General features: G+C 41.9%; 2 protein-coding genes and 1 pseudogene across 2 annotated transcripts; all 3 read left to right on the top strand.

Annotated features, from left to right (window-relative positions):
* The first annotated feature begins 46,048 nt into the window (after positions 1 to 46,048).
* On the top strand, positions 46,049 to 100,043 carry G2E3 (G2/M-phase specific E3 ubiquitin protein ligase). The gene is made up of 16 exons (XM_065403543.1): positions 46,049 to 46,172; positions 53,448 to 53,549; positions 55,447 to 55,509; positions 62,310 to 62,407; positions 70,057 to 70,158; positions 71,122 to 71,246; positions 72,625 to 72,790; positions 73,533 to 73,639; positions 75,441 to 75,557; positions 78,446 to 78,570; positions 80,304 to 80,436; positions 96,548 to 96,861; positions 97,587 to 97,768; positions 98,109 to 98,281; positions 99,232 to 99,431; positions 99,735 to 100,043. Exons 3-16 carry the CDS (start codon positions 55,473 to 55,475, stop codon positions 99,965 to 99,967), a joined length of 2,112 nt encoding a protein of 703 aa, XP_065259615.1. The 5' UTR covers positions 46,049 to 46,172; positions 53,448 to 53,549; positions 55,447 to 55,472; the 3' UTR covers positions 99,968 to 100,043.
* Positions 100,044 to 107,437: 7,394 nt separating this feature from the next.
* On the top strand, positions 107,438 to 259,297 carry SCFD1 (sec1 family domain containing 1). The gene is made up of 25 exons (XM_065402604.1): positions 107,438 to 107,490; positions 111,641 to 111,711; positions 113,029 to 113,117; positions 113,903 to 113,993; positions 115,236 to 115,358; positions 116,790 to 116,877; positions 119,316 to 119,405; positions 122,929 to 122,984; positions 125,373 to 125,458; positions 132,711 to 132,810; positions 146,259 to 146,398; positions 147,487 to 147,577; positions 151,946 to 152,019; positions 158,034 to 158,115; positions 172,251 to 172,347; positions 182,033 to 182,103; positions 196,571 to 196,650; positions 197,363 to 197,425; positions 203,975 to 204,050; positions 213,628 to 213,681; positions 239,198 to 239,250; positions 247,196 to 247,229; positions 248,705 to 248,770; positions 257,683 to 257,751; positions 259,091 to 259,297. The coding sequence occupies exons 1-25, from the start codon at positions 107,460 to 107,462 to the stop codon at positions 259,112 to 259,114; spliced, it is 1,899 nt and encodes a 632-aa protein (XP_065258676.1). The 5' UTR covers positions 107,438 to 107,459; the 3' UTR covers positions 259,115 to 259,297.
* A 4,077-nt stretch (positions 259,298 to 263,374) lies between these two features.
* LOC135877738 (opsin-5-like) lies at positions 263,375 to 286,442 on the top strand (annotated as a pseudogene).
* The last annotated feature ends 1,916 nt before the right edge of the window (positions 286,443 to 288,358 follow it).

The raw sequence follows: 288,358 nt of genomic DNA, 5'->3' as shown, positions 1-288,358 counted from the left end.
CCAGAAGAGGTTCATTCATCCATTTTAGACTATGTGTGACTTAGCCGGAATGCTGAGCCACTGAAGACCCACCTGACGAGGGCAACGGTCGGTAGGGGGCACCAGGAGTACAGAGCGAGTGCAGGTTCACATCCAGTTGACAGGAAGCACTCATCAAAGGTCAGTGTGCCCCATCACAGTTAGGCTCAGAGGTTCCTTCATATTTGGGGCCTTGAGCCATAGAACAAACCCACAAATAAATGCTTGAGACGGCTTCCTTCAAAATAAATCTGCACACACTAAATTTGTAATATACAGTGGAGTCTTTGAACTGCCCACTTTTAAGAATATTTATAAGAGTGTACTAGATTCCTCAATGAAAGAGTTCACAAGTAGGTGACTTGCTCTTAACATATCATGCCACAGAAATGCTATATCAAAAACTGTTCATTAGAGAGAAGTGATTGTGGTCTCCAGCCATAGAAAACCAGAAAAGCCAACGTGAACTTGCTTGGAAGTTTTGAAATGAAAAACTAGGGGACTATAATTGCAAGTATTCAGAATAATGTTGTTAAACTTAATCCTGCAAAGGTAAGATTAGAGCTATTTATTCAAGTACAAAAAAGGCAACAAGGCTACAGCTTTTGTTACCCTGCTCTTTTGCTGATTACCATTCCAGGAGCCCATTATTTTTTCACACTGTATTTGAATTTCTCTTAACCACAAAGAAAAGAGCTGGCAGCCAGAATTAGTCTTTATTTTCCCTTTCTCTGTATATTTTTAAATATAAGACACCTTCCTATTAATCTGCAGTTGTCCAAGATTTTCTGGAGTCATCAGATTGGGTGTTGGATTAGGATATCTGTTCTGATTAGAATTAGGGTAATTGTTAATAAAAAAAATTCTCATAGCCAATCTAAACTATGTACAATGTATGGAAGGGCTTTTGTACAGAATTCTGTATTTGAAGGAAATGTACATTTATTTTTCTAGTTATTACCTCCACACTTTTTCTATTAGCCTAAATCTACCTAGTATCAATAAAGACAGAGATACCAACTTGGTAAATATAACAACATATAGGTTATTTGGGACAGATTAAACATTTTGGGACAGATTATGTTACACAACCTTCCCCCAAAATCATCCATCTGAAGTGGAGTCCCAGTGGCCCAGTGAGCCCACATCCCCATTCCACTGGAGGGTGTGCCACTGGCCAGCACAAGGCTGAAAATGGGCAGTCCTGGCACTGATTCAGTGCATCTCCCTGAAATTCTCTGCAAATGAAGCACCCTCACCAGAAGTTAAAGCTGCCCTCCACTGACAGAATGCCCGTGAGGCGGATAACAATGCAAACAATACCCACCCTCCACCATCCTTTGCTGTTATAACAGGTGTAGTGCATTTTTCACCTCCTCCCATGCCAGGGGAGGGAATCAAGCCTAGGAACTATTCAAGACAAAACTTAAAACCAGCAATAATGAGATGGCACTAACTCTCAGAAAGCCTTAGCCTTTTTTTCACCTTATCTTTTTAACCCAGGCAATGTATTGACTCACCTGCTCCAAGAAAATCCAGTCCAGTTATGTAATATGAGGTCACTACAACTCTCTCATGCAATAAAGACAGAAACCCTCAAGCCATACCAAAGCACTGCTTTCCTTATTGGGATACTTCTCACTGTATGGATTCTGAAATGTGCCCTCTGAAGAAACCTGCCTTCCTCACCATCCAAGGACTTGTATCCAGTTAGCTTCTTAAACCACACCCACCATTGTGTTATCTGAGTGCCTTCCAGCAATCTGACTGGCATCTGTCATCTGATATCTGGCTCCATCTCTATTCCTCTCCCCTCAGTGATACATAGTGAAGGGATTTCTTCAGTGAAAATTTTAATCAAAAACAATGTGAATGATAATTGGGAATCATTTAAGAACGCCTTACTCAATGCCCAAAAAGCCACAGTCAAGGAAGAAGGCCATAGTGGTTTAAAAGAAAACAGACCTGGTTTAATGGGGAAGTGAAGGCAGCTATATATATCTCAAATGGAAGAAAGGGGAAATAGATAGTAATGAATATGTCAGAAATTAAAAATTATAGAAAATTATTAAGGGAAACACAAGGACATTGGGAGAAATCTGTGGCCAGTATAATTAAGGACAATAAGAAGGAGTTTTTAAAATATATTAAGAACATAAAGAATCCCTGACAATGGTATTGGTCCATTACTAGATGGAAATGGGGAAATTATCAATAATAATGCAGAAAAGGAAGCAGTATTCAATAAATAATTCTGTTCTGTATTTGGGGAAAAACAAATGATATATTTTCACATGGTGATCATAACACTCTTTCCATTCCACTAGTACCTTAGGAGGATGTTAAACAGCAGCTACTAAAGTTAGACATTTTTAAATCAGCAGATCCAGATAACTTGCATCCAGGAGTTTTTAAGCAGCTGGCTGAGGAACTTGCTGGATCACAAATATTGATTTTCAATAAGTCTTGGAGCACTGGGGAAGTTCCAGAAGACTGGAAGAAAGCTAATACTGTGCCAGTTTTTAAAAAGGGTAAACAGGTTAATCAGGGTAATTATAGGTCTATCAGCCTGACACTCATCCTGGGTAAGATTATGGAATTTAAAGAATTAAAATAGGGTAATGTAATTGATACAAATCAACAAGGGTTTATGGAAAATAGATCCTATAAAACTAACTTAGTATCTTTTTTTAATGAGATTACAAGTTTGGTTGATAAATGTAATAGTGTTGATGTAACATACTTAGACTTCTCTAAGAAATTTAACTTGGTACCTCATGTTTTTTTTATTATAAAACTGGAATGATATGAAATTAACATGGCACACATTAAATGGATTAAAAACTGGCTAACTGATAGATCTCAAAATGTCATTGTAATCTGGGAATCATCATCAAACAGGTGTGTCTCTAGTGGGGTCCCACAGGGATCAGTTTTTGGCCCTACACTATTTAATATTTTGATCAATGACCTGAAAGAAAATATGAAATCATCACTGATAAAGTTTGCAGATGACACAAAAATTGGGGGAGTGGTAAATAATTAAAAGAACAGGTCACTGAATCAGAGTGATCTGGATTGATTAATGAACTGAGCACAAACAATATGTATTTTAATATGTCTAAATGTAAATGTATACATGTAGGAACAAAGAATGTAGATCATATTTAGGATGGGGGACTCTATCCTAGGAAGCAGTGGCTCTGAAAAAGATTTGGGGGTCATGGTGAACATGAGCTCCCAGTGCAATGCTGTGGCCAAAAGAGCTAATGCGATCCTGGTATACATAAGCAGGGGGATCTTGAGTAGGAGAAGAGAGGTTATTTTAGGATGTGACCACTGGTGGAGTGGAATACTGTGTCCTATTCTGGTGCCCACAGTTCAGTAAAAGTGTTGATTAGTTAGAGAGGGTTCAGAGAAGAGCCACAGGAATGATTAAAGAATTAGAAAACATGCCTTATAGTGATAGACTCAAAGAGCTCAATCTATTGAGTTTAACAAGGGAAGTGTAACGGAGCCCTCCTGACTCCTCCACAAAACTCAGTCAGAGACCACTCAAAGTGTATGCACCAGTGCTCTTTTATTCTTGTGCCAGTTCCCACCACCTGCTATATACACTTTATACACTGTCTTCAGGCCAACACCCTGGGGGATCGCTAGCTTCCCCAGCTAGCAGGGATCTAGAGCCACATGCTCCTCTCCTTCCTGTGTCCCCCCCCCCCCCCCCCGGCTTCCTCCCTGCCAGCTTTATACAGCTGGCTGGCTAATCAGGCCCACAGGTGCCTACGCTCAAGTTATCAGGGCATGGTCTCCCCCGCCAGCCCCAACTAATTCCCCTTAATTGGAGCAGGCTAACAGGGACCTGGCCAGGATCTCCTGGCCAGCACCCTGTTACAGGAAGGTTAAGGGGTGACTTGATTACAGTCTATAAGTATCTATCTGGGGAACAAATAATTAACAATGAACTCTTCAATCTAGCAGAGAAAGGTATAATTCAATCCAATGGCTGGAAGTTGAAGCTAGATAAATTCAGACTGGAAATAAGACATTTTTTTAACGGTGAGAGTAATTAATTATTGGAACAATTTACCAAGGGTCATGGTGGATTCTCCATCACTGATAATTTATGTTATTCTAAAAGATCTGCTCTAGGAATTATTTTGGGGAAGTTCTATGGCCTGTTTTATACTGGAGGTGAGACTAGATGATCACAATGGTCCCTTCTGGCCTTGGAATCTATGAATTTTGCAATGCCTGTGGAAGGGACCTTCTCCTTAGCTTTGTTGATGCCAGAAAAATGAACTTGGCTTTTAGTAACAGAGCCATCTAAACTGGTACAAGTCCACACTAGAACTGAAACCATTTTTGTGACCAGTGCATTGTTGCTTTTTCCAGCTGCTCCATCTTGGATGGTACTGAGAATTAATGAGGCAATTTTAGAACCTATCAATGCACTCTGACAAAGTCCCTTCTCACTCCCTCGCATATCTAAATGAGCAAAGTATAGACATTATGTACCGTCCTAGGGTCTTGAGCATTTTTATGCCTATTCTCCATTGGGATCACTTGTCATCCTGGCTTATGCCAAGAGGGAATGCCAGAGGCAGCAGGCGTCTACTCCTAAAACAAGGAACGCTAAAAAACTAGATTTGTTCTGTAGAAAAATTTATTCCAAGGCAGGGTTACAGCTTAGAATCACCAACCTGCAGGTGTCATGGTTTTAATATCTGGGATGCTATTCTAAAAATTAACAACAAGTTGCCTGAGGATGCTAAGCAGAAGTTCCTTTTGCTGGTAGATGAAGAAAAGTTGGTGGTGAGAACTTCACGTAAGGCTGGTTTGGACATGACTAACTTGGCTGATAGGATTATGGCCTCTGTGCAGGTGCATGTGGCTACAGTCTTTGGGATCAGGGGTGGCTCCAGGCACCAGCGCAGCAAGCACGTGCCTGGGGCGGCATGCCGCAGGGAGCGGCGTGCCGGTCTCTGTGAGGGTGGCAGTCAGGCAGCCTTTGGCAGCATGCCTGCGGGAGGTCCGCCAGTCTCGCAGCTTTGACAGCAATTCGGCGGCGGGTACGCCGAAGGCGCGGGACTGGCAGATCACCCGCAGAAACGCCGCCGAATCCGCGGGACCAGTGGACCACCCGCCGAAGGCCGCCTGACTGCCATGCTTGGGGCGGCAAAAAACATAGAGCCACCCCTGTTTGGGATTGCACCAAAAGGTTCAGCAGACAATGCAGGACCTAACATTTGAAGAGTTATCCCTCTTTTCAACTCATATGGATGATAAAACTTCACAGTTTAAAGGACTCCAAGGCAACTCTGAGGTCATTGGGTATATATACTCCTATCCTGTCCAGGAAGCACTTTTGTCCTCAGCTGTCCCACAGATACTCCACTTTTGTGCTTCACCAAGACTTATTGAGGAAAAAGAGTAGGAGTTATAGACACAGACAGACTCTTGCTTTTGCTTCTTCTTCAGCACCTCCTGGTCCATCAAAGTACCCTGGGGTTACTAAGCAACCATTTTTGATGGTTCAGCCAAGGATGCCAGACTAGTCTCCATGATTCCAATTGCTCCTTCCCCTTTGTTCACAAACCATCTATCCTGTTTCGTTAGTGCTTTTTCTGAAATTAATTTGGACCGATGGGTCTTATGCACTGTGGAATTGGAATACACCTTTCAGTTTGTTTCTTCTCTTCCTTTCCACCCTCCCTCCCTGTCCCTCTTCAGGGTCCACTCTCACAAGGAACTCCTCCTCCAGGAAGTTTGATCTGTCATCTAGGTCGGAGCCATAGCAGAGGTTCCTCAATGTCAAAGAGCAAATGGGGTTTTATTCCCATTTTTTTCTAATCCTGAAAGCAAATGGAGGTTACAGGCTGGTTTTAGACCTATGTCAATTCAACAGATATCTATAAAAGATATAGTTTCATATAGTCATGCTGGCTTCTATTATTCCCTCCCTGGATCCTGGAGATTGGCATGCTGCCCTGGATTTAAAGGATGCCTATTTCCATGTGGCAATTTATCAAGGCCACAGGAAAGTATTTTAGATTATCAATCTCATTACCAGTTCATTGTTCTGCCTGTCAACCTGTCAGCAGCTCTCCAGGTTTTTACAAAATGTATGGCAGTGTTAGCTGCCTTCCTAAGAAAGTTAGGAGAACAAGTCTATTCCTACCTAGACGACTGGCTTATGAGAGGTTGTTTCAGGGTTCAGGTACTGTCCAGTGTAACTCTTATCCAGTCAACTTTCAAGATATGGGGACTGTTGATGAACTCAGAAAAATCTATTCTCTCATCAGTTCAGATGATACAATTTATAAGAGCAGTACTGGACTCTATCCAAGAAATTTCTTTTTGATCCATTGTTTTAGATCTCAAGATTTACCCAATCACAACTGCACAGAATTGTTTGAGGCTTCTGGGACATATGGCCTCATACACATATGTAGTCCGGTATGCCAGATTACATCTCAGGGCTCTACAAGTTTGGCTGGCCTCAATATTTTTGACTGAGTCATCACCAACTGAACACTATGCTCAGAGTACCCCTTCACATTTTAGTCTCTCTAGACTGGAGAACAAACCCTGCTAAACTTTGTGGAGGAGTTCAATTTGTCTCTCAGCCATTGCTAATGTTAGTAACAGATGCATCTGCCCTGGCTTGGGGGAGTTCATCTGGTTTCCCTTCAGTTGCAGGGGTTATGGTCTGCAAAGGCCCCTGGGTGGCGTGCCAGGTTTTCCATTCCCTTTTCAAGGGAAAATGCCTGTTCACTCTCACAGACAACACAGTGGCAATGTTCTATCTCAACAGACAAGGAGGGGGCCACTCATCCCTGCTCTGACAAGAAGCAATTTGTCTATAGATTTTACCATTGCCAACTTGATTGATCTCATAACATAAGAATGGCCATACTGGGTCAGACCAATGGTCCATCTAGTCGCTGCCAGATGCTTCAGAAGGAATTAACAGAACAGGCTAATTACTGAGTGATCCATCCCCTGTCATCCCGTCCCAGCTTCTGGCAGTCAGAGTCTTAGGGACATCCAGAGCATGGGGTTCTGGCCCTTCTTATACTGTTTTCTTTAAAGACAAAGTTTACCTGTGTCCTCATATAAACTTTGTCTCAAAAGTGGTATCTAACTTCTGTATCAACCAAGTGATTTACCTACCTTCGTTCTTTCCCAAACCACATTCAAATAAAGAAAAAGAAAGGCTGCACACTCTGGATGTCAGAAGAGTCTTGGTGTTCTACCTAGGCAGGAACAAGCAGTCCCGTCCGTCTTTCCAGCTCTTTGTAGCAATTGCAGACAAGATGAAGGGTCTCCCAGTTTCTTAGAGAATATCATCTTGGATAGCTTTGTGTATTCGCTTGTGTTACAATTTGGCTAATGTCATCCCACCAAGCAGAGTGACAGCACATTCGACAAGATCACAAGCTGCTTCTGCTGCCTTATAGACTAAAGTTCCCATCCTAAACATTTGTAAGGTGGCAACTTGAACTTCAGTGCATACATTTGCTTCCCATTATGCCATCACTCAGAAAGCTACGGATTTGGGTGAGTTGTCCATCAGTTCCTTTTCAGACAGTCTCCATTCCCACCACCTGTTTTCATGGCTTGTGAGTCGCTAAGAGTGGAATGCACACGTGCAATCACTTGATGAAGAAAAAACAGTTGCTAACCTGTTCTGAAATGTTGTTCTTCAAGATGAGTTGCACATGTCCATCCCATGACCTGACCTCCTACTCTTGTGCATTGGTGTTTTTCTGGCAAGAAGGAACTAAGGAGGGCCAGTAGAGTAAGTTGTGTACATTCCACCATTGATTAACTACAGGTTATTTCCTGTCTTCAGTTTCAGTTTCTTTTCCTTAAACTTTGGGAACTAATTAGAGCAGTCACACTGGGAAATACTATGGACTCCACTTACAATGGGTCCCAATTTTCCAGGCAACCTAAATAAAAAGCTGATTTCCCAAACCAAATCCAGGCTCTGTTAATGAATATACTTTCCAGGAAATATTTCATTGTTTCAAAATGTTTTCCTGATGTCCTCTTTCACCCCATCCCTGCCCTTCAAACTCTCTAGTCCTTCCTTCCTTTGTTTATCTCTTCAGTTCCTAGTTTCTCTTCACTTTCACTTGCTTTTCCTTCCTACTGCTTCTCCAGTGGATTGGTTAAGATGGACAAATTAGAATTTCCCCAGTTATTGCATTCTAAGTAGCTTGCACTCTGCTCACTTTAGTTTTCTTTAAGTCATCTTCCCGTCAGAAACAAGCCCCTCCATCTCTCTCAAGGATCCTGTCCTTGTCATCCTCCTGTACATGTATGATGTAACTTAAATAAAAAGTATTGAAAGTAAAGAAATATACATTGAGACTTCATTAATACACCCCCTGAGGACTGAGCCCAGCTTCATGCTGAGTAGCTTCATCTCCCATTGATTTAAATGAGAGTTCAAGACACTCAGCATCATGCAAGATTTGGCCTCAAGTCATGGAGATTTTAGACAACAGTTTCCCCTGTGCTTAAATTTTAAAAGTGGTTGTCATAGCAACTGCCAGACATCGCATATGGTACGTCTGCTACCTCTGAGATAACAGCAACTTCTAACAAATTTACTTCACAATATGTTGTGAACCTATGTACGTTTTACAATTTTCTAGAGTGCCATGCAAGGTAATGTTGTTCCCTGACATTCTCCTCAAGTGAATGCTCATTTTATTACTTTCCCTTTCATAATAGGCAAATATTTTTACCATCCTCCTTGTCTTTTTATTTCCCCTTTTAAAAACCTCCTACTAATAGCTGCACAATGTGAAAGATTACACCGGGGGAAAAGAAAGCTCTGTCATTGGGAAGGAAAGATGTACATGTGTGTCATAGGCTGACACTGGCCTTTTAAGAAGGAAGAGGCCAGTGTACTTTTGAGTCATCCGTTGTCTCCTAATTGGGTTTAAGCAATGGCATCTCAATGGGCCATATCAACAATGAGTCAGGAAAAGGGCCAGGTGAGAGATGTCTGGAAATAAGAGAAAGACAGGTGAGAACTTCCACAGACCAGGGAACTGATAGGAGATCCTTGATGGAAGCTGTAGGTGGTTCCTGGAAGCAGGAGAGCAGCAAGAGGAGTTTACCAGGTGACCTCCCCAAGCCAAAGAGACAAAGCTGGAGAGCTTGAGAATGATGCAGGCAAGATAGCAACAGAGGGAGTTGCCTCCTGACTTCTAGGCCAGAGAGCTGAAGCCAAGATCCAGAGAGGGCTGAAGGGAGGAGAACAGCTTACCTGTTGATATATTCATGCTGGACAGCTGGAGCTAGCAGTATAGTGAGAGGGCCAGAGATAGTGATGGATCCTGTCCTGGTGAGGATGATCTGTGTGCAGAGAGACTGTAGGAATTCCTGCTGGGAAGAGCAGGGTTGCTCTGGAAGAGCTGGGGTGGCTGTCCTGGCAAAAGGAGGGGACCAAAGAAGAGCTTGGCTGTGATGGAAGATGCCAGAGCATAGTATGCATTATGTTGATGGACCAGAGGTTGTGATATTTTAAGAACTATATGTAAGCAGAGTCTGAATGAGCAATCCTCTGACATCTAGTAGTGAGCTGTGGAAAAGGACTTCAGGAGCTGATCTCATTTGCATGGGCATACCCACCATGCCTAGGTGCTCAGCATGATGGGATTGCTTGTCCAAATGATCACTTGTGGCTGGTGTTGGATCCCCAGTCTCCTTGTTATTGGGGCAGGAGTAATGAAGGGTTGTTAGCCTTGTTGTGTGACTCGAGGGCAGCAGAACTGTACGTGGCAAACCTTGATGGAGGGACTCACCCTCAACTGAATGGCACTCGCTAGGCAGAGTTCCAAAGCCCAATGAGTTGAGAGAGGATGGGGCTAGGTACTTGTAGGTAACTTAAACAGGTGGGACCTGTTTAAGGGTCCTAGACAACATTTACCCTTCCTCTCTCCACAGTATAATAAAAGAGCTAATTTAGACTCAATTGAGAATCTTATTACATGCTGCAAAGCTGAAATCACTGATACCTAGGTCTAAGTATTAGACCTACTGTAGGACAGTGTCTCTATTACAAGAGACTGCCCAAGGTGCACCAGCAGTGAGGCTCCCCCACTAACAGCTGAAATCACTGAGAGCTGTGGTAAGTGGTGGGCCCTGAAGACATCTTGGTGAGTGGCCAGCTGGGAGGCTGGTGGAGAGGCACGGCTGGTGGAGAGGTGTGGCGAGCAGCTGGCAGGGAGGTCCAGAGCAAAGCCCCACAGAGAAGCCTGGCAATCGGCTGGTGAGGCAGCGAGCAAGTGCCCGAGCAGCAGAGCATGTAAGATGCCTCCTTACCCCCCCTTCCACCCAGGGTGGGAGGTGAACTCTGCAGATGAGCCTCTGAACTCCGGGGCTGCACTGGCCAAGGACAGTGAGTTGGGTGCAGAGAAGGGACAGGCACATTAAAGGGACTTTTGGATGGCTGGACTTAAGAACCTGAGGGGAAAAGGACACTGCCCAACTTACTTGGGGGTGGGTCTTTTGCTCATGGTTTATGTTTATAAAACCTAGTTGCAGTGTTTTCTCAAATTAATGCTGAGTTACTTCCCACCTTTTGTTAAAAGTTTTTGCTACACTCAGACTCTGTGCTCACGAGAGGGGACGTATTGCCTCTTAGGCTAGGTCTACACTACCCGCCTGAATCGGCGGGTAGAAATCGATCGCTTGGGGATCGACTTATCGCGTCTCGTCAGGACGCGACAATCGATCCCCGAATCGACGCGCTTACTCCACCAGCGGAGGTGGGAGTAAGCGCCGTCGACTGGGAGCCGCGGCAGTCGATTTTGCCGCCGTCCTCACAACAGGGTAAGCCGGATCTGATACGTCGAATTCAGCTACGTTATTCGCGTAGCTGAATTTGCGTATCTTAAATCGACCCCCCCCCTGTAGTGTAGATGTAGCCTTAGAGGTGCCCAGTGGGTGGTGTGTAATTGTCCCAGGTCACTGGGTAGGGGCTCAAGACGGTTTTGTGTTGTATTGATGAAAAGGAACCCCTAGATACTGAACCCAGCCCTTGTTGCTGCTGGCTCCACCTGGCAGAAGGTTACAATATTAACTGGTTCTGAGAAATGGGCTATGTTTGGGACTCTTGTTATGAATTATTTGAACTATGTTTTAGTAATAAATAGGCCCCCAGGAGGGAATTAGTGAGTCAAGAAAGCTTCCATGGAGTTACTGGGGACTCTGAAAGAGGAGAAAGTGAGACATGTGTGCCTATTCTGTGGAGCCCTGCCCCTGGAGGGCGCTCTAGGTAGGGCTGTCCTATGACAATGTGTTTCTCTAAGCTTCCTTTCTGGTTTTGAGGAAATGTTACCTTTTTTCATAGTCACACTCCAAAAAAAACAGGGGCATGTCTGAAAAAAGGAAGTAAGCTCCCAATCTAATCTTCTTTATAATCTAGTGCTGAACATTCACATATTAGAGTTATGTTTCATTGCATTATCTGCATTCTTTAATTGTTTGAGTCTCATAACTGACCAAACTCCCTGCAATGTAAGGAAAAAAAGTACTACTTGCTCAGGGCTAGATTGTGCAGAATCTGTTGTGCATAAGGAACAATGTGCAGTCCTCAAAGAAACAATTATTTCTCCACTTATCCCTTGCTCCAGGACCATAGTGTTTGGCTCCTGGCCTTTACCAGCAGTAGATTACTACAATCCTCTATGCCCGTTGGAAAACTGGAGTGGCAACACCAAGATTCTGCCCAATTCCCCCCTGTGTGGGGGGCAATAGTAGGCATATGCTGTCTGCCTATCCCTATGTACCTGCAGCCAAGGGCTGGGGATGTCACACATGGCTGTATGCATCAGGGAGGAGGAGGTCCTTTTGCCCCTTTACAGTTGTATAGGCTGAGACATTATGAGGCCCGTAGTTACTAGAATTTCAAATGCTGGTAATCATTCCTTTGCTCTGTAATTCTCTGTCTTGAGTCTATCACTCTGTCAACTTTCTGTATTGCAATGCAGATGTCTTCTGAATAAATTAAAAAAAAAATAAAGGACAGAACTAAAACCCACCAAAACACTCCACTGCGCACACAATTCTATCCCTGGGGTGAGGATGAGAAAGAGATCAACCATGCATGACCGACATTAGTCTCACTGCTTAATGCTCTACTGGAAGGTGCCCATATATTATAGTGATGAGGGCAGTATTAGAACCAGAAATGAATATATTTGAAAAGGAACCTTGCATGGATTTCCTTCCCTCAGAGTTCTCCACTGTGGCTATTTCTGTGGGAGGGAGTGCTCCTTCTATAACTTTGATTGGATGTGATTGTGGGTGTGGGTGTGGGCGGTGGGGGGAACTTTGCAGAGACCATCCAATGGTATTTTGAAAAAAAAAAAAAAAAGTTAAAAAGAGGATGTATGGTTTAATAGAGTAATGTCCAGTGTAGAGACATTTTCAGAATTGCTTACTGGTGGTTGGAGCTTGGAGTTGGGAGACGAAAGCCAAAGATGGTGGCAGAGAGTAGACCTGACCAAAACTTGGGGGTTTTCATTTGGGAGAAGTTCCAGGATTTCAGATTTTGCTTTTGTTCTCAATTGGAACATAAGCAAAAAGTCCCCAGTTGGGACTTAGCCGGGGGAGGAGATGTGGCTTTCTGCTGCAGAACTGTCCATCATAGAATGCTGGCAGGTTTCCAATAGAAACATGCCTGTGATTCAGCAAAAGTTTCCTTGAATCTGCACTAGACTTGATGGTACATCTTGCGCCAGCAAACCAGCATTTCCAACCAGTTCTACTGCAGAGCACTATATCAGTGTGGGTGCGGCTCTCAGTAGAAGCTAAGTGGTCGTGGTGGGAAAGATTTTTGCTAATATCAGAGATTGGAGGCAAATTTTTTGCTAATAACAAACACTGCTGTTGGCGGAACATTGGTGGTGATGTCCCAGTTGATAGCTGCTAAATTATCAAGATGGTGAGTGATGGAGGGAAAGGGGGTCACATATCGGTCTCAAATCCCTGAAGATGCAGAGTGAGCCACACAGGGAGCTGTAACAAGCAGTGACTCATTTTGGTTTAAATCACTGTTTATAAGAATAGAAAGTTTGGGGTGTTTATATAGAGTCTTATATTTAATTAATAGTTTTCTGACCTGGAAGATAGTAGGAAAAAAGGTGAGGATGAGAAGGGAGCATGAAAGCAAAAGCAAGTACAGGCCAGAAGGAAGATTTTCTATTGTGAGATTTGATTATTACTCATATGGCACCCAAGAGGATGCTGGGTGCTCTAGGTATGTACACAGATAGGTTCCTGTGTCACGAAGGTTACAATATAATTGTGCAATTTACAGGTAAAAAGGGGTGGAGGAAGGGATGCTGCTGTATAAGGATTGAGGGTGCAAGAAGGTTAATGTTTATTTGACCATATACCTAACAACCAATTTTTATTAGTTCTTGTTTTTAATCTTTTCTTCCTCACTCTTTGTTTAGTTCTTTAATGCTTGTAAGCCATGAACAAGTTAGGATTTGCTATTTTTTGCTAATACCAGTGGTCCAGGTCATCCCAGGGAGATCCATCCATACAGCCCCTCTTGCCGAGTACTGAAGCAAGTGAGGGCCAGCCACATCTGTAGCATCATTCCCTTTCCCCCAACTTCCTTTCTGCAAACCTACAAAGGTTGTCTGGGATCCACTCAACGAAGATGAGAATGGGGAACCCAGGTACAAGATTGGATGGGTAGGTCAGATGCAGGATTGAACAGACAGATGGATTGTCACATTATTCCTGTCCTCCATCCCTATCCTATTGGAATGGTTGGGGTTTCTCATGAGATTTTGCGAGGTGAGATCCAGGGCAGAGATTAGTATGGGCAACTAATAAAGGCAGCTGATATTGAAATAGTCCCAAGTAAGCTGTTAAATTAATATCACTCTGATGTGAATATTGTGGAGGGGGAAGAATATATTTTACACCTTACAGGAATCATGAGAGGTGTGGAGCCTGGAGTACCCCATCCATAATTTTACATTTATAACTTTAATCCTGAGCCCATGATATGCAACAACAAATGCCTCTTACTGCCACATATGTTGGTTTTGTGCAAGGCCAACCAGTCCTGAAGGTGGCTTTGCCTGGAGCAGAATTGGGACTTTAATCCACTTTAATTTTAATGGGACAAATCCTGAAGTTCTTACTCAGGCAACAATCTAACTGAAGCCCATGGGAGCTTGTTGCCAGAGTATAGACGTCACCATTTGACTATTCTCACAGATGAACATGAGTGTAAAAGATCAGGATAGCATGACCAGAGACATACAGACAGCTGTCCATCCTGAGTAAAGTTACTTATGGCTAAGGTGTTTTGCCATTGTTAATCTAATTCTGAGTTGTATTCACTTCACAAATAAGTTTTGCCTTTTATGAGCCTTTTAGGAGACTGAGTGATTTGGAGGTGCTGAAAGGGAAACATTATGATGTCCTTTGCCACTTCACAGGATGCCTCCTCAGTAGAGGCCAAAATAAATTTAAGCCTCTAATTGGCTTTTTTTCTGGATTGGCCAGCAGGCTGCAGAAACCTGTTTAGGATCCTCCCTTCATCTTATACCACATGTAATGGGTGCAGGATCAGTAAAACGGGGATAATAGTATTTCCCTACCTCACACAGGTATTTATAGAAATGTAGGGCTGGCAGGGATCTCGAGAGGTCATCAAGTTCAGCTGCCTGAGCTGAGGCAGAGCCAAGTAAACCTAGAGCATCCCTGATAGGGGTTTGTCCTATCAACATGATTACGTTGGAGAATCCAGGGAACCACAAGGCAAATAAACTGAAGCCAATATTTTTCACTAAGAAAAGAAAATATGCAATCACTGAAGGAAAATCAAGAATCTAATGACTTAGAAATATGACACATATAAAAATCTAAAGTCTTAAATAAACAGTTCTGTTTTTCCTGAATTCTTCTAGTTCCTATGCACATCAATTGCACAACACTAAAACTAGGCATAATGTGTTAGAATTAACACAAATACAGCTACATTTACTGTACATAATGTAAAGGTTGTGACAAACTAAAAATGCAGTAAAATGAAAAGTTACAGCTGGCATACTCCATCCTCCACTTCATTTGTTTGATTAGCTTTTTGCACTTCTTCACTGGCAGGCGACTGGGTGATTTCTTCACATATGGGATGCTTGGTCAGTTCCTCTAGCACCTGTGGGTTGACAATAGAGGGATGCTTGAGTAGCTTGGTAAAGTGCTGCTCTGATCTTTCAGAGGTGCCTCACTTATCCTTGATTAAAGTAGTGTCACCTGAACTCTTTAGTGGAGCTGGTCCTGATTTTGATGGGCCATAAATGGCCTTTAGGGAATCATACAATATCTTTGTGTTTAGTATCAGCATAATGCTCTATTTCTTCTGCGTTTTCCCCCCACCAGTTAGCCTGAAGGACATGAAACCATCTTTGAACTTTGGCTTGCAGGTACTTGAATTTACCCTTCTTTTATGTTGATTGTGTCATTTTGCCTTGGATTAAGAAATATCAAATAGAATTCAGAAGCCATGCCAGGCCTTTTGAAGGCTTTGCCATAGGATATTCAACTAGCATTCCATCAAGCAGTCAACAAAACTGATGATATATAATGTAGCAGTGATAGCAGCACCCCTCGTTGTTGGCACAAAACATGGTCAGTTTACCTCATGCACATTAAGCAACTTGAAAAATTTCACATGCGCTGTCTCCACTGTATTTTGAAGGTCTACTGGCGAGATGAAGTCTCAAGTGTTAACTGCCTTGAAAGAGCAAAAACAACCAGCATCAAGGCAATGATCATCAAAGCTCAGCTTAAATGGACAGGTCAGTTGTCAGCATGGGTGATGATGATAGACTCCCCCGAAAAAAGTTTAATATGGTGATCTGAAACTTGTAAAGTGCAGAAGGGGTAGCCAATGAAAACACTTCAAAGACACCCTTAAGCAGAATCTCACCTCATGAAGCATAAATATAGATAACTTTGATTGCCAGGGACAGTTCTGAATGGAGAGCAATTATCAATAAAGGTTGTAAATACTTTGAAGAGGATGGACGTGAAAAACCAATTAAAAAAGGGGAACCAAACATCATGACAAGTCTTCAGTGGGAGCCTGCACATTCTTATGTAATATCTGTGAAGAGCCAGATCATGAACAGATTGGACTATACAGCTACGTGAAATCACGTGATGATATGACACCATCACTGGATACAATGGACAGCCATACATATCATCATTCACCATGAACAGAGATCTCTTCAATATCTTGGTATGTTTGGACTAATTAAAAAATACAATATCAGTCTTAACTTGGAATTTCATTGCTTTTGTTGACTTCACTCTAATATTGACACAGTGTAAAGGTGATGATTAGCTTTTCATTAAAAAAAATAGCTTCTAGCCAGCCTATAGTTCTGAAAAGGTTTGTAAAATCTGCAAGCCATAAATACACTCAAATGTGTATGGGCCTCAAGCAATATTTCAAAATATTTCCTAATACATTTTGTGCATTAATGTACTGTGATACTTTGGAGCACTTTTGCCATGTATTTTTAGTATGTATTGGTACTCATCAGACCCATTTTATAGAGGATAGATTAAGATTATCCACTTTTTACATGGGGTTCAAATTGAATTGGCTTATTATGATGATCCACAGACCTATTATAAGTCAATTTTTAAGAATCTGTTTCCCAACTGCAAATGATATGGCCTCGTTGAAATTTTTGTCTCAAAGCCTCTTCAAATTTTGTTGATGATCTAAAGACTTATTTAATAGCTTTACAATATTAGGGGCCACATGAAGAATCTTGGCCATTTAAGTTAGCATAGACCAAGCTTCATATTTTCAAGGACAACTTTTAAATTTTTGGGTTATAGAAATAATGCAACTTTTAAATTGTATGTATTTATAAGTCTGATCATCAAATGTATTAAACTCATGTTGAATCTGAATGATGTCTTTATAATATTACAGCTCAGAATAGTACTTACGTATAAATGTGATTGTTAACCACTTATGTAGGATTAATAAAACTCTCCTTGCTTAAACTATAGGGTATACTACAGAATCCAGGCAGGAATACATAGGTGTATTTTAACTGCCTGAGTCCATATTTTCAAGCTATTTAGGTTATGAGATTCTGAATATGTTCTTTGGAAGATGAAGTGAGGAATTAGTTTATGTCTATATCATTCTGAAAACTCCATTCTGTTTTGTGAATGCCACTTATGGAGTGAACTGCACTGTGGCTTTCATGTTTGTGCTGTAGCTTCCATCTTGAGCTGAAAAACCCAGGAGGTTTCAAGAGAATTTCTTATACCTGGGAGAGGGGCCATCAATGAAAAAGCCACCAACAGTCATCAACCTTGACAGTGATCCATTCAAATGGGTCCATCCTAGGACATGCTGGCTGCAGTCTCGGGGTACCAGTTTTCCCAGCTGGGACTATGGAGGGGACTGGAGTTAAGCAACTGATCACTTTATGGGAGAGTTGAAGCTCCTCAGGGGGGTCATCTGACAAAGGAAGCCAGAACTTTCGTTAAGAGCTGTATCTTCTCAAGCAGGGGATCTCTTACTAGCCATTCATTGAGTGACAACAGAAAGACTGAACAGGAGATGTGGGGTGCAGGAGGGTCCTGAAATCCTTAAAGGACACTAACCAAAACTCAAACAGTTCAGAGAGGTGACGACACTAGAGAGAGCGGTTTTATATGTAGGTATCAGTTATTTTTCCATACATTTGTATTTCTCTTGTGCTTTGGCTATGAGTAAAGTATGTTTGCATTAGAAATTCCTTTGCAAAATCTGTGTGTTATTTGCTTTAACTGTCACAAAGTCCCCAAAGTGTTAAACTGTAAACTGGAGTACCCACAACAGTGGTACTCAGGAGAGGGTGTGTGTGATGGGGCAGAGTGGCCCCGCACTGGTACAGCAGGGGTTAACCCTTTTCTCCTAGCAGAGGAAGCCACTCTCCAGAAGCTCTGCTGGGCATGCTCCAACTGGAGATCAGATATAAAAGCCTGCAGATCAGATCAGTCTGGGCTGACTGCTGGAGGAGAAGGACGCACGCCGCTAGCTCCTGCAGAGGGATGGCCTGCGAGCCAGGATCCGGGAGGCAGCCAAGCCAAGGCACTACCTGAGACCCCGACGGAGGGCATCACCGGGGAGGAACAGACCAGAGGATTCCCTGCCACAGAGAAACTGGTATTCACGGTAGGAAGTGACCCAGGGGAACTATAGAGATAAATGGCATTAAAGCTGTATTGACGCGCGGCGTGTTGCGGGCGGATCCCCGCTGAGCGAGTGGCAAGGAAAGCTTGCCGCTACCAGGGCCCTGGGTTGGGGCTCGGTGGAGAGGGCGGGCCCGAGTCCCCCTACCCCCTCACCCCCAAACCGTGAGGGATCTTATATGGACTCTGGCCGCTAGGCCGCGCTACCCCGCTCGAAAGGGGGTTTATATGGACTTAAAAGCATATGAGATCCACGGTTGGGGTCTAACACAGCAGCCTGGTGATTGTCCACAAAGGGGAACTCTGCCAGGGCTGTAACAGATGGAAACCTTGGATAAGCATCAGCAGGCTGTGTTTCCACTGAAGATATGTCTTTAAAAAAGAAGCTGATAGAATAACTCCTCCTTTTAACTGAAGGGCACATCATTTATCCAGAAAATACCTGGGCTACATTTTTTGGGACTAGCATTGCTGTCTCTTACATCATTTTTTCCCCTCACTCCTTTAGATCTGTTTAATTTGAGAGTTATTCTTAGCTAATACAGATGTAAGTGGCACAGATTCAGCACCCAGAACAGGAATGCAAGACTGAAACAGTTGATTTTTTTTTCTGATTTGGCTTATATTCAAACTATGCTGTTTCATGAAACATAAATACCAATAACATTTAAAAAAAAAACTATAGTAAGCTGTTTTAAGGAAGGCATGTTACTACAGAGTATTAATGACTATGTAAACTTTTTTCCTTCTGAATGGATATAAACAGATATGGAATAACCTCATTTTAGCTTTTTTCACATTATAAATTCATTTTTTTCTCTGCAAAATGTCACTCTCTCTCCAGCAGCTTAATCCCAGGAGGTCTGGTAACTGCAATTACTGCATTTAAATATTCCACATATCTGTCAAGACTCAAAAGAATTCTGTGGTGTCAGTTTAAATATAAATATATATATAATTCTAGTTAATAATCATCACTTCAAGTCAGTTTTGAAAACTGTATTACTCACTCAATATCTATGTTGTGTTGTGTATGGGTGAAGCTTATGTTGCAATTTTATCTATTGATTTATTGGCTAAAAAACTAGCCATACTGATTCTGCCAAACATAAGTGTCCCTGTACAGAGTTTCTCACAGAGGTAAACTTGTCAATATCATTTTTCTCTAATCAGTCAAGAAAAAAGTGCCAGAAATTGCTTAACTTTCTACTCAGAACTCTAAGTGATACTGGAATTTTTATATAAATACTCTATTTCAAGCATTTTCTAACAAAACACATTACAAGTTTTTCATTTCTATTTTCTTTCCTTCTTAAGAGACCTTTTATATTTACCAGTGTCCATACAGAATGTTGATACCTTTTTGTTCTTCTTGTGCCTTTTGCTGCAAGTGCTAATTCTGTACATTTTGTAATGACACCTTGTAAACTTCCTGAATGACTATGCAATGAAGATCAAGGATTTTAATGGTCCAGAAACTACAACCACAATTTTGATCCAAGATGGGTCATAAGGTTACTGTATTCACCTTTAAGTTAGATGTGTCTATGTACCTATATTTATTTATCCTACTAAGTAGCCCTTGCAGTGAAGATAAAAGTGTAATTATTTTTACAACAATGGAAGATTCAAGATGCTAGAACTAAGATCCTTGTGCCCAGCAACCATAACTAGCACCAATGAATAGCACTTCAAGGCTTTTAATCTCCATGACAACCTTCCTCACATGCTTCCATAAAATACCACTTTGCATGCACACAAACATACTCAGTTATGCACACCTACTATGTGTTCATAAATATCACCTGCACTGCACACCAAAAAACCTGCTATTTAATATCACTGACTTCTTTCTCTTGCAACATCAATCAATCAGGAATCCATCTTAAAAGGAACTTCATTTGTATTCTTATGCCTATGGTTCACTGTAGAATAAATAAATGAAAGATGAACAGATACTGAAATTGAAAATTATTTCAACTTTAAATATGGAGAAGGCCACTTCTGTGCGTTTTGCTGTGTTAGGCAAACTGAAGAATGTCTACCCCCTTCACAGTCCACTCCCAAGGGAACAAATGTTTTAGAAAACCTGCATATCTATAAGAGTTGGCACAAACATAGTGACCTAAAGTTTTGTTGATTTGTGCCTGAATTCTGTCTAGGATCAGGAGAAATAACTGCCTTCAAGGCCGAAACCCACTTAATTGGCCACAAAGTAGATAAACCTACCTATTCAAACATATTCCATCGCAGAGGGGAAATAGTTTTGGGCGTTGTATACAAAACACTGAGTAGATTTTGTCAGCTAGGATCTAATTACATATTGATGTGAATAGGGACAACACCAAGTATTGGAAAAGTCATGTGACAAGCTGCTTAAGAATGATTCTAAAATAAAGGTTCACTTAAAGCTAGGTTTAGCAGGTCTAGGAAATGGAGCTTCACAGGATCTGCCTATGCAGAACTCATTGCAGCCTAAGGGCCTTAACCGACATTAGTCACCATTTGGCCAGCTGATGCCCAGTAATGCTACAGTCATGCAATTTCTAATTTATGTTGGTAAGACCCAGTTGGCCAGTACCAGAACCCATGTACTATGAGGTTCATCAGCCATGAAATCTGCCCTTTGCACCAAAAATTTATTCCAGAAACTAAGGGTATGTCTACACTACGAGAGTAGTTCGATTTTACTTAAAGCGAATTTGTGGAACCGATATTACAAAGTCGAACGTGTGTATCCACACTAAGAACAGTAATTCGACTTTCTGAGTCCACACTAACGGGGCAAGCGTCGACATTGGAAGCGGTGCACTATGGGTAGCTATCCCACAGTTCCCGCAGTCCCCGCTGCCCACTGGAATTCTGGGTCGAGCCCCCAATGCCTGCTGGGGCAAAAAATGTGTCGAGGGTGGTTTTGGGTAACTGTCGTCATTCAACCCTCACCCCCGCCCTCCCTCCGTGAAAGCGCCGGCGGGCAATCAGTTCGCGCACTTTTCTGGTGATTGACAGCGTGGACGCCACAGCACCACGAGCATGGAGCCCACTGCGATCATCGCTGCAGTTATGGCCGTTGTCAACACCTCGCGCCTTATCATCCACCTTTTTCAGAGGCAGATGCTGAGAAATCGGGCGAGGAGGCTACGGCAGCGCGGTGAGGACATTAAGTCTGAGAGGGGCACAGACCTCTCACAAAGCACAGGACCCTGCGCCGTGGACATCATGGTGGCAATGGGTCATGTTGATGCTGTGGAACGGTGATTCTGGGCCCGGGAAACAAGCACGGACTGGTGGGACCGCATAGTGCTGCAGGTCTGGGATGAATCACAGTGGCTGCGAAACTTTCGGATGCGTAAGGGAACTTTCCTGGAACTTTGTGAGTTGCTGTCCCCTGCCCTGGAGCGCAAGGACACCCGGATGCGAGCAGCCCTGACTGTCCAGAAGCGAGTGGCCATAGCCCTCTGGAAGCTTGCAACGCCAGACAGCTACCGGTCAGTCGCGAATCAATTTGGAGTGGGCAAATCTACCGTGGGGGTTGCTGTGATGCAAGTAGTCAACGCAATCGTTGAGCTACTGCTCTCAAAGATAGTGACCCTGGGAAACGTGCAGGTGATCATAGATGGCTTCGCTGCGATGGGATTCCCAAACTGCGGTGGGGCTATAGATGGAACTCACATCCCTATCCTGGGACCGGACCACCAGGCCAGCCAGTACATTAACCGAAAGGGCTACTTTTCAATGGTGCTGCAAGCACTGGTGGACCATAGGGGACGTTTTACCAACATCAATGTCGGATGGCCGGGCAAGGTTCATGACGCTCGCGTTTTCAGGAACTCTGGTCTGTTTAGATGGCTGCAGGAAGGTATTTACTTCCCGGACCACAAAATAACTGTTGGGGATGTGGAGATGCCTATAGTGATCCTCGGGGACCCAGCCTACCCGCTAATGCCCCGGCTCATGAAGCCCTATACAGGCGCCCTGGACAGTGAAAAAGAACTCTTCAACTACCGGCTGAGCAAGTGCAGAATGGTGGTGGAGTGTGCTTTTGGACATCTGAAGGGGAGATGGAGAAGCTTACTGACTCGCTCTGATCTCAGCGAAACCAAAATCCCCACAGCTTGCTGTGTGCTCCACAATCTCTGTGAGAGCAAGGGAAAGACGTTTATGGTGGGGTGGGAGGTTGAGGTAAATCGCCTGGCTGCTGATTACGCCCAGCCAGACACCCGGGCGATTAGAAGAGCCCAGCGGGACGCTCTGTGCATCCGGGAAGCTTTGAAAGCTAGGTTCCAGAGTGACCAGGGTAACCTGTGACTATTACGTTTTTTTTAAACAGAAGCTGAACCTGCCCCCGTTTCTTTACCCAGTTAATGTTGACTATCCTCTCCAGTTACCAACCCCCTTCCCCCCCTTCCAACACACCTTTAAAAAAGGGTTGAAACTGGGACGCAGACTGTGGTGGGGAGCGGGTGTAGTGATGGAAAGGACGCTTCTAAACTCGAGGAATGACAGGCTCCTGCTCCTAGAGCAGTCCGCAGTGGTGGACTGGTTGTTTCAACGGAGCCTGCCACCCCTCCTTTTCGGGACTCTGTGTGTGGGGGCTATGTGACTTTGTGGCGGGGGAAGGCGGTTACAGATCCCCTGCTGCGTGGCTCTGTCATCGAGGCTAAGGACCGCTGCATAAGATCTGTAACCGCCCTCCCCCACCACAAACTCACATAGCCCCCCCCACACAGAACATGAAAACCACCTCCCAGACTGACCAGTATGCCTAGTGACTGCAATGTGTGTGTGACCTTCTGCTGAACCTGCCCCCATGTCTGTACCCTGGTAAACGTGACTGTCCTCTCCAATTACCAACCCCCTACCCCCCCTTCAAACACACTGTCCTCTAAAAGAACATGACGGAAACAGTAATTAACAGAAACATATTTTTTATTAAGAACTACACAGTTAGGGGATGAAACTGGGACGGGGGCTTGGGTGAGGTGCATTTGGAGGGAAGGAAAGGACGTATCAAATCTTTGGGAGTGAGAGCCTTCTGTTACTTGAGCAGTCTGCAGGGGTGGAGTGACTGTGTTCACGGCCCCTGCCGCCCCTCCTTCTTGGGACTTTGGGTGAGGGGGGGATGGGACTTTGTGGCGGGGGAGGGCGGTTAGCGATAGAATGCAGCGGGGCTCTATCCTCCTGCCTCCGGTCCTGCAGAACATCTACAAGGCGCCCGAGCATGTCCGTTTGCTCTCTCATTAGTCCAAGCAGCGTTTGAGTCGCCTGCTGGTCTTCCTGCTGCCACCTGTCCTCCCATTCGCTGTGTGATCGCTGGTATTGCGACATGTTCTCCCTCCACTGGGTCTGCTGTGCTGCCTCGGCTCGGGAACAGACCATAAGTTCTGAGAACATCTCGTCCCGTGTCCTTTTCTTTCGCCGCCTGATCTGCGCCAGCCTCTGGGAGGGGGATGCCGGGGTAGCTCGGGAGACACTCGCAGCTGTGGGATGGGAAAAAGGGAGTGAATTCCTCAAAAAGATACATTTTTGCAAACAATGAATATAGTCTTTCTCTGTGAACAAGACCATGCGCAGTACCTATCACATGTGCACTCAGTACAAGGTCGAATTTTCTGTCTTCACATTGAGTGCCTGGGGTCTTGCTGTACAGATCACACAACCGGGGCCGGACAACGGAATTCTGCTAGCAGGCAGCCATGGTAAGCCATAGACTTTTGGCTGCTTAAAGCTTAATTTACAGCAGTGCCCTCCTTTCACGTTCCAAGCAATGCTCCTAGCGTTGGCCAGTTCCTGCTGCCGGCGATCCGGCCAGCATGAACTCTGCCCCTGTCCCACCCCCATCGCGGCTGTCCCCGGGAAAGATCCCTGCATGCTGCCGGCGAACTGCTCAGCATGAATGGTTCGCCTCCCTGCCCCCACCACGTGGCTGGGCTCGGGAAAGATCCCTGCACACTGCCGGCGATCCGGCCGGCATGAACTCTGCCCCTGTCCCAGCCCCGTCGCATCTGTCCCCGGGAAATATCCCTGCATGCTGCCGGCGAACCACTCAGCATGAACGGTTCGCCTCCCCGCCCCCACCGCGTGGCTGTAAACCGCCGGTTACAGTTATTTAAAGGAACAGGCAATCAGTCCCCATACTAAAATTCCCCTAATTCAAAGCAGGTCACCATGAGTGATATCACTCTGATGAGGATTACGGAGACAGAGAAAGACCGCATGCTGCGTGAATGCCAGCAAACACCAGGGCCGTATGCCGCCATGCTTTGCCAGGCAATGATACCGGAGTACGTGCTGCTAGCCTGGCTCGGAAAAGTTTCCTACCATGGAGGAGGCAATAAGGCCGCTCTTCCCAGGAACCTGATGCAAAGGCTTTCACATTACCTCCAGGAGAGCTTCGTGGAGATGTCCCAGGAGGATTTCTACTCTATCCCCAGACATGTTAACAGACTTTTCCAGTAGCTGCACTGGCAAGGACTAAAAAGTTAAGCGCCTAGGGCAAACTAATCATTAAAAACCCATTGCTAACATACCATGCCTATTCTATTCAAAATAAATGTTTAAAACACTTACCTACTGATCCTTCCCCTGATTCACAGTCCGGGTTACCGCCTTGGGAGGGTTGGTAGGGGATCTCCGTGAGGGTGATGAAGAGATCCTGGCTGTCGGGGAAATCAGCGTTGAAAGCGCTGTCGACTGCCTCGTCCTCCTCATCTCCTTCCTCATCTTCCCCGTCCGCGAACATCTCCGAGGAAGCGGCCGTCGACAATACCCCATCGTCAGAGTCCATGGACAGTGGTGGGGTAGTGGTGGCGGCCGCACCTAGAATGGAATGCAGTGCCTCGTAGAAACGGCATGTCTGGGGCTGGGATCCGGAGCGTCCGTTTGACTCTTTGGTCTTCTGATACGCTTGTCTCAGCTCCTTGATTTTCACGCGGCACTGCGTTGCATCCCGGCTGTATCCTCTCTCCGTCATGGCTTTTGAGATCTTCTCGTAGATCTTCACATTCCGTCTTTTCGATCGCAGCTCCGAAAGCACGGACTCATCGCCCCACACAGCGATCAGATCCAAGATTTCCCGATCAGTCCATGCTGGGGCCCTCTTTCTATTCTGAGATTGCATGGCCATCTCTGCTGGAGAGCTCTGCATCGTTGCCAGTGCTGCTGAGCTCGCCACGATGTCCAAACAGGAAATGAGATTCAAACTGGCCAGACAGGAAAAGGAATTCAAATTTTCCCGGGGCTTTTCCTGTGTGGCTGGTCAGAGCATCCGAGCTCGGACTGCTGTCCAGAGCGTCAACAGAGTGGTGCACTGTGGGATAGCTCCCGGAGCGTCGAATTCCGTCCACACTAACCCTAATTCGACATGGCCATGTCGAATTTAGCGCTACTCCCCTCGTCGGGGAGGAGTACAGAAATCAATTTAAAGAGACCTCTATGTCGAAATAAACAGCTTCGTTGTGTGGACGGGTGCAGGGTTAATTCGAGTTAACGCTGCTAAATTCGACATAACCTCCTAGTGTAGACCAGGCCTAAGTTTAAAAGAAAAATTCTAGCTCTTCTGGTTGTGCAGAAAACTTTCCAAGTTTGAACTGAAAGCAACCAATGTAGTGTTGTCTGCCTGATTCTGCAGACAGCCTTAAACAGTTGCTCTGAGATATGTTAATTTCCCCCATTCATCTAATATGGGATGTTAACTCTGACCCCTAAAAGTGGCAATATTAATGTTAATATTAACTTTCACTGATGATCATATTAGCATAAGTGGCCAGGCAATGAACTTTCCTGTAATGCAAAACAATCTCTTACACTTTCCCAGGTATCAAAAGCCCCACATCCCTAAAATCTCCAATCTTACTCTCCACCCTCCACCCCAGCTACAGTACAGCGATGTGTTTTAAATACGAAATTCTGCAGCACATTAAAATGTAAAATAAGTTGAACTTGCTTAATTACATTCTAAAAAGGAATGTTGTATTCATTCTATTGTTCATTTTCAGACTTCATTCAATGAAAGCACAGATTTCACTGCATTGTTGCTAAGATTTCCTCCCTCAGCCTCACAGCCTATTCCTCATCTTATTATTTCCCCTCGTGGAGTAATTCCTTTATAGGTTCATATTGGACCAGAAACTCTTACGTATTTAAATAAGCTGTTTATGCCTTGCCCATATCTCCATATCACTTTCCATTCCAGGGTGATTCCAGTCTTGGAATCACCAGTTCTGCATCTTTCTCAACTGCTCCCAAGGGCTCTTCCCCTTCAACCGTTACTAGAAACCCCTCAGCATCATCTTGTGGAGGCCATAGGATCTGGGACTCACAGAACTTGTACAAAATAGACTGTATAGATGTGCCAACCTAGTGGACTTGGCATTCTCTGAAACATTGGCTTAGTATGATCAGAGTGCCTTGCCAGCAGAGTTCATCTATGGGGATTTCTGACTCTATCCTTCTCTTTCACTCCACAAGTTGTTTTGGCTATATGTTATAGGACAAAATGGGGCACATCTTAAGTGTCTTCTGGGCTCCAATGAATAAGGAGAAAGACTCTTGACTGAAGAAGAGGAGATGTTCCAGACTGCAAGTCCTCTGGAAACCAGAGAAGTCATTGTGATTTGGATCCCAAGGGGGGTATGTAGTGGAGAGGAAAAAACAGAGCTCACACCATGTGCATGTGTCTCAGAAGCAGAGAGGATGTAACAGGCTGGTAGCAGTTGCCTGAAATACTCCACACTATAAACAGGTGTTTATTCTGCTGCAAAAGGGTTAAGTGGGTTTTGCTGACCCATGATCTCATCATGATCCAAGGGAGATGGGAATGGCTTTCTGAGGGAGAGAAGATCTAGGGTGTGGGCTGTGCAGTTCTGAAGAAGAAACCCTAGTAGCAGCTAAGCCTGCAGAAAAGAGTTAAGCTATTCTTTGTTATTTTACTATTTTTTCTTTATTAATTAAGAAGATGATGAGTTTGGACTTCGTCTGTGCAATGGGGTGTCCACCCAGCACAAGCCCTGAAGAGGTTAAGCGGCTAGGTGGGCCAATTAACCACCTAGGCTGCACCTGAAGGAGGAGCCGGAGGGAAAGGGCTAATTAGAGATGCAGCTCAGCTGGACATGAACAGGAGGGGCCTGTATAAAGCCCACAATCTGAGAGTAGAAGAGAGCTTCAGAGAGGGAAACTGCAGTCACTATTGGGGTGAGAGAAGGTAAGGTAGGAAGTAGCCCAGGGATCCTGCAGTAAAATTCTGGACTGTTCAGACCTTGATTGCTTGTTGTAAGGTTCCTAGGCTAGAACCCAGTGTAGAGGGTGGGCCGAGGTTCCCCTCCCAGCCACTGGGCAGTGGCGCCATTATGTGGTAGTGGATCCTGAGAGATTTTGATGCCCCAGAAGGGGAGGATTATAGTGAGTAGAGCCACTGTGACAACCTGGTGTATGGACCCATTTGTACAGCAGGTTGACAAAGGTGCCTGTTTGCATGTGGTTGTTTTTGTGATAAGGTATTTATCCACTTTATTGATAAAAGCTTATTTCACATAGGCTGTATCAGAGCCATCAGATGGTAACAACTTTTTGTCACAGCCGGTACTGGGAAGTGATATAATAATAGGCTTTATGTGGCATTACCAGATCCCTTGATTTGTCAAGAACCTGTACAAGTGTCACATTTTGGGGTGCAACCCAGACCAGTGAAAGGTTGTGTCACTGCCTGCCCTGTACTCCTGGGTGCCTTAAATGCTCTGCTGCTGTGGCTCACAGCAGCTGGGACACCAACAGCTAGCAGACAAGCATGCAGTTCCCTGAGTGTCTGTGTGCTGTGCATCCCTGGTTCAGCGCTCTGACCCCAGCACCCTTCCTGCAACACAATATCCCACCCTAGTCTCCACTAGCCTTGGTAACTTGCAGGGTAACTCCAGCATACCTCCTGACCTACATTTCCCCAGAACCATCTGTCCTGAAATATCCAACCCACTCCTGGAACTCTCAGAGAATTAATAAGGTTTGTTGTTCCTTTAAAGAGACCAAAGCACAGCTTACTGCTTTAACTGGAAGTAATAATCACTTCAATACAAACACAGCACTGGGTTAGTTTAGATTAAAAGTAAAACAAGTTTATTAACAAAAGACCATGGATTCAGTCATACTAAACAGAAGGAATTTAAAGTAAAATGGGTTACAAACAAACTAACATAAAAATATGCTTTCTAGTGGCTAAGACCTAACTTAACACGCTACAACCTTGGTTGAAGGGAGATTTCTTACCAATCTTTTTCTTTCTGGCTATGGGTGACCTTTTTCTCGGTCAGGGCCTTCCATGGAAGTACATGGTGATGGTTTCCTTTCTCTTCCTAGGTGAAAGATCTTAGCCTAAGAAGCTTTCTCACATATACTCAGTTCCCAGAGACTTCAACCTCCTTGGTTGAAGGGCCCAACTTCCTCTGCTTGCAAAAGCTCTGGCCTCTGGTGTCTGTCTAGTGATAGATGTGAAATGGCTTCTTCTCCTTCCTTATGTCTTCTAAAACTTACTGTTTTGTTCCCAGACGCAGGATGGCCTCATGCTGTTCTTCCCTTCCCGTGGATTTCCCATCTCCCTGCTGGTGCATATGTTTTTAGTCACACCGTACTTAATTTTGCTGGAGACAAGTAAATAACTTCCCACCTGTCTGGGAGAAAGCCTGTTTAACAACTCCCCTTAGCCTTTAGGCACCTACTCTAAAGCATAATATAAGTGAGTATTCATAATTTCTCATATATTGTTAATGCATATATTACTTGATACTTTTATAATACAGTAATATTGTATACAATCAGTTGATTCAATTGCTTATCATGTTGAGGTTCAGACCCCTTGTCTTTATAGCCCAGATAAGGTTTCTCTCTCCTGCTGGGTTGTAGATGCCATGCTGTCTTCTCCCCTGCTTGCTAGCTTTGTTTATCTTATATGCAAATAGCCCTTCATTGTCTGACCAGGCAGAGACAGACAAGCAAATACATATTCCTTTGTGCTTATGTTGCTTGCTAAACACGTTTTAAGAACATAATTCTAGCACATATATAAAATTATTTGTACACATCCCATACATCAAGCAAGAATATTAATGATCGGTAATGTATTAGTCTTCCAGTGATATCTTACATGACACCTTTTAGATACAAATTATGACAACAGTGTGTTAGGAATAGTAAGTATGTCTGGCCTGACAATAGCTGCTAACATGGAGTAGGGGTCTGCCAATGGACCTGTGTCACAAAAGGAATTAGTTCAAAGATTTATTATTACGCTGTCTTGCAGTTTATCCATAAGAATAAGCATCTTTAAGTGTACCAGTGCTTCACTTTAAGAATCTTTATATGGCTACCTTACTAATGTTTGCATTGTGCAACTAGCCCTCAATCAGAGATCGTTTTTATAGAATCCCTGCTGGCACTTACAGGACCATCAATTAATTAATCAAAGAATTTCCTACTGCTTTTTATTGCCTTATATTCCTGTAAAAAAATTACATACTGTACCTCATCAGATATGCATGCTTTCTTTTTTCAGAGTATTGCCTCTGGAGAACAAAAACCTTTAGGTAAGGAAAGATAAAGCTTGAAGCTATAGTTTTAAAACTATATATAATTACTTTCAATGCAAAAAAATCATAATGAGAATAGCTTTATTGTCATATTTGTACTAGTGGGTGTGAGGAGTGATTTAACTTACAGGTACTGATTATGTAATTGTATTGATACAGGGCACACAGCCTACCCTGCCTACTGAATCATCTCGACTGACAAGAGGAGGTGTGAAAACTCTGCCTGCTTCTATTCTGCCACATATTCCAGGCTTTACAAAGGAGAGAGCTTTTTTCACAGGTGGGGATTATTGAGCCATTAAAGCTCTTGATCACAGCTATGAATGCATGAAGAGGACATGTCAATTCCATGTGGTATAACTTAGAAATTAATTGGGTGGTGAAACCAAGCCGCCCATATGATGACTGTCTCATCAGATACACAATATAGGCTGACTATCAGAGCCTACCTGTGGTTTAAAAATAAAGTTGTAAACATTACAAAATTGCACTGACATACAAGTTACTGATTCTGAAATGTTCCACTTTGTTCATGTTTTACCTCTTTAGGATAGAATTGTTGCATAAACCCATCTATTTATTTAGATGTGAAGCGACACCACAAACTATTATGGTCTTAGCTACATCAGTGTGTATTAAAGTAATTAGACTGTGTATTTTTAAACGTAAGGCCCTGCAGCAATAGTTAATTAAAAGAACATGAATTTAGAGTCTGCAGAATAATTGTGCCTAGGACAATACTTGACCAAACATAATTAGCTGAATTTAGATAAATTCTCAATGTGGCTTTCAGCAACCTGAATAGAAAAATCATACACTTCACTGGGTATAAATAGGTTTGAAATGAACATGTGGAATGTATGAGAATATTTTGCAAGAATAATATACCCAGGATTTTAGACTATGTAATAAAGTGTAGGCTCTTTGACTCAAGAAAAATCTGTTTTTCTATTCTGCTTTTATTTGCTGATTTTTGGTTAAATTTCTTTCAGCAGATATAAAAGATGAAGGAAAGCAAAAAGAATGAGATTTAAATAAAGGAAAAGTGTTATATTCAGTATTTTCAGTTCTTTACTAGGGATAATTAAAGATAAATGTTACGGTATTGTATTTGTTCAAATAGCAATACAAAAACACATTTCTGTCATGTTCACTAATAGACTTTCAAGCTGTATTTTCCTCAATTTTATCTTATTTTCCTGGTACTATTTAAGCTATTAATTGCTCGAAAGAGTGCTTTTTTTTAAAATGTTAAATAAGACAAATCCCAAAATTACATTTTATTTAATTTACAGCAAGAGTAATGTTAAGAGTTCTGCTGTATTAAAATAAATGAATAGTTAAAACTGCAGTATAAAATAAAGTTCTAAAAGCATTAAGCAGTTGGCCTGGAAACAGAAACATTAAGAATGACTGGATTTTATTATTATTCTTAAAGAGAAGATGAAATAATAGCATGATGAAGAGCTAATTAAGAAAAATTCAGTGTTGCTAATAGATTTGTCCACTAGTGGTGATATTTGCAACATGGTGAAAGAGTTCCCTTTTCAAATGGTGCAGTTTCACTCATTTTGCCAGAACTGAAGTGGTTTTCTCCTGCAAACTCTAAGCCAAACTAAGTCTGAGCTAATAGGGGGAGTGTATAAAGGGAGCTCCTTCCTCTCCTCTACCGCTCATGCACAAAAGGAAACCATAATATATCTGCAGCATACTGAGTCTCAGACTCCAACCACTGTGACAAGGGTTCAGCGGCTACATCCCAGATACATGCTGCTGAGCCAGGTCTGATAGCAGAGGGCCAGGGAACACTGCCCATGAAGAGGACACAGGTCAGGATGCACATCACATTGGGTGATGGTTTTTGACAGCAATAAGCTTTTTTGTATTTTTTATACCCATTATTACTTCAGACAAAGCCCTCGGAGAACAAGCTGGCTTCTCTTCTGATTAGTGCATCATCAACAAAACTAAGTTTCAGGTGTAAAATCTTCTATTAATCATGATGCCCTAGCTGAAAATGATGCATCCTGACTTTAAGATCTCAGATGAAGTTTGTGGGACTTGACAGCATCTTTTTACTTCTATACTGACCACATTCTATCTCAAAGTTATTGGCAATCATGGAGCCCCATAATTACAAGTTGCTTTTCAGACCAGTGTATAACACCACTTTAAAATGTATGATTGTGGCTATATTTTTATGTTCATGTTTCACATTGTAATGCCCTCTTGGAAAAATCCTTCAGAATTTAATAAGGATGAAAGCAATAGCATGCTATTGAAATTACTCTTCTAAAAATGACAACTTCCTTTTTTTAAAAATAATGAATTTAGATAAAATAATTGTCTATTCACTATCGAAGTAAATGGAGGCTTATATTCCAGATATAGAATTTAATAGGTGTGTTTACAAATTCTGTAGAAATGATGGACTTCCTCTGCCCTGTGCTGATTGGGTGTTTGCTCTAACCTTCCACCTACCCATCCCTCACAGTCTCTCTACCTCATCTTCAATCCACATCTGCCCTTCTTACCTAAATCTACCCTGCCCTGTCCTCCCACCTTCCTGTCCTTCAGTGTCCTTTCTCCCTTCAATTTTCTTTCCATTTAGCTTGTCCCCTTCTAACTACCTGCCTCCCTCCCACCCCCACAATGGAAATAACATGCCCTTTGCTTCCAACATATTGTTCACTCTGCTTGTGTAATAATATTCTTTCCCCCACTCTGGGATTTGTCTTGTATATTTAGGCTGTAAGCTCTTTGGGGCAGAGATTGTACAAAACAGAGTAGCTGACAGTAACTAGCACAATGGGGCCCCACTCTTGGTTGGTTCTTAGGCATTATTGTATTAAATATGTTTAATAGTTTCTATTGTGTAATTTTCATGAGGGAAAAAGTTTAATAAAATTGTAAAAAAAAATCAAAAGAATAGATGATGGGATCATACAAGCGACAGGTGATTTATTTAAATTATCACATTCCACTTAACGACTGCAACAGTGATCATAATCATTTTGCAATTCTGTATAACTGTATCTACCTAGAATAATTTAGAAAACCATTAGCTCCACCTAGTGGTAACTATGTATAATTTTCACTTACTTCATGAGCTCTATTCAAGGCTTTGGTTCTAATTTGTTACATTTGAGGAAACAATAATGGATAACAGCAATTAACTGGAGTGATATATGAACAGCTGTTTTATACCTTTTGATAGCATGAAAAATATGGTGAATTTTAACTGTTAGATTTTAATTTGCTATAGAACACATCTCAAAGAACTGAATTGATCAGAGAGCTGGTAATAAGGACATGGAGGCTTTCTCCTCGGGCCGGGATCATTGGTTCAAATCCAGACTAATATGGTATAACTGAAATGCCTTAACATAATGTGTGAAATGGAATGGTGGCTCTAGTTCATTTCCTAGTAGCTAAGTTTACATCACAAAAACAACCCTCACATCTGTCACAAATACCAACAATGGTTGACAGTCTCAAAAGATAACACAAACACTGAGTGGACCAGAGAACGTGAACTACCTATCCCCTTATTTCTAGGATAGGATTGAGTCAAAGTGGCAGAGCAGTAGTGAGACGCTTGCACTCCCACTGCCCAGGCCCCAACTATCCTGTAAAAAAGAGAGGCTCTCACCTTTCTCAAGCATTAAATCCACATACAACTATTTTGAGCTATATCCAGGTTTATGCGGATGTGATAACTTGAGGATGCCTCCTGTTCAGGAAGTATTATACTGACATGGAATTATCTCAGTCAATTGTCTGTTCAGGGGCTGTACAAGCACTGAAGGGTGAATGGGCAGGTTTTCCCAAGGAAGGAAGAAAACAAGGGAGAGAAACCAAGATGATAGGAATGAGGCAAAATAAAGACCAGAACTGTTTTTAATAATGTGGAGTTTGGGTTTTTTTTAACAATGTTTTTAATAACTTTCAATAGTCTTATAGCTCATCTTTGTTAGTGATTTCCTATAAATAGTGAACAGGAAAGGTGAGAAGATGGAGAGGAGAGTAACTTAGGGATGACACAAAAAGTACCCAGTACTCTCTTCCTTGACCTCTGAGAAGAAGGAGTAAACTCTCTGAAGCACTAGTCGATACACCTCTGCAAGACCCTAGTGTCATGTCAGTAATACCCTATGATCAGCAGTATGAAAAGCTGCTCTTAGTTATAATAGAGTTGGCATGAACACCTTACCTTGGTCCACAGCTAGAAGGAGATGAGTCATCAATATCACTAGCTGAAATCAGGCTGATAGGGATCATAACATCTGTGGGATCCAAGCCCCAGCTTGATTTGGCTCATCACCACTTTATTATTTACTGTATTGTATTAGCACCGAAGAGCCCCAGCTCCATTGTATTAGATGCTGAACAAAAAGTCTGCCTCAAAGAACTCTCAATCTTCTGTTACCTAACCTAAAAACTGGAGGTTTGAGACAGGCTGGTAATTGGACAGATTGTTACTGTCCAGAGATGTGTTTTGAGCAAGGACCAACCTACAGCCTGTTTGTGTGGCTGAAAGCTTGCCAATCTGAAGGAAGATGTTGACAGTCCATATCAGTGAGGAGCTCATTTTCTCTCTCCTGGTTTTAATCCGCTGTGAAGGACACAGAACTATCTCATAAACTTTGCAGATCTAATAGCCTAGATGAACAAAACTGTCCTTGCTTTTACCACAGTAAAGAATGTATAAATTCACTGGTATAAAATTACTGGACTAGAAGAAAGTCTTCTGCCACTAGCATTCTGACTTCCTCCCATACCACTTTATTTGTTGAGGTCATCTCTTCCAGGGTGGTCTGTGAGAACAATGTGAGGGAGAAGGCATCTAAGTGCCACTATTATCAATGGCTGTGGATGGATCCCAGCTTGTTAAATGTTCCACTAGACCACTGAGAGAGTAATTTAATAGCTGAGTAGGAAATGCCCTCAAAGTATTCTGGAATTCCACAGAGTCCCTCTGTCTCTGAGGGAGGACCACAGAAACAGTGAGAAGTCCTGTAGTCTAAAAGAGGATTAATTATTGCAGATCTATAAAGTTACATATCCAGTCTAGAAACCCACTTGTATTGTATTCTGCATTTTCAGAGGAGAAAGTACTTCAGCTATACACCTTCTCTGACCACTGTCATCACTAATACGTAGGTCAGCTTACCATTTATTTTTAATGTGCATTACTATAGACCTATGAAATTCAGAACCTAAGACAGGAGAGATTGTTTCATTGCAACAAGTGATGCCGATAGTGTTGTAAGAAACAGTGTTTTATTTAGCACACTAAAAAGGCCAGCATTACAGGCTGAAGCTTTGCTGTTTGTCTTCAAGCCACTACCAAGAGCAAGCCCTTAGGTATTCCTGATCCTATAATCTCACAATAACATATACCCCTCCTGAAATCTGATCCTCATTCTCCACTTCCACTAACATCACAAAGATCATAGAATTAAAAACGTTGGGGAAAATGCCTAAACTATATAAGACCCATTTTGATAGGTAGCATTTTTGAGACTTGTTATAAAATAAGCCTTTGTCTACACTAGCACTTTTGTCGGTATAATTTATGTTGCTCAGGGGTGTGAAAACACTCCTCTGAGCAACATAAGTTACACTGACAGAAGCACTGCTGTGGATTGTTACATAGCTCATTGGGGGTGGTTTAATTATGTTGACAGGAGAGCTCTCTCCAGTTGGCATAGACCAGCTACGATCTTACAGTGGTGCAGCTGCATTGGTATAGCTATGCTGCTGTAAGGTCTCTAGTGTAGACATGGCCTATACCTTAAAATACAAAGTGTTTTATTGGTAAGTATTTGAACGTTTGACAAGGATGAATGCTATATTCCCTCATCAGTGATCCAAAAGAATGTATTTGAGAACCAAAATAAAAATCTCCTGCTATTTTTAATCCTCGTCTATCCAATTTTTGGTGGTTAGGTAATTTGTAATGTGCAGGAGATGTGGGTGACTATGAATTGGGTTTGTGAGCTTCTGATCTAAATCTTTGCAATTATATAATTTGTCTCCAACATTTAATGATATTACATCTCAGCCATCGTATTTACTCATGTCTATTTCATGCCCCCATTATAATGAAAGAAGAAATGGAAAATTAGACAGTGAAATACTTGCTTTAATGTTTATGTAACCCACACAACTCCTGGGTGTGGTGGAGAGAGCATGAGCGCGAGAGAGCTAGCTAGCTAGCTCTACAGTCTTAGCTAAGAGCCAGAAGACTTTTAGCTCATGCAGTAGAGACTCATTCATTTAGCTTCCCAGATTCGATCCTGCCTACCAAGGACCGGGGTCTGTCAGCGTTACATTAACAGCTAAGCTTATGCTTACAATATAATAGTCATTAATAGATTTAAGCTGCAGTCTAGGCATTTGAGAGATGGAAATTTAACCCCACGTGGCTGCTTCAGCAGCAATAAGTATTTTATGTTAAGATCTGGCTCTTTACATTTCCAGCAAAATATTATAGCAAAGACCAAAATTTCTTTCTCTGTAGATACAAAAGGGATCATCAGTAGCATATAAAGAAAATTTAGAATCATACTCGTTTATCTTTGAAATTCTTTCAAGTCATGTAAAAAAAGAGATTGCCAGTGAAGGAGACCAGGGAAGGCATTAACCAATCTATTATCTTCTATACACGGCTTATTACTAATTGGGATAATCAGGATTTAGTAACATTAATTTTATAACTGGAGAAGACAGAGAATTTGATTGTTTTTGAGAGAGAGAGTTCTGCTGCATCTGAAACATAGAGAAGACCATTGATAGTACATTAATAGATTTTATGTACTTCTTGCTGAACCATAATCCTACTAAATTCTTCACATGTTCTATGTTTAGTTTCAAGCATGTGATGGAATACACCCCTGCATTCACTCCCTATGCACTATTGTAATAATCTTTGTACAAGTTATGTCTTGTAAGGTAGCCTTTGAAAACTCATACTTTGCTGGTCAGTATTGTCCAGATAAAATGTGTGGCAACATTGTACGAGAAATTAGAAGAGTCCCCTGTATGATGTTATTAACACATATTCCAAACCCCACACCTCTGCCCAAGCAGACATCAGAAAATAGGTCTGTCCAAAACAAAGAAATGTGTGTTTGCCTTAATTTGCATTTAAGTAGTAAGTCATAAAGCCTGAAGGGAAAACAAAGGAAGTTCGAACAGGTGACAAAAACCAGCAGTTAATATCCTTCCACTTAAACTCTGTCTCCTGGTTCTCAGCTGAACATGTTTTTCAAGAGGGGGACTGAGCTATAAAAAAGAGGGACAAACACCATAAAGGACCCCCCTCTCGCTCTCTCTGCCCACCTCATTCTCCACACCTGAGAAGACAACAGGAAACAGCCATAAGACTCTGGGGGAGGAGTCCTGACCTGAAAATTTGGTCAGTAACCTTGCTGGAAACAGGTGGTGAGAAATTTTGTTTGAATCTAATATTATTTGTTAAGTTAGTCACTAGTAACTGTTTTATCTTTATTTTTCTTGTAACCATTTCTAACTTTTATGCCTCATTACTTATACTCACTTAAAATTTCTCTCTTTGTAATTAATCAACTGGTTTAATTGTTTTATCTAATCCAAATTGAAGTGTCTGGGTAACTCTATTTAAGATAATAAATTGATATATTATTTCCTTAAAGGAATAACAGACGTAAAATATTTGTATTACCCAGGAGAGGGCTGGGTAGTACAGAATATACACTCCTGGGAAAAATCTGGGACTGGGAGTGTGTTGGGGTTACCCTGCAGTATAAGCAAGGCTGGAGAGAGACATGGTATAAACGGCAAGCGGCAGTAACACAAAACTCAGGGTGTAGCTTGCATGCTGGAAAGCTGTTTGTGAGTGGCGCAGGTGGGATCTACTTCAGTAAGGCACCCCTGGTTGCATAAGCAGGGTGACAGCCCCCCACTGGTCTGAACTGTACCCCGGTATGTCACAAAGAAGTTCTCCATCTAGTGATTGTGAACATATACATTCCACTGTAGATTTATCTACGCCCAGTGCACTCAAGTCAGAGTTTTGCAAGCAATACGACTAGGTCCCTATTATCCTTGTGTGTGGAGCTGAGGGCATAAAATAGGCTTGACTGCCATCCGTGGTGAGAGCTGGAGCTCCCCAACGCTCTTCAGCTTCAGTTTGCTATATTAGAAACAGATTTTCTCCTTTCTACATAGTTATTGTTCACTTTAGTATAATTAGTTAATAGCTGGGGGAGAAGGGGGTTGGTGGAGTGGGAGGGGGTTGCCGTGCAGCAATCCCTATTTAAACAATGTGCCACATGCAGAGCTGTTATCCCTATCACCGATAGGCACAAAAGTTGCCTAATTTTCTTAGGGAAGGGACATCCCTATCCTATCTATACCTTGTTTCCCATCAGGATGATGAACCAAAGTTCATCTTCTCAAAAACACAATGTCTACTTCTCCAGAGCCTGACCCTGACCATGAGAGAGTGGAAGGTTCCTCCACAGGGAGTACCCCTCTGTGGCATGGCTCTGAAGCTGGTTTTGAGTGAGAAACATAGATCATCTTCCTCTCCTGCTGCCTCCTTGAGGCGTTCATGCACTCCTCATCCCACAAAAAGGTGCTAAAAAAGTTCTCAGACCAGTCAAGGTCTGGTTGTCAGTTTCTTAAAAGAAGCTATTAAAGAGTTACTCAACTGAAATGAGAAAGTTTCTTATAAACTCACCAACTCACCTTAAGAAACAGTGTTAAGACAGGCAAGTTAATATTAAGAATCTTAAATTCAAATTAAATCACATATTTCTCTCTGTTGACCATGATTATTTTATGTTTTGTCTCCAGGAGTATGGAATCTAAATAATCTGGTGTTTAACAGGAGAAACTTTAAATACCTTAAATTATAGTAGCATTTCCATATCCCATTAAAATTATTGCAAAAATAATTTTAATATAATCCCTTGGCAGTACTTTTACAAACATGATCTCACGAATGATGTTGTAAATCTTGGTAACAATATCATGTTGCAGAAGTATGTCTGAATTGGAAAGTTGCTTCTTCTTGATGAGGCGTTGTGGCTTCTTTGCTGTCTTCTTTGCTTGCTTGGATGAGATGAGATGAACAGGATCAGCTGAGTTATGAGAGTAGATATCTCAATTCAGAGATATTTATACTCTTCTCTTTCCATAGACTCACTGAAGGTGGAAGACACACCTCTTTCAGGAGTGTGGCAGGATCCAAATATCAGACAATGTCATCTTTTCATTGGCTGAACACCTTTATCTGATGGTCTTGGTAGAATCTTCAGCTCATGAACATGCAATCTGCTAATGCATATGCAGCAGGGTTATAAATCTTCAATGTTAAGGTTATTTGCTCTTTGTCTTTGTAGCAAGAAATTCTCAGAATATTTTTAATTCTTTTATTCAGTTCATTTTCTGATATATTCCTTTAATTCTAAGATTTAATTGAAGTTGAAATTCTCTTTTCTTGTCTTCTCTTCCTAACAACCCTTGGAGAGGTGGTTCTTTTTTTTCTAAGTTTGGTAAGGGAGTTGCTTAAGCATTGCCAGATAACTAAATATTTCCCAAATTAATATAAATATTTTTATACTCCAATGGCTTCTTATATTATCAACCAGTTATCCAAAGTAATTTGATTCCATATTGCTTGATAAAACATCTTACTTCTCACATAATAATGGTATCACAAAATTATCATATTAGATGTTTGCATGTAGATACAAAACATTTGCTAATGAACATCACAAAAGAACCATGTTAAGGGTTTAAGGAGGAAACAAATGTTTTCACCTTTAAGGGGAAAGATGGGGCCACAAGTAACCAAAACTATTCCACATTATACTTGTTTTCCTTGAAGTTGAATGAATTAAGACATTAGAGTGCTTATAAAAAATCATTTTAATAAGAAAACTTCCAGAATTCTTTATGTAGATTTAAAACTAAGGTTTTACTCTTTTGTGGAAGAAGGGGGAGAAGGAGTGATGAGAGGCTCTTGACTTAGCTTTTGTGAAGTTGATAAACCAGGTACTACACATCAGTTCTCTTTGAGATCATAGAAGAAGAATATCTTCACATTCCTTAACCAACAGTTCACAAGATTTCAACCTACAGTTGAAATTTGCAGTTAGACTCCTACCAAACACTATATGCAAAGTAAAAACTAACATTTAAATATATCTTTCCAATGTAACACAAAATAAATTCTAGAGACTATTAAAACAAAATAGAAATTATACAGGGGCATTCCAGAGTCCGCACAATCAGACTTCGAAGTGATAAGCACAGATTTATAACTTAGTATTACTCTTGAAGCTTTTCATGGCCTGTCATTTACTGGAAGAAAGCAGAGATTTCCTAGGAATATCTTTAATTAGACCGAATATTTTATTTAATAAAATAAGCAACCAGAAACATAAATGTGAGCAAGTATTCTCCATGTATCATGTGTATGAAAGTAACTGTAGATATCTCCTAAAATTCAGTAAAGGCAAAAGGAATTCTACGATAACCTGAAATTATAAAAATAATATTTTATCGCTAACCACTTTTGCATCAATATTGTGATTTATTTCCCACAGCTCCAAATGCATACAGGTATCTACTGGAACCAACTGGCTTGCATTTAATGGAGCTACTGATCAATCTGAAAATTCATGATGTTCAAATGTACCAGTAAAGAAGCACCATTAAAATCTAGGAACAAAGGAAGAAGAAATGAAAAGCAATTTAGCCTGTGCCCTGTTTGAAAGACCTAGAAATGTGGCAGAGTGGTGCTGCATTCATATAAACACATTATACTTGTGACCCACATGAGAACATAGTAACGCAAACGTTCAGACAACATCTGAGCTCTTCTTGGTGAAACCACATGGTCAGACAGTAGGAGAAATATCATTCCCAAGCACTGCTGCTCACATATCTACTTATTATCTGAACAACCCTGTAACAAGAGACCTGAAATTGCTATTTTGTGAGGAAATTCCCACTGCCAAGAGGTGGTGTGTTTGAATTTAGAAGTCACCCAGCACAGTCAGGAGAAATTTTAGATCCAAAAACTCAAACACAGATGTAAGAGATAATGGAAGAGAATTAGAAAAAGTTACGTATTGTGATAAACAGCAAGCAGATATTTTTCAAAGGGTTGTGTAGAAAGTTAGGAACTGTGAAAGTTAGTGGTAAACATGATGGAAGGGTGAGCTGACCTAACTTTCTACCTTTCCTCTTAAAGGTTAAATCAAGACTACAGGCCTGATTCACTATTGCCCTTTACACCAGTGCAAAGTGGATGTAATACACTACTATTATGAGTCCAGAAAAACCTAGTTTGAGCCAATGTAAAGCAGTATGGTATACAGTTTGGAGTTTTTTTGCAGCAAGCCGTACATAGTGTGTATAGAGGAAATTATTATTAGGCACAATTTTTAATATAAATACACCTCTATATAACGCTGTCCTCAGGAGCCAAAAAATCTTACTGCGTTATAGATGAAACTATGTTATATCAAACTTGCTTTGATCCACCGGAGCACACAGCCCTGCCCCCCCGTAGCGCTGCTTTACCGTGTTATATCCGAATTCGTGTTATATCGGGTCACGTTACATTGGGGTAGAGGTGTATAACCAAAGGTGAAATTGTCTGAATTTATCTCACAAAACTACCAAGGCTCTGCTTTAAATAAGTGGAACACACTGTGTCATGTTCCCCGGTAGTAGCTTGTTTATACAGAGGATAAGATCCTACTAATGCTACCAGCTAAGAGTCAGGGTAAAATTCTCTGCTACTGTAAACTGATGTAGTTCCACAGACTTCAATTTACAAAAGCAGAGAATTTGACCCCTTCTCTTTTAGCTCAAGTAGTAGACACCTGTGCTTTTGGTGCTGAAAGTTCTAATTTCAGCCTCTGCTGACAACTCTTCATGGGGCTCATTGCAATGTCTATCAAGCCTTAGGTTGGGATCCTAACCTGTCTTGTTGGGGCTTTTATTTCCCTCTGGGTCCTACTTACTAGTACCCAAAGGTAGCACCACCTTCTTCCTTAGAATTAACTATGACCATTCTAGCTGCACAAGTTTGACATTTTGTAGTAGAAATGGGCCACCTCAATAGAATTTTGATATTGCAAATGCTGCTGCAATCCCCTAGCACATCTACAAACACACACAAGTCTCTGCCAATGGTGTATAGGCCTTCACACCACTTTTGGGAATGCACTGGCTCTGAACAAGCGTAACTAACTTGTCATTCTCCACTGTGTCAACCTGCAATTGTAGCAGTGCCACTGTACACAGCCAGCACTAGTACAGCAGAGGCAACAGAACAATTACTCCTTACGCTGCAATCCCATGATACTCTTGCCCTTTCAATGGCAGTTTTGACCGCTCAATGAACTAATTATGTCACCTGTCAAGCTGTTTGGATACAGGTCTGAGAGATGCTACGGTGATGGGGTATACAAACCCCACATTGAGCCCGAAGGGGTTAAAAGACGACACTGGGCCCAGATAACCCCACCCCTCCAGAGCTGCCGAGCATGCTCCAACTGCAGAAGTGGGTTAGAAAGAGCTCAGAAGCCCAGGCAAAGAGGGTTGGACAGGCTGCAGGAGAGAGGATTTTTTCTCCAGGAAGTCAGATGAAGGGCTGAGCTTGAGGGGGGACCACAGGGTGGATAAGGCCCTCAGACAGTGCATTCTGCCACCAACCTCCCCTTTGAGAACCAGCAGGTCTTTCAGGGCTCTTTGCCATAGGACTCTTTGTGTTAAATGAGTGACTGTTTGAACTATAGGGACCATGCCCCAAATTAAAGGGACAGATAGGTAGGAAGTAGCCCAGGGCAACGGACTTAGACTTGCTGCAGGGAGGACCCTGCTGGTTCTGCTTCCCCCAGGGCCCTGGTCTGGGAGCAGTGGAGAGAGTGGGCCTGAGTCCCGCTACCCACCCCCTTATGGGCTGAGGCCCAGATGTGAGTGGACAGCAGAAGATCCACAGCTGAGGATCAATAATAGGCACCTCTACCACCCTGATAGAGAGACAAGAGGAAGAAAGTTGTGCGCACTAACCACTAGGCTGCTCAGCCCTCTGAGCACCCTATCTCACGGAATCGTAGATACATTATGCAGAAAGGGTCTGCAAGATTTAGATGTAACCTGGATATGAGTACCTAGAGAGAGGTCTGAGTCAAAGTTAATGCACAAGTAACAGAGCCGAGTGACTGGTAGGGTGGTGGTGTTGTCCACAGTGATAAAGAAAGGAGTTAGCAAGGAGGGGGGGGGGGCAGAGACTTAATGGGAGCTAGGTCCCTAAATACCTTTAAAAATCTAGCTATAAGAGCTTTGTTTTAGCCTTAAATGGATTTTAAACAGGTTAACTGATAGATCTCAAAATTTAATTATTAATGAAGAATCCTCCTCAAATGTGGTTCTTTCTAATGGAGCCCAACAAGGAATTCATTCTTGGTCCAATGCTAATCAATATCCTTACTAATGATCTTGAAGAAAATATAAAATAATTGCTAGTAAAGTTTGAATATGACACAAAGATTGGTGAAGTACTAAATAATGATAAGGACAGGTCAGTTATACAGTGATCTGGATCACTTGGTAAACGGATTGCAGTCAAACAACATGCATTTTAACACAGCCAAATGAAAGTCATAAGTCTAGGAACAAAGAATGTATATTTACAGGGTGGGGCACTGTATCCTGGAAAACAGTGACTCTTGACAAGAATTTAGGATTCACAATGGGTAACCAAATCAGCTCCTAGTGTGATGCTGTGGTTAAGAAAACTAATATGACCCATATAGATAGATAGATAAAAACAGGGAATAGCTGAGGAAGGAAGTGGTATTACCAGGGGCGGCTCATCAGCCCAGGCAAGTGAAGCACAGCCTTACTAAGAATTTCCAAAGCTACAAAATACATTTTGCATATTCTTTTTTATTTAATTAATAAACATATAGATTTTCAGCGACAAAACAAAGCAAAAATCAACAGAAAATTAAACAAAACTGAAATTTAAAAATATTTAATAAATTAATGGAAACAACAGACTCAATATCCTTTCCTCCTCAAGCTCATGCTAAAATGCTTGGCACAATAGCATCTCCAAGCCCCGTATAGCTGGTAACAACTCAGGATGAGGCTGATGATTCTCTACCTGATCGACAGTGTCAGGGTATGTAACAGGGCACATCCCTTGCCCAACACATACAGATCCTTGAGAAGGGCAAAACCACTCATTAAAACAAAACAAGAATGTGAACAGATACCTCATCTATAGAGAGATATTACCTCACCGACTATGTCTTGCTAATATCCTGGGACTGACACAGTTACAACTACACTGCATACAATTGATAGATATGTACATCACGTAAGATGGACATTCTGCACAGTCCAAAGCACTGTGCTACTGGTATACCAATGTACAGACTGCGTTCACCACAACAACTGCTGGGCAGGGGCACAAGCATGATGGAGACCTCCATGACTTGAGCCTCCAGCACCTGGGAGCTGTAGGGTTCCCTGGCGACTGGGAACTGCGGGGCTGAGCTCCCAGCCACAGAGGGCAGCAGGGGTGCCCAGCAGCTCCCAGCTGGGAGGGAGGTAGGGGTGCCCTGGAGCTCCCAGGCAGCAGAGTAGCAGGGGTGCCCCAGAGCTCTTAGGCAGTAGGGAGACCCCAAGCTCCCGGCCACCGTGCGTGGCGAGGCCCTCGTGAGCTCCTGGCCACTGCGGCGGTGCTCTGCAGCTCCCAGCTGCCGCGGGAGCCCCACAGGGCCATCCCTAGCCATTTGGGTGCCCTACGCAGCCCCCCTGCAGGGGGGCTGTGTGGGGCCCCAGGCCTCCCCCCCAGGGTCTGGGAGGCAGGAGCTGTGGGGGGCCACTTTTGGGGGCCCCACAGGCCCAGAGGATTAGCGGGGGGCTGGGAGCAGCCCGCTCCGCTTCCCTCGCCCCGGCCCCAGCCGTGTCACTCGGGGGAGGGGGTTTGGGGAAAGGGATACCCCACTCACCGGCAGTGGCAGGAAGTGGAGCAGCCCGGCCCCAGCCCGCTCTATTCCGCCAGCTCCCAGCTGCGGCGCTCCGCTTCCTGCCGCCGGTGAGAGCCGTGTGCGGTCCTTTCCCCAATTTGAGCGACATGGCTGGGGCCGGGGCAAGGGAAGCGGAGCGGGCTGCAGCCGCGTCGCTCCGCTTCCCGCTGCCGGTGAGTGCGGGGAGCGATCCTTTCCCTGCACTCACCGGCAGTAGGAAGCGGAGCACCGCAGCTGGGAGCTGGCGGAGTAGAGCGGTCTGGGGCAGGGTTGCTCCGCTTCCCGCCACTGCCGGTGAGTGCAGGGTCGCTGGGGGAAGAGGTGGAATGGGGGCGGGCCAGGGGGAAAGGGTAAGAGGCAGGGCGGAGGAAGTTGTCTGGGGCCCCATATCCCCTTAGGGACGGCCCTGCCCTTTGCAGGGGGGGCTGGCCGAGGGATAGGTCTGGTCGCCGGGGCTGGTGCTGCCGCGTATGGTGCCCTACACAGCTGCGTATGCTTAAGGACGGCCCTGAGCCCCAGAGCACGGAGCCGCCGTGGAGTGCCCCGGAGCAGGGAGCCACCGCGGGTGTCCGGGATTCCCTGGAGCTCTGAGCCGCCATGGGTGTGGAGGGGGACTCTGAAGCTTTGAACCAGGCCCCCCGGGTGGTGTGGGAAGCCTGCAGCTCCCCATTTTGTCATGCATATTTTTAGTAAAAGTCAGGGATAGGTCACGGGCTTCTGTGAATTTTTCTTTATTGCCCGTGACCTGTCTGTGACTTTTACTAAAAATATGCGTGACAAAAACTTAGCCTTACTGATGATGAATGTGAGCACTGCAGTTTGCACAAGTGCAGTCCCATCAGTACCAGTTGGGGCTCTGCACTTATCCAAGGAGGAGCTGTGGTACAGGACGCTCCGCAGCTCACTTCACCCTGCCTCTGCTGGGATTCCGTGCGTCATGTCTCGCCTCTCGCCACCCAGCGCCGGCTCTGCCCCCGGGGACGCAGCACGACACGCCCCCCGCCAGGCTCCTCGGAAGCTGCCTAGGAGGAGCGCGCATCACAGTGATCAGCTGCTAGGCGGAAGCAGACGAACGCCGATCACATCGATCAACAGCCGAGCGCAAATAGCCGAAGGCCGAGACAGCCTGCCAGGTTTGGGGCGGGCTTTGGCGCCCCGCTTCCGGGACGCCAGCGGATGTTGGGGTTTGAATCGGGTGTCGGTTATGACACCGCTGAGCCTTCGGCGTGAGGCTCGGAGCTGGGGATGCTGCTTGCGGAGCTGCCGTGTGAGTAACGGACCCTTTCCCCCGGGCTGCGTGTCCCGCAGGCTGGTGCCAACGAGATCAGCGTTCCCGCCGGGCCCGGGCCCCACTTCACGCCGGGGCCCCCCCGCCTTCCGACTGTATCCCCGGGGCGCGCTCCTCCGGCCCCTTCTCTGACCCTATCCCGGGGGGGGCGCTCCCTCGGGGGCCCCCTTTTTCCGACGCTATCCCCGGGGTGGGGGCAGCTCCTTCTGGGACCCTCCCTTCCTCCGATTTTATCGGGGGGGGCCGCCTTGCCCCCGACACCTCCCCTCCCTTTTCCGACCCTATTCCTGGGGGGGTGTTGCCCCATTGACCTCGTGTCCTCTGACCTATGGCACTGCCACCCATACACTGATACAGATCACGATCTCCCTCATCCCACGGGCTGGGAAGAGGGTTTAACATGCGGAGTAGGACCCCAGCCCCCTCTCCTGTCTCAACAGGGAGGGAACAGGGAACACGGGGCAGAAGAGACAACAAAATCCCCATCCCCAGAAGGGAGAAGTCCAACATCCTCCTCCCCAGAGGCAGAGCAAAGCCCCTCAGAGAGAGAGATTATAAACGCATAATGCATCCCCAGTGGAAGTAATTCCCCCTTTTCCTTATGTAAGCTAACTGAAGCATCTCTGAGAGGACTGAATCTTGCATGGAAGATGCTATATGGAATAAAGGCTGTATTTTATGTTAAACTTTTAAAAGATGCTCTTTAGGTTCAGCATCTTGGGGTCTGTTAGATTGGACTGAATGATGTCAGAGGAGCTGTTGTTAATCTTCAAAATGCTCCATGGACATTTCTGCTGAAGTCTGAGTATCATTTGCTGAACAAATAGCCCAGTGGCTTTCTTTCAGGACCTACCATTATGTTGTCACACACTACAATGTGAATCTAAGACCCTTTCATATTTAAATTAAGAGGGCACAATGTGAACTGAAATAGCATCTGTGAAAGCCCCAAATAGCACTTTGTTGTTTGAACTGCATGGAAAGCATGTACCTGAAAGCATCTTCCCTTTGTTCATTTATTGACATTCCTTTTATTTTTAAAATCATAAAGACTTCAGAAATTAAAGAACAAACTTTGTCAATTTAAAAAAGATCAATTTAGCCTTATTTTGAATGTGTTTTTCCCCAAGAGTATGATCATTTGCAGTAGCTGTCTTGAGCAGAAGCTGCTTTTAATTTAAATGTGATGTCACTTCAGTAATACCGCTGTGTGAATAGCAGGGGTCAGATGCGGAGGGGAACAGCTTGTGGGGCACAAAGTGGCAGTACTTTTCCAGTCTCGTCTCAGAAACTAAGCTCTACCCATTTAAATTGCCAACATGAGATGCCACTCGCAATAGGCTGTGCAAATATTCAAAATAAGGTTATATGGTGCTTGAATGTGCCAGTGGGCTAAACTAGGCTCCCTGGGCTTGGCTCCTTCTTGATTCAGGCTATGTCTACACTACACAGCTTTTAGCGACATGGCTGTGTTGCCAAAGTCGTGCAGTGTACTTGTTGGTTGTTGGCTCTCCTGCCAGGTCTACGCCAGGGGTTCTCAACCTTTTTCTTTTTGAGGCCCCCCACAACATGCTATAAAAACTCCAGGGCCCAGTGGGGAGGAGGGACTCTGGGCCGGGGGGAGGTCCCTGGGGCATAGATGTAGTTTGATTTCTGTTTTGGGTGGGCAGGGGCCAGCGGGGCTTGAGCCAGCTCCGCACGGTGGGGTCTGGGGAGGGAGCGCCACCTCCACTCCCTGACTCACCTCAGCAGGCCATCCAGTCCGTGGGGGGTGGGGGGCGCAACCAAAATGATAACTCAAAGGGGGAGGGGCTCAGCTCAAAAAGTTTAAAAGCTGCTCAGGGAGAGGGGTAGCTAAGGGCTGTGTTCAGGCAGGGGAGTAACTCAGGGTGCAGGGAGAGGGTAGTTAGGAGTATGTGTGGGCAGGAGTGTAGCTCTGGGTGCAGGGAGGAGGGTCACATCTGTATGCCCAGAGGGCTCCCCTGCGGTCCTTGTTTCCCGAGGGTTCTGCTAGCCACGAAGCCGGGTCCTCCACCCAGGTGGCTCTTACCTGCTGCATGAGCAAATGGGGCTGGGAGCTGAGGAGCAGCTTCAAACCCCTGCAGCAGCAGGAAACAAGGAAACGTTGCGGCTGCCTGCTCCATGACACCAGCCAGAGCAGCAGCTGTCCTGCACTGCCTGGTTCTGGATTCTCGCCTCTGACATGGCCAGGGAGGGGGGGAGAGAAGGAGGTGTGTGTGTGTGTGTGTGTTGTGTGTGTATAGCTGCCCTGAGACTGCCCTGCTCTTGCACTGTAGTTTCGGGGGGGGTGTGTGCAACACCCCTATGTCCCCTCATCTCTGCCCATGGGCTCAGGGCTTCTGCCCCACGGGGAGCACCGGGGCTCCTGGCATCAGCCCCGCTGCTCCCGGCATCAGCCGCGCTGGGGAGGGAGGGCGCCAGGGATCAGGCTCTGGGTTTTAGCCATGGGGCCCCACAGCCCCCCTGAGAGAGTTCTCGGACCCCCTGTTTAGAACCGCTGATCTACACTACAGAGTTAGGTTGTTGCAAGGCAGCTTATGTCGACCTAACTCTAAGCATCTACACTAAAATGTTGTTCCCGCCGATGTAAGTCGCCCGCTGTACTGATTTAACTCCACCTGCGCAGGAGGTGTAATGTTTAGGTTGACATAGTTAGGGTGACACAGTACTTTTGTCAAATTTAGTGGCCTCCAGGACGCGTCCCACAATCCCCACTCTAGTCACAATTTTGAACTCAGCTGCTGGGCGGCCAAGTACACATGTACACGTCCCTCCACTTTTAAAGCCCTGTGAATTTTTGAAATTCCAATTCCTGTTCGCTCTGCCTGGAGAGCTTGCTTAGCAACCGGCTCCATGCTGCAAACGCGCTCCTGCCTGAAGTACACAGGATGTGGATTCTCCTGGGTCTGTGGGGAGAAGACGCTGTGCAGGCACAGCTTCATTCCAGCTGAAGAAATGTCGATATCTATGAGCAGATTGCTTGGGGCATGGGCTACAAGAGGGTCCCTCAGCGATGCTGTGAGAAAGCCAAGGAACTGCGACAGGCGTACCAGAAGGCAAGGGAGTCTAACAGTTGCACTGGTGCAGAGCCACTTTTACAGAGAGCTGCGTGCCATCCTCGGCGGAGACCCTACCACCACCCTAAGGGCCTGGGGGATACTTCAAGGGAGTTGGAGTCACAGGCCCCCGGAGTGAACAGTGAGGAGGAGGAGGAGGAGTATGGGGAACAGGCCATCGGGGATCCAGTGACGCAGTTGAGCCAGTCCCTACAGGCCAGCATAGGCAAGCCTGATGCAGGGGAAGGAACCTCTGGTAAGTATGCAGTTTGCTTTGATATTGCGGGAACACACCTATTCATTTACTCTTTTTTTAATCACGCTATAAGAGATAGCAACTCTACCTCTATTGGTTATTTCACTATCTGCTTCTCATTTCGCTGTACAATTAGGCAGAGGGGGCCCTGCACTTTGTTTATGTGCACTGGGATGTCCCGTGAATCCTACATAGAAATCTCAAGGAAACTTGCTTGGAGGTAGTCTGCAATCCCCTGCTAAAGGTTTCTAGGGAGGGCTGCCTTATTTCTTCCACAGCGGCAGGACACTTTCCAACACCACTCAGGAATTAATTCAGCAAGCACCATTGCAGCACACAGGCTAGAAGCATAGAGACCCTGGTCTGCAGCCGGACACATGCAGGAACTATTCCCTTTCAGCTTCTGTTACCCTCAGGAGTGAGATATCAGCTAAAATCCTCACTGCCTGTGGAAAATTGTGCAAATGTTCAGTTGCCCAATCTGCATATACTTATACCCCAGAGCTAGCCCCCTACTCCCATTGTCCCAACTCGTCCCCGAGCCGTACTCACCATGGCTGGGACTGCTGTCGTGCTCCATGAATCCCAAGGAGAAGTAAGAATGTAGTGCTTGTAACTTGTGTGGATCAAGGGGAGTAAGTTCAGTATACCAAGTTTCCATTTATCTTGTGAATACAGTCAATGAACAGAGGTACTATTCTATCTTTTGCAGCTTGAAATGTGGCCTTGAAGGGCTCTCCATCCACACCGGCAGAGCATCTCAGCCAGATAAGAAGAAGGAAGAGGACGCGTGATGATGTATTTCAAGAGATCCTGCAAGCCTCTGTTGCTTTGCCTATCAAGGACAGGGCTTAAGGATCACCCTCGCAGACAGACTGGACGGGGATAAAGCGGAGAGGAGAAAAGCACAGGAAAAGGAGAGACGTGCAGCAGGAGAAGCTAGCACTTCTCAAGCAGCAAACAGACATGCTGGTGACTCTTGTTGACCTTCAGGTTCAACAGACCTGTGCTTGCCTCTCTCTGCAGCCCATGGACAACTGCATTCCCACATCTCCCTACACCCTCCCCTCCCCAAATTCCACGTGGCATCTGGGGCTGCTGCAGGATCCCTACCGCTCCACCCTTGGGGAGAGTACAAACAATCACAGCCGTGCATATGCTGACGTGTGAGAGACACGATTGGTGTATGTGTTTGTGAAATGAAAAGGGCTGTTCTTTCCCCTTCAAAGGTTTTTTTCCCTGTATTTATAAAGTTTCATTCAGTTATATGTCTGTATGGGTTTGGAATAAAAGTCTGTTGAAATTTAATTGATCTTTATTCACAACATATGCTGGCTGGGGCTGACAGTCACAAATAATACAACATTGCAAATGCCTCTATTGTTATTACTACATACACAGCACTCATTACAAGGTTCATACTGGGGTGCAAAAAACCAAAGCCAGGCAGAGCACACTACAGCAATGCACATTTTGCACTATTAAAATGGTCTTTCAAAGCCTCCCTGAGCCATATAGCTCCATGTTGAGCTCTTCTTATAGCCCTAGTATCTGGCTGCTCAGAATCAGCAGACAGCTTTTCCACCTCCACCCCAGCAGAAACTTTTCCCCTTAGCTTCACAGGTATTATGAAGCACACAGCAGGCAGCTATAACCATTGGGATATTTTGTTTTTACTGAGGTCTAATCTCATAAGTAGACAGCACCACCAGACTTTCAGATGGCCAAAGGCACATTAAAATGTCATTCTGCACCTGTGGTGCAGCGATCCTTGCTGCTGTTGAGGTGGCTGGTGTATGGCTTCGTGAGCCACGGGAGTAATGGGGTGGTTGGTGTATGGCTTCATGAGCCATGGGAATAATGGGGTAGACTGGGTCTTCCAGGATCAGTATTGGCATTTCAACATCCTCAATGGTAATCCTCTGGTCTGGAAAGCCCCTGCTTGCAGCCTTCTGTAGAGGCCTGTGTTCTTAAGGATGTGTGCATCATGCACCCTCCCTGACCATCCCACGCTGATGTCGATAAAATGCCCCCGGTGATTCACCAGAGCTTGCAATACCATAGAAAAGTAGCCCTTTCTGTTGATGTACTCTGTGGCAAGATGGTCTAGTGCCAAAATAGGGATATGTGTGCCATCTGTTGCCCCACCGCAGTTCAGGAACCCCACTGCTGCAAAACCATCCACTATGTCCTGGACATTGCCCAGATTCATAGTCCTTCGTAGCAGGATGCAATTAATGGCCTTGCACACTTGCAACATAGCAGCCTTCATGGTGGATTTCCCAACTCGAAATTGATTCCTGACTGACTGATAGCAATCTGATGTTGCAAGCTTCCACACAGTGATTACCACGGCTTCTCCACTGTCAGGCTGCTTTCATTTTGGTGTCGCTGTGCCAGAGGACTGGGGTGAGCTCTGCACACACTTCAGGAATGTGGCATTGCACATCCAAAGGTTCTGCAGCCACTGCCCATCATCCCATACCTGCATAACGATTCGATCCCACCAGTCAGTGCTTGTTTCTCGGGCCCAGAACTGATGCTCCTCCATCTGCAGCTGCTCTGTGAATGCCAACAATAACCGTGAATTGTTTCTATGTCTCACAGCAAGCTAGCCTCCAAGGAATTGTCTTGTTGCCCGCGGCTCCGTGTGTGGGATCAGGCGCGTTGTACACTCAGTAGTGCAGAGCTGTTCAGGATCCATGCTTTTCACAGCGATGGCTGACATGTGGGTTTGCTTTTGAAAAGAGGCCAAAACATGGGATGCAGATAAAATTATGAGATGGAGAAAACAGCATCTTGGGATGTTGAAACCTTGTTCCCAGTCACCCCTGTGCGACTTGTTTGCTTCCATGAGGCATTGGAAACCTTTCCCAAAACATCCCGCATTAGATGATGGCGAGTTGCACGGTGTGATAACTACCCACAGTGGACTGCTCTCTGCATCAGTGCAAGCGCTGCTAGTGAGGACACACACTGCTGACACAAGTGTAGTGTGGCCATGCAAAAGCGACTTAATAACTGACAGATGTACATTGATGTAACTTCTGTCGACTTAATTTTGTAATGTGGACTTGCCCTTTATTTTGAAACTGATAGCTTAGATTCTGGAGAACAATGTAGTAGGGTTAGCGAGGTGCCATAAGTATGGGCTGTTTGTGAGGTTTGGTATATAGTAATTGTAAGTAGGCATGACACTAAAATATTGGAAGGCCAGTAGCACAAAAACAAGTTAAATCACTTATTACGTATTAACTTGTCTAGCATTTCCTTAGGTTTAGTTGTTTTTCCCCCAAGTAAACAGTCCTCTAGGAAGTAGACTCCAATTGCAAGGTATTGTAAACCAATTTCATTTTTAAAACAACTTTTGTTTCTGTATTAAAGGTACTACAGTCCTTAGGAGCCATCTTACCTATTGCCTGCAAGTTCCCATTTCTTATAGACTTCAGCTGTTGATTAAATGTGGGAAATATTTGATTTCAAAATTAGTGGCAGACTTGAGGAAACAATAATTCAGGCAAAATAGTTGACTACTGTCTCACTTTTGTACCCAGTGGGCAATGATTTAGGCTCCAATCGTGCAACTAGATCCACGCAGGAAAACCTTTGCATCTGTATGGAACCCCCACTGGAGTTGGGGGCTTTGTGCACAGGCAAGGTTTTGCTCTCACAGATCCTTAATTTGTGAATTAAAAACTCCAGGGCACACTGCACTGAGATAAGAGAGCAACCCACTGCTTTTAGTAGCACTTCCTCCTCTTTCTTCTCCTCCCCAACCCAAAAGAGACAATGCAATGTTAGGTTCTGACATTTGTGCTTCTCATTGCCAACCAAACCTAAGCTCCCTCTATCTATCAGGATTTTTCACCATTTCATTAAGCCATAGGGTACTGACATCTGGGATCCTCTTTACCTGTACAGATGGTCCCTCAGTTCGAGTGCCCTTGAAGATTGAAGACCTTGAGGGTGCCAGTGGCCATTGCTGAGTGAGAAAAAACATCTTTCAAGGGAAGTTCCAAAAAGGTAAGATACTGTTTTAAACTCTGTTCTTGACTCCCTCACCAAAGAAGGGTGGGAAAAATAACTTCTTTGTAGATTATCAGATTCAGTTAAATTGTCACTTGATGCCATTTCTGCCAATCTTGATTAATTGATTTGTTTGGCAGCATAAGGGCATAATAAATGTGATATACAGTATGTAGATATATAACCTGAAGTTAAAATTGTCCAAAACTATTAAAATAAAATGAGATTGAATAAAAAGGTTGACACATTAAATTGTATAACTAGTGATTTCAGATTATTTCAAGCACAAGCCTTCACTTCTATAGATATTCCTGCACCAGCAGATGGATTACATGACCCAATAGCCCTCTTCTATGTCTTACTTCTGATCCCTAGAAATGTTACAGTTTTCTTCCCATGTGCATTGCCAGCAGCTCCTTGAAGATTGGCTATAGTTTTCAGCTTTGTTGCATGTTTCTTGTTCAGTCAACCAGCGTTTCCCAGATTTTTGGAAGCTGAGCCCTTAGTAAGGAAAATGAAGTCAACTGCCTTTAGCCCTATTGTGGTGTAAAATGTGAACAGGTCTATCCAAAATAATCGGTCACTTTCTGTAGATCTTCATAATGTGATATTCCTCAACTTTGTCATGTGTTTTGATCATTTAAATGATTGGGATAGTTCATACCTTAAATCTAATCAACGCTGTCTGCAACTTCAGGGAGACACCACTGCATCAGTTATACTTGGATCAAGTTTTCTTCGTAAGCATAATAGCTAAAAGTTCTGGAAAACAATTAAGGCCTATCCATGCCCTCCTTTCCTCCACAGCTGCTACTTTGCATCCTACATTTTGGGAAATGCTGTAGTAAATATTAACAAAATGGATCAGATTTCTTCCTGGTGTAACTCCACTAAAGTTCAGTGAATTACATCAGGCAAGAGTGTGGCCCAGTGTGTTGTGTGGTGTTTTTTGCAGAAACTGAAATCTTGTCAGTTGATTTTAATTGAGAACAAATTTGCATTTAAATAAATGCATAATTCACTAATTTGATAGGCAAACTGCAAGGTCTTTGCCAGTGTGTTTGCAAAAGTATCTTTTGGAAAAGGAAATAAAACTTGTTCATGGTTTGGTTCCCAAATGCTGGGGAAGTCAGAGGCAAATTGCCTTAATGAAAGGCTTATTGTTAGGACCTTACCAAATTTCATAAATTTCCCGGTCATAGCATTTTAAAAATCTTGAATTTCATGGTTTCAGATATTTAAATCTTAAATTTCATGGTGTTGTAACAAAGCATGAATATGTATTTGAAAACAGCAAAATATAAACTTGTAAAGCTCATGACGAACCCCCTGCTCCTCCCAAAAGAGTGACAACCCCCCACTGGTGCTGGCTTCAGAGCTGGGTGCTCAGCCAGCAGCCACCACTCTCCGGCCACCGAGCTCTGAAGGCTGTGCTGCTGCTGGTGGTGCTGTCTTCAGAGCTGGGTGCCTGGCCAGCAGCCGCCGCTCTCTGGCTGCCCAGCTCTGAAGGCAGCACAGAAGTAAGGTTGGCCATACCGCAACCCCCCTACAATAACCTTGTGACTCCCTTTTGGGTCGGGATCCCCAGTTTGAGAAACGCTGTATAGTATAGAGTGAAATCTGATCTTTTGTGTATTTTTTAAAGGGAGATCAAATTTCACCTTTTCAACCTTTATCCTTTTCAACTTTTACCTTTCAGAGTGAAAGATGAATTTTAATTTGTTAGGACTTTGAGGCCATCTTGGAAGCATTGTAAAAGGAAAAATTTAGAAGTCGGTGCTTTAGTCTCTCAACTTCTTGAGTTTAAAAGAAAATTGGATTAAATACAGTAAAATGCAGTGTACCATCCTCAACAAACTGAATACTTTTGACCTCTTGTTTTTAATTTCCATAGTGAACAGCTAGAAGAAAGGTACTAGAATGAATGAAAATACCCTCTGCCGCTTCCAAAGCCCAGGTAAGTAAGGCTAATTAAATGATATAGCACAGTGGCTCTCAGCCTTTCCAGACTACCGTACCCATTTCAGTGGTCTGATTTGTCTTGCTTACCCCCAAGTTTCACCTCACTTAAAAACTACTTGCTTACAAAATCAAACATAAAAATACAAAAGTGTCACAGCTCACTATTACTGAAAAATTTCTTACTTTCTCATTTTTACCATGTAATTATAAAATAAATCAATTGGAATAGAAATATTGTATTTACATTTCAGTGTATAGTATATAGAGCAGTCTAAACAAGGCATTGTCTGTATGAAATTTTGGTTTGTACTGACATTGTTAGTGCTTTTTATGTAGCCTATTGCAAAACTAGGCAAACATCTAGATGAGTTGATGTACCCCTTGGAAGACCTCTGCGTACCCCCCAGGGGTACACACATCCCTGGTTGAGAACCACTGATTCTAACTTACTGTATTTAAATGTTTACAGAACTTGTAGATGCTGCAATTAGGGTGACCAGATAACAAGTGTAAAAAATCGGGACGGGATGGGGGGTAATAGGTGCCTATATAAGAAAAAGCCTCCAAAATCGGGACTGTCCCTATAAAATTGGGACATCTGGTCACCCTAGCTGCAATACAAAGGCAATTATTTTAATGTAGGATTTCAATTTAAATTCAACAGTATGACTCCAGCATGTTGCTTGGTAATGCAATGGTTTAAAAGAATGGCTGAAATTTCAATAGTAAAATTGTGTGTTGAAAAATGATTCCCTTCAGGGTGAGTTCAGGATGGCATGATATTCTTGATGACTTATTTCCCTAATTTTGATAAAGGCTTCCCGTAATTATGTTTATGCGTAAAACATATTTTGATCGTTTTGCAAATAAATGCTTTTAAAAAATCACTTTGGAAGTGCAACTGCTGGGTTAAACTTAGCTGTGTGTGAGACATATCTATTAAGTTGAGACTTCACTTTTCAGAAAATAGAAGAGTTTAAAATAGCACTGTTTTCTTTATTTGTTGTGACTGTTTACCATTAGCATTAAATGAATATGGTTCCTTTAGATTAATGGAAGTATCAGTAAATTTAAGAAAAACTTTAATTTATTTCTACTGCAGGTCAGAATTAAGATATTTGAAATTAATTTAAGATGTCTGTTTCTAGCTTTGTTAGTTTTTGTTAGTTTTCTGAATTTCTTGGTAACCTTAATAGTTTGTTTTTGTGTTTTAAATTTGTTAAATGCAAGGTGTTCTTGAATTTGCTAATGGATCTGTTTTGATGGGCATTTTAAATATGTGACTTAATGCAGACAATGGAACCCCTTACACTGAATCGTGTACTGCCGAATGATTGCCACACATACATATGAAAAAGCAATGGACTAAAAAAGTAGTAACACAGTTCTTCAAGTTACTGCACATGTGGATCCCATTTCTGGTGTCCATGTGCCCCATCACAGGTGAAAATGTTTTATACTCTACCATTGCCAATAGGGGTCACACATATGCTCTTTGTGGCCTTGTGTCCCCTTCCCTCAGGGCTTAAAGGGTACAGCAACCACCATGAAGTTCCTTCTTACCATGAGGCAAAGTCAGAATAACATAGTGTCCCTTTGTAGTAATCTTGTTACTTAATAATTTGTTTATACTTAGTAGCTAATTTACTTGTTACTGTTTCAAGTAGCATGTTCTCAGTAGGTCTTTTAAAAAAAAAAAAAAAAGGCAGTCACTTATGGCAGAGCCCAGGCTTCAAGCCATGTCCTCCTGTGGGGAGATCGCAACAGATGCCTTTACTGTCTGGGTGAGGAATCTGTCATGGCTAAGTGTGCAGTTTGCAACTCTTTCAAGAAGTGCGCACACAAAGAGTGGTAGTCCAAACTGAAGCTTTATCTTAGGGAAAGGTCCATGAGAGTTATGTCTGACTCAGCACAGACCTGATACAGAGGCTTCTGTTTTTCCAGCTCATCTCTCCAAGGCTTCTGTCACCAGAAACGTGACACCTAATTCAGGAGCAATTAAAAAAGATTCAGGTCCATTGGAGCAGTCAGAGACCCTTGCTGTCCAAGGACTGAGTGACTCTGACTCTGTTTCCTGGCCCCAAGCCCTCTCTTTGCTGCCGGGAGTGCAGAGTTCTTCAAAGGATCTGTGCTAAGAGTGCAGAAGAGTGCTGCCATGCTGCACCACTGCACAGAGCTGATACAGAAACCTTCCTCTACTTCTTCAGTTAAAAGATCTCAAGGGAAGGAGCTCAAAGGGTCATGTGACTTCCTTCTCATCAGCACTGGCTTCAGCAGCACTGTCGCTCTGAGCATCAGAGTGCCCAGGACAGTCTTCTGCAATGCTTTCCTTGTCAGCACTGGCAGCTTTGATCAAAGTCTGCTGTGCACCAGTGGTTTTAGCTGCAGAGGAAGCTTCAAAGCAGAGAGGCATCTATAGCATCCTCCTTGCAGGGACCTTTTACAACTAAATTTGCAGCTCCAAAAGCTTCTTATGTGTCTTCATTAGACCTTAGGGTCACTCCAGCACCTGAGTCACCAAGCCTGGCGGTTTCCCTGATCTCAATACCGGATGGAGCCCCTCCTCAAAAAGAAACCTAGGGTGCATCTAATTAAAATATCTTTGAACCAACATGTCAATACAATCAAGGATTTAACACCCGCTCAAATCCTTCAGTCTCCTGTCATGGCTTCTGATTCCTCTATGGACTCTAGCAGGAGTCCTCCACCAAAGAGGAAGTCAGACGGACGGAAAGAAAAGTTTAGGGAGGCATATGAACAAGAGCCTCCTAATTAACCTAAAGATGCCTGTTAGTTTGACCTCAATTGTATGCAAGGTCTTGGAACAAATTTTGAAAGAGAAAATAATTAAGGACATAGAGGCAAACGGTAATTGGAATAAAATACAACATGGTTTTACAAAAGGTAGATCGTGCCAGATCTTTGAGAAGATAACTGATTATTATTATTATTATTTTAGACAAAGGAAACGCAGTACATCTAATCTACCTGGATTTCAGTAAGGCTATTGATACAGTTCCACATGGGAAATTATTAGTTAAATTGTAAAAGATGAGGATTAATATGAGAATTGAAAGGTGGATAAGAAACTTGTTAAGGGGAGACTACAATGGGTCATACTGAGAGGTGAACTGTCAGGCTGGAGGGAGGTTACTAGTGGAGTTTCTCTGGCCCCAAGACCATCCCTATCTTATTTAACATTTTTAATAATGACCGTGGCACAAAAAGTTGGAGTGTGCTAATAAAATTTGTGGATGACACAAAGTTGGGAGGTATTGCCAATACAGAGGAGGACCGGAATATCATGCAAGAAGATCTGGAGGTCCTTGAAAACTGAGTAATAGAAGTGGGATGAATTTAATAGTGCAAAGTGCAAGGTCACGCACTTAAGGACTAACAACAAGAATTTTTGCTACAAGCTAGGGACTTACAGTTGGAACTGACAGAGGAGGAGAAATACCTGGGTGTTTTGGTTGATCACAGAATGACTATGAGCCACTAATATGATGCAGCTGTGAGAAAGAGGCTAATGCAGTCCTAGGATGCATCAGACGAGGTATTTCCAGCAAAGACAGGGAAGTGTTAGTACCATTATATAAGGCACTGGGCGAGACCTCATATGGAATACTGTGTGCAATTCTGTTGTCCCATGTTTAAGAAAGGTGAATTCAGACTGGAACAGGTGCAGAGAAGGGCTACTAAGATGATCTGAGCAATGGAAAACCTACCTTATGAGAAGAGCTCGGTTTGTTTAGCCTAACCAAAAGAAGGCTGACAGGAGATATGACTGCTTTCTCTAAATATATCAGAGGGATAAATACCAGGGAGGGAGAGGAGTTATTTAAGTTAAGCGCCAATGTGGACACAAGGACAAATGGATATAAACTGGCCATCAACAATTTTAGGCTTGAAATTAGGTGAAGGTTTCTAACCATTAGAGGAGTGGAGTTCTAAAACTGCCTTCCAAGGGGAGCAGAGTGGGCAAAAAACCTAACTGCCTTCAAGACTGAGCTTGATAAGTTTATGGAGAGGATGGTATGATGGGACTCCCTACAAGCATGTAGCCATTCTGCAGCTACTAGCAGCAAATATCTCCAATGGCTGTTGATGGGACACTAGATGGGGAGGGCTGAGTTACTACAGAGAATTCTTTCCCAGGTGTCTGGCTGGTGGGTCTTGACCATATGCTCAGGGTCCAACTGATCACTATATTTGGGGTCAGGAAGGAATTTTCCCCCAGGTCAGATTGCCAGAGACCCTGGGGGGCAGCGGGGTTTGCCTTCCTCTGCAGCATGGGGCACAGGTCACTTGCAGGTTTAAACTCTTTGTAACTTGAAGTCTTTAAATCATGATTTGAGGACTTGAGTAACTCAGCCAGACATAGTGGGTCTATTACAGGAGTGGGTGGGTAAGGTTTTGTGGCCTGCAATGTACAGGAGGTCTGACCAAGTTATCATGATGTTCCCTTCTGACCTTGAAGTCTATGATTCTATGAGATGCTAATTCTCATTATGCCCCTTGGTTCCCTCCGAAAGGGACACAATGTCCCTTTCCCAGTTGACCATATTGGTTCTCATGGCCTCGATATCGTTCATTTCAGGAACAATATTCCCACAATAGACAGGATCTAATTGTGAATCACCTGCTGCAAACTCTTATAAGTCTGATCACTCTCTTCGAGTTCAAGATACAGAGGAATAACAAATTTTAAGTGATGGTGAAATACCAGTCCATCAGGACAATCCGTCTGATGCTATACTTGGTGGTTCTTCCTTACCTGATGGAACCATGTCACAGGCTACACCTCTTTCAGCTGATGATTTTAAAACTTTTCAGGAATTATTGAAGCATATGGCAAAAACACTAGAAGTTCCTTTGGAGACAGTTCAGGAAAAAGCATATATAAACCCTTTGATATTCTACAGCCAGCATCCCAGAGCAGGGTTGCGTTACCTATTAATGAAGGAATATTGGATCTGGCAGAAGATCTCTGGGCTCCATGTCCAAGTTCTGTTCCAATAATAGATTACCTCTTAGATAGTCCCAGGTGCTTTAAATATATCTCTTCAGTCAAAGTCTATTTGGCAGTGATATCCGCATTTCATCCTCCAGAAGAGGGAGGTGCAACTTCATCAGTCAGTGAATAGATTTATGAAATTTTTTCCCCACATTTTGCCTCCTGTGAGAAAGATTGCTCCAGCATGGAACTTCAAATTTAATGCTTTCTTCACTTGTGGCCCACTCGCACTTGACCTCCTTGAACGTCTATCAAATTGTCCAATTCATCTACAGACAGTGAAGTAGCATTCCTGGTGGGAATTACATCAGCATGTAGAATAAGCAAATTACAATCCCTAACGATAAATCCTCTATACAGTTTTTTACATGGATAGAGTAACTATGAGACCACATCCATCTTTTATTCCTAAAGTACTCAAATTTTCATATCAATCGATGCAGTCGTTTTCCAGCTTTTTTCCCAAAACCTCATTCTTCACCTGCAAAATTACATACATTAGATGTGAGGTCACCATTATATTACCTAGGTAGCACTAGATCTTTTGGTAAAATGCCAAGACTTTTTTCCTTTGTTTATGATAATAAATCAAAAGGGATGGCTAGAATGGGTATGGATTATATTAGAACTGCTTATAATATTAATAAGAGTCCTCCATCAAACATGCAAACTCACTCCACCAGAGTGCAAACAGCCTCAATAGCATGCTGAAGTTGGGTTCCAATATCAGAAATATGTAGAGCAATTACCTGGTCTTCAGCTCATATGCTTACAAAACATTATTAAGTCACAGTTTCAAGATCTGATGCCCATTTTGGAAGAGCTATTTTGCAGTCTCTTTACAGATAACTTCTAGCTTCCACCTCCTTAAAGAACAGTTACTTATCTAGTAACTGGGGTTCTTTGAGATGTTCTTCACATGTAGATCCCATGACCCGCCCTCCATACCGGCAGCTCAGAGTCTTACAAATGAGGATTCTGGGTGATGAAGGAACTGAGTGGCAGTTGGGGTTGCTGTGCCCATTATGCCCTCAGGGCATGTGTGACCCCTATTGGACACTGCTAGTGAAAATGTTCTGAACTCCTTTGCTGGGGCACATGGACACCATAAGTGGGATCTACATGTGCAGAACATCTCCAAGAACCACAGTTACTAACAGGTAAGTAATGATTCTTTCCATTGAGCTTATTATGTTATTGAGATCATCAATATCATTATATTTCTACAAAAAAAGTTGGGTACAATGTGTTTATATTTAGATATCAATTGCTCTACACATTTATAATGTACAACTCACCATAGTGTTTAGGCACTCAACTGACACAATATTAAAGATACCACCTTAGCTGGCCTTTAAAACAGGGCATTTCAATTGGTGGCGTGTGGCTTGCTGGTAGGTTCCAAGAGGCGCCTGCTGGGTGAGCAAAATCCCTTGTTCACTAGGATCCAGCAGGAGCCAGGGAAGGAGCAACTTGCAATCTCTCTTCTCTTGCTCTTTCTGCTCTGCATTTCAAAGCCTACCCATGAAAAAAGAAGGAAGGCTAGGGGAGCACCTACAAAAAGTGGAGAGAAACAACAGCCACTTAAAGTAAGTGGAGTGTGGTAAACAAACACAACATTGAATTCCATCTGTGAATACCAGATGGGTGATACTGGCTTTACTACACTTATCCAGTAGCCTAGCTCATACTTAATTTATTTAAGGGTTAGAACCAGCATTTTCTGTTAATAGACCATTTCCATTAAGTGTTTCTAAACAGTGTTTCAATATTTTTAGCCTGTGTCCTCTGTCAACGAACTGATGACTGTCCCGAAAAATATGGAGAAAAGAGAACTTACAAGGAATACAATCTCACTGTTCATTACTACTGCTTGGTAAGTATTTCATATTGATCCTGAACTGAATTCTAGGAACTTACCAATTTTTCTGATGAGAATTGGTAAACTAAACAGCAGTGAACCTGCAACTCTTTGTCTGCAAAATTCCAAGATCTCTCTTCTAATTTCCAAATTATTTTCTTTTGGGGAGATTTATTGAGCCTTTTCAGTTATTTTAAAGATACAGCAGCAGAAAGAAAACACACCATAATAGGTTGTTACTCACTGTTGAATAGTCACATTAGCAATTAGCACATTCCCAAATCATAAAAACTTGATGGCGTTTTCAAAAATTGGTGGTAATGGATCCATGTTATCCCATCTGATTCTTCATTTAAATTAAGATTTAGTTTCATAATTTTAGGATCTAAGAACTCAAGCCTTCATTAAAATATTTTCCCTACCCCTTTCAGTATAATTCTGTTTTTAGCAGCATACATATAATTCTTTGTTTGCTATGTGTTGTTCCTCACTTTGCATTATCTGGCTTCATTATAGCGCTAGCAGCAGTTTTCAAACTGTGGGTCGGGACCCCATTGTAATGGAGTCGCCAGGGCTGGCATTAGCTGATAGAAGGGGTTGGGTTTTGAACCTTGAACCAAGATACATTTATTTTAGAAACAGGATAATAGTCATTGAAGTTAAATAATGTTAAACAAAAAACAAAATTTTAAACAGTCCCCCTAAAATTCCTTTTGCTCTTTCTTATGGTATTATTGTTTTACTAGTTCTTTAATTGTCATCAGTTTTCCTGGGCAGACAAGACCTGAAGATCCAACGTAAAAATCTGGGGGGGAATAAACTACTAAATGTACACACACTTGTGTGCGTGCACATGGTTGCAGGCTGCTATTACAGCTTATGAAGATGGAAAAAGGTGCAAGCCCATAGTTTTTCTTTGTAGATTACTTTTAAGGTATTGGGGTAGATTCTGGCTCTCACCAACGCCCCTATACGCTGTTTTGGCCATGTAAGGAGGCCACAGTAGGCTATGGGAGAATTTCCTGATGCAGAATCAGCATAGGGCTGATGTAAGAGTCCCTATGCAGTCCTCCTTCGCAGATGCCTGTGTGGAGAGTGGGAAGGGGCATGCTTGTAGCACTAAGTGCTTCAGAGATTCTGGGCTGCAAAGCAAGTTGGGTAAGGCTACTGTAAGTTAGAGCTTCTTTACTGCAGGCCATTGGCCATTCACCTTCTTGCTCTGGGGAGAACCTTCAGTTCTGTGTGCCTTTGAAGAAACAACATAAAACATAGCTTATCGTTGCTGCATAGTGAATTATCCACATGAGTCGTGTTAGTGTAGTGGTGGGCAACCTGAGGGCTGCATGGGGTCCATCAGGGTAATCTGATTGCAAGCCGCAAGACATTTTGCTGATGTTGACCGTCCGCAGGCACAGCCCCTGCAGCTCCTAGTGGCCGCGATTTGCAGGGATATGCTGGCCGCCGCTTCCCGCAGCTTCCATTGGCCAGGAACAGCGAACCGTGGCCACTGGGAGCTGCGGGGGGCCGTGACTGCAGACGGTCAACGTCTGCAAAATGTCTCACATCTGGGCCCAGAAGCAAGTTGCCCACCACTGTGTTAGTGTCTTTAAACCAATTATGGTTTTTACTTAAGTCCTGTGGATGCAGTAAGAGCTATAGGCTTCTTAAGAAACCAAAAGGACACAAGGTGCAATTATTTCCTTGATATTTTTTTCTATTATGACAGTTTCAGATATTTCATTAAAATCTGTCTTTATGATTCTTACAGGTAACTATCACATTTGTGTTCCTATTGTTTTTTTCTCAACATATATCATTGTACACTACTGTGTTCTCATTTCCCACTTGTCGAACAAGAGTTCCAAGTTATTCTGATGAATTTTTGCTGTTTATTTTATTATGCAGACAATACTCTTCTAATTTCTTTAATGAGCTTCCAGTTTGGTAATGTATTTCAGCAAGGCTTTTTACACAAATAAAATATCTTGAATACTTAGCTTGTCTACTCAATATGTAGCAGTATCAAAGGGCCATCAGATTATTTTGGCATGATCTGTTTCTAAAATCCTTGTTGGCATTACTCAGTAGATTCACCTATTCCTTGTGCTTTCAAAAAAATTATAGTCTGTGTTTTTATTAAGAACTGATAGAAATGTAGGCCCTACACTGAAGTAGGACGAAGTAAACCTAGACCACCATCCCAGACAGGCATTTGTCCAACTTGTTCTTAAACAGCTCCAATGGTGGGGAGTCCACAAACTCCCTTCATATTCCAGTACTTAATTATCTTTATAGTTAGAAAGTTTTTCCTACTATCTAACCTAAATCTCCCTTGCTGCAGATTAAGCCCATTGCTTGTCCTACCTTCAGAAGACATGGAGAACAATTGATCACTGTCCTCTTTATAATAGCCTTTAACATATTTGAAGACTATCAGGTTCTCCCCGAAATCTTCTCTCAAGACTAAACTTGTCAAGTTTGTTTAACCTTTCCTGATGATAAAAGGTTTGGAAAACCTGACCAATTTTTGTTGCTCTCCTCTGGACTTTCTCCAATTTGTCCACATCTTTCTTAAAGTGTGGCGCCCAAAACTGGGCACAGTACGCCAGCTGAGGTCTCACCAGTGCCGAATAGAGCAGAACAATTTCCTCCTGTGTCTTACATATAACTCTCTTGTTAATACACTTCAGAATATTAGCCTTTTTGACAACTGCGTCATTATTGACTCATTCATTTTGTGATCCACTGTAATCCCTGAATCCTTTTCAGCAGTACTACCATGTAGCCAGTTACTCCCCATTTTGTAGTTGTGCAATTGATTTTTTTTTTTTAATTTCTAAGGGTAGTACTTTGCACTTGTCTGTATTGAATTTCATCTTGTTGATTTCAGACCAATTCTTCAATTGGTCAAGGTCATTTTGAATTCAGACCCCTGTGGGACGCCATTAGATATACCTTCCCAGTTTGACAGCGAATCACTGATAACTACCCTTTGAGTATGGTCTTTCAGTCAGTTGTGCATTCACCTAACAGAATTTTAATCCAGACCACATTTCCCCAATTTGCTTATTTGTCATGTGACACTGTGTAAAAAACTTTAATAAAATCATATATATATCACATCTACTGCTTCCCCCTATCCACTAGGCCAATAACACTCTCAAAGAAGGAAATTAGGTTTGTTTGGCATGCTCTGTTCTTGACAAATCCATGCTGGCTATTCATTTTAACGCTATTATCCTCTAGGTGCTTACCTATTGATTGTTTAATAATTTGTTCCAATATCTTTCCAGGTATCGAAGTTAGGCTGTGATTGGTCTAGAATTCCCCAGGTTCTCTTTGTTCACATTTTTAAAGATTGGTACTATGATTGCTTTTCTCAAGTCCTCTGGGACCTCACCCATCCTCCATGAGTTCTCCAAGATAATTGCTAATGGTTCCAAGATTGTTTCAGCTAGTTCCTTAAGTACCTAGGGTGCATTTCATCATAGCCAGCCAACTTGGCTACATCTAACTTCTCTAAATATTCTTTAACCTTTTATTTTCCTATTCTGGCTTGTGTTCCTTCCTCCTTGTTGTTAATATTAATTGGGTTAAGTATCTGGTCACCATTAACCTTTTTAGTGAAGACTGATGCAAAATGGGCATTAAACACCTCCGCCTTCTTGATGTCATCTGTTGTTAGCTCTCCTTCCCTGCTAAGTATGAACCTACACTACTTCTTCGAGTAGTGTCCCTATGTGTGCTCCACTTAAGTGTGTCTGCATCCCTGTGCCTAGGATCAGAGATTTTTGGTAGCAGTGCCTGTTTGGGCCGCACATGTGCTCTCCCCGTCATGCTCCACATTCGGGGGCTATAAAGCGCTGTGTGGCCAAACCGCCCTCAATTCCTTCTCAACCACCCTTGGCCTGAGACGGAGTCCCTAACAGAGCCTTTTCGTAGTGAGTTTCTTAGTGCTTTTTGTTCTGGTACCAGAACCTCCTCCCCCGGACAGTGGTTTCCATCAGCATCAACATCAGCTGCTCCACACTCCCCACTGGCTATGAAAAGGAAATCAACAGATTCCTCACAAAAAGTTGCCAAGAAGCGGGCTTCAACTTCGCTTATCAAAGAGCCAGCTAAAAGACAAAGATCTCTGGTGCGATTGGTGGCTTCGTCACCAACTGGCATAAGGATATGCCAGGATCCTAGGTCCTCTGGTACCATTGCCACTGGTAAGTCCAAGGACCCCAGTAGGGCAGGACTGGACAAAAGGGCACTGTCAAGTGATAGTGGCAAGGAAAAATCCAGATCCTCAAAGATGATACCTACTGAACCACTTAGACTCGCGGTACCAAGCACATCGGCACCGATAAGACTTATGGCGCCACCTGCTGGACACTCAGTGGAACACAGAACAACCTCAGCACTGACAACCTCTTCCACTGCAGCGGCACCGATGCAAATGCCTTCCACAGTACTGATGATGGTGGTGCCAGTACTGCAGGAATTTAGACTTCCAAAAGACCACACTGGTTTTTGATACACCTGAATCTATACTTTTGCTTACCAATACCACCACAGTATGCACCTCATCCCCGGAGGTGCATACCATATCTATCCGTCACCCTCCAGGACCGCACCTCCCTTCTCTAGTGATGATGATGATGAGGAAGAGATTTATTCTCTTGCACCATATAGCCCCGCATCACCTCAGGGAGCTGCATAAATCAACCCTTATGCTCAGGCAAGATACCATGAAGCCAGAGGTGACCCAAAAGCTTGGTATTGACACCCATGGATTCTCCCACCCATGCCTTTCCCCCCCCCACAATGTCCTTATTGGGACCCAGGGGCTGCATACCGGCAACAATTTTCCAGACCCTCCAGAGAGAGAATGAGACACTCCCCATCATCCTCAATAGCTAGGCCACATGAGCCTGAAGGAGAGTCTTTAAAGGAACAGGAAGAGAGACTGGATAAGGAAACCACGCCTGCAAGCAATATCTCTTTGTCTTCATGTGACGAAGCAGTCATGCCTCCCCCACCAATGACAGCAGATGATAACAGGAAATTCCAGGAACTGTTCAGGAGGATAGCAGATTCTCTTAAAGTTCCATTAGAGGGAGTGAGAGAATCACAACATTGATATCCTGCAAACTTCAACGTCAGCAAAAATCGCTCTTCCTATCAATGAGGCACTATTAGACCCAGCTAAAACTATTTGGCAGACTCCGGCCACAATACCCTCCTCCTGTAAGAGGGCAGACAAGAAGTATTATGTACCCTTGAAGGACATGGACTTTTTATGTTCGCACCCTACACCAAATTCATTGGTTGTCAACGCTATGAACAAACGTGGAAGACAGCACCACACTAAGATGACACCATATGACAAAGATGGGAAGAGATTAGATCTATTTGAACGCAAAGCATATTCATCAACAACTCTGCAATTTAGAATTGCCAACTATGAAGTGCTTATGTCAAAGTATAATCATACAAATTACTCCAAATTGAGTGAATTTATTGAGTATATTCTGGAAGACAAAAAGAAACAACTTCAAGTAATCACAGTGGAGGGTCAGCTACTGGCGCGGACTGTATTACAAGCTTCCTTAGATGCAGCTGACACAGCTGTTCTTTTGATAGCGACAGCAGTGGTCATGCAAAGGGCATCGTGGCTACGTCTTTCCAGATTCCTGAAAGAGGTGCAGGCCACAGTGGAGGATCTCTCATTTGAAGAGTACGAATTATTTGCCGATGAATCCCTCCAATCCCTAAAAGATTCGAGAGCAACATTAAGATCATTAGGTACTTATACACCGATACAAAAGAGAAGACCCGGTAGATACCACGCTATAGAAAGATCTTTCATTTGTCCACATGAGCTACTTACCTACCAGCACTGTAAAACATGACAGCTGGACACGCTCAGCAGGAAATTCTCACAAGAATATGAGTGGGAGCTAGATACCATGGTCCTACACAAGCATAGATCTTTCTGCCACGGCCAGGAACAGCAAGTGCCCACAATTCTGCTCAAGAGCAGGACTGGATCATCAATTTCTGGGGGATGCCTTTCCTCTTTCCCGTTAATACCGAAAGTAATACACAAAATAAAAGGAGAAAAGGCCATGATCATTTTGATAGCCCCAACTTGGGCCCAGACAGACATGGTTCCCTTACCTTTTAAGAATGACGGTGTGCCCACCAATCACTCTTCATCCCTTTCCACACTTCCTGTGTCAGGATGCAGGCCAGATTTGCCACCCAAATTTAGAAGTTTTCTATGTGAAAGCATGGCTCCTTGATGGTGAATTATTTGTTCTGAAGCTGTGAAAAAGATACTGTTAAATAGCAGAAAACCCACCATACGTTATACTTACCTTCAGAAATGAAAGAGATTCTGAATCTGGTGTGACAATATACACATCACAGCTATATTTTGTCCCTTGCTGTTGGTGCTGGACTATATCCTAGGACTAAAAATATCAAGGCTATCATCAAGTTCACAGAGGGAACATCTCGTGGCAATTTTGGCCTTAAGATCAACAGGTGTTCACGCATCAAGCAACAAAAAGTTTTCTTAGAGATATTTGGAAGCTCTACCCGTAAATTTGAGATGCTACACCACCTTGGGACCTTAACTTAGTTCTAAGATGCCTCACTGGTCCCCCATTTGAGCCCATGGTGACTTGCTCACTCATACATCTCTCTATGAAGACTGCCTTTCTCATGGCCATCACATCCGCCCAAAGAGTGATGGAAATAGGAGCTCTCATGGCATACCTCCCCACATTACAGTTTTCTTCAAAGATAAAGTTACTTTGAGACCACACCCAAAGTTTGTACCTAAAATACCTTCATCCTTCCACTTGAATCAGCCTATTCATCTTCCATCGTTCTTCCCCAAACTGCACAGGAATAAAAGGAAGGCAATGTTCCACACACTAGACATTAGGAGCCTACTATCTAGAAAGGACCAAACCTTTTAGAAAATCACCTAGACTATTCCTTTCAATTGTGCTCATCCATATCTAAACAAAGACTCTCAAAGGTTCCCATGACCCTACTATAATTTTCCATTCCCTGCCCCTCCTCTTCCCCCAACCCCACCCCCCCAATATGTAGCCCTCTATTAAGGCCACCTTTTTAATATACCTACCTGTGGGCTTTAGTCACCTGCATTCTTTGAACCTAGTTTGAAGCCCTCCTCGTTAGCTTGGTGAGTCGGTTTGTGAAAATGCTCTTCTTGTTTAGGTGGAAGTTAGACTAGTCAATTGCTAAAGATCTTTTTTTTTTAAGTGACTAGGATAAGATTGCTTTTTTCATTCTGGGCACATTCATGTGTTCTAAAACTTTCCTACATTAGTGTTGCTTGTTCTGCAAGGTCCTCAGCCACTGTCTCCTGGACCCTAGAATATATTTAGTTTGGTCCTAGGAATTAGTCAAATAGATTCCTGCAGTTCCTTAGCAGCAGTATGCTGGGAGGAATGGGGGAAAGACTATTATGCCTCTGCAATGAAAGAATATCACTGTCTTAAACATTTTGTTAAATAAATCTACTAAGGTTTTCTATATTGATACCAACAGATGCTTATAGTCCAGTCCTAGATATTAAAGTTGACTAAAAAATAGTTTAGTGTCTTGGAATTTCTTACTAATTTTAACTGTATTTATAGTTGATGTCAAGTGGAATTTGGCAGAGGGGTGAAGAAGATGAAGGAGTTTATGGGTTTTTAATCAAAGACATTAGGAAAGAAGTAAACAGAGCTGCAAAACTGGTAAGAATCAAGCTCCAGTATTATCACTGTTAATATTTGTTTAATCATTTTTGCACTTTAAACTCAATAACAAATCTGGTCTGTAATGAATCTTTAGATTTTTTTTTTTAATTAAAGAATGATTTTTCTTTACAAATTTGAAATATTGACCATTGCATTTTTCAGTACTTACTGTGCTATGTGTCATATTTGATTCATTTTATGGGCAAGTATATCCTACTTTCAAGTGTCTGAATTCTTATTTTTAAATGATTGTGTATATTGGCAAGTGTGTGTGTGTGTGTGTGTGTATACACACACTCACACTCACACTCACATATATATATATATATATATATATATATATATATATAGACAATGGAACTTGGCTCATATTTGTTACAGAAGAGAGAAGAGACAGTGATTGAGACCCAATGAGGAAAATTTCATTTTCAGCTCTCCAACAGATTGGGTGTAAACCTAATCAGAGTCTTTGGGACAAAACACAAAGGACTGATAAAACAGATGGTGGGGTAGATCCTTACATTTCCAGGATGAAACAAAAACATTAACGTTTTTGACAAGTCTAACTCGAATAGCTGAGCAGGAACCAGTTAAGAGAGCAGGTTGTCTAAAATATCGAGATTGCCTCGATGGCATCTGTTGAGCCCCAAACTGTTTGTATATTTTTGTTGATAGAATTAACATATTTTAACAATGGATACACCAACCTTGGATACCATGATTAAAATACGGAATGCCAACTGATTTGTCAGAGTTTATTTAAGTCTTTGAAAAGTACATAACAGAAGTAAATTAGTAATGCTACAATTCTAGCTAGAATATCCTCTGGAACAGTTCAGTATAGCATCATTTCCTTTTCTATACTCCTTATGTCAGATTTCTTTTGTTAATGTTATAATTCCAGCAATTTTAATTGGACTTAAGTTTTAATAGGCTTTCATTTCTAAAACTTTCTCTTAGAAATGTAATATCTGTAAGAAAAAAGGTGCTTCGATTGGATGTGTAGCACCCAAATGCAAACGAAGTTATCATTTCCCTTGTGGGGTTCAAAGGGAATGCATTTTCCAATTCATGGAACAGTTTGGGTAAGTGTTTTATTGTCAGGTATAATTACACTCCTTACAGAATGAGAGGTGCTCTTTTTTGAAATACACTTGCTCTTCTTTTTCCTACAAGAAGGGGGTGTGGGCATTATAAATGACCTCCTAATTATCTATTTAAGAGAAGAAAGAAACCTACCATTTTTCTTACAATTTAGAGAATCATATTTTGAGGTGCATCGTCTTCTGGTTAAATTTTCCTCACTTTTTCCACTTGGGCCAGAGAGGATGAAATGCTCCTGTCTGAACCAAGAAGCAGGGAATGAATCATCTGATAGCCATGCCTTTTCTACAGCATACATATGATACTTGTGAAATAGTTTTTCAGTATTTTTAGGATGCAACTAAATGTTAACTCTTAATGTTAGCACACATTTTAATGTTCTACATAAAATCGTGAAGTTGGACGTCAGCTTAAGTATCAGTTTTAAACTCTGAAAAGTAATTATAATAATGATTCCATTTTTGTTGTTTGACTCCAGATCAAATTTGCTCAATTTACAAATGAAAAATATTCTTTTTCTAACTGCTAGTCCTTCAAATTCAGCCTGGGACCTGAAAGTCAAGCTGAATTATCCTTCAATGCATCATCACAAAAAAAAAAAACAACCCAACAACAAAAAGCTCCCACCGCTTGTTTGCACCGGAACTACATCTACTGTTCAGTTGTATCCAGGCTCCTGCTGATAGTGTGAGAGCATAAAAAGAACACAGTTGATTCTTCATAACCCAGGTTGAGTTTGCAGGGCTGGCAACTGGGGGATGAAGAATAATTTAACTTGTAAACTGAACACATTTTATATGGAACCAATGAGCTATAATAAATATAAATCCAAAGTTTATTTTTAGAGTAGAACCTCACTTTAAATTACTTATATTTTCTCAATCTAACACATGCTTTTTCAAACTCTCAATTAAATCTTAGTTTCTTTGGCTGTTGTGTGGGCTTTGTGGAATTATTCAGAGATTTTAAAAATTAAAATCTGATAATAACAAAGTAATGTATTGTTATTTTAATTAGGTGACACTTTTTTTTTTAAGGACCAGAAATGCTTCGCTGGACCAATACAAACCCTTTGGCGTTTTTAGTAATCTTTTTGAACAACTGATCGGGAATCAGAGAATCCATTTTCTTGCTATTTTATATTAATTTGTTTGTGAATCTTTTTACATGTTGAATATATGCTTTTTTAACCTATTCTAAAATGATTTATTTCTAAACTACATGTGTGAAAAATTAAAATTATTGAAGTCTGCAGTTATGATACAGGATATAATGTTACTCTCTTTAGTATTAATAACAATAGCTTGATTGTTTCTGAAGTTTAGTGTCATTAAGCAGAGCTTTAATTTTCTATTTAAGGTCATATTGTTGGGAGCACCGTCCGGTTCAGAAACTTCCATCTGATGAATCTAGAGGCTCTTCACAGTGTACAATATGCTTGGAATTAGTTGAGCACTTTCCAATGTACAATATACTGAAAAGTCCTTGCTGTAAAAATGCTTGGTTTCATAGAGACTGCTTGCAGGTAAGACAACCTTTTATTCTGTGATGCTCACAACATTTTGTTTTCTACTTAGAATAATAGAACAAATTAATGTTTACATTCTTATTTTAATATTCAATAAATGTAATAAAGCAACATCAAAAATATAAGACTATAACTAACTTCTTCATCCAGGGAGTCTGTTGATTACAGGCCTGGGAAAAAACTAACTAGTTTGTCCATGTTATCAGACCACTAAAATAGAACAGCAACTTTAAAATACACTCTTAGGAACTGCAAGATTGGGAAGATTCCTTTTTAAATATGTTCTTTGAGATCGTCACACTTCAGCTTGTCTTCAGGAAGCTTCTATTTATAGCCCATATCATAAAAGGATGATGTGGCCTTAGTTACTTCTGTTCCTTCATTTTCATGGCTAGACATGGGCGTAGGAATCTCTTCAGATGCAGAGTGAATGGTGGTGGGGGAGGGGAGAGGAGCGGTCATTGAAAGGAAAGTTCATGCTTTCCTCCTGGAGATGATCTTACAAGCCCAGCCCCTGGATCAGACATTTCCCTTGTGAAAAGATAGAAAGGCACCTTTAGGTTCAAAGTGGGATAAATTTAAGATGATCCTTGCACTGAAGAAGTCAGTGCCAGAACAGAATCCATAATCCATGTAATGCCCAATCTTCAGGGTACCATGACCTTATTGAGTACAAAAGGATGGAAACAGAGTAAATGTGAACAGTTCAATTAATTTTCTTTTCTGTTTTCTGATGCAGTATCAAGCTCTGAGTGCTGGGGTATTTTTCTTTAGGTGCACAGTTTGCAATAATAAAGACAAATTTCAGAATGAAATGTTGAGAATGGGAATACACATTCCAGAAAAGTAAGTAACTAACAATAATTTCACAAATAATCCATATTGTATATACAACTCTAACTAAGTAGGATAACAAAGCCAAAACCATGTACTTATTTATGCAGTATAATTAAAATTTGAATTATCATTGGGATTTCCTGGGTTTCTACTGGCAATGAGAGCACTTTATTTTTGTCTTGGGTGCAATTTGCTTCTTTTCAGATCACTCCTTAGATTTGCAGAGTACTAAATTAAGAGAGGCTGCAAATGTAGTGTAGGATAGAGATATATTACTACTAATCTAAATTTTAGAGATACACCTCTACCCCGATATAACGTGACCCGATATAACATGAATTCGGATATAACGCAGTAAAGCAGCGCTCCGGGGGTGCAGGGCTGCGCACTCCGGTGGATCAAAGCAAGTTCGATATAACGCGGTTTCACCTATAACGGTAAGATTTTTTGGCTCCCGAGGACAGCGTTATATCGAGGTAGAGGTGTAATATTCAATATAGATAAATGCAAGGTGTTATTAGAATTTTTAAAAATTCTAGTATTTTTAAATATGGGCAGTTCATTTTTAAATATGGCCAGAATATTTTTTAAAATATGGGCAGTTCAATTTAATATGGGAAAGCAGGTGCATTTCCCAGCGACTGCTCTCTCATCCTCTCCACACTGTATTTTCTTCACTTTCTTGGTCCGGCCAACCTGTGCTATCACTCCCTTTGTACAGTAGAACCTCAGAGGTCTGAACACCAGAGTTACGAACTGACCAGTCAACCATACACCACATTTGGAACTGGAAGTACACAATCAGGCAGCAGCCGAGATAAAAAAAAAAAAAAAACCCAAACAAACCAAGTACAGTACAGTACTGTGTTAAACATGAACTACTAAAAAAAAAAAAAAAAAAAAAAAAAAAAAAGGGGGTGGGGGAGGGGTTTAAAAAATGATTTGACTAGGTAAGGAAACCATTTCTGTGCTTGTTTCTTTTAAATTAAGATGGTTAAAATCAGCATTTTCTTCTGCATAGTAAAGTTTCAAAGCTGTTTTAAGTCAATATTCAGTTGTAAACTTTTGAAAGAACAACTATAGTGTTTTGTTCAGAGTTATGAACAACCTCCATTCATGAATTGCTCATAACTCTGAGCTTCTACTGTAGTCAAGGCCTAGCTGTCTTCATTTCTCTCTCTAGGACCTGCTGAGGACTTCTCTCTTCTTCATCCTTTTTTTTTTTTTTTTTTTTTCCCCTCCCTTCCTCCCTTAATTCAACCCTTAAGAGTACTACTACAAACATTGTCAGTTCTACTTCCAGAATTGAGAAAAAGTATTTGTAATGCTTAAGGATGATTTCCTTGGGTATATGGATTAATCTATTTTATGATTTTGTACTGCTGCTCATTGCTGTAGTATCTAAATTCCTTCCACATAAACCCAGAAAGGAAAATATAGACATTGGGAACAAAAGGTTCTAACTTTAAGGTTGATAAGATGTTGGAATAATCTGTCAAGAAAACATTCCCAGATATTTTCTCTAGAGTTGTCAAACTATATAAAACACTTATGGATTTAGTTCAGAGGACAATCTTGAATAAAGATGGACTGTTTATCCATAGGTCCTTTCTCTCCTGTCATCTTATTGTTATTACACTGCTAAATGGTTGCATTATCTCAGATTATGCCATTACTATCAATCATATTTACATGCTTTGGGAGCTCCAATTTTAATGTGTGGCAAAGGAAAATAAGGTTATTTCAGTACATAAAGCTAAAATTATAGCACTATAAAATGTTTTTTAATCCATGTTTGCAATATTTACAGAGATGCATCCTGGGAACTTGAGGAGAATGCATATCAAGATCTTCTGCAGCGTTACCAACACTGTGATGCTAGAAGATGTCTGTGCAGGAATGGGAGAGACTATAATAAACCTGATAGGTATTAATATACACACACAGATTTTGAAGACCGATATGTTGAACATAATGTCATGGGTATGGTATGTTATACAGGGAATCTGTCACAGATAGAATGTTGAAGAGTCTTTTAAAAAGTAAACAATGAAAGCTAAGACATTTTCAAATAACTTATCGCAAGCTGGACATATTTATCTTATCAATACTTTACAACATGCATCTTATTTTAAAAAGTGATTGACCAGGAAGACTTAGTGTACCCAGAATATAAAAGCCAAGAGAGTTAGACAACAGGATTTATCTTCCATATTCTACCCCTTCTCCAACACAAATAAAGCAGCAAAAGAGGTAATACCATCATCAGCATCCTTTAAAAATCAAAGAAACGTAGCAAACTATTAAGACAAATTATTTTATATTAATGCTTAGCTGCTAAAATATCAAGTGAATTAGAATATCTAAAATAGGTATTTTTGAAAGTACCTGGCTAAAGTATTGGACACGTCTCAAAATTGACCAGTTCCAGTTGATCCATCTGCCTGATTAGAAAGTTTATGAGAAACAATCAGCTGTTGGGATTTTTATTAAATAGGGGGAACCTATGCTTCTTACTGTCCTTTGACGCCTTCCTCTCACTTTACAAGTATGCTCTGAACTTTCCCAAAACCTTACTTTGATCTCATTTCTTTCCTTCCCTGCACCTCTAAACTCATTGAATAGCCATTTACAATGGCTGTTATGAATCCTCCTCCAATTTCCAAACAAGCTTCAATCCTCTCCAGTCTACTGAAACCAATGACAATAAGTTCTCTAATGACCTCTTCCAGCTCAGATCTCAGGCCCTTCATTTTGTCCATCCTTCTTGACCTGCCTGCTGTTTTCAGCACTGTTGATCATCTTCCTTCTTGACATCTTTTCCTCCAGTGGGTTTGCAAAATACTCTCCTCTCCTAGTTCTCTTTCTACCCCTGATCATTTTTTCAATATCTATTTCAATGGGTTTTCCTTCTCCTTTCCCCCTGGATATCCCCAGGAATCCTTCCTCTTCTTTCTTCTCTTTGCTTTACACTTTTTCTTTACACTTTACACTTTTATCTTCTCTTTGATGTCTCATCTTCAGTTCTAACTTAACATCCCTAAAATTGAACTCCATATCTTCCCTCCCAAGTCCTCTCCAATTCACCTTGTCTCCATCATTGTCAACAATATCCAAGCTTCCTTGTCATCACCTTCAAATTCCTGCACTGGTTTTCATCACCAACCGTATCCCTTTTGCTTTGCCTTATTTTGTCTCCTTGTTGGCTTTTTTCATAAACGTTTCAGTGTTCTCTTTCACAGTTCCCATCAGTATGGAACTTTCTGAGCTCATCAACAAGGCCCCTATCCTCCCCATATTTAAGTCCCTCTTGAAAGCCATTTCTGTTGTACTGCCTATCAGAAATCTAGCTGGCTTAAATTGACAAGATTATAAAGTTGTGGCCAAACACCATGATGGCCCATTCTAATTATGTGTACTCTGCCTCATAATTGTCTTAGTTGGTGAGCTCCATTGAGCAGGGATCATGCCTTTTTGCTTTCTGTCTGGAAAGCATCTAGCACATTGTTGGCACTACTGCAAACACATACATAATATAAAGATCTAGGCAAATACTTTAAAAAAATGTTTAAATGTCTCTTACAGAATAGTCCCAGCTTTTGGAAAATGGTGAGGTAATCAGATACTGTATCAGACAAAATACAATTTGGAAAAAACAGCCAGGGGACTTTGAAAAAGCTGGGCTGTGGATCCCACAAAGTAGTGAAGGGGAAAGTAACTGGCTGTGCAAATTGGTTGGCTTAAAAAAGGATACACTAACTGCTCCATAGCCTCTTTAAAACTGGATATTCTGCAAAGCTGACTAGGATTCTAATCACTGCATCCCGATGTAGGTCTGGCTATGCTACACAGTTAGGTCGACGTAAGCTAGGTCTGCCTTACGTCGGCCTAATTATGTCAGTGTCTACACTAGAGCCTTGTCCCGCCAATGTAAGTGCCCTACTACTCTGATACAATAACTCCACCTCCACGAGTGAAATAGGGCTTATGACGGTGTAGTTAGGGCGACACATCTGTGTAGATATTGTGTTACTTGCATCGGCTGTGTTGCTTATGTTAGCTGTGAAATTGACAAGAAAGCCAGGCAGCTAGAGCCCAAGTGCCCCCCACTTCCGGAGAGCTGCGGACAACTGGATCCCACCCCCCGGTTGGGAGCCGGAGTAAGAAGCCTGGGCAGCTGGACCACGCTCCTGGCAGGGAATTGGGAAGCGATAAGCCCTGGGAGGCTCCCTCCCAACTCCCCACCTGGGAATGTTGGCTGTCTTGTCAATTTACAAGGCTTCCTGGCGTGGGGTGGGGGCCAAGAAACCGGGCAGCTGGACCTCGCTTCCCGGGGGCGAGAAGCACTGGGCGACTCTGTCCTCCCGCCCCTCAGTGGGGAACGCGGAGACAAGAAGCCCTGCGTGGCTTCCCCTGTTCCCAGCAGCTAACAAGGAGTCGGAGGGGGAGCGCAGCCCACCGGGATTCTGTGGGGCAGCTGGGCTCCTGGCAGGGAGCTGCCAGCGGAGCTGAGAGACTGGGCTCACAGCTCCCCACACTGCCCCTCTTAGGTCAGTGGAAGTGCTCCTGTGATGGCTGTAAGATGACCTAATATAGGTTAACTTGAATTTTTAGTGTGAATTGGGAGTGCCCTCTCTTTGAAAGAGGATACTGTACATCTCAAGGGGCTAACTATATATCATTTATCTAGAGTTTGGTAAATAATAAGGGATTTGTGGCTAGGTAAGTGGATTGGATTTACTGCCTAACAGCCTTTGTTTTTTTTTCTTCTGTTGTTCCTCGTTAATTCTAAGTATAGTGTGTTTTTTCTTTTAGTAAATGGGAAATCAAATGCTGTCAGTGTTGTGGTTCCCGTGGAACGCATTTGGCCTGTTCCCCAATACAGTCATGGGAGGAAAACTGGGAATGTATAGAATGCAGAAGTATCTTCGCTAAGTCAGGTAATATTATGAAATGATGGGACATAGTTTGACATTTGGTTTTTCTAGGGCTGTCACGCAATTAAAAAAATTTAATCGTGATTAATTGCACTGTTAAACAATAATAGAATACCATTTATTTAAATATTTGTGGATGTTTTCTACATTTTCAAATATATTGATTTCAATTACAACACAGAATACAAAGTGTACAGTGCTCACTTTATATTTATTTTTGATTACAAATATTTGCACTGTAAAAAACAAAAGAAATAGTATATTTCAATTACCTAATACCAGTACTGTAGTGCAATCTCTTTATCATGAAAGTTGAACATACAAATGTAGAATTATGTACAAAAAATAACTGCATTCAAAAATAAAACAATGTAAAACTTTAGAACCTACAAGTCCACTCAGTCCTACTTCAGCCAATCGCTCAGACAAACAAGTTTGGTTACAATTTGGGGATAATGCTGCCCACGTCTTGTTTACAACGTCACCTGAAAGTGAGAACAGGCATTCGTATAGCACTGTTGTAGCCAGCGTTGCAAGGTATTTACATGCCAGATATGCTAAACATTCATATGCCCCTTCATGCTTCAACCACTATCCAAAGCCGAGCGGACGGACGCATGTTCATTTTTTATCATCTGAGTCAGATGCCACCAGCAGAAGGTTGATTTTCTTTTTTGGTGGTTTGGTTTCTGTAGTTTCCGCATTGGAGTGTTGCTCTTTTAAGACATCTGAAAGCATGCTCCACACCTTATCCCTCTCAGATTTTGGAAGGCACTTCAGATTCTTAAACCTTGGGTCAAGTGCTGTATCTATCCTTAGAAATCTCACATTGGTACCTTCTTTGCGTTTTGTCAAATCTGCTGCAAAAGTGTTCTTAAAACGAACCTGTGCTGGGTCATCATTCGAGACTGCTATAACATGAAATATATGGCATAATGTGGGTAAAACAGAACAGGAGACATACAGTTCTCCCCCAAGGAGTTCAGTCACAAATTTAATTAATGCGTTATTTTTTTAACGAGCATTATCAACGTGGAAGCATATCCTCTGGAATGGTGGCCGAAGCAAGAAGGGGCATATGAATGTTTAGCATATCTGGCACGTAAATACCTTGCAACACCAACTACAGAAGTGCCATGCAAATGGCTGTTCTCGCTTTCAGGTGACATTGTAAATAAGAAGCAGTCAGCAGTATCTCCTGTAAATGTAAACAAACTTGTTTGTCTTAGCAATTGGCTGAACAAGAAGTAGGACTGAATGGACTTGTAGGCTCTAAAGTTTTACATTGTTTTGTTTTTGAGTGAAATTATGTAGAAAAAAACCCTCCTCATTTATAAATTACACTTTCACGATAAAGAGATTGCACTACAGTACTTGTATGAGGTGAATTGAAAAATACTATTTCTTTTGTTTATCATTTTTACTGTGCAAATATTTGTAATAAAATATAATAATATAAAGTGAGCACTGTACACTTTGTATTTTCTGTGTTGTAATAAAAATCAATATATTTGAAAATATAGAAAAAATCCAAAAATAGTTAATAAATTTCAATTGGTATTCTATTGTTTAACAGGCGATTAATCGCGATTTTTTTAATCATATTTAATTTTTTTAAGTTAATTGCATGAGTTAACTGCGATTAATCAACAGCCCTAGTTTTTTTAATATTTGTTTTGGGTTAACTTGACACCAGTATATTTTTTCAGAAGAATAATAAGGATTTAATTGTACAGGGAATTACCAAAATCAGAAAAAACGCTCGTTGGCTACCTCAGAAAAAATAGATGTTACTGGTCGTTTGTTGGAAGAGCCCTCTCCCAAGTGCCCCAGACAGTCACCAGGATCCCAGCACGGCTTTCTTCTCAGGTGTGTAATTTTGCACGGGGAGGAAACAACTGCTTGAAAAAATACAGAAGGAATTATGATATGAAATGGAAGAAAATATTTGTTTTATGAAATTTAGAATAAGAGAACACTTATTTTCATCCTGCAGCAAATACTTCGTTTATTGAATTGCAGAACTAGGCATCCAGGCATCCATATTTATGAGTGAAGTAGTCACTTGTGGTACATGTTTCATGAGTTGTCCATAAACTTCTAGTATTAACTCATTAACCAGAGACGGCTATGCAAACCAGTCTATCGAATTAATAATCCTTCAGTTGAGCACTAAATTATGTCCCCTTACAAAAGCAATATTAAAAGAAACTTGAATATTTAAAGTTAGGACATTTTTAGCTTATCAGTATTTCACATTAATTTTAATAATGCAGTGGAAAATTAGCTCTTAAAATGTATACAGAATTTCTTTTCTCTAGAAATAAAGTATATATTGAAGTTTTAATATGTTGTAGTTCAGTTGTGAAATTAAAATAAATGCAACTGATAAGGTTCTCATAGCAATTGAAATATTAATTTATAAGGGCTTGCAGTTCAAAAATATGAGTCTGCTTGTATTACTCTTGTATTTATAAACTGCTTTAATTAACTTTTGAGGCAATTCCTAGAATTTCTTGCCTGCAGTATCTCGTGATACTTTGTCTGTTTGTCATCTGAACAGTTAATGAAAGCATTTATAAATATCAGAAAGACGGGCTGAAGGACTAATTATTTTTCTTTGAGTATGTGTCCGTGTGGATCCCACTGTAGGTGCATATGTGCCTTGTGCGCAAGATCAGATTCTTTTGAACAGCAGTGTCCGTCAGGGTCACCTATATGTCCTGTGCTGCCTCCTGCTCTCATTCCAGGGTATAAAGGGCAAAGCGGCCATAACTCTCCCCCAGTTTCCTCTTACCGCCCGTGATAATGAGACGGAACCTAGGAAGTGTCCAACCCACTGCTTTCTTGAGAGCTTCAAAACCTGTGTGTTTCACAAAAATTGCTGGAAAACTTTGTCTTCACCTTTTTGAACTGGAGTCTTTTTTTTGTTTGTTTGTTTTTTTAAAATGTTGTCAAGTCCCTTGTACAGCATCAACTGCCCCACCTCATGGTCACCCCAAAAGAAAAGGACCCAGAAAATAAGGATCTTGTTGGTCTTAACTTAAGGTATATTCCTCTCACTTACTATAGCTCTGCATTAATTGCCAGGCCATGTTTGCAAAATATAACTTCCTTACCTGGGGGAGAGTCACCTCTTCCTCTCCAAAATTCCACAGGAAAATAGGGAAGAACCGAAGGAGATCATAAGAGGGCCAAAGGGCAGCCAGAACAGCTCTATAAGCAGTCATCTGACATGGCCACAAGGGCAATGGCCATGGCCATTGTCATGAAGAGGTCTTTGTGGCTGTTAGCATTAGGCTTCCCACAAGCGTTGCATGCCACCATAGAGGACCCTTTGACATGATGGAGCTTTTTAGCAATAGATAAAACACTCCATTAACTGAAAGACTCACAGGCCACACTGTGATCCTTTTGGATATGTACACCAGCTCCTTACCAAAAGCTGCACAACTGATGGCAGAGGATGCTGTTTTACACCCAGAGCACCTGCTGAGGAAAAGACCTCAATACTCTAGAGAGTCCCATCGTTGTCATCTGCCATTGTTCATCTAGTACCATTTACAGCAGGAGTCGGCAACCTATGGCATGCGTGCCAAAGACGGCACGTGAGCCGATTTTTAATGGCATGCTGATGCCCGCCGGGGTCCCGCTCAGCCCGCTGCCGAACCCCGGCAGCAGGCTGAGTCGGACCCTGGCAGGCAGCAGCGTGCCATTAAAAATCCTGCCTGACCCAGCCCGCTCTTCTCCACCCCCCGCCTACCGCTCTCTCTGGCGGGGTAGGGGGCAGAAGCAAGCTTGGTCCTGCCAGCTGCTGCTGTACGGCAGGCTCCGCCGGCAGCCAAGCTTCCCCCTTCCCCCAGCGTGCTGTGTCGAACCCTGCCTCCTCTCCCTCCCTGCCGCCGATGGCCCTTGTGAGGGAGGGGAGAAGAGCAGCTCCAGCGCCCTCGCTGCTCAGACCGGTAAGGAGGCGGACAAGAGGCAGGGGGAAGGAGGGTAGGAGCGGGGCGTATCCCTCCAGCCCCCTGCCGTGAGTCGCTCAGGGGGCTGGAGCACTCTCCTGATCTCAGCCCAACCCCCCAGCCCTCTGCCCTGACCCCTGCACCTCCCTTGCACCTCAGCCCCCTGCATCCCCCCCCATGACCCCATCCCTGATTCCTGCACCCTCCCCACATACCCAGCCCCCTCACACCCCATGCCCTGACTCCTGCACCCCCTCACACGCCCTCTGCCCTGACCCCTTCACCCTCCACACATACCCAGCCACCCCAAACCCCCTGCCCTGACTCCTGCACTCCCCACACCCCCTGCCCTGACTCCTGCACTCCCCACACGTACCTTGCACCCCCCACATCCCCACCCCCCCAGCCTGAGCAGCAGGTTGGCAGCTTAAGATCAGCATTTTAATTTAATTTTAAATGAAGCTTCTTAAACATTTTGTAAACCTTGTTTACTTTACATACAACAGTAGTTTAGTTATATTATATATAGACTTATAGAGAGAGACCTTCTAAAAAATGTTAAAATGTATTACCAGCACGCGAAACCTTAAATTAGAGTGAATAAATGAAGACTTGGCACACCACTTCTGAAAGGTTGCCAACCCCTGATTTACAGAGTCAGTATGTTTGATGGGAGTGTCAGGAGCCACATCAGAGCTGGTGAAAAGCCTGTCTCTGTTTTTGGACATTTTGCCCCTTTCCACCAGGCGTGGTTACTATCACAACAGACAAGTGGGTGTTGAGTGTCATCTCCCACAGTTGCTTTGTTCATTTCCACACCCAAACTACTTCCCCATTCCTCTTCAGGGACCCTTCTCCTGAGAGCCCATTACAAAAAGAAGTGGTCTTGTTGTTTTGTCTAGGAGGCATAGAGGAGATACCTCAAGAGGACAGAGGAGAGATGTCCGCTTCTAATATTTCTTTATTCCAAAAAAGAAAGGGAGAAGTGGGGTATCTTTATCCTATCTTAGACCTGAAGAGACTGAACAAATACTTATGCCATCTGAAAATCAGGGCAGTAGGTAAATATACCTAGACCAGTAGTTCTCAAACTGTGGGTCAGGACCCCACAGTGGGTCACAGCCAGGGCGAGCATTAGACTTGTTGGGGCTTGGGGCTGAAGTCTGAGCTCCACCCCCACCCCGGGGCGACAGGGCTCGGGCTGCAGCCCCTTCTCCCCCCGTGTCCTAACTTCCCTTTAAGCTGTGCAGCTGTCTATTAAGCGCTGTGAAGGCGCTCAGGGCTGTGACAGGGAGAGATGCCTCGTCCCAAGCTCCGGACCCAACCCAGCCCAGCCATGGACTTGCTGCAGCCGGGGGAAAGGTGCCCGGGCCCCAGCCCAGCCCACTGCCGAACCTGCCGCAGCCGGGGGACAGGTACTCTTCCCCCGGCCCTGATCCAGCCCAGCGCCAAACCTGCCATGGCCAGGGGACAGGCGCCTCTCCCCCGACCCAGCCCAGCACCAGACCTGCCGCCGCTGGGGGACAGGCGCCTCTCCCCCATCCCAAACCCAGCCCGGCCTGGACCTGCTGCAGTTAGGAGAGGCGCCTCTCCCACCCCCAGCCCAGGTGCTGTTGCAGGGAGACAGTGCTGGGGGTGGGGAGTCCTCTCTCCCCACCATAGCCCTGGGAAGCCCCACTGCACTCCAAACCCCTCATCCCCAGCCCCACCCCAGAGCCCTCACCTCCTCCGTACCCCAGCCCTCTGCCCCAGCCCGGGGCCCCTCATCCCCAGCCCTAGCCCAGAGCCCACACTCCCAGCTGGAGCCGTCACCCTGCACCCCAACCCTCTGCCCCAGCCCTGAACCGCCTCCAAACCCCTCGGCCCCTCCCCGCCACATGAATTTTGTTATGTGCACCAATATGGAGGTGATGTGTCACACATCACCTCCATATTGGTGCACATAACAAAATTCATTCTGCACATGGATGGGAAATATTAGAGGGAACACTGACTGGGTCATGTAGTAACTTTTTTGTCAGAAGGGGGTCGTGGTGCCACTAAGTTTGAGAAGCCCTGACCTAGACCATCCCTAACAGGTGTTTGTCTAACCTTGTCTTAAAACTCTCCAATGACACGGATACCATAGCATCCCTTGGAAGCCTATTCCAGTGCTGAACTATCCTTATAGTTAGAAAGTTTTTCCTAATATCTAACCTAAATCTCCCTTCCTGCCGCTTAAGTCCATTACTTCTTGTCTTTCCTTCAGTGGACATGGAAAACAATTGACAATTCTGAAGACTGTTATCCTGTCCTCCCTCAGTCTTCTTTTTGCAAGACTAAACATACCTAGTTTTTTTAACCTTTCCGGAAAGGATTCTAAATCTTTTAGCATTTTTTGTTGTTCCCCTCTGGAGTCTCTCCAGTTTGTCTGTATCTTGCTTAAAGATACTTAAATATTTCCTTTGTTTAATAAATCAGTTAGTTTTAAATGCAAGACATGTTTTGATAAACCTTTTTCTTCTGTATCCAGCACACTTAAGGCAATTTTATTTTTTGTGTGTTTAATTAAATTTGAATTTCCATCCAAATAGAATTTGACACAAATTACTAGTAAATTAATAATTTAGTACATAAGAAATGCATCATTCACCATTTTCTAACATCATAAAAATGTAAAAATTAAGAAACTAAATAAATAAAAAAAGTTAAAATATAAGAATCCAAATAAAGTTAAATTAAACTATATACGTAAATATAGATACATTGTATCCTCCTGGTTTGCAGAAAGAAGTACCAGATTTAGTGCAAAGATTATATTTAGTTGAAAATAACATGTTTTAATGGTTACCAAGCTTTCTTTGGGAAAATAACTGAAAAGTACAAATGTAAAACATAATTTAAATGAATAATTTAAATTAAGATTTCCTGCTTGTTGATTTAAATCACGATTTAAAATGGTGATTTTAATTTGCTTTGATTTAAATCAATCCTACATGTGGGAAGCCCACCTGGATCACCTACAAATGCAAGGGACCAAGTCCCCAGAATATGTTACTTCACATAAATGTCCTGGAATCCAGAGCCATCAGGCTAGCCTGTATGGGATCCCTACCTGTCCTCTGAAAAGCCGCAGTCTAGTTTTTGACAGGCATGTCCATGATGCACTCAATAACCAAGCAGGGAGGCCATTAAACTCTGGAATAGGTATCACCAGCTCAGGTAACTTTGGAACTTCACCTCCCTAGAATCAGCAGCAACCTGGCAGACTACTTGAGCAGATAATCCAAGACCAGTCACGAGTAGTCACTGCAGAGGTCCATCATAGAGCTGATATTTCATCGATGGGCAAGGGTGTCTGTGTGATAGATCTGTTTGCAACCAAAGACAATGCCAAGTATCAGGACTTCTGTTCCAGAGGGGGCATGAGCTTGGGATCGCTACCAGATGCCTTCTTAATTCCACTGCAAAATGGCCTCCTGTATGCTTTCCTGCTTATTCCCCTGATCCCCAAGATGGTTCCCAAAGTCAGATGAGACACAGCATGTCATCCTCATAGTTTCTGCTTGCTGAGGCAGTTTAGGGTGATGGACTTGCTGCAGATGTCCATTCAGCTGCTTGTTCAACTCCAAACTGCTCAGACCTGATTTCCACAGCACCACAGTCAGATACCCTATCCAGACGCAACATCCCTGCATCTCACAGTCTAGATGTTAGCTGGTTGAGTGCCATGGACAAGGACTGATACAGAACTGGAAGATATCCACCGGACAGACTTAATCATTAAAATGGAAGTGTATCTCCATATGGGTGGCCCAAAATAACCTGGACCCTACACAGGCTTCGGTACCAAAGACCCTTGACTACTTGCTGCATCTGAAACATTTGACCTTTCATTCAGCTCCATTAAGGTCCACCTTACAGTGATCTCAGTGTGCCATCCTCCTGTCCTATTATGCTCCATCGTCTCCCACCTAATGGTATCAGAGTTTCTCAATGGTCTGTTACATACTTACCCACCGATCAGAGAAACTGCTCCTGCCTGGGACCTCAACATTGTCCTCTTGAGACTTAGGGCCTCCCTTTGAGCACCTTTGAGAATGCTTCATACTTCATCTCACTCTGAAGACTGTTTTCTAGTTGCTCTTACTAGTATGAAAATGAGCGAGCTCCAAGTATTTATGGCTGACCTTCCTTCCCTTCATAACATTTCATAGGACAAAGTGGTGGTGAAACCTTACTCCAAGTGCATCCCAAGGTGGTTTCAGATTTCCATCTGTACCAACCTATTATCAAAGCCCAACACTACATCAGGGGGAATTTACCTATGCGGGGTATCTCCAGAGCTTAACTTTACCCATTGACAGAACCAAACTGTTTAGGCCATCTCCCTGGTTGTTTCTGGCTGTAACCAACCATTCCAAAGGCCAGGCCATCTCATCACAAAGAGTATCTAAGTGGATAACACAATGTATCTTGCTGTGTTACCAGTTGGGTGATGTACCACTTCCACTGAACAAGAATGCTCACTGCATCAGAACTCAAGCGTCATTCTCTGCCAGCTTCAGAAATGAGCCAGTTTTTGAGATCCACAAGGCACCCATTATGTTTTGTGAAGCAGTGTGCACTGGACTTAGCTGTCAGGGCAGATGCCATGTTTATTAGAACAGTACTACAATTTGTTTGACTGATGCAGCTGATACTTCTCATCCCACCATCCAGAGGGGTTCTGCTTGCCAGATACCTACCGTGGGATCCACACTGACATATACACGAAGAAGGGAGAATGGTTACTTACCCTACAGTAATTATGGGGGTTTTTTTTAGATGTTGTCATCAGTGTGGGCTCTCACAACTGCACTCTGTCCCCAGTTTATGAGCCACACCTAATGTGGGCTTTGAATCGTGAGGGAACTGAGGGAGGATTACAGTTGCTCTGCCCTTTATGCCCTAACAAGTCCAGGAGCATAAGGCACAGGGTGCGTGCACTGCCCAAAGAAACACCACTATTTTAAAGAATCTGATACGGCACACATGAGGTGCATGTGCACCTACAGTGGGACCCACACTGATATCTCAAAGAACCCGAGTTACTGTAAGATAAGTAACTGTTATTTATCATGGGTGTATTAACACACCTACTGTAGTTAAGGTTAAGATACATTTTTGAAGGCTGCCATGGGACTGTTGCCCTCATTCCATATGTACTAGTCAGCTGGCATTCCTTCCCTTGGTTTCTGCAGTATGTAGCAGGAGATGGCAGTTCAATTTATCACCTATGAACTGCATACTCTGGAAAGTTGAAGTTTCAGTGCTAGGGGTCTCAAAAGCCAGAAAACTTTACTTTTTTTATTTTATTTTATTTTTATTTTGAGGGTACATGCAAGTTTAACTGTCCCTCTGGGGCATATAAGAGATTAAATAACTGATGACTGTTGTGCACAGAAATTGTACATGCAGCATTCCACTTTCTTTCCTAGTTCTTGAGTGCTTAATTTTGCAACCTTAACATTGCTTTAATTTTTTTTGCATGTAAATATAGGAATTTTGCCATCTTTGGAGCTAAACAAAACCAGAATATGAGTAACTCTAGAAGACTTAACTGGAACTTACAACATTACTTAGTAATTAAAAGGCGAGATAAAAATTGCAGCAAGTTATTTCAGTAGTGTGTATTGAGCTGGTGCCAACTAATATCAGCACTGGATCATACAATGCAGTCTACCTATGGGAGTAACATAACATAACATCAGTACTTAATGGTTCTCAAGGATTCTCAAATTTCAGTTTGTCCTATATGGGATATAACACTGTAGAAAACCATAGAACCACTATGCAGTGAAAAAATGAAGGTTACAATATTTCCAGAGACAGAATTTATTCCATTTTCTAGTGCTGAATGGTGGTGGTAATGTCAGCATTTCTAGGGTTCAGCAACTATTCGATTATGTAAAAGAGAGGTGGGTCTGAGGAATGCAAGGTAAATTATTGATGACAAAATTTACTTCAGTGTCTTCTAGTCGTTGGGGCAATCATTTATATGTTGAAAATTGTGTATAGAAACAAATGGATTCTATGGCTTTAGAGTAACGTAGGGTTCTTTAAATCACACTTGTGGTAAACAGATGTACTGTTACTTTCAAATGAATGTTTACATAAAGTTCAGAATGAGAAATTAATTTTGTAATAGCTTTTCCCTTTCTAGGTCACCAAAGATGTTGTACAAGGAGTCAAGCTGTTCTGGCACATTATTAGACCTTCCAGCATCTAATAAGATGGTTATGTCCATATCCCCACTGATCAATTCTTCTTCAAGGAATCTATCAGTAAGAAGAATGTAAGTTAATATTTCTTTCATATTGAACAAGGCTCTCTAGATCAGGGGTAGTTAATTATTTTTTTATCAAGGCCCAAATTTCTTTGTCAAGGTCCATACTCCAGAGAAACGTGTTTCACCCTGCAATAACAATCATAATAAGTAAATAAAAAGTGTTATTGTTCTATTCAAAAGCATCTGGCGGTCCAGGTCTGCTCTAGATTGTATAAAATGAAATGTATTTCCTCCAGGATCTATACATTGAAAGTGCAAAATAGAATGCTTAACCTAAGAACTTGCTGAAAATCCTGATTTATGAAATTCTTCTTCGAGTGCTTGCTCATGTTGATTCCATTCTAGGTGTGTGCGTGCCCACATGCACAGTTGTCGGAAACTTTTGCCTTAGCAGTATCCATAGGGCTGGTTGTGGCGCCCTCTGAAATGCCACACTTATGCTGCAATATATCAGGCGCCGCTGGCCCTCTCAGTTCCTTTTTACTGCCCGTGACGGTTGGTTGGAGCGCCTAGTCTTGCTTAGCAAGAGCATTAGTGGTTCTTCACTGTTCAGGTTGTTCTCCTTTGTTATTTAGTCAGTGATTAGTTAGCTGTTAAGTGTTTTAGTAGTTAGAGCCCAGGCTGGGACTTTGTCCTGGAGCGGGGCATACCCCGCTCCCCAGGCTTCAAGACATGTTCTGAGTGCAGCCGGCCGATGCCCATCAGCAACCTGCACGAGAGTTGTCTGAAGTGCCTGGGGGAGTCCCATAGAAAAGACAAGTGCCGGATCTGCAAAATCTTTCATCCCTGAACTCAAAAAGAGTGGGACATTCGATTAAGGGCCTTTGTCATGGAGGCTGCTCTGCACCCGGCATCGGAGCCCTCACACTCCACGCCTGGTACTTCGGCATTGGCACGCAGTGCACCACCAGCACCAGCTTCTGCCTGGCACCAAAGAAGCGGTGGAAGTCGTCTGGTCCGCAGGCACCGCTCAAGGGAACATCGGGAAGAGGACCTGAGTTAGGTGCCCTGCCTGCAACAGAGGATCTCGGGGGTATCGCTGTGGTCAGACCCCCTAGCCCAGCCAGGGACCTGCCTCCTACTTAAGGGAGTGGTAGGGGGTCCTGGCCCATTGCAGGGCCATCTGCGCCCGAGGTGGGCCCAGCGGCCAAAGAACAGTTAGGCTGACCAGCACCGCAGATGTCTGGCCACATGGTGGATGCCGCCAAGAGACCGGCTCAGATGACCAAGCTGGTGATGGAACCACCCCTAAAGGCAGTGGAATGCCCCCCGGACTGCAGGCGTCGTTCCCCTTCGCCACAGCCAAGGACCCCAGTACCGCAACCCCGGTTTCCGGCCAGGAGGCCCAGATCTCCGACACCATGGTTTCCGCCTATGAGATGCAGAAAACCAGAGTCGCAACGCTGATCCCCGTATTCTCGGTACCGACAATCCTCCCGTCAGAGATCACCTCACAAATCTCCTTCACATCGGTCCCCTCCAACACGAGACTGTTCGTGGTCATGGCACCGGTCGCTGGAGCCCTGCTACCGTTCTTCGGGCAGGCACCAGCTCTTGCCTTCCCCGTACCGGTCGCTGACCAGTCAGTCAACAGACTCAGGTTTCCACAGCCCCACCCTGGTCATCAGAAGGGCAGTGGTCCAGGTTGGAGGGACAGTTAGAACATAAGAACATAAGAAAGGCCGTACTGGGTCAGACCAAAGGTCCATCTAGCCCAGTATCTGTCTACCGACAGTGGCCAATGCCAGGTGCCCCAGAGGGAGTGAACCTAACAGGCAATGATCAAGTGATCTCTCTCCTGCCATCCATCTCCATCCTCTGACGAACAGAGGCTAGGGACACCATTCTTACCCATCCTGGCTAATAGCCATTTATGGACTTAGCCACCATGAATTTATCCAGTCCCCTTTTAAACATTGTTATAGTCCTAGCCTTCACAACCTCCTCAGGTAAGGAGTTCCACAAGTTGACTGTGCGCTGCGTGAAGAAGAACTTCCTTTTATTTGTTTTAAACCTGCTGCCTATTAATTTCATTTGGTGACCCCTAGTTCTTGTATTATGGGAATAAGTAAATAACTTTTCCTTATCCACTTTCTCAACATCACTCATGATTTTATATACCTCTATCATGTCCCCCCTTAGTCTTCTCTTTTCCAAACTGAAGAGTCCTAGCCTCTTTAATCTTTCCTCATATGGGACCCTCTCTAAACCCTTAATCATTTTAGTTGCTCTTTTCTGAACCTTTTCTAGTGCTAGAATATCTTTTTTGAGGTGAGGAGACCACATCTGTACACAGTATTCGAGATGTGGGCGAACCATGGATTTATATAAGGGCAATAATATATTCTCAGTCTTATTCTCTATCCCCTTTTTAATGATTCCTAACATCCTGTTTGCTTTTTTGACCGCCTCTGCACACTGCGTGGACATCTTTAGAGAACTATCCACGATGACGCCAAGATCTTTTTCCTGACTCGTTGTAGCTAAATTAGCCCCCATCATGTTGTATGTATAGTTGGGGTTATTTTTTCCAATGTGCATTACTTTACATTTATCCACATTAAATTTCATTTGCCATTTTGTTGCCCAATCACTTAGTTTTGTGAGATCTTTTTGAAGTTCTTCACAATCTGCTTTGGTCTTAACTATCTTGAGTAGTTTAGTATCATCTGCAAACTTTGCCACCTCACTGTTTACCCCTTTCTCCAGATCATTTATGAATAAATTGAATAGGATAGGTCCTAGGACTGACCCTTGGGGAACACCACTAGTTACCCCTCTCCATTCTGAGAATTTACCATTAATTCCTACCCTTTGTTCCCTGTCCTTTAACCAGTTCTCAATCCATGAAAGGACCTTCCCTTTTATCCCATGACAGCTTAATTTACGTAAGAGCCTTTGGTGAGGGACCTTGTCAAAGGCTTTCTGGAAATCTAAGTACACTATGTCCACCGGATCCCCCTTGTCCACATGTTTGTTGACCCCTTCAAAGAACTCTAATAGATTAGTAAGACACGATTTCCCTTTACAGAAACCATGTTGACTATTGCTCAAGAGTTTATGTTTTTCTATGTGTCTGACAATTTTGTTCTTTACTATTGTTTCAACTAATTTGCCCGGTACCGACGTTAGACTTACCGGTCTGTAATTGCCGGGATCACCCCTAGAGCCCTTTTTAAATATTGGTGTTACATTAGCTAACTTCCAGTCATTGGGTACCGAAGCCGATTTAAAGGACAGGTTACAAACCTTAGTTAATAGTTCCGCAACTTCACATTTGAGTTCTTTCAGAACTCTTGGGTGAATGCCATCTGGTCCCGGTGACTTGTTAATGTTGAGTTTATCAATTAATTCCAAAACCTCCTCTAGTGATACTTCAATCTGTGACAGTTCCTCAGATTTGTCACCTACAAAAGCCAGCTCAGGTTTGGGAATCTCCCTAACATCCTCAGCCGTGAAGACTGAAGCAAAGAATCCATTTAGTTTCTCCGCAATGACTTTATCATCTTTAAGCGCTCCTTTTGTATTTTCATCGTCAAGGGGCCCCACTGGTTGTTTAGCAGGCTTCCTGCTTCTGATGTACTTAAAAAACATTTTGTTATTACCTTTGGAGTTTTGGGCTAGCCGTTCTTCAAACTCCTCTTTGGCTTTTCTTATTACACTCTTGCACTTAAGTTGGCAGTGTTTGTGCTCCTTTCTATTTGCCTCACTAGGATTTGACTTCCACTTTTTAAAGGAAGTCTTTTTATCTCTCACTGCTTCTTTTACATGGTTGTTAAGCCACGGTGGCTCTTTTTTAGTTCTTTTACTGTTTTTCTTAATTTGGGGTATACATTGAAGTTGAGCCTCTATTATGGTGTCTTTAAAAAGGGCCCACGCAACTTGCAGGGATTTCACTTTAGTCACTGAACCTTTTAACTTTTGTCTAACTAAAGTTCAGCCTTTCCCCTGTATGGAGCAAATCATCTCCCAGCCTCGGGAACCAGCCAAGGTGCCTGCGACACCAGCTTGGGATCAAGGACAATGGCCCACCCAGTGACAGTACTGGAATCCACGGAGGGGTGTCTATTATGCCAGCACCATATTCCCATCGCTTCTCCCAGGCTGCGCTCCTTGGGTCTACATACTCCTCAGCAGGCCAGAAAGCCATTCCGCCTCCACCATCATCAAGGTCTTGGGGTGTCTCTCAATCCAGGTCCCACAAAAAAAGAAGGACAAAGACGTGTTTTAAGCGATGCCGCCAGTCGTTGTCTCGTCCAGCCTGGTCCTTCCAGCGACCAAGGCAGCCAAAAGCAGTCATTTTGAGGGTGTGCCCAAGGACGACGCCCAGTCACTGTACCAGATCCGTTCCCCATCTTCCTCAACCCCTTCCGCCCTTTCCAGTCACCTCGGACCAATCAGTGCTTGACACTGTCTTGTCGGGCTATACCCTGCAGTTTGTAGCCGACCAACCCTTCCAACCCCCTTCCCCGTCCCTCTTCAGGGACCTTTCTCATGAGTAACTCCTCATTCAGGAGGTTGAAAACCTTGTGCCTAGGGGCAGTGGAAGAGGTGTTGCAAGGCATGGAAGGAAGAGCATTTCACTCCCGCTACTTCCTCATTCTGAAGGCAAAAAGGGGCCTCGGACCTATTCTAGACCTGCGTCACCTCAACGCATCTCTCAAAAAGTTGAAGTTTCGTATGGTCTCCCTGGTCTCCATCATCTCATCCCTGGATCTAGGACACTGGTACGCCGCCCTCAATTTAAAGGACACATACTTCCATATTCCCGGGGCACCGGTGTTTCCTCCATTTCACCTTAGGCCAGCACAATTTCCAGTTCACGGCAGTGCCCTTTGGTCTCTTGTCGGCTCCGAGAGTGTTCACCAAGTGTATAGTGCCAGTAGCCGCTTACCTGCGACGTCTGGAGGTCCAAATCTACCCGTACATCAACGACTGGTTGATAAGGGGCCAGTCCTCGGATCAGGTGCAGAGGCATCTCGCTATGGTCTGTTCCACCTGCTGCGACCTGGACCTAATAATAAACAATAAAAAGTCAACTCTCACTCCAGTGCAACACACACGGTTCATTGGGGCGGTACTCAACTCCACTCAGGCCAGAGCCTTCCTCCCCGAGATTCGGTACCGAGCCATGGTGGACCTCATCTCGTCTCTGCGTGCCCATCTGTTCACCACCACCCACATGTGCCTGAGCCTGCTGGGTCATATGACAGCATGCATTTACATGGTTCGGCATGCGCGACTCCGCCTCAGGCCTCGACAGGCGTGGCTGGCATAGGTCTATGTACCCAATCGGCACAGTATAGACCGGGTGCTCAGGATTCCGGATAGTGTGCTGTCGTCCTTTACCTGGTGGCAAGATCTCATGTCGGTGCTGGAGGGAGTCCCATTCGCAGGCCCGGTCTCGTCAGTGATGCTCATCTCCGACACTTTGGACCTGGGTTGAGGAGCCCAGCTGGGCGATCTCAGTGCTCAGGACCAGTGGTCCATTCTCTATCGGGCCCTTCACACTGACGTCTGGGAACTCAGGGCGGTTTGCCTAGCCTGCCAAGCTTTTCGAATTCACATACAAGGCTGGGCGGTTCAGGTCCTAACGGACAACAACACAGCCACAATCTTCTATATTAACAGGTCATATGCCCTCTGCCAGGAAGTGCTCCGGCTCTGGGATTTCTGTCTACAGCATGACATCCATCTTGTGGCTGCTCACCTCCCAGGGGCCAGGAACGCTTGGGTGGTCCACCTTAGCAGGGCATTCTCATCTTGCCACAAGTGGTCCCTTCACCCGGAGGTGGTCAGCTCTGTCTTCCACAGGTGGGGAACTCCCCAGGTGGACCTATTCGTGTCCAGGCAGAACAGACAATGCCATGTCTTCTGCTCATTCCAGGGCAAGGACAGGATCACTGTCGGACACCTTCCTCATCACATGATCAGGGGCTCTGATGTACACCTTCCCTCCAGTGCCGTTGCTGCCAACGGTCCTCATGAAGATCAAGCAGGACAGGGCAGAGGTCATTCTCATAGTGCCGGCATGGCAATGCCAACACTGGTTCAGCACCCTGCTGGACCTTTCGGTGGTGATCCCGTTCCGGATGCTGCTCAGGGTGGACCTGTTGTCCCAGAACCACGGCAGTCTCCTGCCCCTGAACTTGGTGACGCTTCATCTGACTGCTTGGCTGCTGCGTGGCTAAACGCGCAAGAATGGCAGTGCCCGTCCGAGGTCCAGCAACTCCTGTTGGGCAGTAGAAAGCCCTCCACCGGGGCCACCTACCTGGCCAAATGGAAGCGATTCACATGCTGGATGGTGAATAAGGGGGTCTGTCCTGAGCGAGCCCCGTTGCTGCTCATTCTAGACTACCTCCTGCACCTCAGGCTCCAGGGCTTGTTGCTCTCATCCGTCAAAGTCCATCTAGTGGCCATCTTGGCCTTCCACACACCGCTCGAAGGCAGGTCGGTTTTCTCTCAGGATATCATGGCCAGATTCTGTCTGATATCCTGATATTCTGATATCTCAGGATATCACGGCTGATATTTGACACTTTTAAAAGAGTGAATATTAACTTAGTTATAAATTTGTCTTGATCAGACTCTCAAATTACAAGCTTTTCAAATGTTTTCATATACTTTGTCACTTATTTGAACATTGCTCAAACAATATAGTGATAGTTTGGCTCAGGAGAGAATTTTACGGCAAGAAGTAATAAATACAGTGAAGCTAAGGCAGTTTATTAATTCTAATGGAACTTGATTGTAACTTTGTAACTAATTTTTTGTTACTTTAAAATACATGGTTTCAACAGTGTTACATCTGAAATCATTTATTAGTATATCTCAGAAATCATTGAAATTGAGTTCCTTTTTTAAGTTAGAGACTTTACATCAGACTAAGTATATGGTTTTTAAGTGTTTATCTTTATTAGCTTCCAGAATGTTCATGTAACTCCATCAGGGCAGTATGTTCCCATGTACTTGTTACAGTCTGTGGTCCTTTATAGGGTTGCCACTTGTCCAGGTTTTCCCCAGGATCATCCCTTTTTTGAGATCACTATCTTGAGAAATTTCTAAGGGTGCTCAGTACACCTGGCCAGCTTTCCAGTTTTATGGGCTCAAGGTCATTCCAGATGTCCCCCCTTTTTTTCTTTTTGTACCGCAGAGGGGGCAACACTAGCTTTTAAGATTAAGGAGTTGTAGTCTCCAGGCAGGGCATGTGATGGCAAGGGGTCAGTCAGTCAAGCATCATGTGACTACTTGCTGGAGAGTATATAAAGGAAAGTTCTTGGCTTATTCTCAGGAGAACAAGAGTTGAGGAAATACCCTAAGAGAAGTCCTAGGGGATTGCCAGGAAGGACTACCAAGAGGGAAGGATGTACCCTTTTGGTGAGAAGTGGAACAAGCCTCCATTACCCAGTGTCTTGTGTTATTTTGAGACTCTTGTATCTTGTGTTAATTAATAAAACCAGCCCTGAGAAAAGGGACATGGCACTCACTTGAAAGCTTGGGCTGTATTTTGACTAGTCCAGCTAGTGAGTCTGCCCATTGGCTTGCAGTAACTGATAGGAACTTGCTAACATTTCAGTATCCATAGATGGGTGACAGAAAGATAGACTTTCTGATTCAGAAAAGCTGGTCTACGATTTCTTATACTGTAATTGTCAATAACTGTATATCCTGTGTTTCATTAAAAAATGTGCTCATTTGTGTCTTCTAGGCAACTAAGAATACAAAAAAGAGAAGCTTCTAATATATTGAGGGAATTAAAGTTACAGGTTAATAATACAAAAACTACAAGACTGAACATCAACAGAGACAATATCTGGAGTAGTGCCTTAAAAGGATTCAGAGGGCGAAACTTCAATCCTGCAAACACTATGGAAGTGAAGTTCACAAATTGCAAGAGTAGAGTAGAGACAGATGCTTTCCATGGATCAAAACATGAGTTTTTCCGATTATTAATGCTTCATCTTCAGAACTCATCACTATTTGAGGGCTCTTCCTCAAAGAACTTATCTCTTGATTCTCAAGGTAAATACAGCATAAATTTTATGGTAAAACAGTTCTGTCAAAAGTAATTTTCAGTATAATAGACATCTGAAAAAAAAACAAAATTGTTAATTCTGATAACAAGATAAAATTACCATGAGCCCCACAAAATGGAAGTAGATGTGTACCAAACTAATTTTTTCTTTTACTATTTTTAAAATGTGAGCTTTGGGGTAAGAATTGGGCAATGAATAAGTTGTCTAAGTTTTTTACTGCTTATTTGGTGTGATTGGAATACTTGATAGTAATATTACTATATGGATGTAGACTTACAATCAATTTTGGAACTCTTGATCTCTGGACCTAAAGAAATTGAAACAGGAAACACTCAGTTTACCTTTTCTCAGAAAGGGTACCTTTTCTTCTTTTCACTTTCCCTTCCCTCTATTTCTTCTTATCTCTCCCCTCCACTCCACTGTATTTATTACTTCTCCAGAGCTGCTTGAAGTGCTATTTCCATGCCTCAGAACTGAGCGCTGTGTAAGGTGGAGAGCTCCACTGTGATTGGGCTTGGCTTGGCTTGAGGGGCGGAAGGACGGGGCAGTGAGCAAGTTGCTCCTTCACTTGGTCATAACCATGAATTTTTGTCAGTGTTATTGTCTCAGCCTTAAGAGTTTATCTTGTATGCGTATTAATATGAGAAAGTAGTGATAACTGTTGCAGATCATAGTTCATTATTAATTCAAATATACTTTCTTTATTTACAGCTATAAAAGAGAATTTATACTATGAAGCTGGCAAAATGATAGCAGTTTCTTTGGTTCATGGTGGTGTACCTCCCAGTTTCTTTTCCAAAACTCTGTTTAACTGTCTTGCTTATGGACCAGAGAATGTGAAACCAACAGTGGAAGATGTTGCAGATTTTGATGTAGCACAAACAATAAAAATGGTAAATAAAGTGCCCCACCCAGTGGTGTTCTCTTGCTTTGGAGCCTTGAGATGCTAGATTTGAGATTAGATTTTGGGATAGGCATGTTTTTGGCAAGTATTAAGGTATAGTATATGATTGATCAAATTCAATATATGAGTGTTGTCCTTTTAACATAATCTGCATCCTGTTGACAATACATATGCCTCAGCCAAAGGCGTTCAGATACTAAGATGATGGGGGTCATGGAAGTACTTGCTAGGAAGAGATTACTGATTCCAGACTTCTAAATTTTAAATTTATTGATGGAACATATATGAAGCAAACAAATACCTAGTAAATGTTTTATTTCCTACTGTAGATAAAATCATCAAGAACTCTGGCCAGCTTAAAATCTACAATAAGTGACAGCTATGAATATCTTACTATTGCTGGATGTTTAAGACCTATGACAACTCTATGTGATAAGGATATGTTGGTGAACGACTTATTGCTCTATCATGTAATTAAGCGAGTTCATTCACCTTTTGAAAGGTTTGTTTGGTTGTGAAAGTTTAAAGTATTCATTTTTACTTATTAAACTATTGAGAAGCATTGAAATTGCTTACGACTAGTGGAATAAGGTACTACTCAATGTGGGAGAAGCTATAGTAATTGTGCATGCAAATTTTGTACACAGTTGCATGTACATTTTGGGGCATGGAATCATGCACACTGAATTCTAAAATTCAGGTCTTGTACTGCATTATACATTTTTCTGAAGTTGTTTTGAATAGCCAAATACAGTTAAAATTATGTTGGATTCCTTCCCACCCATCTCCCCTCCCTTTAAGTTTACTTTAGATTTTAATGTAACTATCACATTTAGTTAAAACTAAAGTTTGAAACATATAATCTGTCAGCATATAGTAGAGAATTCAGATCTGTAAACGTGCCAGTCATTATAAACTTCTAATTCCTGTTAGTATCTACAAAGAAGCCAAGAGAAACCACTATGGAGGAAATCAAGGAAGTTCAATATTTAAGAATTTTATACTTTAATCCTAAAAGGACAAAAACCCCAAATTATAAATTTTCTACAACTATTTTTTATAAAATTTAAGATTAACAGATGTCTCCTCAATTTTTGAAAAAAATAAAATAAAATTTTTAAAAACAAACATTCCCGGGCAGTCAAGGAACCTGAAAATGGCAGATTTCATTGTGTTTTTTATAGTGCAAGCCAAGAGAGATGCAAAAAAAACCCTCTACTTGTAACTGGATTCTCAAAACTGTTACATTTTTCACAATCTAAACTGGTGTTGGTAACAGGTAAACAAAATAAAATTTTAAATGAACACTGTAAATGTAAATAGGCAGGAATCTCATAATTATAGAAAACTTATATGTACCAGCCTTCGTAAAACAAAAGGTATTGTGAAACATTTTATAGCAAAATTAGTTCTTTGGTGACTTTCTAATGCCACCTCTTTTTATGATTCCAGCTTTAGGCAAGGTTTGAAAACTCTTGGTGTATTGGAAAAAATACAGATGCATCCTGATGCATTCTCTAGCATATTGTGTCACAAACCCGAGAGACTTTCAGCAAGAATTCTTGGTGATCTCTTTACAATCCACTGTTTATCAGGTGTAAACAAAGTCAAAGGTGTTGATTTCTGGATGGGTTATTTACAAGATGTGGAAGGTAAGTGAACTCTCTTTTTCTTCATTACTTAGTTCAGTTAGCCAAAGGAGTGGTTTTTTTTGGTTCAATCCCTCCTCTGCATCACCACCTTAGATTTCCCTCAATTAACCCAAAGTTTTTTCTTTGCATCTTAGTGAAAACTTTTTCTAATTTAGTTTTGTTTCTAATTGCAAGTATACTCGGGTTATTGATATGCAAAAGGCCGATTCCTTGTTAATCAGTGTTCTTCCCCGAAATGCCTATGTTGGGATAACTTATGAGTAACTGAGAATGACTGTATAACATTAAACTTGTTTCTTTTAGGTGGTGAGTCTGCAGCAACACTGGAAGACATTCTGGTCTTTGCAACTGGTACCAGTTCTATCCCACCCATTGGTTTTGAGCCTGACCCCTCAGTTAAATTTCTGCGTATAAAATACCCTGTTGGAAACAGACAACTTAACTGCTTAGAACTTCCAATAACAAAGACATATGAGCAGTTTAAAAACAAAATGGACTTTGCCATCAGCAGCGCACTAAGACTAGAAGTAGAATAAATTTTTTTTGTTACTAAAGTCGATGTCGCAAATTCAATTTTTCTGTTTGTGGGATGTTCCTGCTTGTGAGCTGCTATTACATTTCTGAGCATTGATACCCTCTTTTCCCATCTCAGTTTTCCCCCGCTGGTTTACAAAAATTGCTTTTGTTGTTTGTCCATAATATTGCTCTAGTTTGGAATTTACCAGATAGTCTAAGCCCAAATAGGATTTTTGTAATTGGTCATTTTAAGTTACAAAGCTGTTTTAAAAAGTTGTATTGGTTTAATGCATATGCTCACAAATCAAACTTGTTTGGGAAAAAAATAAATGGACACGTCACTAGATCAATAGGCTAAAAATACATTTAAATTTGGAAAGTCAGTATTTTGTTTACTTGTGTGCTGAACTTTTGAAGATTATACTACAAGATATAGAAATTAAAATTGATATAAAGACATTTTCAGGCTAAAATTGGGTATGTAATATTTTTAATATCTCTTGAATCGTGTTCTTGTTGAAATCAGATTTTGCCCTTGACTTCAAGGGGAACTGACAGCATAACACTTAAAAACTGCCAATTTTGCTATAGATAAATATGCAAGTTTATAAGTATTTTCAGCACACTGTGCCCTATCAGTAGGTCTAGGTAATGCTCTACACATGGAGGTAACATGATTTATCGAAGTCAAAGCAGGCACATTTTTAAGGGTGGTCAACTCTAGATTTTTATAATGTCTTTGAAACAGGCTATTACATTGTGTCCTTGGAAAAATCAACCACAGTTCAGAACTAAATTTGCTTTCACTCTAAATTTCTTGATTCTTCGGGATTTAAATCAAATCTTTGTCATTTGCACATGGATTTTTATATATCAGTGTTACACTATAAATTGTTATATGGAGTCAAACGAATAAATAAAATTCAGAAGTAAAAGATCTGAAAGTGTGACTCTAATAAGTGTTTTAAAAACTAAACACGAAATTGTTAGCCTTACAGCTATTTCTACAGTTTATTCCCACTATGCTAGTTAGAACAAGATGTTCACATTTTACTTAAACTGAATTCAGAGTAATTTTGATAATAGCTTGCACCATAATTTCTTATTATCATTTATCCTGATCCTTGTCCCAAAATTCTGTTGCAATCAAGGTCCAGCACTTCCTTTTTATGCCCTTATGCTAAACACCATTTCTTTCTCAATTGTTACTGCCTTTTGAACAGCATCAGCTACAGTAGGTACATTTAACAAACTTAATATTTGCAATTCTACAGTAATTATGGTACCATTTGCTTCTCAAAGATACCGCAGTGGCCATGGATATCTGGATCAATTAATGTTTAGTTTTTATTGAGATGCACTGTAGCTCATTCATAATTAAGGTAGTACAGGAAACATTTTGATGTTATTAATTTTAAAGATTTTTTTTTTAATTTAGAGGGGGATGGAGATGAGTTACTTGATGATGTATCTATACAGAAATCTCCTGTTGGAGAGAAATAAGATTGTATACTTTGTTGATTTTTTTACACTTTTGATATTTCTCTTAAAAGCTGTTTTGTTAGTATTCAATTGTAGATTGAGCTTATTCTTATTCGATTGCTCTTTGTTACTTAACTAGATTAATAGGAAAAAATCACAGCTATCTACTCTATATCTCAAACAAAGGCCATCTTATTTATAATTCCACATGGACTCTTAACTATTCAGATTCCTTGAAAGATTAAAAAAATAAAATATTAGCCACTTAGAAGCAAGTTTACTAATAGATTACAGGCAAGATTCACCACTTTGTGTTTAAAGACAAACAAAATAAAACCCAATCCCCCTACATCCTCCTCCCTCCCTCTCCCCCCCCCCCCCCCAAAAAAATCTGCACAAATACTCATATAGTCCAAAGGAACTCTTTGTGGGAAAGAAAATCCTGTTAGTGATGCAATGGATGAATAGATTTTAAAGAAATCTCAGCTAATGCAGTTTTTTCAAACTGACTGGAGATTTTTTTTTCTTTTTTTATTTTCTTTTTTTAATGATTAGTTGCATGCTTTCTCTATTTTTAGTTACTAAACTGCATTCAGATGTATAAAAATGTATAATACTTCGTAACTCTCTTTAGTTCATGTACACTATTGTAGCTGCCACTGGAATGTTCTGCAAGTATGAATGGAATTTGAGGTGGTCCATGAGACACTCTGTTAAAATTTGGCACATTATGAAAAACTTTGAGAATTCTCAGATTCAGGCTCAGATTGTCTTATTTAAACATTTAAGATAGCTGAAAAGTATTTTAATGACTGGTACAATTTATCTGTTAAGCCATAAAAAAACTTTTCTCTGGATTTTTGCAACTACTACAGTGCTTTTTTCAAGCATTTCTCCCTGAATTGTCTTTTTCCATTGTTCAAACTACAAACCATATCTGTCAGGAAATGTCTGGAGAGTGTGTAGTTTTTAATTTTACATCTCAGAATCTCTGAAAATGTCTGAAGTATAGACATTTATTTGTATTTTTCCACGCCATTATTTCTTTAACTACTTTGAAAGTAGTCTCCCTTTCTTCAACATTTAAAACGCATAATGAAGTAGGTCAGGATCTTACTCTGGTTGTGGGCCAAAAGGCTGGTAGACTCTCTTTTTGAAACAAAACTGATTGTATCTCCGAGTTCCACTGACTAGTTATTAGAAAACGTTATTCCATTTGTTCTGCTATTGTACACGCAATGTTCTTGATTTTAATTCTCGTGTTTTCTCAAGAAACTGTTCCATGTGTTCTTTCTGTCCATTATTCTGAGGATCTCCGCTCTGGAGATACTTTTTATACTATTGCTTGACTTCAGAAATGTCTACTACCATTATAATGAAGCCCTATGTGCTCTGGCAAGTCTTACCTAACTTTCATGGCAAAGGTTTCTGTTTTCTGTGGTGCTCCACTGCTCAGAATTCTGCAGCAGACTCATATACTTACGTTGAACTAAATAAGAAAATTAATGCAGCAGCTAGTGCAACATTCTTTGTTAATTTGTTGCTTAATTTGAGGTTTCACTTATTTTGTGGTGTGCTGCATATTTTTTTGACTAGAAGCATGTAACTTGTGGATGTAATGTGGGGGAGAGCTGGTGGTTTTGGCAAAAGAACAACTGTTGGGCTTTAGGCACTTCAGAAGGCACAGGAAGAGTAAAATCAATGTTGACATTTAAATGTTAGATTTTGGAGTTGACCTCAAATTGAGATGAATGGAAACAGTACACATCTGACCTTTTTGGGTGCTATTGTTTCAACTTTTCTGCTGATTTAAGACAACAGTTAATTTGTTTATTTCTGGGGAACGTTTAGAAGACTATCTTGACAACTAAAAAAACAAGACATTTTTATTATGGTTTAAATTTAGATTCTGCTGCACAATTGTGTGGCAAAAGGTGGAATCTTTAGAGAATTCTACAACTTTAGAATACTCAGGGCCCTGAATATAGCTTTGAAAGATCTTAACTTCTTTAGTTTTGAAAGTCTCATAGTGGTTTGTGTTCTCATTCCTGGACTATGACTTTGCAAAGTTGGTAAAGAATATCTCCTTTCTTGTAGTATGTGTTTTGCTTCAGTTAGGCATTCTAAACTAAATTAATCCTTGCTGCAGCTCCAGTATTGTCCTGAGAACTAAAACAGAGACTAATTTGGCCCTTACTGCTTATTTCTCAGCATCTGTCATGGACATAACATTCTTACATTGTTTGTAATTTTCAATGTCATTCCTCCTCATATTTTCAAAATATAAGTAGCTTTACTATATTTAGAAATAAGTTATCTTGCTGAAGCACAAAACTCTTTCATTAGAAAGTTGAGGTGTAGAAATAGTGAGCAACTTATGTTACTATGTCAATCAACTGCTATAATTAAATTTTTAATGTATATAACACATCATTAAAATTGAATATGCTCAGGTAATTTTGCCATTTTACAAAAAATAAATATACAATTGAAGCAAAACTAGGAGTTAGGAAAGCTGCTTATTTCAATCTCCAGTATTAACAAGAGTGTTATCTGTTAAACATACAATATAATGGCTTCTTACTACACGATTTGTATAATAAACATACCTTTGATAAGATTCATGATTAAGATCAGAAGAGGGACCATCATGGTCATCTAGTCTCACCTTCATACACAGGCCATAGAACCTTACCCAGTATCTTCTGTGTCAAGCTCATAACTTCTGTTTGAGGTCTGCCATATTTTGTAAACAATTTATTATTTGTTTTTCATGGGAACTTTATTACAAATAATCTTATATTTTAAAAATTTAGTATTAATCTTGTAGTCTTGAAGTTTGTGGATCTACATTTTTAAAACTAGGAATAGTCAAAGTCAAATAAGATGGCTGAGAGGAAGTCTTGCCAAAAAAATCTGTCTGGTGTCTTTTTTTTTTTTTTTATTAAGTGTTATTAGCTAAATATATTCAGAGTGAGAAGTAACCAACCTTGTGTTCTACTTCAGGCTCTACAGCATTAAGTGTAATGCAAATCTTTAACAAACTAGGTTTACAGTTCTTCATTAAATAGCTTCCTTGCACTAGGGTATACCTACACAGAGTTTAGTATTTAAAGAGGAGTGTTTAAAATATGCACAACAGAAAATGGAAAATTGTCATTAATCCAACTCCTCCAATTCTGTGGCTTACACTTTTTTTTAAAGTGCCAATTGATATAAACTAGTATTGTTTCCTCAAATAGGGAAGCAATAAATTAAATAAACTCCTGAAGCTGCAAAATATATTTTATTTTAGAGTAGCTTTGTTTCACTTTATCAGCTATATAGTAAAGGATTTAAAATTGTGTTATTATGTTATTGGTTTAACATAAGGGAGTTACCAATTCCATAAAAGCAAAATGGGAATCAAAGACTAGTTTATGAAAAGTAGCATGTTATATATTTTGGTTTGCTAAAAGAAAATGAATAGAATATCTGAATTGTGGAAGTATTAATGTTCTCTGGTAAAAAGTGCAGCATTTAGCATTTTATGTAACAAAGCGAATGTTTAGAAAAACTAACATCCGTTATGTATAATAATATGCATTATGGAACTTGCAATTTTGTAAATATTTTGGCTTTGGTTTTTGCCATAGCTGTGGGGTACAATGCCTGAAATCTGTTGCAGCTTCAAGTAACATACTTAACAGCTATAATATGTCAGTGTTGCTCCATGAAGTAAATACATTAATTGTGGGAGACAACTGTCATGTGTATAAAATGTTTGAAGTGCAATAAAGTAACTAATGATTCAGTTAGTAAGCAGTTGTATTAAATGTGTATTTTCTTCAAAAGCAGTTGAACTTCATTTTTTCATTTTGAAAATGTCTTGGTTGTGGCATTTATGTAGCATCCATCACATAATAAGTACCATAGTAATAGGCACAGGGTGGAATTTCTGAAAGTGCCTAAGGCCTAGATGTTCAAAGGTATTTAGGCACCTAACTCCCATTGAGCACAAGTCCCATTAACTTGCAGTCCTTAAGTCCTGTAGGCTTTTTAATATCCACCCGCATTCCCTGACCGGACCAGGCTATCTTCCTTTGTTATGTCCCTGCATCATTCAGACTCGCTTTCTCCCCATTTCGTCCAGCATGCCATTGATTTTAAATATTCAGTGAACATAAGAACGGCCATACTGGGTCAGACCAAAAGTCCATCTAGCATAGTATACTGTCTTCCGACAGTGGTCAATGCCAGGTGCCTCAGAGGGAATGAACAGAAGTGGTAATCATCAAGTGACACCATCCCTGCCCATCCTGACTAATAGCCATTGAATACATTTAATTTCATGAATACACTCTAATTAAAAATTAACTACTGTTTAATTAGTAGATCAAAAGCAAAGGTGACAAACCATTCAAGAAATGCATCACCTTGGAGATATCCTTGCTCATCTAACTTAATTTGCATAAAAATAGGTTTGACAGAACCATGTATTTGAGCGTTTGAAGCTTTCTTTGTTAGGTGTCAGTTGTGTCCACTGCTAATAATGTTTTTATAACTGCTCATAAAGTATGTCCAATGGACTGACAAGCCATTGCTTAACCAAGGTGATGTTCTAATAAATATGAAGCAGAATTGTACTTTGTGCATTTGGGTAGGGTTACCATTTTTTAAAATAACAAAAAGAGGACACTCCAAGGGGCCCTGCCCCGCCACAACTCCGCCCCCTACCCTGACCCCACCCCAACTCCACCCCTTTCCCAAAGTCTCCACCCCCTCCCTTGAACGCTCCACCCCCTGCTCCTCCCCCTCCCCTGCTTCCCGCGAATCAAATGTTCGCGGGAAGCCTGAAACAGGGAGGCAGGCAGCAGGTAAGCTGGGGCGGGGGGTCGCGAGGAGACACAGCCTCGTCCGGCCCCCTGGCCGAGCGGCTCGGGCCCGGCTTAGCTCAGGCACTGGGGCACCAGCCCCAGTTCCAGCCGAGCGTGCCCGTCCCGGCCCCGGCTGCTCCAGCTCGGCTCGGGCCCCGGGGCATGGGCACCGGCCCCAGCACGGATCCAAGCCCTGTGACCCCTCCCTATTTTCCCGGACATGTCCGGCTTTTTGGAATTTCCCCCCGGACGGGGCTTTGACGACCAAAAAGCCGGACATGTCTGGGAAAATCTGGACGTATGGTAACCCTACATTTGGGGATACCCGGATGACTTACAAAAGAGGGCAGCTAAAGGAGTCTTGCAGACTGCTTTCCTAATACAGCTAGGCTAACAACTAATTTCACAGTAGCTATGGGTGAAATATAAAATGTTAAAAGAGCATTCTGGTTGAAGTGTCAAGTATCAGGGGGTAGCCGTGTTAGTCTGTATCTACAAAAACAACAAGGAGTCTGGTGGTACCTTAAAGACTAACAGATTTATTTGGGCATAAGCTTTCGTGGGTAGAAACCTCAATGTGTTCACATAACCTTTTGTTCCTTTCGTCCATGGTGTGTCTTATCCTCTGCGTACGCGCCCATAGGCTATTTCCCCCTATACACGCTATTATTACCCCCTAATTTTACTGCTTCCCCTTAACCAGGATGGAGTATTGGACCCTGGAATTGGTCATTTCTATTCATGGCTTTCACACCGGTTCCTACACAATCCGTCGTTATTCAACAGGCGCAGGCTCTCCGCTCTATGCTAAGGGCAGGTGCGCTTTCTTTTCATTAGAAAAGGGGGCTCCAGGCTAAGAGCCAGGACGGCTTAGAGCGGGGCAGCTCTCTGCGTTAAGGAGGTGAAATAAACAAATCCCCTGCAATGAAATGAACAGAGCCGCTCCCCGCGCACGCCAGCTGTGGGTCAGCAGCGCCAAGCTCCACCCCCGGCTCAGCTCCCCATCTCCACCCCGCCTCCCCGACCAGTGCTCAGGGGCGTGGCCAGGCGGTGAGGGCGGGGCCAGGCGGAGGGTACTGAGGCTCCGCCCCCTCTCGACCTGCCTCCGAGTGCGGCGACGCGCCACGTCGCCCGGCTGGTGCGTCTGCGGAGGTGGGCGGGGCTGGCCGTGAAGATGGCGGCCGGTATCCGGGAGAAGCAGACGGGTGAGGCGCTCTCCCTTCTAGCCCCTGCCGGGCACCAGGAGGCTCGGCCCAGGGCCGTAGCCGTTCCCGTCCGGCGGCGCGAGCAGGGGACTTGCGGCCCCCGGCCGGCCGGTAGCTGTGGCTGTAGGGAGGCGTGTAGCGGCCGGCAGCTGTGGCTGGGGGAGCGGGGGATTCACACACGCCTCTCGCGGGGAAAGGGGTGGCAGCGTGGGGCTTGCCACAAGCGGGGCCCGCCCCCAGGTCCGGGCATTAATTGTTTGTAGGTGGGGCTGTGAAGCCTGGCGCCCCCCGGGGGGCCGCTGCCGTGCCAGCTGTGTAACGCTGGCTTCGGGGGGCTCTCGCCTGACCTCCTCCAGGGGCCCCAGCCGCCGCCCCTCTGCTGTCCGCCACCTCCTCAGTTCCTGTTACCCCAGCGCACCACGGAGCTCGGCTTGCCCCTGATCCGCTGTCCCAAGAGTGGCCCCAACTCTGCCGCGGATTGGAGCTCACCTAGGTGGTACTAGGCAACAGAGGGTCCTGTGGCACCTTTAAGACTAACAGAAGTATTGGGAGCATAAGCTTTCGTGGGTAAGAACCTCACTTCTTCAGATGCAAGTAATGTCCATTGGACATTACTTGCATCTGAAGAAGTGAGGTTCTTACCCACGAGGACATTACTTGCATCTGAAGAAGTGAGGTTCTTACCCACGAAAGCTTATGCTCCCAATACTTCTGTTAGTCTTAAAGGTGCCACAGGACCCTCTGTTGCTTTTTACAGATTCAGACTAACACGGCTACTCCTCTGATACTAGGTGGTACTGTTAGTTCCCAGCGAGTACGGTGGCTGGAAATGGTTAAGAATGGGCTTTCCTGGACCGTTAATGTGACAGAAGAAGACTATACTGCAGAGACTTTTCTGAAATGTAAATAAAATCATAATTGCAGAGAGCCAAGGGCACCAAAATCGCCAGGCTTTGGCCTTGCTGTTGCAGACTATGTAGACTAATGAATGGGTGAGATGGCACAAATTATGGGAAAGAAGGTGGTTGGTAGGTTACATTTGCTGTCTTCTGGAAACAGTTTATCTTTGTTGTGACTATATGTGACCAGAGCAGACAAAATATGGTTTGATGTCAGAAGAACACATTTTTCTTGCATGAATTTGCTGTTAGGATTAAACAAAAGACATAGGAGGCATGAGAGTCCTGGAAAGTCAAGGAGATAGCAAACGTGAGTCTTAAAACTAGGATGAACATTAGAGGGAACTACTATTGACAATAGGGCTAATTAATCAACCTTTTCTTAGACATTAATGTCTCTGTGATGTGCACTTCTACACTTTACCCTTGTGCATTTTCCTTTTTTCTGGTCTTAATTCATCAACAAGACTTTTTAGTCAATTTTCATTCTGTAACTTCTCAAAACTGAGCAGCAGTAATAATACTGAAGTTTCAATCATTTGTTGTTATTTAACCATATATATAAATGAGGGAAAATCGAATGAGTAATCCAGGTTTGTAGAGCCTTGAGCCATCTGTTGGAAGGTACTGTTAGAACGGGAAGCATGTTGCATCATAATCCTGTTTATTTCTTTTCCTTGCTGGTGATTTCACCAAAACCTTGGTGCATCTTCTGGTCATCTCTCATCTTGACAATTGCAATAGTTGCTTTTCAGGTATCCTGGACTCACATTGGTGCCCTGTGAGTTTATTCAACACATTTTTTCTAAAATCATCCTCCTTGTTTTTTCTATGCTAACCATCTCAACCTACTTACTGTAGCCTATACAGGAATTCAAGATCTCCTTCAGTCCTTGTTATTCCCTTTCTGTGCCTTAATCTCTTCTCCTATTTTATCCCTTCAACCAGTACCTACTCTAGTGCAGTTTGATATTCTTTAATTTCCTTAAACTACAAGCAATTCCATCCTTCGATGCTGCTTTATTTAGTTGTCATCCTTGATCCATTCTGCTGTACAACCACCTCCTCCTCCTCCCGCATTTCTCCTCATTACTCATTTATTTCAGTCGGTGTCACTAAACTCCACGTTTTCTTCTGCTCTGGACACAATCCATGAATCCTCATTAATTTATTGTAAAAATCCAGAGCAACTAAAAAGATGCATCAGTATACACTTTATGAACTTTGAGTGGTGTAATCTTCATCTCCCAGTATCCCTGCCTACTGTTTGATATTTCTCAATGTGGTCAGTCTTAATTTAGATTGTAGACTCCTCAGAGAAGTTACCTGTAACTTATTAATAGGGCCCTACTAAATTCAGGGTCCATTTTGGTCAATATCACGGCTATAGGATTTGAAAATTAGTCAATTTCATGATTTCAGATGTTTGCAGCCACAGGAGGTTCCCGGAGGTGGGTCTTATCGCCCCCGTGCTGCTGGGAGCACCCTAGCCGGGGTCTTCTAGCTGATAGTCCTGGCCAGGCTGGGGAGGGACAGGACTTATTCTTTCCCTGCATGGCCACTCTCGGGGGGGAGATCAGACCCACCTCTGGGTACCTCCCCCGGCTGCAGGGCACTCCTAGCAGTACAGGGGAGACCAGACCCACATCCAGCAACCTCCTGTGGCTGCAGGAAGCTCCGGGGCTGCTGAGGTAGTAATATTTATTTATTTTTATTTATTTTTCTGTCCACATTTTTGTGGGGCTCCAGCAGAAATGGTAAAAAGAGTGCCTCTGCCCACATAATCTTCAGCATTCTTTTGGTATTTTCAGATTTATTTTAGTATACCCTTGTTGGAATGACACATCACATATTAAAATTTGATTTGTTGCTTGAGTCAGAAATTAAGCATTTTTCAATACATACATGTATTTTAATTCTAAACTTCAGTAATTTATGAATATCTTCTTTCCTTTGGCTATCCAATCTTCCATCTTCTAAAATCCACTCACAGTATTTAACTTGCTCATCACCTGTAGAGTGAATTCCAGACTGCATGCTGTGTGAAATATTTCCTTTTTATTAGTTCTAAATTTACCTGCCATAACTTAACAATTACTACTTTTTCTTTAAAGGTGCACACATTCCAGTTGATATGGCTACTTCCACCTTTTCATGTTCTCTGTATATATAAATATCTTCTTTCTGTGTGTTCCATTCTATGCATCCGATGAAGTGGGCTGTAGCCCATGAAAGCTTATGCTCAAATAAATTTCTTAGTCTCTAAGGTGCGTACTGCTGTTTTTTGCACATTCCAGTGTGCTCCCACTTTTCAATATGGCAGTGCCCACCATCTGTTTGTGAATTACTGTAGTCTGCCTTGATTATCTTAAGAAACTTTTTGGCCCTTATGTTTGGTGTTCTTCCTGCTATATGAAATGCTAGAAAGGTAACTTTCCTTGTTAAAAGATGGAAACTTGCTAAGAGATTGGGGAAGCCATAGATCTAATGGACAGAGCTGAGCTGAGTTGTGTGAACCATTCTGGCAGCTGTTCTAATTAACAAAATTTTCATGAGGCTACAATTTGTCCCAGTGATAGGAAGAAGAGATTCTGTCTTCAGGTTTAAAAACTCTTTTTTCATTCTGTCAGCAATAGTTGAACTTCATAAATTCATGTTGAGATCTATTGTTCTTGACTTAACTCAAAGATTATATGGCTGGTGATGGGATACTTGATGGGGAGGTCTCTGAGTTACTACAGAGAATTCTTTCTCAGGTGTCTGGCTGGTCGGTCTTGCCCACATGCTCAGGTTCTAACTGATTACTATATTTGGGGTTGGGAAGGAAATTTCCCCCAGGTCAGATTGGCAGAGACCCTGGGGTTTTTTTTGCCTTCCTCTGCAGCATGGGGTACGGGTTACTTCCAGGTTTAAATTAGTGTAAATGGTGGATTCTTTGTAAGTGGAAGTCTTTAAATCATGATTTGAGGACTTCAGTAACTCAGCCAGGAGTGGGTGGGTGAGGTTCTGTGGCCTATAATGTGCATGAGGTCATACTAGATGATCATGATGGTCCCTTCTGACCTTAAAGTCTATGGAAAAAAGGAATAAAAATTGTCGTCTTGCTTTGGACCTTTGGCAAAAACCAATACTGAACTAAATTACAAAAGCATCTTTTGTCCTTGGAAACATATTTGGTCTCAAAGGTTATCAAGGAAAAAAGTAAAACTAACATAGTAGTAATTGGATGTTTTTATCGCACTATTTTTCAGTGGCCTTGAAGCGTATGTTGAATTTTAATCTTCCCCCTATTAAAAACAGCACAGGAGAACCTGTATGGAAGGTAAGAGAAACTACTTGACTTATTCTAAAAGGCATCCTTATAATATGTCCGAAAGTTTAGATTATCAGATTTTAATCAATTGGAGGTAAAAATCTGGCAACTGTTAGGTAAACATCAGACCAAGTGTTTATGGTATATTATAGTAGTAACCTGCAATTTCTGACAATTTGTCCGGCTTTGAGAAAATTAACGTTTTATAAGCACTTTCTTTCCATTGGGCTGACGCTTTTTTAATTATTAAAATAGTTTAATTTCTTTACACTTGAAAACAAACCATAGTATTGGCGCAAAAGAGTAGAATTGGGTGTGAGGTAGTAACAAATCATTGAAAGTGTATACGTTTCCTTTTAAAAAGTTTTTGTTTTAATCTAGACACTTGGTTGCACATAGTTTGATTACTTTCACCAATTATCTTCTGAAAATTTGTCATGAAAAAGTCACCTTTTTCAGGCCATGTTTCCAGTGACATACATACAACCTAATTATGATGTGATGTATTTAGCCATTGTGCACAGGAAAAACTGAACAACTGTAGCAGACTGTGTAATTCTCTTTAAACAATGCCTAGCCTTTTCTCCTTTGTGTTGTCAATAGTGTTTGTGCTGTTCTTGTACTTAAATTCTTTTACGCTGTAAGGGTTTCTATCCTATGTATTATTCATATAGAGAATTGCACATTCTGGTTGATGGAAAAGATACGTGTTTAAAAGTACAGCATCTTAAAGAAGCAATGCCTAACTGAAGTTCTAGGAAAACCTATTATATATTTTAAGTGAGAACCTGAGAAGAAACTAAGTGGAAGAAACTTAGGACCTATTGGGGTCCAGTGACAAAGACTCATTTGTGACATGTGGGCAATCATTGGCAAAAATTCAGAATGAAATAGGTAGAAATGGGAAAGAGAAAGGAATTCAAAGGAAGAAACTGAATTTTTAAAGTAGTAAATCTAGGGCAAGTGGAGTCCAAGATTCCTTCATTACTGTTTTTTCAATATGGCATTCTGGAATAATTTTAATTATTGATATTTTCCTTCTCTTCTTCCACTCAGTCCTGTACCATCAGTTTTCTCTTTTTCAGATGAGAGGAGTTGACCTTTTTGCACTTCACAATAATTACTTTTCTGGAGGTAGAGCTTCTTGTTTGACTGACATGAAGCACTGATTCTGGCAAGATTTCTCCATCTTTCTTTTTTACTCATTTTGTTCTTTTTCTGCTTTATTGTCTCTTAGTAAACAGTAATGATAGGAAGAACTTACAACATTTTAATAAAATTTTCATATTAAGAAATATTTTAACATTTTCATCTTACATTTTATAGGTTCTCATTTATGACAGATTTGGCCAAGATATCATCTCTCCTTTGCTGTCAGTGAAAGAGCTGAGAGACATGGGCATCACCTTGCATCTGTGAGTACTTTGTGCATACATTTGTTAGTTATATCTGTTTACTTACACTTCAAACCATGTATCAACAACTCCAGTTGTTTATATTCTGAAAAATCACATACAAAGTCTTTTGAATCAGTACACAAAATCCAAAGGCGCTTTTAAAAATTTAATTGAAGATTCTGTTCTTACCTCTGCCCAAAATCCAGTAGGAGTATTGTGGCTAAAGGATGGGTAAAGTTATCAAACTAATCAGAAGAATTTCCTACACAGTGGAAGATGAGGGACTTCCTCTCAAATAAATAAATTAAAATAAAATAACCCAGTATTCTTCTTCAAGTATTTATCCACCTTGATCCCACTATGAGTTTGCATGTTCATGAGAGAGGATTTTTTTTGTCAAGGGCATGTTGAGGATGTATGTGCATCCTATGTTCCCTTGCATTTCCTTCTGGCCCCCATAAAGGGCTGAGTAGTGGGCCCAACCACCTCTCAGTTCCTTCTTATCCTTCAGAGAGACAGAACTTAACAATATCCACCTGCTACCCTGGAGCTCTCAACTGTTAATTTAGGGTTAGTGTTCATCTAGCAAGTAATTTTTTTTTATTTTTGAAATAATTGACCATTGTGTGTGTGTGGTGATATTGCTGAAATCAAGCTTCATAAGACATAAAGACGAATTCTAGAAAATTGGATGTGCAGGAAGTCATACTAAACATTTTATTTTCTGATGTTCATAGTATTGAGTGAATGGGAAGAGAAGCAACAGTAACTAGAAAGGCAACTTAGTTTTGATTTTCCCTTAGGCTTTTGCATTCTGATCGAGATCCTATTCCAGATGTTCCAGCAGTATACTTTGTAATGCCAACAGAAGAAAATATTGACAGAATGTGCCAGGTAACTACTTTGCACACTTAATGTTTGAAATAGTAGTCTATATCTAATTCATGTGAGTTTATGAATGCACCTTTTCCCAAATTTTAACATACTGCATGTATTAATCTATATTTACCACAAAAAGGAATTGTCTTATAAAAATATTTCTGTATCCAAACTGTAATTTGTGAAGCTGATGTTTCCCAGAACTTTAAGAGCGAGCAATAGCCGGGAGGGGGAATGTAGTTGTGGGAAGAGAGTGATTTGAACATAGGCATCCTTGCTGGTTGTGCTCTGTGGTGCAGTCTGTATTTGGGTAGAATAGTAGAGCCATATGCATTGTTGAATAGCTTAAGTTTCATTTCCTTGCTTTTGATGTTTTGTGTTAAGTATGTTGTGTCCAGTGTTGGAATTATTATTTATGAATATTAATAATTCAGGGCACCACCAGACATTACCACAAAAATTCCTTTATTAAGTCCAAAGGCCAAAGGCCAGATGATAGTTGTGTGATTGCTTTAAATGTGCTTTAAAAAACCCCCCTAAATAATAAGCAATACAGTAACACACATCTGTAAGCATCTGATCAATTATAGTCACAGATGGACCAGACCAGAGAATAGTCCTTTCATCCTGATTTGTCCCAGCATGATTGGAGTGGTTCTGATGATGAACCTTCAGATTCATGGCTCCTTATACACTTCAGTTAACTTGCTAGCTTGAGCAAAAACCTGTTTGAAGTAGTTTATCATTGGTGCTGTCCTTCCTCCAAAGCCTTCCTTTCTTACCTCCTCCCCTTCCTTGCTTACCTGCAGAACAATGGGAAAGTTTGTGCTTGCTTCTTTTAAGACAGTTTTTTCTTTGTCTTGTTACTGCAGCCTTTTGTTTTATTAATTACTTTTTGAACCATGCATTCTTCGCACATTACATTCTGGTCTTATAACTTCTTATTCTCACCATCTTCCTTTGATGATTAGGGCCTTTTCCTACATACCAGCAAATATATTATTTTCTTAACCAAACTTACGATAACTTTACTTCTTTAATTTCCTAAGTATCCCTGCAGCTTGCAACCTCAGTTAATATGCAATACAATGTTTTTATGTATCAACAGTCCTCTACGCACACCAGAATAATTTAATTTCAATGATAACTAGAACAATAGATAATACAAATTCTCAGATTTTTAAGAAGTATCTTCATTTTTAGCTAGATGCTCTTTAGTACCTATTGAGAGTAAAAGCTATTAATTTTTGCTTTCAGGATCTTCGAAATCAGCTTTATGAATCGTATTATTTAAATTTTATTTCTGCCATTTCAAGAAGTAAACTGGAAGATATTGCAAATGCTGCCTTAGGGGCTAGTGCAGTAACACAAGTAGCGAAGGTAAGAAATTTCTGAAGGCTATGATATTAAGGGACCTTCACTTTTAAAAACTGCATTTTTTTAATGTTTCACAAAGCATTTAGCATTAAAATAGTAATGAAATATAAATGTTCATTTCATTTGGGCTGATCTAATATCCTTTTAGCTTCATTTTTCTGCTCCCAAAGTGACATAAATAACTTGTGATTGCAATCTTTGTTGGAAATAGAGAATGTACAACTGGAATGAACAGACAATCCATGCACAAATTATATTTAAAATTATCTGCTAAATTATAAAAAAGGAGGAAACTTAGAGTAAAGATTGACGTGCAGCAGACATATCAAAGTTGTATATTTCTGAATAACTCTTTTCATATTTCAGATCACATTATTCACTTTCTCTCCTTATTTTTATAGTTTACAGTTGGGGAGAGAGGAGCAGTTACCAAATTTTTAATTCAACTCAAATAAGAACTACTTGTTAAACTTTAATAGCCACATCCTCAGTTTGTGTAAATTGGTATATCTACGTTGGCTTCAGTGCTCAGACATCTGTTTCCTCCCTTTAATGCATTACCTAGATATTTGTATTTTCCATTATTATTTTTCTGAACATAGGAATAAACAAAAAGTGTATTACAGCAAGCTCATGATAGGTTTAGGGTTATTTATTTATGAAATTATTTCATCATTTTGTGAAGATGAACATCTTTCAGTGCAGCCAGATTGAGTGCCATGCACCTCAACAAAAGGAAAAGCCAAATTTTTATAGCTTTTATTAGTAGATTAGTGCCCTAGAAACATTTAATATTTGTTTATTCTTAATAGTTTTGAACAGCACCCTCTAAGATATTTCAGCTGTAGTTGTATCTTATCCGTGACAAAATGGGGAGCCTGGGCAGCTGCGCGTGGCTGGGAGCTCTAAGGGCCCCCACCACCTGTGGGGGCTTGGAGCTCCAGGGTCTCCCTCTGCTGGGGGCTTTGAGCTGTGGTGGCCCACAGCTGTGGGGGTTCCCCCTGCTGCCAGCAGCGGCCAGGAGCTCTGGGATCCCTCTCCAGCTGCCCAGGGTGGCCGGGAGCGGCAGGGGGTCGGTGGCTGGGGATCCTGCAGCTCCCAACCAGCACTGGCTCAAATCATGGAGGTCTTTGGAAGTCATGGATTCCATGACTAAATTGCAGCCTTAGTCATAAGAACTGCCATTCTGGGTCAGACCAATGGTCCATCTAGCCCAGTATCCTGTCTCTGATAGTCGCCAGTACCAGAACTTCAGAGGAGTGTACAGAACAGGGCAGTTGGAATGATCCACCTCTGTCTTCCCCTCCTTGCTTGTCAAAGATTTAGGGTCATCCCAAGCATAGGGTTGCATCCCTGACTATCTTGGCTAATAGCCATTGGTGGAACTAAACTCCATGAAGTTATCTAATTCTTTTTTTGTCCCTTAATTTGTAGGTCTTTGATCAGTATCTCAATTTCATTACTTTGGAAGATGATATGTTTGTATTGTGTAATCAAAATAAGGAGCTCATCTCATATCGTGGTAGGTAAAATTTCATTTGTATAACATTTGTTACCATTGAATAGTTAAAATGTAAGCTTACTCTGAAGTCAAAACAATATCTAATAATGATCTCAAATGAGTTCTGTTCTGTAACTGAGGATTTCCAATTTAGCAGATATATAAATCTAAAATCTTTATCTGTTTTAAGGCCAAAAGAGATCTCTCTGATGAGTTAATCTGACTTCACAAGAATTAACTAGAAGTGGGGTTCAAAACTATTCAGATACATGTTAATAGGATCTTAAATCCAGCAAGCTCCCTCCATCCTGAGCCCTGACCTGTCTTCTTCTTCCCTCTCCCCCCCGCCACTCTGTGGAAATGGGGTAAAGGACTAGGGGGAGGAGGGAGCAGCTCCAAGGCAGAGGGCAGGAGCAGCACGTGGCAGTGGGGGGAGGGACAGCTGAACTGCCTGGCAATTGATAGCCTGCTGGGCGGCTGCCGCACAGGGAACTTAGGGGAGCTGATAGGGGGGTTGTCCGTCCCCCCTGGTTCCAAGCCCCCACCAGGTAGCTCCAACGGGCTGCTCTTCCTGCAAGCAGTGGACAAAGCAGGTGGCTGCCAAACAACGTTATCAGGGAGCATTGCACAACTTTAAATGAGCACATTCTCTAATTGATCAGCAACGAAACAACGTTAACTGGGACGACTTTAAGTGAGGAGTTACTGTATATGTTTTTTTAGTGGCAGAAGAGAATTGTCTTAAATGTAGACATTTTTAAAGAATATTGAACATTTCTAAAAAAAAATAAAATTTGAAATTAGTGCTCCAAATAGAAAAATCTACTGCAGAGGTTTTCTGTATAGGTTTGTATACACTCACAGGGCTTATTTACACATGGAGTTATTCAGGAACAGGTATTCTTGAATAACTCTTTGTATAGACACTCTTATTCCAGAATCCAGTGAGTTGGAACCAGCTTAGAAATTGGCTAACAAGTCAGTTTTTAGAGTCACTCTTCATTAGTTTTGTGCATGTGTGCGTGCTACATATTTATTCAAGTATTAGTCATGGAGAACATAACTTCTTGAACAGAAGCACCTAAAAGTCTGAGGTGCAGATGTTTGATCCTTGCTTATTTCCTTGTACCAGCGATCTATTAAGGTGGCTGGAAGATCAGAGAGAGGATAGTTTTCTAATTATGACAGGAGTCCTTTGGGTTGTCTAAGCAATGACCAGTCATTACATACTTTTTCCCCTATCAACTTGTTAGAATGGGTCCACCCAATTTTTTGCTTGATTTCTAAACAAATACGTTTTTCAAAATTCAAACGCTGTAATATTCTGTAGATTTCTATTAAGATATTATGAACATAGAGCAGGGTTCCCAAACTTGGTTCGCGGCGTGAGCCGGGCCACCGCTTCCCGCAGCTCCCATTGGCCGGGAACGGCAAATCGCGGCCACTGGGAGCTGCAAGCAGCCGTACCTGCGGACGCTCAGGTAAACAAAGCGTCTCACAGCCCACCAGGGGCTTTCCCTGAACAAGCCACGAACCAAGTTTGGGACCCCCTGAAATAGAGTAAACTAACTTCACAATCTTTTCCTGCCCCACCAAAAAAAAAAGAAAATGTACACATAACCAGCTTAGGTTTGTTGTGCAAAATGATGATTGTTACCACAGTGTCCTAAATAAATAGAAGTTGGTAGCCAGGTTGTCTAATACTGTTTATATTAGAACTAGAAATATTAGTTAAAGATAAAATGTATTACTGCTACAGTAGAGCAGCTAGAGGGAAGGTTTGTGTGTGTGTTTCTGTTTTACACAGAGTTTGTGTGTGTGTGTGTATCTCCCTATCTATATTATAAAATACTTTGGAATTATCCCTGGATCAGAAAATTAGCATGCAGATTGTCATTGATAGCAAAATGTTTTTTAAACCATTAATGGAGTAATTATTATATTATGTTACAGACCATTGAGTTTGGAACTTTCTTAATATATAAAATAACATTGTAATATCTGTACAGATACAGAATTTGTATTCTCTAGATAGCACAGTGTCTTCCACCTCAGGAACCTGGTTTCCAAGTGGACGTTAGTCCAAAATCACCACACACATTGTCTTGATTCTCTGTCTCCGCCCATAGCTGCGGTAGTAATAGGGTCAGGTCAGGGTTGACATGTATTGTAAGAGATGTGGAGGAAGATTGCACAACATTGGTTTTGATCTAACCAGTAAAACTAATTTCTTCGTTTTTCCATTATTCGTGACTTTAAAAAATTAATTGGGAGCAGGAGTGGAAGCATTAAGTGGGGCCTTCATCACAGCTTTCTTACTTGGTCACTTCTTCAGTGTTGATGACTAAGAGTCACTGTTTGGCTGCTGTAGGAGATTTCCTCACTGAGAGTGTTGTGTATTGTAGAGATTGCTTTAGACTGCAACTACACTTTTTTTTCTTTATTTTACAATGTTTTAGCCATTAACAGACCAGATATAACGGACACTGAAATGGAGGCCATTATGGACACTGTGGTTGACAGTCTCTTCTGCTTTTTTGTTACACTTGGTAAGTTTACAAGTTCCAGTATATTTCTCAGTGCGCTGTCCCTTCTAAGAGATCTGCATTTTCAATTACATATTGTAAGTCTCTAAACTTCCACGTATGCAGCCTGAGAGAGGAAGTAGGGTCAATGCAAGACACCTGGATTCTGTTTGATATGAAAGTTTTGGCCAGTCACTCGACCTGTGTGTTGCTCTGAAAACACTGTTGAATAGGCAGTAATTCCTACCTCATATAAGAGCGGAGTCTTAGTGTCTGAAAAATTTTGTTTTGAGATTCTTGGATGAAAGATGCTGTAGGAAAGGAAGTGCAAGGTGTGTGTTTAATATTTTTCACTGAAAACTGGATATTCTTTGAACTCAATCTCATAATTCACAACAACCTTTACCTTATTATTTTAGTCATGTCCTACACAGAGTTTGCGATTGTGAAGGTTATTGAAGAGGCTTTCCTAGTCTACTGTAGATTTTTTTGAGCTATTTCTAAACCTCTCTGTTTGTCATAGTCATGACATCTGTGACACAAACCATGACTTTTAAGGTGGGTTTTTCAGAAGTGCTTATTGTTGGCATAAATCTGCTGGTGTTTAAGTCATCGGTAAAAATGCCCCTGCTTCAGTACTTCGTGCTGGAAACTGCTTAATTAGGAACAGAGCTGGGCGAATGCTGAACAATTTTGAAATTCCCACCCTTAATATTTTTCATAAAAGTTCATGGTCAGTAACACCATAACTAGCTTGGTCATGGAGTGTTTTTAATTTTATGAAAATATTAGTTAAATATTTTAAATAATTCATATTGTAAAATAAAGGATATGTTCCATGACGTCTCCTTTTCTTACGATAAAATTACTGTCCTTTTTTGCCATGACAAACAACCAATCTTGATGACAACCAGCAAAATAAAATCTCTTATTCTGAGATTTTGAGAGATTGTCAGGGTTTTTGCTAATAAACAGAAGTTTTGTTAAATAGCATACAAGGTATTATCAATGTTTGTCATTAATGGCTGGATAACTGTCGAAGAAATTATTGAAAGGTGTACGTGTCCATTTTAATAACAACTCAGTGAGTAAAATTTAACATGCTTAAAATTATAAACACTGAAGTGCTAAATTGACAGCTTTCAGATTTACTTCCCTTTTCACTGCCTAAAATTGTAACTTCTTGAGGAGGAGAGTTTAGCATCCCGTAGGGCGCTCAGAAATTAGAAGGATCCTTTGAACCTGTTGAATGCCTTAGTTTCTGTGGCAAGAAGTAAAGTGTATCTACAAAGCCCCTTGAATCTTCAGCGTTTCAACTTACATGTATTTAAAAATTCACTATATGACAAGTGAAGCCTGAAATTCCAATGGAAAAATTTATTATTCCCCTGCATTGAGTTGCAACCCAGATCTTGCAGTATTGTGGTAATGGAAGAGACCCTATCAAAAGCAAAAATAACTAAGCAAATTTAATCTATTTGATTGTCTAATCAGAGAGAAATGAAAAAGTAAATAAACAGCATAAATAATGTAAATTAGATTTTAAAATTTCATAACTTTTAATTAGGGCTGTAGGTTAATCGCAGTTAACTCGCACGATTAACTGAAAAAAATTGTGATTAATCGCACTGTTAAACAATAGAATACCAATTGAAATTTATTATATTTTTGGATGTTTTTCTACATTTTCAAATATGTTGATTTCAATTACAACACAGAATACAAAGTGTATAGTGCTCACTTTCGATTATTATTATTTTTATTGCAAATATTTGCACTGTCAAAATGATAGACATATAGTATTTATCAATTCACCTCAGACAAGTAATGTAGTGCAATCTCTTTATCATGAAAGTGCAACTTACAAATGTAGATTTTGTTTTGTTATGTAACTGTTTCGTTTTTTGAGTGCAATGTAAAACTTCCTAGCCTACAAGTCCATTCAGTCCTAATTCTTGTTCAGCCAATCGCTAAGACAAATAAGTTTGTTTACATTTATGGGACATAATGCTGCCCGCTTCTTATTTACAATGTCACCTGAAAGTGAGAACAGCCATTCGTATGGCACTTTTGTAGCTGCCTTTGCAAGGTATTTAAGTGCCAGATATGCTAAACGTTCGTATGCCCCTTCGTGCTTCGGCCACCATTCCAGAGGACATGCTTCTATGCTGATGATGCTTGTTAAAAAAATAATGCGTTAATTAAATTTGTGACTGAACTCATTGGGGGAGAATTGTATGTCTCCTGGTCTGTTTTACCCACATGTTTTACCCACATGTTTTACCCACGTATATTTAATGTTATAGCAATCTCGGATGATGACCCAGCATGTGGTGTTCGTTTTAAGAACACTTTCACTGCAGATTTGACAAAACTCAAAAAAGGTACCAATGTGAGATTTCTAAAGATAGCTACAGCACTTGACCCAAGGTTTAAGAAGCTGAGAGGGATGAGGTGTGGAGCATGTTTTCAGAAGTCTTAAAAGAGAACACTCCGATGCGGAAACTACAAAACTGAACCACCAAAAAAGAAAATCAACCTTCTGTTGGTGTCATCTGACTCAGATGATGAAAATGAATATGCATCGGTTCGCACTGCTTTGGATCGCTATTGAGCAGAACCCATCATCGGCATGGACCCATGTCCTCTGAAAGGGTGGTTGAAGCATGAAGGGACATATGAATCTTTAATGCATCTGGCACATAAATATCTTGCAACGCCGGCTACAACAGTGCCATGCAAACACCTATTGTCACTTTCAGGTGACATTGTAAACGAGAAGTGGGCAGCATTATCTCCTACAAATGTAAGCAAACTTGTTTGAGCGATTGGCTGAACAAGAAGTAGGACGGAGTGGACTTGTAGGCTCTAAAGTTTTACAATGTTTTATTTTTGAGTGCAGTTATATTTTTGTACATAATTCTACATTTGTAAGTTCAACTTTTATGTTAAAGAGATTGCACTACATTATTTGTATTAGATAAATTGAAAAATACCATTTCTTTTGTTTTTTACTGTGCAAATATTTGTAATAAAAAATAATATAAAGTGACCACTGTACACTTTGTATTCTGTGTAGTAATAGAAATCAATATATTTGAAAATGTATAAAACATCCAAAAACATTTATATAAATGGTATTCTATTATTCTTTAACAGTATGATTAATCACGCAATTAATTTTTTTAATCGTTTGACAACCCTACTTTTAATACCCGCATGTGGGATAGGTAAGAGAACTGGTTTTTTTGAATATTTTAGCTGGCAATCCCTGTAACTCTCAATGTACTGCTAATATATATTTATAACATGATTTTAAGTATTTATCATTCTTACTGAGTTTTTATAATACTTTGTTTAAATGTATTGATATGAACCATTTTTTGTGATCTCATAGATAATGACTACTAGAGCCATACTTGATATACAGTTTAGACAGCGTGTTTTGAAAATTTGGCACCCCAAATCAGTTGCTTTAAAAAATAAAAACCACAGCTTTGCAGTATAATTATTTATGACCTGGAAATTATAATGTATCTTTTAATAGGAGCTATTCCTATAATCAGATGCTCAAGAGGAACTGCAGCAGAAATGGTGGCAGTGGTAAGAGTTTTAAACACTATTTAAACACTATGATTGTTTCAAATAAATCTCCTAATAGCATTTTATTTTTATTTTTTACAACCCTGAACATTTAACATCAACGAGGAAAACTGAAAGAAAATGTCCAGGTTCTCGTTCCTGATATTGCTTCCACAGAGCCTCATTGTAGAAGTTGTGTGACTAGTCACACAAACACAGAATCTTTTGAAAGCAGGCTCTGGTGGGTGGAGGTACACATGTCTCTCCAGCCCAAACAGTCCCTCATCTTTTCCTTTTCCACTAGACATAGCACCTAGGAATGTATTCCTGCCTGCTGTGTCAGATGGTAGTTAGTCTTGTGTAAATAATTGTAGACGTACTTTTTAGTTAATGGTTGTAGGTTTTAATGTGCTTGTTTGGATCTCCGGATCCCATCAGAATTTGTGCAATGATCATAGAGTGAAGTATTTTGGGGTATGTAGATTGGGAATGAGCTAATAGTAAGCAAAGGTAATTGGAGAATGAGTACAGTAGATGATTGCTTTGTTGATAAATATTTAGAGAGAGCCTCCTTCACTTAGAAGATTTGTCCCTTTAAGCTGATAAAACTTTAATTTCAGCTACAGTTATCCTTATCTAAATATGCCTTATATGACCTAATTAGACACATTATTATAAATAATGTTAAAATTATGTAGGTAAAATATTTTATCTGTATTTGGCTTATGAAAAGTCTATGGAGAATTAATGACTAAAACAGCCTTTCAAAATCCAGCTAAGACAGGGCAATAGGAATCTTTCCCATGTGAATGGAAATAATAGCAGCTTCAACCTTTAAAATATGACTGACCCAAATGTGCCAATGCAGCAGATGCTGGCATAGTGAGAACTGTTGTGGTATGCTGTCAGACCTATAGGATTCACTCTTCCTTAGTTTGACAACAGTGAGTGATGAAGCAGCTGCAATGACCTATGCTGAATTCTTTGGGCTTCCCATACCCTGAATAATATAGAGAAAATGAATGGATCGTTTAGACTCTCCTTTCCTTTGGCCAGACCTTTTCCCTCATTACCTCCTTGACAGCTGAAGCCACCTCTGCAAGCCTGCTCCTGGAGCTGGCCCCAGATACCTGATGCCTCACTGCAGCAGTCTTCCCCTCAGGTCTACAAATGGGAACCTAGGTTACTTGGCTGCTTATATCTGTCTCCTCCTTTTTAAAAACAAAAAAATCAATGGGGGGTAGGGAGGGAGAAAGGGAGAGATCCAAATAACTCCCAAAACAACAAAGGGAGTGTTGTAGAACTTCTGACTCCAGCTTGGAGACTGCTGGAAAGACTTTAAAACAAAACAAAACACTGTTGTTTTTAGTTACTTAGTCGATAGCACATCTGAAATGTTTCACAAGACTACAGCTTCAATTTTTCACCTCTTTAATGACATCAGATTAGAGATGTGATTTTTTTTAATAGAATATAAAATTAAATGGTAACTGAACTAGTTTTGTTTGCAAGATCCTAGAGAGAGTGATAGTAGATCCTTATACTCAGGCTGCTTAACATTTTCTGTTATAAAATATTCTTGTGATCTTATCAAAGAAAAGGTCTTGCACCTCCGTTATTTACAGCAGCAGACCTTTGATATTTGGCAAGGGGAAACAACCCTCAGATTAGAGAAGTGCCTCTTCTTTGTCCTATGAATTCCATTCAGCTATTGCTGAGAGAGAAACTTTAAGATCATCACTTCCCTTCTCTCACTTCCAGTCCTTAGGAAAACTTTTTGCAGAATGCCAAATCAATAACAATGTAAACAAAGTAGCAGATTGTAGTGGGAACACCTGCCATTTGAAAGCTGGGAAATGCCATATTTACAGTTATCCGTGCAAACTTAATTCTTCTTCTTGTGCATCTACATTATGATAGTCTTTAATTACATATTTACATATTTTAATTACAAAAATAGTCCATTTTTCCCATAGGACCCTTGCCTCATTCCGTGCACAAGTTGGACGCAAAGGAGGCAGAATTCAGTTTGCATGAGTAACCATAAATCCAGCATTGTCTATCTTTCAAGTGCCTGACTTTTAAACTTGCATGACTCTCTTCACTTTTTTTTAAACTAACTAATGTTTGCTTAGAGAGGCACCACTAAAGATGGACTTGGATTGTCTGGAAAATCAGGAATTTGCCCAGAACTGTCAAGGTAGCAATATGGCAAGTAAGAGAAACTGTGTCCAAAGTAAGTTAGTGTGACTTAAGCAGTAGTATGAGTATTAGAAAAACTAAAATTTGGAAAATTGTTGTCTTGACATCAGCAAAAGCTCATCTGTCTTAAACTTTGTCCATTGTACAAACTGGTTGAGAGAATCGCTAACCTCACCGGTGTGTAAAAAGATGCTTTACGTTTTTTAGAAACTAGATAAGAAACTCCGAGAGAACCTAAGAGATGCCAGAAACAGTCTTTTCACAGGTGACACGCTTGGGGCTGGACAATTCAGGTAGTGTACTTCAGTTATTTTGCATTATTTTTATATATTTATTGCAGTAACACTAAAAAGCCCCATTTGGCTTGGGACTCTTGAGCTAGACATTGTACAGACACATGTAAAGACATGGTTCATGCCTGAGAGTAACTTGCTTTTATGAAGTCTTCATAAATATTAAGGAAAATAAATGTTAGTTCATATTAATAGAACAAAAACCCCATCAGATTAAATACTATGGGTAAACAGAATGTAGCCCCTAGATCCTGAGCTAAACATTTTCATGTAATTAAAGAAGACCAACATTTCATTCAACTGTAGACCCAGAAAGATCCAGTATACTGCAAAAATATCCACTACAGTAACTCCCCACTTAACGTCCTCTTGCTTAACGTTGTTTCGATCTTACGTCCCTGCTCAGTTACAGAACATGCTCCATTTAAAGTTGTGCAATGCTTTGCTGTAACGTCATTTGGCTGCCTGCTTTGTCCAGGAGTGGGGGGGGAGGGGGTGAGAAGAGGCAGGTTAAGGGTAGGGGTGGGCCAAGGGTTGAGCCTCCCTGCCTCGGTGCTTGCAGAGTAGGGGAAGCTGCCACTGCTGCTGCGCAACCAGGGCCAGCTCTGGCTTTTTTGCCGCCCCAAGCAAAAAACACCTGGCCGGCCGGAGCAGCAAGGGGGGGTGGGAGGGGAGGAGGAAAACAAACCTGCCCCCAGCCGGAGCGGCGAAAGGGGGGGGCGGGGAGAACAAACCAGCCGGCTGGAGCAGCAAAGGGGGGGGGACAACAAACCGCTAGCCGGAGCGGCAAAGGGGGGGGGGAGGCGGGAAACAAACCTGCCCCCGGCCGGAGCGGCAGAGAGGGAGAGAACAAACCGGCCGGCCGGAGCGGCGAAGGGGGGCGAGGGGCAGGAAACAAACCTGCCCCCGGCCGGAGCGGCGGGGGGGGAGAGAACAAACTGGCCGGCCGGAGCGGCGAAGGGGGGGGGGCGGGCAGGAAACAAACCTGCCCCCGGCCAGAGCGGCGAAGGGGGGGGAAACAAACTGGCCGGCCAGCCGGAGCGGCGAAGGGGAGGCGGGAAACAAACCTGGGGGAGTTGGGGGCTTAAACAAACTGGCCGGCCTGCCGGAGCAGCGAAGGAAAGAAAAAACAAAAACACCAAAAAAATACCTGCGGGGCGGTGGGTGCAGGGGGACTCCTGGCCCTGCAGACCCCGGGCAGCGGAGTGCGCACCCCGGCTAGCGGTGGTGGGAGAGAGAAGGGGGGCGGCCAGGGCTTCCTTAAGCGGGGCGCTTGCCACACAGCCCCTCCCGCTGCACCGCCTGCTGGGAGGGCTGCACGCCGCTCCGGTCAGCAGGCAGGGAAGGACGCGGGCTTCCCTGCCGGGCTTGATGGAGGGCGCTCCCCTCCTCCGCCGGCAGGAGCAGCAAACCAAAAAGAAAAAACCTGCAGGGGTGGGCAAAGCAGTGAAGCGCACGCAAAAAAAAAAAAAAAGAATTAGCTGGAATACCGCCCTTTGGAATCTGCCGCCCCAAGCACGAGCTTGATCGGCTGGTGCCTGGACCCGGCCCTGTGCGCAATGTGCTTCTCCTAGCCTACAGCACCTTCAGCCTCCTTGTCTCCCTCATTGTCTCCAGTGCCAGTGGGCTGTGCCTGTGTGGGTAAGGCGGGGCACCTCCCAACTATAGTACTGTACTGTATGGCAAAAAAAAATTTCCATGTAACCTAACCCCCCCCATTTTCATTCATTCTTATGGGGAAATTGGATTCGCTTAACATCATTTCACTTAGTCGCATTTTTCAGGAACATAACTACAACGTTAAGTGAGGAGTTACTGTATATCAATTTACAGAATGAGAATGAGTGGCGTGTTGCTTTCAGAAATATTCATAACCTTACTTTTATTTAGTCAGTAATAAAAAAGGCAGACTAATTCTCCCAGAGAGTTCTGCCATTGGTCTTGGTTATTTCAGCCTCACAGACCAACAGCAAGTTCTTCCCAGCTGATCCTAATTGCCACAAGGCAGGTATGGAGCGAAACGGTCTCTCTAATATCCCAGTCCAGGATTATTAAAGGCTTTAAAGATCATTACCAACAACTTGAATTTACGTTCTTTGGAGGCGGGGAGGAGGGGATTTGGCAACTACTGTTCTCTTCCACTACTCTTGATCGACCCCTGTGGGACTGTGAGGATGACCACTTTCCATGTCTGTTTATCCCTATGACCTGGGACTGTGTGGTGAGGCTGCTTCTGTTTGGTGCCCTGATACTGTATGTATCATTGGCCTGGTGAGACACAGCATCTTGCATTGCCTTTCACAGACATAAGACACCTCTTACTAACAGAACAATAACTGTCTTTCAGTTTTCAGTGTGGTAGCTGTGTTAGTCTGTATCAGCAAAAACAATGAGGAGTCCTTGTGGCACCTTAGAGACTAACAAATTTATTTGGGCATAAGCCTTTGTGGGCTAAAACTTTCAGTTAGGTACTCTTATTGCTTGTAGTGGCACACTGCTCTGGGTCCACTGGTCTACTTCGACCTGTCGGCCCTGTCTTCTCATTCTCCTGTCCCTAATAAAGCAGTTGTATTAACTGCTTTTGTTTGATGATGGTTGTCACACCACTTACATTGTTGACAAGGATGTGAATTACTGATATGTTAATCTAGTCACAATACACACACTGTATCTTTTTATGTGCTGGGAAACAATGACATGATATGTAGGGGATAAGCTGGAGCACATTGTGATATAGGCTATGCCCTTGCAGAAGCCTGTTCACTTGTATGTGGCTTGCAAATCCACTAAGCACTGGCTTATACAGCACACACATTTGTGCAGGATCTGGCCGTTCATTTTAACGTGGGGGAAATATTCATAAATGAGATGGGAAAAGGGTAAACAGTGACGTGGCAGAGTTTGTAGCTTAGTCTTCAGACACTTGGAGAGTAATGAAACAATAGTATTTGGGTTCAGTGAAAAGGTGACGGGATAAAACTTTCAAAAAGTGCTGAAGTCCCCTTTTCCAGAAGTAGGAAGAAATGCCCTTTTAGGAGTTTAAATCTCACTGATTTTCAATGAGATTTAGGCTCCTAATCTACTTAGGCACTTTTGAAAATTTTACTCACAGAGGAGCTGAGTATCAGCATGTTGATGACAATGCAAGCCATAAGCTCTTTGTGGCTTTACATACAAATCAAACAGGAGAGGTGGCATGATGGACCCCCGAGAGAGAGACTGCAGATGTGAGGTTCCTTTTGGGGTGTGGGGCACAAGCAGTGATCCAATACTACTACTAGAATCTTTTTCAGATGAACCAAAGCTACTCAAGCTATTTCATCCATCCACCTCACCACTTTCCGTGGACAAGTCAATAATTTCAAAAGCTGCTTACAAATCTAATATAATCATCCTGAATATTTTATTATTGTCTGTTGCTAGAAGGTGATTATCACCCATCAATACCAATACAGTCTCTATTCAATAACACTGCTCTACAGCCAAAATGCTTCTAAAATAAATGTAGTTAAACTTTACTAATTCTGGGTCACTGAGAACGAAAATGATGCTTAAAATTGTTGATTGGCTCTAGTTTTCAAGATATGCTATTGGGTCAGTATATATGACCCTTGACTTGGGAATGGCGGAGGATAAGTGAGTTATGAAGGGAAGGGATCTCAATTTAAACCAGAAATGACTAAAATACATCTTTGACTGGATCTATGAATAAATCTATGACTGGGTTTGGACAGTACTTGCTTTTTAGGCAAAACAATGAATGATACAATCTGAAGCTGGTATTGCGTCATACATGATATGAATTGCATCATGTTATTCCTAGAAGTCATGGATGATGCATAACGAAGCTTACATCACTCTGCTGAACAAATTGCCCTATATCAGCTCTAGAAATCATACAGTGTCGTGCTCTCTTACTTGTCAGTGTTTGATTTCTGTTTAGCCAAAGTGAGCAGAGATGCCTCGTACTTGTGTGAACAGTGCAGATAACTTCTGCTATGTTTGTGGTGAAGTGACTTTTGCATCACAAAAGCACAGTATAACCACTATGGTTAAGAAAGCCTATCACCTTTCTTTTGGCTGCAAAATTGGAGATCAGGACAAGAGGTGGGCCCCACACATATGCTGCAACACTTGTGCAACAAATCTTTGCCAGTGGTTGAACAGGAAAAGGAAATCTATGCCTTTTGCAGTGCCAATGATTTGGAGAGAGCCAACAGATCATACCAGCAATTGTTACTTCTGCATGGTGCCTCCAGTTGGGAAAGGTGTGTCAAAGAAGAAAAAGTGGACTGTGCATTATCCAAACATTCCATCAGCTATACGCCCAGGACCCCAGGGAGAAGGACTGCCGGTTCCTGATGCACCAGAATCATTCTCACTTGAGTCAGACGAGGAAGAGGATGAAACTTCTGGTCCTGAACCATCAATGTCACAGGACCCACATTTTCTCCCATCCTCCTCCTCTGAACCACACCTCATAACACAAGGTGAACTGAATGACCTTGTCAGGGATTTGGAACTACCCAAGAGTAAGGCAGAGCTGTTGGGCTCCAGACTACAGCAGTGGAATCTCCTGGCAGGTGATGTTAGGGTTTCCATGTTCCATGACTGTCAAAAGGATCTTGTCTCATTCTTCTTCATGGAAGGTGATCTTGTAGCCTGCAACAACATCGATGGTGTGATGGCAGCCCTCAACATCGTTCACGATCCAGATGAGTGGAGACTGTTCATTGATTCATCGAAGACGAGTCTTAAAGCTGTTTTACTGCATAATGGCAATGTTTTGCCATCAATTCCAGTTGGTCATGCAGTCCATATGAAGGAAACCTATGAGAACATGAAACAACTTTTGAGTTGCATAAACTATGACCAACATCAGTGGCAGCTTTGTGGCGATTTGAAGGTTGTTGCTCTCTTGCTTGGTCTGCAGACTGGATACACAAAGTACTGCTGTTTTCTCTGCGAATGGGATAGTCGTGCAAGAGATTCCCACTACATCAAGAAAGATTGGCCACTCCGACAGTCATTGGAGCCTGGGAGGAAAAGTGTTCAGCATCCACCACTTGTTGAATCAAGGAAGATTTTGTTACCACCCTTACACATCAAGCTGGGTCTGATGAAGAACTTTGTCAAGGCCATTGACAAAACACAAGCAGCTTTCAAGTACCTCCGTGGAAAATTTCCAAGGTTAAGTGAAGCTAAGATAAAGGAAGGTGTCTTTGTTGGTCCTCAGATTCGTGAACTTCTTCGAGATGATGCATTTGACCATGCACTGCGTGGCAAGGAAAAGACGGCCTGGAAAGCCTTCCAGTTAGTGGCAATAAATTTTCTCGGAAACAACAAGGCAGACAACTACAGGTTGTTGGTGGAAAACCTCCTCAAGGCATACAAAAGCCTTGGTTGCAACATGTCACTAAAGATACATTTTTTGCACTCTCATCTAGATTTTTTTCCACCGAACTGCGGAGCAGTGAGCGATGAGAACGGCGAGCGATTTCACCAGGACATTGCAACAATGGAGAAACGTTATCAGGGCAAATAGAGCCCATCAATGCTTGCAGACTATTGCTGGACAGTGACAGATGCTCCATTTAATGAATACAAGAGACAAGCCAAGAAGCGCCGAGTAGACACTGAATAGGACTAAACTATGTACAGAATAGTTTTTTGCCTTTTGTTTCATAATAAATTTTATTTATATAACCCTTTTGCTGATTTTTAAAGTGTTACATAAACAGGACAGGTGAAATATCATGTAAAGCAACCATAAATACATGAAAAGACCTAGGTTTACAATTTATGATTAAAACTCTACTATCTACACAATATACATAGACCTAAAATGTAAAAACTTAAATATCTTAGAAACAGTAGCCAATCAGTTGTTTTAATTGTCATATTTGAATTCAGCACATCAAAATACATAATAAATAGCACATTTTATCTCTGAAGCAGACGACTTCTCAAAAATTGTAGACCAGTGTAATCAGTCATCAATCTGTGTAACGGGTATGTCTACACTACAGGATTAATCCGAATTTATATAATTCGAATTTAGGAAACCGATTTTATAAATTCGAATGTATTCGGCCACACTAGGCACCATTAATTCGGTGGTGTGCGTCCAAGCTACCGTAGTAGCATCGATTTCCAGAGCGTTGCATTGTGGGTAGCCAGTAACATCTAATTGCCAATAACATCGAATTGCGGCCACACTAACCTTAATTCGGATTAACAATACCGATTTTGACGCTACTCCTCTCGTCGAGGAGGAGTACAGAAATCGAATTAAAGGGCTCTTTAATTCGAATTAAATGGCTTTGTTGTGTGGACGGGTCAAGCGTTAATTCGAATTAAAGCAGCTAAATCCGAATTAAAGTCGTAGTGTAGACCAGGGGTCAGTGCTGGTTATTTGACTTGGATTTAACAATTGTGTGTGGTAGCTCTTTAGTTATTACAGAGCATGAGAGTTGCCTTATCACATCAGACCCATGGTCTATCTAATCAGTTTCCCATTTTTGGCAGTGGCCAGCCCCAACATGCTTCAGAGGAAGGTGAAACAAACTCTGCAACAGAAAATTATGGAATAATCTGCCTATACAGGAAGCTTCTTTCTAAAACCTGCCAATTAGGATTTGGCTTTTGCCCTGAAATATGAAGGTTTATATGTCTTTGGGCTTTTATATGGATGATGAGAATATTAATGTAACTTTCAGTCTTTTTTTTTTTTTTTTTTTTTTAATATTGTTGATTTCTTGGTCTCAATCTTATCTTTGTGAATTCTGTCAGTTAATTATGTCCTAAGACTAACTCCCTAAAGTTGTAAATTCAGCATGGTAGTACATACAATTTGCAGAATAATATTTAAAGCAGTGATACTCAGACTCAGGCTCCCGAGTCGCAAGTGGCTCTTTAATGTGTCTCCTGCAGCACGTGATATTAAAACACTGTGTGATTTCATTATTAACCAGTCTAAAGTATTAACCAGTCAGGATGCTTTTACTATTGTTTAAATATGAATATATAGTACCATAGTAAATGAAACAATGAATTCACAATTCTGTTGCTCTTTTGGGTAATATTGATTGCTAATTTGGCTCCTGAACCACTGAGGTCTGAGTATCACTGATTTTAAAGAGACTGGCAGTACAGAAAAACTCAGAAGAATATCTCTGATATTTCTGAAGAGACTGAGAGAGACTTCCAAATATGTATAAAGAGTTACTGACAAAATGTCTTTTATTTACAGCTTCCAAAGGCCTTTGTTAGTCCTTGTTGATAGAAACATAGATTTAGCAACTCCTCTACACCATACTTGGACATACCAGGCATTAGTGCATGATGTACTGGTAAGAGAATAAACTTCATTTTTACTATTGAAAGCATAGTTGCATTCTCAGTTTACTCTTAAATTTAGTAACGGTGTCAGTCCTTAATCAAAATCTTATTTTATATATTGAATTTATTTGGAAGCTATATTTCATCTAAAACAAATCTAGAAGGTTTATTGTGAAAGGTTGGGAGTTTTGACATTGCAGTACCTTTTTAAAACATTTACTGTTTAAAATATTGCTGTAGTTATTAAGATACTGGTAATTCAGTTATGCAGGGCTGTTTTTCAGAAGTTTGTAATCTTATACTTTTTGTGTTAGTTTTATTTCTCTTAATGCAAAAATTTGTCTTAAATCAGATCTAAGTTTTGTCACTGATTTTCATTTTTGTCATTTTCTAAGATAAGACTTGAGATTTGTTCTGCAGCTATCCTATGCAAATCTTGTGTTCTCTCGTTCCCCATCTACAAAGACAAATGCTTATGACACTAAATTGCCATGATAGGAGGTTGCTGTTAGCTTGATTTTTTGATGTTTTATGAAATGTACAGATTATAATAGTTTAATTTTATCTATTCTGAAATGTAAATATTTTGTATTGTTTTAATAAGTTTTAAAACAGCTCTTAGTATCAGTTTGAGTTTTTTGGAGATTTCTTACTTTACCATTCTTCTCCACAAGATGGTGTAGATGTTCTATATAGAGAAATACCAACCTGTAAATGAACTTGCTGGGAGAACTTTCATAAATATTTATTTTGTTTTGGAAGTCGCATGGAGCTTAGAACATATACATTTTCCAGAGCTGATTTTATAAAGCAACTTGCAATGAAAGGCTTTTTTTTTTTTGTACGTAGTATATAAACTTCTGACTGACCTAATATGTCTTAGAGCGCCATTGTTAATGGAGAAAATGATATGCAACCTAATTCCTAATTCAGCTGCATGTTATATTGGAAATTTATTTTAATGGAAGGAAATCTTGTTACTTAACTGAGAAATTTATTCATATAAAATACATAACTACAAAAACCTAATCTAAAAAATATGCTAATAAAATTATTTAACTGCATAGAAAAAAGCAGGTGGGATATTAGTTCACTTTAACATATATTAAAATGAATTTCACATGACCTATTAATGTAACTTCTCTGAGTTAGTGTTTTGTATTTGTTGCTGAGGTTGTGATATACATCCACAGTCTGTAGTTCATGCTAAAATTGCAATATACATGCCTACATGCCCAGTTACTATGAGTTATGTACTGGCATATAGAGTTGTCTGAAAATTGTTGCATCACTGAGGTGAAATTTTTTTAGTCTCTGAAAATCTTGTGGGGTTTTATAGAATTCTACTGTGCATGGCAAATTGTGCATGTGGTGTGTATGTTGCATTTACACTTTTCAGCTGATGGAAAGTCACTGCCTTTTTGAGACTGAAGGATTGTTTATAAACGTCAATATTTTTTTGAATGTGCATGTTTTGTTCTTAAAATGTCTAGTTCAACCTGTTAGCAAAGTTTGTATCATGAGCCTACGCCCCTTGGAACCATGAGTGATCTCTAGTTTCGTATCAAGGGGAAAAGGTAAATTTCAAAACCAGGCTCACTATCCAGTTGAAAAAAAAATCATGCCAGACTCTTCACAGAATGAGCACAACATTTTATGAAATGGCTTGAATGACTTTGTTGACAGAGCTCTAAATTGTAACAGGAAAATAGTTACCAAGGTGATGATTACATAAATTGTACTTTCACGTAAATCAGTTTTCATTTGGCTCTCAACTACAGGAGCCTAGGGAATCTGTGGGATGGTGATCTAAAGGCCAGCGTAACCACAAATCTCTGTGCTTTGCCTGTTTAGGTAATAATGATACTGTTGCTACAAATAAACAGACTCATCTGAAGAGTCCTATTCTGATCAAAATCTATTCCAATGGGGGGGGAGGGGAGGGGAATTAGTGTGTGTTTAAAATATATAATATCAGGCTGACTTGCCTGTAGGAACAGGGTTCTGATTGAGTGAACAACCTAGGTGTCATGTTAAACTGAGTGGGAAGCTTTATAATAATTGCTAAGCTGCTAAAGTAATCTGAGAGGGACCCATTGAACAGAAATGGTATGTGAATTTTCTGCTAATGAAGTAATCTTTCTCTCCCCCTTTTTTCCTTTAATTTATTCACTCATATGAAGCTGTCCACCAAAATCTGTGGGGGGGTTTTGGAAACCGTAAGCAAAGGCCTTATAAGAAGGTGAAGAGCCACTAGATTCATATGCTTTCTTTGGTGTGGAAGCTATTTGATTTTTTTTTAATTTTGATCTGAACGATCTATAGCATTTCCCATTACCCACAGGAGTGGAATGTTACTTCATGGACTACTTTGTCAATATTCTTGACCATTAATATTGTCCTTCCCAACCGAAGCTGATACACGAGAACGGGCTTGACAGTTTACACTCAGGTCCATATGTTAGGACATTTGTGCCCACTCACAGGTTGATATAACATGTTAACTGGAGCTGTGGTTCTCACATTTGTAGACACTTTATAAGAAACACATCCTCTCACAAAGCCTCTTCACTCCCAACATCTGATTCTAAATTTTCATGCTTCCTATTACTAAGAGAGCCTCTCCAAGAGATTGGGGGACAGACTGCAGCTTGAGAACCAACACAATAGAATACAGGTGCTTATCAAAGTTTGGTTTAGATGGGCAGCCTGCAAATTGCTGCAGAGGAGGTGCCAAAATGAAATGGCTGTCATGCTTGTGGCCAAACAATGTTTATCTGTTCTGATCACCTTAATGCTTGTTCTTGGTGCTAGCAATCTGGGACTTCAACATATGCTGCTGTTCTCTGATGTGATAACAGCCAAATAAAATACATAAACTATGGATAAGAAAGACTTTTGTACTTTCTCTGACCCTCAGTTCTTCAGAAAAACTAGTGAAGGCCAGTAATTCCCAAATATGAGTGTAACTAAAAAAATATTTTTAGTGGAGGTTTGGGGAGCTTTAGAGTGCCTTACTCCTAAAACAGGAACAAGCCTCACGCAGTGTTGTAGCATCTAAAATATATTCTTAATGGCCACAAGAAGGGGCAACCTAACACACCTTTGATAGAGAGAGGGAGAGGGCATACATAGCCTCTTCTTTTGAAAAAACTGGAGAGGCATGGGTAACCATACCTGCAGCCAGAGGGATCAGAGTTTGGCTAAAGTTCTCCCAGACCACCCCCACCCCTTCTGGGCAGCTGTATCTTTTTCTGTGTTGTGCCCATCAATTGCTGTCCTTCCCCACTCCCCAAAATCAACAGGTGTTTAAGGGGAGAGGTTCTCTGATCACCTTGCCCACTCTCCTGACAGAAGAGTTTCTGGAGGCCTATGTTATCTATCTTGTCTTCCCATTGATGCAGGTATTTGGAAGAGTGTTTGATCTTGTCTTTCTCACAATCACAAAATCCAGTAAGTAAAGGGAACGTGGAATAGCTAGGCTGCCTCATGCTGCCTCTGAACCCTGCTGCTCTGTTGAGGGAGAACAATAAGCCCAAAGACACAGCCCCTCACTACAGCCCACATACTTCATTAGCCATGCTCACAAATCCACACACAGTAAACCCAAACATCACTCTGAAGCCTAGACTGTATGTCTGAGTCAGTGTGAAATGATGGAAGCAGCTACAACCATAGTAGAAAGTTCTTTTTGTTTACATTACCGCTACGTTCAGTATTAGTAGGTAGATGTGGATGTATGAGGAAGACAATGAGAACATATAGGAGTGACAAAGCCAATGTGATAGGTCAGCAATTACTCTGCTCTGATTGTGTCGGTAGTAGATAGGAGCATACGATATTTTTTAAGTCTTTTTCCTTTAAGTGTATTTATACTGTGATGATGCCAGTCTGGAATTCTAGCTGTGTTTAAGTGACTCAGTTATCTTGATACATGTTCAGGTTAGATCTTAATATATAATATCTTAGTTGCGTTGTTGTGGAAGATTAAAGATATCATCTTATGCCATGTACTGTATGTACAATATATACAAAAACCTCCATTAAAAATGTTAGAGTTATAAAGTTAAGTGCTCAGGTCAGGATAGGTTGAAGTAAAGGTTGCTTGTTCAGTCTTCTGTCGATGTGGGTACTTCTAGGACTCCCATCACTGTAGTTTTGGAGCACCTCACAAACATTAATCAACTTGTTGTCGTCACATCCTGCTGTGAAGCAGGGGAAGTATTACCTCCATTTTACAGAGGAAGAATTGACACACAGATTTTGATTTTGTCAAGTCAGACAGAAAGTCCAGGCAGGAATAAAACTCAGATCTACTGTGTCCCAGGTCTGTGCTTTAACAGGACCATTTTTCCCTCTTCCAGAATCTCTGACTCATTCATTCTATGGCCCTGGCAATGGGTGAAACGGGTGCTAAGGACAACTGTCTCATTTACTGTCTCATGTGGGCAATGAATGAGGCAGGGATCCTGCATTAAAAAAATAAACTAAAAACGTTATTGTACAGTGTAAACACAGGCTCAGTTAAGGTTGAACAGACAACTTTGATATTGTCATTTCTTGACTTTTGTGTGCTTCAGTTCGCGCCCTTGATGCATGTTTGTTTTTTAAAGGAACAGTACTGGGACACAAATAGATATATCTTGTTATCTTGGTCTTCCACATAAAATGCAGTGTGTCAAAAATATGGAATAGAAGAATTAAACTTGACACATCAATTTTAATGACTGTTTTCTTAACTTTCTACTCACTATTATCCCAGTCATGCAGACAGGTATGCAACGTATGTATGCATAGGGGTCTATTCAGATGGCATTTGTTGCAGGAATGGAACCATACTGAATAAAAGGATAAGAAAATGAGCCATAAAAATGCGCTCTAAGAATGAATTGTATATAAAAAAAGAAATTGGAAGGAAACTTTTCAAAGGATTATGGATACTGAGGCCAGATGAGGTGAAATTAGATGTAAATAGTTTTTCAGGGTGTTTTCAACTACTTCAAAACTCCTTCATGATATTTACTGTAAACTTCTGCCTTATTTGTATTTCCATCTTACTATAGAACTGAGGAAAATAAATCTAGTAACTAGTTACAAAATCTGATCAATAAACCCAGGACACATTGTTTTCCTAAATTAATTTTTCACAGCTTTCCTTAATTTTACATTAATTTCTGAAGGAATATCTAGTTATATAGTATAATTTCTGTAAATGTATAATGTAACATATAAAAATATACAAAAAATATGAAGATGTTTTAGTTCAATCAGTCTGGTCCCTATAACAATGGAAAATGTCTATTTAAAAAAAACCAACACCACATAAGGTATTCTTAAGAGAAAATTAGAAATAACATCATCCATGTAGACTGCAGTCTATTTATAACATCGTATATTGAAGAAACAAGTATAAAAATTACTATTTACATAAAACAAAAGTAAAATAAGATGGTAACCCAGAAAAAAAATTATTCCTTTGTTCCAGTATATGTGTGATGAATAGAGAATATAGGCTAGTGAATGATTAATGCCAAGTTTCAATTATTTCAGTTCTTGTTTAAAAATTTCTTTTAATTCATTTCTTGGAAAGTATCTGGATAAGAGATTGGTGGTTTTGTGTTTTGTTTTTGTTTTGTTTTTTGGCTCAAAGCAAGGATTTGATTGTTCTTGAACAACCCAGAGGATATATTTATCTTTGTAAATGTCACCTAGAAAGTCATAAGTAGGGAAATTTGCTAATAAAATAGATTGGTCTGTTCCAGAAGGACCACCAGGAAAAGTGGAGTTCCAGAAAAAGGTTCAGGGATTTGTTTGTTTTTTCTCTGATGCTCCATATATAAAATAGTTAATGCAAAAGGAAACTAACTCTAGTCAGTTTTCCTCTGCAAACTAGTCTCATGCCTGCTGTAAAGACAGAATGACTTAAAATTGTTGTTTTCCTTTGCAGTTCAGCTACATGTCAGTTTCTTCTTGCAACAAGTATGTGAAAAACTTGCAGAGGCAAACTGCTTAGAATTACTTCAAGACCTCTATTCCAAAGAGGTACAAAAATAAGTGACAGGAGAAAGATTGAAAAAATAAGGGACTCAAAGAGGTAGCAAATGTGGCATTAAAAAAATGGAGTGGGAAGGTAATGCAGAGACTGAGAAGATGAAGCAGGACGGGAGAGAGAAAGATAGAGCAATGCTGCTTTTTCTCTTCAAATGCTGATTTTTTTCCCCCCCATGCAAAATAAAATGCCAAAACACAAAGATTAATTCTCCCTGTTTGTGAGAGTTACCTTTTTCAGTATAATTGATGCTACTCTTCCAAAAGGTCACTAGTCTTCTCTTAACAATCCAGGCTACAGAGTCATTCTCTGTGGCCCAATGTCTATTCAAGTATTTTATACTAAGTAGAACAGCTTCACCATGAAAGACTGATACACCCAACCCAGACTGCCTTATAGCCTAGTCGTCAGAGCAGGTGGGAGGCTCAAGTTCCTGGCCCTGCTCTAATGACTATTTAATTATTTAGATACAGTGGAATAACTTCAACAGGAGAGATTGAAACACCTGCACCAAACTACCCCATAGCCCAGTGATTAGGGCACTATCCTGCAGTGTGGGAAACCCAAGTTCAAATCCCTTCTCCACATGAGGCAGAGAGGAAAATTGAACCCACGTGAATGCCCAAACTCCCCTGTGTTAAAGGTTGTAAGAGATGTGGTGCTGCCCTTCATTTCCTCTGAATTTATTTTAAAAAGTGCACGCAAATGAAACATTTTGTTTTAGGTCAAACAAAAGATTTTGATCAACCCCAAATGATTTTTGTTCACTTTTGATTCACTGAAATATTTTGGAATTTTCTATTTGTTAGGGTTAGGGGTGAATGTGACACACAGACCCCTTGACAAAGGGTCCCATTTTTTGTAAACTCCTCTCATCTCGGACCTGTCAAACTCATTTCACCAAACATATCTTGCAGGATTTTTATCCATAAGGGATATCGTGAGGTGCTACAGAAAGCTTGTAATTTGTCAAAACTCATACTCCTTGCAAGATGTATGTAAGGGTAATATTTAAGGAATAATATGTTTATACCGAAAGTGTGCTTTATGGATTAAGGGCTTGTCTACACTTAAAATGCTGCAGTGGTGCAGGTGTGCCGCTGCAGCACTTCAGTGAAGATATTACCTATGCCAACAGGAGGACTTCTCCCATTGCTGTAGGTAATTCACCTCCCAAGATGCCATAACTAGGTCCTGTTGACTTAGCACTGCCTACATCAGGGGTTAGGTTGGTTTAACTGCAGTGTTCAGGAGAGTGAATTTTTCCCACTTCTGAGTGATGTTGTTATACTGACCTAATTTCCTAGTGTATACCAGGCCTTAGAGTACAAACTTTAGAGTTAATCACCAAGAAGTAATGGGCCTCGGGGAAGGACCATGCAAGCAAGAGCGAGTTGTCACTCCTCCCTAATCAGCCAGTTAGTGCAGGGCTCAATTGACCAGCCTTGCCCTCTCCCAAAATTATCAATGAAAAACCATCAGAGAAACCATCAAACAATTGAAACACGTTAGAATTGAAATAGGAACATTACAACAGACAGAGCTTCACCATGGCTGTGAATAGAAGCAAAAGCCTGTTTTAGTATAACAGAGTGTAGGGAAAGACACTCTAGATCCATTCATTCCCTTGGGGAGTAAGGGTGCTTTCATTGAAGTTTCGGATGCTGGTTACTAAGAAACCATCCAGCTCTTCAATAAACTGAGCTTTTGGGTGGGAAATCTACAATATTAGAAAGGAAAGATAATTATTGATAAATGTAGATCCAGGTTTTTATTTTATGATTTTGTATTGTATTGTAACAACACATTTCTGACACTGTCTCATTTCTAGTTAAATCTTTATTCTTAAATAAATCACCTTTTGTTTTATCATAAGTGCTCACAAGCACTGTGTGGTTTACAGGACTGGTGATTTAAAGTAAAACTGATAAACTGGGACACACTGCAGTGGATCTGTGATTGGGGGCAGTGAATCTGGGATTTCTTAGAGTAGCCAGTGTCAGGGGCTGGATATCACAGGGGAATGATTCAAAGGGACTCAGGGATTGGAATGCACCTGTTGTTAATATGCAAGGCGAAGTTAGAACTGGCATAGCCTAGAGGGGAGTGCTGGAGTGGCTAAAAGGCTAGTTGTGTTAAGGAGCTGACACGCAGCTACCACAAGAAAGACTCCCTCTTACTGGAAGCAGGGGATAACAAGGTGACTTACAGACCTGGGTACCCCAAGTCACAGTGAACTAATTTTTTATTTTTTTGAGAATTGCCAACAAATTGAAAATTGCTTGCCCAGCTGTATTTTCAAGGCTTCAGATATTCATAGTGAATTACTCCAAAATTAATCACTTAACTTTCCACGAAGTATTCAAAGGCATTAGTTCTCATTGGGGACAAAACAGCAAGACAAAATTAAAATACCTATACAAAGGTATTTAACTTCTAAAAGTTAACGCCAGTATCTCAAATTTCTTTTAAACAATAAAAAAAATATTTCTGATAGATGACCATACCGAGAAATTGGAGACAGAAAGTTTCTTGTTTTTTGTGGAAAGTATGTATGTTTAGGGAAGGAAGAGAGGTGGAAAACTTGGCTTTCTCTAGAATGAGACGCAAACGTGCTTATGAAAATTGTGGCTCCATAATATGAATTCAAGTCTTCCATATTGAGAACTACTCATTCCTTATTTTGGTTATAAGTTCAAAGGCTATTAGTTCTATAGTGAATTTCAGTTTACACCTAAGGCCTGCATCTGGTAAGTTTCTCATTGTTATTTGTTGGACATCCCAGGTTAGTCCATTGTTTAAGCTTGGAGTATAGGGAGTATAGTAAGCTTGCATATAACATAATTTGTTATTAAATCATATAAACTTGATTACAAAAACTGATCCTTGTGACTCCTCACTATCTTTCTTTCCATCTTTTAAGAAACTTCCATTCTCCCTTCATTTTCTGTCAACTGTTTTCCTGGTTCATGACTCTTCACACTTTGGCTGTTCACTTCTATTATGAAACTTTGTCAGTTACTTTTGAAAACCTAATTACGTTATGCATATTATGTTAATTAAATTACATTACCACCACTTGTCTGTTCTGGCAATAGTATCTACAAATATATCCAAAATTATAATCAGGCATGACCATTTTTTTCATGAGGCTGGTTATCCTTAGCTACACTGCATTTTTTCAGGGTGTAGATCTGTCCATCCTCCCTGGCCCTGTGTGATCTTTCAATGTAGCTTCTGAATGTTTCCCTCTCCAGCAAAAATCATCACATTTTCTAGTATTTAGTTTCCAAATATCTTGTACACGATGTCATTAAGATAATCTCTTTGTATCCTTCCTGAATGGAGTAACCTTTATGAAAATGTATGTGAAAGCGTCTTCATCATTTCCCATTTCTTGTAACAGTTTTGCATGTAATTTGTTTACATCTGATGTCTTGCCAACTTCAACTCCATGGGGCCTGTGGTTTAGGGCACCATTGCCTGCAGTCACCTTTAAGCCAGGAAAAATCCAAGTCCCAATATGAAAGGATTTAGAGATATGACTTGTATTAAAACCATTTCTAGCACTTTTTGGGTGAAGTTTGCAATTCCTGCACTGTTCCAGAATCATCAAGTATTTTGAAAAAGTTTAAAAAACAAAAAACCTAGGGCCAGATTTACAGACATTTAGTACCTTATTTAAAATAATGCCATTGAAATTAATACGGCTCTCACAGAGAGTTACTAAAATCTGGTCCTTTATTTTGATCTTAGTTTCTCTACTCAGCCTTTAGGACTATTTTATAAGCATCACTTATAACCTATCACTGCATTATTTTGGGGTATTCAGCATTATTCCTCTGTTGCTCTATTTAAAGGACACTAATTTTAGTTTTTACTCTTCGTTGTTTGTTATATCCCATTAGAAGCTTTAAAATGTTTTTCCTATTTTGTTCTTTTCAGTTTGGTAAACATAGGTGGTTGTTTTTAGAATGAACTTTAATTAATATGATTGTTTAGTTTTTTAATATGACATGAACGTACAGGCAACTTGAAGTGGCGTGGCATGCCAAAGCCTCATTTGTGCACCAGCATAATCAATTATGTCAGAACAGCTCTGAAAAGTATTTTTAAGGCCATTTAGGGCTACATTTTCAAAGTATTCCTGTTTGCCTTGCACATTCTAACTCCAGTGTATGTGCTCTCAGGCCTGTAGGCATGTGCATAGTGTGCTTTGTCACAGCACACACAAGTATGTGTAAACTTTTGAAAGCCTGAATCCTAATTTTCTAAACTTAATTTAGATTTTCTTTACAATGAAGTGGTATGTGTTTGTATAAAATATGACTAGCCACTAGAATCCCAAATGACATTCCAAAAATTTTATATAGGCTAATTTTTTAGTTCTAACAACACTGATAATCTCCCTCAACTTCTCTTTAGTGTTTTTTCCTCATGCCTACTTATACAACAGGAATATTTTAAACAGCTTTTTAAAATTCTACTCTTTGAAGTTTGTGGCAATTTCTCAAAAATTGTTTAACTTTCTATTTTCAATTTATCCCAGAGTCAAAGAGGTCATCAGTGATAGATGATCAAGGAGAGAGAGGAATAGATCCCAGCATCATATGGCAGACTGAAATATGCTGATGGAGAGTTTTAGGGAAAAAGTGTGTGTAATGTTGAAGTGAATCCTAAAATGACTGGAGAATCAGTTGTTATTTGAGGAAATGGATGATGTGGTCATTCTTTAGTGCCTAGGTTCCATGGAGTGTATTAGAAATGCAAGTTTGGATTTTTTTTGTACCTGAGGAAAGTCATATAGCATATCGGAACCCTCTCAAAATGTGAACGCCTTGAGCATTTTTTTCCTGTTTATCTTTTAAACATCTAACTTCAATAACCTTATTTTTATATATTGTAAGACAAAAAATGCAGTTCTAATTCTACTAGCCCCTAGGGTTGCCAACTTTCTACTCGCACAAACACCTGTGCCCTGCCCCTTCTCTGAGGCCCCACCCCCGCTCACTCCATCCCACCCCTCCCTCTGTTGCTCGCTCTCCCCACTCTCACTCATTCACTCACTTTCACCGGGCAGTGGGTTGGGGTGTAGGAGGGGGTGAGGGCTTTGGCTGTGGGTGCAGGCTCTGGGGTGGAGCCAGGAATGAGAGGTTTGGGGTGGAGAGGAGGGTGCTCCAGGCTGGGGGGGTGGCGCCAAGGGGCTCGAAGTATGGGAGGGGGCTCCCGGCTGAGGCAGGGGGTTGGAGTGTGGGAGGGAGCTCCGGGCTGGGGCCGAGGGGTTCGGAGTGCGGGAGGGGGCTCGGGCCGAGGGGTTAGGGTGTTGGAGGGGGTACGTGCTCTGAGCTGGGGGCACGGGTTCTGGGGTGGAGCCAAAAATGAGGGGTTCAGAGTGTGGGAGGGGGCTCCGGGCTGGGGCCGAGGGGTTCGGAGTGCGGGAGGGAGATCAGGGCTGGGGCAGGGGGTTGGGGTGTGGAGGAGTGTAAGGGCTCCGGCTGGGGGAGCGGGCTCTGGTGTGGGGTTGGGGATGAGGGATTTGGGGTGTAGGAGGGTGCTCCAGGCTGGGGCCGAGGGGTTCAGAGTGCGGGAGGGAGATCAGGGCTGGGGCAGGGGGTTGGGGTACAGGAGGGGGGCAGGTGTGCAGGCTTTGAGCGGCGCTTACCTCAAGCAACTCCCAGAAGCAGCGGCATGGCCCCCCTTCTGCTCCTACATGAAGGCGCGGCCAGGCAGCTCTGCACACTGCTCCATCCGCAGGCACCACCCCCACAGCTCCCATTGGCACACAGAGCCCCCTGGCTGCCCTAGGCGTAAGAGCTGGAGGGGGGACATGTTGCTGCTTCCGGGAGCCGTGCAGAGCCACGGCAGGCAGGGAGCCTGCCTTAGCCCCGCTGCACAGCGGACCGGACTTTTAACGGCCCAGTCAGTGGTGCTGACCAGAGCCGCGAGGGTCCCTTTTCAACCTGGCGTTCCGGTCGAACCGGACACCTGGCAACCCTACAAGCCCCTTTCATATTTTTAAAGAAGGTGTTTGCTTTATCTTATGAAGCCCAGAGGTGATCCATTTTACCCTAAAATTGTGATGGCTGAGCAGAGGACATCTGTAGAATTTAAAATCTTCTCTAAAAGAGAATTATTTCCCCTCCCCAGTCATTCAAAATGGGGGAAGAGGGGATAATTAGGAGGAACGAATTAATCCTTCAGCATGAATTAATTAATCTCAAATCTCTGTAAGGAAGGGATTCACCATAAATGGTGAGTGGAGTGGGGAAGTGCCACCACTGCGGTCCTGTCTCCAGATGGGCGTTGTTCAGGGTTGGAGATCTATTTGTAGGGAGTGAGTGGGGCTCGTTTGCTTACCCACATTTTTTACTTCCACCTTGTAAACCAGGGGGAATCCATTCAACCGTTATAGTCAATGCAGAGATGCCATACTGGCAAGGTATGGGGGAAAAGTTGCAAGAGGCTTTTTGGAAACAGCCAGCCAGCCATGTCCTCTGAATGAGATCTGTAGTTTCTGGGGTCAGAATCTCGCCTGTTTCCACACAGATTCTTCAAACAGAATCATCTGTTGAAAATACTGAATATAACCTTAGAATTTTCCTCCCGGTGATCCCCACCAGGTCCATCTCATGGGTTTTTTTGCAGCAGGGAAAAACTTGGTCTCACGGTACTGCATCCACAATTTTGGTGTAATTGGGTCATCATCGTTAGACTACAACATTTCTCTACAACACTGAGGAAACCTATGGCAGCCCTGTACAAATATGTTCTAAATTACTGAATTGCCTCTACAAATCCCATATGAAAACCTGTGCACCTTCTAGAGTGAATTTATAGAATCATTTTAAGTCAGACAACTCCAGTTCCTGGTAAATAATCCAGTTTACATACAGAAAGCAAAGTAGGTTATCATGTCTGCTTACAAAATCTGTGTGTGCTCTTGAATGTGAGTTAGGACAGGACAAATATGCATGCACTCACTTGACATCCTATTTCTATTATAGCATTAAATGACTTTGACTTTGAAGAAACTACACCAGACTCCTAACTCTGCTTATGTTATCTTAGGTTGGTTAGTAAACTTCTTTTGGCTGGTGTACAGATATTTAACAAAAATAGATGCTTTTGGTTACGCTAGAATAAATAGCAAAATAAAACATTTGCTCAATGGAAAAGACTGGTAGCAAAATAGTCTATTTTAAAGCATTAAGGAAGAAAGATTATACATACAGCCTAGAGATTTTTAGAGAGGATTTGAAATGTCCATTTCATTTGGAAGATCTTTCATAGGATTTAATCAAAATAAATGTAAGGAGGCCTTCTAGTTATTTTGGTTCATGGTAAGAATATTTTTTATTCTCTATTTTGGATTGAAATTGTGGATGTTTAATTAAAATTATCCTTGTCTAGGATTTCCATTTGAACAGAGTTAATCTAGAGGAATCTTCAGGAATGGAAAATTCTCCAGCAGGGGCTAGACCAAAGAAAAAGAATAAAAAATCATATGACTTAACTCCAGCTGATAAATTTTGGCAAAAGCATAAAGGCAGGTGAGCTGAACAATTCCAGATTTTATATTTAAATTAGTCAATTTTTAATGAAGAATTACCCTTAACATACTAATATTTTTTCCATGTCTTTGAGGAAGTGTGATAGAGCATTTGTGCAAAGGGGGTCATAAGCCACATTACTCTACCCAAAGAACTCTGTGTAATTTCATAAAATAGGTATGTTTGGTATAGTTCAATCTATGTAAATAGTGTAGAGGAATTAATCTCATTTTAAGGGATTCACTAGCAGTTTTACTTAGTTTAGGAAAAATCAGATTGGATTTATAGAGAGAAGTGGAGTTCTTTGGTAATATGGAAAATGCTAAATTAAACATAATCTCTTAATTCTTATGATTCACAAACAAGGTAGTAGAGTGCCCTGGATGTGCTAAGAAAGAGTTCTGTGTGAGCAAAGCTATAAAAGAATGAAAACTGAAAACCAGCACTGGAGGGACAAACTCTGCTGTATAGTGTGGTCTGGTCACATTATTAGATTTAAAGAAAGATGTCATCTGATCCATTTGGATATCCCAATACTTTACTGTTTGGAATGTTTATGAAAATGAAATTACTTAGGATGGAGACCTCATGATTAGTAGATTCAGTCCCTTCAGGTAAAATAGTTGAGGAATTGCTTTATACTAATCCTTACCTATTGAGGTAGCTTTACTTTTAGGGTTTTGTGGAAATATATTTAATATCTACAGCAATTTGAAACACTGATGTTAGTGGATCTGCTGGGACAGTCATTTTACCTCTTTGTATTCATCTGCTTTGGGTGGATTTTTTTGTTATGTAGAGAGTATGCATCTATGGTGCCATCACTATGTATTAATTTTTATAAGTGGATTTAATAAAGCATATAAAAAGTAATGGATATTTGTACTGAAAGCTTAAGCATATGTTTGATTACTCTCATATATTAATTATTTTCTGTATTTTTGATGCTTCATCATTATAGTAGTGAGTTGGTATTTCATAAATATTTCTGAAAGGCATTTCAACAGTTATTTTGATCATACAAACCATATGGTTCTACTGTTTAAATTTGACTGCTTAACAGAACCTGATATATAATATTGCTTTAGTCCTTTCCCAGAGGTAGCAGAGTCTGTTCAGCAAGAGCTGGAATCCTACAGAGCCCAAGAAGATGAGGTCAAAAGGCTTAAAAGTATTATGGTAAGGTTTGTTTAACATATATATTTTTTGTTTAACATTTTGTTTTTATATAAAATATGTGAATACTTGTATAGGGCTTTGTTCCATGCTTTGAAAGCATCAGCATCAACAAATGTTGTTCTTCGAGTGATGGTCCCTATGTGGATTCCAAGCATGGGTGTGCATGCACGCCATGCGCCAGAACCGGAACTATTCCTAGTAGTATCCGTTGACCCACATGTGCATCGGCCATGTGGCATGTCCGAAGCTTTAAGAGGCAGTGCAGGTCAACGCCACTCCAGTTCCCTTTTACCGCCGCATGGCCAGAGTTGGAATCTCTCTTCCTCGGTGCTCTTAGCTTGTTAAAAGAACTGCTTCTGTCCATTGTACATATTTTTTCTTTAGTGTAGTTTAGTAGTTGTCTGTTCATCGTTAATTAGTTGGCTGGTTACTTTCCGTTGGACGTATCCCCTCTGGGGACTCCCGCCGGCTAGGGGACTGTACTCTGGCAAGCTGGGTTTAAATATTGTGCTTCATGCCCATGCGCCTTCTCTGTGAGCGACGTGCATCAATTTTGTCTTTATTGCCTTGGCAAGGCTCACATTGCTGCACATTGCTCCATCTGCCGATCATTCCCACCACGCACCTGGGAGGCTAGAGAACTCCACCTCCGCAAACACCTCATAGAAGAGGCAATGCGCCCAAGTGCGCTTCCAGATCTGGGATCCATGGATCCGCTGGAATGGCATTCGACACCGGCAGTGAGCACCTCTCTGGGGTCTTCCCGCCCAGCACCGGTGCACCCACCAAAAGCCCACCGAGTGCATATAAAGCACACCCATGGGCATAAGGGTGGCTCCCCGACGGGGACCGCCCCCAAGCGCAGTGTTGCCTCCTCAAGCCATGTCAAGTCGGGTGAGAAGTCGCGCGCCGACTTGGACACTCCTGCTCCGAAGATGTCCCGCTCTGAGCACAAGTCCAAGCTGCGCTGGCACCAGCCACAGTGACTGGCTTGCCGCCGGTGCCCCCAGTTCCGTCCACTCCACCAGGTCTGTCCAGACTTGTCTGCCTGGTGCCAGGCGTGCCAGGACATTTGACGGCTGAGCTTATGCTACAATACATGGGCCTCTGGGTCCCCTGCCACGCTTCGCCCGCCATCCCGAAGTTGCTCCTGCTCCATCCTTCTCTGCTCCACCCTGCCCTTCTCTGCCAGGCCAGAGGTGCCTCTATTGCTCCTGGACCATCCTCCTGCACTGATGGTCCCGCTGGCTCCGCCCCTACCAGACCCATCTTCCGAGTCTGAGTGGTCCTCCTACCCAGACCCCACCTTCTCGCCTGCACGGTCCTTCAGTCTGGATCCTTGCTGCCAACTGTACCCTCCAGTATACGCCCCGTCAGCCGACCCATGGTACCCCTACACCTCGGCACCACCATTGCCTGGCCACCTCTATGCCTGGCCCTACTGGGCTTCCTGGATGCCCTATTATGAGCATGGAATGCCATCTCGCTCATAGCACCAGTTGTCCCTGACGCACACAGCCCCTCCCTTCTTCTTCGAGGACCCTTCGGCCGTCTCCACTCTGGCAGCACCAGCAGGCACCTTTGCCAACCCCAGTCCATATGGGCGTCTCCTCGTCTCTGGATGATGCTATCATTCCCCCCCATTCTCTCACCTCTTGCCAACCTCGTGCCATACCAGGACTTTGGGGAATGGCCACATCCCTCAGGCTGCCTGTCAAAGACATTCAGGACCCGTGAGATCAATTCCTAGACATCTTACAATCTTCTGGACCCTCGTGTACCGCACTCCCTGTTCACAACGCCCTTCTACAACCGGCCCAGACCACCTAGCACATCACAGCCTCCTGTGCCCCAACACCAAAACAGGCAGAATGCCAGTACTTCATGCCCTCTACGGGCATGGACTTTCCTTTCACCCACATGCCCCCCCAACTCCCTGGTGGTCCGAGCCGCGACTGAGCCAACATCATCTATGGTCCACTCCCACTGATCGGGCCACCAAGAAGTTGGACCTCCTGGGATACCAGGTCTATTCTTCTGCTGGCCTCCAATTTCACATTGTCAGCTACCAGGCCATCCTGGCCAAGTATGACTTCCTTTCATTTTCCAAACTCATGGACTTCCAGGCCTTCCACCCCCCGGAGAGGCAGCAGGACTTCCAACGTCAACTGGATGAAGGCAAGTTAGTGGCCAAGGTCACTGTCCAGGACACGGTCAATGCTGCCTCATACTTTACCAGGACTCCCAGCTTCCCAAAAGAAGTCCAGACCACTCTTGAGGACCTCCCCTTCGACAACCACAAGTTCAGAAACAAAACAGACGAGTCCTTCCATTTCCTCAAGGACTCTCATGCCAGCTTATGCCACGTACCAGCCGTACCACCAACCTTACCCCCAGCGCCCACCCTATTCTTCTCAGCATTGTCTGCACTCACAACGAACTCGCTACTCTGCTACTCCTTCTACTTCCACCCTGCCTTGAGGTTCCTCCAAGCAGCCCTTTTGACTCCTTCCCCAAGACCCACGAACCTCCCCCCTCTCCTCTCGCTACTCCACAGGTGGTTTTCGGGGGCCACCTTGGCCGCTTCACTCGCAACTGGGGCAAGATTACCACCAACCACTGGGTGCTGGAATATTGTCTACCTCATCTAATTTCTCTCCTTCCTGCCTCGCTGCCCACCTGAGGAGCGCCCTGCCACGTTATCACACTCTCACTTCCTCTGAGAGGAAGCGGATACCCTCCTCCGGAAGGCCGCTATAGAACTCATTCAACAGTGCTACCGTTGCCAGGGCTTCTATTCCTCCTATTTCCTTGTGTCAAAGAAAGGAGGTGGCTTCCGCCCTATCTTGGACCTCTGAACAGATTTATTCGCAAGTTCCATTTCCGGATGGTCACCCTCCCTCTCATTATCCCCTCCCTTTCCCATGGAGCCTGGTTCACCACTCTTGATACAAAGGATTCAATGGATGCGGCAGTGGGCCATGCTGTTCTCCACGCTTCTTCTGAGCCCTTATGCCCGCCTCCTACCTGAGCACTGCTCACTACTCTCCGACGCATGGAACCACATAGGGACCATCTCTCTCTCTCTCTCTCTCTCTCTCAGAGGTTACTTACTGTAACTGGAGGTTCTTTGAGATGTGTGGTCCCTATCTGGATTCCAATCCTGCCCTCCTTCCCCTCTGCTCCGGGCTCCTCTGCTGCTTGGTAAGAGGTGTCGAGCTGCGCAGCCTCCTAAAGCCTTGGACGTACCACACGGTGACGCACTATGCACGTGCAGGTCAATGGACGCTACTATGAACAATTCTGACTCCAGCGCATGGCGCACATGCGCACCCATGCTTGGAATCCACATAGGGACCACACATCCCGAAGAATTTCCAATTATAGTAAGTAACCTCCTCTCCTTTAGCTCATGCTAGTTCTCACTATCTTGACTGACACATTCTGGGAAGGGAAGCACTTTGGATGTAAAATGATAGGGCAAAAAGGGTGCCATGAAGTTGGGGGGAAATAAACATTTTAACATACAGCTAGATAAGGTATACTTTAAAACCAGGTTTTTAGAAAATTTAAATTAATAAAAGAAGATAATGCATGTGGAAGACTTCAGGTCGTTGCAAAATATCACTTCATCCTCTGAAGTGAATTCACTATTGTAAATACATAAACATGATTATTTGCCTGAATTTATTGTGATAATATTGCAGCATTTCCAAATGAGACTCAGAAGGATGTGTTCATAGAAGTATGCAGTGACCTACAGAGTTAACAGGACTGCTGTTCTAAATAATCAATTTAACAACCCTGATCTCTTAATATGTATCAGAGACTTAATTCTTTAAGTATTTGAAAATTGTAGTGTGGAGTAAACAGGTTCATATGTTAACAGCCACTCCAGAAATGCACAGAAGTTTTAATCTGTCTGGGTCTGGCTTGAAGACAAACATGTTGAAAATAGCCCCTCCTAAATTCCTTGTAAGGTGGTGACAGACTTCAGCCTTGATCCAAACACCTTGCTAACGTTCTTTCTGTACCACCATATACAACGCAGTGAGGGACTTCTCCATGAGCTGTGAAATTCTTTGAATTATTATTTAAAATGGATTATGGCCTTTAGGAAGCCCTCCTTCCTTTTTGTTTCAAATGGCATCTGTACAATGTGTTTTTTCTAACTTCTAGACTTTTTCATTTATAATTATAAATTATAATTTATTGTCCAATGAGTTCTTTATGGATGTGCCCAGTAGAAGTATTATTATCCCGGCACTGTCAGTGTAAAATAGAGAAGAAATAAATTAACCATGTTTACAAATACGGTTTTGTGTCTACAGCATACATGGTTGTACCTTAATGAAACTCTTTCCACAGGGAATTGAAGGGGAGGATGAAGGAGCAATAAGTATGCTTTCTGATAATACAGCTAAGCTAACTTCAGCTGTTAGGTAAGTAATTAATAAAGCACTAGTAGTGTAGGTAAAATAGCTTTCCATTAGTTATATTTTCTGCTATTCTAATTTTAATATCTCCGGATGATTTTACCAACTTTCAAAATATCAATCGGAATGTTAAGCAAGAATTTAGATGTTTGTTGCCCAGTATGGCAAAATCTCAAAAAATAGACTTTGGAGGAAATTGTTCTTCTTTCAGTGATTGTCTGCATGGATTCTGCTTCTGGTGCGCATGCAGTCCATTAGTGTGAGATTGGATTCTACTGGCCAGCAGAACCCATTGGGACTAGATGTCCTCACATGCCACACCCTCATCCAAGGACAAAAGGGGTGGAGTAGGCCCAACAGTTCCTTAACTTCCTTTTTACCACCTATGGGGGTGACACTGAACCATGTACTTTACTCTGCACACTGTGAGACTAGTTGTTAGGCTAGTTTATTATACTTGAATAGTTAATTAGCATAAATAGCATAATTAACAGTTGTTGTAGTTTAACACCCATTGGCAAAATGATAAGATTAATCACTAGGAATTCGTTTTAGGTATAGAGTTTCCCCCAATAACGGGTACTTAGACGCTCAAGGAGACTTGAGAGGCTATAAAAATAGAGGGACTCCGTAATAATGGCGGATTTCAACTACCCCATATCAACTGGGTACATGTCACCTCCGGAAGGGAAGCAGAAATAAGGATTCTAGATACCATTAATGACTGCTTGTTGGTGCAGCTAGTCCTGGAACCCTCAAGGGGAGAGACAATTTTTGATTTAATCCTAAATGGTGCACAGGATCTGGTCCAGGAGGTGAATATAGCTGAACTTCTTGGTAATAGCTACCATAATACAATTAATTTTAACATCCTTGTGGGTGGGGGAGAAAACCAAAAAGCCTACCAGAGGCTTTTTAACTTCAGCATTTAACTTCAGAAAGGAGAACTACACAAAAGTGAGGAAGATAGTTAAACAGGAATTAAAAGGAACAGTCACGAGTGAAATGCCTGCAAACTGCATAGAAACTTTTTTAAAACTGCCATAACAGAGGCTCAAACTAAATGTATACCCCAAATTAGAAAGAATAGTAAGAGGACCCCAAAAATGCCACCATGGCTAAACAACAGAGTAAAAGAAGCAGTTAGAGACAAAAAGGCATATAAAAATTGGAAGTCAAATCCTACTGAGGAAAATAGAAAGAAGAATAAACTCTGGTAAGTCAAGTGTAAAAGTATAATTAGGCAGGCCAAAAAAGAATTTGAAGAGCAACTAGCAAAAGACTCAAAAACTAACAGCAAAGAATGTTTTAAGTACATCAGAAACAGGAAGCCTGCCAACCAATCAGTAGGGCCAATGGTAATCAAGGTGCTAAAGGAGCACTCAAGGAAGGCAAGGCCATTGTAAAGAAGTTAAATGAATTCTTTGCATCAGTTTTCACTGCAGAGGATGTGAGGGAGTTTCCCACACCTGAGACATTCTTTTTAGGTGACAGATCTGAAACGCTATTCCAGATTGAGGTGTCTGTAGAGGAGGTTTGGGAACAAATTGGTATATTAAACAGTAATAAGTCACCAGAACCAGATGGTATTCACCCAAGAGTTTTGAAGGAACTCAAATATGAAATTGCAAAAATACTAACTTTGACAAGGTCCCTCACCAAAGGCTCTTAAACAAAGTAAGCAGTCATGGGATAAGAGGGAAGCTCCTGTCATGGATCACTAACTGGTTAAAAGACAGGAAACTAAGGGTAGGAATAAATGGCCAGTTTTCAGAATGGAGAGAGGTAAATAGCTCTGTCCCCCACGGATCTGTACTGGGACCGTTGCTGTTCAACATATTCATAAATGATCTGGAAAAAGGGGTAAACAGTGAGGTGGCAAAGTTTGCAGACAATACAAAAGTACACAAGATAGTTAAGTCCAAAGCTGACGCAAAGAGAGACAAAGGGATCTCACAAAATTGCTTGAATGGGCAACAAAATGGCAGATGAAATGTAATGTTGACAAATGCAAAGTAAATATAATCCCAACTATGCATACAAAATTATGGGATCTAAATTATCTTTTACCACTCAAGAAAGAGATATTGGAGTCCTTGTGGATAGTTTTCTGAAAACATCCGCTCAGTGTGCAGCAGCAGTCAAAAAAGCTAACAATTTTAGGAGCCGTTAGGAAAGGGGTAGATGATAAGAGAGTAAATATAATGCCACAATAGAAATCCATGGTACATCCACACCTTGAATACTGCATGCAATTCGGGTCACCCCATCTCCAAAAATGTACATTAGAAATGGAAAAGATACCAAGACGTGCAACAAAAATGATTAATGGTATGGGAACAGCTTCCGTCTGAGGAGAGATTAAAAAGACTAGCACTATTCAGTTTGGAAAAGAGATGACTAAGGAGGGGATATGACAGAGGTCTATGAAATCATGAGTGGCGTGAAGAAAGTGAATAAGGGATTATTTACTCCTTCATGTAATGCAAGAACCAGGGGTCACCCAGTGAAATTAATAGGCAGCAGGTTTAATACAAACACGAGGAAAAACTTTTTCCACACAATGCACAGCTAACATATGGACTCATTGCAATGGGATGTTGTAAAGGTCAAACTATAACTGGTTTCATAAAAGAATTAATTAAGGTCATGGATGATAGGTCCATCAATGATTATTAGCCAAGATAGTCACGGATACAACCCCATGCTGTGGGTATCCTTAAGCCTCTGACTGTCAGATGCTGGGAGTGGACGACGGGATGGATCACTTGGTGATTGCCCTGTTCTGTTCATTCCCGCTGAAACTTCTTGCATTGGCCACTGTCGGAAGACAGGATAGTGGGCTAGACTCAGTATGGCTGAGCCAAAACCCTGACATTTTAAACTTATCCCTCTTGCAAGGCTGGTATATGGCCTTACGGCTCATATTGTGTCCCTCTGGTGCATTGGCTGGTCACCAAGTACCCACAGGTACCACCTGAAACTGCGATCCATACTTCCACCAGTGATGAATACTCTAGGTGTCTGTTTTGTCTCAGTGAGGGACACATCACTGGCAAATGTTTAATCTGTCTCTCCTTTTCCAAAAGAATGCAGAAAGGCCTGATAGCCCTTCTCAAGCTTTCTTCTGGAGCTATCAAAAAGGGCCTCTTCAGAGTCTGAAGCTAAAAATCCTGTCAAGCTGGCTCATTTGCTCTTGGCTAGTGTTCTGGTGAGATGCAGCCGTACACCAAGGTCCTGTGTTCATTCTTCATCAAAGACATTGAACCCCTTGGCCACTGAGTCTACGCCCAGTTGTTGTCAGGAAGGGGTAGGAAGGAGCAGAGTTCCCAGGGTAAGCATAGACAAAGGTCACCCTCCCTGGTGCCTAGTGAGATGAGCCATGTCTCTGTGTTGGTTCATGCCCCTCAATGGAAAAGCAGTTTACAGCCCTGATTGGATCCCTCTGATGTATTAACTGGTCACAGAGTACCCATGGTCCATATTTTCCCCAGTAACAACATCTCAGTACCGATGTCAGTACTGTAACACATGATAGCAATCCTCTCTGAGCCCATGACTCTGCCATCGACTTTCATGGTGCAGATGTGTCTGGTGCAGACTTTCTCAATACTGAAGATGTTTCCTGTACTGAGTCATCTCATGGTGATGACACAGCTAGAGTCACCCCTGCTATCCTCATCTGCCATTTTAAGTGTTTCTGTATCTGGACCGATGAGTTCTGGAATTGAAACACTGACTGGGTTTCGGGAGGGCCCTAAGACACCTGAATAGTGCAACTTCATTATTTGAGTGTTCATTTTCTTCCATCTCTTCAAAATATAGTAGGGAGATATCTGCCACCAATATACTTTGTTCTCATGGGAGTTGTACTGATCTGATAGGGAGACAGGGATCATCTTTCCAAGCACATGTCAGGGTTCCTGTGGGAAACATTCTTTTTGGTTTCTACCCCCATGTCCTCCAGCCTGTACTATTTCAGCATGCAATCTTGGCCATTTTGGGCTCCCATCTAGGAAATCTTCCTTTACTGCTCTCTCCTTCCAGAGTTAGATCTTCCTCCACTCCACTGGCTGCCTGAACAGTGTGCTGTTCTGCACTTGTCAGCTTTCCCCCAGCCCTTGGTTTAAAAAATCCACTACAGCCTTTTTAATTTTACATGCAAGCAGTCTGGTTCCATTTTGGTTTATGTGGAGCCAATCTTTCCTCTATAGGCTACTCTTTCCCCAAAATGTTCCCCAGTTCTTAATAAACCTAAATCCCTCCTCCTTGCATCATCATCTCATTCATGCATTGAGACCTTGCAGTCCTGCCTGTCTTACTGGCCCTGCATGTGGAAATGGAAGCAATTCAGAAAATGCCACCGTGGTGGTCGTGGACTTTGATCTGTTACCTAGCAGCCTAAATTTGGCCTCCAGTACCTCTCTCCTACCTTTCCCAAGTCATTTATACTTGCATGTAGCACAGCCACCAGTTCCTCCCCAGTGCTACCTATAGGTCTGTCTTAATATCTTGTGAGAAATGCTATCTTTACATCCAGCTGGCAATTTACCATGCAGTTCTCCTGGTTATCATAAACCCAACCATCTATGTTTCTAGTAATCAAATCCCCACTACTATTGCCTGTCTCTTCCTAGTCAAGTCCCTGCCCCCCGGAGGGATATCCTCCGTGCAAGAGGTTATCATGACATCATCTGTCATGATGGTGGGTCCCAACTATGGGATTGTTTCCTTCTACTCCAGCTTGATGCTCTCCCGCCCCAAGACTTTCATCTTTCTTAACAGCACAGGGGCTGTTGGACAGGAGGTGGGACCGCTCTACTTTGTCTCTAAAAATCTCTCCTCTGTACCCCACTGTCTCTCATTGTCCTCCTGTTCAGCCACTCTGGCCTCAAGAGCCCATACTCTGTCATTGAGGGCCGTGAATTGTTCGCACCGCCCGTGTACATACACCACCTGCTCCCAAGGCAGGTAGTCATACATGTTGCACTCAGTGCGATAAATTGGGTAGCCCCCACTCTGCTGCTGATCTTCTGCCTATGGTGTTGGGTTTTTTTTGTTTGTTTGTTTGTTTTACTCTTGTGGCTTTTTTTAATGTAGCCTACATTTAGGGTATGTATGTTAGGTGTATTGGGTTTTTTTCTGTTTGTTCACTGAGTTACTTTTCTTGGGGACTTGGTGCCTTTCTAATTGTTATCCCTTGGCCTTCTCTCTTTGCAGCCAAACTTTCCTTATGTTGGCAGCTCACTCAATTGCTGTGCTTTCTCACGGGCTCTCAGCTTAAGAAGGGGCTCTTGCAGGAGGCCTCTAAATTTATGCCTGTGGCTAGGCTACACGCACTTCCCACATCCTATTGATAATTGGGTCCTGACGTCTACTAGCTATCACTGTGATCAAGGATAAACATTAATAGGTGATTATTCAGATGCCACAGTGACGAGCACTTCCAGCGGGGCTGTGAGTCACAAGTACAGTGTGTCTGATCAATCCTTCTTGAATTGCATACCCCAGAACTAGACACAGTACTCTAGCAGTGGTTGCAACAGTGCCAAATACAGAGGTAATATTATCTCTCTACGCCTACTTGAGATATCCCTAGTTATGCATCCGAGGATCACTTTAGCCCTTTTGGCCATAGCATCTCATGTTCAGCTGATTATCCTGCCCCCAAATATCTTTTTCAGAATAACTGCTTCTCGGACTAGTGTCCCTCCATCTTGTTAGTATGGCCTGCATTCTTTGTTCCTAGATGTATACATTTACATTTAGCTGTATTACTTTGTCCATACTGTGTATACGTTAGTTGTTTTCTATCACTAAACTACAGCTATTTAAATTACCCACATTGAATATACTGTAAATGTTTCTGAGAACCTTAACTCTTGTATTTCCTGACTCCTTTGTTTTTCAGTTTGTAATCTTCACCTTTGCTTCTCATAATTTATGCATTTATTATAGTGAATGCACAATTCCACTAGAATGTGCAACTCAACGTTTTACTTTATATTTAATTTTTTCAGCTCTCTTCCAGAACTACTTGAAAAGAAAAGGCTCATCGATCTTCATACAAATGTTGCAACTGCTGTTCTGGAGCATATAAAGGTATCCCCGCTGTGTGTTACAAAAATATAGAACTCCTTTATAAGTCAGCTTATCTCTGTCAAACCACAATATGGTTGACATTACTTAAAACTGGAGAAATAGATCAGAATGGCATGTCTTTTCAAAAATAATACCTTGTCATATGATGTGTAGCTCTTTCCATCATTTGGTCTTGCAAGATGTAACAATGGGAGGAACTTTAAGTTCAGTGTGTATGCACAACAGGGTGAAATACATGTGTTCTGGCAACCTTGGGTCAAAATTGCTCACAGATTTAGTTCATTTATGTGTGATGGCTAAGTTCTAGTGTTAAAATTTTAATGTGGAACGAAGTTGTGACGTTGATTTTATGTGATTTTATGAAAATATGCTAATGAGTGTGAATATAATGTAACTGGAATATGCTTCATGCAAAAGGTCCCTTGTAAGGTATCATTACAAAGCTTATAATCTACTGAGTGTGGTCATCCTATTTGTATAAATGTATCACTCTTGATGGCTCCAATCAACCAGAACAATTGACTGTGGATGGCTGTGTTTGCTTGCAGGCCTTCCTGTAAGTCAGGCTGGGATGAATGAGGGCTTGAAGTCTTAGTGACATGTGATCATGTCACCTGAACTGAAATCCATCTTTAACCTGGTGCTCTTCCATTTAGAAGGAGGGGTGGGAACCCAGAGAGGGACAAAGGATTCCTGCCTTATGCAAAAGATATATAAGGGGGTGGAACAGAACAAAGGAGGCTGCAATCATGAGAAATCCCCTAGCTTCCACCTGAGCTGGAACAAGGGCTGTACCAGGGGAAAGGATTGTGCCCAGACTAGGAAGAGGTCCAGTCTGTGATAAAAGCTTATTGAAACATCTCTGAGGGTGAGATTTTTATCTGTATTCAGCTTTCTTACTGTATTAGGTTTAGACTTGCGTGTTTTATTTTATTTTGCTTGGTAATTCACGTTGTTCTGTCTGTTATTACTTGGAACCACTTAAATCCTACTTTTTGAATTTAATAAAATCACTTTTTACTTATTAATTAACCCAGAGTATGCATTAATACCGGGGGGGGGGGCGGCAAACAGCTGTGCATATCTCTCTATCAGTGTTATAGAGGGCGAAGAATTTGAGTTTACCCTGTATAAGCTTTATACAGGGTAAAACAGATTTATTTGGGGTTTGAACCCCATTGGGAGTTGGGCATCTGAGTGTTGGAGACAGGAAAACTTCTTAAGCTGTTTTCAGTTAAGCCTGCAGCTTTTGGGGGACATGGTTCAGACCTGGGTCTGGGTTTGTAGCAAACTAGCGTGTCTGGCTCAAACAGGCGAGATTCTGGAGTCCCAAGCTGGCAGGGAAAATGGGCTTAGAGGTAGTCCCAGCACATCAGTTGGCAGTCCCCAAGGGGGTTTCTGTGATCCAAGCTGTCACAGTGGCGTAGTCGAGCAGGATCTGTGCACAGCTAATTGCTTTGAGATACTGGTAGTGATTTTAAGTGAGTTTTAAGTGTGGTGGCTGGAGAACAGACAAAGTGGTTACTGGTTTGTTATTTTCTGTTTGCTTATTTTGGGTAAGGGAAATAGGGACAGAAAAGGAAGCAAAATAAGTAAGAGTGAAGATCAGAAGAAGCTAGAACTACACAAGTTGCAAATTGCCCAGAAAGGCTGAACACTGGGCGCTGGGAAAGTCTCGGTTAACTAAGACGCCCCTGAGCTGAGTGCATCTCAGTTTCAGTGAACTGCAGACGGATGTGGCCCAACCTCTGTGTTTGTGCTGAAGCTGACTGAAGTGTCTAACTTAGCAAGACAGGAGTGGAGGGGTGCCTGTTCTGGCAGGAGGGGATTCTCTGTGGTATCCCAGCTCATCGAGTGACAGTCTCAAGGGAAGACAAATGGAAATTGATGTGCCCTGGAAAAAGAAAAGGCTGCCCACCAGCAAACCCTGAACTTAAAAGACAAAGCAAATTAAGACCCAGAAGCACGAACTGGCTGTAATGGAGTGGAAGAGGTACACAGAGACATGTATCCTGGAGCTGGAAGTTGGGGTCCTGGTGACTGCTGCAGTGGGAACAGACCCCAGGGACACTGTAGCTGGGAGCAAGCCCAATCTGAGTGAAGGGGGGGAGGGGATTTTGCTGGCCAGTGAAGGGTCTGTCATAGCTGGTAGCTGTGAGCCCACAGCTGGATCCGGGTCTCCTTCCTTTTTGAGGGACACAGGAGTGTCTGCCCCAGAGGGGAGCCCAAAGAAGAATTTTAGGTATACTGCCTCTGCCACGGACAGTGTCCAGGTCTCTGTCTCAAACAAGGCAGGGTTCTGAAATCCCAAGCTGACAGGAAAAACGGGCTCAGAAGTAGTCTCAGTACATCAGTTGGCAGTCCCAAGGGGGTTTCTGTGATCCAACCTGTCACAGAAGCCTGTTAAAATGATATTTTAAAGCATATATTTGCTATGCTTTAGGCTAAGATTAGGTCATTAGTTAATGGTTTAAATATTTTTCTCCATAAACTGTATATCATGGACTTGTATTAGTCATCTGAAAGTGCTGATATGAAAGAAGTTCATGACTGTATGGTAAATTGACCCATAGGGAGGTGGTAAGGAAGGATGGTCTTTTGTGGTTAAGATATAGACCAGGGCATCAGGAAACTGGTTTTATTCCTGTTTCTGCCGTAGACTTGCTGGCTGAATCACTTGGTTCCTGGTCCTATGACATCTAGGGTGATCAGACAGCAAATGTGGAAAAATTGAGACGGGGTCGGGGGTAATAGGAGCCTATATAAGAAAAAGATCCAAAAATCGGGACTGTCCCTATAAAATCGGGACATCTGGTCACCCTAATGACAACTGACTGGGCAGACCCTTGTGCCTGCATGGAGTCCGATTGAAGTCAGTAAGGTTCCATGGGGGTGCAGCAGTTTCTTAGGCACTTCAGAAAATTTTACCCCAGACTACTTACCTGCCTCACAAGGGGTAGGATGTTTTGAGGCTTAATTCCACTAACATTTGTCAAGTGTTTTGAGCTCTTCAGTGCAAGATGATATTCAAGTTATATTAAACATCATGTCTATGAATGAGTTACAGTTGTCACTAGGTTGATTTTGGTTTTGAATTTTAATGTTTCTTTGAATTTGGTTCAGCTACCAGGTGACCTGTAGTATGTTTTCTTGCAATAGTTGGCATGGAGTCTGGCATGCCAGCTTTCATACTGAGTAATTGAAAGGCAGTACAGTAGTTCCATAGAAAATGACAGTTGGCAGTGTCGACTTTTTATGATGATGATAGTCTTGTCAATAGCCTCCCTTTTCTTGGAAAGATAATTGAGAAGGTGGTGGCAAGCCAGCTCTAGCAGCATTTTACATCTACTTCTTTGGAACCTTACTGACTTTCCATTCTACATCAACCAGCTTTCAGACAGGGATGTAGAATGGAAATAACATTAGTCTCTGACTCTCCCCTCATGGCATTGGACAGAAGTCACATGTTCTTGCTAATTCTCCATTAGGTGCTGTTGACTCACTTGTGTGACTGATCAGGAGTGGCAGGAATTACCTTAGGGTGGTCCCTCTCTCTTCTCCTGTTGGAAAGTTCCCAGTAAATGATGATGGATGACTTATTTTCCTCTTAGATGCTTCTCAGATGTGGGGTTTCAAGAAGCTCAGTCTTCTTTCTGCCTTATTGTGGATGCGCAGCTGCTGGAGAAAATCATGAAACAAAAGACATACAATATCATCAATCTGCTGATGACACTTCTTTCTGTGTGTCCTTTTTGTTAGATCCAGAAGGAGCCATTTCCTTGCTCTCCAAATAATTGGCAGAGAGAAAGGCCTGGGTTAAGTTTGACTATCCTAAACCCAATCAAAATAAGATGCAGGTGATAGAGGTTGGTCTCTGGAATTCACCTAAATCTAAGTCTGGTGACATAAAGAGTGATATATGGCATTTCTATAACTGTGAGTTGTCTTTTTCCCAATCACTTTTCTGTGGACAATGCCTTTCTAGTCTGTCCTTTTTAAGTTATGGTGCATAAAGGTGGGAGTGGTAGGGTAATTAGCCCGCTGGGAAATGTTTTGTCTTTAATAAAATTCTCAGTGCACCTAGATACCTTGGTGATGGGCTCTGTATAAATTATAATAAATGAAATAATAAACCAGGAAGTACCAAAGATTTCAGAACAAGGCAGGAAGTAGAGAATTGTTTCTCTAGTGAATGTACCCTGTAGCCAGGTTAGTGAGGCAATTCAGCGCATACATCTGTGCTCTACTCAATTTGTTCTACAAATTCACTTTTTAAATGAGCTAGAAGAATATTTACATTTTAATAATAGATACATTTGTCCATTTTGTACATTAGAGTTTTTCAGCTTCAATCTAAAATAAATATTTATTTAAATGTTTTTATCTCTTATGAAAATCAGTGTGAAAATTCCTGAGTAACTATTGTACAGTCAGAAATGTGTAGCTCACATTTTGTTTGCTAGTATACTTCAGGAGTTTAATTTTTATATTTAGTGTTCATGATTTTGACGTCCAGTTACAGCTGCTTTCCCCATTGCCTTGGATCATTTTCTATGACACTCCAAGAGGAAACCAGAAATTAATCACCTCCTCTGGGGTCCTGGCAGTTTTCTGGCATATCTGTTTAGTATAAAGTTGGAAAGAATGCACCAGTTCTTCACAAAGTAGACTAGCAAATATTTATCGCTGAAGCTTTGAACAAATGAAGACTTGTTTTACATTGATTGTTTTTGCTTTTAGGAGGCTAATGACTTAAGGAATGTAACCCGAAGTTAATAGTGTTAAGAATAAAATTATGGATTTGCTCTTACTTAGTATTCTGGGAATTTTATGTAAAGCTTTATTTTATACCTATGTGTGACAATATTAATGTATTTTTATTCTGAATACTAGAACAGTGGTTCTCAAACTAGGGCCGCCGCTGGTTCCGGGGAAGCCCCTGGCGGGCCGGGCCAGTTTGTTTACCTGCTATGTCCAATGGGGGCTGCGGGAAGCAACGGCCAGTACGTCCCGCGGCCTGCGCCGCTTAGTACGTCTTGCGGCCCGCGCCGCTTCCTGCAGCTCCCATTGGCCTGGAGCGGCGAACCGCGGCCACTGGGAGCTGCGATCGGCCGAACCTGCGGACGTGGCAGGTAAACAAACCGGCCCGGCCCGCCAGGGGATTTCCCTGAACAAGCGGCGGCCCTAGTTTGAGAACCACTGTACTAGAACATATTAAATTGCCACTTGAAAACAAAATGTACCCACCCATAATGCTTTACTAATGTGTTAATGTGAGGTTATATCTTGGTATCACTTTCCACATGTTAACTTGAATGGGAGAGTTTGTCTATTGATTGATAGTAGAATGTGGCCCTTAGCCTGTAAAACTATTCTTACTCCACTCTACACAATAAAGCTATTTCACTAAGACAAGTTAAAAAAATTTTTACCTCACCAGCTGAAAAAGTACAGTCACTAAAGCCCCTTAAAATTATTAGTAATCATAGCTATTTCTATATAGAAGATATTGACCAATGCCAACTGATTTACTTTCTTAAAATCACAGCTTTTCTTGGGATTAATCCACTGCACTTAACATATATCATTACTCATGGATCTTTCTGTACGATTCAGGAGAAAGGAGGCAGAATCTTCTGTCTGTCTTACTCCTCCATCAAGAAAAATTCCTTCTGCTGGCATGTTTGCAGAACTGACCACCCCCTCTTCAGTATCTTTGACTTCATGAAGGGAGCTGCTATTTCCTATTGCTTTCTGTTAGTCTTTAGCAAGGAATTCTTTCCCCAGGGAAATTTGTTTCCCGTTAGTTTTCTTTTCTCGTTGAAAATTTTCTCCTTCTCTCCCCCAGTGTGCCCTTCAAGCCTTTTAATGAACTGAGTGGCCCCATTGGCAAAATCAAATGGCTCCTGCTCCAGTTTCCACGCTCGAGGGAATTTTGCAGGGGTTTGGGAGTGCAGTGTGTGGGATAAGTTGCGTGAGCACCAAAAGTTTCCCCCAGTATCAGTCACAGAGAAGTAGTTCCAGCTCATGGCAGCCTACTCTTAAAGATGATTTGTTAAAATGTCCAAGATTTTAAAATACATAAAAAAGCACAGTAACGTAAAGTGTGCAGATATAATTTCAGTACAAAGCCCATATCTGAATTGACAACCAGAAGCTGCTTCTAAAGTGCATCAATACTTTATTGCATGAGAGAGAATCAAGAGAAAAAAGTTACTGCAAAACAGAATTGACTATCTTGAGAATTTTTACCACTGTTCCAGTGTGCATATTGTTGGATATACATACAGGTAAATAAAAGAGATGCAATATATTTTGTTATATTAAAGAAACCTTAGCTTCTCCTCTGCTCTGATAATGGATAAGGGCTGAGAGAGTCCTGACTGGGAGACAGACCCAAGCCAATCCTATTGAAGTGCCTCTGCTTTTGGGGAGTGGGGAACCCACCTCCAAAGGGAGAAAAGAACTCTCCTGTTTCAGGATTTCTCTTGCTACAAAATGGAAGCATCTGTGGGAAGCTGACAGTAAACTACTAAGCTATGAAGTCTGCTATGCCTTATTGTAACCTGCTTGTTCACATGTAAATCTGTGAAGAAAAATTTCTCTTATAATGAATGAAATTTATAAAAGCTAAAGTTTTCTTCATGTACAAAAACCATGTGAACAATCCCATCCAACAACTTTCACCACAAAAGTAACTAATAGTTTTAGTTGCTCTCTGATATGAGGAAGGAATTAATGAAAAATTTAAAAAATAGCTTTCTTCAATTAATATGCCCTACAACTCACTCCCAACTGGCTCTGTGCATGTTTCTGAATGGTTTAAATGGTTTACTTGTAAACATTGGCTGGACTCCAGAATCCTGAAATGACTAATGCTTATATAGGCATCTTGTCCAACTTTTCCCCGTACTTCTAGAGGAAGGGGTTTAAGCCTACTGGAAAACTTTCCCTAAACAGATTTCAGTTGCTCTCTTCATGATCCTCTTTTTAGAGGGGGTTAATTTCTCTTTGGATGCTTTGGAGAAATTTACTCAAGCGCCAAAGAGTGCACTTCCTATTTTACACTCCATTACCATTATCTCTACTCAAAAGAGAAGTCTCAAATTCTTCCTCAATCCCACAAGTTAAATTAGGTCCTCTAATTTGGTCTGACCACACTCCAGTAAATATTCATGTATCAGTAAATCTAAGATTTGAACACAAGTTACTGGTAGAAAGTTATAAAGATCATTAATATTCTGAACACAAATTACCCCAAACTTTGCAGGGCAGTCAGTGGAAAACCTTAATGGGTGTGGCCAAGTCTCTTACAATAAAACATCTTATGAACAGAAAAAAACCCACTCCAATAGGAGATATTTAATCATGAGAATTTTTATTTAAACTAAAGGAAGAGGAAGAAACTGTCCTTATGGGAAATTGATTAATGCTAGAGGTAAATATAAATACCTACGTGGGAACAAATATTAATAATGAGCTTTCCAGCCTAGCCGTGGCTGGAAGTTGAAGCTAGAAAACAAATTCACACTGGAAATAAGACATACATTTTTAATAGTGAGAGTAGTTAACCATTAGAACAATTTACCAAGGGTCATGTGAATTCTCCATCACTGAAGATAGACACCGGTGGCTTATTTTTTCCTGTGCTCTACTTTCCTGTTGACTTCACATCTCTTCGATAACTTCACATGTAAATTGGCATCCACTGTGTTAGCTTACAATGCTTAATTTATATCTGACAGAGGTGAATAAATATCTGTAGTCTCGAAGAAAACAGATTTCTTCACCTCTGCTTGTGGCTCATACCTTGATACAGAATCTTAAGGCTAGTCTACACTACACAGGTCAACATAAGGCACCTTATGTCGACCTAATTATGTTGGGACTTGTCTATACTACCTGCTCCCTGGGAGACCTAGGTGGCTGGATCCTGCTCCTGGCTGGGAGCTGGGGCAAGAAGCCCGGGCAGCCCCCACTCCCTACCGGGAGCCATGAGAGGGTGAGGGGGAGCAGCCAGGGCAGCTGGACCCCACACCTCGGGGGGCGAGAAGCCCTGGGTGGCTTTCCCCCTGCTCCCGACGGGGAATGGGCAGGTGAGAAGCCCCGGGTGACTTCCCCCCTGCTCCCAGCAGGGAACAGGGAGGCAAGACGCCCTAGACAGCTTCCCCACACTCCCAGCAGGTAACAGGGAGCAGAGGGCGGGGGCAGCCCGGGAGCCTATGGGGCAGCCAGGCTCCCAGCAGGGAGCTGCCAGCAGAGCTGAGAGACCAGGCTCTCATCTCTTGACACTGACCTGGGGAGGGTAGTGTGGCCATGCAGTGGCTGTAAGTCAACCTAATATAGATCGACTTACCTTTCTAGTGTAGACATACCCTTAAGAGCTTATGTTCATTGTATATAAATACTCCATACATAGTATATGTACATCTATTTCACAATGATGTTAATGACCAATACGACTCTGGCTTTCAATTAAGACCTCACATGACATTCTTTAGTGAACCAAAATGTACATACCAGAATCAGGATATTCCTGTAACTCCATTGCCAGCTGGTATTAAGGGGGCATTCTTGGGTCACACACATTGTTTTGAATCTACTCTAAATATTGCGTATACCTGATTCTAACCTTTATTGGTAATGATGTGGTGGAAGTGGAGATGTTGATAACTTTGTTGGAACTATCCACATAAACTTTATTGGAAATCAGATTGCTCACCACGGCTTTCTTATTTTCAACATAACCTTGCACCAGTTCTGGTTTTATTGGTCTCTGATCCAATGTACTGTGTACCGTATTATGCCCTTCTTTATCACTGAGTATTTCTCACAGCAAGAATTGTAATTCATAGTGGAAAAATTTCTACAAGTATCTCCGGCAATAAATAATTTGTGAGAACTTAGTTAAGGAAAATTATAAGCATCAGAAATACATCTATGTAGTATATTTAACTGCATGGCAACCCCTTAACAATACAGAATTCATACAAAATATATACAAACCACTTTTTTTACTTTTATCATTATTTCAGTGCTTCTCCTATATAACTAGTCTCTTGCTCTGTGATTTGTGTCAGGACTTGCTGGTGTGTTTTGTTTTCTTGTTGATTATACAAGAACCTGGAAAAATAATGAATTGAAAAAACAAATACCATTATAAATATACCCTAAAGAATGAATAAGTAACAAAAGTGAAACTTCTTATTCCACAGCTTGCTGTTTGGAATAATATCTAAACGCCTTCTATTGGAAATAAAAAAAAATAGCTTAAGTATACACTGGGAAAGTTTCCACTAAAAATATAGACAGTGCTGTATGCAAAGACTATAAACCTAAAGCGAAAAATGTCTTGTTTTACCAAGTGGTGGTGTAACTCTACTCAAACACCTTTGGTTGTTCCCTGGAGTCATAATTTAAGACCGCTGCGTAAATGGCAACTCAGAGTGATATCCGAGTAGCATGGCTTCTGCCATACTAACATGGAACCAGGTTCCAGGCCTCTCCCAGGAAGACAAAAGGAAAACAAAATTTAAAATTATGTTATCAATGATAGCATATAAATTACAATAATTAAATACATCAGAAAGCTAAAATCCATAATTTTAAGTTACCAGAGGGCCCTGGCCAGTCATTTGTTGCCTCATCCTGACTGTCAGTCCCACTGCACATTAGGATCTCTCCTTTCTCTCTGCCTGTTATCAGAGTCCAGAAGATTAGTCATGCCCTCTAGTGTGTCTGCGTGCATCCAGACGAAAGAGCAGCTGTTATGCTTAAATGAAGTAAGCACTATCTGCTTTATATCAGCACTTTTGAGAACTGTCAGTTCATGGGGAAGTGGATGTCTTGAGCGATTGATATGGCATATCTACAACATATGTCACAGGGTAGTTAGTAGCATCTATAGTTATCCAGAAGCTTATAAAATTTAATTTGGTTTCATTCCAGTTCCAAGTGAACAAGCATCAGCATCCCAAAAAACACTACAGTACTTGACACCCTTGTAACGGCAGTCTTGACAGGCCAACCGTTGAGTATGCATGGAGATTTAACTACTCTCTCATCCCTAGAGTTTTGACCCCCTTCTAGGTTCACACTTGGGACATATTGGCCGGAAGTTGACAGAGTGTAGGGAAGTTTGCAGTGCTGCTACTCAGGCTATAGACCTGTTGTGTGCATCAATCAAGAACTTCCTTCACCAGGGTTTCAATCTGGCTTCTTTCATTAGCATCAAATTCACATTTAAAAAGTCCTTGGTTGAAGCTTTTGAAGGGAGTATATGTCCCTTTACCATTGCTGTTGATGTTACATTTTTGGAGTCTAAAAGGTACATTAAAGTCACTGACTAGTGGGTTTGCTTTGTTGTAGTAACCTGTTTTGATCAGTCACCTTACCAAACAGTTTAAAACTACTCATGGATTGAAAGAAGAATTTGTGTTCAGTGTGTGTTTAAAATGAGTTGAGAACTGTGACCATATTTTTATGATTGATAAGTGTGCCTGTATATGCCATCTGATCCTTCAAACGATGAATATCATTTTATAAAAAAAAAAGTAAAGTTGAGCATCAACCAAATGCTCTTAATGGATTATTCTGTTCATTTTTGACATGCTACAGTGATACAAATTAGTCTCAGTTGGGATGCCAACTAACATTATTCTTGATGCCAAATTCAACACTAAAGCATTTTTTTAATTAGATAAAGGTTTTACATCTTATTGACAATTCTTCTGCTTGCTAGACACCTTTTGTTGGTGGGGGGAAATTGCATTTTTAAAGTTGTGTAGAATTTAGATGCCGCAGAAAGAAATGTAAATGTAGTCAAACATAAGGCGAGAAAGTGAACATACAGGGTAGACTAGAAAAGCTGCAAATATTTAAGATAGTTGTTTGTTTCATGTTTCCACATAAATTGGAGGATTTCATGGGAGACTATCAAGGAGTATGATGGGATGATGTAGAATTGTATTTCTATGATTTCTTAAATTATATTTGTGTGTTCTGACTCAACACATTTTTCATTTAGGATATTAGGTTGAAACTGCAATAAGGATCAAGAGGTTAAAAGCCAGCAATCAAATTCTGCTCCGTTACACTAGAGTTAATCCTGAGTAATTGACAATAACTTCACTGGAATTATCTCAGATTTGCAGGGATATAACTGACGGCAAAATTTGCCTCAGGATTTATGTGCATGAATTTACAGAAATTTTCCTTCTGTGTGCTTTTTGCTCTGGATGCAGAGAGGGGGAGAGTGCGTGGAGCATGCTGCACTCTAGCTAGCCCTAGTTGTCATATAGTTCCTTAGGAAACCATTACTATCTGGTGCAAATTCCAGCAGCCCCTAACCTGGGCCAGGGCAAGAGTCTGGGAGCTTTAACTGGTTGTTAGGTTCTCAGCTTCTCTTTTTTTCCTCTTCTTATGGGCTGCTCTATGAGACTGTGGGAGGGAAGGGAGACATCCTTTGTTAGGTGGTGCTTCCATAGGCTGAGGCAAAGCTGAGCACCTGTCCTACTCTTCCTCAGGTTCCTACCGGCCCACAGGAAAGCAGACAAAGGAGAAACCAGAGCTGCTTTCTCCTCCCTGCCTTGCAATGGAGCAGGCAGCCAGCAGGGGAGCTGCTGAGCAGCTTCATCAGGGAAGACACAGCTGCTCTTCAGAAAACTCCCAGTTCATACCAGAACTACTCCTCGGGCAGCAGAGAAAAGTGGCAGAAGATGGTGCAGCCTACCTCCTCTCTGTAGTGATGGGTCTGATTCAAACACTTCCATTTTAAAAATACACAGCATGGCTCAGAAGATACATTTTCAATTTGTAGTCAGATACCCGTTTTCTTAGAACAGTTGTCCTCGAGGGCCACAGCTTAAAGCCTTGAGAACAAGTGGATATAGTTGGACATAACCATGGTCAGAGATTGATTTTTACAGAAATCGATATTTCCAATAACTGTGGAAACTCACCTGCACAGGAACTTTAATTGGGCTTGCTGTTCTGGAAATAGTTGTTTTTCCCCAAATAAATGAAGGCTTGGTGGAAGCTAGTGGGGATTATTGCTAGTGCTTGTATATTATAGAGGGAGCTGGTAACAATCCCTGTATTTAGGTTGCCTGACACTTTCCATTATAAAGGATTCTTGCAGCCTTTTCTTTTGGGTAGTTCTCATACCTGTTGTTTGCAGCAAATCTTTGATATTCAGCAAGGGAAATGCCCTGGGACTAGAGAAGTGCCTTTTTGTACTATGAAGTTTAGTTCAGCTTCACTGAGATGCAAACTACAAGAAGTCACCTTTTCCTTTTTCTCACTTGCAGTCTTCATGAAAGTTTTGGCAGTATGCCAAAATAAGTCAACACTGACTTCCTAAGGTTGGGTTCATGCTGCCACCATCAAAGCAGCAGTAGCAGTTACTGTACTTGGAGTGCCTGGAAGGTGCCAGCACATGATTCCAGTCCCCACGTGAAGAAAAAACTGGGCCAGCCTCCCCCATAAGTGCTCTGCAGTCCCATGTGGTATCTATAGGATAGGAGCTCCCCCAACTCCCAAGGCAGGAGGGCGAGGAGAGTGATAAAATTTCTCCCATGTGTGCGCACACACACATCCTGCATCTACCTGGCTGGGCTCCCCCAACACCAGCCACCCTAGAACAGCACCTGGACTCAGCAGTCCATCCCTTCTCTGGGATAACACCTTTTTCCTGTTGCCAGCCAATGTATTTAGTCTTGTAACTCAAGTGGTAGCAGTCTGTTGCAGAGCTAAAGGTTGTAAACCTTGATGACACATGAGGGTTTCTTGCACATAATAGAATTTTTTACGTTTTCCTTTCCTAAAATAATTCAAAAATTACATTCAAAGCATAAGAACGGCCATACCTGGTCAGACCAAAGGTCCATCTAGCCCAGTATCCTGTCTTCCGACAGTGGCCAATGCCAGGTGCCCCAGAAGGAATGAATAGAACAGGTAATCATCAACTGGTCCATCCCCTGTTGCCCTTCCCAGCTTCTGGCAAAAAAAAAAGGCTCATCTACACATCTTGCTTCTGACTTCTTACATCTTACTTCTTGCAGTAGCAAGATAGGTTTCCTATCCAAGTAGGCATCAGCTCTAACCCTACTTAGGTAGTCAGAGATACCCAGCTACTACTGCTGGATTTGGGATTCCTGATTACATTACTTAGGTTACAAAATCAAGCACTTGAAAGATAGAAAATGCTGGTTGTATGGTTGCCTGTTCATCCTTAACTTGGCCCTCTTGTGCATAGGCATTATGATACTGTCTTTAATTACATGATCTCATAACATACCATTTTATCCAGAGGACACCAGTCTTGCTCAGTGCAAGTGATGGATGCCTAGTTTCCCCTAATAAAGGATCGCCAGAATTTGGCCTAATGATTATGTAAAACTTGGTGTTGAAATAGAGACATCTTTTCCAACTTAAGCCAAATGACCTTATTCCAAAGTCTTCTGCCTTAATATTAATGGATTCCTGCTATATTGTCAGATGACGTAGTGAACTTAATGCTAGCCTTCATCATTTGGATGGAAGACTGCAGACATTTTCTCTGGAATCATGTCTTCCTATGTCTGGGGACCTGCTATGTTTATCTGGATAGCACATTAGCTAATTGCTTTGTTGACACTTATTTAAAATATGCTGTAGATTTAACCTAATCTTTCACAACAATATATTGCAACATTCTGATATGTCTGCTTGGGCGATTGTGATAAAGCACCATACGTATCAATACAATGTTGCCTATTGTCCAGCTCAAAACACAGTTTCTGTCTGGCCTTTGCCCAAACCATTATATTTTGGTCATTTGTTTAGTTTTAAGATTTTTTTTGTGCTGCACCCTAATATATTGATTCAAAGGAGCAATACTGATATATTGAACAAAATTATTGGGAGGATTGATTCACTTTCTGCACTAAGATGTCCCGGAAGTATTTTTGTGTTTAGATCGTAATGAAAAACTGAGTGATTCTCATGCTGAGTGATTTAATTTTTTCCCCTTCACTAAGTAGGAAAAGTGAATAATTTGAAAGTAGCTGTGATCAACTAATCTCTCTACGTGTTAAAATAGGGAGGTATATTTTCACAATGTAATCATTTTAATTTTAACATTTATTTTTAAACAGGCACGGAAACTGGATGTGTATTTTGAGTATGAGGAAAAAATAATGAGCAAGTCCACTCTCGATAAATCTCTCTTGGACATGATTTCTGACCCTGATGGTAAGTACTGAAAATCTGAACTTGGTATAAACCAAGTTTCTCTGTTTTTGATGGTGAATCAAGTAGGGGCCCATTGACTCTGTAATTTTCCATCTCACTTGATGATCAGTCAGATTAGTGGAGTGCATATACAGTACACTAGACTTGTAATGAGAAGAGGTTTTTAAAACAGCTAGGGAATTCACTCTTTAGACTAAATAAATCCAAAATCATGACTGGAATTTTGCCTTTCCTACAAAACCTTTTCTGATTCTAAAACGAAAAGAGCTTGTCAAGTGACAGTACTAAGATACATATTTTAACCACCTTGTGCTTCAGTCATTTCTCTTAATACGGGGCTACATAGTGGAATAGTTTTGTGGGGTTTTTTTTTTTTTTTCTCACACAGTTCTAATCTGTTATGTACTAAATGAAGAGAAAAGGCAGAAAGCCATGCAAGAAAAATAACTCAGTAGCTGACTGGTAGAGGTCTGTGCAAAAGCTTTACAGAAAGTTATGCTGGGTAAAGACTGGAAATAGTAGCAATTTATTCATGACTGAACATGAATATATCACTATTGATAGCTGTGAACATAAGTATTTATCAATATATAATCTGTAAAATAGTCTCATAAAGGTAGTTACCATGGGTCAAAGCTTATTTGGTCAAGTAAATATTTCGACATTGAATTTTACGCACAATTAGTATTTATGATTACGTTAGCTTCTCAGTATATATGACACTGGAAATAACGAAGTGTGCTACAAAATCTCAAAAGAGCTTACCTTGCTAAAAAGCAGTACAACATAAAATATGTTTTGCAAAATAGGTGTTTAAACAGCTTTTGAAGTGAATAAAACTGTGCTTATAGTACTTTAATTTGGAGTTTGTTCAAAGCATATTTGGGGCATGAAAGAAGGCACTATATTGGGAGTGGGTGAAGGATGGAGAGGTTAAGAGAGAAGCTTGGTTAGAGAGTAGTTAGGAGAATGTTTTGTGAAGGGCTTGCAATGTCTCATAGGGGCAGGTTCAGCATCACATGATGCAGGTTTCTCAAGCCCATCATTCCATGGGCATCCTACTAGGTTTCCAGATGACTTTCAACTGATAACCTGCAAGCCAACCATCTCTGTCAGAAAGCACAGATCCTCAATTGCTCTTCAGTATGGTACTGTGCCTTATGAACACAAGTCTATAAGAGGAGCTCAATGGAGGAGCTATTCAGCTGAGGGAGGCCTTGAAGGAGTATTTTAACAATGAGTCACAGTAATATGTCTTACAGTAGTGTGCTGAGCCTGGCATTGCTTGTTTGCACCATGCTATGAACCTTGTAACGATTGCTGTATGTGCCCAACTGTAACAATGCACATACGCCTATTACTATTGTCTTGAATGTTAGCAGCAGTCACCATGTGATGATGAATAATAAAGATAAATTCAGTTTCTGTAAGTAGATTTTTATTCCACATTCATGCAAACATATCTATATAATGCTGAGGTAAACATCATACATGCAGGGGAGAGTATCTTTAAAGGGGATGGAACCGGGAATTCACAAGCATGTATACCAACAAAGCTCTCTCAGCTGAGTGTACATGCGGCTGTCGTTGTATTTCATCTCCTGCGGGGTGGAGTGCCTTGGGTACTGCTGCGGCCCCGGAAGATACATGGAATGGTAGGTGGGATGTAGGGAAGTCCTTGTGATTCTCTCCCCCTGCCTCCCTACTGTGATTTCTAGCCACAGACCCACAGCCTCATCTCCCTGCAGGGAGCTGGCATGCTCGGCTGGGCAGTTGCTATGTGAGCTCTCCACACCGAGCAAACAGAGCAAAACTTCCTGGGGCTTTAAGAGGGAAGGAGTGCATGCCTGGGTACGTGGCTGGAGGGCAGCAGAGTTCAAAACAGTGACCAGAGCGGTCACGGTGGGCATTGTGGGATACCTCCTGGAGGTTACTTAGGGCAACGTAAGCAATGCAGTGTTTACACTAATGCTGTGTCTTTCTAACTGTCACCCTAAGTTCTATGCCTCGTCAAGGTGGTTTTATTATGTTGGCGTAGCAGGAGAGTTAAACCAGTGGGAGGAGCTTTGCACTGTGTACACCTCCATAGTTAGGTCGACGTAAACTGCCTTATGTCGACTTAACATTGTAGCATAGTCAAGCCCTAAGTTCAACTGGGAAAAGGTCTTATTATACTGCACTCTATGTCAGGGATGTCAACCGATATACTATAGGGGTCTGGTGCAAGGTGACTCTGACAGTGCAAGCAGTTTTTTTTCTTTTTGGCAAGTTGTCTAAGGGGAGTAGTAGATACTGATAAGTGGGGGTGAGTCTGGCCTGTATGCCTGCCAGCCACTACCGCTAACAGTGGGAGGACATCTCACTCCTATGCCAAAAGTTTGCCTCCATCAAGCCTGGCAGCTGACATCTGAACTGTCCTATAAAGGGTTGGAGACTAGTGGTTAGAGCAAAGTGAGGCAAAAAGCCATGTCCTGCACAGCCAAAAAAATGAAACATGTTTAGGAAAATGCAACTTAGGCACTATGAATGAGGAAGGAGAAGTGCTACTAGATGTCTATATTGCCAACCAATGGATGATAATCAATATATGGTTCCAAAAGGGGATGAGTCATTTGGTTATGTACGTCAGTGGTGCAAACAAAAGCCAGATTGATAAGAGGTTAGTGAGGAAATCTCAGGGGAGTTGAGTTATAGACTGCAAAGTGATAACTTGTGAGAAATCAGCACAAGCCTCTTGTGGCAAAGATGGCAGTTCAGCACCTGGTAAGGAAGGAACTAAGCTCAAAAGAAACAGGATTAAAGTATTCAGTGTTGTTATAGCTATGTCCATCCCAGGATATTGGAGAGACAAGGTGACTGAGGTAATATCTTTTATGAGACCAATTTCTGTTCGTGAAAGAAACAAGATTAAAGTAGGGCTTGTTAAGGGAAAAGAGCAGCAAAGAAGCTCATGCAAGCAATACAGGATAAATATTGGGAAATAAATTTGGTATCTGTTGAAGAGGAAAGCTGGTTTGTGGCAGTGGAAGAGGCTCGTGGACAGTACAGATGGGGAAAACAGAGGAATGATGGTGGACTGAAGTGCAGGTGACAATCCAAAACAAGAAAATGGCATGTAAAGAAAAAGAAATAAATCCATCGAGTGTAAATGAAAGTGAATATAAAGAAGCAAAGTGAGCTGCCAAGCAAGAAGTGAAGGAGGTCAAAGAGAATGCTCTAGATAACCTGTGTAGCTACCTTGTAAATGACCTGTAACTGGCAAAAAGATGGATAGCATTGCAAAGAGATGTGAAGGAAAGGACGATGCTATTGCAACACTATTTGTAAAGAAAATGACCAGATTACGAAGACTGTTACAGCAGCTGGATGTGATTAAGTGACAGTGGGTCTGGTGAAAGTCCTGGGCAAGAGAGGAATAAAATGGATGAGCATAGTGGTTAAAGCTGTATGGAGAGACAAAAGAATTCCCAAAGATCAATCACAAGCCTATTTTGGTCCTAATGCATAAGAAGGGAAGCATCCATGGAAGCGGAAACTATTGAGGGATAAAGTTACTGTCATACAGGATGAAGATTATGGAATACATGTTAGATGCTAAGATTAGGTGAATGGTGGAATCCCTCCTCCAGCAAGAACAGTTTGACTTTAGAAAAGAACGAGGAACCAGAGAGTCCATGTTTGTAATCTGGCAAGTGATAAAGAATTGGCGAGAGCACCAGCAGGATAGCGTCTGGGCTTTTACAGACCTAGAAAAGGCATACATTTAAAGTGGGCAGAAGGATGCTCACACTGTACTGAGAAAATAGGTTGTGTCTGAGGATTTAATAACTATAGTGAATGCTCTATATAGTGATGCAAAAATGTTCTGAAACAACAAGCTCCTTTGAAGTGAAAGTCAGATTGCACCAGGAGTTGGCCCTAAACCTGCTGCTGTTTTTCATATTGATGAACTTCGTCAGGAGGAAGATTCCAATGAGAAAAGGTGAGAAGCTGCTACATGGAGATGACAAAGTAATGAGGGCATCCTCAAAAGAAGATATAGAGAAAATAGTAAAGCAGTGGTATGAACAGCTAAGTAGGCATGGAATAAAAATGAGTACAACTAAGACTTGAGGTCATTTGGATCAGGAGAGGTGCACGGGGAAACTGGATATAGAGATTAATGGAGTATGACTAAGCCAGGCTGAGCAGTTCAAGCACCTGAGCAGCTGGATAACAGAAAACCAGTGAGCTTGAATGTGAGATACAGTCTAGACTGACAAATGCTGGAAGAGTGAGGAATAACATCTCAGATGTTGTGTATGACAAGCATATGCCACTGAAACTGAAAGCCCAATTATATAAAACAGTTTTACCCCTCTATACTGTATAGTACAGAAGCCTGGGCCATAAAGAAATGGCAGGTTCAATGCCTACAGGTGTTTGAAAAGAGATACACGAAGGGACAGATTGTGAAATGAAAGCATTAGGATGGAAATCAAAGTTCATGATGTGGCTGGCAAAATCCAAGAAGCATGACTTCCCTGGTTCAGGCGAATAAAGCGGACAAATAAAGAGAACTTGGGGAAGATAGCATGGCAGGAGAGAGGGTGGTAGGAAGGAGACCCTGAGGAATGCCGAGGAAGCAATGAATGGATTGCATCAAAGATGGTAAGCAGGTGGACCTTAGTGCCACCTCAAACAGACAAAGATGGCGGATGTTTGTATGATGATCTAACCCAGATGGTGGGTTAAGAGGAGAAAGAAGGAAGACTAATGACAGCTGAGAAAATCAGAAAATTGGTGATCACAGGTGGAAATGACTAGAAAAATGAAAAATATGGGGAGATAAGGTGGTGATTGGAGAGAAGGGAACTCTGAGCTGGGGGAAAATAGTAGAGGATGTCTTCACCATGAACTGTCTGGTCAATTGAGTTCCACCTATCTCATAGAGCTGGAAGGGACCCCGAAAGGTCATTGAGTCCAGCCCCCTGCCTTCACTAGCAGGACCAAGTACTGATTTTGCCCCAGATCCCTAAGTGGCTCCCTCAAGGATTGAGCTCACAACCCTGGGTTTAGCAGGCCAGTGCTCAAACCACTGAGCTATCCCGCCCCCCATCCAGTCCTTGATTAAGAATAAGTGAGAGGTGGAGCCATAATTAAGTTGCAGAAGGTATGGTGTTACAGAGGAGGAGCTAAACCTGACATTGAAATCAAGAGCAGGAGAAAGTTGTTAATTATATTGTCAAGGAGAGAGGTGAGAGAAGAGTTTTTTGTTAGAATAGACCTCCAAGGAAGGGAGGAAGTGGGATGTACTGAAAATGGTAGACAAGAAGAAAAGCCAAACCAGGCAACTGCAGCTTACAGTATGGGAGAATGAGAAAGGGTAGAACCTCCACAGTGCAGCTTCTGAAACAGTGAGAGATAGACAGTAAAGTTTCAGTGATAGCAAGCAAGTGAAAGTTATGGGCTATGAAGCTTGTGTACAGTACTGATTGTTGAGGAGGGCAAGGAGCAGCAGGTGAAAGTGAGATTAACTATAACAGAGGCAGAGCAGAAGGGGTGTAAAGTAAAACTGTGCAAATAATGGATTTTTCAGTTTTCTGGCAACTCTGAAAAAATTAAGAAGTTTTGTTTTGGGTCTAATGGAAAACAAATGTTTTGAAAATTTTGGTGAATTGAAAAGTCAGAAAACATTTTGAAGCTGGTTGAATTAAATGTTTAGTTAAACCTGGCATTTTTTCTTTAGATTTTAGGCATTTTAACACATGTAAATGAAACTAGGTTCAGAAAACAGGAGGAGGAGGAGGTGGTGTCTCGCATTGTGATTGTGCCTTAGGCACTGGGATATTCTGATGTGAGTCTTTCTCAGTCTGTCCTGTTGAAGCTGTTTTGTTTTGTATAAATAGTCATTGAAGCAGGGACTTGAACCTCGATGTCCCAAATCCAAGGTGAATTCTCTAGACACCAGGCTAAAGAAGCATTCTCACACTCTGTCCTGGCCCATTGGCTTATTTAGTGTCATCATGAATTATTATGAATTGTCAGGATGAATGACAATGAAGTCATTGGGTCAGGGAAAGATAGTGAGACTGAGGTCTTGTCTACACTACAGTTTTGTCAATGCAAGTTGCACCAATGATCAAAAACCGCTATAATTATATCGCTCGTGCATGTTGGCAGAGCACATCCACAGTTGGTGCTCTAGCATCAACAGTGAGAGCAGTGCACTGTGGGTAGCTATTCAATTCTGCTACTCGCCACCTTCTGTAGCTAGGAGTTGTGGGAAGGTGGAGTGGATCGCAGTGCATCATGGGTGCGTGCTCAACGTCCCATGATTCATCGTTATGCAGGACTGGGATGACGAGCAGTGGCTGCAGAACTTTTGGATGTGGAAAGTCACCTTCCAGGAACTGTGTGTGGAGCTCGCCCCAGAACTGAGGTGCAAGGACACCAAATGAGAGCTGCCCCTCTTGGTGGAGAAGCACATGGAAATCACTATGTGGGAGCTAGCAACTCCAGACTGCTATCCAGTCAGTCACAAATCAGTTTGCAGTCGGGAAGTCCACCATTGGGGCTGCGCTTAACGCAAGTGTGCAGAGCCATTAATCGCATCCTGCTACGAAGGACTGTGACTCTTGGTAATGTGTGTGAAATAGTGGATGGCTTTGCAGCAATGGGATTCCCTAACTGCGGCGGAGTGATAGATAGCATATATATCCCAATTTTGACCCCAGACCATCTTGTGACAGCAGCAGGGACTGTCTTTTTGCTGTGTGTTTGTACAGTGTCTAGCACAATGGGGTCCTGGTCAGTGATGGGGACTCCTAAGCAGTACCACAACACACATAATCACATTTTTGCACATAAATAACTTATGCTAATGAAAGCTAGGTGTGTGATTCTAAATGAGAATAGATCAGGGGTCAGCAACGTTTGGCACGCGGCTCGCCAGGGTAAGCACCCTGGCGGGCCAGGCCAGTTTATTTACCTGCTGACGTGGCAGGTTCGGCCGATCGCGGCCTCCACTGGCTGCGGTTCGCCGTCCCGGGCCAATGGGGGCGGCGGGAAGCCACGGCCAGCACATCCCTCGCCCGCGCCGCTTCTCGCTGCCCCCATTGGCCCGGGACGGCGAACCGCGGCGAGTGGGGGCCGCGATCGGCCGAACCTGCCATGTCAGAAAGTAAATAAACTGGCCCGGCCCGCCAGGGTGCTTACCCTGGCGAGCCGTGTGCCAAATGTTGCCGACCACTGGAATAGATGCACAAGAATGTAGTGGTGATGCTGATGCTAAGACTTGAATCCAATGTGCATCAAACTTACAGGTAGCTTGAAATGAAATGCAGATGACTGACAAGGTAGTGGGAAGGAGTTTGTACCGTATATAATTTATTTTCCTTCTCAAAGACTTGCATTTGAGTGTAGTTGGTAACAACATATCCATAAAAGTTTTATCCAGACAGTGTTGTATTGTCAACTTCCATACTCTAAATGCTGTATAATTTTCCCCAGAGAAAACTGAAGCGGTCTTCAGAATTGGCACATACTTATACATAATTGGTAGCTAACCTACCAACAAATTTGTTACATTTTTAAAAATTGTTTTACTTCTAAAATGTGCCAAAGTCTGAACTTCATGCATAAAAATTACATTGAGCATACTTCCTATTTTAAAAGCATATTGTATTGCTCATTACGTTGACTTTGCTTATTAAAGCTATTATGGCATTTGGAAAGAAGTCTGAGTAACTTCATCTGATTCTACAATGTTTTTTTTCATTTAACAGAATATCCATTTTGTTAGCATATCCACATATGCAGTAAAGGAGCTGGAGACTGTGTGTGTGTGTGTGTGTGTGTGTGTGTGTGTGTGTGTGTGTGTGTGTGTGTGTGTGTGTGTGTGTGTGTGTGTAAAACAGGCAAAATGGCTATATTTATAGTGTTTGCTTGACATAAGTAGGGAGGCTTGAATAATGTCTAGCCAAGGATACCTGCTTCAGTAAATTTCCAAATAGACAGTGATCAGCAATACCAAATGTCGCTTGTTCAGTAGTCTTATTTTAACTGAAAAGTAAAGCATTACTCTAATCCAGGGGTCAGCAACCTTTCAGAAGTGGTATGCCGAGTCTTCATTTATTCACTCTAATTTAAGGTTTTGCGTGCCAGTAATACATTTTAATGTTTTTAGAAGGTCTCTTTCTATAAGTCTATAATATATAAATAAACTATTGTTGTATGTAAAGTAAATAAGGTTTTTAAAATGCTTAAGAAGCTTCATTTAAAATCAAATTAAAATGCAGAGACCCCCCAGACCGGTGGCCAGGACCCGGGCAGTGTGAGTGCCACTGAAAATCAGCTTGCATGCCGCCTTTGGTTGACTACCCCTGCTGTAGTCCAATAAAATATGTTGGGCTTTTCTAAACATATCTGGAATCAAGTGTTTAAAGTATTAACTTTGTACTTTCTCCTTTGTGTCACTCATACTTTACTTGTTTACTCTGTTTTTGCAACAACCTCAATACATTATTTTTTAAAGAATTGACAATCGTTTTCTATATGCCAGACGTTTGCATTGTTTATTTATATCAGATACCTGCAGGACTTACTGTCATATTTCAGGTACCATTTCCATTCTATGTGAAATTTGTATTATTTTTTCTAGAGATATCAGTAAAATCAGAACTTGTATCTGCCACCTCCCTTCCTCCATCCTAAAACACACATTTCAATTTTAGGAAAGACTTAAACAACGTTGTGTGCCATCCTCGTTTTTGCTGATCACTTCTGTTTTGGTTGCATTTCCATTTCCAAGTTTCATGCATTTACATTAAGTTCTGTGCACTCGTGTGTACAGACACTTATGGGAGTGACAGAGTACAGGCGAGTCTCATCTTACGCTGGGGTTACGTTCCGCTGTCAGCACGTAAAGTGAAAATCACATTTAGTCAAAATTACATTGAGTGTAATGGCGGGTGGAATCGCCCGCACTACAGGTAAAGTATTTAAATTATTTTTCTCTTTTTTTTGTTTTTTTGTTTTTTGCCGACCGCGCAAAGCTGAATTCGCGCATGTTAAATGCGTGTAAGATGACTCACCTGTACTTACATTTTGACTCCTGAATAAGCAAGGTGAAGAACAGAGTAAACGAGAAGGACAGAGGAAATTATGAAATTCTAGATATTGTTGGGATCCAGATGGTATGACATTCCCGTGGGCAACAAAATGAAAAAAACCCTGTAAATGTGTGGGAGATATTAAGATTTTTTTTTTTGGCTGAAGCCTCATGTAAATTTCTGAAGCTTATGAGGGTAAAGATTTCATTTCAGTCAAACTTTAGGTCTTTGTAGCAAAACTGAATAACTCATAGAGCATATCATAATTACTTTTACTTTGTCTTCTACTACTACAGAAGTTTGATACTTCACGGTTTATCCCAGTAGAACTACTCCAAGCCAAAATAGTTATTATACATAACTACTCTTCAGAGGTTTTGAGCTATTCTAAGGCAGTTTTTCAGTGAGGTTGTTGAGTGGGTATTTATCACTTTATAGACAACATAAACATTTTTTGTTGTATAACCTTTTCTAAACTCATTACAATTATTATGATCCAAGGGCTCAATATATGTAATACAGAATAGTACACTACTTAGTAGCATAGTTTATAACTTGATTTGAAAAAAGAAACCCTTGTTTTTCCTCTACAGCGGGAACTCCAGAAGACAAGATGCGATTGTTTCTTATCTATTACATAAACTCAGTGCAGGCACCATCAGAGGTATGTTCTTTATATCTTAATAAAACAAAAATAATTGTTTGCAAAATTTGTGCTAAATTGGTATTTCATAAGGAATTAAATGAATGCCTTTGCCAAACACCTACTTTTTCTTCTCAAGAAAAATATACTACAGTCTTGTAGGATTGAATCTATTTACAGTCAAAGTTTTACAGAAGTATTTATTACTACCAGGGATATTACTGCCCAGTTATGAAATATAACTAAACACATGGATCATGATAATGTGGATATGATTCAAATAGTAAGAATATCACTTTTTAAAATACTTAAATCAAGTTTACACCAGCAAAATTTGGTACAGTTTCTGTTATTGGGATACATTACGCAGTTGAGATGGACATTACAAAACTTTTTCCACTTTTTACTCCATCCCTGACTATCCAGAAAGAGTTGCATTTTCTGAACAACAACATATATTTCTTGGGGCTCCACACTAAGATGGTTTCTAAGGCTTTGATCCCTGAGTAATTCAGGAAGCATTTTTTGCATATATTTCTTCAGAAACTAATCTGCGTAAGAATACTATTATTATTTATTTTTGTGCCAAGTAACACAATCTGGTACCATGCTGTGTAATTACGAAATGTTAATCTAACACATTCGCTAATTCTTAATGTGCAGGATTTAACCATATGGCTCCTGTTAAATAAATGTAATTAAACTCTACTGTGTCAAATTCAAGTATAATGTAAACTGGTTTTAAAATAGATCCAGCCTGAATTACAAATCATATTTTAGTGACGTTCTGTGTGAATTATTTACATTAAATAATGTAATAGCTAAAGTTAGGGTTTTTCAAAACAGCTTAAGGTAGTTAGGCACCTTGAATTTCATTGCCATTTCAGTGCCTACCTCCCTTAAGCTTCTTTGAAAATCCCAGCCTATTTTTTAAGACATTTTAAGATCCTATGCTCTTACATTGTGTCTAAGGGTATGTCTACACTACGAAATTAGGTCAATTTTATAGAAGTTGATTTTTAGAAACCGATTTTATACAGTCGATTGCGAATGTCCACCCTAAGCGCATTAAATCGGCGGAGTGCGTCCTCTCTACCATGGCTAGCATCGAATTAGAGAGTGGTGCACTGTGGGTAGCTATCCCACAGTTCCCGCAATCTCCACTGCCCATTGGAATTCTGGGCTAAGCTCCCAATGCCTGATGGGGCAAAAACATTGTCGCAGGTGGTTTGGGGTACATGTCGTCAGGCCTCCTTCCCTCCGTGAAAGCAACGGCAGACAACTGTTTCGCGCCTTTTTTTCCTGGGTTACCCGTGCAGACGCCATACCACGGCAAGCATGGAGCCCGCTCAGCTCACCGTCACCGTACGTCTTCTGGGTGCTGCTGGCAGACCTCAGTGAGGTCAATCGGGACACCTGGACAGACATGGCTGTCCTCCTCTTAGAGCACTGAATGGGAGCCAGAGACTCCAGGTCATTCTCTTCTTTAAGTTGGTCTCATGGAGATTCAGTCCTGCCTGGAATATCATGGGAGCTGGAGGCTTCTGCCTCAGGCTGCTCTCCCAGCCGGCAGCACCGCGCGATCGCACCTACCCCAGCCTACCCCTTGCTCCCATGGCTCATGAAGCCTGGTCAGTAGTAAGGAGCAATTCAACTATAGACTGAGCAAGTGCAGAATGGTGGTAGAATGTGCCTTTGGACATTTAAAAGCTCGCTGGTGCTGTTTGCTGACTAGATCACACGTCAGCGCAACCAACATTCCCATTGTTATTGCTGCTTGCTGTGTGCTCCATAATATCTGAGAGTAAGGGGGAGACATTTATGGCGGGGTGGGAGGTTGAGGCAAATCTCCTGGCGTCTAATTTTGAGTAGCCATACATCAGGGCGATTAGAAGAGCACAGCAAGGCATGCTGCGCATCAGAGAGGCTTTGAAAACTAGTTTCATGACTGGCCAGGCTTCGGCATGATTGTTGAGTGTGTTTCTCCTTGATGCAAACCCGCCCCCTTTGTTGATTTTAATTCCCTGTAAGCCAACCACCCTCCCCCCTTCGAAATAAAGTAACTATTGTTTTGAAACCATGCATTCTTTATTAATTTAAAAAAAAATGAAATAACGGACAAGGTAGCTGGGGTGGGGGAGGAGGGAAGGACAAGGCCACATTGCTTGTTGTAGCCACACTAAAAATCAAACTGTTTGAATGACAGCCTTCTGTTGCTTGGGCCATCCTCTGGAGTGGAGTGGCTGGGTGCCCGGAACCTCCTCTCCCCCCCCCCCCCCCCCCACGTTCTTGGGCATCTGGGTGAGAAGGCTATGGAACATGGGGAGGAGGGTAGGCGGTTATACAGTGGATGCAACAGGGGTCTGTGCTCTTGTTGGCTTTCCTGCAGTTCCAGCAGACGCTTCATCATGTCCATTTGCTCCTCCAGCAGACGCTTCATCGTGTCCGTTTGCTCCCCCATTAGCCTCAGCATCGCGTCCTGCCTCCGCTTTTCACGCTCACTTAATTCTTTCCTGTCCTGTGCCACTGAATGACTCCATGCATTAAGCTGTGCAGGAGGATTGCATGAGCTCGGAAAACATGTCATCGAGAGTGCGGGTTTTTTCGCCTTCTAATCTGCGATAACCTCAGGGACGGAGATGATAGGGGGAGTGTAGAAACATTCTACGGTCTATGATTCTGGGGGGACTGCATGGTAACCTGTGCTGCAGAGTGCTGCTGAATTCGCCACGCTGACCAAACAAGATTCAAATTCAAAAGTTCCCGGGGCTTTTCCTGTGTACCTGGCTAGTGCAACGGAGTTCAAAGTGCTGTCCAGAGAGGTCACAATTGAGCACTCTGGGATAGCTCCCCCAAATTTGACCCAGCAAGGTCGATTTTAGCGCTACTCCCCTCACCAGGGAGGCGTACAGAAGTCGATTTTAAGAGCCCTTTAAGTCGATGAAACGGGGTTGGTTGTGTGGACGCATTCATTTTAAAATCGACCTAACGCAGTTAAATTCGACCTAGCCCCCTAGTGTAGACCAGGGCTAAGAGGCTCAGCACAGAACTCACAGCCCAGAGGGAGTGGAGGCATATGGTGGGGGGAGGGATAGCTCAGTGGTTTGAGCATTGGCCTGCTAAACCCAGGGTTGTGAGTTCAATCCTTGAGGGGGCCACTTAGGGATCTGGGGCAAAAATCAGTACTTGGTCCTGCTAGTGAAGGCAGGAGGCTGGACTCAATGATGACCTTTCGAGGTCCCTTCCAGTTCTATGAGATAGGTATATCTCCGTATATTATTACTTTATTATTATGGTGGCTTTAAGCTGTCTTGTGCCCTTATGATCCTGGGTTGCTCCAGGGACTGACCAGCTCTCCAGCATAACTTAGACACCCCTAGGGGCCTGTCTGAGTTACCCTACAGGCTACAGCACTGCCCAAAATCTCTGCCGTGCTGAGTGCTGCAACTCCCAGCATACATCCTTCACTGGGGCTTGCAAAGGAGGCAGGTTTATAGCTATGTTCCTCAGAGTGTGCTCCAGGGGACATCTTCCCGAGCCAGATTCAGGGCTTTTAGGGTCTCTTTATGCTGCTTCTGCCCTTTTATGTAAAATGAAGGGAACAAATGGAGGCGAAGCTCTCCAGCATTGTTAGAAATCATAATAGTTGAAAATAATTTCCTTATTTTCTTACCTACCAAAACTGTAGTTTGGGATTTGTTGATGTAAATAATTAGCTTATCATAAAGAATAGCTCATTTAACAATGGCAACAGCTACAGGGGAAATTTTTTAATGCAAATAGTACTGTCGTGTTTTACAATTTTCAAATAAATTAACTGCTTGAACATCGGCTTGAAAACTTTAAAAAGGTTTGGCTAATCTCAGAAGCAGCCTAGATTTTCTAAAATCTGTCTTCACTTTTTGCTGTTATTATTTTATTTAAACTGTGTATCTAATTCCATTTAATGTTTTAATATGGTAAATAGAATATATAGAAATAATTTTTCTCAATACTGAAAATAACCCAGTGTTAAAATCCATTACAATATATTGTGTGATTCTAGAAGCTATTATTCAAACAATTCTAATAAATTCAGATAGGGAAAAGTAGAATAAACATCTGAACAAAATAAGTCACCATGAAGAGTGTGATAGAATGTTGTTGTTTCTTTTTGTAGTAGTAATAACTGTAATATAACACTTTACAAAAGTTAATTCAGTGTGAATTTGGACTTCTGCACTGGCATGTGGTGATCATGGTCACTTGTTTTCATGTATAAGTTGTTGTTCTTCTTCAAGTGATGGTCCCTATTGTGTTCACGAGGTTTACACATATGCACCATGCGTCTGGAGTTGGAAAATTTGAAATAGTGTCCATTGGTCCGCACATATGCACTCGCTTGTCCTGTGCTTCCATCCAAGGCAATAAAAGGTGGGTCAGGCTGACCGAGTCTTTAGTTCCTTCTCACCACCGCACATGGTCTGGATCAGAACTCTGTCTCCTCATCTCTAGTCGGGAGATAAGGAAGCACTCCCATAAGCATGGGACTAAGTCTTTGTCCAAATCAAAGAAGATGGATGCTCCTTCCACCCACTTGGCCCAAGGAGACAAAGAATGTTCTGAATCCCACAGGCATGAGAGAAAAACACACAAACAATGGAACCCAGAGGTTCTGGACACTGATGCGTTGGTACCACCATCTCTGGCACCCCACATGACACAAGACCCTCTCTCACCGAGAAAGATCACAGTGCTAATACCAATAACTGGGAAAGAGAGTGCCTCTCATCAGGGAGATCCGGAACCGTAGCTGGACCCAGGCCTTTCCGGATCTGGAATCACCCCCTTCATCAGGCCCATCCACTTCTACAGTGATTATATCTCCACCAAGAGACTGCTTCCAATACGGGTTCCCTCACCCTCCGCACCGATGCTTTACACTCTTCCATCAGCTCTGACAATATCACCATTAGAACCGGAAGATGAAAAATGTCTCCACTTGGCGAAGTGGAAATGTTTCACTTCTTGGGCTCAGTGCTATCACCTCCCCCTCAACTCCATCTCGATCCCTACCGTCCTGGACTACCCCCTGGAACTTAAGACATCAGGCCTTGCTCTCAGGCCTGTCCAGGTCCACCTATGGATTGGCGCTTGTTATTTACTCATCCCATCACCACCCACTTCTTGAAAGGGTTACTGAACAGCTTCCTGCCTGTGTTTTCTCCCCCCTCTCCCTTGTGCTCTCTGCCCTCACCAGGCCCCCCTTTGAGCCTCTGGCTATGTGCTCCCTCTCCCACCTCTCCATGAAGGTCATCTTCCTCATGGCTATCACTTCTGCTAGGCGGGTCAGTGAATTGGCAGCTATGATGGTCAATCCCCCCCGCTCACCCGCATATGTGGTTTTTCATAAAGACAAGGTTTCCTTATATTCTTTACCCCAAATTCCTCCTGAGGGTGGTCTCTGAGTTCCACCTCAACTAATCAATTCACTTCCCAGTCTTCCATCTTAAGCCGCATGCCACTCTTGTGGACAGGTCCCTGCACTCGAGAAATAAATGGTCAGTTTTCAGAATGGAGAGAGGTAAATAGTGGTGTTCCCCAGGAGTCTGTACTGGGACCAGTACTTTTCAACATATTCATAAATGATCTGGAAAAGAAGTAAACAGTGAGGTGGCAAAATTTGCAGATGATACATAACTACTCAGATAGTTAAGTCCAAAGCAGACTGTGAAGAGCTACAAAGGGACCTCACAAAACTGGGTGACTGGGCAACAAAATGGCAGATGAAATTGAATGTTGAAAATGCAAAGTAATGCACATTGGAAAACATAATCCCAACTATACATATAAAATGATGGGGTCTAAATTCACTGTTACCACTCAAGAAAGAGATCTTGGAGTCATTGTGGATAGTTCTCTGAAAACATCCACTCAATGTGCAGCGGCAGTCAAAAAAGCTAACAATGTTGGGAATCATTAAAAAAGGGATAGATAAGAAGGCAGAAAATATCATATTGCCTCTATACAAATCCATGGTACATCCACATCTTGAATACTTCATGCAGATCTGGTTGCCCCATATCAAAAAAAGATATATTGGAATTAAAGGTACAGAAAAGGGCAACAGAAATGCCTAGGGGTATGGAACAGCTTCCATATGAGGAGAGATTAATAACACTGGGATTTTTCAGCTTGGAAAAGAGATGACTAAGAGGGGAATATGATAAAGGTCTATAAAATCATGACTGGTGTGAAGAAAGTAAATAAGGAAGTGTTATTTATTCCTTCTCATAAGAACTAGGGGTCACCAAATGAAATTAATAGGCAGAAGATTTAAAACAAACAAAAGGAAGTATTTCTTCACACAACACACAGTCAACCTGTGGAACTCTTTGCCAGAGGATGTTTGTTGTGACGGCCAAGACTATAATAGAGTTCCAAAAAGAACTAAAGTTCATGGAGGATAGGTCCATAGCCTGGCTATTAGCCAGGGTGGGCAGGGATGGTGTCCCTAGCCTCTGTTTGCCAGAAGCTGGGAATGGGCAACGGGATGGATCACTTGATGATTACCTGTTCTGTTCATTCCCTCTGGGGCATCTGGCTTGGGGCATCTAGCTTTGGCCACTGTCAGAAGAGAGGATACTGGGCTAGATGGACCATTGGTCTGACCCAGTATGGCCGTTCATGTGTTCTTATGACGTCTGCCGTGTGCTTGCATTCTGCCTCGACAGAACCCATGCCTTTCGTGCCTGTTCATGGCCATTGTGGACTGGCCCCGGCGCAAAGCCCTATATTCTCAGTGCATCTCAAAGTGGGTCTCTGCATGCATCCAAGTGTGCTATGCATGGCTAACACTCCACTGCCTGGCAGATTATGGTGCATTCAACACAGGCGCAGGTGGTCACATCTGCCTCTCTGGCAGACACATCCTGGCATAACATTCCGTGCATACCTTGACCTCCCATTACTCCATCACCCAGAGGGCAGCAGAATTTGCAGTTCTGAACCATGCCGTCCCACAGACTGCGATACCTATTGCATCCTCGCACCCCCCCTCCACACGGATCACTGCATAATACTCACCCGCATTTGGAATACATATAGGGACCATCACTCGAAGAAGAGGAGGTTACTTACCTGTAACTGGAGATTCTTTGAGATGTGTGGTCCCTATTTGTATTCCAATACCCACCGTCCATCCCCTCTGCTGCAGACCATGCTGCTCAATGATAAGAGGGTGGCTGATGGGGTGCCATCCTGCACAGCCTCATTTCTCCTGGAACACAAGGCTAGGTATGAAGTACATGTGGGTCAACGGATACTGCTACAGAAAACTTCCGGCGCATGGTGTGTATGTGCATCCGTGTTTGTAATACAAATAGGGACCACACATCTTGAAGAACCTCCAGTTACAGGTAAGTAACCTCCTCCGTTTCCACATTGACCAAGTTATCCGCCTTCCTGTGTTTTTTCCAAAAGCCACACCAGGAAGATGCTCTCCTTATCTTGAACATTAGAAAGGCATTAGAACCAAACCATTTAGAAAGTCTCCTAGAACATTTATACCAATTGCAAACAGATCCAAAAGATCCACAATCTCCACCCAAAGACTTTCAAAGTGGGTTTCCAGTTGTATTCTTATGTTACCAGGCTGCTAATGTTCCAGTGCTCCCTTCCTTCCTTCCACCCCCCCCTCCCGCCCCAGAATAATAGCCAATTCTGCAAGATCTTAAGCAGCCTCCATGGCACTATTACAGAATGTTTCAGTTGCTGAAATTTGCAAAACAGCAACCTGGGCATCACTTCACACTTTTTTCCAAACACTACACCCTGGTACACACATGTAGATCAGACACTGCTGTTGGTATGAAGTCCTTTCTTTAGTGTTGGATCCAGTTCCAAAGCCCCCTCTTCCTTTAGTGGATAATCCTCAGAAGTCACCTGAAGTGGAGCACCCATTGGGACGCTACTCAAAGGAGGAGAGGTTACTCACTTCATGCAATTACTGGAGTTCTTAGAGATGTGTGTCCCGATGGGTGTTCAATTACGCACCCCCCTTCCCTTCTGTTTCAGCATTTCGTCTTGTGGGACTGCATGGTAGGGAGGATGGTTCACCCACACAGCTACGTATATCCTCAGTGTAAGCCATGAGTATGTTTGGAGCTTGTGCATGGGCCAAATGGGCACTGCTACTGAAAATCTTTGATCAAAGGCACATGAGGTGTATGCACACCTGAAATGGAGCACCCATAGGGATACACACCTTGAAGAACTCCAGGGTATGTCTACACTACGAAATTAGGTCGAATTTATAGAAGCCGGTTTTATAGATACCGGTTTTATACAGTCGATTGTGTGTGTCCCCACATAAAATGCTCTAAGTGCATAAAGCTGGCGGACCGCGTCCACAGTACCGAGGCTAGCATCGACTTCCGGAGCGTTGCACTGTGGGTAGCTATCCCACAGTTCCCGCAGTCTCCGCCGCCCATTGGAATTCTGGGTTGAGATCCCAATGCCTGATGATGCAAAACAGTGTCGCGGGGGGTTCTGGGTACATGCCGTCAGGCCCCTCCCCCTCCGTCAGAGCAACGGCAGACAATCGATTCGCGCCTTTTTACCTGGGTTACCTGTGCAGACAGCATACCACGGCAAGCATGGAGCCCGCTCAGCTCAGCTCACCATCACTATATGTCATCTGGGTGCCGGCAGACGTGGTACTGCATTGCTACACAGCAGCAGCTAATTGCCTTTTGGCAGTAGACGGTGCAGTATGACTGGTAGCCTTCATCGGCTATCTGGGTGCTGGCAGACGTGGGGCTGCATTGCTACACAGCAGCAGCCCCTTGCCTTTTGGCAGTAGATGGTGTATTACGACTGGTATCCGTCGTCGTCGTACTCCAGTTCAATCAGAGGCACCTGGGCAGACATGCTTTGTCTCCTGGAGACTCAGTCCTGCCGGCAGTCCTATTGAACCGTCTTGACGATGATGGCTAGCAGTCGTAGTACAGTATCTTCTGCCAAGCACCCAGAAGATGCCGAGGGCTATCAGTCATGCTGCACCGTCTGCTGCCAGCTTAAGATGTAAAAAATAGATGTATTCATTTGCTTCCCCCTCTCTCCGTGAAATCAGTGGCCTGCTAAACCCAGGGTTTTGAGTTCAATCTTTGGGGGGGCCATTCTGTGTGACAGTTGTTTGTGTTTCTCCCTGATGCACAGCCACCTTTGTTGATTTTAATTCCCTGTACCTGTACGCCATGTCGTCACTCGCCCCTCCCTCCCTCCATCAGATACTAGTTTCACGCCTTTTTTCAGACCAGACGCCATAGCACTGGGATCATGGAGCCCGCTCAGATCACCGCAGCAATTATGAGCACTATGAACACAACGCGCATTGTCCTGGAGTATATGCAGAGCCAGGACATGCCAAAGCAAAACCAGGACCAGCCAAGGAGGCGATTGCAGCGCGGCGACGAGATTGATGAGGAAATTGACATGGACATAAACCTTTCACAAAGTACAGGCCCCAGCAATGTGGAAATCATGGTGTTACTGGGGCAGGTTCATGCCGTGGAATGCCGATTCTGGGCCCGGGAAACAAGCACAGACTGGTGGGACCACATCGTGCTGCAGGTGTGGGACGATTCCCAGTGGCTGCGAAACTTTCGCATGCGTAAGGGCACTTTCATGGAACTTTGTGACTTGCTTTCCCCAGCCCTGAAGCGCCAGAATACCAGGATGAGAGCAGCCCTCACAGTTGAGAAGCGAGTGGCGATAGCCCTGTGGAAGCTTGCAACGCCAGACAGCTACCGGTCAGTCGGGAATCAATTTGGAGTGGGCAAATCTACTGTGGGGGCTGCTGTGATCCAAGTTGCCAGGGCAATCAAAGACCTGGTGATATCAAGGGTAGTGACTCTGGGAAACGTGCAGGCCATAGTGGATGGCTTTGCTGCAATGGGATTCCCAAACTGTGGTGGGGCGATAGACGGAACCCATATCCCTATCTTGGCACCGGAGCACCAAGCTACCGAGTACATAAACCGCAAGGGGTACTTTTCAATGCTGCTGCAAGCCCTGGTGGATCACAAGGGACGTTTCACCAACATCAACGTGGGATGGCCGGGAAAGGTACATGATGCTCGTGTCTTCAGGCACTCTGGTCTGTTTCGAAAGCTGGAGGAAGGGACTTTCTTCCCGGACCAGAAAATAACCGTTGGGGATGTTGAAATGCCTATCGTGATCCTTGGGGATCCAGCCTACCCCTTAATGCCATGGCTCATGAAGCCGTACACAGGCAGCCTGGACAGTAGTCAGGACCTGTTCAACTATAGGCTGAGCAAGTGCCGAATGGTGGTGGAATGTGCATTTGGACGTTTAAAAGCGCGCTGGCGCAGCTTACTGACTCGCTCAGACCTCAGCGAAAAGAATATCCCCATTGTTGTTGCTGCTTGCTGTGCGCTCCACAATATCTGAGAGAGTAAAGGGGAGACATTTATGGCGGGGTGGGAGGTTGAGGCAAATCGCCTGGCCGCTGATTACACGCAGCCAGACACCAGAGCGGTTAGAAGAGTGCAGCAGGGCGTGGTGCGCATCAGAGAAGCTTTGAAAACGAGTTTTGTGACTGGCCAGGCTACGGTGTGAAACTTCTGTTTGTTTCTCCTTGATGAACCCTCCGCCCCCCCCCCCACCCCCGGTTCACTCAACTTCCCTGTAAACCAACCACACCACCCTCCCCTCCCCCCTTCGAGCACCGCTTGCAGAGGCAATAAAGTCATTGTTACTTTACATTCATGCAATCTTTATTAATTCATCACACAACTAGGGGGATAATTGCCAAGGTAGCCCGGGATGTGTGGGGGAGGAGGGAAGGAAAAGGACACACTGCAGTTTAAAACTTTAAAACTTTAGCACTTATTGAAGGCCAGCCTTCCCATGCTCGGGCAATCATCTGGGGTGGAGTGACTGGGTGGCCGGAGGCCCCCCACCGTGTTCTTGGGCGTCTGGGTGAGGAGGCAATGGGACTTGGGGAGGAGGGCTGTTGGTTACACAGGGGCTGTAGCGGCGGTCTCTGCTCCTGCTGCCTTTCCTGCAGCTCAACCATACGCTGGAGCATATCAGTTTGATGCTCCAGCAGCCGGAGCATCAACTCTTGCCTTCTGTCTACAAGCTGACACCACCTATCATTTTCAGCCCGCAAATCAGCCCGCCACCTCTCCTCTCGTTCATATTGTGCTTTTCTGTAGTCAATCATTGACTGCCTCCACGCATTCTGCTGTGCTCTTTCAGCGTGGGAGGACATCTGGAGCTCCGAGAACATATCATCCTGAGTCCGCCGTTTTCTCCTTCTAATCTTCGCTAGCCTCTGCGAAGGAGAAACATTTGCAGCTGGTGGAGGAGAAGGGAGAGGTGGTTAAGAAAAGACACATTTTAGAGAACAATGGGTACACTCTTTCACGTTAAATTTTGCTGTTCACATTACACAGCACATGTGCTTTCGTTACAAGGTCGCATTTTTCCTCTTATATTGAGGGCCTGCCGGTTTGGTGTGAGAGATCACTCACGCAGTGCCAGGCATCAGATTTCGGCTTGCAGGCAGCCATGGTAAGCCACAGTCTTTTGGCTTTTTTAACCTTCTTAACGTGGGAATGGTTTCAAACAGTAGCGCCCTCATTTCCCATACCAAGCACCCGTTGGGTTGGCCATTTAAAATGGGTTTGCAATGTAAAAGGAGGGGCTGCGGTTTCCGGGTTAACATGCAGCACAAACCCAACTAACCCCCCTCCCCCCCACACCCAATTCTCGGGGATCATCACTTCACCCCTCCCCCCCACCGCGTGGCTAACAGCGGGGAACATTTCTGTTCAGCCGAGCAGGAACGGGCACCTCTGAATGTCCCCTTAATAAAATCACCCCATTTCAACCAGGTGACCGTGAATGATATCACTCTCCTGAGGATAACAAAGAGCGATAAGGAATGGATGTTGTCTGCATGCCAGCAAACACCGGGACCATACGCTGCCATGCTTTGTTATGCAATGATTCCAGACTACGTGCTACTGGCCTGGCGTGGTAAAGTGTCCTACCATGGCGGACGGGATAAGGCAGCCCTCCCCAGAAACCTTTTGCAAAGGCTTTGGGAGTACATGAAGGAGAGCTTTCTGGAGATGTCCCTGGAGGATTTCCGCTCCATCCCCATACATGTTAACAGACTTTTCCAGTAGCTGTACTGGCCGCGATTGGCAGGGCAAATTAATCAATCATTAAACACACTTGCTTTTAAACCATGTGTAATATTTACAAAGGTACACTCACCAGAGTTCCCTTGTGTGCCCTCAGGGTCTGGGAGCACGCCTTGGGTGAGTTTGGGGGTTACTGGTTCCAGGTCCAGGGTGATAAACATATCCTGGCTGTTGGGGAAAACGGTTTCTCCGCTTCCTTGCTGTGAGATATCTTCATTGTCTTCATCCTCATCTTCCTCGTACCCCGAACCCGCTCCCTGTTGCGTGATTCTCCATTGATGGAGTCAAAGCACACGGTTGGGGTAGTGGTGGCTGCACCCCCTAGCATCGCATGCAGCGCCGCGTAGAAGTGGCATGTTTGCGGCTCTGCCCCGGACCTTCCGTTTGCCTCTCTGGCTTTGTGGTATGCTTGCCTTAGCTCCTTAATTTTCACGCGGCACTGCTGTGCGTCCCTGTTATGGCCTCTGTCCTTCATGGCCTTGGAGACCTTTTCTAATATTTTGCCATTTTGTTTACTGCTACAGAGTTCAGCTAGCACTGATTCATCTCCCCATATGGCGAGCAGATCCCGTACCTCCCGTTCGGTCCATGATGGAGCTCTTTTGCGATCCTGGGACTCCATCACGGTTACCTGTGCTGATGAGCTCTGCATGGTCACCTGTGCTCTCCACGCTGGGCAAACAGGAAATGAAATTCAAACGTTCGCGGGGCTTTTCCTGTCTACCTGGTCAGTGCATCTGAGTTGAGAGTGCTGTCCAGCGCGGTCACAATGAAGCACTGTGGGATAGCTCCCGGAGGCCAATAACGTCGAATTCCGTTCACACTACCCCAATTCCGACCCGCTAAGGCCGATTTTATCGCTAATCCCCTCGTCGGAGGTGGAGTAAAGAAACCGGTTTAAAGGGCCCTTTAAGTCAAAAAAAGGGACTTAGCCGTGTGAACGTGTCCAGGCTTAATTTGATTTAATGCTGCTAAATTCGACCTAAACTCGTAGTGTAGACCAGGCCCCAGTTACTGCATAAGGTGAGTATCCTCTCCTTTCTCCTATCAACAATCCTGCAAGTGACAAATAGGCTGTCGTGCACAATTGGATGATCTAAAATACATGCTCTAGGAATTACTTTGGAGAAGTTCTATGCCCTGTTGCTATACAGAAAGTCAGACTAGATGATCACAATGGTCACCTTTCTGGCCTTAAAATCTGTGAAAGTTGCACTGGTCTTCACTTTTCTCTGAAGTCTGGGGGAAAGCAGAGACCAGGAGTTCAAATTTTACCTCTAAGTGTTTTTTAAATTCACATGCAATTTACTGCGCTTATTATTAACCACAGCCATGAATCCTAATCTAAGTGACAGTTATAGAAGAGCTGCTGAACCCTGTCTCTCCTCACCATCTTTTAAATAAGTTAACCGAGAGCTTTTGCGAGGTCACTGCAGGTGCAGAATTCAGGTTCCGAACATTACCAATACTTATCTTATCCAGTGGGCCACACTGCCTGTCAGTCACTAAATTATTTGTGGTTATCCTATCTCTAATCTCTGTAAACTACACTCCTCTCCGCAATCCAGGGATAGAATCCAGGATTCCCGATTGCCAGTATTCTATTCCTGACTTGTAAACAGTTGTGTAACCCATTGTGAAAGCATGTGGCTAATCTTCCTCCACTGGCTGGTCAACAAAATAGCTAGCAATTACTCCTGTTGTTCAAATAGTAAGGGTTTATATTAGGGATTTGAAGATTAGGAGGTTCAAACACTACTACTGGTCTATGTGGGGAAATGATACAGTAGTTGCATGAGATTCCCATCAAACTTACAATCTAGTACAAAACCGTAATAGTTACCTGACACCAAATAACATCACAAATGCATAGAATGTGTTAGTCAGATGCGCCTTGCTATAACTGATAGAAAATTATATGATATATAAATTATATGCAAGCTTGCATTTCAAGCTTGCAACTTGCAAGCTTGATGAAGTTGAGTACATATTGCTTTTGGGTATCCATTGGAGATGGAAGTGAAAACCTGAAGGATGTGTCCTGCCACAATCTTGACTGACTCTAAACATAGTTTTTGTTTGCCAGCTCCTAAAGTTAATTTGAATTTTTAAAATTGTCTTTTCAATAGCAAAATAAGTTGCATTTATACTACTTATTTAACATGTTTAGAGGAGGAAAAATATCTACATATTTTGTCATCTGTCTATGCAAGGACAGTTTGATTTAGAATAGTGGAAAGCAGTTGCAATTCTCCCATTTATGATTTCAGGCTGATTTGGAGCAATACAAAAAAGCATTGACGGATGCAGGATGTAATCTTACTCCCTTGAACTACATAAAACAATGGAAGTAAGTTAATTTTTCTTCTTCATAAAACTGCAGGTAATTGGGGGGAAGTTGAAAACAGATACATAGACTACTGCAGCCAGGTTTTGTGGAAATTGTGTATTACTTTTAATGTTTAATGAATTGTGGTTCTTATATAATTTTGCTGTCTTTGATTTGCCAATACATGTGAACACTTCTAAACCGAACTCTAACATGTGAGAATGGTATTAAACTTTATTTTAAACAATATACTTGATATGTTTTTCTTGACACAAATAAGTAATTTGCTGAAGGCCACTGAGTGACTCAGTAGCAGAGCCTAGTTTAAATTCAGAATTCCTGGCTTTCTGTCCTTGATTCAGTCTTGTGGGCCATCCTGCTTATCTATCTATGAAATATTAGATCTTATAAAAGGAGAAATCTACCTTTCATCCATCCTCATCCCGAATTCTAGGTACTATACTCTAATTTCTTTGAGTGTCTAACCTATATCTCATTATCGCTATAGGCTTTAGATTGGCAAAAGCTAGGATATTATGAAAGGGATGCATTCAGTTTTTAATAAAAGGAGAGAGATGTTTATAGTTTGCCCAATTACCTGATGACAGATTTTAGAGGAAGAGCCATTTCCATTCTCAGATGGCCTTCCACAATGGTCTTCATAGGAAGAGAAGACGTAGTAGTGTAACTCTGAAAACAAATTAAGCACTTGATTATAACATTTCTTTCATAGGGCTTTTGCCAAGATGGCTTCAGCTCCTACCAGCTATGGAAATGCTACAGCTAAACCATTGGGGTAAGTTTTTTTTAATTCATCTACCAAAATTCCTAGTAAATCTTTTATTATTTATTAATTTAATAAATTTTAATTTTATAAGCACTGAGAGCATTCAGTAATAAATAAACTTTAAAGTGACTGTTTTTATCAGATTCCATGTAATAAAGCTGAAACTACAGTTGAAATAAATTTAGCTATGTGTAGTTTTAAAAAAAACAGCTGAATCTTTTAGTTCTCCTTTGAGTGATGGTTCCTATTGTATTTCAGTGTGGGTTTACTGTTGGTCTGCAGATATGTCCTGGCTTACCTTGTACCTCCGTCTGAGGGGATAAAAAGCTAGACAAAACGACTCTCTCTCCAGTTCCTTCTCACTGCTGCATGGGTTGGGTCGGAACTTCCAGTTGTCCATAGCTTTGGCTTCATCTTACAAAATGAGATTTAGATTTGGTTTTGTAAATAGTTTTAACGTCTTGTACAGTTCTTACAGATTACAATTTAGTATTTTATAGATCTCTTAGAGTTTAGATTTAGTGTTTTGGGGAGACACCCCTCTTCCCCACCATACCCCCTTCAAGTACCAGCCTATGTCCAGGACTCCGTGCTTCAAACTGTGCTTCCTGCCCACAATCCTCCTCAGTCAGTGACGACCACCAGCGCTGCCTATCCTGCCTTGGGAAAGCCCACATCACAGCAAGATGGAGTATCTGCCAATTATTCCCCAGCCATATCCAAGAAGAGCAGGAACTTTGTCTCCAGAAATACCTCATGGAGAAGGTCATGAGGCCTCAATTGGACCCAGGCCAGGGACAGCCCTCCCCCCTATACATCAGCCTGATTCAGCAAGGAGTGTGCCTCCTGCTGTGAAGTCTGACTCTGGTGCGGGAGAACCTGCCCCCACAGACTCCCTAGTGGGATCTTGTTAGGAATCCAGGAAACACTCTCATAAGCATGAGACTAATTCTTCCTCTAAATCCACTTCAAAGAAGTTGGATTCAGCTCTGAGCAAGCCCATCAGCTAAGCCCCTGAAGACTTAGTACATCCTAAGTCCCAGAAGCGTGACAAGAAAGCCCATAAGCATTGGGCTACATCAGTAATGGACCGCGATACGTTGGTACCATCATTGTCGGCACCTCCCAAACCCTGGGATCTGCCAGCACCAACAAAGACCAATCGTCATGAGTTTCACCTATCCACAGCACTTTCTGCCTTGGTAGCTACACAGTCTACTCCAACTCCAATGGCTTGAACAAGTAGAATCCCTTTCACACCAAGGAGATCTGAATCTGTTGCCACTCCACAGGACATTTTCACTCTCCCAGATCCAGAATTCCCTCCTTCATTGGGCCCCTCCATCTCCAGAGAGAGAATACCACTAAGAGAATCTGCTGCTGGAAGGAGTTTGTCACCCATCCCATGCACAGAATATAACTCTCTTCCAGCGGTACTGAATGTACCACCACTGGAACCGAAATTGGCCTTCTCTTCATCGGGAGATTTTGAACCACCCAATGAACTTCCCCGCCCCCCCATCCTATGTATCCTCCACTGCCTGAAAGACCTGCACCTGTTTGGGACCAATCTCCATCTCTTCTAACTCAGAGCCATTGATACACCATGAAGTGGGGACCTCCATGACCACTATTGATCAGTCCTACTAGCCATATTGGGGGCCTTGGGATCAGTTGTCCCCTGCAGAGTTGGTCCAGTCTACTGGGGGGGGTCACCCCTTGCTTCCCCTCTAAGATATGCTCAGTTCAGTCCTTGGATCCTACAGAGGAGGATTACTCGCCAGATCAGGCAGTTCTGCCAGAACCAGTAAGATTACAATGCTCATCTCCAGACAAAGTGGTGACCCCTACATCTCCTTCTTGCCTTGATGACTGCAGCCAGTTCCAGGACCACCTTTGCAGAGTTCCTGGAGAACTACAGATTCCTCTTGAAGAGGTCCACAACTCCCAGCACAAACTCTTAGACATCCTCCACTCATCCGGATCCAACAGAATAGCTCTCCATGTTAATGAAGCCATGCTGGAGTCAGCTAAGACAGTTTGGCATGCCCCTGCCACCTGCACTCCCACCCCCAAGAGGGCAGAGAAGTGTTGTGTCAGCAAAAGGGTTGGAATTTTTGCTTTCTCACCCCACTCCCAACTCACTGGTGGTCCAGGTTGCTTCTGAAAGGCCCTGACAGCAACATCCCCGGTCTCCTCTTACGGATAAAGATTGGAAACACCTGGATCTATTGGGAAGAAAGGTCTTTTCACCATCTAGCCACCAGTTCAGGATAATCAATTACCAGGCACTAATGGCTAAATACAACTTCCTGAAGTATACTAAGTGTGCGGAGTTTACTGACAGCCTTCTGCAACAGGACAGAGCTCATTTCCAAGCTCCGATAGATAAAGACAAACTGATAGCCAAGACTTCTCTCCAATCCACAGTCAATGCCACTGATATCTCCTCTAGAGCTTTGGCTGCTGCCATTGTTATGCACAGGGAATCATGGTTCCATGCATCAAAGTTCCCTAGGGAGGTCCAGAATACTATCAAGGACCTCCCAGTCAATGAATTGCAGCTCTTCAACCAAAAGATGGGCATGTTCCTCCATATCCTCAAGGACTCTAGAGTTACCCTTTGCTCACTGGGGATATATATGCCTGCCTCTAAGAGGAAGTTTCACCACCCATCATTTAGACCTAGACACATGACTCAGCTCTTTTTCCGCCAGAGGCCCTGTGAACCACCACACAACAGACAGAGAGTTCAAAAGATCCGCATTCACATACCCTCTGCGACACGCTATGCACCTCAATCTCACCTTCCCGGCGCGACATTATTTTTGATGGGAGCTTGAGAGTCCCGAACCATTAAGCCCAACACCTCTCAACCCCCACACACCTTTTGGGGGTTATCTAGCACTCTTTTTCAACACCTGGAGTGCAACAACAACAGACGAGTGAGTGCTGAACGTAATCCACTCTGGCTATATGATGATTTGCGTCCCTACTTCCACCAAAACCTCTCCACCCCACTTTGAGGGCCACTCTCATGAGAGTATTCTCAAACAAGAAGTGGACTCCTTATTAGAGCGAGAAGTGATAGAACACATTCCTCCTCAATACCATGCACGTTTTAATCTACTTACTTCCTGGTGCTCAAAATGAAGGGCAGTTGGAGGCCAATCCTTGACCTCCACCATCTCAACTTCTTCATTCACAAACTCAGATTTCACATGGTCACGTTGGCATCTATAAGCCCATCTTTAAAAAAGGGCATGTGGTTTATGGCTCTCAACATGAAGAACGCCTACTTTCATGTAGACATTCATCCTGCTCACAGTTGTTTCTTCAGATTTATGGTGGACTCGGACCATTTTCAGTATAGAGTGCTCCTTTTTGGCATACCAATTGCCCCCAGAGCCTTTACCAAGGTATTCTCAGTAGTAACAGCTCATGTCAGACATCGCAGTCTCATTGTCTTCCCCTACCTCAATGACCAGATCCTTGTCACCAGGTCTCTCCAGGAAGCCTATGTATCAACTTCTGTGGTGCTGCTCCTCCTTTCTTCACTGGGAATCAGGGAAAATGCTGAAAAATCTGTTCTCACCCACAGACAATCTCTGGATTTCATTGGGGCCACCTTGAATTCTATTAGTGCGAGAACAGACTTGCCCAAGAGCAGGTTCCAGACCATGAACAATATCATAACTCAGATCACAAACAACCCTTGAGTACCAGTCAAGACATGTCTGTCTCTTTTAAATCATATGGCCTCATGCACTTACATCATCCCATTCACAAAACTCCACCTCCATTGTCTTCAAATGTGGCTGCAGTCAGTTTACTCTCCGAACTGCCATTCTATGAACCTCATGGTAACAATTCCCACCATGGTAGTATCTTCCCTGCTATAGTGGACAAATCCTCATCAGGTATATGTGGGTGTCCCCTTTCTTCTTTCCTCACCAGACAGGACCAATATTACAGATACATCCCTGTTTGGTTGGGGAGCCCACATGAACAGCTGAACAGCACAAGGTACCTGGACATCTCAAAGTCCAGGATGCACATCAGTATCAAGGCCTTTCTTCCATTCATCCATGCTCACAGTGTCTTATAATGTCAGACGTTATGACTGTCTTCTACATCAACAAGTAGAGAGGAGTGAGATCTATCTCCCTGTGTACGGAAGCGGTCAGCTTGTGGAGCTGGTGAGTGAGCAATTGAATCACCTATTAGCAGCCTACCTTCCGGGGAAGCAAAATGTGCTTGCAGGCTCCATCACAGACATTTTGCAGTCAACCATGAGTGGGAGCGCCAGGACTCGGTACTGCACAATATTTTCGCTCTATGGGGAACCCCAACCAGGGATCTGTTCACCTCTCAGATGAAGAGAAAATGCATAACATGTAGCTCCAGAAGAGGCCATGGTCACCACCCCCAGGGTGACGCTCTACTTCTTTCCTGGTCGGACTAGTTTAACTATGCCTTCCCTCCACTACAGCTCCTGCCATGACCGCTACACAAATCTGGCAGCACAAGGCCTGGGTCATCCTGATTGCCCCTACTGGCTCAGACAGTTTTGGTGTCCCGACCTCCTATGTATGGCATCCCGACTACCAGTCATTCGCCCAATGTTTCCTGAGCTCCTGATTCAGTGGAACAGTAGGATCAAGCACCCCGGTCCACATTCGCTCCACCTCTCAGGGCTTGATATTTGGATGGATGTCATCCTTAGAACGTTCATGCTTCACAGCTGTGCGAGACATCCTTTCTGATAGTAGGAAGGACTCTACTAGAAGTTGTTACCTTGCTAAATGGAAGCACTTTTCTTCTTGGAACATCAAAATAGCATTCTCCTAGAAACTGCAGATATTCCTCTCATCTTGGATTATAGCCTCTCTCTGAAGATATCAGGCCTGTACATTAGCTCCTTGCAAGTCCACTTGGCTGCGGTCGGTGCATACCATCCACCTTCTCAGGGCTACTCGATCTTCACACATCCAGTGACCACCAGATTCTGGAAATGCCTAATCAGAACCTTCCCACCTGTTCAGAAGCCTGCTCCCCAGCCTAACCTGAACCTTGTTCTCTCAGTACTTATAAGACCCCCCTTTGAATCTTTAGCGTTTTGCTTCATGTCTTTCCTTTCCATGAAGGTCACTTTCCCCATAGCCATTCCCTCAGCTAGAACGGTTGGCGAGCTTGGATCGGTGATGGCAGATCCTCTTTACACTATATTCCATAAGGATAAGGATTCTTTGCATCTATACCCCAAATTCACCCCCAAAGTAGTTTTAGAATTCACCTTAACCAATCGATTCACTTACCTGTGTTCTTCCCAAAACTGCACGCTTCCTCAGAGGAATGAAGACTCCATTCCCTCAATATTTGGTGGGCCTTGGCCTTTTATCTGCAAAGAACAAAACCAATCAGGAAGTCCCTGAGACTATTCATCGCTATAACAGAAAGAATCATGGGGCATGCCATTGCCACTCGGAGAATCTCCAAATGGATCTCTGGCTGCATTCTACTCTGCTATCCGCTGTCCCAGGGGGTAAAAGCTCATTTCACAAGAGCACAAGCGACAACTATGGCATCACTTCAGGAGGTGCCTCTCCTTGATATCTGTAAAGCAGTCATGTGGAGCTTTGTTCACATGTTTGCAAGACATTATGCCTTGGTGCAGGACTCCTCTGCTGATGCCTCCTTTGGGGCAGCAGTCCTCCACTCATTTCTACCATCTAGACACTAAAAATCATGAACTGAATGGAGACACTGGATTTATGGCCAGTCCATGATTTGTAGTGTCTAGCAGACTTGTGAATTTAAGCTCCCAGGCTCATTGTTTGAAAGTGTTTGTGCAGATTTCCATTAAGGATAACGACTAATAGGTCAGATACAGAAAGATCACTTTGTAAAAAGTGTTCACCCACAGGGTGAACAGAGACACTGGATTTATGGCTTATTACAAAAATCTGTAACCTACCTCACACTTATCCTTGTCATTGAGTCATATCAGCTGATTATTATTATTTATTGTGGCACCCTTGGACCCAGTCATGGATCAGGGTCTCTTTGTGCCAGATGCTGCTCACATACATAAAAAAAAAGAAGATCCCTGCTCTGAAGAGCTTACAGTCTAAGACAAGATACAACAGACTGGGGGAGCAAAAGGTAACAATGAGACCAAACCAAACAGCATGAAAAGCAGTGGTCACAGCATACTGGCTGTCTAACTATTATCAAGATTTTTGTAGAGCGCTTGGCAGAGGAGAGCTGTAAGAAGGGATTTAAAGGAGGACAAAGAAGTGGCTTTGGGAATGTGGATATGGAGTAGCATCTGAGAAAACACAAAGTTAATATTAAAAACTACTGTTTTTGTTCAGTCTGCCAACAAAAAAAAAGTTAATATAATGGTTTAGGGCACGGTTTTACTAGAGCATACCATTTTGTTTAATGGAGAGCAGGTTAAAATTCTAAGAAACTTCTGCAGACTTGTAACAGAGACAACACTGAAAGCAAAGATGCTCAAATTCATACATTGTGTTGTCTGTTTTTGTTTTTCAGTCTGTTTTCACGTGTTATGAATACAGGCTCACAGTTTGTGATGGAAGGAGTGAAGAATTTGGTATTGAAACAACAAGTGAGTTTAAGAATGGGAAAACAACAAATGATATTTTTAAACTTCTTTGATGGCACATTTCAGACAAACATTTTGCCATAGTTTATCCATGTAATACATTTTATTAAAATGAATGGTGCTAAGGATGCAACAAAATTAAGCATAACAGACCTTCTCTAAGATTCCATATACATATAGTATAAATACATTTGTTTTGTATATTTGGATTGTAGCTTTTAATTTGTAAACAAATTATTTTTCACTGTTGAGAAGCTTATTGTCCATGAATAATATCCTAAATTATCCCCATGAGGCCCTATGCTCAAGGGGCATTTGCTCCCAAAAAGTGTAATGAATGTCTTAGGTCCACCCTCTGCAAACTAATTTCAACACCGTGAAAGGAGTAAATATGCATCTTTAGGTATTTTTTAATAAATACCCATAACCTGCATAAACACAGAATATGTGGATATGTACTGTTTTTCCTTAGATTATCTCATTTTTTGTCATCGGCAGTAACCATTCCAAAATTATTGAAAGTCTAATACTATATTGATCCTTCTGTTCAATCACATATTAGGCACTTCTAATTTAGCTCATCTAAAATATAAAACAACCTCAGCCTTGAAGAACTGTAGCATGGAAAAGAGTAATAAGTCTAATAATAATACCTAGGTCTTATATAGCACTTTTCAACAGTAGATCTCAAAGCACTTTATAAAGGAGGTCAAATATCATTATCCACATTTTACAGATGGAGAAACTGAGTCACTCAGAGATGAAGTGATTTGTCCAAGGTCACCCAACAGACCAGCAGCTGAACTGGAAATAGAAGTCAGGTCGCCTCAGTGCCAGTCTAGTGTGCTATCGACTAGGCCACACTGCCTTCTCTTATAACATTTAGCTTCACTTAAGAAAAATATTTTATGGTATAACTCACTTGTGACTCTGCCAATCATGAATTGTCTCAAAAATATCATAACTGCTTTATACAGTTTATATGTAAATTCACTCTTGTGGCTGAAGTCTTAAACTCAAGTTATGGTTATCACAAGTTAAAAGTCAACTCCTAGGTGGATTTAGATGGGCTAAATTGCTATAGAAAACATTCATTTGAATTTCCTGAACATTGTATGATGAAAATGTTGCAGTAATACCATTAAAATGATGGGCCATAGAAGAATGAATGGAATAAACAGGTTTTAATAACAATAAATTAGAAATTCAATGTATGTTTTAAATAGCTTTGGTTCTGCAACCTAAGAACTAAATAAAATTAAAACTTCCCCCTCCCCTCCCCCAAAATAGAAGGTCTTGGTAAAGGCTGATCTAGTAGCTGAGTAAAAAGCAAAAAAAATCAATTTGATTTTTATTCTGATCTTGAGTATTTTTTCATACTGTTGCCCTATGATCAGAATACCTTTTGTGCATCAAAAATATCAACTGTCTCCCAAAACTTTTTAACTGGTTTCCATAGCTTTTATAAGACACTTTGTGAGGCTAATTCTGCAGAAATGTGTTGTGAATAGGTTATGCATTAGATTATACAGTTAGGATCAGTAAGACATAATGAAATATTTATAATTAAGAAAATAATTTAAAAGTGCTGCTTTTACATTGTTTGCCAAAGACCTCTTTAAAACATTTATTTCTTGCAACAATGTCTAATAGTGATATTCTATATGAAACCCACTGTGACTGACTGTTGAGGGAAATTACACATACCTAGCTTTAAAACCTAATAGCTTTGTTGACAACAAGTTGAAACAGAACTTACTGTCTGACTTTTTTGTTTTGGAGATTCATTGCCTGATTGAAAAGCTGTAAAAATGCAGGTTTATAAGGTTTCTGATCTGGCTTTTAACTTTTGTGCCCAGGAGTGTATATATTAAGACTTAAGACTCCTTGGGATAGTCAAATAAGATGCCTTTTTGCCTGATATTTAAGCATGCTGCAGGGGTTTTTTTTGTGTTGGGCGTTTGTTTTAATGTTAGCCTTCCCCCCCCCCCCCCCCCTTGGGCAGCACTCAGGGATTTATATTCTTTTTTGCTCAACCTTTTTTTCAATTTAATTTATATCTAACTTATACCTTGGAATTTCCTTTTCTGATATATATTCTTTCAGCAAGACATTGTCAAGTCATTGTCTAAATTCTCCCTGAGTTTATTGTAAGTCTTGCTCAGGCCCTCATCCTGATTACTGCAACCACTTCTCCCTTACAACCACATCACTACCCTCCAGTCTACCCAAACAAGGTTGCTAAGATCGTCTTCCTTGTCTATCACTTGGACAACATTCCTTCCTTTCTAGAATTCCACAACTGGCTTTCATTCTTCCCCCAGATCAAATTCATGCTTCTTGTCCTAACCTTCAAGACATTCTATTCTGTTTAGGTTCTTATATCCTGCTCATCATAATTGTATCTGCATACCCTTCAATTCTGCCCCATACCTTTCCATTCCTGTTTTTGTATTATGCTTCCTTCTCATACCCCAACTTCCTGCTCCATCAGTGATGCCAGCTCTGTCTGCACCTCCCACAAACATCCATATACCCCTTTTGCCTGGGAAGCTCCATGATATAATTTATACAGCTGCTTACCATATACTCTTTCAAATCCCTCATTTCTGCTGTGATGTCCAGTTATAGCTAGGCAGGTGATAAGCTGTGACTGTCCCTCTTCCTTTTCCTGCTCCCTTACTCCTACTAACTTCCCCATTCTTGCCATTCATCCACCTCCACTTCCAATTTAAAAAATTGAAAAGTAAAATAAAAACAACAAAACATAACTAACGAAGCTATGCCAATTCATCAACATACACGTGTGTGTTTTGGGTGTTCTATATTGAAGGCCCACCAGGGCAGGCATGATCTCTTATTTGTGTCCAGAGAGTTTCCAATGCAGTGGGGATTGGACATTACCATAATATAAATGTTTACTAATAATTATCACCATCACCCTTGAACTAACCTGTAAGGCTACTGTCCTTTCTTCCCTCAGTTCTCTACTCAAGACCTATTTCTGCCACAACACATACAAGAAATCTGCCACTTGGAATGACTAGGACCAGGGGCAATTGGTGAAAGTTGATATTTAAATAATTCTAAAACAAAAAAAAGTAAAATAATAAATGTGTGTGGGTTTTTAATCTCTAGCTGTTATCACCATAGATTGTGTATATTTGCCTCCCTTTCTCCCAAGATTAATATGCTACTTGCCTTCTTAGATTGCAAGTTCTTCAGAGCAGGCCGTCATGTCTATCTTCGTTTGCACTGTGCCTGTCACTTGAGTTTGACCACAGCTTCTGGATGCTACTGGATTATAAATATTAAATAATAACAAGAAGCCCACTTTTACTTATGGTGTTCAAGATAAGATTATGGGCTCTGTAAACCTGCTAAAAAGTAAAATACAAGATTTAACTCATCAGTACTATTCAATGGCGAAAAATTAGCTTAATCACAAACAATTTAAGCACAACAAATGTAAATGTAATCAAATGTAAACATGAGTTTATAAAATTACCTCACTTAACAGTTACAATTAACTTTGCAGGCTGGCTAGTGTCATAAGCAGGAATTTAATTACAACTTTAGTGTTAACATCTTTAGTGCCAGTTAAATAACATTCAGCTAAAATAACAAACAAATTCACATAAGCTGCTTAATATTAGTAAGATTAATGTAAGGAAAGTGAATAAGTGTTTTGTTCTCAGACTTCTTTTATAGTGGGTACTTATACAAATTAATACTTCTGTTATGTTTCTAATTCATGTAAAACAAAGAATAATAGAAAATAATATAAACAAGAAATAATATCCATTCCTGTCATAACTGAATAAGGCATACAAATGTTACCAATCATTTGACTTTTCTAGATGTGTGCTTTTAAATCATAAATAAAATTATATGGTAATAGTTAATTTAACGTTTTGCTTGTTCCTGTCATCATTCATATCCATTCTTTTAAAAAGAAGTCACTTTTACTGAAGTTATATTAGCGTAGTTAGGTTATTTTCTATTGGTTTAACCATTTTTTTTCTTTTTAATTTTAATACTTCTTCAAAACAAAAGTATCTGAAGAACTAGAAAACAATAATACTTTTGTAAATGCCAACCAGTAGCGTTCTATTTCATGGCAATATTGTATATCTTTGCCCCATTAAGGAATTTGAAATTTTTTCCATATACATTTCAACTTGCTGATTAGTAGTCAATTTTACATTTTTGATACTAGTTTTATATTTATCTCAAATTTAACTTCAAATATTTTACCTGAATCTCATAATGATGCATATATAATAAAAACAAACCAGGGTTAAAATTAAGAAAATGAGAAAAGGTTATACAAATAGTTAGAGAGGAACAGAAAGATTTGGTAAGGTGCTAAAAGCAAAAAAAAAAAAAAAAAAAAACCCCTCAGAAAATCAGTGGCAGTGTTCCAGATATCAAGACCCCTGTTCTAACCACTTTATATTTCTTTTATCCCAAACATAGGTGCTGGAACAATTTTTATAGTGGTGGTACTGATAGCCATTGAACAAAACTGTAAACCCTGTATATGATGGAAACCACTTGAAGCCTAGTTCCAGCACCTATGATCCCAAACATTTCCCTCAGAGTTTGAGGAACTTGAGTGTTGTCAAACCATCTTATTTAAGTTACATCAAAATCAAACATTTTCATGTGAGTTATGCAGAATATATCTCCTCACAGAGAGACTACATCCTAAACCTCAATTTTAAGTCTTTTGCCTCTTTGTTTGTTTTATATCAGTATCATTATCAATCCATTCCAACTCTGTTGGCTCTTTTTCTTTCTCCCTCAAACATTTTTCTACCATTCCTTCCTCATTCTAGTGGGGAAGCTATCCAGCTATTTATATGGCCCCCTTCATAGTTTTAATCATAGAATCTGAACCTGGAGAGGTCATCTAGTCCAGTCTCCTGCACTTATGGCAGTACTAAGTATTATCTAGACCATCCCTGACAGGTGTTTGTCTAACCTGTTCTTAAAAATCTCCAATGATGGAGATTCCACAATCTCCCTAGGCAATATATTCCAGTGCTTAACCACCCTGACAGGAAGTTTTTCCTAATATCCAACCTAAACCTCCCTTGCTGCTGTTTAAGTTCCTTGCTTCTTGCCCTATCCTCAGAGGTTAAGAAGAACCATTTTTCTCCCTCCTCCTTGTAACAGCTTTTTATGTACTTGAAAACTGTTACGTTCCCTCTCAATCTTCTCTTTTCCAGACTAAACAAACCCAATTTTTTCAGTCTTCCCTCATAGGTCGTTTTCTAGACCTTTAATAATTTTTTGTTGCTCTTATCTGGACTTTCTCCAATTTGTCCACATCTTTCCTGAAATGTGGCGCCCAGAACTGGACACAATACTTCAGTTGAGGCCTAATTAGCGCGGAGTAGAGCAGAAGAATTACTTCTCGTGTCTTGCTTACAACACTCCTGCTAATACATCCCAGAATGATGTTTGGGTTTTTTTTCAACAGTGTTACACTGTTGACTCTCATTTAGGATGTTGTCCACTATGATTCCCAGATCCCTTTCCGCAGTACTCCTTCCTAGGCAGTCATTTCCCATTTTGTATGCGTGCAACTGATTGTTCCTTCCTAAATGGAGTACTTTGCATTTGTCCTTATTGAATTTCATCCTATTTACTTCAGACCATTTCTCCAGTTTGTCCAGATCATTTTGAATTATAATCCTATCCTCCAAAGCACTTGCCACCACTCCCAGCTTGGTATCATCCGCAGACTTTATAGGTGTACTTTCTATGCCATTATCTAAATCATTGATGAAGATGTTGAACAGAACTGGCCCCAGAACTGATCCCTGCAGGACCCCACTCGTTATGCCCTTGAACCACTACTCTCTAGAAATGGTTTTCCAACCAGTTATGCACCTACCCTATAGTAGCTCCATCTAGGTTGCATTTCCCTAGTTTGTTTATGAGAAGGTCATGTGAGACAGTATCAAAAGCTTTACTAAAGCCAAGATATACCACGTCTACCGCTTTCCCCCTTATCCACAAGGATTGTTACCTGTCAAAGAAAGCTATCAGGTTGGTTTGACATGATTTATTCTTGACAAATCCATGCTGACTGTTACTACTTATCTTATTATCTTCTAGATGTTTGCAAATTGATTGCTTAATTATTTTCTCCATTATCTTTCTGGGTACAGAAGTTAAGCTGACTGGTCTGTAATTCCCCGAGTTGTCCTTATTTCCCTTTTTATAGATTGGCACTATATTTGCCCTTTTCCAGTCTTCTGGGATTTCTCCCGTCTTCCATGACATTTCAAAGATAATCATTAATGGCTCAGATATCTCCTCGGTCAGCTCCTTGAGTATTCTAGGATGCATTTCATCAGGCACTGGTGACTTGAAAAATCTAATTTGTCGAAGTAATTTTTAACTTGTTCTTTCCGTATTTTAACCTCTGATCCTACCTCATTTTCCCTGGTATTTACTATGTTACACATCCAGTCACCACCAGCCTTCTTGGTGAAAACCGAAACAAAGAAGTCGTTAAGCACCTAATGTATTTATCCTCACAACTTCCCTGTGAGTTAGGGAAGTGCTATTATCCCCATTTTCTGGATGAGGAAGTGAGGCACAGAGAAGCTAAGTGACACACAGCATCACACAGGAGTCTCTAGTGGAGCAGGGAATTGAATCCAGGTTTTAAAAGTCCTAAGCTAGTACCCTAACCACTGGACTGTCCTTCCTCTCTGACCTTCCTTCTCTCAGCAGATCTCTAAAGGGAATTATTGCCTCTCTTCCAGCACAATATCTTTGGATGCATTTAGTTTAGTTTTTCACCCTTTGATGGTACAAGGCTACAATTTTTGTGCTTGTTTTACCATATTCCTAGCCTTAGATTACCATGTTTTAATCTTGGTTTGGTTTTATGTTGTTGTTCAATTATAGAGCAAGCATCTAGCATCTCCAGATTTCCCATTTCCTACTTAAAATCTTACCACTTTGTTCACATCTTTTTCATGCCTTCAGATCGGTGGTTCTCCAAATTTTGAGGTTCATGACCAAAAATGGCTTAAAACAATCTGGAAAGGACCTTGTTGCTATCTTTAACCTTGAGACTCACTGTTTTCCTGATGCTATAACATTGTAGTGGTGAATGCTCTCAAACTGCATTCTATTTAGTTTAAAGAAAAAATCTTTTGTCCTGTGTTTCTAGCTCCTTGTCACTTGCTCCTGGCCTTCTCATTGCCTCTTCTATTTCGTTTGTTATGCCTCAGTTTTATGGATTAGTGAGCAGAATACAGATGAGGCAATTAAAATTGTATGATAAAGTGCAGAACCATGTGGTACATTTTATATGGCACATGTACATTGCCACCTGTATGTGGTGTGTTTATGGCAAATTTAGCAATACAGAAAGTAAGTACAGCTAAAACTTGAATTATAAGGCATCTTTAATATCGAATGGATAAAGATCAAAGATTTCATTGAGAATCCCATCCTACATTGTTGAATTGGCTTTTAATTTGGGTATATTATACTGTAATAATGATTAACAAAAAAAAAAAAACCCTCTGGCTTTCACCGAGAGCTTTACACTTGATACGGTAAAGACAATGAAGCAGTATAGAGTAATGGTAAAAAGTTCAGTAGATTGCTTTTTTTATAAATGAGTTAGATAAAAAAGATTAATATTTGAATAAACACACACAGCTCATTATGTATTGCACTGATATTGAAATAGAATTAGGACCAAAGATAATGGTCTATCAAGAGAATTTGGAAGATCTTATTTTGCAGGATGAGATTTAAATCCTTTTTTAGCTAATCCCAGGCAAGTAGAATTAAAGCTACTCAGTTGAGTTTCTGCTCCAGTCTTATATTTGTGTTGGCCATTAGAAAAGAACTTTGTAAATACACTTGGATATCAGATCCTTCAGCTGGCTGAACACATTTCCTGAAATTCAACTAGTTTGGCCTACAGGAGAAGCTCAACAGCAGCACACATTACATAAAAGTGTTAACCATTTATTGTATCATCATTGTCTTCACTTGCTTGTTATATCTTCTGCCAGTGTTGCAAATGTAAATGGAACTTCTGTTTGCTCTTTATACGGAGAACATCTGTGGCATGAATGATGAAAGAACCTGATATTAACAAATAAATGTCTTTCATAAACTTGATAGTATATTTTGTTAACTTTTGTAATTCCTAACAGAAGATGTTGGCCTTTTCCTTGTCCCACGGCTATCCTATCCCCCACTCTTGTACTCCTTTCGGCACCTATGGACATTGGGCACCCCCAGGGAGAAGCAGACCGGGGGCACCAACAGGGTGGGAGGACTGGATGCAGGCTTTTGGTGCTTCCTGGGGCAACAGAGATCTAGAAAGAGGGTAGGGTCTGGGCTCCCAGAACTGCCTGGCCCCTAGTGGGTATGGTGCTCTTCAACCTGACCACCTATCTGGGTAAGAGCTTGGGGCTGGGTACTGGGTAATGTGTGGGGAAGAGTGAGAGGCATCAGGAGGGGAATATGTGTGGAGCTGGGTGCAGTGGGGAGAGCACAGTTCTGGTTGCAGACGCAGCATGAGAGAGTTCAGGCCTGGGTATGGGGAAGTGGTGGGGGAGAGCTCAGGGCTGAGTGCAGGTGTAGTAGAGGGAGAGCTCTGGGCCCCCTCCTCAGGAAAATTCTGGTTGCACCAGATTGGAGGCGGTTGTTGCCATCCTCGACCCTCATATCAGTCTTTAGGGACTGTTACAAGCCAAAATAATCTAGGACTGCCCTAAACTGTGCAGTGGATAGAACAGGTCCTAGGATCCAGAAGTTGCAAATGGCTCCTTTGTGGCTCCTGCCTCAGCTTACTGAGTGCAGCTAAGGATTCAGCCACAATCTTTGGAAAAAAAGAATTGCTGTATATCTAGAGAAGCAAACTGCGGATTTTTGAAACAAATCAAGTTTTTAAAGCATGTCCTTGCCTGCTTAAAAACTGCTAAATAAGACCAAGCTCGCTAGGCCTATGGTATGGCAAACAATTTCAAGAATGTGGTACATGAACTTGTATAATTCTTATGATTTGAGTGGTGAGGGTTGTGAAATCCATTGAAATTTAAATCTGTTGTTTGCTGGTGGCAGCTGCTTGTTTGACCAAGGAAGAATAGCAAAAGAAAGGGAAGGAGCATGTTTCTCAAATGTAGTCTGCTCTAGGAGGTGCACTGTGTTCTTCTGTGGAGATTTTACTCTAGTTCTTCATTGTTTCAGTTTATTTTAATCTAAAATAAGTCATTTATACTGCAAGTATATGGTTACTCTTTAAAAAGCAATTTTACCTACCCCTTTTAAAAAATCATTGGTATTTATTTGAGTTACTTTAAAATTTCTGGACCTATTAACTATTCTATACATAAAATAACCTAGAACAGTTATTTTTCCCTACAGAACGTTACAGCTCAAAGTAAGAGAGCTCAAAGTAAGAGATTTGAGTGTGCTGTAAATTACAAAATTCAACATTCCGTATAATATAGTTGGGCTGCAGAACAGCTTCTGCATATTTCTTAGTAAACATTTTTGCAACTCACTAATTTCAAATTCTCTTCCACAGAATCTACCAGTCACACGTATCCTAGACAACCTTATAGAGATGAAGTCAAATCCTGTGAGTATAATTATATTCATTTTAGGCACAGAGAAATGGAAAACCAGATCTTTTCAATTGTGATACACATAATATTGCTGCCACACAGTGTTGTTAATGTTGTAGCAATTAATTCTGGTCTCCCTGTATTTTGATTTAAACTATAACAACTTTCACAGTTATTGTATTGTGTATATATAGGAGTCGAGAGTCAAAAATAATTAGATCACATTACTAGCTTGTGATGTATTTAAAGATTGTATTACAATGCATCTTCACAAGGCAGCCAAATTAAGGTTTCACAGGTAACTTTAATTCTGGCATTTGCTAACTTTTGAGTGCTTGATTTTTGCAACCTTAATGTTCTTTAACATAGTTTTTTGCATGTAATAGTATAACAAACTTTTTCCATTCATAGATCTAACTGTAACCATATTTTCAAATTTGGCAACTCCAGATTTCTATGTTGCGTTGGTAGCACAGGTGTCTGGATGCTGGGGCTAAAGCATCCCCAAATACACACACCGTTACAGGAAAAAGGAAGATGCAGGGGCCAGCTGGACAGGAGGAGGGGAGAGACAACGTTTTAACAAGGTGTAAGAGAAAAGCCAAAGTGCCAAATGGTTCACCACCTAACTCCCTTCATCCTTGAAAGAGAGAGTATATTCCTGTGGTTCTATTTCATTCCTTTCCTCTGATGGGGATTGAAATTCTTGACCTTTCCAAGTCCAAGAACAGTTTGCAGGTTACGACTGCCTCTTTCCTGTTGGAATCCAGTCCAGGCCACCACAGCTTCCTGTCACCAGCAACCCCTTTCTTGATTGGCAGTGGGGATAATTGGAGAGTTTGGGGAAAAGAAGGCATGATGATGCAATAGACTGGAGGGAAAGGTCGCTAGAAGAAAGGAGGGGGAAAGTAAAAGTAAAGATGGAGTGGTTAGAGAGAAGTAGAGAGAGTCTGAGAGACACTGAGTTAAAGAAACCAAGGCTAACAGTCAAACAAAAATGAAAGGAAGAAAGGGAAGGAGAAAAACATAAAACACATTCTGTACTGGAAAAAAATTAGAACAAACCCATATAGGACAATGTTCAAAGGGCAATGCAAGATTTGCCTCTTTGCCTTGCTCTAACTAGAATGACTCTTGCTGGAGGAAGTATTTGCTTAAAAAATTCCATAATCTGGAATCTGCCATTATTGTATGTAACTAACTTGTGATAGTGTTGTATGATTCAACTTCTAGATTTTGTCAGCATGAGTTTGACAGAGCCCCATATTACTCACAAATGCTAATTGAACTTCTGTACCACACCATTCTACAGTAACTCCTCGTTTAACGTTGTAGTTATGTTCCTGAAAAATACGACTTTAAGCTAAACAATGTTAAGCGAATCCAATTTCCCCATAAGAATTAATGTAAATGGGGGGGTTAGGTTCCAGGGAAATTTTTTTCACCAGATTAAAGACTATATTATATAAATACATACACACACTCACTCTCTCTCTCTCTCTCTCTCTCTCTCTCAGTTTTAAACAAACAATTTAATACTGGTACACAGCAATGATGATTGTGAAGCTTGGTTGAGGTGGTGAAGTCAACGGGTGGGATATTTCCCAGGGAATGCCTTACTGATAAATGATGAACTAGCAATTGGCTGAACCCTCAAGGGTTAACTCGTTGTTGTTGTAGCCTCACACTCTACAAGGCAGCACAAATGGAGGGAGGGAAGACAGCATGGCATACAGAGACACACACCGTGTGAGGCTCCTTTAAGTACGCTGACCCTACTCTAAGTACACTGCCTTTTTAAGTAGATCAGCAAGCTGAGACAGCAGCTGCTGCCAGGAAGCTCCCTCTGTCCTGGGCCCTGTTGTGTGTCCCCCCTGCTCTAGGGAAATGGGGTAAGTGGGTGCAGGGGGGAGGGGGACACCCTGACATTAGCCCGCCTACCCCCCGCGCAGCAAGCAGGAGGCTCCGGGGAGCAGCTCCAAGGCAGAGGGCAGAAGCAGCACATGGCAGTAGGGGGAGGTACAGCCGAACTGCCGGCAATTGATAGACTGCTGGGCAGCTGCTGCACAGGGAACTTAGGGGAACGGGGAGCTGATAGGGGAGCTACCGTTCCACACTGGATCCAAGCCCCCACCAGCTAGCTGCAACGGGCTGCTCTTCCTGCAAGCAGTGGACAAAGCAGGCAGCTGCCAAACGACGTTATAAGGGAGCATTGCACAACTTTAAATGAGCATGTTCTCTAATTGATCAGCAACAGAACAGCAAAACAATGTTAACCGGGACGACTTTAAGTGAGGCGTTACTGTATTCTATATATAGACATGTTTTTACAGGCAACTACTTTAGGAAATTTTAGTGTTTTCAAAAATTATTTGTATTTCTTCTACTTTTTCTCTACCTATAATCCAGGTGGGATTTTATACAGAAAAAGAGCAATATACAGATGTAATATCTCACAAAAAACATTGTTCAAGCTGATGAGGCAATGAGGGGGATTTCCTTGCCTGTGATAGACTTCATCTCCTCTGGATGTTGCTAAATCATCCTATCTAAGGATCATCTGAGCAAATTTTTGTAAATTGAATTCACCAGATTCCCCAAACAACGGTGTGCTTTACAAAATACAATGTAGACTATAGCTACACCCTTTGCAGGAACTTTATCCCCCTCTACTAGTTAGTTGATGCTTTTTGGGATGCTCAGAACTGGGCCACTTGCACCCACCATTTAGGGTGACCAGATGTCCCGATTTTATAAGGACAGTCCTGATTTTGGGGGCTTTTTCTTATATAGGCACCTGTTACCTCCCACCCCGTCCCAATTTTTACACTTGCTCTCTGGTCACCCTACCACAATTCCATCTCCACCTCTTGCACAGAGGGGTGAGCTGGGCAAACCCAGGAAAACAACATCATTTTCCTTTTCTGCAGCCCTTCCCCACATCTAAATATCAGTTATGTGGGGATGTGCAGGGAAATAACTAAAACAAGTGCCAAGAAATAATTGAACATACAAACTAGCCTATTGTAAATGTAATTGACTGCTAAATCACAAACAATAAAAACAAATTCTTTGGATAAACACAGTCAATGAATGAAGCCAAAAAAGGAGGATGTGTGTCAGGAAAAGTATAGGTGACCTTGTAGTAACTTCTAAAGGCAAGATGCTGCATAGAATATTTCTATAATATACCAGTAGGTGTCACTCAGAGCATTAAAGTGGAGAACCTAAATTAAGAAAGAAGGCTCACAGACAAGTGAGTGAAAATGGAAAGTTTTGAATAAATATTCAGCTTCCTCAGTCTACAAGTTTAAGAACTGGTCTGGAAAAGATCACATTTCATATACTTTATTTTTGCTGGCTTAGTATTCTCACATTGTACTGTCATGGAGAATAGCCAAGATCACTTAGATAATTTCAGGGTATAGTTTGACTTTCTCACTAGGTCATATTAAGACATCAGGATTATTGATTCAATCCCTACTATTATAGTGGAGATTTACAACATACGCTGCTGCCATGTTGAAGACTAGGGTTCAGGGCCAAAATCAGGAATCCCATTGTCCAAGCCAATGGAGACCAGGCAAGCCCCAAAGAGCAACCCTTTTAACCTCTATGTGAAAGGCTGCCACTAGTTTGCTGAACAAGTACTCCCTTTGGGCTGATTAAAAGAGAAGCATGAAGTAGCCTTTGGGGGATTTCATGTATTTGGGCTTGCAATAGGAGCAGCAATTGTAGAAAAGTAAAACTATCTGTAAGAAAAAATGAATGACACATGGAATGACACTAGTGTGGCCTTTGTTCATGTTCTAATGTATAGGGTCCTTCCCATCCCCAAAACAGGCAAAAATAGCCACTTGTCCTACTGGCAAAAGATGAGATACAGAAAAGAAAGCTAAAAAGCTGATTTTTTTCCATAGAACTTGAGGAAATCTCCATTTAATGGATTGGACTCTTACCTGCTAGGTCCTGTAGTAGATGTGTGAAACGCATATAGTTATAAATGTCTGTCTTGCATAGAAACTAGATAAAATACTACCTACATAGAAATGATACATTAATCATTGCAAATTATATAGCTACATTCAAATCACATGCTAAATATAAAATGCTACATTAAAGTAATGTGAAATGTAAAAGCTTTTCTACTACTAGTGGCCACAAATGTTACTTTGTCAATTGTAATTTAAAATTATTCTGGAATACATTTCAGAGTGCCGTGTTTTTTTGCCATGTGGACTTTCAGAACTCTGCCGAGCAAAATAGATATAGAGTTCTCTTAAATCCGCCTCAATATAGGATTGAGGATTGTGTGTTTCTCAAATACTCTCCTCCCTGCTGCTTGTCCTCTCCCAAAGGGACAGCTACCAGGAAGGAGAAATGAGCCCCATACCTATGGTTTCTGATCCTTTCAACGGAAACAGGAACTGAAGAACAGTTCTTAGGGGCAGTTAACACTACCCTCTAATGTTTTTAACTTATGCATGGGTTGGTTGACTATAATGGCACTTTATTCTTAGAATATTTTAACACATTAGTTCAATAACTTGGTTTGTTGATGACCTTAGAGTGATCTGTTCTGTTGTCTTGGGTCTTAACATTTGTTTGATCAAAATAGGGTTTAAAATACTTTTCCTTTCTTTTCAGAAGTGTCATATTTCCTAGATCAGTGGTTTTCAAACTTTTTTTCTGGTGACCCAGTTGAAGAAAATTATTGATGCCCATGACCCAACGGAGCTGGGGCAGAGGGGCTTGGTATGTGGGAGGGGCTCAGGGCTAGGGCAGAGAGTTGGAGTACGGGGGTGAGGGCTGCCAGATGAGGCCAGGAATGAGGGGTTCAGAGTGTGGGAGGGGGCTCTGGGCTGGGGCAGGGGCTTGGGGTGCGGGAGGGTGTCAGGGCTTTGGGCTGGGAGTGCAGGCTCTGGAGTGGGGCCAGGGTTGAGGAGCTTGGGGTGCAAGAAGGGGTTCTGGGTTTGGGGGGGCTCAGGGCTGGGGCAGCAGATTGGGGCATAGGGTTGGGGTGCAGGCTTACCTCAGGCGACTCCCAGTCAGCGGTGCAGCAGGGGTGCTAAGGCAGGCTTCCAGCCTGTCCTGGCACCGCAGACCGCGCTGCGCCCCGGAAGTGGCCAGTAGCAGGTCCGGCTCCTAGGCAGAGGCGTGCCAGCGGCTCCGTGCAGCTCTTGCCCGCGGGCGGCACCACCCCCCCCCCCCCAGCTCCCATTGGCCGGGCTAGTGCTTGGGGAGGGGGCAGTGCATGGAGTCCCATGGTCCCCCCGCCTAGGAGCCGGACCTGCTGCTGGCCACTTCCGGGGGACAGCCTGGTGTCAGAACAGGTAGGGACTAGCCTGCCTTAGCCGGGCAGCACCGTCAACGGGACTTTTAACGGCCCGGTCGGCGATGCTGACCAGAGCCACCACGACCCAGTTCCTTACATTCTGTGACCCAGTACTGGGTCACGACCTGCAGTTTGAAAGCCACTGTCTAGATATTGGTCTAAATAAAGAGTCACAACTTCAGGATTTTGTTTTTTAAGAGAATTCTTGATGATTAACCCATAAATCTTAGTGCGGAGTAGTTACTTTCGTTGTTTAGGGATAACTTGCTTAAATGTTTGCAAGTTAATTCAGTGTTATAAAGTTTGTTAAAATATTCATCTTAAGAAAAGATAATATGGTTATAACATGTTATACTGTCAAAGAGAAGAAAGTTTTCAGCCATTAACCCCCTGCCCCCTACTATTATAGTATTACAAAGAATTATAATCCCTTTAGGAAATGACTTGAGATTTGACAAGTGGTACTGCATGTGAGTTGTCCTCTCATGTCTCATAAGTAATCCATGGATGTATGACTTTAGGACAAAGTAATCATAAAATGTATTTTTCCCTCACGAGACAATATAGGTTGAACCTCTCTAGTCCGGCACCCTCGGGAACTGACCGGTGCCGAACCGGAGAATTTGCTGAACCACGGGAGGTCAATATTGTGGCAAGCGGGTCTCTTTTTATTTTTATCTCGCCGAGGCGAATAAATGAAACACGCTTGCAACGCCGCCTAGCCAAGGCTTACCGTCTCTCTTCATAACAAAGTGTTAGTGTTGTTATACAATTTTACTGTATTGGCACAAGGAAATAAGTAAATAAAGCGTAAAAAACATCAAATAATATGAAAAAGAAATAGACGATAATACAGGTAAATCTATAATTTACTCACCTAAAATGATGCCTGAATTCCGCTTCCAAAGTGATGTGACAAGAACTGCTAACTCAAATTACATTTGAGTTACATCCGGGGTCTCTGCTGTAGGTGTATATCCGGGGTAAATGAAGTGGAGGCAACAGGATTTTCGACTGTAGAGTGCTGCTCACCGCTCCTCTTCACTACCTTTATCTAATCTTCCAGCTTGGCTTGTCTCATGTATTCTGGTTTTTCTTTAATGAGTTTTTCTCGTATCATGTAGAAATTTTTTCTGCGACATATTCCTCATCATCTTCATCACCATCACTGGCTTCTTCGTTATCTTCATTTTTTTCCTGCTGTACCATTTGCACAAGTTCTTCATCCGTCATATGACTAGCAATTGGTGCATCTTTGTCGACTTCCATCCATCTAGTAAATTTTCCTCTCCCAAATGCTTGGCCAGCTCAAGCACTACAGGGTGAGACATACCGCTGGCATACTCCATTAACTCACTAACAATTTTTTGGTTTTCAGACACTTGAAATCCAGCGAACTCGGACTCGTCATTGACGTCAGGACTGTCCTCAAACATTAGGGCTCACCACAATTTGTGCCATCCATTCTTCAGAGTAGATGGAGTTACTCTTTCCCAGGCTCTAGCTAGTGTCCAAATCATATCCTTGAGGTGAAATTCTTTCCTAAATGTTGTCAAACTCTTCCCATCATTAAGCGATACTAGCAATTGGTGCATAAACTCAGACATGTACATTCACTTCAGGGATCGTAAGATACCCTGATCACCAGGCTGAATCAGTGCGGTACAGTTTGGGGGTAAATACAGTCCCACCACATTATCTTTGACAAGCAGCTTTGCTTTAGGGTGGACAGAGCAATTGTCGAAAATCAGCACAATTTGGCACTTCGGATCCAGACCTATGGAAGGCTCTTGCTTCCAGTACAAAATATTTCTCAAACCACTCGAGACATAGATTAGTCGTTATCCATCCCTTTTTGTTGCCACGGTATACCACTGGGAATATTTTCACCCCTTTGAATGCACTTGGGTTCACACTTTTCCCAATAACCACGAGCTTGCATTTGTACGTGCCTGCTGCGTTGCTACAACCAAGGACAGTTACCCTGTCCTTCTACTCCTTCGTACTAGATGGTGGCCCCTCTGCATCAGTAGCTAACTTTTTTTAGGCATACAACACCAATAGAGAGCAGTTTCATTGGCATTGTATACCTGCTCTGGGGATAATTTCTCATTTGCAACTAAGGCCTGGTCTACCCTGGGGGGAGGGGAGAGATTGATCTAAGTTACGCAACTTCAGCTACGTGAATAACGTAGCTGAACTCGACGTACTTACTTCTATTTACCACGGTGTCTTCACTGCAGTAAGTCGACAGCTGACGCTCTCCCGTCGACTCCGCCTGCGCCTCTCGGCCTGGTGGAGTACCGGAGTTGACGGGAGAGCACTCGGCGGTCGATTTATTGTGTCTAGACTAGATGCGATAAATCAATCCCCGCTGGATCGATCGCTGCCCGTTGATCCAGCGGGTAATGTAGACAAACCCTAACTGTGCAAATTCGTCAACTTACTTAGTGGCAGCTTCCGTATCTGCACTTCTTTTTTCACTGCACACACGAAGTAGACTAATGCCATGCCTGTTTTTAAATTTCTGTAGCCATCCTTGTGAATAGTCACACTCATGTTGCAGGTTAAGTTCTTTGTGGAATATTTTTGCTTGTGCCATCATCTCGCCTGAAACGCTAACATCTTCGTTCCTACGAAGCTTGAACCAATGTATAAGCGCACTATCTAAATCGCTGCTTTTCCCCTCCTTCGATGTCTTACGAACACTCATACTTTTTTTTACTGTCACTTTTGGCAAAAAACTTAAGGATTTGATTCTTTTGCTTCTTCAAATCATACACTGTAGATGACCATACATTGTAAAACTCACACAAAGCATGTACCAATGTGCCCTTTTCCAATTTCTGCAGCAATTCCACCTTTTGCTGTATGAATATTGACACATGCTTATGCTTAGCAGAATTACCAACACTTCCACTGCTTGCTGGTTTCTTAGAAGACATATTTAGGGGTAAATTAGAGCTAAATAACAGCACAGAACACTGAGAGCCAGGACTGGCAGGACTTTGCCAGACCACGGGAAACTTGGCCTCACCCATGATAAGCGGACATCCAGCTAACTAAAATCATACCAGATCACAGATGTTGCCAGACCAGAGAGTGCCGGACTAGAGAGGTTCAACCTGTATTTATTTGCATTTCTGATTATCCACATAGTTAAAATGAAGGCTTTTTAAAGTAGTGGTATACCTGAATGGGATGTATTCAAGAGTATGACTTTGAAGAAATATTATCCCTTGCAATGAATGTAATATCTTTAATGTTTATTATGCATCTTCTGTGAGATATTCATATCTTATGTATATTAAAATAACTTTTTAAAACAGAGAGCTTATTTTTATCAAATGAGTAATGTTAGCTTTTACCATCACTTGTCTAGAAAAATTTTTTAAATCTGGAATGGAAGAATATGTGTGCTGTTAAACTAAAACTTTTATATCTTGAAAATTGGGGTGTTGTAATCTTAATTTTAAATCTTAATTTGTATTTTGAATTGCTCAAAGTTGGATTCAACCCTACTTTTAGTAGGCAACTGCACTCATTCAGTATTTATGACTCGTGGGACCTCTCCTCTAGAAGTATGTTGTAACCGGGGGTGAGGGGAAGGGGAGAGAGAGAGAGAGAGAGAGAGGAGTGTTTAATTAGCTTTTCTGGGAATTTTTAACAGTAAGTTTTAAAAGCTGTGCTTTTGAAGCTCTGCAGAGAAGCCTGTATGGACTTCAAATCCAAATCAAGTTTTCCTGTCTTGCAGAAATCTTATAGTGAATCGTTCATATCTTATCCCTTTGATTAGATAACTAAAGTCTGAATCATGCATCCCATGTTCAAGGGGGATGAACATTAATTCCTTCTTATCCATTTCCTTCCTTTACTTAGTCAGCTGCCAAAGGAGCTAAAAAAAAAATGTACTCGCTGTACCAAAAGTGTTTAATAGTTCTCATGTCCCCATATATAAATAGATACTGTAGACTCATAGATATCTTGGATTGCTGGAAGGTTTGTAAGGAATAGACAAAGTACAAAGGACCGCTTCTTAATCACAGATGTCAGGAGGGACAGGTCTTTTCTTCTGGGCATTTCTTTCCTTTCCAATGTAGAATCTTAATACAATTCTAATGATTCTACCTTCCTTTTAGAGAGAGAGGTGTCTAAACCAAAGTCATGTAATGACTGAATGCAAATACATATAAGGAAACAAGCACAAAATTGACTTTACTGGAAGTTTGCAAACAAAAAAGTATCAGTTCTTCTTTGAATAGTGTCCTTGTGGGTGCAGTAGCGTCCCCTGCACCTGAGATCAGAGATCTTCGGTAGCAATGCCTGTTGGGCCGCACATGCGCTCCTCCCCATCTCGCACCGTGAGCGGCATCTATATAGCATTGTGTAGTTCAACCGCCCTCAGTTCCTTCTCAACCATCTTTGATCTGGGACGGAATCTTGAGCAGAGCCCTTAAGACATCCGTAGCCGTTAGTAATAGTAGTGTTTCCATTATAATTTCATAGATATTAGCTGTTTCCTTTTTCTTCCCACTTAAAAAAATAATTGCATTGCTCTTTCCTCCCCATTATTCTTTAGCTTAGTGTAGGTTTCCTTTGCGACGCCCTACCCTATTGGGAAGCTCTCCCTTCTTGGGAGATCCCCTGGTTTCAAGAGGTGCCTCTCGTGTCATGAGGCCATTCCCCTGAGCGACGGTCATTCACAGTGCATATGCTGTCTTGGTGAGGGACATGTCTCTCAGAAGTGTACCCACTGCCTCAAGTTGAAGGCCCGGTCCAGAAAGGACCATGAACTGAGGGTAAAACTCTTACGAGTGGAGAGCTCTCTGCATCCAGTCTCAGACCCTGGCTCCAGTACCTCTCCAACACAGCAGTCACCATTGGCACAGTCATCAGCCGACCCTCATTCACAACGCACCAAGAGGAAATCTGCTCTCTCCCACCCAGACAAAAAGAAACGGGCCACTAACTCACCCTCTACGGAGCTGCCTCAGAGTAAGGCATCCCCTGCGAGGTCAGTAGCCTCAATGTCTTCAGCGGTGAGACTTAGTTCCCACAACCTTCCGGGCACCTCTGGTACCAGCACTAAGGAGAAGTCCAAGGACCCTAAACAGGCAGGACCACAGGCAGAAATACTGCCCCTCAGGACTGAGTAGGACAGTGCAAGAATTTCTAAATTGGTACCAACTGCCTCAACTAAAACAACTCTTGAGTGCGTTGCCACCAACCACATCCTTGGCACTGACCAAACCCTCGATGCCAGCCAAGTCTTCGGCAATGATGCAAGCCTCAGCACCATCTACTGGCCGCTCAAGAGAATACACTCCATCCTCTACACCAGAGGTGGGCAAACTACAGCCCACAGGCCACATCCAGCCCGGGGGACCGTCCTGTCCGTTCCTTGAGCTCCCAGCCAGGGAGGCTAGTCCCCGGCCCTTCCCCTGCTGTTGTCCCTCCCCCTGCAGCCACGCTGCTGTGCGGGCAGCACTCTGGGCGGCGGGGCTGCGCGCTCCTGCGGGGCAGCGTGTCTGGCTCCGGCCGGGTGGCGCGGCTGCCAGACATGCTGCTCTGAGCAGCATGGTAAGGGGGTCAGGGGGTTGGATAAGGGGCAGGGGATTCCAGGGGGCAGTCAGGGGACAGGGAGCAGGGGGCGGTTGGATGGGGCGGAGGTTCTGGGGGGGGGCGGTCAGGGAACGGGGCGGGGGGTTGGATAAGTGTGGGAGTTCCAGGGGGGCTGTCAGGGGGCAGGGATGTGGATAAGGGTTGGGGCAGTCAGGGGACAGGGAGCAGGGGGGTTGGATGGGGGTGGGGACCCGGGGGAGCTGTTAGGGTCGGGGGGTCTCGGGAAGGTGCAGTCAGGGGACAAGGTTGGATGGGTTGGGAGTTCTGAGGGGGGCGGAAAGTGGGAGGGGTCAGATAGGGGCGGGGGCCAGGCTGTTTGGGGAGGCACAGCTTTCCCTACCCGGCCCTCCATACAGTTTTGCAACCCCAATGTGTCCCTCAGGCCAAAAAGTTTGCCCACTCCTGCTCTACACAGTCACCGGTGCTGATGATGCTCCTGCTAGTACTACAGGAGTTTCGGTACCCACAAGTCCCAATCATCTCTGATACTCCAGAGTCACTGCTTCTCCATAGCTAGCTCCCTGCAGTTCATGCCTCTTCCCTGGAGACACAATGCCAGTCCCCTTCACCACCAAGGACCGCATCACCCTTCTCTAGCAAGGAAGAGGAGGAGGGTACACCGCGCACTCAACCCTCATAAAGGGCAGCCACACAGGGAATTATCTTATCATCCTCAATACCCAGAGACCACAAGTGATCCAGTTCTCTGGTACAGACCCCCCTGATGCAACCCCACATGCCAATTCCCCTCACATTGGCCCTGTTGGGATCCATGGGCTGCATATAGGGCACACTTTTCCAAACCGCCCATGGAGCAGAGACAAATATGATCCCTGTCTTCAACAGTCTCTTAACCACCTGACACCAAACAAGAACTGCTAGAGGAGCAGGAGGAAGAAACGGAGGAAGAAGTTATACCACCAACCCACTTCTTCTCATCTTCCCCCGATGAGGCCAACATGCCACCACTTCCAACACTGGAGGACAATTTTAGGCAGTTCCAAGAACATTCCGCAGGGTTGCAGATTCTCTCCAGATCCCTCTGGAGGAGATTAGAGAGCAACAACACAAGTTGCTCGACATTTTGCAAGCCTCTACGTCGGCTAAGATAGCACTCCCAATCAATGAGGCCTTGTTGGACACCACCAAGGTGATATACTACCACCCTGCAAACAAGCGGATAAGAAATACCATGTCTCCACTAAAGACATTGAATTTCTGTTCTCCCACCCTTCTCCCAAGTTCCCTCATGGTCAATGCGCTATAAGAGAAGCGGCAACACCACCTCTCTAGGACAACCCCGTGTGACAGGGACTAGAAGAGGCGAGACCTCTTCAGTCATAAAGCATACTCTTCATCTACAGTCCAGTTCTATATTGCTAACTATGAGGCACTCCTACCCAAATTTAATCATCCGAACTATTCAAAATTTCAAGAATTCTGTCAACTCCTCCCAGACAACAAAAAGGAGCAGTTCCAGGTACTGGTGATGGAAAGACAACTCCTGGCCCATACGGCACTGCAAGGCTCTTTGGACTCTGTGGACATGGCTGCTTGCTCCATTGCAACATTGGTGGTGATGAGACGAGCATCATGGCTTCACCTCTTCATATTCCCCAGAGAGGTGCAGACCACTGTCAAGGATCTTCCCTTTGAAGGGCCTAAACTCTTCTCCGAGCACATGGATGAGTCCCTCCATTCTTTAAAGGATTCTAGAGCGCTACTCTGTTCACTCAGCATATATACACCAGCACCTAAGATAAGACAGAGTAGATACCAAGCTATCCCAAGGTTTCAACCTATACATTTCACCCGTCAGCAACAGTATGACGCGCAATGTAGGCAACGGAGGCCTCCTCCCAAACTCAGGCAGACCACAGCTCAAGGGGCTACATCTCACACATTGACCTCCAAACAACAATATTGAAGCTTTGGTCGAGGCCCCAAGATGCCTCCCTCTGGTCCAGTTGCTGCAACCATCTTCAATAGACCATCAGTTTGGCAACTGCTTGGCCACCTTCTACCTATTATGGCAACAAGTCACCTCAGACAAGTGGGTCTTGGAAATCATCAACAAAGGGTACTTCATCCCATTCCCCTCTCTTCCACCCAGCCTCCCCACCTCTCCGTCCCTCTTCAAGGACCCTTTTCACAAACACTTTCTACAAGAAGAAATAAACCACCTTCTGCAACTGGGAGCCATAGAACTGGTCCCATTCTAGCACAGAGTGAAAGATTTTTATTCCCATTATTTTCTGATCCAAAAGAAATTAGATGAGTGGAGACCTATCCTAGATTTGAGGAACCTCAAAAAGTTCATCAAACTACAACGCTTCAAGATGGTCACACTATCAACAATTATCCCAGCACTGGAACAGGGGGACTAGTTTCCGGCCTTTGACTTGCAAGATGCATACTTCCATATCACCATACACGCTTCCCATAGGCGATTCCTCAGATTCATCTTGGGGGTCCGACCATTACTAATATAAAGTACTACCCTTTGGCTTTCTGCAGTGTCATCGGTATTTTCCAAAGTCCTCGCGGTGGTGGCAGTGCACATACATGAACAACGGGTTGTAATATTCCCATATCTAGATGACTGCCTCCTCAAAACTCCCTCCAGAGTCTATGCTGTCGAAGCCATAAGAAAAATGATGGACCTTTTCTCCAACCTCGGCCTCCAGATAAACATACAAAAGTACAGCTCTGACACCAGTACAGCTCTGGAATTTATTGGGACCCAGCTGGAGGCTGCCAAAGCAAGAGCCTTCCTCCCAAGTCACAGATTTTTGGTAATAGTCAGTCTCATCTCCACTGTGAGCCACCAGCCCGCAGATATCTGCCAGGACTTGTCTACAACTGCTCAGTCATATGGCAGTGGCCAGGTTCGTGGTGAAACATACCAGATTACACATGTGCCATCTTCAGGGATGGCTACGAACAGACACAGCCTAAACAAACCTGCTATTGATACCAATCAAGATCAAGGACTCATTAGACTGGTGTACACAACCCCAAAATGTCAGGGGTGCCTTTCCTTCACCCAACACTGTCCTTGATACAAACAACCGACACCTCCCTACGTGGGTAGGAAACACATCTACAGACCTCCATGGTACAGGGCAGGTGGTCCCCCTCAGAATCAGTGTTGCACATCAATCTCCTAGAATTACATGCAGTACGCAATGCATGCCGACACTTTCTACCATTAATCAGACAAAGGACCATAAATAAGAGTAATGACGGACAACATCACCTGCACGTTTTATATCAAAAGACATGGGGGAGCGAGGTCCCAATCCCTGTGATCAGAAGCACTAAAATTTTGGAACTGGTGTATCCAATACATCATCAGCATCTCGGTCTCATACCTACCTGGACACCAGAACATCATGGCAGACTCACTGACCAGGAGATTCTCACAAGATCACGACTGGGAGTTAGACACAAAAGCCCTGCAGGACATATTCAACTGCTGGGGATTCCCGAGCATAGATCTCTTCAGCACACCCAAAGTTGCCAAATGTCCACAGTTCTGCTTGCTTATTACATGGGGTGCGCCCCTACTCTGTGGCTTTCCACCCTTTTCCCTATTGTTCAAAGGGCTTCACAAGATACAGGTGGAACAAGCCACAGTCATTCTCATGGCCCCAACATGGCCACGACAGATTTGGTATCCTTACCTCATGCACATGGTGGTCTGTGCACCAATCACCCTACAGTTGACTCCACACCTCCTCTCGCAGGACACAGGCCAAATCCGCTATCCCAATCTAGAACTCCTACATCTGAAGGCATGACTTCTCCGTGGTTCCAGGATTCGGTGATGACCTGTTCAGAAGAGGTGAAAAAGATTCTTTTAAATAGCAAATGTGGTACAACTTACCTCTATAAATGGAAGATTCTGAACTTGGTGCGACACTAAATATGTCCCTGCAATGAGTGCTCCTTTGTCTCTCATTCTAGACTACACTCTAGAACTTAAAAGATCAGGACTCTCCACAAGCTCCGTTCACATACACCTGGCCGCCATCACTGCATTCCACCCCAAGATAGGTTATTCCATATTTATCGACACACTAATGGAAAGATTCCTTAAGGGCCTTCAAAACCTGTATCCTCAAATACGAGACCTCACCCCACCTTGGGATCCCAACCTAGTTTTGCACTGTCTCACTGGCCCCCCGTTTGAGCATGGCAATGTGCTCCTACATGTACCTATCTATGAAAACAGCATTTCTCATCACCATCACATCCGCCCGACAAGTAGGAGAAATGGGTGCTCTCCTGGCATACCCGCCATACACAATCTTTCACAAAAACAAGGTCATGTTATGACCAAACCCAAAATTCTTACCAAAGATGCTGTCCTCTTTCCTTTGAAACCAACCTGTCCACTTTCCCTCCTCCTTCCCAAAGCCACATGGCAACCAACACATTACACATCTTGGATGTCAGATGACCATTAGCCTTTTACCTTGACAGAACTAAATCTTTCAGGCATTCACCACACTTATTCCTCTATTGCTGAAAGATCAAAGTGAGCAGCCATAGCCAAACACCATCTTTCCAAATGGATCTCAGAGTGCATCCCCCTTTGCTACCAATGACACAAATTGTGACCCCCACCTGGAACTCGAACGCATTCCACTCACTCACTGTCCACTTCAATTGCCTTTGTAAACAACGTGTCGATTACTGATATTTGCAAAGCAGCCACCCAGGCATCCACAGACACTTTTAGCCGACACTATGGCATTACCCACGATGAGGCATCATGTGCTCTACTAGGACACACTGTCCTATCGTCCTTGGTACACATCACTCTGAAGCCTCAGCCTTCCTTCTAGGGGCACTGCTGTAAAGTCACCTACAGGTACACTACTCGAAGAAGAGAAGGTTACTCACCCGGGGCAGTAACTAAGGCTCTTCGAGATGTGTGTCCCTATGGGTGCTCCATTACCTGCCCTCCTCCCCTCTGCGTTGGAAAAGGAACTGAGGTCAGTTGGACCTCACAGCACGAGAAGTGGAGGAGCGCATGTGCGGCCCAATGGGCATGGCTACCAAAGATCTCCGATCCTAGGTACAGGAGGCACTACTGCACCTACAGTGGAGCACCTGTAGAAACATACATCTGAAGAACCTCAGGGTATGTCTACACTACGAAATTAGGTCGAATTTATAGAAGTCGGTTGTATACAGCCGATTGTGTGTGTCCCCACATAAAATGCTCTAAGTGCTCTAGTCGGCGGACCGCGTCCACAGTACCGAGGCTAGCGTCGACTTCCGGAGCATTGCACTATGGGTAGCTATCCCACAGTCTCCGCCGCCCATTGGAATTCTGGGTTGAGATCCCAATGCCCGAATGATGCAAAACAGTGTCGCGGGGGGTTCTGGGTACATGTCGTCAGGCCCCTCCCCCTCCGTCAGAGCAACGGCAGACAATAGATTCGCGCCTTTTTACCTGGGTTACCTGTGCAGACAACATACCACGGCAAGCATGGAGCCCGCTCAGCTCAGCTCACCGTCACCATATGTTATCTGGGTGCCGGCAGACGTGGGACTGCATTGCTACACAGCAGCAGCAGCTAACTGCCTTTTGGCGGTAGACGGTGCAGCATGACTGGTAGCCTTCATCGGCGATCTGGGTGCTGGCAGCCGTAGGGCTGCATTGCACCAGCCCTTGCCTTTTGCCTTTTGGCAGTAGATGGTTTATTACGACTGGTAACCGTCGTCATCGTACTGCAGTGGCTGTCAATCATGGGCACCTGGGCAGACATGCTCAGTCCTATCGAACTGTCTTGACAATGATGGCTATCAGTCGTAGTATGCTATTTTCAAGCGCCCAGTATTTTCTGCCAAGCACCCAGAAGATGCCGAGGGCTATCAGTCATGCTGCACCGTCGTCTTAAGATGTAAAAAATAGATTTGTTCTGTATTCATTAGCTTCCCCCTCCCGCCGTGAAATCAACGGCCTGCTAAACCCAGGGTTTTGAGTTCAATCTTTGGGGGGGGGCCATTCTGTGTGACAGTTGTTTGTGTTTCTCCCTGATGCACAGCCACCTTTGTTGATTTTAATTCCCTGTACCTGTACGCCATGTCGTCACTCGCCCGCCCCTCCCTCCCTCCCTCCTTCCCCTGGTCCGTCAGATACTAGTTTCGCGCCTTTTTTCAGACCAGGCGCCATAGCTAGCACTGGGATCATGGAGCCCGCTCAGATCACCGTGGCAATTATGAGCACTATGAACACCACACGCATTGTCCTGGAGTATATGCAGAGCCACGACATGCCAAAGCAAAACCAGGACCAGCCGAGGAGGCGATTGCAGCGCGGCGACGAGATTGATGAGGAAATTGACATGGACATAGACCTCTCACAAGGCACAGGCCCCAGCAATGTGGAAATCATGGTGTTCCTGGGGCAGGTTCATGCCGTGGAACGCCGATTCTGGGCCCGGGAAACAAGCACAGACTGGTGGGACCGCATCGTGCTGCAGGTGTGGGACGATTCCCAGTGGCTGCGAAACTTTCGCATGCGTAAGGGCACTTCCATGGAACTTTGTGACTTGCTTTCCCCTGCCCTGAAGCGCCAGAATACCAGGATGAGAGCAGCCCTCACAGTTGAGAAGCGAGTGGCAATAGCCCTGTGGAAGCTTGCAACGCCAGACAGCTACCGGTCAGTCGGGAATCAATTTGGAGTGGGCAAATCTACTGTGGGGGCTGCTGTGATCCAAGTTGCCAGGGCAATGAAAGACCTGGTGATATCAAGGGTAGTGACTCTGGGAAACGTGCAGGCCATAGTGGATGGCTTTGCTGCAATGGGATTCCCAAACTGTGGTGGGGCGATAGACGGAACCCATATCCCTATCTTGGCACCGGAGCACCAAGCCACCGAGTACATAAACCGCAAGGGGTACTTTTCAATGCAGCTGCAAGCCCTGGTGGATCACAAGGGACGTTTCACCAACATCAATGTGGGATGGCCGGGAAAGGTACATGATGCTCGCGTCTTCAGGCACTCTGCTCTGTTTCGAAAGCTGGAGGAAGGGACTTTCTTCCCGGACCAGAAAATAACCGTTGGGGATGTTGAAATGCCTATCGTGATCCTTGGGGACCCAGCCTACCCCTTAATGCCATGGCTCATGAAGCCGTACACAGGCAGCCTGGACAGGAGTCAGGACCTGTTCAACTACAGGCTGAGCAAGTGCCGAATGGTGGTGGAATGTGCATTTGGACGTTTAAAAGCGCGCTGGCGCAGCTTACTGACTCGCTCAGACCTTAGCGAAAAGAATATCCCCATTGTTATTGCTGCTTGCTGTGCGCTCCACAATATCTGTGAGAGTAAGGGGGAGACATTTATGGCGGGGTGGGAGGTTGAGGCAAATCGCCTGGCCACTGATTACGCGCAGCCAGACACCAGGGCGGTTAGAGGAGCACAGCAGGGCGCGGTGCGCATCAGAGAAGCTTTGAAAACGAGTTTTGTGACTGGCCAGGCTATGGTGTGAAACTTCTGTTTGTTTCTCCTTGATGAACCCTCCGCCCCCCCCCCACCCGGTTCACTCTACTTCCCTGTAAGCCAACCACCCCAACCTCCCCTCCCCCCTTCGAGCACCACTTGCAGAGGCAATAAAGTCATTGTTACTTCACATTCATGCATTCTTTATTAATTCATCACACAACTAGGGGGATAATTGCCAAGGTAGCCCGGGATGGGTGGGGGAGGACGGAAGGAAAAGGACACACTGCAGTTTAAAACTTTAACTCTTATTGAAGGCCAGCCTTCTGATGCTAGGGCAATCATCTGGGGTGGAGTGACTGGGTGGCCGGAGGCCCCCCCACCGTGTTCTTGGGCGTCTGGGTGAGGAGGCTATGGAACTTGGGGAGGAGGGCTGTTGGTTACACAGGGGCTGTGGCGGCGGTCTCTGCTCCTGCTGCCTTTCCTGCAGCTCAACCATACGCTGGAGCATATCAGTTTGATGCTCCAGCAGCCGGAGCATCGACTCTTGCCTTCTGTCTGCAAGCTGACGCCACCTATCATCTTCAGCCCGCAACTTGCTCTGTTCATCCCGCGATTCAGCACGCCACCTCTCCTCTCGTTCATATTGTGCTTTTCTGTAATCAGTCATTGACTGCCTCCACGCATTCTGCTGTGCTCTGTCAGCGTGGGAGGACATCTGGAGCTCTGTGAACATGTCATCCCGCGTCCTCCTTTTTCTCTTTCTAATCTTCACTAGCCTCTGTGAAGGAGAAACATTTGCAGCTGGTGGAGGAGAAGGGAGACGTGGTTAAAAAAGACACATTTTAGAGAACAATGGGTACACTCTTTCACGTTAAATTTTGCTGTTCACATTACACAGCACATGTGCTTTCGTTACAAGGTCGCATTTTTCCTCTTATATTGAGGGCCTGCCGGTTTGGTGTGAGAGATCACTCACGCAGTGCCAGGCCACAGATTTCGGCTTGCAGGCAGCCATGGTAAGACACAGTCTCTTGGCTTTTTTAACCTTCTTAACATGTGGGAATGGTTTCAAACAGTAGCGCTCTCATTTCCCATACCAAGCACCCGTTGGGTTGGCCATTTGAAATGGGTTTGCAATGTAAAAGGAGGGGCTGTGGTTTCAGGGTTAACATGCAGCACAAACCCAACTAACTCCCCTCCCCCCCACACCCAATTCTCTGGGATGATCACTTCACCCCTCCCCCCACCACGTGGCTAACAGCGGGGAATATTTCTGTTCAGCAGAGCAGGAACGGGCACCTCTGAATATCCCCTTAATAAAATCGCCCCATTTCAACCAGGTGACCACTCTCCTGAGGATAACAAAGAGCGATAAGGAATGGATGTTGTCTGCATGCCAGCAAACACCGGGACCATACGCTGCCATGCTTTGTTATGCAATGATTCCAGACTACGTGCTACTGGCCTGGCGTGGTAAAGTGTCCTACCATGGCGGACGGGATAAGGCAGCCCTCCCCAGAAACCTTTTGCAAAGGCTTTGGGAGTACATGAAGGAGAGCTTTCTGGAGATGTCCCTGGAGGATTTCCGCTCCATCCCCATACACGTTAACAGACTTTTCCAGTAGCTGTACTGGCCGCGATTGCCAGGGCAAATTAATCATTAATCATTAAACACGCTTGCTTTTAAACCATGTGTAATATTTACAAAGGTACACTCACCAGAGGTCCCCTGTGTGCCCTCAGGGGATGGGAGCACACCTTGGGTGAGTTCGGGGGTTACTGGTTCCAGGTCCAGGGTGATAAACATATCCTGGCTGTTGGGGAAACCGGTTTCTCTGCTTCCTTGCTGCTGTGAGCTATCTACATTATCTCCATCCTCATCTTCCTCGTACCCCGAACCCGCTTCCCTGTGTGTTTCTCCAGTGAGGGAGGCATAGCACACGGTTGGGGTAGTGGTGGCTGCACCCCCTAGAATGGCATGCAGCTCCGCGTAGAAGCGGCATGTTTGCGGCTCTGCCCCGGACCTTCCGTTTGCTTCTCTGGCTTTGTGGTAGGCTTGCCGTAGCTCCTTAATTTTCACGCGGCACTGCTGTGCGTCCCTGTTATGGCCTCTGTCCTTCATGGCCTTGGAGACCTTTTCTAACATTTTGCCATTTTGTTTACTGCTTCGGAGTTCAGCTAGCACTGATTCATCTCCCCTTATGGCGAGCAGATTCCGTACCTTCCGTTCTGTCCATGCTGGAGCTCTTTTGCGATCCTGGGACTCCATCACGGTTACCTGTGCTGAGGAGTTCTGCGTGGTCACCTGTGCTCTCCACGCTGAGCAAACAGGAAATGAAATTCAAACGTTCGCGGGGCTTTTCCTGTCTACCTGGCCAGTGCATCTGAGTTGAGAGTGCTGTCCAGAGCGGTCACAATGAAGCACTGTGGGATAACTCCCGGAGGCCAGTAACGTCGAATTCCGTCCACACTACCCCAATTCCGACCCCCTAAGGCCGATTTTATCGCTAATCCCCTCGTCGGAGGTGGAGTAAAGAAACCGGTTTAAAGGGCCCTTTAAGTCAAAGAAAGGGTTTCGTCGTGTGAACGTGTCCAGGCTTAATTCGAATTAACGCTGCTAAAGTCGACCTAGACACGTAGTGTAGACCAGGCCTCAGTTACTGTACAGGGTGTGTAACCTCTTTTTCTCAGGCTAAGATCTGATTTCCGCAGCATTCAAGTAAATATTTAAACTATTTTAGCCAGCCAGTTTTCTAGTCCACTGATTTGCTTTTTATGTTTGACTTTTCATCAGCTATTTTCTCTTTGAATGCTACACTGAACATACAACAATGATATTCTCATTGGGAATGTTTATAGCAGGGGTAGGCAACCTATGGCACGCGTGCCGCCTTCGGCACGCGAGCTGAGTTTCAGTGACACTCACACTGCCCGGGTCCTGGCCACCGGTCCAGGGGGCTCGGCATTTTATTTTAATTTTAAATGAAGCTTCTTAAACATTTTAAAAACCTTATTTACTTTACATACAACAGTTTAGTTATATATTATAGACTTATAGAAAGAGATCTTCTAAAAACATTAAAATGTATTACTGGCACGCGAAACCTTAAATTAGAGTGAATAAATGAAGACTCGGCACACCGCTTCTGAAAGGTTGCTGACCCCTGGTTTATAGCATTGATTTTTAAGTATGCTTTTTGACCTAGCATTAATCTGTAATTAGTTCCAGTTAGCAGGAAACCTGAAATTCTTTGTCAAGGTTAAAGTGTCTTTAATTTTTCTCAGTTTCCGAGTTAGTCTCGGAATATCTGTCAATTTCTATGTTGTTACTTTGAAGTTGGTATACCACCTTCATATATGAGCCTGCCAAAATCATTAATCTTGCCAGACCCCGCACGTGCTGCTGAAATTCCCAGTAGAATATATTAAACCTCTATACAGAGACTCAATGTGACATTAGATCTAAATTGAGTTTTGAGAGCCCTAATTTCACTGGTCTACAATTTTTGAGAAGTCGTCTGCTTCAGAGATAAAAATGTGCTATTTATTATGTATTTTGATGTGCTGAATTCAAATATGACAATTAAAACAACTGATTGGCTACTGTTTCTAAGATATTTAAGTTTTTACATTTTATGTCTATGTATATTGTGTAGATAGAGTTTTAATCATAAATTGTAAACCTAGGGCTTTTCATGTGTTTATGGTTGCTTTACATGATAATATTTCACCTGTCCTGTGTATGTAACACTTTAAAAATCAGCAAAAGGGTTCTATAACTAAAATGTATTATGAAACAAAAGGCAAAAAACTATTCTGTACATAGTTTAGTCCTATTCAGTGTCTACTCGGCGCTTCTTGGCTTGTCTCTTGTATTCATTAAATGGAGCATCTCTTGTCACTGTCCAGCAATAGTCTGCAAGCATTGATGGGCTCCATTTGTCCTGATAGCGTTTCTCCATTGTTGCAATGTCCTGGTGAAATCGCTCGCCGTGCTCGTCACTCACTGCTCCGCAGTTCGGTGGAAAAAAATCTAGATGAGTGTGCAAAAAATGTATCTTTAGTGACATGTTGCAACCAAGGCTTTTGTATGCCTTGAGGAGGTTTTCCACCAACAACCTGTAGTTGTCTGCCTTGTTGTTTCCGAGAAAATTTATTGCCACTAACTGGAAGGCTTTCCAGGCCGTCTTTTCCTTGCCACGCAGTGCATGGTCAAATGCATCATCTCGAAGAAGTTCACGAATCTGAGGACCAACAAAGACACTTTCCTTTATCTTAGCTTCACTTAACCTTGGAAATTTTCCATGGAGGTACTTGAAAGCTGCTTGTGTTTTGTCAATGGCCGTGACAAAGTTCATCAGACCCAGCTTGATGTGTAAGGGTGGTAACAAAATCTTCCTTGATTCAACAAGTGGTGGATGCTGAACACTTTTCCTCCCAGGCTCCAATGACTGTCGGAGTGGCCAATCTTTCTTGATGTAGTGGGAATCTCTTGCACGACTATCCCATTCGCAGAGAAAACAGCAGTACTTTGTGTATCCAGTCTGCAGACCAAGCAAGAGAGCAACAACCTTCAAATCGCCACATAGCTGCCACTGATGTTGGTCATAGTTTATGCACCTCAAAAGTTGTTTTATGTTGTCATAGGTTTCCTTCATATGGATTGCATGACCAACTGGAATTGATGGCAAAACATTGCCATTATGCAGTAAAACAGCTTTAAGACTCGTCTTCGATGAATCAATGAACAGTCTCCACTCATCTGGATCGTGAACGATGTTGAGGGCTGCCATCACACCATCGATGTTGTTGCAGGCTACAAGAAGAATGGGACAAGATCCTTTTGACGGTCACAGAACATGGAAACCCTAACATCACCTGCCAGGAGATTCCACTGCTGTAGTCTGGAGCCCAACAGCTCTGCCTTACTCTTGGGTAGTTCCAAATCCCTGACAAGGTCATTCAGTTCACCTTGTGTTATGAGGTGTGGTTCAGAGGAGGAGGATGGGAGAAAATGTGGGTCCTGTGACCTTGATGGTTCAGAATCAGAAGTTTCATCCTCTTCCTCTTCCTCGTCTGACTCAAGTGAGAATGATTCTGGTGCATCAGGAACCAGCAGTCCTTCTCCGTGGGGTACTGGGCGTATAGCTGATGGAATGTTTGGATAATACACAGTCCACTTTTTCTTCTTTGGCAGGCCTTTCCCAACTGGAGGCACCATGCAGAAGTAACAATTGCTGGTATGATCCGTTGGCTCTCTCCAAATCATTGGCACTGCAAAAGGCATAGATTTCCTTTTCCTGTTCAACCACTGGCGAAGATTTGTTGCACAAGTGTTGCAGCATATGTGTGGGGCCCACCTCTTGTCCTGATCTCCAATTTTGCAGCCAAAAGAAAGGTGATAGGCTTTCTTAACCATAGTGGTTATACTGCGCTTTTGTGATGCAAAAGTCACTTCACCACAAACGTAGCAGAAGTTATCTGCACTGTTCACACAAGTACGAGGCATCTCTGCTCACTTTGGCTAAACAGAAATGTGTCCCTTTGCAAAATCAAACCCTGACAAACAAGAGAGCACGACACTGTATGATTTCTAGAACTCATATAGGGCAATTTGTTCAGCAGAGTGATGTAAGCTTCGTTATGATTGCATCATCCATGACTTCTAGGAATAACACGATGCAATTCATATCCTGTATGACGCAATACCAGCTTCAGATTGCATCATTGATTGTTTTGCCTAAAAAGCAAGTACTGTCCAAACCCAGTCATAGATTTATTCATAGATCTGGTTTAAATTGAGATCCCTTCCCTTTATAACTCACTTATCCTCCCCCATTCCCAAGTCAAGGGTCGTATATACTGACCCAATAGCATATCTTGAAAACTAGAGCCAATCAACAATTTTAAGCATCATTTTCGTTCTCAGTGACCCAGAATTAGTAAAGTTTGACTACATTTATTTCAGAAGCATTTTGGCTGTAGAGCAGTGTTTTTAGGGTAAAATACCTTTTTTTAAGCTCAAGTAATTATTCTGTGATCCTTAAAGAAAATAAGCAAATTTTTAAAATATCTTATGTGCATATGTATATAAAATATTGTGTTATCATTGGGGGTAAAGGTCTGGAGTTGTTATACTACAGTAAATCAGCAAGACACAGAGACCCCAATCCTGCAATGTGTACCACCACATGAGTAGACTGCTATATCGGCATGTAATCTCAGTGAAGTTTAATGGGGTCCTGCCTGGGCACAGTTATCCATCCACACATTACACCTTGCAGTATGAGGATAAAAGTTAGTGTGGAAATTCTTGAAAGCCAATCAATTGTCAGAAACAGTTAAGTAGAATTTTTGTGTTTTTTCCTTTTTTCCCTGTGGTATTTGACAAAAGTCTTGCTCACTGCCAATGAAAATACTGGATATGTCTTGGAAATGCTTTGAATGAAGAAAAAATCCTTTCCTATAATAACTTCAACCAATCAAAACTTTTCAAGCCCTTGTATAATTCCTCTCATTTGTACCCAAACTTTTTGTTTTAATAGTAGCCATAAATCATGACATGAAATTATACAAGTATAAGTTTCATAATGGAAACTTGATGATTTGATCTGTGCTCTATTTTAGTATTCAGTCCCACAAGGATTTTTTGTTATAAATAGATAGTAGGTCTTATTGTGGCCTGGAAAATTTTTAACTTCTGGAACAAACTACAGTATGTCCCTCTAAAGCTAGTGACACTTTATTTTTCTTTTTGCATATTACTTTTGCTGTGGGGACATATTATGCAACCAGAGTATTTTGGATAGTTTGGTTGCAATGAATTTCAAATGAGCCAAAAACAAAGACTGAGCTCAATTGCACCCTTCATAGCATCTTTATTGCTGTGGGAGAATGAGTATTTATACAGTGCTTTTTCAATGAAATACAAACATTGAAAATGTACATGGGTCTCATAATTTTTATTACTTTATATAATGTAGCTTCTAAATGTAAAAGTACATTGATTTGAAAATGGCTTAATGAAAAATTTTACCTCAAAAAATCACAAACAAAGTTACGGTGTTTAAGATAAAAATGTACTGATTTGAACAATCCTTCTTTTTAATAGGAGACAGATGACTACAGGTATTTTGACCCCAAGATGTTGCGAGGCAGTGACAGGTGAGTTTACCATGATTTTTTTTTTCTTTTTACCTTCTATATGTTGGAACAGCTAATGTAAGAATTTTGTACTTAATTTGGATCATAACATAACTGCATTAGTCCCATTAATTTATAGAAAGTATTCTCTTACAAGAGTACTTTCTGCAGAATCTTTTGCAACTACTTTCTGTATTTTTGTGCACATACATAATTCTTTAAATCACAAGTATACTGCTTTTTTAGAAGGAAGGCATGAATTTTAAAAATATTTTGGGGTGTTTTGCCATAAGTTTTATTGTTTGGCACACATTTTTTGTCTTTTAAATTCAACTTTTCCCTACTTCTTGATTACTTGAAATGATAGTCACAACCTCTAAGTCAGGCAGCTCATGTTAGAGGAATTTGCAGCCAAAAGCTATTCCGTGGAGTCTGGACTCACCAGAGAGATTTCTGCAGAGTGCCTTTGATTTAAATCATGATTTAAATCAATAGTCAGGAAGACTCGATTTTATCATGGATTTCTACATAAAAGTGCATTCTTGTTGGTTCGTATAACTCAATAGATATTCTTCACAACTCAGATAAATGTAGATTTCATTTTTAGAAGGTACACACTATGCATTTTTTAAGTGATTTATTTTGAAAACTTATCAGAAAATGAATGATTGTTTGGTTATTTAATTTACCAAAGGTAATTGAAGCAGGTATTTATGAAGTCATTGGGAGGTGATCTATCTCCAATTCAACAGGTTAATCATTAGTATTTGGAGGATTTTCTTGCCATGCTGTCTTAGGAGGAGGACAACCCCAGACAGACATTTAAATTGTTTTATTTAACTAAAACAACGATGTGTGTTCTGGATTTTTTTCTTCAACAGCAAACATATAATATTTTAACAAAACAAGCATATGAATGTTTGAATTTAAGCATTCAAGTTTTTTTAAATCAGGTTTGTTTTTGTTAAAATTGTTTTTAACTAAAATAGTTAAATGAAATATTTTTTTCATAAAAACAAAAATTAAATTGACTGTGTCAGCCAGGTCAACGTGAGAAACTTAAAATATTGGCTTCTGCAGCTAACTCAGTCGTCTCCACCTTCATTTTCCTGTTTGTTCATAATCTGGAAAAGAAAAACAAGCTTTCCTGCTTTTTCAGTTCCCAAACGATTTCTCAATTTGGAATGAATTAGTCCAAAGGAAGAAAATATTCTTTCTACACCGGCAGAAGAAGCTACTGCTGTTAAAAGTGAGGTTATCACTTCAACAGTCCCTGAATCAAAGTGTTTAAGTGACTTCCACCAGTTCACTGGTTTGACTTTCTTTAAAACATCATCAGCAAACATATTTCTTGAATGGTTCACCCTTAGCTCTGAAGTTTATTATAATTGGCATTATGGAGGGATGATTGCTGGATGTCCATGTCATAGCCAACTCCTCTTCTTCAGCAGTTAAGGTTTGACCCTGCTACCGAGTATTGAAAATATTTGCAAGAAAATGAGCTGGAGATAGTGCTTGTCTCATTAGTTTTTTTAATGCTTGTAATTTAACTCTGTCATTGCATATTTCTCTTTTTAAGATCTCACTCAGTTCCTTGCAAATTTCAACAGCGTCAGCAATAAAACAGCTATTTCCCTGCATTTTGTTCAAGGCTACAGAAATAGGCTTCAGGGTACTCAGCATGTGTTCAACATTTCTCTTAAGCCCAATGTTGAGAACTTTGGCTGTGACAAGCAACAGAGAGTCCTGTGGCACCTTTAAGACTAACAGATGTATTGGAGCATAAGCTTTCGTGGGTGAATACCCACTTCGTCAGGCGTCTGATGAAGTGGGTATTCATGCGTGAAAGCTTATGCTCCAATACATCTGTTAGTCTTAAAGGTGCCACAGGACTCTGTTGCTTTTTACAGATCCAGACTAACATGGCTACCCCTCTGATACTTGGCTGTGACAGTGCCATCTATTTTTTCCCAATTTTCTTTCCAAACTCTCATTAGATTATGCCAGTTCTTGATATAGTGCTCGAAACAGTCCACTACTGAGTTCCATCGCACGTCTTGTGGGAGAGTTAGCTTGGTTCCTCCCACTTTTTTCAGAGCAGCTGCTGCAAAGTGGTTGTTACGGAAGTATTTTGCAATTTCAACCACATTAGCCTTTATTTCTGGAACAGTGAAGTCTTTGGCTAGGAGGTGCATCAAATGAGCATTGCAACCATATGTTATTAGCTTGGGATTCTCTTCACTCTCTTCTAAATAATTTCTTCTCATCTTGCATAAATTTGCAGCATTGTCTGTGACCAAGCTGTGTACTAGACATTTGAATTTTTTTTCACAGTTTATCACTTTTACCACTACTTCTTGTAAGTATTCTGCTGTGTGTGCATTTCCTGAGGTATCAATTGTTTCTGTGAGAAAGACATTCCCTTCTTCTGTTGTCACACAAGCACATACAACAGGATCATTGTGGACATTGCTCCATCCATCAAGACTCAGGTTAACAATTTTACCCTCTAGACCTTTTGCACACTGCTCAATTTCTCTTTCATACACTTTATCCAGCAATTTGCCTGCAACATCTGCTCTGTTGGGTGGACTGTATCCTGGTCTTAATGACTGAACCATTTTAATGAAGTGTGGGTTCTCAATCATACGGAAAGAAGAGTTTGTTGCATAAACAAACCGGGCAATTTTTTCATCAATTACCTCTTTTTGTAATCTGCTGGTTCTCATCACAAATTTATCTATGGTTGTTTCTGGATGATGGAGATTTCTTTTTTTCTTTTTGCTACAGGTGATATACAGTGGATATGTGACAGACACGATGTGACTGACACTATCATTGGCAGATAACTCTGAAACTATAGAAAATGATAGGGATCTTGAAGGTGGATAGTCTTCAGAATCCTGTATGTTGAGGATGGATTCTCCTAAACAAAATAAGTCAATGCAGTTATTTAATTATTATTACCATACTGCTCATTTAGTATTACTCACTGCATTCACTGACACTCAGTACTACTTTAAAGGTGAAATTGTAAAAGGAAGATCTGCCTATTTCAGCTATTTATTTTTTATCACAACTGCATCTAAAATGATAGTACCATAGAGTAACAACTATATTTTTTGCTCAAACATGAGAATTCAAGAGTAGTACAGAAGGAAGACAGGCAGTCCTTAAGAAAGAAGACTGAAATAAAAAAGTTTACCAACCTGAAGATCCTGCACTTCTCGTGATATTGTTTCATTCAGGCAAACAGGCCTTGCGTTTCTTTGTTGCTCTGTTTGCATTTTACATGCATGCCTGTCTTACCCACAGGTAGAGGAACTTCATTAAACTATTCCCAATCTGGGTCTCTTTTACAGCCTGCTGCCATTATAGGTTTTTCCTTCTAGTGAGAGAGTGGTATGGTAGATCTCAAATCAATGAAGGCTGCACTCAGAAAGACCTCAAGACTTCTGGAATATGCTGTCTCAAACAGTGTCACTTTTGTTTCTACTGCCTGTCCCTCCTTTCTCACATTTATCTCCAGACTTCATCTCCTTGTCCAGATCTATTCCGCCCCCAACAATTCATTGAACTTTTTGAAACTTTACACTTTTAGAGAAAGGTAAGGGATTGACTCTGTGTACACAAATTTGCAGAGGGACAGACAATAGGGTTGAGGTCTGTTATTTCTCACCTCTATATATTTATTTATTTTAAAACATTTTTGCTTTTAACAAGCATGTTATCTCTGGAGACACAAATTCACAGTTTGAGAACTGCAAAACTAAGCATCTCTTATGGTATCTTCTAGACTGAGCACTGAGTCCCATTGGGTAGATAGAAAGATTAAGCTCAATATAATCTATACAGAAGCCCCTGGAACCTCATAAGATTGGGTCCCTAATCCATGAGCTGTTGGAACTCATTTACAAAACTTTTCTTAAACACTACATGAATATATTGTCTCATACTATAGAATTAGAATTTATAATCCCTATTCCATGAGGGGATATCTTTGAGCTGTAATGTATCTTAATTAAAACTATCTTTAGATAGGTTTTTTCCTCAAAAAGCATTTTATCAAAAAAATCCAATTTAAATAAAAAAAAATCCGATTTTTATTTTTTTAATAAATCATTGATTTATATCCACCTTGGATTTCTGTAGTACTGCATTTGAAACACTCATTCCACTGACTGAGAATGCTGCTAATAGCTTACAAATAGTCTGCACAGATAAAGGAATGGGTCCTAATGTTTAGCAGCAGGATTTCTTGTGATACTTTTTTACTCTGGAGTGTTAGAACCATTTACAAAAGTACTGTTTGATCTCAGAATTTTTCATACTTAACTTCTTAAAGTCATAGGTCATTAACAATGAACTTAAACTTCCCTACCTATTATTCAAGAGGTAAATATTTTCATCCATTTTTAACCTGAAATTTTGATGCAATTGTACAGTAGTTCTATAAACTACATTGGTAGTAACATATAGATTTCTTGTTTGAGTGTGAAATGGAGAATTATCTAGACATTTTGCAAAAAGAAAAAGGAAGAAATAGTAGCACTTACAGCAAAAAATGTCATAAACTGTTTCTTGACCTGCTACCTTTATGAATATCTGTAGCTGATCATCTCAGCAATAGCACTGTCTAGAAATAGAGAAGATCTTTGGTTTTAATGTACTTTAAACAAATGGCCAACACTGTCCTTGGCCATTTGCATTCAATAAGAATTTCAGCTGTCCCCTTACCAGTGTTCTTCACTCCTGACAAGCACATTTACAATAATGAAAAATGATTTTCAGAGTATAAGTATCTGTTTTATACATTGCACATGCACTTTCAAAACTAGCTTTATGGATTAAAAATGAGCGCTGAAAGCTATCAAAGTTAAAATTGGCAGTGCTGTATATTTTCCTTCTTTAAATATAGCAGCATCTTTCAGACTGTTTTATTTTGCTATTGTGAAACATCTGGTTTGAGTGCAGTTTTGTCTGTGAAACTATTAAAAAATAGTTTAACTTACTAAAATCAAGCCAAACTTGATATATTTTTTTTGCTCTTTCAAAAATATGCATTGATTTTAGTACCTAATTTGCACCCACAGGTATCACAGTTTCTGTGTGTTCATATTACAATTTGTGAACTGATGTGCTTTCATGCATCATCATACATGCAGTGCAGATGCAAGGTTGTGTGCACATAATTCAGAAAAATTAGTTCTTGGAGACCACTTCTTGTCTCTTTCTTCCATAAGGCATGTAGGAACAATCTTAAGCATGTTATGTATATGACTAGAGGGGGCTACAAATTTTACTCTTAAGTGAATAAAGGTTCCAACTCATTTTAAACCAAGTCTGATGAAGGAGACAGCAGAATAAATATGGCTGCATAGGCTTTTGTTTGTAGTCATCCTTATCTTTTGAACAGTACTACACAGATCAAACAATATTCTTTCAACAGCTGAAAATGATCCAAGAAACTAGTCCAGCTAGTTGCCAAAAACTCAACTTTAAAATGTTGATGTTCAGTATTATGATTACTGAAAGGCCATTATTAATTTGTCTTTGAGGTATTTCTTAGCACAAAACTAATTTCATTCCAACATACCCTTTTGCTGTGTGGACTATTGGAGTTTCTACTTATTACTTTTAAAAGTGTACAGGAATTATGTTAACCTAATCCAGTCACAGTACAGCAAAATTTTTCTTCCCACATTACACCTCTGTCAGTATTTGTGAGACTTGTCCAAAAGGATGACGTTGAATATATGTGAATTTATAGATCATATTTAAATAAGGGAGAACTATATTAGCAACAATGTAAATGAAGAGGCTACTGCATTCATGCCAGAATGTCAGTCCACCTGTAGTAAAGGATTGATTCCAGTGTATAGGAGAATGAGCTTATTCTGAGGAATGGCAATATTGATCGAACTGTTTTCTACCAATTTTGAGGGATTTGGGAAGAATTCCTGAAAAAAGAGAGTGAGAAATCAATTCATTCTTTTCTTATTTTATCCTAATTTGTTCTTGCTTTGTCTTATATTTCTTTCCTCAAACCTCTCTTGGAATCATTATAACTTGTAAACTGTGGATTCTGAAAACTACATTATCTGCATGTTTGTGATTCCATTGTTTTTGGTTAGGGCTCTTGTTCCTTTCTGTGATGTTTGCGTATTTCCAGACCAAAAGACAGAGGGTTACTGTATAGTTGTAAAAAAGGACATTTATACAAAACATTATTAGAAGCCTATAGTTATTGAATGTATGGTCAACATTCCATAAACTGTGCCCCTATATCACAACCCTCCTATGGGCCAGCAAGGGGCATGTTTGATTAAAACCTGGGGACATAAGAGTGAGGAAAGGTAGGATAAACTCTGCTACTCCAGAGCCATCTCTTTCCTCCCTCCACCTTCTCTTGCAATGTACAGGGAAGGAAGAGATTTCTTCACTTTCCCAGCTTCCTATTTGGTAGGCAATTGGGGGAGTTGATTGATTATCTTGTGTGCTTTCCCCACCTTTCCCTGTCCCTGAAGCCCTCTAGACATGTAGCAGCCCCACTTTCCCTGTCCTGTAATGGAAATCTAGTTTGGACTGCCTTTCCAACATGCTGAGAGTCTGATCACATCACCAGATTTAGGGATCAGGATTGAATTTTTTCCCCCAGGGCAAGAGTCACAAGATGCCCAGCTGTTGTTTTTGCCTTCCTTGCAGCATTCTGGAGGCCTGGTTTCAGGTTAACAAAGAGTAAGGACAGGAATTTAAAAGTTGTAAGTTTATAAGTGGAGTTTATACGTTTGTGAAGCTGGTGTCCAATGTGGATAAGAGGCTCAAAGAGACAACTCCCAGAAATCAGCTTGAGCAAGAGACTCAGGGAATAATTTGTAGGACCTATTAGCCTGCAGGAAGAAGGGGAGACCATAAATTTTTCCAGAATGAGGTACCCTTCATGTTTACCCCCATCCCCTTTTATGAAGAGAGGGTAAGAAGATTATGAGGTGAGCTGAATCCTAGGAATTAGACGGAAGGGGGCCAACCATGAATATTGGTTATTTGGCCTGGGGGCCATTTAATATACACATTGGGACTGAAGTAAAGGCTAAGAGTTTCTCTCTCTGTCTGACACAGACACACACACCATAAAGTTGCAGCCTTCTGTTTTAAAATCCATCCCTTTATCTGTTATGTTCTCCTTTGTGCATTGATCAACCTGCTTACATTCACCCAACCTCTGCCCGAGTATATTTTCAATATATAAATCTTCATAAACCACTACCCAAAAAGTGTGATCTACTAACTCAGCCACACTCTATTCCTCAGTTCTCCTGCCCATTTCAGAGATACCAACATCTAGACTTTATTTCCAGAGGCTCAGTGATCCAAGTTTCCAGCAACCCACAGTGATCCAGAGGTCACATTGTATCTTATTCTCAATATTCAGAAATACCTTCCATTATTTTGGTGTGAGACAACCTAATTTGTCCCATAAATCTTCCTTTGATGGACTGGAAAACCTGTTAACCCTTCTAATGTGAATCAGAAACCCAATTTGTCTGAGAGGAAGGGTCACAGATTTGACTGATTTCCATGAACACTAGTGATTTATCTCACAATTTATTAGTTCCACTAGCTGCATCACCACTTACAAAATCCAAGGTGCTCTCACCTGTTCACACGTTACTAAAAAACAAGGCCAAAATTCACTAGTCTTCCAAAACTGAAGAAATAAAAATGTTATATATTTGAGCTAATTGAATGTATGGATGAATGAAATTTCTATATCAAATCTTTTTTTGAGAAATATGATGTTTAAAGTCTTTTTATAACTCTCCATAAAAAACAAAATACCACCAACTATTAGAATGTACTCTGTATATTTTGTGCATATACATATACTTGTTTAATATTTTTATATTTATATCCGTAGTTAAAACCCTAACTATTCCATTTATAATGCAGTTCATTTTTATTACAGCTCAGTTCCAAGAAACAAAAATCCATTCCAGGAGGTAAGTCATGTAAAAATCATACTTTTTCCAAATCAGGGTCTATGTATTATAGTATCAGTATTTTTTAAAGTTCCAGTCATTTCATGGTCGTGAATTCAGAAAATGGGAGAGTCTGTTTGCAAAATCACTAGTCTAATTATATTTATTATTAATTATACTTAGCAGTTATGCTGGAGAGCTCCTTTCATCTTCAAAGGGTTGTACAAGCATTAACTACTCCTTACAGTACCCCTGCAAGGTAATTATTAGTGATTTAATGATAGAGCCATAATTAGAACGCAGCAATTTTAAACTCCCAATCCTATACTTAGTCCTTTAGAACACAATGCCTCTCTAAATTTAGTCATCCATAAGTCCTTACACATAGCTGAATACTGCAAAACAGTATTTGTAAGCAATAGTTCCAATAACAACTCAAATTGTATTTAATCATTTTCTGCCTTTTTAATTCATTTTCCACAAACATTTGTGGAAAGTGGTGGGTTTTTTTTATTTTCACGGTGATGTTTTCTAAAAACAAAAATCTCATGAGTATTTATTTTAACACATTCATGCTCAGATTCAAGGTGAAAATGCTTGCCCAGCCATCTTGAAATGTCTTTGGTTTCCCTTCTCTTTTGGTTTGTATTCACTTGGAGACCAAAAAAACACTATGTTACTTGAGTAACCATACATCATAAATAGCAAATAGTCAAAGTGAATATGTTGCAAATAACTTATAGGCTGAAATATGTTCACATAAAGTATTCAAATAATTTTGAACATTGAACAAATTAGTAAAAATCCATCAGTTCATGGATAATTCATGAATAGGGGGGAAAAGGCTAATAGTTCATCCACCTTTACAGTTTTCTTGAACATAGCCCAGAAAATGTTACTATTCTTAGGTGGTTTTTAGATTATTAAACCTTCTAATATTAAATGAGAATCTAAAAGAAAATAAAAAATGGTTAAAATATCTTAATAGTAACAGCAGTGTTAGAAGATAGAGCATCTTTATCAAATTAATTCTTAACCTTCCACCAGTGCCAAAACAATGATTAAAAATACTTCCACTAATGGTTATCTCAGTAAAAATTAGTAACTCATAATACTAAGAGTATTCCATTTTCTTCTATAAAGAAGTATTTGAAACGTCAAAAGCTTCTGAAAAGCTAAATTAGATAAGGAAAAGTTTACAGCCCTGTTTTGTGTTTGAAGCCAGTGGTTTTCTGTCCCCTAAATGATCGTAATTGCAGTATTGGTAATTCAAGTAATATCCTTAGTAATAGATCCGTTAAGTAGAATTAGGTTTGTAAGATTAACAGGTGGCCCAGATTATTTATTGTTGTTTGCTTTTGAAAACTCCATGTTAAAAAAAAAGTTGCTGTTTAATAAAACTGGTTTACATCTTATTTTTTTTATTAAACTCCATATACTATAGGAATTTGATTGCATATTCTAATTATCTCCTCTTCTATGTGTTTGTATTTTAGGCAATTGTTTTTGTAGTTGGAGGAGGCAACTACATTGAATATCAAAATCTTGTTGACTACATAAAGGTTAAGTACATTTTGCCAATTATATCCTATAATTAATTGATTATAACCAATTATAGCCTATGTAACTTATCTTTTCAATCTTGTAGGAGCTTGTTATATTAAGTTCAGCTGAAATGCTTATGTTTATATACAACCTGAAAAAAATTATGTAGAAAAAACATCAATAGCAAATTTGGTTTTTGGTCTTGAAATGGTGAATGCATATTAGCTCTGACTGCAGTTTTGTTATCACTAAACTTGCAATATAGCTGAGAGTTAGACTACTATATTACATTCCAAATTGTTTCACCTTAGAGTAATGTTTTACATGATAGAGAAATTGAAATCTGTAAATGTAGATGTGATGAATTGATCATTAACCTCATTTCTCTTTGCTGTTCAGGAGCAAGGAAAAAGTATTTTCTAGATAAAATGTTGACCTCATCACTCTTTACAGATGAAAAGGCTCAAAGAGTAACTGTAATTGTAGAGGAATTACTCAAATATACATTGCAGGCAATGTCAAGATTTCTTCTCAACTGACTGTTGAACATCATCATGGGTGCTTTGAGTCACAGTGTAGTTTTCATTTACAACACATCACCACTAAAATAATATTTGCTGCCTAGTAATTGTCAGAAACATCCAGGGAACAGAGATCTTTAGACATAACTGTACTGCCCTGTCAAATAGCTTTGATACTGTCAACTTTGCTAGTCACTAGGAAATATGAAGCTCTAAGTAAAAGACCCTGAATTATATGAAATCATCATATAATATGGTTGGAGTATTCTGTGTAGGACATATCCAATCCCCATCACATTTGATACTATTTCACAACATTGTTTGATTAATTTTGATTGATAGTAGTTAGATAAAGCAGTTGTCACCACCTATGAGTAAAGATTAGATGCTACTCAGGAATATCCTTCAGTAACTTTAATCTGCATGCGTCGAAAGCTCTTATTAGCAAACTGCTCTTCGTGCATGACTCTGCACTTGTAGTCTACTCGGAGCAAGGCCAGCAGATAATGGCATCTTGTTTTACAACAGCCTCATTTTGGTGTGACAGTTAATGTTTCAAATGCTGAATATATTGCAAACACCAAACAGGCTGTTGAAACACACATCAGGATTAACAGTATAACAGAAAGTGTGGTGACATATACCCACCTTGGAAGAATCTTGACTAAAAAACCTATTGAAGTAATTTACCTAGAAAGCTTTATTGGATTGTTTGCATGATTGTGTGCAAGCAGCATGACATTTGGCTTTGCCAAAGAACAAACTGTATAGTATAGTAGTGCTTTCCATCTGTACTATATGCTGTAAAGACATGGACTAGCTTTCAGTTGCTTGAGGTTGGAAAAGAGAAATTTTTTTAAAAAGTAACAGTACTGGTTCATGTTTGACTGCTGGAATACAGGCAATGCTGTTGAATGTGCATCTCAACTGGACAAGTAATGCCCTACAAGTTGTTGAGAAACAAACACCAGAACAACTAGTCTTTGGTGAACTAGTTGGTGGTAAACGGACATAAGGTGAATAAAGGAAATATTTTGAAGACACTAAAAAGAATGTCAGGATACTATAAACGACAGTTATAATAAATGGCAAATGAAGCTGTTTGAGGATAACTTCATCTTTGGAGTGAAGAGCCTGGACTCCTTCAGAAGGTTAGCAAGGTGGTTCTTTGTGGTATAACATAAACTTAACTGACTCATTTTACATAAGACGTCTTGAATGGGCAAAGCAGATCTTTAGGACTCAGCCCAGTCACTTTCTGCAGAACTAGTGCACATAGTGATTAGTTTACCAATGCATTGTGTTCAAGGCTGTCTTCTCAAAAAGAAGCTAGAAACTAGTTTTCAAATAAAAGCTGAGATTCTCCTATATATTTCTACTTACCTCAAATCAAGGGGAGGAGGCGCCACAACTAGGGGGTTTGCTCTGAAGGCTTTGAAAGAAAATAAACTGTGTATATTTTCCTCTTAGCTGATTGCTGAAGCCCGGCTAATACCAAAACTGCCAGGCCAACTACTGCTGCCAATCACTGGAGGGATTTGGGAGCAGTTGCTTCCCTGAGAGATTGCTTGTTTCAAACCATGCTTAAGTCAATCTGCTGAGAGGATTGGGCTGCTGGCAGAAACTTCATTTTAGACACTTCAGTTTAAAGCAGTAAATGGGAACCCATCAAGTGAAGATCGCCACAAATGCTCTGAGACACTGTTCTGTATGGTTATCAAATGAAAACGTGTTAAAGAGCAATCAGCAATCTTGAAAGGTAGAGTAGATTCTTAGAGATACACAGCATGTCAATCCACAGATCCTGTACACCCCTCTGCACCACCCCACCCCAAAAAAAGACAACTCATTTGAAAGGTGATGAGACAAATCAAGTACTCAAATCAGGTTTTCAGCTATTAACCCCTCATAACTGTGAGACTTTCCAGCCATTTTGGTGAATATTGTTGATTGCTATAAACACAACATTATGTGTAGTTACCTTCATTTTCAAGAAGGAGATATAATTAGTAGGATGAACCAATGTTCTATTACTAAAGCTGCTGTTGGTGTGAATGTTTTGTTTTCTGTGTAATTCAGTACTGCATAGTAAAAGATGACCCAGATGCTTGTAGTAAATTGCACAGACCTCTCCAAAAGAAGACCAGAGTATTGTTGCCCATTTCAACAATATATTTTTATGGTTTCTCAAGACTGTGGAAAAACTATGGACTTTAGCTATGCACAGGTCCTAGGCAACCAAGCAAAAGATTAGTGTTCCTTCCCTTAGCAGGCAGTATCTCAGAAAACTTCTGAGAATGACTTCACGACACATTAAGCGGAGGTGGGAAAGGGTGTTGTCTGGCTTGTTGGGAAAGGTGTGTGGCCGCTTTAAGAGCTAGAAAGCCAGAAAGTGACTCGCAGTGCAGCTTCAGACTTGGTCAACATGGGGACCCCACAGGTGACCAGAAGAGAGGGAGGACTATTTAGGTCCACCCTCATGCAGGAAAAGCCCTCTGTGACCTTGACCAGGCAGAGTAACACCCACCCTCCCACCCAGAGATGTAGTTTATCATGATCCTCTGTGGGCATTACACTAGTAACTCCTTTCTTTGGGGGCTGGGAAGGAATTTTTCCCTCACTGCCAGATTGGCCAAGGGCAAGGAGGGGGGGTTTCAGCTTACCCAGAACAAGGAGGGCCTAGGTGGGGTGAACATGAAATGGGGGTTAGACTACAATGTCACAAATCATTATGTCAGTGTGGGGCAGATGTCCAGTGCAGGTACTCTGTAGGGAAGGGATACAGTGATCAGATAAAATGAATTGGTAAGGATTTAGGGAGGTATTCTTTAAAGGAGTGGAAATGGGGTTCGGGCTTCCCATGGCTGGTACAGCAGGGAGCCAACCCACCCCCATTTATAGCCTCCCTTACTCCTTATTTGGGGGGAGGACTGGCAAAGTCCCAGCAGCAGGTTAGCTGGATACCAGGATGAGTAAAAAGGGAGGGCTGACAGCAGTTCCCTCATCCTTAGTATATGTAAATTATTTTGGAATTACCTGCACTGTACACATTTATCTGTCGGAGTACCCCCAGACATGTAGGAATAAAGTTGCGGACTAATTAAACCAGTGGTTCTCAAACATTTGTATGCAAGACAAATCAGATTCCTGAAAGGGGTACAGTAGTCTGGAAAGGTTGAGAGCCACTGAATTAAACCACATCCATGTCTCCTGTCCTCCTTCCAGCATAGCCAGACAAGGATTGTTCATCTCTGAGGAGAGGATAGCTTTGCCTCGCTCATCTTCTGATTTGTCTGTAGCAGCATTAACTAAGCTTCAAAAGAAGGTTAAAATCAACCCTCGGGGATTAAGGAGAATCACAGTAATCTGATGCATATATGGAAATGGAAGAAAAGGTTGCATACGGTTAATTGGCATAAACACAGCTTTTTTCCTAGTATCTTTTTCAACATCATAAAAAAACAACTTGTGTTTTCTGTTGTAAAACTTTCTGGTCATAGGTTCTGCAGATTACTAGTCTTGATGATCTATTTAAAAGACAAAATTTTGTGCGTTGGGTATTCATAATAAAACTCTTACTCGTAAGCCATTTTAAGGTACTATATCCCTGTTTACAAGATTGAATGGCATTAAGTCTAAGTCCTTACCTCTGTCAAGGAGTATGCTGTATCACAGGAGCTTTAGAGCCAGTGTAGTTTTCCATATGACTTTACATTTAGATTTTGTTTGATTCCCATAAATGAGCTTGGAATTTAATCTGAAAATCAGTTAAGTTATTTTATACAGCTTGAAATACATCTCCAATAATTGTTTGCCTATAAAATCTTGATTTCAATGTCTCAACCAAGTACTGGATTTTAAATTAAGTACCTTGATCTTATATTTGATGATTAAACCACTGTGGTTAACTTTTTTAATATAAGCTTAATGTTTTATTTAAAATGATATATTTTTAGAAAATGTGTATGTTGGAGAGCTGAAGGATGACAGTTCTGTTCCATGGCAACTTTGGAGGTTTTGAAATGTTTCATTCTGCATTGGAATGAAAACAAAGCCTTATGTTTGTTTTTGAAAAAGCAAAATTGTCAAAATGTCCATTTCCCAGTCAAAATCTGAGCTGTTTGGTAAGGTGTGGATGTAGTCTGGTATTGAGGGCACTGGCCTGGGATGTCGGAGTCACAGGTTTAAGTCCCTGCACCTCCCTGATTCAGGGTTTTTCATCCTAGATTAATCAGACAGAGCAGGGACTTTGAACCAGGGTCTCCCATATCCCAGGCTAGTACCCTAAACATGAGGTTATAGAAAGATACTCTCTCTCTCTCTCTCTCTGCCTCTCCCTCTACCTTTACAACAAAAAACTTCATCAAAACTGATGTCTGTGTGAAAAATCTCAGCTTTGATAGATCAGCATACAGTATGACAACTTTATTTTACTGAAAATGTTCTGATTAGCTCTACTGTATGTTCATTCAAACAGATACTGCATTGCTAAATACATTTTGTATGTTTAAAGAACTACAGCCAGACTCAAGCAATATTTGAACAAAATTAGGAGTAAATTTTCCAGATTGCACTTGCACAATTACCCGTGTGTGTACATGTCTTATTTAAGGTGCTCTGAATGCAAAACAAATGAAGTTACGCAAGCAGTTTAGTGTCTATGCAAATTAGACCTCAAATAGTCCCACTTGCCATCACAGTTTTGAAGATTTTGACCCTAATATTTTGTTAGAATCCTATTCAAATCCTGTATAAAAACCATTTATTTCTTTCCAATATTCCAAATTGTGTATGTAAATGGAAGTATTATTCTATAAGACTTTCTTCTTCTAATCTTCTGTCTGATTCATTCATTGATACCTCAGTCTAATATTTATAGAATCAGAACTCATCAGCACAGAAGAAATGTTGATGTCCCAAACCCAAGACTGTGGCACCACTGGCAGCATGACAACCCTAATTTTAAACAAGTGTGCTTTGATGTTCTTCGGCTAAATAAAGTAGATGTTTGCATGCTGGAACCTTTTGTCCAGCAGGACCCTCAGAGGGGAGGCACTTGCACCTCATGCCTGTAACCTGGCAGCGTCGCCCCGACCCCCCTCAGTTCCTTTTTACTGCCTTTCAGGTATAGTCAGAGCTCTGTGTGTCTGTTGCTACAACCTCACAAATTTATAGCCCAACCTCCTCACACAGGATCATGGCTGCACCCTGCTCCAGTGATCAGCTCTCTGCACCTTGCGGCGTGGCCGCTGCATGGCTTAGAGAGGAAGGAGGGTGTTGTTTGGAGGCTGTCCAATAGGTCCTACTTAACAGCAGGAGACCTTCCATTAGAATGATCTACAGGGCAAAGTGGAAGAGGTTTTCTGCATGGTTCTTGGCCCATCAGTCCCATCTGACGGAGGCTTCCATCCAGGACATCCTGTAGCACCTTCAGGAATCAGGCCAAATATTGGCATTTCATCCCCCTGTTCAAGGGAAATATGTTTTCTCAAAACAAAATTCTTGAGAGGTTTCTTCCGCCTGCTTACTCCAGTCAGAGAGGTGGCCCCTTTGTGGGACCTGAACATGGTTTTAGCAGCTATAATGGGGCCTCCATTTGAGCCCCTTGCTTCCTGCCGGCTGCCCCTCTTCTCTCCGAAGACTGCATTCTTGATAGCTATTACCTGTGCCAGAAGGGTATAAGAGTTGTAGGTCCTGATGGCTGGGCAGTTCTCCAGGGACAAGGTGATGCTTCGGCCACACCAAAGTTTGTATCCAGGGTGGTGTCTCTAGTGTGCTTTGATGTTTGTCAGTTTCACCTGAACCAAGTGATGTATCTACCTATATTTTTCCCCAAGCCACATTCCTCCCTGGAGGAGCAACACCTCCATATGCTAGATGTTAGATGCTGTCTGAACAGGACTGAAAAATTTCGTGTTTTGCCTCATCTGTTCGTATCATATTCAGACCGCATGAAGGGACAAGTGGTCTCTGCGCAGACCATCGCTAGATGGACAACGTTTTGCATCGTTACATATGAGATGGCATTGGCTATGCCTCAGCAGATACGGATGCATTTGATGAGAGCACAAGCAACATCAGCGGCATTCCTTAATGGCATTTCCATATTGGACATTTGTAGTGCGGACACTTGGTTGTCTGTACACACATTAATGGACCATTATGCAATCACTGCTTCTTCCAGAACAGACGCTAACGTTAGAAGAGCAGTCCTACGATCTTTGCTTAGGTAGACTCTGGATATTCGGTGCAAAGGAACGGGGGGGGCGGGCGTTCAGGGTGGCGCTGCCTCATATAGCCAGGGGAGGTGCTACGGGCATGAGCGCCACCCTTCTACGGGTACTGCTAGGCAAAAGACTGCGGCGCGCGCACACGCCTACTTGGAATACAAGTCTACATCACATCTCAAAGAACCGTGGTTACAAGTAGACGTTTCTTTTTGAAAGCTAGATCAATAGCACTAAACTCACAGGTCTTGTAGTTCTCTATGGAACGGAAACTACATAGGGTAGAAGCCGTGCAAATTTCGTTGCAGTGCTTCACCAATGATCCACAACTCTTCCTTCTTAGAGACTATATCTGGAGTAATCAGTTCTCCAGAGCTATTAATCTTTTATTCTTTGGTAAGAATGCCCTTTTTGGAAATGTTTATGATGTGGGCATATGTCTGTAAGGAACTGGATTGAAACCCAAACTCATCTCAAAAAAGCCACCAAACAGCTTTCAAATAGCAATAAATTTGATGACAATGTCAGTGATCAGACTAGTGAACTATATTTCAGCTAATGACGAGAGTTTAAAAGGTTCTTCATTCCATTATCTTCATTACTATAAGACTTGCAGTGCCCCAAAGGACAAGTTTTCTGTTTGCAGACATGCAAATACACATTGAATGCCCAGTGTCTTTAACTAATTAACTTTCTCTGGAAGACATATTTTATCATCTCCCTCCCTTTAAAAAAACGATAACATGTTTTAGCAAGGTGCCAGGCTGTGTGGCTGTTTGGCAGACCACTCTTTCTTCCGACAGCCAGTGTAGACCTACACGTTTTCATGGGTGGGAGACAACATGATGAGTTAAACCCCTCCTCATTGTCACTGTAAACAGGTTATAAAGTGAGGAAAAGCAAAATAACATCAACACAGTTATTTGGAAGTATTGGAGGATCTCAAATCTGCACTTGTGGGTCTACTTTTTGAAGGGATTTGGTTAACAGTTTAATACTGGAAATATTTTCTCATTGTTTCTATATTTCGTATACATCTTATATTAGCATTTTGGAGATGAAAGAATCAGGATGGTTTTTCAGACTTAGAAACTATTAGGAAAATATTGCTGGAACAAAAACAATTTGTAGTCACTGCAAACTGAAAATGTTTTATCCAAAGTTACTATATTTAATTGAGCAAGTAGTAGTGTAGTAGATTGGCATGAGTGTAATACCTCTGTTTTTGGGTAAGGGATTTTATCGTCAATGTACTGTTGTATTAGACTTTTCCCTGTCATGCAATGGGCTGTAGATTGGGGGTTTTAGGCTTTACTGTAATACAAATAATAATGCATTGCTACCATTCCTATAACAATGCCTTATAATATTATAAAACAAGGATGTATGGTTTTTCTATGAGAGCTCGGGAGGAAGCCCATCGAATGGAGATTTTATATCCTTTTAAAAGTTGTAACAAAGGACTGACAATTAGATACTGAGCTCGTCTATATGGGAAGCTGGTCCTGATAAACTGGTCCTGATCACATCCCTGTGTGGATGTTCTTATTCCAGAATAAGAAGGCTTTATACCAATTTTGCTTAGTACATTTTGGAAGTGGATTCATTTTAGGGCTTGTCTACATGGGAACACTAAGGAAAATTAATAAAATTAACTTTTAAAGTTAAATTGCATTAACCCCCATGACTATGCTCTTATTCAGAATTAAAAGGGCCTTAATTTGGATTACTTTAATTCTTAAATTTACACCTTTTAGGCCCTATGTAGATAAAACCTAATTCAGAATAAGGCCCTCTTATTCCAGAATAAGATCATCTAGACAGGAAGTTATTCCAAAATATCTCTTCTGCTTTAAATTCACACCTTACGTTAATCCAAATTAATTTTTCAGTAGACAAGCCCTCTATTTAATTGATTTGTGTGTGTGAAGAATGCCTCATTTTTCACTGCTTTCTGACTTGTCCCATCATTTCCCCATTTCTTCCACTTAATCAACGTTGTTTATTTTCTTGTGAGGCATTTACTTTTCCTACCTGATCAGCAACATAGGTTTTATACTAGAAGAACAAGTTCCTCTCATGATCTCTGACTGCTAAAGTTATTGTTTTGTACACAACTAGTTAATCACCCACATTGTTGTTTTATTAAAACTGATCTCTCCTTATCTTTTCTTTGCACAGGGCAAACAAGGCAAACATGTCTTATATGGCTGCAGTGAACTTTTTAATGCTGCACAGTTTATAAAACAGGTAAGTTACCACAAGTATCATTTTAAACTTTCAATACTTTGAGTTAATTGCCTTAATATCCCATCGATTTTATTGGATTCAGTTGTAGAAATTGAACTATTTTAAACACTTTAATACAGATTGAAATATAGATCAACTGGTAAAAGTTTAAAAAAAAAAAAATCTAATAAAATTTAAGAGGCCTGAGTTGTAAATGGGTATTTAGCAAGTGCACATATAACAGATGAATATGGTTTGTAATCAAGTATGCTTTAATTAAATGTCTCCAAGTAACATAAACTGTTATGGAGAAGATGGATTGATTTCACAGAACTCCTCCAAATTCGCATGTCAATCCATATTAGCTGTTGAAATACCCCAGCAGGGTAAATACCTCCATCTGACACTGTTTTGAAAGCTTTGGCTTAAGCTTTTCACGTTTAGGCTTTGTCTATACTACCAGGGTAAGTCGACCTAAGTTACACTACTCCAGCTACATGAATAACGTAACTGGAGTCAAGGTAGCTTAGGTCGATTACCCCGGTGTCTACACCACGCTGCGTTGATGGGAGATGCCCATCAACTTACTTTACTCTTCTTGTTCCGGTGGAGTTGACCAAAGAGTGATCTGCAGTTGATTTAGCGGGTCTTTACTAGACCTGTTAAATTGACAACCTCCCCCCCCCCCCCCCCCCCGCTGCATCGATCGCAGCAGCGTCGATCCCCGGTAACTGTAGACATGGCCTAAGTGCCTGACCTTGAGAGTGCTACACCCATGAACTGCAGTGGGAGTTGCAGGTCCCCCATACCTTTTGGAATAAGCCCTTAAATGACAGTGAGACTTAATTAACAGTAATATCAATTTCTCCACACTCCTTTCCAACGATATACAACTGCTCAGCCTAGTTGACACTGTTGAGCATTTCTTAGCACTGCAGTGCCTCCCATCACCTATATTTCTTCCTTTGTTAGTCCTTTCATGGTAGTTAAAGCAAATCAATTGGTATTTAAATACATCTGGCAGAACTAAGCACATTCTTACTTCATAGGGATGAGAGTACTTAGTGTACACTATTAAGCCGACAGCTCTGTACTCAACTGTGTGACTATAGATTTTTCTTTTTATGAAAGATTGGCTTTGTTTAGTAGACATTCCAGAGCTGTTCATATTTTATTATCAGGACAAAATAAATCAGTGCTTTTTATACCTTACACTTTTCTCTTAACTAGCATTCTTTCATTTGTAAACAGCAACCAAATATTGTAAAAAAACAAAGTTTGCTCTTTAAACTGAATTATTGGGCTAAAAAATAATGCTGGCAATGTGATTTTTTTTTTTCTTTTGCCTCTTTGTATTTAGCTGTCCCAACTTGGGCAGAAATAGGACCGAAAAACACCATTATTTGAAACTACCTGGCAATTTGGAAGTGTGAAGAAAAAGATCATGACAACAATCAGATGACACCTTCATATCTATAACCTTGTTATAACATTAAAACTTAAACCGTTCCATTAATCTGATAATTTTGAAGGAAGGCCTGTACTTAACATAGTGTATATGAATAACATTTCAGAAAATAAAACTTAATCTATATTCTGTCTGCTGCAACATTTCTGTCGTTGGTGCATTTTACATTTTTAGATTGCAAATGTAATTGTGGTATGTTTGGGACTTGAGTGCAATAGAAAGTGTATATGCAAGGCCTACATGCAGATAATAGCATTTATCAGGTACCATATGTATCCCTTAGTTCTTGTTACAGTAACTGACACAATCGTTTTAAGAGAATTAATTGAATTAATTAAGAGAAAATTGCTTAACTTGAAGAAATATGTTCTCCTATTGAAAGCCAGACCATCTAAATGTATGTTAGAAAATGGAAGAAGACAAAACTGCATTTTTAGGCCTGTATGTTTATCAGGGGAAAATTCTAGTAACAATGTCACAAGACTGGGAAATAGCAAAAATCATAAGAACCTCATGGATATGTTTTGTAGAACCCAAACTAATTTTTCAGAACCAGCTATAAATGATCAATGTTTTTAAGCATTTCATAAGAACATAAGAATTGCCATAGTGAATCAGTGGTCCATCTCGACTACTGTCCCCTCTCCTACAGTGGCCTGAACCAGATATTTCAGAAGAAGGTGCAACAAGTTCTTCAGAAAGTATGTGTTCCTAACCTGTGATAGAGATCAGCTTGAACATTGAAATATGTGAATTTCCAAAACTGTAATATTTCTTCTAACTTCAGATATTCTTGTCATCCACATAAATACCCAGTTCTTTTTTTAATTTTAGACTCAATATTTTGTACCAAAGGGTTCTGCTGGCTAATTGTGCCGTGTATAAAAAATAGGGCTGTTGATTAATTGCAGTTAACTCACGTGATTAACTCAAAAAAATTAATCACGGTTAAAAAATTAATCACGATTAATCAGTTTTAATTGCACTGTTAAACAATAGAGTACCAATTGAAATGTATTAAATATCTGTGGATAATTTTCTACATTTTCAAATATATTGATTTCAATTAGAACACAGAATACAAAGTGTACAGTGCTCATTTTATATTATTATATTTGATTACAAATATTTACACTGTAAAAATGATAAAAGAAATAGTATTTTTCAATTCACCTCATACAAATACTGTAGTGCATTCTTTTTTGTGAAAGTACAATTTACAAATATAGATTTTTTTTGTTACTGAACTGTACTCCAAAACAAAACAATGTAAAACTTTAGAGCCTACAAGTCCACTCAGTCCTACTTCTTATTCAGCCAGTCGCTAAGACAAACAAGTTTGTTTACATTTACAGGAGATAATGCTGCCCACTTCAAATTTACAATGTCACCTGAAAATGAAAACAGGCATTTGCGTGGCAATTTTGTAGCGGTATTGCAAGGTATTTACGTGCCAGATGTGCTAAACATTCGTATTTCCCTTCATGCCTCTGCCACCATTCCAGAGGACATGCTGATGACACTCATTTAAAAAAAAATGTGTTTTTTAAAATTTGTAACTGAACTGCGTGGGGGAGAATTGTATGTCTCTGGCTCTGTTTTACCCACAGTCTGCAATATATTTCATGTAAAAAGCAACAGAGGGTTTTGTGGCACCTTTAAGACTAACAGAAGTATTGGGAGCATAAGCTTTCGTGGGTAAGAACCTCACTTCTTCAGATGCAAGTAATGGAAATCTCCAGAGGCAGGTATAAATCAGTATGGAGATAACGAGGTTAGTTCAATCAGGGAGGGTGAGGTGCTCTGCTAGCAGTAGAGGTGTGAACACCAAGGGAGGAGAAACTGCTTCTGTAGTTGGATAGCCATTCACAGTCTTTGTTTAATCCTGATCTGATGGTGTCAAATTTGCAAATGAACTGGAGCTCAGCAGTTTCTCTTTGGAGTCTGGTCCTGAAGTTTTTTTGCTGTAAGATGGCTACCTTAACATCTGCTATTGTGTGGCCAGGGAGGTTAAAGTGTTCTCCTACAGGTTTTTGTATATTGCCATTCCTGATATCTGACTTGTGTCCATTTATCCTCTTGCGTAGTGACTGTCCAGTTTGGCCAGTGTACATAGCAGAGGGGCATTGCTGGCACATGATGGCATATATAACATTGGTGGACGTGCAGGTGAATGAGCCGGTGATGTTGTAGCTGATCTGGTTAGGTCCTGTGATAGTGCTGCTGGTGTAGATATGTGCGCAGAGTTGGCATCGAGGTTTGTTGCATGGGTTGGTTCCTGAGTTAGAGTTGTTATGGTGCGGTGCGTGGTTGCTGGTGAGAATATGCTTAAGGTTGGCGGGTTGTCTGTGGGCGAGGACTGGCCTGCCTCCCAAGGTCTGTGAAAGTGAGGGATCATTGTCCAGGATGGGTTGTAGATCACTGATGATGCGTTGGAGAGGTTTAAGCTGAGGGCTGTAGGTGATGGCCAGTGGAGTTCTGTTGGTTTCTTTTTTGGGCCTGTCTTGTAGCAGGAGGCTTCTGGGTACACGTCTGGCTCTGTTGATTTGTTCCTTTATTTCCTTGTGTGGGTATCGTAGTTTTGAGAATGCTTGTTGAAGATCTTGTAGGTGTTGGTCTCTGTCTGAGGGGTTGGAGCAGATGCGGTTGTACCTCAGTGCTTGGCTGTAGACGATGGATCGTGTGGTGTGTCAGGGGTGGAAGCTGGAGGCATGAAGGTAGGCATAGCGGTCGGTGGGTTTTCGGTATAGGGTGGTGTTAACGTGGCCATTGCTTATTTGTACTGTGGTGTCCAGGAAGTGGACCTCCCGTGTAGATTGGTCCAGGCTGAGGTTGATGGTGGGGTGGAAGCTGTTGAAATCATGGTGGAATTCTTCCAGAGTCTCCTTCCCATGGGTCCAGATGATGAAGATGTCATCAATGTAGCGTAGGTAGAGAAGGGGCGTGAGTGGACGAGAGCTGAGGAAGCATTGTTCCAGGTCAGCCATAAAGATGTTGGCATATTGTGGGGCCATGCGGGTGCCCATAGCGGTGCCACTGGTCTGGAGGTATATATTGTCACCAAATTTGAAATAATTGTGCGTGAGGATAAAGTCACAGAACTCAGCAATAAGTTGTGCTGTGTCATCATCAGGGATACTGTTCCTGACAGCTTGTATTCCATCTGTGTGTGGGATGTTTGTGTAGAGAGCCTCTACATCCATGGTGGCTAGGATGGTGTTTTCTGGGAGGTCACCAATGCATTGTAGTTTTCTCAGGAAATCTGTGGTGTCACGGAGATAGCTGGGAGTGCTGGTGGCGTAGGGTCTGAGTAGGGAGTCCACATATCCAGACAGTCCTTCAGTGAGAGTGCCAATGCCCGAGATGATGGGGCGTCCAGGATTTCCAGGTTTGTGGATCTTGGGTAGTAGATAGAATAACCCCGGTCGGGGCTCTAAGTGTATGTTGATTTGTTCCTGTGTTAGTGTAGGGAGTGTCCTGAGTAGATGGTGCAGTTTCTTAGTGTATTCCTCAGGGGGATCTGAGGAAAGTGGCCTGTAGAATTTGGTATTGGAGAGTTGTCTGGCAGCCTCCTTCTGGTAGTCAGACCTGTTCATGATGACAACAGCACCTCCTTTATCAGCCTCTTTGATGATAATGTCAGGGTGGTTTCTGAGGCTGTGGATGGCATTGCGTTCTGCACGACTTAGGTTATGAGGCAAGCGATGTTGTTTTTCCACAATTTCTGCCTGTGCACATCGGCGGAAGCATTCTATGTATAGGTCCAGACTGTCATTTCGACCCTCGGGAGGAGTCCATGTGGAGTTCTTCTTCCTGTGTTGTTGGTGGGAGGGTATCTGTGTATCAGTACGCTGTTCAGTGTTATCTTGAAAGTATTCTTTGAGTCAGAGGCGGCGAAAGTAGGCTTCCAGATCACCGCAGAACTGTATCATGTTCGTGGGGGTGCTGGGGCAAAAAGAGAGTCCCCGAGATAGGACAGACTCTTCTGCTGGGTTGAGTGTGTAGCTGGATAAATTGACGATATTGCTGGGTGAGTTAGGGGTACCCCTGTTGTGGCCCCATGTGCCAGGTAGGATTTTAGACAGCTTACGGTCCTTTTTCCTTTGTAGAGAGGTGAAGTGTGTAATGTAGATCTCCTGTCTTATGTAATATTTCATGTTACTGCAGTCTCGAATGATGATCCAGCATGTTGTTCGTTTTAAGAACACCTCCACTGCAGATTTGACAAAATGCAAAGAAGGTACCAATGTGAGATTTCTAAAGATAGCTACAGCACTCAACCCAAGGTTTAAGAATCTGAAGTGTCTTCCAAAATATGGGAAGGAAGAGGTTTGGCGCATGCTTTCAGAAATCTTAAAGGAGCAACACTCCGATGTGGAAACGACAGAACCCGAATCAGTTTTTCAGAAGCCTTCATTGCAGTTCATTTGGCTGTTTAAGATTCTGAAAAAATTTACAACTGTTAACCTGCTCATTCATCTGCCTGCCCAGTCAAAATTTCAGCATGAAACTGGCGGAATCCGTGGTCCTCTGAACTCACGTTTATCTTTTTTGCATGATCATTAAATGTGTAACTGTTTTAATTGGGTATTGTAACAGAAACTGTTTAAAATGTAACTTCTTCATGAACACTAAAACAAAATCACAATACAGCACTTACTGCTTTGTAAGTCTAAAATTGAAATACATTATAACTATAGCATTTTATGGTGGATGCTGGTTCAGGGGATTTTTTTTTTTAATGCAAATTTCTCAGGTGGACTTAGCCACAGAGTACACAGGGGAGTTTCTTAATTAGAGCAGCCCTGTAATGGCTGGATTAATATTGTCACTTCCCCAAAATAGTATCTCTCTACAGGAGGTGACTCTCAGCCTACCCTACCAAATCAGTACGGTTTGAGAGGTGGAAATTTCTTCAAATGAAATAATTACACAACATACCACAAGAGAGGTTCTACTTCCTGAAATGGTGGAATTCTTTGGGGAAGGGAGGCAACTATCTCACTTATGTGTGTGTTGTGTGTGCGCACATACATATTTTAATAATTTTATTTAAGAACTGTGCGATTCTGTGATTTGTTGCTTTAATGGTTGAAATTTTCCAGGATGCTTCTTCCCACAACCTTTGAATTTTTCAACTACCTTCTTTTGTAACATTAATTTTGTTCAAAGGGAAATCTTTTTCTGATACCAGTGAATTCTTAGACATCCCCACACAAGTAATGCATTTCATCTACTCCTTAAAACATGAGTACAAAGTAATACAAGAAAACAAATGCATTTTTAGTGCCATTTTATCCATAGGAAATATTGGAAATAAAAATCATCATAAGAACATAACATAAGAATGGCCCTACTGGGTCCATCTAGCCCTACAAAGGTCCATCTAGCCCAGTATCCTGTCTTCCAACAGTGACCAGTGCCAAGTGCCCCAGAGGGAAAGAACAGAACAGGTTATCATCAAGTGATCCATCCCCTGTCGCTCATTCCCAGCTTCTGGCAAACAGAGGCTAGGGACACCATTCCTTCCCATCCTGGCTAATAGCCATTGAACATATGCACTCTTTCATTATCTCAGCTCAGCAGTCTGTCTAGTACCTGTAACTACTGGCACTCCCCATCTTCAAAAAAACCCTATTTCAGTCCAGTTCTTATACTAACCTCATCCCTATAGTATCTGAGCACCAGTAGTGCATAAAGCAACATGACTAACATCTGTTACTTGTAACTCATCCTTGCTCTCATTCTCTACCCAGTGGGGAAATTGCATGTGCAGGTTTTTGTTTTTAATAAATTATACTGTGCTATGTGTTTATATTAGTGAAGATTAGTGAAAATGAGGTCAAAGTAGTACATCTGGCACTTGGAATGGAAGAGAGTGAGTGTTGAGGTGGTTCTTCATTCCTATGGGAGTTTGTTCCAGAATCTTGGGCCAACCTATGAGAGAGCTCCATTTCCTGCACAGGTGAGCTTTGCCCTTGTGGTGAACTGCTGAGTGCTTGAGAAGCAATGTTGTTGACCACATACATCAGTCCAACTCTTCTGGCAATTTCTTAGATATCCGGGGCCCAAGTCATTGAGCACCTTGGGGAAAAAAGGACCAACATCTTGAATTTAACACACTATTCTATAGGAAGACAGTGTAATGAGCAAAGGATAACTTGTGCTCACTGTAGCCCAGATTGCTGAGGATATGTGCTTCTGCATTCTACAGTAATTGGAGTGTCCTGATGGCTGAGAGCTTCATGCTGAAGTAGAAGTGGTTGTGTTCAAACCAGGAAGTGACAAAGACTGGGACAGAGCCTCCTTACCATCTGTGGTTGGCAAAGAGCATTATCCATGGATGCTGCTAAGTGAGCACTTAGCATCAGCAAGGAATCCAGGAGCACTCCTAAACTATGGACTGAACTGACCAGTTATGGGTGTGTATCTTCAACCAAAGGACACTGCACTATGGCTGCAAACTCTGCAAAATGCCTTCCATTGTCAAGCAGCAGAAACTCTGCTTTTTGCTTGGGTTCAGCTTCAAATGTATGGACTTGAATCTGTTTAGGACTGTTTACAATTTTAATATATACCAGGTGGCTTTTCTTATTGATTTCAAAGTTTGTTCAATATTTAAACTACAGTTTAGGCAGATTTAGTTCCATTTCACATGTTCTGGAGTTATGATTCACATTGTCATTTTTTCTAAATTATGTAGAACCAAGTTAACCAAGCTTTCGCAGCCAAATTTACCATTCCTTATAATTACTACCCCTTTTTGCAGGCCGAATTGAGTCTGATTACCCTCTGCTACACCTCTTCAATTTTAGCGAAGTCCTGCCCACAGTACAGTGACTAGTAAAGCATTATAGTTGTGGTTCCACTTATTACATCCACTGCTCTAATACCTTTTCATCTCAATGCAACCTTACAAATTCTGATTTCTCTTTGGTTGCTCTCTGGGATTAATAGTCATTAATAGTCATTAATAATCAACCATATGGGATATCTTGTCATTTGTTCTCTTCTTAACTTGTTTCTCTCCCTCGTAAAAAAAATAAAAATAAAAAAAGCTTCAAAAAGGGAGAATGTTTAAATCTTTAGACATGGGACACATTGTCAAATACTCAGTAAAATTCATTTGCTATCTTCCAAGCATCTAGAGGCGCCTTAAAGCTTTGCTGTATGTACTTCGTCATTTGCTACGTGAGCAGTGCATAAGTTTTATTATTAAAACTTTAATATATTTCTAAATAAATGTATAGTTCCTCCACAACACACCCAGTTTGGTTTTCATGTTTGATACATTCCACACCTTATATTTTGTGTCCGCATCAAAATGAAGTACAGTAGAGTCTCAGAATTACGAACACGTTGGGAATGGAGGGTGTTCATTACTCTGAAATGTTCACAACTCTGAACAAAATATTATGGTTCTTTCAAAAGTTTACAACTGAACATTGACTTAATACAGCTTTCAATCTTTACTATGGAGACAAAAAATGCAGCTTTTAACAATCTTAATTTAAATGAAACAAGCACAGACATAGTGTCCTTACCTTGTCAAATCTTTTTTAACTTTCCCTTATTTTTTTTAGTAGTTTACATTTAACACAGTACTGTACTGTGTTTGCTTTTTGGGTTTTTTTTTCGTGTCTGCTGCTGCCTGATTGTGTACTTCCAGTTCCAAAGGTCCGGTCAGTTCGTAACACGTGTTCATAATACTGAGATTCTACTGTATTTCACTGGGGCATCTCTTTGTGAAAATTTCTATAGCATTTACTGGTCCTTTCTACCATCATTGGAATATTACATGTTCCTGTTAAGTGGCCCATCTCCAAAAGAGATCAGTAGTAGAAAAGGAATGCAAGGGATCATGCAGGGAAACCTTTAGCAGGATTATTGTCTCCATCATTCTAAGGGCTATTGAGGTTAAGAGAAAGCTCTTTATGTGAAAGACAGATTTGGGCCATGTGTGGATCAGGCCCTTAGACTTTAAACCAAGTAGCTCAGCACTTCTGATGCTGCTAATTCTACTGATGCTGAGTGGCAGCTTAGGCTCAGTAGATGGTAGATCACTGTCTTACCTCCTTGCTCAGCTTCCTCTTTAGCACTTCCCACATAGTTGCTGCTGCTTTCTTACTAAAGAAGTAAGTATCTTACTCTTGCTAAAGAAGAGTCAAAGAAGTTCTGTGAGATACTTATTTAAAAGAGAGAGAGAGAGAAATAGTTGCATCTACTACTGTGTTTTCTGAATCGGAACTTTCCAGAAGGTGAGGGAGTGGTGCTGATGGACAGCTCCAGCTTATTGCACAGTAACAAGTCTGGGTTTGCTGTCTCAGAGGATTGGGAAACCATCACTGGGGTTTACTTGCTCACGCTGGGTAAGTAAAAAGCAAATTCAGGCTGTGTTTCAAATTTTATTTTCTGTTCTTCGCTCTGAAGAGAGATGTGCAGTCGGCTCATCATGAGTTTGTGGAAAATCGGTATACCTGTGCCTTTTCAAGGGTAAAGTTGGATCTTATATATGTGTAGAAATTGCAGTTATTCAAAATCAAAGGAAATGGACTTTACTTACTATAATGCTTGTATATTTGTTATCCAAAGACTAATTCACAGCTTGACACTGATAGTTTATTTACTTTTTTTTGCTGCTGCTGCTGTTATACTTTGTTGAAGATATTTCAGGTTAATTTATCACTATAAAAATCCAGCTAAAAATAAATGAGAAATTGGTAGCTTTCAGAAAGAGTCTAGCTTTAAAACATGAAATGAGTAGTGTAAAATGGAAACTGGAATTGGGGTAGGGTGGGAAATGAAAAGTGAAGACCACTTCTCTACATAGTCGCCCTTCATAGCATAGTACTACACCATCCTAAGAAATTCACAACGATAAAATCAAAATTTCTTTCCATCCCTTAGAATTAGAAGTTGTCAAAAACTCCTGGGATTGTTCCACATTATTTGTATCTGTAACAATCTGAGTAGATTATCAAAAACATCTGCTCTTTTTTGTCCAAAATACAAACCGCAAACCTACAACGCTGTTGGTAGGAAAGATCTTTGTTGTTGTTATTGATATGAATCAAACATTTTTGATACTGAAAGCCCTACTACTAAAACTGAACTAAGTAGTTTTTACATTGTTTCAATTATACATAATAAATGATAGCTACGTGCATGAACAGTTTCATAAAATAGCAAACACAAAACCTACTTTAATTCATGGAGTGAGAGAAAATCACAGCAAATTTAACAGGATTTTGAGACTATGAATAATACACAAGACAACCTGTCTCCTTCCTGCGTAGACTGAATGAAGAAATCTATTCATAGACTTTAGAAACATATTTTTTATCAAATTAGTTTACTTTTATTTTTTAACTTCACGTGGTCTCTAATAGTGAATTGGAATTGTAGGATTATTTTCTAACTCACGAGATAAATATTTTCACATCTGGAATATATGTGAAGCCATATTTTCCATCATGCCTCCCCCAGGCCAAATATGACTGAGCTGGACTTAAAATAACCTTGAGAAGGCCTTTTAGAATCTTAATTAACTTTGACTCACCCTGTTTTGATTGTAGACTCTCTATGCATATAATCTGTTTCCCTAGAGCTGCTTCTACCTAGCCTAGCCATGTTTACTTTTTAACTGTAGTCTGTTTTCATCGCCAAGGTTTGTTGAGGCTATTAATATGGCTTCACTGTCTTCCTTAAACAGAGTAATGCTGGGGACATGATCTCTAAAGAAGTTAATTAATTTTTGAAGTCCAAAACTGGAACAGTTTTGACAGTCACTTGATCAGGTTTGGGAGAATCATACTTTGGCCATTACTCTTTAATAAATTTTGCAAGCAACAGCAAACAGACAATTTCCAATTTATGGAAGCCAATATCTTCTGCAAAAATACATAATACATGCCTAAAGAGTTGAATTTAACTGCCAGCTGATAATGAGGCAAGACTAAAAATATACCCTTCCTAAAACCCTAGCAGTTTCAGACAAAGGTAGAATATGGTATATGGGCCATCAGAAATCATGTGGGGTTACCCATTATTTCTGGACTGCAAAGAGCTGAGAAGTTGACCCCCTTTTCTCAGATAAACAACAACCTCACAAAGTTACAATATATTTTGAGATTCTAATGGAAGTCCGTTCCAGGTGTTGTGCAATAGCAATTCTGGGTTGGGTTGGAGTGTAAAAACCTGCTCTGTGTATTCAAAAGCCCAATTCATTTTGGTCAAACTTCTAGAAACCCTTTTCTCTTTGTATTTTGGGAGAGTGACTGTCCATTCTAGATGTTTTAGCCTGACGGAAAGGCTTCTCGTGCTGTTTCTAGATTCCTCATAAACTATTCAAAGTAGCTTCAATTCTTTCATTGAGGTTAGATATGTAGAAAGCCCATTCAGGGTATTTTGCATTGCTGAGTCTCCAGGTAGTTCCAGGTTATGGAAAGCCCATTAAGTACTGGAAACTCCTCTCTGAATGTTTCATTGTTGCAAAAGAGCTGTTTTAGCAGCAGTGAATTCTCTGCCCCATAACGGCAGAAATCAGAAATACAATGGCGGTTTTTGAATATTTTTTTGTTCCTTAATTCCTGGGCAAGGTCTGATCAACAGCTATTTTGTTTGTGAACCTGAAAAACAGGCTGTTTTATGAGATGTCCAATGTAATATAAACTATTCAGATCAGCTCCAGCTTCATTCAAAAATACTCTTATGAAAGTATGTTATGTACCGTATTACTGGTGAGATGTGTGCACTATTGGAAACTCCTGACAGGAGAGAGGTCTTAGGGAGATTATCCCAGTCTCTCCATATTCAGTCAACTTGTCTCTTGAATTCTCATCACAAATTGTGAATTAATTAGGAGATTATTTGCAATGAAAGTTTAATTTTACTAATTGCAACCACCTGAGGCTCTCCCTGATCTTGTCATACTTCTAGGAAGTCCTCCCATTATTGCTCAATATATTTGTCTAACCTCTTCTGTCACAGCCATCATCCTGTATGGAGCTCCAAGTCTGTCAGTCAATGCCACAACTTAAGGAAAGGGACAAGTCAATGGCATGACCCGTTTTTCCTGCAAAAAGGAAGTGCAAAATACCAATTAATATTTTTCTTTCAAATTGTTCTCCAGTTGTCCTACAGCACTGACTTTTAATTGCATAGGTTGGCTTTCTTGGCTTGGCAATGGAGGGGTGATCTTCATCATGTACTACCAACGACATTCCCTGGACCCTCAGGACTATCTCACCTTCTATCTTGCTGTCTCAGATGCAGGCATTTCCCTCTTTGGCTATTCAAGGGGCATTCTAGAGCTGTTTAATGTTCTTAGAGATGATGGCTTTCTAATCACTTCAGTATGGACATGCAAGGTAACTGCATTATTTACATTTATAGATTCTTAATCTTTTTCTGAATACTTAGAACCTAACTTAGTAACAGGAGAATGTAAAGATTCCTGTGACATTGATGTTTTATTTAGTAATTGGGTTTGTTTTAGTCTTACTTTTTTTTTTTTCCCCAGTGGAAAAATCCAGGAGCAATTGTTTTCAATTGCTGTCCTTAAGTAAGCTGTTTCTGTGCATGCAAGATCAAACACAGTTAGCCTAGAATCAAATGTGTGAATAAATATTAAAAAGAACTCTTTCAAAATACTTAGTAGAAACATACTCAGTATTAATAAATGTCATGTTTTTTCTGTGTTCTCTACCTTTGAGTTTGGATTTTTTTTCTCCTTCTCTCCACCGCTTCCTTGTCAGGTGGACGGATTTATAATACTCTTTTTTGGTCTAGTCAGTATTAATACTCTGACAGCCATCAGTGTCATCAGATACATTAAAGGATGCCAGCCGCACCAAGGTATGTCAGCTTTCTTTGCCAAACATCGAATCACTATCTCAAAGGTATATTGTATTAAACGTGTTGACAATATTATATACTTGACATCTTTAAAATCAAGCCTAAGAATTAGATTGAAAATATATGAACAATTGTCTTTTTTACCTTGCTAAAACTCACGTTTCCAGTATAATTAGGGGTACACTCGTGAATACAATACTAAGCTTTGTTCTTTTACGAAAATCTAAATATTCTCCCACTCCTGAAAAACACTTTTTATAGGACCTATGTTAGCAACTGATATATTAAGGTGACCTAACACTTCCCATTAAAAAAAAATTTCAAACCACTTTGAAGAGCTCTTGTGCCTCTGTTTTGGAACAGGAATCCAAAATTTGCCAGGGAAATTGTTCTGGTGTCAGAGAGAGACTTCTTGCTGTGTCTATGAAAATCTGTTCAAATTTGGCCAATTTATAAGCTGTTAAAATCTTTATTTACCTAAGCTTAATACAATTTATTGTAGGCTTGCTGCTGAAATCACTGAACATTCCCTATACCACAGTTCCCCACAGTGGTACAGCGCATGCTCCCCAGTGTCTCCCTGAATCATTCTGAAGCAGCTCCCCTGAGTTGAATCTCCAGATGGGACACACACAATATTTCTCCAACTCTTACAACCCTGAGCTGGAAGTCATCATACCATGAGTTCTTGACTCACCTCCTCTACTGACCAGTGTTACTAAATTTGTGTCCTTCAGAATCCTTATTTATTGAGCAAGGTCTCCTACCCCAGTGCAAGGTTACACAAGCTGTCAATAAAAAGAACCCAAGTCTCTAATATATCATATTGCTTATCAGACAGTCTACCGTATACTTGGTGTCTGTAAAATGGGACTACTCATTCAACCCATTGTGTGTTGTGTTGTCCTCCTAGTGGCTTGCCCACATTGGATAACAGCCGACTCCTGTTGCCATCTATTGTAGATAGTCCTTTAGTTCAAGTGGTAGAGGTCTGAATTGCAATGCTTCTATGTCCAGAGTTCAAATTCTGCTGATCTGTGGTTGGGACGAAGAGGTATTATGACCGGGTATGTCAAGTGCATAACAGAATGTTCTTTTTAAAAAATTGGGAAATTATATTGGGCTGGGTTTTGTTTTTGTTTTTGTTGTTTTTTTGTTGTTGGGTTTTTTTTGTATGTTGAAAAAATGTTGTTAGAGTTGCAAAATCAAGCATTGTAAAGTTAGAAAATTACAACCTTCATAACATAGTTTAAACATAGGCCTTTTGGGTACATAATTATATTGCACTCTACGTGTGCATAATGTTTTACAAATGCAGAATAAGATGTGCGGTTTGATTCTAATCCCATTGACGTTAGTGTAAACCATGGGTTAGTAATTGTTTTGATTTCAGTGCAGTTTATAGCAGTGTGAAATCAGAATCTGGCCCCCTAGTCTCTGCTCCTGAGAGTGTACAGGCTAATTTGGAGAGTGTGATAGTTCTCAGGGTACCCAGAACTGTGAGTCACCTTGTTACTCCCTGCCTCTAGCAAAAGGGAGTCTGTCTTGTGGTAGTTGGTCTCAGCTCTCTGATGCCACCAGTGCTTCAGCCACTCAAGCATACTCCTCTGGCCTAATTCCAGCCCTTTCCTCACCTTGCAGGTTAACAATAGGTGCACCCTGTGACATTCTGTATCTTGGGGGTTACAGGGTGCTCCCCCATGTTCCTCATTTAAATATGATTGTGATCTTGCATATAAAACAGGCCATGCGAGTTATCAGGGGAAAGGTTATGATCTGCGGAAAGTCATTTTTCTATCCATATATGTATATCATTAATGCATATGAATTTGAGAATTGTGTTGTATGGTTGTCACTAAAACATGCTGTAAGTTGGGAAATCAGCCAGATACTAGCTCCCCAGAGGCAATAGCAAGGAAAGTAACCAATGCCCGGGTGGGGTGTCAAACAGCCCATCAAGAGCCATTGTCCAGCAAGGGAGCTACAATTCAGTGACTCACCTGCATGAGGCCAAACCAGGGGAATTGCTCAGCCTTGCCTGCAGACTCAGTAATGCCCACCAGGCATGCCTGGACTTGTATGTTCCCCAAGTACGTGAAACTGAGGGTATAAATCAGAACAGAGCAGACCTATGCTTCACCTTTCTCCTGCCCGCACCCATGCTGCAAGCAACAAGGACACTGAGAAGACTTAAGCAGAGGAGATTGGCCCAGGTTTCGAGGGTGAAATCTGCATACTATGAACTGCAATATCCAGTGGGGTGGAGAGCTAAGCTAGATGTTGGCCAGTCGAATAGGGTGGAGAGTTTAGACTGTGTGCTTATATTTTATTTTATTTTGGTAACTAACTCTGACTTTTTGCCTATCACTTATAATCACTTAAAATCTATCTTTTGTAGTCAATAAATTTGTTTTACTGTTTATCTTTATCAGTGAGTTTGTATGAAGTGTGTGGCATATCTGCTCAGATTTACAAAGGCTGGTGTATATCCACTTTCCACTGATGAAGTGATGAACCAATTAATAAATTTGCAGTGCTCATCTTGAGTAGTGCAAGACGGTATATTCCTGGGGTACAGTGCTGGGAACTGGGGGGATCTGGCTGGTGCCTTTCCCTGTGTGATTCATGAGTGGTTCTGGGAGCATTCATGCAATATAGCTGGGTGAGGGGCTCCACGTGCGGTCATGCTGAGTGATAACAGCATCTGGAGGGGGTTGCTGCTGGTCACTAGCAAGACATTGTGAGAGACAGCCCAGGCTGGAGAGAGTTCAGGGGGGCACAGCAGTGCCACAGTCCCAGACTGCACCCCGGGATCTCATCACACACCCCAATCCCTGAATCCCTTTGAATCATTCCCGTGTGATATCCAGCCCCTGTAGCCCACATACTGTTATGGTAACAGATAGGAATAATATTACAGAAACACAAGAAACCTATAGTACCAGGTCTATAAGAGATTAGCTTAAGCACTTAGCATAACAGCAAGGCCCAATAGCCCTGGTAGAAGTAAATTGTTTAATAGAATTAGCATAAGTAAGTAAACCAGCAGTGTCCTTAAGTCACAAAATCACATAAGATATTGTTTTGCAATATTCAAAAGTGTTGAAACTAAGCATAAATTACTGACAGATAACTGCAAGAAGTCAGTCAGTACCATTTTAGGGTATTTTGGGAGGGAAAAACATCAGCAGATGTTCAACCATAGGTAACCATAATAACCAATTGACGTATGCTAATAAGCTTAAATTAATTAATATACTAACCTATAGGATAAGACAACACAACATTATGAGGGTGAGGAAGTTCTGATATGGTAAAAGTGGGAGGAACCTCTCAGGTATATGCATGATGAACATCAAGATCTATAAAACATCCACTTATATGGGTTAGGCCATTGGAATTGATCCTTGACTCAGACTAAGATTTGTCTCACCCTTTCGAGTCCTCCCCAAGGATAGAGAGAGTTGCCTATGTAATGGTGCTGGGCATTATTACAGTCCTGTATCAAGTATCAGGGGGTAGCAGTGTTAGTCTGTATCTACAAAAACAACGAGTCTGGTGGCACCTTAAAGACTAACAGATTTATTTGGGCATAAGCTTTCGTGGGTAAAAACCTCACTTCTTCAGATGCATAGAGTGAAAGTTACAGATGCAGGCATTATATACTGACACATGGAGAGCAGGGAGTTACTTCGCAAGTGGAGAACCAGTGTTGACAGTGCCAATTCAATCAGGGTGGATGTAGTCCACTCCCAATAATAGATGAGGAGGTGTCAATTCCAGGAGAGGAAAAGCTGCTTCTGTAATGAGCCAGCCACTCCCAGTCCCTATTCAAGCCCAGATTAATGGTGTTAAATTTGCAAATGAATTTTAGTTCTGCTATTTCTCTTTGAAGTCTGTTTCTGAAGTTTTTTTGTTCAGCGATAGTGACTTTTAAATCTGTAATAGAATGACCAGGGAGATTGAAGTGTTCACTTACTGGCTTATGTATGTTACCATTCCTGATGTCCGATTTGTGTCCATTTATTCTTTTGCAGAGGGACTCTCCGGTTTGGCCAATGTACATGGCAGAGGGGCATTGCTGGCACATGATGGCATATATAACATTAGTGGATGTGCAGGTGAATGAGCCCTTAATGGTACCATCACGGGCTCATTCACCATCAAGGGCTCATTCACCTGCACATCCACTAATGTTATATATGCCATCATGTGCCAGCAATGCCCCTCTGCCATGTACATTGGCCAAACCGGACAGTCCCTCCGCAAAAGAATAAATGGACACAAATTTACAAAGGCTGGTGTATATCCACTTTCCACTGATGAAGTGATGAACCAATTAATAAATATAACATTAGTGGATGTGCAGGTGAATGAGCCCTTAATGGTACCATCAAGGGCTCATTCACCTGCACATCCACTAATGTTATATATGCCATCATGTGCCAGCAATGCCCCTCTGCCATGTACATTGGCCAAACCGGACAGTCCCTCCGCAAAAGAATAAATGGACACAAATCGGACATCAGGAATGGTAACATACATAAGCCAGTAAGTGAACACTTCAATCTCCCTGGTCATTCTATTACAGATTTAAAAGTCACTATCGTTGAACAAAAAAACTTCAGAAACAGACTTCAAAGAGAAATAGCAGAACTAAAATTCATTTGCAAATTTAACACCATTAATCTGGGTTTGAATAGGGACTGGGAGTGGATGGCTCATTACAGAAGCAGCTTTTCCTCTCCTGGAATTGACACCTCCTCATCTATTATTGGGAATGGACTACATCCACCCTGATCGAATTGGCCCTGTCAACACTGGTTCTCCACTTGCGAAGTAACTCCCTGCTCTCCATGTGTCAGTATATAATGCCTGCATCTGTAACTTTCACTCTATGCATCTGAAGAAGTGAGGTTTTTACCCACGAAAGCTTATGCCCAAATAAATCTGTTAGTCTTTAAGGTGCCACCAGACTCCTTGTTGTTTTAGTCCTGTATCAGTTCACCTTATTTCTTTGGATTGTTTTACTTAAAGACTAATTAGAGTAATTATAAAAATTTTACAATTTCAAAAGGCCTTCCCTGAGTTTGGGTGTTGTGGCCATTGCCATACACATAGGGGCTTCCACCTACAATGTAATTCAAATAATACTGGGCCCGATCTTGGGAAAAGAACCTATCGAACCTCAAAGTGTTAACTGGGGTTTGAAAGTAATCGATACATTGATTACCGGTATGTATTGTTATATCTGGCAACACCCTGAGACTGGCTACTCACAGAAATTCCAGCTACCATGTATCCAAAGCTGCTGTGTTACCCCAGTTTTATCTTTAGCCACCACTTCTCTAAACTACACAGCACTTGTGAGCATTTACAATAAAACAAATGTAGGATTATTTAAGAAAAAATAAAAATTTAACTAGAAATAAGAGAAAGATGGAAACAACTGATGACAACACAAAACAAAATCATAAAATGTGAACTTGGATCTACGCTTATCAATAGTTACCGTATCTATGTAATAAAGTAGGCTTTCCTGAAAAAGCTCAGTCTTTTGCAGAGCTGACTGGTTGAACAAGAACCAGGGCCCAAACATCACGAAAGCACCACAAGGTTCATAAAACCTCCAAAAGGTGAGTCCAGAGTGCTTCTCCCTTCTCTGTGCTATAGTGAAAACAGCCCTTAGTTTTTAATTACAGCCAGAGCAAAACTCTGTTGTAACATTCCTTTTTCACGTCCGAGAGGCTTCATTTGTTTGGTAGTGCCTTCGATGGTTTTCCATTGGTAGTTTTGGGAGGGAGCAAAGCTTGTCAGTTGAGTCTTGCATTAGCTCACCACCTGATTAGGGAGGAGTGACAACTTTCTCTTGCTTACGTGGGCCATCCCCTAGGTCAGGGGTGGGCAAACATTTTGGCCTGAGGGCCACATTTCGGAATAGAAATTATATAGCGGGCCACAAATGCTCACAAAATTGGGGTTGGAGTGTGGGAGGGGGTGAAAACTCTGGTTGGGGTGCGGGCTCCGAGGTGGGGCCAGAAATGAGGAGTTCAGGGTGCGGGAGGGGGCTCCAGGCTGGGGCGGAGGCATGTGGTGCGGGGGGGAGGGGAGAGGGCTCTGGGGTGGGGCTGGGGATGAGGGACTTGGGGTGTAGGAGGATTGAGGGTTCAGAGAGCAGAAGGGGGATCAGGGCTGGGGCAGGGAGTTGGGGCATGGGGAGAGGCTCAGGGGTGCAGGCTTCAGGCAGCACTTACCTCAAGCAGCTCCCGGAAGCAGCAGCATGTCCCTTTGGCTCCTACGTGGAAGCGCAGCCAGGCGGTTCTGCACACTGCCCCATCCACAGGCAATGTCCCTGCAGCTCCCATTGGCTGCAGTTCCCGGCCAACAGGAGCTGCGGGGGTGGCACTTGGGGTAGGGGCAACGTGCAGAGCAAAGTCCCCTGACTGTCCCTATGCCTAGGAGCGAGAGGGGGCTGTGCTGCTGCTTCCGGGAGCCGTGTGGAGCGGCCCCTGACCCTGCTCTCCAGATGGAGCACTGGAGCAGGGCAAGCCCCAGACCCTGCTCCCCAGCACGAGCTCAAGGGCCGGATTTAAATGGGTGGTGGGCTGGATCCAGCCCACGGGGCCATAGTTTGCCCACCCCTGCCCTACACACATCAACTCCTGGTCATGAATTTCTGCTCCAACTCCATAAAGCATACTTTCAATATAAACCTATTATTCCTTTGATGTTAGCTATACACACATCTTGAAAAGATTTGAGTCTTGACAAATAATGAGCTTTCTGTAGACACCTCATATGATAGCCCTCATATAAATACCCTGCAAGATTTGTGTTTGGTGTAATGTGTTTGTCAGGTCTGAGGTGAGACCTGTTCACAAAGAACACAGGATGCATTGCTAAGGTGTCTCTGTCACACAAGGTTACCAAGGAAACCATGGAAAGTGCACAAGAGAACAGGTGGAGACCTAAAACTAGGAGAAAGATGTAAAGTTTTTAGGGGAAGATGTGAGGGAGGAACATTACACGATCATCCATTACCAAAGGAGGTAATGAAGAAGAGGACTTATTCTTTCAATTATAGTCAAGCAGTTTTCTGATACTTTCCTGCCAGGGTTAGGCGTCTTGAGTTCCTCCTCATCACCACCACAAGAAGGTTCCTATTCAATATATGACAAAGACAGCATGTCCTTCATTTTCAAAGGAAAAGGATCCCCAAGTGGTCAATGATACTGATAAAACCTGGAAATGAAGCCAACTCACTCTTTTGTCAAGGAAGTTCCCAGAAAATGTCTCCTAAATGCCATGCTGGCATGAGTTAAAATTCTCTGGTTGCTACCAGCCAACCTCACCACCTAACAAGTACACCAGGTTTAAATATATCAAAAGGTACTGTTGCCCAGTGGGCTAGTTTGCCTTTGTCATATTCACTGCTACTGTAGCCAGTGGGCAAGCTTGCCTTATTATATTTATTGCTTTGCATTATATGCCGCTTTGCATTATATTCATCAGTAATGCAAGAAACCTACAGGCCTGTATTCTGTAAGACATTAACTTCAGCAAGTTTAAGTTAACATAAGGCTTGAGGCCTATGAACTTTGAACAGATAAACTTTGCACAGATAAACAGCCCAACAGAAAACCCCAGATATTTGGGGAGCCGAAAATAGAGTTTAAGGGGAAGTTCTGACCACAGGTACTTGAGATACATCTAAGGGTAGCCTGCTTACTTTCCTAGATATCTTTTCTTATAACTTTCTTATGGGTTTTATTATTTGTTTTATTATAATAGATGTATAGGTTTATATTAGAGTATATTTTGGCTGTAACACAAGGGACCTGCAGGCCACATCCTGTATGCAGAGCTAGGGCAAAGTTAGCATACATATGTTTGGGCCCTTTCACCTAGATAGATGGTAATGCGCTAAAGCATAAGGTCCATATATGGCTGCAACCTTGAACATAGAGGATGCATTAAAGCAGGTTGGCATAGGGGCTTTCCTAAGTTCATACCCTTTTAAACTTAACAGGTACACCACAACTTGGAACTTGGAAAGAACCGAAAGAACCAATTAGGACAAAAATAACAAATGTGATACCTAATCACAAAAGGGCCATGGTAACGAATTGATGTATATGATAATAAGTTGAGATCATTGATATATTAACCTATAGGAAAAAGACACTCCAACATTAGTAAGGTGAGGAAATACAAATCCCCTATTGAATATGCATCAAACATAGCGGCGCTAGTGTAACATATTATTGTAAGCAGAGTCAGGATGAGCTCTACCCTGACATCTGGTGGTGAATTATGACGAGTGTGGAAAAGAACTTCAGGGGCTGATCTTGTTTGCATAGGCACACCCACCCCACCTAGCATGAGCCCACGGCAGCCCAAAATGGTCACTTTGGCAGCTGTGGGATCCCCAGTTTCTCTGTTATTGGGGCAGGAGGAATAAAGTGTTGTTACCCTGATTATGTGAATCAAGGACAATGAAACTGTTTTATGACAGAGGGTCTCACAAACACCTAAGTAGCACTCACTAGACAAGGGACATGGGTTCCAAAACCCAGTGAATTGAGAGAGGTTGGGGATAGGTATGTGTACCTGATGGTATGGGCCCCTTTTGAGGGTCTGGAACACCAATGGCACCATCTCCTCTCTCCACTGTTGAATAGCAGAGCCAATTGTGATTCTATTAGGAGTCTAGCTAGAGGCTGCTGAGCTGAATTCACTTTGGGCTAATAGTGCACCAGCACTAGGGCTCCCCTACTACAAGCTGAAATCACTAAAAGAGCTAAAATTACTGAGCTGAGATCACGAAGTCCTGTGTTAACTAGTAGGGGAACCTGAAGATATATTGCTAAGTGGCTGGCAGAGCGGAGCAGTTTGCGGGACGGTTGGAGTGGCCCACGGAACAGTGAGCAGAGCAGTTTGCGGGGACAGCTGGAGCGGTTCATGGGACGGCTGGTGGAGTGGAGCGGCTGGCAGAGCGGAGCAGTTTGTGGGACGGTTGGAGCGGCCCACGGAACAGCGAGCGGAGCGGAGCAGTTTTCAGGGACGGCTGGAGTGGCTCACAGGACGGCTGGAGGACCGGAGCGGAGCAGCTGGTAGAGCGGAGCCGTTCATGGTGAAGGCTGCAGCAGAACTCCACGGAGAGGCGGGGCCACGTAAGGTGCCCCTTAACATCCTGTGTGCCGCTCCCCCCCCCCCCCATTTCCACCCAGGCTGGGTGGGTAAAACTCTGCAGATAAACTTTTGAACTCTGGGGCGGCACTGACCAGGGACAGAGACTTTTGGGTTGTTGGACTTTGGGGTGATTGGACTTAAGACCCTGAGGGGAAAAGGACACTGCCAAACTTACTTGGAGGTGGGTCTTTTGCTCATGGTTTGTGTTATGAATCCTATTTGTGGTGTTTCCCCAACATGATGCCGCATTGTTTCCCTCCTTTATTAAAAGGCTTTTGCTACACTTAGACTCCGTGCTTGCGAGAGGGGAAGTATTGCCTCCTAGAGGCGCCCGGGGGGTGTTATGTAATTGTCCCAGGTCACTGGGTGGGGGCTCGAGCCAGTTTTGCATTGCGTTATTGAAACGGAACCCCTAGATACTGAACCCGGCCCTTGTTGCTGCCAACTCAGAGGGGCAGAAGGGTTACATTATAAAAGCAGCATCCCAGCCTAGGGGCGGTAGGAGAGAGAGATGTAGGCCTTGGGAGGTGCCAGAATAAGGCCATTGGTGATGATGGGGAAGGTGATGGTGATGAGGAAGATGATGATGAACATTTCAGGTTGTTCTACAAGAGATGGTGTGAGTATATGGGTGTGCAGATGTACATTCTGTAGTATATCTACCTTACTTGGGGTGTTTGTGCTAAATGTATTAATAAACTACATTTGTAAATATAAAAGAGTTCCTATAGTGTGAGTGTTGCAACTGTACACATCAAGGTTCCCAACTATATAATAATTTGAATAATACTGGCCCTGATCTTGGGGGAAGAATCTGGCAACCCTCAAAGTGATAGCTGGAGATTCTTAAGTAATCAATATAATTAATACATAAACTACTGATCAGGCAACAGTACTTAGAAGTAAATCTTTGCAAATTCAGTCAGAATAGCAGCAGGCTATTAAGGGCCACGCAGGCGCACAGCAGAGAGAGGTGCCTCTTCCCCGACCCCAGCCCTTGCTGGAACTGCCTCGCTGGGGAGAGGCGCCTCTCCCCTGGCCCTGCCAGAATTGTCACAGCCTCTCTCCCCGCTGCAGCCCTGAGGCAGCCTGCAGCCCTGGGGCAGCCTGCACCCCAAAGCCCTCCCCCCCAGCCAGAGCCCTCCCCCCCCACACACACACCCCAAACCTCTCCCCCAGCCCTGAGCCCCCTCCCACACTCCAAACCCCTCGCCTCCACCCCGCCACACATTACCTCCATATTGGTGCACATAACAAAATTCATTCCAAACATGGATGTAAAGTTAGAGGGAACATTGATCTGGACTACTGTATTTACAAAAAAAGGAGGTAACAGTATTTCATTAATGGAACTGCTCTTTTTCATATAATCTATTAAGTGAAGAAATATTTCCTTCAGCTCTTAACATTTGTTAGATTGCACAATTTAATGTACCTATTTTCTTACTACATTAATTTTTTTTAACATTTTCTCTTCTAAAATTCAGGTGTAGCTGCAAACAATCTTTCTTGTTAATCTATTTTGGAGATCAAATTTGTTATCTTTATCTTTTATTTACAGCTCACAAAATTGATAGAAAAAATATTACATTAACCATGATTGTGATATGGGCAGCTGCTCTTTTCTGGGCCAGTGCACCACTTATAGGGTGGGGTAGCTATACAGGTGAGTGTTTATTTCTACAGAATTACCTATATGGAGAAAAATCTTATCCAGCATATGTGTCCATTAAAAACAGTAGTAATCACTGTGCAACTCTGCAGAATATTACTGGACAGTATGAGAGTGAGTAACCTAGATAATACTGAAACCAACAGTTACTTTATTTCCTGCATGCCACATTCCTTTGATAGTTGAGTAATGCGATTGATAAATGGAAAAACAAGGAATTAATATACATTTCTGTACATAATATTCTATACATAAAGACAGAAGTGTCTGAATCTCATTTGCAAGAAGTCTCCACTAGAACACTCTGGTAGTTTAAACTTACTTTATGCCAACTTTAAGGCCTCGTTACACTGCTAGAGTGGAGTAAATACAGCCTTCATGTAAATGAGAATTTTGTTTTGCAAACAATTGGTCAATAGTAGAAAATAACATTTTCTGTACATCTTAAATGGGGAATCAATTTTGTTTTAAATAGGTACTAATTATAGAAGTGATGACACACAGCTTTTTCTTGTATAAGCCTCTCTAAAGACTTTGTAAAGTGCACAACAGTTAATACAATCCATAATTGTTTCAGATAAAGGTATTTGTTCATACTTAATATGTTCAATTTTTCCAGACAACAAATATGGAACATGTGAAATAGACTGGATCAAGGCAACATTTTCTGTTGTCTATAAGTCCTACGTGATTGGAGTCTTTATATTTGGCTTCTTTATTCCTGTCTCCATCATGGTTTTCTGTTACGTGTCCATAATAAAGACTGTTAAATCAAGTCACAAGACCACAAGAGGTAAAAAAAATTAGCCAAAGGCAGCGGCTCATGGAACGAAATATTACACAGGTAATGGACAATTCTTTGCCTACAATATAGCGTGTTACATACATATTTTATGTAATTTAATTCTTAGAACAAATGCTAGATTTGACAGAAAAGAAAACGAAAATCCTTTTAGTTATCCCTGGAACAGGCACACCACTGATATTGCAAAATTTCCCCCACATTTCCCTACCAACATACTCTAATCATTTTAGAGATGAGAGGACAGTTTGGTCTCATTGCTCATTCAATTTTCAGCCATCCTCCTGAGTCTGCCAACAAGGATATTATTGAGTACCAGTTGTGATGTGCAGTCCTGGCTGAGACATGAATTGAAACCCCCCACCTCATTTCATGTAGACTATTGAACAACCCTGGTCTCCACTGTCTCAGGTCAGTTTTGAACTGGTGACCTAGAGGAAAGGTAGCTTATTACTAAACCCACTAACCCAACCAATCCCTTACATTTGTAATGTTTGTAAATGACACAAATGAAATAGGGTCTTCCTTATCTTATATATTTAAAAATATATATATACTTGGACTGAGTTTGAGATGGAAATAGAAGACAGATTTGTTGAAAATCTCTGGGTAAGGATAAAAGGGGTAAAAAACATGGGTGATGTCATGGTAGGGGTCTACTACAGACCACCTCACCAGGAGGAAGAGGTGGATGATGCTTTTTTAAAACTACTAACAAAATCATTCCAAGCACAGGACTTGGTGGTGATGGGGGATTTCAATTACCCAGCTGTCTGTTGGGGAAATAGTACAGCAGGGCACAGATTATCCAACATGACTTGGATTGTATTGGAGACCATTTTTTTTCAAAAGGTGAAGAAAGCTACTAGGGCAAAGACTTTTAGATTTGATTTTAACAAATAGGGAGGAACTGGTTGAGAATTTAAAAATGCAAGGCAACTTAGGTGAAAGTGATCATGGAATGGCAGAGTTCATGATTCTATGGAATGGCAGGAGGGAAAACAGCACAATAAAGATAATGGATTTCAATAAGGTTGATTTAAGCAAACTCAGAGAGCTGGTAGGTAAGATCCAATTGGAAGCAAGTCAAAGGGGGGGAAAATTCAAGAGTTTGCAGTTTTTCAAAGACATTATTAAGGGCACAAGAGCAGACTATGCCACTGCATAGGAAAGACAGGAAGTATGGCAAAAAAGTATGGCAAGAGACCACTCTGGCTTAATCAGGAAATCTTCAATTATCTGAAACTCAAAAAGTGTCCTACAAAAGGTGGAAACTCGGTCAAATTACAAAGGATGAATATAAACAAATAACACAAGTATGTAGGGTGAAAATTAGAAAGGCCAAAGCACAAAACGAGATTAAGCTAGCTAGAGCCATAAAGGGTAGCAAGAAAACATTCTACAAATACATTAGAAGCAAGAGGAAGACCAAGGACAGGTAGGCCCATTACTAAATGAAGGGTGGAAAACAATAACAGAAAATATGGAAACGGCAGAAGTGCAAAATGACTTTTTGGTACCAGTTTTTCACCAAAAATGTTAGTAGCAAATTGGACATTTACCATAGGGAATGCCAGTGAAAATGGGGTAAGATCAGAGGCTAAAATTGGGAAAGAACAAGTTAAAAATTACTTAGACAAGATAGATGTCTTAAAGTCACTATGGCCTGATTAAATACATCCTAGAATACTCAAGGAGCTGATTAAGGAGATATCTGAGCCATTAGCATGGAAGTCGGGAGACATTCCAGAAGACTGGAAAGGGGCAAATATAGTGCTAATCTATGAAAAGGGAAATAAGGACAACCTGGGGAATTACAGAGCAGTCAGCTTAACTTCAGTATCTGGAAAGATAATGGAACAAATAATTAAGCAATCAATTTGCAAACACCTAGAAGATAATATAAGTAACAGCATTTGTCAAGAACAAATCATTCAGACCAACCTAATAGCTTTCTTTGACAGCATAATAAGCTTGTGGATGGGGGGAAGCAGTAGATGTGGTGTAGCTTGACTTTACTAAGGCTTTTGATACTCTCTCACATGACCTTCTCATAAACAAACTATGGAAATACAACCTAGATGGAGCTACTGTAAGGTGGCTGCATAACGGTTGGGAAACCATTCCCAGAGAGTAGTTATCAGTGGTTCCCAGTCAAGCTGGAAGGGCATATCCAGTGGGGTCCCACAGAAATCGGTCCTGGTTCCAGTTCTGTTCAATAACTTCATTAATGATTTAGATAATAGCATAGAGAGTATACTTATAAAGTTTGTGGACGATACTAAGCTGGGAGGGGTTGCAAGTGCTTTGGAGGATAGGATTAAAATTCAAAATGATCTGGAGAAACTGGAGAAATGGTCCGAAGTAAATAGGATGAAATTCAATAAGGACAAATGCAAAGTACTCCACTTAGGAAGGAACAATCAGTGGCACACATACAAAATGGGAAATGACTGCCTAGGAAGGAGTACTGCAGAAAGGGTTCTAGGGGTCATAATGGATCACAAGCCAAAAAAGCAAACATCATTCTGGGCCATATTAGCAGGAGCGTTGTAAGCAAGACATGAGAAGTAATTATTTCACTCTACTTCACACTGATTAAGTCTCAACTGGAGTATTGTGTCTAGTTCTGGGTGCCCACTTCAGAAAAGATGTGGACAAATTGGAGAAAGTCCAGAGAAGAGCAACAAAAATGATTAAAAGTTTAGGAAACAACACCTATGAGGGAAGATTCAGAAAACTGAGTTTGCTTAGTCTGGAGAAGAGAAGACTGAGAGGGGACATAACAGTATTCAAGTACATAAAAGGTGGTTACAAGTAGGAGGGAGAAAAATTGTTCTTGTTAACCTCTGAAGATAGCCAATGGGCTTAAGCTTCTTGTTCTTAAATTGCAGCAAGGGCGATTTGGTTGGACATTAGGAAAAACTTCCCAACTGTCAGGGTGGCTAAGCACTGGAATAAAAGCCCAGGGAGGTTGTGGAATCTCCATCATTGGAGATTTTTTAGAGCAAGTTAGACATACAACTGTCAGGGATGGTCTCGATAATATCCTGTCATGAATACAGGGGACTGGACTAAATAACCTCTCAAGGTCCCTTCCAGTTGTATGATTCTGTCTGTACATTTGGCTTCTCCATTCTAAACATTCCATTCGCTGTCAGTCACTTGCCACCATGCTCCAATGGGTTCTTCAAAAGCAGAAATTATGATAACACTGGACTATGAGGAAGATATGCATGTTTTCCACAAAAGCATGGAACCTCTGGATTGGTAGTTCTAGAATTGTGACATTACAAATGTGGTGTTTACAGTTTTGATGCTCCCATGTTATTTTTCCTTCTCAGGTGTCATTTGTAATTTGTTTTGCCTTTTTCCTGGCATGGTCTCCTTATGCAGTAATCTCTATGTGGTCAGCATGTGGGTTTCAAGTGCCAGTGCTCACCAATGTCCTAGCCAGCCTTTTTGCCAAATCTGCCAGTTTTTACAACCCACTCATCTACATGGGAATGAGCTCTAAATTCCATAAGGACATCAGAAACCTTTTCCAGTGTCTCAACCGAGACAAGGATTCAACCCTACAAATGCCAGTACAGATGTTCAATCAAAGAAATGAGGCAGCTGTCCTCCTGAAACCACAGAGAGAGTTTGTGTCCAAAGTTCCTGAGGCTGAAATGCCAGGCTTAGACATGGATTCACTGCCCAGAGACACTCCTTTGGTGTAGGAGAATCCTTCATTTTGTTCTCCTGTTTCTAATCAACTTACCGCTTTTGGAGTAAAAACAATTCAAAGGAAACAAAGTGGATCTGGCTGACTTTGATCTGGAGAAGGTGAAATAAGGACTATTTTTTTTTTCCTGAAGATTAGATTTCCACAGCAAATGACCTTTGTCTTTTGTCCTCATCAGTCTGCTAATATTTCACAGACGTTTACAACTGTTCTCATATACAATTTCCCAGTGACTAAAAAAAACATAGCAAAACTGAGAATTAATTCATGGAGATTAGCTTTTGCCTATTTTCCCTTTTTAAAATTAAATTAGCACATTACTAAAATGAAGGTATTTGTTTATTCCTGACAAATTGTGCATATCAATGTATGCGTCCTGTACATGGAACCCCAACTCTCTTTCTATTTTACTCTATTCCCCTATGTGGCTTGATTACATACTGGTCCAAAATCCAGGATCTTATTGAAGGATCTAGTGAAGACCCGCTAAATCGACCGCAGATCGCTCTCCCGTCGACTCCTGTACTCCGCCTGAATGAGACACACAAGGGGAGTTGACGGGAGAGCGTCTCCAGTCAACATTGCATAGTGTGGACCCTGCGGTAAGTAGATCTAAGTATGTCGACTGCAGCTAAGTTATTCACGTAGCTGAAGTTGTATAACTTATATCGATCTCCCCCTGTAGTGTAGGCAAGGCCTAAGACTAGTGCTAAAGAATCCCAGCTATGCTAGTGACCAGTGACAGTTCCAGTATCTCCCAAACTGCCCTGGCTCTATGCATGCTTTGTACCACTCCACAATAGGGAGATTTTCAGTGGAATGAAGCATATTTTACTAGCCTCAAAGGTCACGCACATTCCATCTTAGGTATTTTGCGACCCGGTGCGCAACAAGAATTTTCCTAAGGAGGGGGCCCAGAGCTGTCGCTCCACCCAACCCCACATATGCCTCCCTCCATCACTTCTGCACACAGACCAGAGAGGCAGACAGGCTGAAGAGCACCATCCCTACCATGGGCCAAGTAGTTCTGCAAGCCCCAGACCCCCACCGCTTCCTGCATTTCCACTCTCCCAGGAAGTACCAAAAGCCTGGATCCTATCCTCCCACCCTCCTGGGGACTACAGTTCCTGCCCTTGTTCTGCTTCTCCCCAGAAATGGGGGTGTCTGGTGCCCATGGGTGACAGAAGGACTGCAAAGGTAGGGGGCCAAGCAGGAACACAGGGTTGTAATGCCACTTAGCGTCATGATGGTGGGGCAGCTGGGCCAAATTTCCAGCTCCAGTCAGGGGCTAAGAGGGGAGGTTGGGCCCTCTGCCCCCCCTCATTACACCCCTACTTGCTATTTTAAATATGATTATTTTGTAGCCTTTGGTGCATCAGAAACCAGCGCCTAATAGCAGCAAAGCCTCAGGCTCAGTTTTTGGAATGTCTAAATGTTAATGCCTAAATCACTAGCAGATCATGGCTGCCCAAATCATGTTGTCTTTGAAGTGAGGGGAAAGTGGAAGAAAGCAAGATGGTATTCAGTAAGACCTGGGGCTGAATTCTGTGCTGCAGCTCCTGAAGAACGCAGGATAGAAAATGCAGCCCGGGAAAGAAAATAAATGAGGCAATGTAAGTGTTATTTACCCCTTCACATGACAAAAGAACCAAGGGTCACCCAATGAAATTAATAGGCATTTTGTTGAAAATAAACAAAAGGGAGTATTTCTTCACACGGCGCACAGTCCACCTGTGGAACACTTTGCAAGGGGATGTAGTGAAGGCCAAAACTATAACTGGATTCAAAAAAGAATTAGGCAAATTCATGGAGGATAGATCCATTGATGGCTATTAGCCAAGATGGTCAGGGATGCAAACCTTGCTCTGGATGTCCCATAACCTCTGACTGCCAGATGCTGGGACTGAACGA

Source organism: Emys orbicularis, chromosome 4 (genome assembly GCF_028017835.1).
Source record: "Emys orbicularis isolate rEmyOrb1 chromosome 4, rEmyOrb1.hap1, whole genome shotgun sequence".
NCBI lineage: Eukaryota > Metazoa > Chordata > Testudines > Emydidae > Emys > Emys orbicularis.
Note: the sequence above shows the minus strand (reverse complement) of the source record. Positions and strands in the feature narration are given on the sequence as shown.

Bases quoted from the DNA above. Each gene is read 5' to 3' on its own strand.
- G2E3 (XM_065403543.1), top strand. From the start codon at position 55,473: ATGAATGAAAATACCCTCTGCCGCTTCCAAAGCCCAG. The intron at 80,437-96,547 runs GTGTGTAATTTT...TGTGTCTTCTAG, and splicing joins CAGCACGGCTTTCTTCTCAG to GCAACTAAGAATACAAAAAA. The intron at 96,862-97,586 runs GTAAATACAGCA...CTTTATTTACAG, and splicing joins CTTATCTCTTGATTCTCAAG to CTATAAAAGAGAATTTATAC.
- SCFD1 (XM_065402604.1), top strand. From the start codon at position 107,460: ATGGCGGCCGGTATCCGGGAGAAGCAGACGG. The intron at 115,359-116,789 runs GTAAGAAATTTC...CTTAATTTGTAG, and splicing joins CAGTAACACAAGTAGCGAAG to GTCTTTGATCAGTATCTCAA. The intron at 152,020-158,033 runs GTAAGTAATTAA...TAATTTTTTCAG, and splicing joins AAGCTAACTTCAGCTGTTAG to CTCTCTTCCAGAACTACTTG.